The sequence below is a fragment of the Tiliqua scincoides genome, chromosome 4, assembly GCF_035046505.1.
Source record: "Tiliqua scincoides isolate rTilSci1 chromosome 4, rTilSci1.hap2, whole genome shotgun sequence".
In the NCBI taxonomy this organism is placed as follows: Eukaryota; Metazoa; Chordata; class Lepidosauria; order Squamata; family Scincidae; genus Tiliqua; species Tiliqua scincoides.
In genome coordinates this window covers 358,248-636,107 of record NC_089824.1, presented here as the reverse complement: position 1 = coordinate 636,107, position 277,860 = coordinate 358,248, and the positions used below count along the sequence as shown (strand labels likewise).

Here is a 277,860-nt window from a genome sequence, read left to right as displayed (position 1 = left end):
CAGGCTCCTTAGACTTCAATTGCTGGCCTAGGACCGAGGACACTAACCGACGGCCAGGTCACCTATGGGGAGCTACTGACCTCTCCCGGGTCATCCGATATCCCTGCCCACCATGGCATGGAGCACAAGCTCTGACAGTGCGGCTGCATTCCATAAACCGGGGAGGGAAACAGGGACAAGCAAGGCAGGTTTGGGGGCAGGGAGGAGGATGAATCAAGACCAGGAAGGGGGCATTATTGGCAGCAGTGACGCTGCCAATTTCCTATCCCCATACCAACTTCGATCTGCTTTCCAGGGTCCACTTGGACTTGCACCAATTGATGTTGCAGGTCCAAGTAGACCCAGTAGGGCAATAAGGGCTTACTCCAGGGCAAGGGAACAAATGCCCCTTTACTCACTCCAGGACTACACCCCCCCCCCCCACACACACACAAGATGCAGTGCATGCTCCGGTAGTACGGATGCTTCAGCTGGGGCATTTAGTTAAGATTCTGCAGTCAGTGATACAAAGGTTCAGTATACCTTTCTTGTGCCAGATTTAATCAAAGGGACCATCAACTGTTTATTTCTGATGGTTTAGTGAGAGCTCTGAGATCATGAATTAGGCCAGAAGGGGAGATCTGCACCATTATTTTTCACAACTTGCCCAAACATCAATAGCTGCTCTGTGTGCCCCTTGGGGAGGCGAAGGTGTTTGAGTATTTTATCCATTTCACATTTCACAATGTGAGCACTAGAGGAGATTTGCTCTAGAAAATGGTGGTAGATTCTGTCCAAGAAAAATCAGTCCAACAGCAGCCACAGACCCCAATAGACAAACACCGAAACAGGCATAAATGACTACATAGGCAGAGGAAGTTGAAGTTTCTATATGTTTCTAAACAAAGGCACCATATAACATTAATTCGATAGCTCCCATTTCCCAGGTGAAGATGAGTGAGCGTGGATATGTGATAGAGTCGTGAACAAGTGCACGTCAAATGTTCATTGTGCTGGTCAAACTCGTTTGTTGGGCAGGACAAGGATCATTCAGCATGACCCGCCCAACGGCAGTGCTCTCTCTCTCTCTCTCTCTCTCTCTCACACACACACACACACACACACACAGATCTTAAAGAAGAAACACAAGGTAACTGGCCCTGGGGCACCCTACAGGAAAACTCCTCCCAGGCCCATCCTGCACTGTTTTGCAAACCAAACACTCCTTTGAGGGAGGAAGGCCTTGCGCTTTGCCACCACAGGGTGTGCACTGGTGCAGGACTGGCCTTGCTGTAACATTCCCCTTGAACAGTGAAGCAACTGTCTTTTAATATCAGGCATGCAAGAGGAGGAGCACAGAAAAACTTTGCTCTTTGGGAGAAAGCAGTTTGGTTGGAAAGCTACTTGACAGCCGTAAACACGGTTTCAAGGAGAAGTGATCTCAGAAGAGGTTAATGGCAACAGCAGGAATCAAAATGCCTCTTAAACCTGCCCAACTGATGAGAACATAAGAACAGCCCCACTGGATCAGGCCATAGGCCCATCTAGTCCAGCTACCAGTATCTCACAGCGGCCCACCAAATGCCCCAGGGAGCACACCAGACAACAAGAAGACCTGAAAGGCCTCCTGGGAATTGTAGTTTAAGAACATAAGAACAGCCCCACTGGATCAGGCCATAGGCCCATCTAGTCCAGCTTCCTGTATCTCACAGCAGCCCACCAAATGCCCCAGGGAGCACACCAGATAACAAGAGACCTCATCCTGGTGCCCTCCCTTGCATCTGACATCGCCCATTTCTGGAATCAGGAGGTTGCACATACACATCATGGCTCATAACCCATAATGGATTTTTCCTCCAGAAAAATGAATTTTCTGTGACTTCAAGGGCAGGCTATGGGGCACTGCCTGTGACTGGACAATGAAAAGCGCATGGCTGTGATGGGGCAGGCACACCCTGGGGTCAACCTCCTGGGTCAGAAAACTCCCACCCATGCCCTCTGCCTTTGTTCTATGCTTGTCAGAAACTGTCCTTGGGCTGAACTTTGGAGAAGGACCCAGAGTTAGGCAGACCAGGAGGCTTCCTCTGCCCCTTCCTGCTCTTGTTTCCATGTGGGGTGACACATCTTGGGGTTATCCCAGAGGGTCTGGGAGTGAACCTGGCAGTTCTCTGGGCTGGTCCCAAGCAGTGCTATCCAGGAAACCTGGTTCTTCAGGGGCTCTGTTGGGTTTGTCCAACAGGAGACAGGGGCCCAAGCAGCCCCTCCCTTTCCCCCGGACTCCCAGTCACTGCAGACAAAAGTGCTCCTCCAAGGACCCCATCATGGCTCTTGGTCAGACTCTCGCCAGTTTCCACCATATGGAGCTGGGGAAAGACCTTCGCTTTGAGGGAATGCTCTCCCGCATGCCTCTTCCCAGAAACTGGCCTCCTGTGCAAAGCCTGGTGAAGCCCCCTGAAGACTGCAGAGGAAGGAGAAATTCAGCCCAGCTTTTGAGGAGGTGCCAACAGGTTGCCTGTTCTCTGCCTCTTTTCCCTTCCCCTCCTCATGGGTGGTTTGTGCAAAGTGCTGGGGGGGGGGCAGAACCGTTGCCTCCTTGCATCGCCTGGCTAATGGCCCAAGCATCCTTGGAGCTTCATCACTACAGGCCATGTTTGAAATGCCAACCTTCACTTTTTGAGCATGCCTGGAAGATGTTGACAATGTAGGTAATATTGTGTGTGTGTGTGTGTGTGTGTAAGTGAGAGAGAGAGAGAGAGAGAGAGCAGGCTTCACCTTTGCAGTGGATATTTGCTTTATTGGTACCCCTCAAAACTGTCCCCCCAACTTGCTTCTTGGTCCACCCAGCCCAGAATGAACACGTGTGTGAACATGGAAGTCACTCAATAGGGGTGTTTGCTGCCAAACCTGTTCCTTTTGTTCTGCTCTTGTCCTGGGACCTAACCCTAACCCCATGACTTGCTGCCCTGCCCACATCCAAGTTCCTCAGCTCCTCACCGTTGGCTAAAATTCACACCAGCCAAGTCCATCTGCAGTGTAGTGTGAGGGGGAGGGGGAACGGGACTACGGGTTTTCAGTCATGGAACTTTGGGTGGGGGGCTAGTCAATTATCCTCTTGATTCAAGGTCAACGTCAGTCCCCAAATCCACATCCCAGGTGGACATTGTTGGCACCAGTGCCCAGGTCTCCTCCCGAGTTTGGACATTTGGGTCCCTGCACTCCAGAGTAGAGGAAGGTCTTCCCTGTCCCAACCTGGAGATGCCATCAGGTTGACCCTGGGACTCCCCCCACCCAGCAACAGTCGACCCCCTGAGCATGCCTGAGCCACCTGAGCCCGAGGTTATCCCAGAAACCGACTCCCAGGGTCGGGGGGCCAGCCCGGGCCCTTGGCCTCCTGCTCCCCAAGTGTACCTTGACCGTCAAGAGCAGCTGGCAGGGTGTTCTCGTTGTACTGGTTGCGGAGGATGGACTTGAGCTCCTGGTTTTCTCTGAGGAGCTGGAGCAGCTGCTTGAGTTCTTCGTTCTCGGCGACGAGCGCGTCAATCTCCCTCTTCAATTCGTCATAGCGGGCAAAGACCGCCATCCCCGGAAAGCTGCCACGAAGAGGGGAATGCGTGCCACCCGGGGGTGCCCCAGAGGAGTGATGTTCACAGGTCCATGCAGGGCTTCAAGCTGCCATGAGCTCTTCCTCCTTTCCACTGCTGAGGGACAGGCTGGGTGGGCTGCAGTGACCAGAGTAGCCATTGTGATGCGGGCGCTCTGAGAGTGCTGGACTCCCTGGCAGCCTGACATCACTGGGGGGAGGGGCTGCCCAGCACAGTTGAGTGGCCTGCAGAGGGAGGCCTCTGAAGCTGTTGGCTTGTGGGGTCTTTGGCCCCATGGAGCAGAAGGGACCACTGCCCATAGGGCACAGTGGAATAAAGGCAGAGTGTGAGCACTTCTGTGACACTACACAGTTATGTTATGTTTGGCCACGGCTACCACCACCCCTTTGGCCAGCTATTTATTGGTGTTAAAAAATCATGTACACCGCCTTCACTCACCTGCAAGGCAGCCTACACTGGAGGTTAAAAACAACAGTGCATTCAAAGGCAGCAAAGCAGACCAGGACACTTTTTGGGGTGTCAACCTGGATCATGGGAAGCCAAAAGAAAAAGGCAATTTTACAAATGCCGCTGAGAAGGAAACAACCAGTTCTCAGAAGGGGAGAAGATCACAGACTTGGAAGGGGGTTAGAAGGTTACCTCGTCCAGCCCCATGCCTGTAAGCAGGAAATCCTCCTAGGGCATCTCCAACAGGTGCTTGTAAGCCTCTGCTTGAAAATCTCTAGTGAGGGAGAGGCCACCACCTCCCTCGGCAGTCTGTTCCATTGCCGAACTGCCCTGACCATCAGCACTTTTTTCCTGATGTCCAATTGGAATCTCTTCTCTTGGATCTAGGCCTGCTTTCAGAGGGACTTGAGAACAAATAGCCCTTTTCCATATGACAGCCCTTCAGGCATTTGAAGAGTGCTCTCATAACCCCCTCAGCCTTGTCCTCCAGCTCTCTGATCATCCTCTCGCTCTCCTCTGAACCTCCTCCAGTTTGGCTGCATCTTTCCTAAACGGAGGTGCCCAGAACTGGACTCAGTACTCCAGGGGAGGTCTGATCACCACAGAATAAAGTGGGACCACTACTTCTTACAACTTCAAAGCCATGGTTCTACTGATGCAGGCTAAAATGGCATTTGCCTTCTTTGCAGCCGCATCACACTGCTGACTCATGTTCCTCTTGTGATCCACATGTGCTGCCAAGCCAGGTATCTCCTGTTTTATACCTGCGTCTGGTTATTTTTGCCTAAGTGCAGAACCTTCATTTCTCCCTGTTGAACTTCATCCTATTCATTTCAGCTCAGTATTCCAGTTTGTCTAAGTCTTCCTGAAGGCCTGCACTGTCTTCTGTAGCGTTTCCTACTCTTCCCAGCTTGGTGTCATCTGCAGGTTCAGTGAGGCCCCCTTTATCCCTTAATCCAAGTAATTGAGAAAGATGTTAAAGAGAACTGGGCCCAAGACAGTGTCCTGGGGAAGCCCACTCAAAACCTCTTCCAGGCTGATGCAAAGTCATTGACAAACCCTTTGTGTACCTTTGTCCAACCAGTTGCAAATCCACCCTGGATTCTAGTCCATTGGCCCTGACCCCTGAGCGACCTTGGAGGTAAGGTGAGGTGATTCTGAAAGTCCAGATATATAATGTCCACAGGTTCTCCCGCATCCACATGCCCGTTGACCTTTTCAAAGCATTCTAAAAGGTTTGTGAGGCAAGACTTACCCTTACAGAAGCCATGCTGATTCTCCCTCAGCAGCCTGTTCGTCTATGTGCTTTGAGATCCTATCTTTGATGAGGCATTCCACCATCTTACCCAGTATAGATGTGAGGCTGACCGGCCTATAGTTTCCCGGGTCCCCCCTCTTTCCCTTTTTAAAGATTGGTGTGACATTTGCTTATCCTCCAATCCTCTGGCACCGTGGCTGTTTTGAGGGACAAGTTGCATACCTTAGTCAAGAGATCTGCAACTTCATTCTTCAATTCCTTAATAACTCTTGTGTGAAGGCCATCAGGGCCAGGTGACTTATTGATCTTTAATTTATCAATGAGGTCTGAAACATCTATCTGACTTAATTCTTTGGTCAGGAGGGGCCATTCGGGCAGCGGTATCTGCCCGAGGTCTTCTGCCGTGAGGACAGATGCAAAGAACTCATTCAATTTCTCTGCCATCTCTAAGTCTCCTTTTATCTCCCCTTTCCCTCCCTCCCTCACCATCCGCTTCTCTGGCTGGTTTCCTGCTTCTAACATATTTGAAGAAGCTTTTATTATTCCCCTTAATGTTGCTGGCCATGTGTTCCTCATAGTCTCGCTTGGCCTCCCGTATCACCTTCTTACTTTTCTTTTGCCACAGTTTATGTTCCTTTTTATTCATTAGGGCAAGACTAATTTTCCAGGACATGTACTCTTAACTACCCTCCTTTTCCCTGTGAGCAGGCAGTGCAGAGCCATCTTGTCATTTATAAATTATATGTAATAAATTATACGTAATATAGTTTTAAATTTAATAATAAGCGATCTAGTGTTAAAATTAACCCCATGAAATCCATATACAAATATTTTTCGCTTTTTATTTTGTCATGTCCTACATCTTGAAAGTCCTACATTTTGGGGTGCCTGGTCCTCTCTTGCGGTTCTGTGCCGTGGTCCAGAAGTCGCTTGCTGAGTCCTCTGGCTTTGGTAGGAAGACCTGTGGGCATGTGAAGGAGCGTGCTAGCTGCAGGTGGCTGCTTCTAAACACTCTGACATCATAAGAACATAAGAACATAAGAAGAGCCCCGCTGGATCAGGCCAAGGGCCCGTCTAGTCCAGCTTCTCACAGCGGCCCACCAAATGCCCCAGGGAGCACACAAGACAACAGGCACAACCTGCATCCTGGTGCTCTCCCTGCATCTGTCATTAAGAGGCAGTCTGCCTCTAAAAGCAAGAGCTTGCACCTATCTACTTTGACTTGTAACCCGTAATGAACTTCTCCTCCAGAAATCTGTCTAATCCCCCCTTAAACATCACTACATCCTACATCCTGTGGCATAAGTACATCCTGTGGCAAGGAGTTCCACAAACTAATTACACGCTGAGTAAAGAAATATTTTCTTCTGCCTGTCCTAACTCTCCCAACACTCAACTTTCGTGGCTGTCCCCTGGTTCTGGTGTTATGTGAGAGGGAAAAGAGAGTCTCTCTATCCACTCTGTCCATCCCCTGCATGTTTTTGCATGTCTCAATCATGCCCCCCTCAGGCACCTCCTTGCTAGACTGAAGAGGCGCAAAAGAGGCCTTTCCTCATAAGGAAGGTGCCCCAGCCCTGTAATTATTTTTGCTGCTCTCTTTTGCACCTTTTCCATCTCCACTATATCCTTTTTGAGGTGCGGCCTTACCATCGATTTGTACAACGCCATTACAATATTAGCTATCTTATTCTCAATGATCCCAAGCATGGAGTTAGCCCTCTTCACTGCCACTGCACATTGGGTCGACACTTTCATCGAGCTGTCCTCCAGCACCCCAAGATTTCTCTCCTGATCTGTCACAGACAGCTCAGAACCCATCAGCCTATATATGAAGTTTTGATTCTCTGCCCCAATGTGCATGACTTACACTTACTTACATTGAAACGCATCTGCCATTTTGCTGCCCATTCTGCCAGTTTGGAGTGATCCTTCTGGAGCTCCTCACAGTCTCTTCTGGTCTTCACCACTCGAGGAGTCAGTGAGGAGTCAGTGGGGTGACACTGAGGAATCAGTGGGGTGTTTGCGTTCCAATGCAACCAGTTCTTTGCAAACACATAAAGCACAAGTTGGCCAATGGGTCCACAGGAAGGAGGGGTTGTGCGGCCCCTCAGCAAACTCCAAGTGGTTCTCCCCCCTTCATCTTGTGTGGGTCCACATCTTGACAGGTAAGTCTCCAGCACTGTGGGCTGCCTCTCCCTGAAGGCAGGGGGGAATCCTGTGCTAAGTGCCCTCTGCAGCCTTCAGTCCTAGGACCTCTGCTGTGCCAATGCCTTGAGCCTGGAGGTCACATATCCCAAGCTTGCTCCGGGCCAGCTGCTGCCCTATGCGAGCATCCACCCGAGGGGCTCTGTTCCAGAGGAGGAGGGTCTTGTGCTCATTTTCCAGGCACCCAGCAATTGGTTAAGGATGCCAAATAAGTCCTGGGCTGCCCAGCATGGCTGCTGCCCTCCTCCGCCATTCCACAGCTCCTCCTTGCTTGCTTGGTTTTGCTCCTGTGTGTGTCAAGCTCCCCAGCAGCCAATTTCCTTGTGCTCCACATTTCCTCTGGCAAGAACTGGCTGAACGGTCTCTTCCTGTCAAATACCTGTGAAGGCTCTCAATGCCTCTGCATTCCACGAAGGATTCCTCAGGTGGCGAGGAAGCCCCTTGGTGGTGACAGTCCAAGAGCCAGTTTCCTCCATCAGGGGTCAAAGCAAACGTCCTGAGATTCGGCCACGATTCCAGCTGGGCCTGCTCTAGCATCTTTCCCTCCCCTCCCCACCAGCAAGGGGAGGAGACAACGGCCTTTTCAAGCTGCAAGTGGGGAGAGGGTGTACGCTGGTGAAGAAGGGCCCCAACCCTTCCCCTAACCATTCCAAGGGAGACCCCAGCAAACAGCCACTGGAAGTGATGGGGCCCAATGCCCCCCTCACGGCTGGCTGGAAGGGAGCTGCCCTGCCAAAGGGGCCTCTGTCCAAGTCCAGGCTTTGGAGCACCCACCGGGACGCCTCTGCTTGGCCGGGTGTCTCTGCACCTCAGCAGGCTCCCTCTGAACCCATCTCACTACCCCTCAGGTGTTTCTGCCAGGGTGGGGGCTTTCCTTTCCTCTGACAGGACGATGACAAGTTCTTGTGTTCAAGGCTTGAAGCAACAAACACAAGTCACAGGATACAGACAGCCAGCAGTGAGAGCACGTCAGTGTCCTGCCTCCTGCAGAATGCCCAGAAGCACAGAACCTAAGAGTCGGAAGGGACTTTGGAGGTCACGTAGTCCAACCTCCCGCTCATGCAGGCCTGACAGGTGACCCTCCAGCCTCTGCTTGAAAACCTCCCAGGAGCAAGAGCCCAGCACTGCCAGAGGTTGCACCAGCACTGCAACAGTGGAGGGCACTGGACAGCTGGGATGCTCGGGACACGCACCCTCCTGTCTAACCACATCTGTGTCTCTATAGTTCCAACCCACTGGTTCTAGTCCTGGCCTGAGGAACCACAGAGAGCAAGTCCTCCCTTCCTTCTGGGCGAAAGCCCTTCAGAACAGAGCTCCTGCTTTTCTCTACCTGATCTGAAGGCTGGCCTTCAAAAACAAAACCTCTTTGGGCCCTACTCGACACAAGCCTCCGCTTCTTTGCCAGTTTCACCTGTGGCAGTATGAAGCTGCAGCTGGACGGGAGGCAGGGGCGCTCCTGGGGGGCGGGAGTCAGAACCTGCAGGCATCTGACGAGTCCTTTGCAAGCTTCTGTTCCCAAGTCAAAGGGAGCTGTGTTCTGCCCGGATGGGGCACTCCTGGCATCAACCCGAGAGGCAGGTCCAGGGCGGGTGTGGGGTATGCCCAGAAGCAGCAGAAACAGAAGTTCCCTCCTCTTCCTCACTCTCCCGAAGGGGAATCAAAGGGAGGTCGCACCAGGGGAAGGGGCCGGGTGGCCCCCAGCAGCCTTCAGCACATGGACAGGCCCAGGCCCTGGGGCACAGCCAGCTCCCATCAGCCTGCGGAGGAGAAGGGCCACCCATGCCTCAAGGAGACAAACAGTGGAGTGGCATCCCAGGACGGAGCAGAGCTGGCTGAGGAGAGGCGTGGCCCAAGGAACCTGCTGCAGCCATGGAACGACCAGGCGCAAGGCAGGGAGGTGGCGGCTGAGCTGCTGGGACTGCTCCCCAGTCACCAGTTGGCTCCATGAAGCCTGCAGGAGGAAGGAAGAGGTGCTGCAGGTAGGGGAGCGGCCTCTGCCTGGAGCCATTGAAACGGGCCTTCCTGGAGGTTCGAGAGGCCTGCTTCCCCAGGGCACGTTGGTTGGGGGCTGGAGGCAGGGCTGCACCCCACAGCTTCCTGCCTGGGTCCTGCAGCAGCTCCCAAGCCGTGCTCCAGGGTGTGCACATGCGCAATTACACAGCTGTCAGAGCATACGGCTACGCAGGGCCTCCACAGTTCAGCAACAAGCCTGGCCTGGGACCCCAGAGACCTTCGGCCTGCAAGGACAGACAGGGCAGCAGGCACTTGGGGCCCCAGGTCCTCGTTCCCCCCTTCCTCCCCAGCCCCTGGACAGACACAGCAGAAGACTGCAGGCATCCAGTACATTCTCACTTTTATTAGGACTTCCTATTTATACAGCTTAGTGCAGAGGCTGGCCCAGGGGGTTGGGCGCAGAGACGGCTGCTCAGCATGCAGAGGTGCAGGTCCCCCCAAAAGCCAGCCAGGTGTGGGGGGGAGGAGGAGAGGAGGGGAATGCTGCAGGAGGCACAGAGTGTCTGGTTGACATCAGGGGTCAGGCAGCAGCGCCACGTCGCTGGGCGGAAGGACTCGTCTGGGCAATGGGCGGAAGGCCCACTACAAGGAAGACTCGCGCTACGTCCCTCCCATCCCGACCTACCACTGGAGGTTGACCAGCCTTGATCCCAGAGCCAGAGGAGCCTCCCCCAGCATTCTGGACAGTGTTGGTCCAACAGAGGAGGGGTGCCCACACATTAAGCCCTCAAAAGGGCTGGTATGCACAGCCCAAGAACATGGAATGTGGTGCCTGGAGGCGTGGGAGAGAGGCAGGGCTGACTCCCAGCCCAGGTGAAGTGGGGGAGGGGGGAAGCAGCCTGATGGCATGACCAGGGCACAGTGAAATGGGCATTTCCATTTCCAGACCAAAATACAGGGGAGAGAAGATCGGCCTGTTTACACCCCCCCGTCCAGGCAGACCCCTGCCCCACAGCTGCAGGACAGAGAAACCTTTCGTGTTCAAGGGGTTTAGTCTCCCACATGCTGGTGGCAGGCCGGAAAGTAGCAAAGGGAGAGTCGGGGCTGCCCCCAGGCGAACAGCAAAACGGGAAGAGGCTGCCAACTCCAAGAAGGGGCAGGTGATGGCACCTCCTGCAGCCCCATGAGTTTTGGAAAGGCACCCGCTTCTGGGGCACTGCAGTGAACAAGCAGCTACCAAACAGGTACAGCCATCATACAATCCCTCCAAAATCACAACAGAGGACCACAATTGCGACGGAACAGACACGTGACTGGGAAAGTCAGTCCAGATGCTCGACGGCCCCGCAGTCCTTCCCCTGCAGCCGGAGTCTGCCTGGCAACATCTTTCCGAACTAGGTGGTTGCCTTCTTGTGTCTCCACCTGCCTGCCTTCTTCTGACAGGTCGGAAAGCGTGTGTGGGGACGGACGGCAGGGTCTGGCGCATATGCCCGTGTGTAGCACTTCGTCAGGGGACACATTCCCCGGAAAAGTGGAAAGCTTTCCAGAGCAGCAGATCTCCAAGGGATCTGCCTGCCTGCCCCCCTTCTGCATCCAGCCTTGGACTGGCAGCTCGACCTAGGCTTCCTCTGCACCAGGTGCCTACTTCTGCCTGTCCTCTGCTGGCAACATGCAGCGCCATTTCCTGCACGTGCCCCCTGATTTGCAAGGCTTGTTCAGCAGACCTGCAGTCTGAGCTCCCCCCCCCCACTCTTTAGGGACGCAGACAGGGTGGCAGTTCCTCCAAGCAAGTGCACTGCATCGGGTGCAACTCTGGTGCTGCTTTTTGTTTTCCTGGCTTCTTCAGTCTACACTGATTTTGCTCAAACTATTCAGCATCTTGCAGCTCAGCAAGATGGCATGATGGGTGAGTCTCGCTGAAGAGTGGGCTTCCTACTGCGGTGCCTCCGAGGCGGGTGCGCGGCTGAATGGAGCGGTGCCTGGAGAGAGACGGTCACCAGGGTCATCTTTTGGGAGCTGGCTTCAACTTTTTCCTGTCATGGGGGAAATATCTCTTGCCCCCTCCCAGCCTCCCTGAGCAATCAGCCTCAGCTCAGCTCCAAATTTCTGGAGGAAAAATCCATTATGGGTTACAAGCAGTGATGATTACGTGCAGCCTCCTGATTTTAGAAATGGGCTACGTCAGATGCAAGGGAGGGCATCAGGATGCAGGTCTCTTGTTATCTGGTGTGCTCCCTGGGGTGTTTGGTGGGCCACTGTGGACGAGCTGGACTACGAGTAGATGGGCCTACGGCCTGATCCAGCGGGGCTGTTCTTATGCTCTCCCCTGGCTTCGTGAGACTGCCCTCCCCAGCAGAGCACAAGACAGGTGGGAGGAGCACCAGAGTCTCAGAAATGCAAACAGAAGGAAGAATGAACAAGGCCGGCATGTGCCGGGAGCAGGAACTGGAGCAGGAGAACCACAACAAACAAGGAGGCCAACGAGGAAGACACTCTGCCCGAGGGGAGTGGAGCAGCGGCGGCGGGGTGGGGCTTCCTACTCCTTGGCACGCCCAATGATGGCCAGGATGTAGAGGAAGATGTTGATAATGTCTGTGTACAGGTTGAGTGCGGCAAAGACGTACTCCTCCGGGCTGAGGGCCAGCTGCTTGTTCCCCAGGATCATCTGGGTGTCCACGGCCAAGAACTGCAGAGCAGAAGGAGCACCATTTGACTCACAGAGCCAGCCCCTTCTGGCTCAAGGGAAGAGGTCAGTCCGCCCACCACATCCATCGCCCTCCTTACGTGGACGGGGGAGGAGCTTGAGGGGCTGGCCTGGAGCCACTCCCATGTCTCTGCCCACCCCCAAGCCTCCCTTGGACAGAGCAGAGCAACAGCCTTCCATGGCCATGGGACACTCACACAGGTGAAGAGGAGGGCTCCGAGGGAGGCATAGACAATCTCCAAGATGCGATTCCGGATGAAGATGCACAGGATGGAGAAGATAAGCAGGACCATCAGGCAGACGAGCAGCACCCCCCGGCACGAGGTGAAGTCGTACTTGGTCTGCAGGAGAGGAGCAGCAGCGCACACATCAGAACACACTGGCTGATTGGTTGATTGGATTTGTAATCTGCCTTTCTCCCCAAAGGGAACCCAAGGCGACTAACAACAGTTAAAAGTCATAAAAGATATAAAATAAAACGATAAGATAGATAATAAAACAAACAGTAGCAATAAGAATAGCAGTAAAATTGTTAAAAAGCAGCCATCACGCCCTCCATCAGGCAAAGGCCTTCTGAAATGAAAAGGTCTTGAGGCCTTGCCGGAAGGCTAATAAAGAGGGAGCTGTTTGCAACTCAAAGGGGAGGGAATTCCACAATACAGGTGCCACCACCGAGAAGGCCCTATCTCTGGCCACCACCCCCTAACCTCTCTTGATGATGGCACAACCAACAGGCCCCCTCTGATGACCGAAGAGGTCAGGCCGACTATACGGAAGAAGGCGGTCTCTCAAATGCACTGGTCCCAAGCCGTTCAGGGCTTTAAAGGTCAAAACCAGCACCTTGAATTGGGCTCGGAAACGAACCAGCAGCCAGTGCAGCAGAGTCCAACGCCAACTTCCAGTGACTACACAAGCCACTGCATTCTGTGCTAGCTGCAACCTCCGAACCGTCTTCAAGGGCAGCCCCATGTAGAGCGCGTTGCAATAGACTAATCTTGATGTTACCGTGGCATGAGCCACCATGGCCAGCTCCGACTGAGGCAGATACGGCTGCAGCTGGCGCCCCAGCCGAAGCTGGGCAAAGGCGCTCCTGACCACAGCCGACACGTGGGCATCCAGGAGCAGCTGTGAGTCCAGGATAACCCCCAAGCTGCGAGCCTGCTCTTTCAGGGGGAGTGCCACCCCATTCAGAACAGGGTGATCGTCCAGCACCTGCATCGTGGTTTTCTGCACCAGGAGGACCTCCGTCTGGTTCGGATTTAATTTCAGCTTGTTCACCCTCATCCTGGCCCCAACCGCCTCCAGGCAGCGCTCCAGGACAGAGACAGCCACCCTGGAGTCCGGTGGAAAGGAGAGCTAGAGCTGGGTGTCATCAGCATATTGATGGCACCCAACTCCAAATCCCCGGATGACCTCTCCAGCGGTTTCATATAGATGTTAAATAACATGGGGGACAGTATAGAACCCTGCGGCACCCCACGCTCTAAAGGTCAAGGTGCCGAACAGGAGTCCCCCGGGACCACCACCTGGGACCTGTCGACCAAGAAGGAACGAAACCCCAGCAAAACGGTGCCTCCAATCCCACTCAGCCAACCGTCCCAGAAGGACACCATGTTGATGGTGTCAAAAGCCACTGAAAGGTCGAGAAGAACCAGCATGGATGCACTCCCACCATCCAGCCCTCAGCGTAGGTCATCCAACAAGGCAACCGAGGCTGTCTCCGTCCCAAAGCCTGGCCTGAAGCCAGACTGAAAGGGATCCAGAAACACACATGCCTGTCTAGGAAAGGAGACCCCTGCAGCAGGCTCTCACCCATTTCTGCTCAGAGAAGCCCGAGTCTGCGCCTGCCAATCCAGAATCCAGGAGGGCTACGGGAGCCCTCCTCCACACCCTGGTGGGCACTTGACATACACAGCCAGCCCACATCCTCTGGTCAGCTCAAGGGCAGCAGTGTATCCACTGTGGGATAAAATGCATTTAAACACATCTTGCAAACCTTCCTTCCTATTTAAAGGGTGAGACGCTTTGTGCTTGTGAGACTCCCATCTGGGAAACTCACAAGGAATACATTTAAAATCTCCCAAAAATATTAAACCCACACAACTAAAAGTTACTCAGAAGCAACAAGCACAATGACAAGTTTAAGAATTAAAAGTCAGAGCAAAGAACATAAGCAAAGGACTGAAGAGTGGTGTGTGGCTGCCATGCCCAAGACTTGCTGAGGACCAGGGTGTTCCTGCAGTGGCTGGAGAAGCTGCTGACAGGAGGGGAGGACCTCTGAGGGTAGAACAGGCCAGCTGCCCTGGTGGTGGGTCCTGCAGTGCAAAACTAGGGCCACTGTTGGGGAACAAAGGGGAGCTAATCAGCTGAAAGTGGGTAGAGGTTCTCCAGGTGAAGCTTGGACGGGAATCTGCAAAATGCTCCCTGAGCATCGAAATTCCATTGCCCGGATGCTGCTACCGAGAAGGCCCTGCTTCACGTCCTGCCAAGCAGGCGTCAGGAAGCAACGGGCTACTGAGCCAAGACCTCAATGAGAAGTGCAGCCCGTGGGCAACAGCTTCAGCTATAGAATCATAGAGTTGGAAGGGGCCTCATAGGTCATCTGGTCCAACCCCCTGCCTTAGGCAGGAAATCCTCTCAGAGCATCTCCAGCAGGTGCTTGTCCAGCCTCTGCCTGAATATCCCCCCTGAGGGAGAGTCCACCACCTCTCGGCAGTCTGTTCCTCTGCCGAACCGCCCCCAGCGTCAGGGATTTTTCCTGCTGCCTAGTCGAAATCTCCCCTCCTGCAGTTTGTACCCCTCGGGTCTAGTTCTGCTTTCAGAGGCAGCTGACCACAGATGGTTCCCTTCCTCCACGTGACAGCCCTTGAGGTATTTGAAGAGAGCTCTCGTATCCCTTCTCTTCTCCAGGCTGAGCATGCCCAGTTCCCTCAACCTTCCTCGTAGGGCTTGTCCTCCAGCCCCGATCGTCCTCCAGCCCAGTATTTCATTTTGTCCAGGTCTTCCTGGCTTCTACTGTCTTCTATTGCGTTTGCTGCACCTCCCAGTTTGATGTCATCTGCAAATTTGATGAGCTTCCCTTGTATCCCCTCATCCAAGTCATTGATGAAGATATTAAAGAGAACCAGGCCCAAGACAGAGCCCTGCGGTACCCCACTCGAAACTACCCTCTGGGTTGATGCGAAGCCATGGCAAACACCCTCTGTGTACGGCCATCCAACCAGTTGCAAATCCATCTGACGATTGTATCATCAGACCCGTATTTTACCAACTTGCTGATGAGACTGTATGTGGGACCTTGGCAAAGGCTTTACTGAAGTCAAGATGTATTACATCTGCCGCATTCCCACAGTCCAGTAAGCTAGTAACCCAATCAAAGAAGGAGATGAGATTTGCTTCGCAAGATTTATGTTTGTCAAATCCATGTTGGGTTCTTTTGATCACGGAGTTGTTGATCACGGAGTTGTGTGCAAACTGCGTGTTTTATGATCAGTTCTAATATCTTCCCTGATACTGAAGTCAGACTGAAGGTCTGTAATTTGCCGGGTCTTCTTTTTCCCCCCTTTTAAAGATTGGGACCACATTAGCCGGCTTCCAGCCTAGTGGCACCTCCAGGATTTTTCACGGATAATTGACAGAGGCTCTGGAAGGACCTCCATGAGTTCCTTTAGTACTCTAGGATGCAGGTCTTCTGGTTCAAACGACTGGAATACATTTAGGCCAAGCAAGTGGTTTTTAACTAGTTCCCTGCCAATCCTAAGCTGCAGTCCTGTGCCGTCCAGGTTTTCATTACCTCTTCGGGGATGAAAGCGTTTCCCCGAGGACCCAGCACCCACATCTGCACAGCCCTCCTTCTGAGAGGGCGGACGCAAAGCAGGAGTTGAGCAGCTCCGCCTTCTCTTGGTTTCCAGACACTGATGGACCATCCTTGTCCAGGAGCAATCCCCCCCCTCGCTTCCCTTTCTTTGGGTATACCTAAAAACCCTTCTTGTTGCTCTTGACATCCCTGGCCAGCCTGAGCTCGCCCGGAGCTCCAGCATTCCTGACCCTCGCCCTGCAAGACCGGGGTGTCTGACCGGGTGATCAGTCCCGTTCCGTTTCCTATACATGTCTTTTTTCATCTTCAACTCACCGCTGAGCTGCCTGTGGAGCCGCCCTGGTTTTTGGAGGCGTCTTCCCCTTTTCTTTGTCATAGGTCTTGCTTCTGCCGGAGCCTGCAGAAGCTGCTTCCTAAAGAGCTCCCACCCATCTTGAGCCCCTTTCCCATGAGTTCATCAGCCCACGGGATTCCACCTGTCGACTCTCTGAGCTTGTTAACCCCTGCTAATTAACCCCTGCTAATTGGGTAAGAGGCACTTTTTCAAGTGGGTGCTCCTCTTTTTAGCAGGGGGAGAGTAACTGGCCCACCTCACCCCAGCACTGTCTGTTCTAGTGGCTGTCTGCTGGTATTCATTTGCATCTTTTTAGATTGTGAGCCCTTTTGGGACAGGGAGCCATTTAGTTATTTGATTTTTCTCTGTAAACCGCTTTGTGAACTTTTAGTTGAAAAGCGGTATATAAATACTGTTGATTGATTGATTGATTGTTAAAATCAGCCTTCCTGAAATCCAGCGCACGGGTTTCACTGCATGTTCCTTTTGTTCCCCATAAGATTGAGAATGCCAGCAGTTCACGATCACTTTCTCCTTGGGTTCCTACTACTCTGACCTCTTCAACCAATTCCTCCTTACAGGTTAAGATCAGGTGGAGGATGGCCCCTCCCCTCGTTCCTTCCTCCACTTTCTGCAAGATGAAGTTATCCTCCAGGCACAACAGGAATTTAATGGAGCTGACAGGCTTGGCTGAATTAGTCTCCCAACAGATGTCTGGATAGTTAAAGTCCCCCATTACAACTACCTCATGTTTCCTTGTGCGTCTGGCAGTTGTTTCAAGAAAACATTGTCCACTTCCTCCCCTTGGCCTGGTGGTTTACAATAGACACCCATCACAATGTTGTGCTTGCTGCTTTCTCCCCTAACGTTCACCCAGGTGCTCTCCACAGGGGTACCTGGACCGTTTTGTTGGACTTCCGAGCAGGTGTAGACATTTTTGACGTATAATGCCACTCCACCTCCCCTTTTACCACACCTGTTCTTCCTGAACAACTGACAGCCTTCCATTTCTGCACTCCAGTCATTTAGTCATCCCACCAGGTTTCGGTTTCCCTTCACTTGCTGGAAGTTCGAGCTCATCTTGTTGATTTCCCATGCTCCGTGCATTTGTATATATGCAACGTAAACCCTGCAGGTTGCGACCCAAATGTCCCTTCCCTTCTTTAGTTAGGCTGGGCCTCTCCAAATATTCCCTAGTTACAGAGCTGCCCTGAGGGTTCCCATCTGGAGCACTTAATTGTGTAGTAAGCTTCTGGCTGACTCTCCAACCCCTCTTCATTCAGTTTAAAGGCCTCCTGATCAGGTTCGCCATGCTTCGACTGAAAACAAGCTTCCCCCTCCTCATGAGATGCAGTCCGCCTCGAGCCAGTAGCCCCTCATCAGGAAGTTCAGTCCATGGTCCCAGAAGCCAAATCTCTCCCTCCTATCCTGGCCCAGAGTCACACAGGGCTTTAGAAGTTGTGAGCAGCACTGTGAATTGGGTCTGCAAACATTCTGGAAGGGAAACGAGTGTGATAAGCAGTGGTGCCTAGTGGTCAGACACAGGCCCCAGGAGGACTTCGGCTGCCGCATTCTGTACCAGCTGAAGCTTCCAGTCTGTCTTCAAGGACAGACTCACATCCATAGTGCCAGTCCAGTCGCAACGACAATGATTCTGTGGCCAGATCTGTCTTCAGGAAAGGCTGTAGCCAATGCATAGTTGTGACCCTCCTCAGTCAAGTCAACACAAAGCAGCAACTTGAGGGGGCTTGGCGACATCCAGCACAGTCCGCTCCCTCTGATCAATAAGTCCACTCCTCCATCTTGTCTGTGTCACTTCATCTTATGTGTCACTTTGTTAGTTCTCCTCTATTCCTTCTCTGTTTCAGAACACCTGCAGCCTCCTTAGTACCAGATGGAAAGGAAAGAGGACTCAGTGTTGATGCCGTGAGCCAAGAGCTCTCACTAAACTCTAAGCAAAGTAACGCCATTTTATCATCAGTTCTGACTCTGGTCCTAAAATGCTTGTTAGCAAGAAGCTGTAAGCCACCCCTGACCCAGTGCTTGGCTCTCTAGTGCTCTAGTCCTTGAAGACCAGGCAGAGCTGGTCTGCGTTATCTGGCCAAAGCAACAACTAATAGGAGGGCTAAAGGGGGTGTTTGAGTGCAGCAGGGATGGCATTTTACAGGACCCTTTGTCTATGCTTGTCTATGTTTGAACTGAGTATAAAAGTCTGGCTGTGTCTAGCTACACTTGCACATGATCTGAGGCCACTGGCCTCCTTGCTGCCTTGCTTTGGTACCAGCAATAAACAAGCTATTTTCTGCTATACCTCAGAGTGGTATACTCAGAGGTACTGCTCAGAGTGTTAAACTGAGATCTAGCACTCCAGGTAACGAACCTCACGCTGCCTTTGTGGGTAGTGTGTTGCCTCGAGTGTTGCCTCAAGGCAACAGTGTTGATGACACCAGGTCCCACGTCAACAGACAGCTCTGCCAGCATGGCAGCTGGGACATGCTGGACTCATGCAGCACCCCATCAGCCAACAGGCCAGGGCTCTTTCCGGCAGCTGCCCAGCAGGCAAGAGAAGAATTGCTGCAACACAGTGACCCCCAAGCCCATCTGTGCTAGGTGGCCCAGAAAGATACCTTGCCAAGGCCACTGAAAGGTGCTGAGATGTCCAGTGGAACCAACCAGGACACATTCCCCTCAGCCAGCTCCCACTCTAGGTCAGCAACCAGGACAACCAAGCTGCTTGAGTCCCTCAACAAGGCCTCAGCCCAGACTGAAAAGCACCAAGGTCATCAGTATCACCCAGCACAACCTGGAGCAAGGTCAGCCCCCCCCCACTCAGCTGTCTCCTCCGGCTAAGTGGATGGACTGGAAACTACCTGGGGTGGTGGGGTCCCGAGGAGGTCTTCTTCAAATCTGCACCTCATCTGTCCTCACTCAGAGGCGTTTCTGCCGGCCAGCAGGCCAGCATCTTGCTGCCTTGGACATCCAGGACAGGCAAAGGCTGCGCAAGCAGACGGCCTTTATCCACTCTCCTGGCCCCCACCCACATCCTCGGACAGAATACTCTGAAATGCCTCTGTCACATTTGGGCAGCAGGTACCAGTGGAATACCTTGAGCCCAAGTGTAGACCATCTTGGTGCAGGTGCAGCCAAGTGATCAGCCAAGCACTCCACAAACGAGTCCAGAATGTGAAGCCAGATCGGAACGAAACACCTGAATGTAGTGGTTCTTGAAAGAAAGAACCTTCTTTCAATTGTAAAAATCCCTATTTAATAAGGGATTTAAATAAAGCCTGCCTATGTAAACTGCCTTGAATAAAGTCTTGAATAAAGACCAAGAAAGGCGGTATATAAATACCTGTTGTTGTTGTTGTTGTTGTTGTTGTTATTATTATTATTATAGTCACTGAAGCAGGCAACCCCACTCCCTCCCAAGGAACTGAACAGTACAGTTTCCAGCCAACATGCCAAAGCCTGAGCACCAAATATGGGGTGGGTGGCATCAAGAGAGGCCCTGGAATCCCAGAAAGCAAGCTAGATGCAGCACATATCCCTCCCCAATTTCACCTCCCCCCTTCCCCCCAGACACTTCCCCATTCCTCCCACCGCCTGCCCCACCAACAGGTTCCCCAACCCCTGCCGAAGTTTGGGGTCATGGCAACCCTAAGCCCTCTCAGGGAGTGCCCTGATCACGACTAGCAAAGCGTTACACTCCCCCACCCATCCTCGGGTCAGCCTATCCTGCCCCATAGCAAACACCCAACGCTCTGCTGTGCAAGAGGGTTTAGATATCAGCCAAGCAGAGCTACGGTGATCACACAGCTGGCGAGAGAGGCCTTGGCGTGGATAACGAAATGCCCCAGGCAAATGGGGGGGGTAAGCAATGCTCGAGAGCAACTTCAGCCAAGCGGCAGCAGCATGAGCAGAATCCCAGCTCCGAGAGCCTCCTGCCACCAGGTCTACACACACAAAGGCTGAGGACTGCCAGGAGGCTCCTTTCAAAGGGGGTCCTAGCAGATCACCCCGCCAAGACCTCACTTCCTGTTGAACGTGAGTGCTCGTTCCCTGCAGCTCCTGTATTGATGGGGAAGCTGGTCGCCTGGCCCACCATCACCTCTCTCTCCCTGGCACACCATCTACCAGGGAATTCCAAAAGCAGAGCCTCCCCCCCTCGCAGCTCAGCAACAGATCCAAGAGGATTCCCACTTTTGTCCTCAGTGGTGGGGTAAACATATAACAGGACAAAGCGACACGCAAGAGACCCCCTTTCCATGCCAGGAAGTGAATGAGCTCCAGGGGGAGGAGCGGGCAAAGCACAGACTGACCTGCAAGGAGAACAGCACGACCGTGAAGCAGACGGCAGCAGTGATCCCCACGGCCATGATGACGGCTTCCGTCCTGTAATAGCCAGCGATCATCCCCACCATGTAGGAAAGGCTCAGCGTCAGGATGGACTGCGGAGCAGAAGAGCCGCCGTGAGCACCGCAAAATCTACGTCCAAGGGCCGACTCTTCTATGTCTGTATATCCACCTCCCAGGTCTGGAATAGGACCCCCTCCCCCCTTATCTGCCCCACTGTCACTTCTCAACTCAACGCCACCAGGCAGCCATGGTCCGACCTGACCCCCCTTCCCCACGGCAGGACCTGGCCCCTACCAGGGCAATGAGGTTCCAGGGATGCTTGCGCCGGAACTCCCCACAGCAGCTGAGAACGATAAGCGAGACGAAGAAGACGGCATACGAGACGTAGTACATCCAGACGTTGCTCTGAACAAAGTCCTTCACGTCCTTCACAAAGGTGAAGACGGCCACAAAGGCGAGCGTCACAGACAGCTGGAGGGTCAGCACCAGGAACACCTGTGGGCACAAAGGCAGCAGTACAACCTGGGTGACCCAGGACAAGGCACCGAGGCAGTCCAGGAAGGGGCCTGTCAGGAGGACCCTGGTAAGAATCTTGTGTGCCCCCAGCATATGTGTAGGAAGAGCCCTGCCGGACCAGGCCAAAGGGTGCCCATTTGGCCCAGCTTCCTGTATCTCACAGTGACCCAGCAGATGCCTCAGGGTGCACTTAAGACAACAAGATACCCTGGCACCTGGCAGTCAGAGACAGGCTATCACCGAAGAACAGCAGTTTCCCAGTCGTCGTAACTCCGAAGCTGTGCTGGACCTTTCCTCCATCCATCTGCCCAGACCCCTCGGAAGAGGCTTGACTCCCCTCTGCTCAGCCCCTGCAATTCCACCTGCAGGAAAGCAACCCTGAGGGGGGAGGGGAATGCCTTTGCCTTCTGCCTGGGAGCTTCTGAGGCCGCTGCTGGGGTGGGGAGCAGCAGCAGCTGCGAGGCCAGGTGGGTCTCCTTGGGCCTGACTCAGCAGCCAGACCCTTGGGAGGAAGGTGCTGCAGTGGGTCAACCTGGACCAGAAGCTAACTGCAGGCTGATCCTGTTCCACGTTGCCAGCCTGCTGGGTTCTCCACCAACGGCCCTGCCACAGACCAGCCGCAAGCCGGCAGCTAACTGGCCACATGCAGTGTCGTGAGGCATGTAGAGCGACCCATAAGTGCTCTGCTGCACTTGGTGGCAGCAAAGCAGGGATGATGGCTCATTCAGGCGGCAGGACTCACAGGCCCGGCGGCTTTCTCCTTGGAAGCAGTGCCCAGCAGCAGAAGAGCACCTGCGCCTGCACCAGCCCCTCTTGACCTCCTTCTTCAGCCCCCAAGAATGGCAGCAGTGAGGCCATTCTGCTGAGGCCTTGTGCCAGCTCCCTCCCACTCCCGCTCCCGGCACCCTCTCCCTGAGCCACGGGAGCCTGCAGGGGCTGTTAGAGCAAGCAGAGGAGGGCTCTGCCGTTGGGTAGAGGCTGTGGTCTCAGCAGGGGAAGCTGGAAGCTGAGCTCATCACCTCCCCAGTCACAGCCAGCGCCACTCAATCACTGCAACACGCCAGGACCACCCCCAACCCTCCCCCCACGCGTCTCCACAGACCCAGCTGCTTCCCTCCACCGGCCCCCTCACCTTGCGAATGAAGGCCTGGCGCACGTTCTTGTCATCCCAAGTGGTGGTGGGGAAATCCTGGTTGTCGTAGTAGGAGGGGGGCCCGTCCTCATGGTAGTTGCTATGCAGTGGTGCTGGGGACAAGCAGCGAGAGCGTAGGTGAGTTTAGGTGAGCCCCCCAGGCTGTCCCTGTGAACTCCCCAAGGAACAGTGTGGCTCTCCTGCTTCAGCCATTAGGGAAGACACCAGCCACTCCTGGGGTTGCGGAGCAAAGGAGATCAGCCCAGCCCAGCTCACTCCAGAGCCCTCCCTACCGTGGGCTGCCTACTCACAGTCTTGGTCCACAGGACCTGCAGGGTGCGGCTGGCCGTAGGGGCCCTGCGGGTAGGGCCCTTGCGGGTACGGTGCAGGAGGGTAGGGTCCCTGTGGATAGGGGCCCTGGGCATAGGGTGCTGAAGCAACGTATGGGTCCTGCAGATAGGGCCCCTGAGGGAAACCAGGCTGGCCATAGGCCACAGGCGGGAACTGTGGCGGAGGGTAGGGGGCCACTGGATAGGGAGGCTGGGCATAGCCGGGTGGGGCAGGAGGCTGCTGGCCCGGGAAAGGATCGCCTGCCACCAGGAAGCTCTTCTCGTGCGACATGGCTGCTGTGGTGTTCACACCGCTGCCACTGCCTCAGAGCTGTGGGGAGAGAGAGAGAGAGAGAGACCATGACACAGCAGCTGCCCCTGTGTGCCCCAGAAAAGGACCCCCCAGCAGCAGGAGCAGCTCCCCCCATGTGCCTTTGTGATGGAGCTTATTTAGGATCGGGCAGCAGTAAGTATTTGTGGCTAGCCAGGCAGTCACGCTTCTTAGTGGGGGGGCACCTTCTTCGGAGGCAGAGAAGGTGACTGCTTGCAGCCTCTTTTTAACCTGCGATTACTGGCTTTTGAAAAGGAAGGAGGGGGGAGCAACAGGAAGGGTGAGGCTGCAAGAAACAGAGTGATGGGCCAGAGTGGCAAAGAAAGAGAGCAGGACCTGCCACCCTGCCAGCCTGCATGGAGTTCGGCCTCCTCCCTCTGCCCCGCCCCACCAATTCGAGCTCTGCACTCAGGTCCCACATCTTGCAAACCAAACTCTACATTAGTGATATGTCAATTTGCGCTCATAATCCACATGGGTGGAAAGCCTGCAGGGTTCAAAGATGGCGGGGGGTTCGTTGCCAGGACCGGGCTGCAAAAGAAGAAGGAAGGAAGAAGAGCCAGTGGGCTGGAAACCTGAGTGGTGCCTGAGCAGCAAGGAGCTTAGCAACACACGTGACCTGGAAGACCGAGTCCCAACACTGCAGTCCTGCTCAGCACCAGCACTGCAACGTGGGAGTAGCACCAGGAGCGGGTGGTGGCTCCGGGCAGAGCATCTGCTTCCACGCAGACGGCTCTGGGCTCGTTCACTGGGGGAAGCTCCTGGCAGGGCTGTCTGAAGCCTGGGACAGCCCTGGCTGCCAGCAGGTAAGGAGCTGGCAGAAGCCACAGTCTGACTCCAGGGTAGGAAGCTCCAGGAACTCCGTTCTCCGGCTAGGCGGGCAGAGCACACTCCCTGTTCCAGAGGGGGAGACGGCAGGCAGTGGGGCTGGAAAGCAACAACGCTCACATTCTGAGCCCCAACGGCTGTGCACGACCCCAATGGGCTGACTGTTAACTAAGCCAAGCCAGGCGTTGGTGGGAAGGCCCAGCCAGGAGTACTTTGCTCCTCCAAAGAAGCTGCAGGGAGCCCTCCTGGGCAGAACCAAAGACTCACTGAAGGAGAAGCAGCAATAGGAAGACAAGTCCTTTCCGCAGACTGATAACTTGGTCAAGAACAGGAGATGGAGGGGGGAGGAAGAGGGCTGTGCAGCCGCAAAGGAGCCGCTCTGCAGAGGGCACCAAAACAAAGGAGCAGAGAGGGGTGCACGCTGGGGCAAAAATCCCCTTTAAGCACACACGGATGGGGTCTGAGCAGCAGACGGCCAAGCAGGAGCGCACAGGGCCACGGCAAAGCACTCAACGGAACCGCCAACCCAGCGCGCAACAGTGGTGAGGGCAGCGGCTCCAGGCTGGGGTCGACAAGAAAGGAACTGTCCAGTGCCCCCAACCGCAAGTAGGGGCTAAGGAGGGCTGGAGTGCCACCCGCACAGGGCAGGGAGGGCCTGGGACTCTTCCCGGGAGGAAAGTGGCTAAGATGGACAGGGGCCTTGGCACTCCCCTCCTTGAGAACTGCCACCCGCCATTGAGCAAAATCATTTCAAATGGAAGACTGCGGGGGGGGGGGGGGAGAGCACGTGCACCGCCCACCACGACACACTGGCCGGATCCTTGCAGAGGCTGAAAGAGCCCCAGACCTTCTTCCTCCCTCCCTCCCTCCCTGTTTATGCTGCTGTTCTTGCCAACGTTGTTGGCTGCAAAGTGTTTTCAACATGCTTCATGTTTTGTGATGTGCTCAGTTTTGTACGCCGTTTTGGAGGCCCTGCTGGTGTCCTGTGTTCCACTTAAATGACCAGCAGAGAGGGGCTGCAGCTTGGCTGCCGTGCCACTTGACTGCTGCTCACTGGGAACAAAGGAAGAACTCACAAAACTCAGAAAGTGAAGGGAGCAAATAGGTAGCCTTTCCCATTAAGCCGGTGCACTGAGTGCAGTCAGGCTGTGCAACAGGTCCTCAAAAGCGCCAACACTCGAGTCCCCTCCATAGGCTTCCTCCACAGCCACGAGGGGGCCCATCTTCTCTGTGAACTTGCTGAGCCTCCTGCTGCCTTGGCCAGGGGTGGGCACACCGGAGCTCATGCTCATTTCCATAGAACAACATGGCTTTCTAAAAGTCACCTTAGAACTACATGGAATGGGTGAAAAGCACCCTTCCAGGGACTAGTCCAGCGGTTCCAAAATCTTTTGGACTGGTGGCTCCCTTGACCTCCTTGGCCATTGGCCACATCTCCCCATTAGGGCTATAATCCTATACCCTGTATGGGGCAGTGAGTCTCTGTAAGGATTCCATGGCTCTCAAGCTCAGTCCCTTTGCGGTCTCTAAGAAGCTGCCTGTGCTCCAAGTGACAACCAGCTCTGTCTTGTCAGCACTGACAACAGCAGCAAATCAGGGGTTCGGAAGGGCCTGCAGCAGGGCCCCTCTGTGCACACAGCAGGGGATCTGCTGCAGAGGGGCAGTCCTCTCACATCTCTCAGGGCCGGTTTATGTCTTCTTGTTGGAATCCCACCCCTTGGAGCACCACACCTGCTTTTGCCCAAGGAAGCTTCTTGCCTTTGATAGTTGTCACCCCCTTGGATATGGCGGCAGCAGGTGTTCCAGCTAGGCCTCCATCTCCAGGGTTGCACACAACTGCCAAATATTTTGGAGGATCCTGACACTTTCTAGTAACTCCTCTTTTGGACTTAACTGCAACTTTGCAGCACTTGCAGGGCAAGTTCTCATTGGGTGCAATCCGAACCCACTTTCCAGCACTGGCATAGCTGCACCAGTGGGGCATGTGCTGCATCTGCAGTTGGGGGGCAATTACGGAGGCCTCCTCAAGGTATGGCAATGGTTGTTCCCTTACCTCGACGTAGCATCGCCCTTATGTCAGTGTGGGAAAATGGGTTAGGAATGAGCCCACTGACATGGACACTGAATTTAATCAGATGTACTCTCAGTGGCAACTCACATCAGGTCCAGGGCACCACTCAGGATCATGTCCAGGGTGGCCTCCTCTTCTCTCGTTTCCATGACTGATGGTTCCAGGCAGAGGGAACTAACTGGCAATGCTCCATCAAGGCCTGAACATGAATCTGGGAGGTCTCTGGGAGGTGAGCTGAATTATCTCTTCCTATATAGTTAAGGAGTAGCCAAACTTGCTTCACTTAAGAGCCACAAACAATCAACTTCAGGTGCTTGAGATCCGCAATATTTAAGATGCATTTAAATTCTTAAATACATTTACTCATTGTGAACATTAAATGTTTGTTTTAACCCTTTGGACTCTCAGTTTATATCCGGTAAATAATGCCATGCAGACTTCAAGAAAATGTTCCAATGAGACAAGCCTACATTCTCCAACGTGCAGAGCTGGGCCACCCCCAACACGTTCCCCTCCTCCTCTCCACAGTCTTTAACCAGGAAGAGCCCCACCCCACTTGTTCCCCCCATTAAATCCACTGTATCCATGCCCCTCCATCAAGTCGGCTCTCCTGCCCCCTGACCTCGGCTCAGAAGCCTCTGGCAACTGCACTCGCACTCCAAGGCACCACCACACCCTCTTGCACACACTGTCAGCCCTGGCCTTCTCCCTGGCAGGTGTCTGGCTCCCGGATCTCTCCTGCCCTTCAGTGTAAGTAAGTGTAAAGTCAGGCACATTGGGGCAAAGAATCAAAACTTCACATATAGGCTGATGGGTTCTGAGCTGTCTGTGACAGATCAGGAGAGAGATCTTGGGGTGCTGGAGGACAGCTTGATGAAAGTGTCGACCCAGTGTGCGGCGGCAGTGAAGAGGACTAATTCCATGCTTGGGATAATTGAGAATAAGACAGCTAATATTGTAATGCCGTTGTACAAATCGATGGTAAGGCCACACCTGGAGTTTTGCGTCCAGTTCTGGTCACCACATCTCAAAAAGGACATAGTGGAGATGGAAAAGGTGCAAAAGAGAGCAACCAAAATGATTACTGGGCTGGGGCACTTTCCTTATGAGGACAGGCTACGACTTTTGGGCCTCTTCAGCCTAGAAAAGAGGTGACTGAGGGGGGTCATGACCGAGACATACAAAATTATGCAGGGGATGGATAGAGACGCTTTCTTCCCTTTCACAAAACACCAGAACTAAGGGACATCCGCGAAAGTTAGGTGTTGGGAGAATTAGGACAAAAGCAAATATTTCTTTACTCAGCATGCAATTAGTCTGTGGAACTCCTTGCCAAAGGAAGTAGCGACGGCATCATGCCTAGATGCCTTTAAGAGGGGATTGGAGAAATTTCTAGAGGAAAAGTTCATCACGGGTTGCAAGCCATGGTAGAGGTAAGCTGCCTCAGATTGCCAGATGCAGGGGAGGGCACCAGGATGCAGGTTGTGTCTGTTATCTGGTGTGCTCCCTGGGGCATTTGGTGGGCCGCTGTAAGATACAGGAAGCTGGACTAGATGGGCCTATGGCCTGATCCAGTGGGGCTGTTCTTATGTTCTTAACTACAATTCCCAGGAAGCCTTGCAGGTCTCTTGTTATCTGGTGTGCTCCCTGGGGCATTTGGTGGGCCGCTGTGAGATACAGGAAGCTGGACTAGATGGCCTATGGCCTGATCCAGCAGGGCTGTTCTTATGTTCTTAACTACAATTCCCAGGAGGCCTTGCAGGTCTCTTGTTATCTGGTGTGCTCCCTGGGCATTTGGTGGGCCGCTGTGAGATACAGGAAGCTGGACTAGATGGGCCTATGGCCTGATCCAGTGGGGCTGTTCTTATGTTCTTAACTACAATTCCCAGGAAGCCTTGCAGGTCTCTTGTTATCTGGTGTGCTCCCTGGGGCATTTGGTGGGCCGCTGTGAGATACAGGAAGCTGGACTAGATGGCCTATGGCCTGATCCAGCGGGGCTGTTCTTATGTTCTTAACTACAATTCCCAGGAGGCCTTGCAGGTCTCTTGTTATCTGGTGTGCTCCCTGGGGCATTTGGTGGGCCGCTGTGAGATACAGGAAGCTGGACTAGATGGCCTATGGCCTGATCCAGCGGGGCTGTTCTTATGTTCTTAACTACAATTCCCAGGAGGCCTTGCAGGTCTCTTGCTGTCTTGTGTGCTCCCTGGGGCATTTGGTGGGCCACTGTGAGATCCAGGACTAGATGGCCTATGGCCTGATCCAGTGGGGCTGTTCTTATGTTCTTATGCCCTTCCCAGCCTCATCCAGGGATGAGGTGTCACCCTGAAGTCCCAGCCCCTGGGTCCAGCACGGTTCACGGGCAGCTCACCGCTCTTGCCCAGGCTCAGCTGGCCCCCAAACATCTGGCCCTTCACCCCACTGGCCAGCAGCAGTTCTGAAAGTGCTCCCCGGGCACGGTACATTTCCTCTGGAATTCCTCAAGATTCCCCAGCAGGCACAGCAGCTGCACCCTCTGCGCCAGGCATTCACTGCATCTGTTCCAAGCCCACCGCCTGCTGCTATGACGGCCACCTGCCAGGGTCTCTCTGTTGGCTGTTTTCCCCAAGCAGGTGCCCAGTGCCACTCTGCAGATTTGCCCACCGGCTGCTAAGAACATAAGAACAGCCCTGCTGGATCAGGCCAACGGCCCATCTAGTCCGGCTTCCTGCATCTCACAGTGGCCCACCAGAGGCCTCAGGGAGCACACAAGACAGGAAGAGACCTGCATCCTGGTGCCAGTGCTTTGCATCTGGTCTTCTGAGGTAGCCAATTTCTCAAACCAGGGGGTTGCATGTACTCATCACAGCTCGTAGCCCGTGACTGACTCTTCCACCATAAATCTGTCCAATCGTCTTTTAAAGGTATCCAGGACAGAATCCATCACCACATCCTGCGGCAAGGAGTCCAGCAGACTAATTATAAGCTGATAAAGAAATGTTTTGTCTATCCTAACTCTCCCAGCACTCAATTTCTGTGGATGTCCCCTGGTGTTCTGGTTAGAGATGTGAAGGCCCGGAAAAATTCTGGAAAAAAAGGCTTTTTTCCGTTTTTTTCCTGAAGCCTTTTTTGTTTCTTTCCAAAAAATTGGAAAAATTGAAAAAAGAAAAAAAAATAATCATGGAATGTTTTATTTTAACATGATGAATAAAATATTTTAAGACAAGGTGTTCAAATATCCTCTTTCTACTCCATCTGTAACATCAGCAGCATCTTCAAGTAAACAGATGCTGAAGACAGCTGTATCCAAAAATTATTCAATAACTTCATTTGTAGACAAGATGACACCTGAAGATGAGGAAAAAATTGATCAAGCTTTTGCAAGAACAGTATATTCTTCTGGAACACCATTTTCAATAACTGAAAATACATATTGGCAGGAAGCTTTGAAATTACTAAGACCATCATACCATTTGCCCAGCAGACATTCTTTGAGCAAGCCTCTTTTGGAGTCAGAATATGAACGTGTAATGGAATCTGTGCAAGGAAAAATTAATGAAGCACTGTGTCTTGCACTACTTACAGATGGATGGACAAATGTGAGTGGAGAAGGAATTATAAATTTTGCTATAACAACACCTCAACGAGTTTTTTACAAAAGCATTGAAACAGGAGAGAACAGACATACTGCAGAGTATATCAGCTGTAAGTCCTACAGAAAATTGGGAGTGGTAAAGTATTTGCTTTGCTGACTGACAATGCCAGCAATATGAAAACAGCATGGGAGATCGTAATGGAGAAGTGCCACATATTACTGCAATAGGATGTGCATCTCATGGGCTCAACTTGCTTGTTAATGATATTATGAAACTGGACACCCTTCAAAGGATCTCTAGATGAGCAAAAGACAGTTATAAAACATGTAAAAGGTACTCCTATTGTAGCTGCAGTTTTCAAGAAGCAGCAAGTAGAAAAAATGCAAAGAATAAAATAGTGACACTGAAGCTCTGTAGTAAAACTCAGTGGGCTGGAGTGGTGATCTCCTTTGAAAGTTGACTAAAAAACAAAGAAGCTCTTCCAGAAATAGTAATAGTTGAAGATCTTAAAGTATCCAGGAGTGTAAGAAACACTGTTCTTGATCAGGAGGTCTTCTGGGTTCAGCTGCAAAGTTCCCTGAAGATTCTAAAGTCAACTGCTGCAGCAATCACTGCATCTGAATCAGATAGTGCACTTTTGTCAGAAATTCGTTATCTAATGACCAATATAAAAACAACTGTTTTTGAAAATCTCAGTATGTCTCCACCTACAACTACAGAAGAAAGTAAAGTGAAAGATTTTATTTAAAAAAGGGAAGAATGTTGTTGCCATCCAATTCATGCTGCTGCAAATCTGGATCCAAGATTCAAAGGTGGAAATATAAGTGATGACAGCACTGTGACTGCATTTGACTGGATTATAAAACAAGCATCACGTTTAGGACTTGATGTTGGGAAGGTACTTCCAAATGTTGCAGAATATAGAACATCCTCGGGGATTTGGTCCAGGAATGCAGTCTGGGATTCTGCCAAAATATTCCACCTGCAACATGGTGGCAGGGCCTTTGCCCAACACAGCCTCTGACTCCTCCTGCTTCTCGCCTTCTTCAGATTCCTCCATCTTCTGCAGCATGTGAGAGAATCTGGTCTATGTTTGGAAACACTCACACTAAATCAAGAAGTAAACTGACATGCGAAAGGGTAGAGAAGCTTGTTTCAATCCGGGCAAACCTTCAGTATTTAGAAATCCATAACTGTGATAATGACAGACACAACAGAGGAGCTGCAGAAGCAGAGACTGAAACTGATAATTACAGCTCAGAAAATGATTCTGATTAAATTTCATGCCCATTCATTGAAACTTAGCCCCATTCCCTTCTATACACTTCCCCCCTTCAATTCTTTTTATGAGAATGGGGTTTTTTTTTTTAAATTTAATACTGTGGAGAGGAAATATGAATAATTGTTACTTCTGGATTTTTAAAAATTATTTTGTGGAGGTTTTCTTGTCTGTTCAACATAAACTAGTAAACAGTTCAGGAGATTGTTGCTCCATTTGTTACAATTACAAATAAATATAATTATAAAGGAAATTCTGTTTGTAATAATTGTTTGGATGCACTATATTTTTAATATGCTAGTTGTGATAATTTTATGCCAGGTCAAATTGTCCATAGTCCTATTTTATGTTCCTAAAGTAACACAATGACTTTCAATCTGGAAAAGGGAAAAAAAAGTGCTAATGTAGCATTTTTTTTAATTTTTCCAAAAATTTCCGTTTTTTCCCCAAGCTTCAAAATTTCCGGAAATTTTACATCTCTAGTTCTGGTGTTGTGTGAGAGGGAAAAGATAATCTCTTTATCCACTCTATACTTCCTGTGCATAATTTTGTATGTCTCAATCATGTCCCGTCTCAGACACTTCACGATTACACTTCATGGCACCTCTTCCGAGAGCTTCCCCAACTCCTCACGCTGAAGGAGTCCTGTCCACCATCCAAGATGGGTCTGAGGGCAGAGGACACGCCAGACAGCCCCTCCTCTGAGGGAGGCAAGGGATCCTTGCCCTGGCAGAGTGCCCCATGAGGCAGCAGAGGCCAGGCAGGTCTTCTCAGGGGAAGAGTTCCTATAGGCTGCCCCAGCTTCCACATGGGCCTTTCCAGTGGGTGAGGCCACAGAGCCTTCTCCCCACTCTTGCTCCAGACCAGGAAGCTCTCCAGACCAGGAGCCCTCCAGACCTAGACCTCTTCTGTTAGGCAGACCCCCCAGGGGATGGCCAAGCCACTCCCTCTGGGGGGGGCACACTCAGAGGCTGTGCCAACAAATTACATGCACAATGGCTCTACCCAAAGGTCACAGAAAGCCAAGCAGGAAACTTCTGAGTCTTATGGGAAGCAAAGCTTGGCCGCCCTGTCTCCAGATTGCGGAACCATCAAGTTTGGAAGCCAAATGGGGTGGGGGGGAGGGAACAGAGGCGGCCACTTTCACTTTTGCGTCCTCATCCAAGCTGTTCTGAGTGCTGTGAGGAAACTGCCCACCTTTTCCTGGAGCCAATCCACGCTTGCAAGAAAGCCCCTCAAAGCCACTGGCAGCCTTTCCGGGGCTGCCCCTCCCCCCTCCTTTGGTCACCCTCAGGAGGATGCAAATGTTGGCTGCTCTTCACTTGGGTGAACAGGAACAGGGAGGGGCTCCATCGGAAATACTCCCCCCCCCCACAGGGCGCTACACCTCTGCAGTCAGGCACGCCAGGCCCTCATCCCACCGGCTGGCCCAGCTGCCTCAGCCCTGCTGCCACCTTTCTGGTCAGGAACCTCGCACAAATTCAACCAACACACAAGCAGAATGCTGCCAAGGAAACCCAACAGATTTCACGCATTCAACTCCAAAAGACCCAACTGCTCAGAACTGAGGGGACCAGTGAAAAGGGAGCTGACAGGGAAAGTCAAGAGGGCCAGATCTCTCCAGATCATGGCATTTAACAACCTCCACGCAATACTGCAGCTCAGCTAGAATGTAGACCACCAAGGAAAAAAGGCACCACTGAGTCCAGGAGGATGCCAGCATGGCCAACTCACAGAGCCAGGGTTCATGTGGCATCCAACTGAGTTGTTAAATAATTCAAACCTCACACGGTTGATAGTCTAACAAAAAACAAACAAAACTTGTCCCTGAAATGAGCCTTTCTATCTGAGGACTCAAAGAGTGAACACTGTCAGTGAAATTCAAAGAAGGGGTTTCCGAAGCACCCAGGGAATTACAGGTCAGTTAGTGTCTTTCTTGGTAAACTGGTAGGAAACCACAGCTGAAGGCTGTACGATGAAGCATCTGGAAGGCCAAGCCTTGCTGAAGGAGAACCAGCATAGCTTCTCCCAAGGTAAGTCCTGCCTCACTGCCTTCTAGAGTTCTCCCAGAGTATCGACGTGCCTGTGGACAGAGGTGGTCTGGCTGCTCTGACACACTTGGCTTTCCAAAAAGCTTTTAAGAAATTAAGCAGTCATGGAATAAACAGGAGCACATGCCTTATTATGGGCTGGTAATGGGTTGGCGGACAGGAAGCAGAGAGCAGGAATACGTGGGCATTTCTAACATAAGAACGGCCCCGCTGGATCAGGCCATAGGCCCATCTAGTCCAGCTTCCTGTATCTCACCAAATGCCCCAGAGAGCACACCAGATAACAAGAGACCTCATCCTGGTGCCCTCCCTTGCATCTGGCATTCTGACATAACCCATTTCTAAAATCAGGAGGTTGCGCATACACATCATGGCTTGTACCTCGTAATGGATTTTTCCTCCAGAAACTTGTCCAATCCCCTTTTAAAGGCATCCAGGCCAGGTGCCATCACCAAACAGAAAGAAGCGAGTCCCTCCGCGCAATACAGGTCTAGGGCTACAGCTTATCTTTCCATATACTCTGGCGGAGTCTGAGCTCCTGAAGACTGAGAGCTCAGTGAAGACACTGGTTCAGCATGCAATAGCTGGAAAGAGACACATTCCATCCCAGGGTTAGCAGCAGACCCGAAAATAAAACTATCATCATCTATGGGGCAGCCACAGCTCAGGAAGAACACCAGGGAGCTGGAAAAGCAGCAAAGGAGGGCAGTCAAAGTGAACAAAGAAAGGGTTGGAGCACATGATTTTTGGCTTAGAGGAAAGGTGGCTTGGTGAAGAGACATGGGAAGGAGCCAGCGTAGCACAGTGCTTAGTGTCGGACCAGGGTTCAAGTCCCTGCTCAGCCTTCCAATGTGCTGGCTGGTCTCTGATCAGTCACCAGTGGCAGACCTCCCACTCGCTTGATGGGGCAAATGCCCCAGGCGTGGAGCCTCGCGCACCTTTAGGACCCTGCTGAAGCCTCTCCGAGGCTCTGGAAACTGGGCTTCCAGCAAACCAGAAGCACAATTTAAAGCATCAGGGAGCTTTCAGGAGGCTTCCCCAACTAGTCCTGGAGTTGTGTGAGGCACTCTGCCCTGCAGGTAAGTGGGGGGCAGATTTGTGCTTGGGGGGCACCATTGTGGACCTTTGCCTTGAGGGGGCAGGGGGGTCCGCTACTAAGAACATAAGAGGAGCCCAGCTGGATCAAGCTTCCTGTATCTCACAGTGGCCCACCAAATGCCTGAGGGAGCACACAAGACAACAGACACAACCTGCACCTGGCAATCAGAGGCAGCCAAGAGCTTGCACATACCTACTATGTACAGGAACATACCTACTGTCAGTCACTATCCTTCTTCCATCCCAAGGAGTTTAGGGAAACATTCTAGGCTCACTGCCTCCTTTTTATCTTCGCAATTGCTCGGCAAAGTGGACTGGAACAGCCTGGGGTTCCCCAGGAAGGGCTGCATGGCTGAGCCAGGATTTGCAGCCAGGTCCACCTGTGACATCACACTGACCGTTCTGCCTTGCCCACCTCACAGGATCGTTGTGAGGGCAAAAGGAGAGGCGGCAGCCAAAGGCCTCCTCAGAGGAAACAAAGAATCTCAGAATAAAACAGTGTGTGGGGACAAGCACTGCTCACAGCCCACAGACTCCGCCGAAGTCGCTGCTGCTTCTGGACGAGAGAGCTGGTGGGCTGTGGGGGGCATCGCTCATGGCTGTACAGCTCCCGCCTTACAGCCCCCTGCCAGGGCTGGGCCGCTCCGTTCCATGAGACTTCTGCGGGGCAGGTACTAGGAGAGGGGCTGGTGGGAGGGAGCCGTGGCCGAGGCGCCTGAGGGGGGACATGGTTGAGACATACAAAATCATGCAGGGGATGGACAGAGTGGATAAAGGGACGTTCTTTTCCCTCTCATGTAACACCAGAACTGGGGATATCCAGGAAAGTTGTGTTGGGAGAGTCAGGACAGAAGAAAATATTTCTTTACCCAGCATGTGATTAGTCTGTGGAATGCCTTGCCACAGGATGTAGTGATGGCATCTTGCCTGGATGCCTTTAAGAGGGGATTGGACAAGTTTCTGGAGAAAAAATCCATTATGGGTTACAAGCCATGATGCGCATGTGCAACCTCCTGATTTGAGAAATGGGCTATGTCAGATGCAAGGGAGGGCACCTTTCTGGACAATTTCTGGAGGAAAAGTCCGTCACCAGGTGCAAGCCACGGCAGGTATGTGCCAGCGCTTGGTTTTGGAGGCAGGCTGCCCCCGATTGCCAGATGCAGGTTGTGCCTGCTGCCTGGTGTGCTCCCTGAAGCGTTTGGTGGGCTCCCCTCCGCGGCCCGCGCACAGCCTCCCCGCGGCTGCTGCTCGTTCGCCGGCCTGGTGGGGAGAGCGCCCCCGCCCCGCAGCCTAAGCCGCTTTGGCACGCGCGGCCTAATTCCCGGCCGCAGACCTATTTCGGGCGCCAGGCGAGGCTGCCTAATCCGCCCCCGCCCCGCACGCGCGCCCGCCCGCCGCTCTCCTCGCAGGAGCCGACCACCCGGTGCCTGGACGGCAAGGGGGCCGCGGCGAGACCCGGCCCTTCCCCCCCGCGCAGCCCGGGAGCAGCGGCCCCGTGGCGCAGGGACCCCCGCAGCGCCGGCCGCCCCAGAAGAACATGCGGGGGGTTGCCGGCCGCGGCCAGACGGCGCGGCAGCTCCTCATTCGCCGGCAGGGGCTTCGCAAGGCCGCCCGCCCGCCGCCAGGGCCCCCGGACGGCTGCTGCCCCGCTCCTCCGCCCTGCTCAGCAGTGAGTCCCGCTGCAGTCAGTGGGCAGCAGCCGGACCCCGAGCGCCGCGGCCAGCCGCTCTGCGGGAGGACCCGGCCGGCGGCCCCGCCTCTGCCCCGCCAGCGCCGCACCTGCGCACCCGGCCCGGCCCGGCCCGGCCCGGCCCGGCCGCTTTCCCGGGGACGGCGGACCCTCGCCTCGCCTCGCCTCGCCTGGCGCGCTCTCCCTGCCCTGACCGGAGGGGGCGGCGGGGCGCTGCGCAGCGACACCGCAGAGCGCGAGGCCGGCCACGGAGCTGCGGCGGCTGCAGGCCGACCCCCGCGAGGCTGCCGGCGGCGCCGCTCCTGCGTCACGCGCCTGCAGAAGGCCCACCGGCGGCTGCGGGTCGCCCTTCCGGCCGGGCCGGGCCGCGCCCGCGCCGCAGGCAGGTCGCCCGCCAAGCCCCGCGCGCCCCCGGCCGCCCAGCAGACCCTTCCCGGCCAGCAGAGCGGCCGGAGCCTGCGGGGCCCGCCTGCCTCGCCGCGCAGCCCCTCCGCAATGCAGCGCCCGCCTCATTCCCGCGGCCCAGCGAGGGGAGCCCCGTCCGGCTCCGGCGCCCGCGACCTCCCTGCAGCGCTCACCGGCCGTGCTGCGCCCGCTCGCTCCGCCGCCGCCTCCTGTCGCAGAGAGCGGCGTCTCCGGGCAGGTGGCGCCTTCCAGCGGACGAGCGTGGGGGAGGAGGGGAGGCGGGGCCGCGGCAGGCCCTCCCCCGGCTGCCTAGCTGCAGCGAGCGGGGAGAGCGCAGATCCTGCGGGGGCAGCGCGCCCCTGAGCCCCCCGCCGCCTGGGAGCGGGGCTGCGGCTGGAAAGAGCCCTCAACCCCGGAGCCGCCCAGGCAGCCGCAGCAGGAGGCAGGAAGCCAGCGCCTAGTGGGGCCGCAGCACCGCTCCCCGTGCCCAGGGACGCTGAGCCTGTTAGCAGAACAGGGCTCCCTTCGTCCTGATAACAATGTGCCCAGCTCACAATATGGAAATATCCCAAGATGCCCAGTTCACCCATAAGGCTCTTCCCTGACCAAAAAGCTATCCCTCTCAGAGAACCAGTTAACTGTGATATTATGCCTCCAAGGGTGAACAGAAAGGTCCTAGACAAGGGCAATCAACAAATGAGGATAAAAAGGTTAGGGTAAAAGGGATGAGTCAGAGTGCCAGACCCCCTCTAACGGATATCTCTGTAAACAAACTGCCGATGTGTATTGAATTGCCATCCTCAGATCAACATCCTGTACTGATAACATGCCGAATGTTGTTTTAGGTGTCTGCCTGTATGTTATTTTTCCCTATAAAACCTGCATGATTGCAATCCTTCTGGGTCCTCCAAGGATGTGGAGGTCCCGTTTGCAAACAGTAAACGTTAAGAAGTTCTTTGAATTCTCCTGTCGCCTGTTTGATTGCCTCTCCAAAATCCAAAGAACCGCGTGTGTGTGTTCATTCGGGGTCAGTTTATGGTGCCGTGACTGGGATTGGAAGGCAAGGCTCTGCAAGGATCGAGACGAAGTCACTGTAGGGGACAGCGCACCGCCAGAAGATAAAATGAGTCGGCTCCCGCACCCCTTGTGTGTGTCCTGGCGCTGGGTTGTCTCTGAATCTGACTGTCTCCTTCTGCGCAAGAAAGAGCCCAGGAGAACGGAACTTCACCCGCGGGAAGGTACAGCGCGCTTATGTGAGAATTCTCTGTGGGTTCCCAGGGTGGGGATCCTGAAGTTTGAAGGGAGGTTTTAGTGGGAAACCTCAGTGGGGAGGGTGATTGTGTTTGTATTACTGTACATTTTGCTGTGTTGTGTGTGTTTGCCCATCTCCGTGGCTTCAGAGCAAGGCCACGTGGTTCTCTGCCTGACTGAGTGTTGTGTGACTGAGATACGAATGAGAATATGAGTGTGAGTGTGTGTGTGTGTCAAGGCAGCAAACCCCAAGGTTTTGAAGGATTGGCCATGAGTGAGTCACTGTTTTGGGCAGCCGGTCCAGTTGAGACCCCAGGCAGGAGGCTCCCAGGCAGGAGGCCAGCCCCTGTGACAATTAAGATGAGGCACTCAGAGCCTGGGCCTGAAGGAAGAAACCCTTTGAAATGCATATTGGATAACTTTGAGTCTCTGGGAAGGGGAAACCCCACCCTTCTGAATGGGCACATTACTGACCAGCTCAGTACCTTTCAGCAAAAGGTAATTTCCATATGTTGTTAACCAGGTCTCTTTAGTTTCAGGAAGGCATTAGACACTGAATCTTTCCTGAGTTTCAACAAGGCCCCCTCCCTTCTCTCCTCCAAAGTACTCAGTGTTCTGCTTGCCTGCCCCTTCCCCTCAGTGTTCCTGACATCCCTCCCTTTTATCTACTTGGCAATTTCATATGATGTGTTATGTCTTCCCTTGTCTGAGAGACAAGATACAATTCGCTGTCTTGTTCATGGGTGCTCAGGATCAGGCTCATTTGAACTTAGTGTTTTTTAATGCACTTACGTAAGAACAAACTGCACTGCATGTTTGCTTAAGAAACACAGCCTGCAAGACAATATAGGTGCCCATTATATAGATCGGCAAAACTGAGTCAGTGAGACCCTAGGGGTCAGAATACAAGCTAAAAATGCTCAGAATGATTTAGAGAGACCCTAAAGTATAGTTTCCAGCTACAATAATAACCATGATTTGCTTCCTACCTATTTAGGTAACTAAAAAAGACTAATTGCAGCTGCAACCAACCTAGACAGTTGTCAAAAGTGTGTTTCTCTTTAAATACAACCTTTAATCATTCTTAATAACTTTTGGATTTCACAGGTATGAAATGCAGGAAGTCTGTGCTTTCTGTTTCCCCCCCTCCAAGAGAAAGGAAAGCTGGAGAAACCCTCCTAGCCTTTGTGCCTCAAGGCATGCACAGAGTGCAAACTAGTAGCAATCTTTTGTTTTAACCCTTTTTTGTGTGTGTGTTCCAGCAACTAAGAAGCATTGTTCCTAGGGAACAAGGAAAAAGCCTCTAAATGCCTAACTTTGCAATGGCTATCTTTTGTTTTAACCCTTTTTTGTTTCAGCAACAAGTAAAGACAAAGAAAACAGCATTTGCCCTCCAGAGGACAAATTTACATTTAATCTCATTTCCTTTACAGAAACTAAGCCCTGATGCCTATATCTGTATATAGTTCAGTTTGGTTTAATACTAATGGAAGTATTTCTTTTTCTAATGGAAAGATTGTCATGACAAATTCTTTTAATTCTACTTATGTTCTCCGCTTATAGACATATAAATACTAAAATGTTCTATATGTTTGTTGGATGTGTGTGTGTGGTATGAAAGAAGTGCTTTGTCTGTCTTTGTTCTTGTTTTTTTCTACTTATAGTGAAGTCTATCTTAAGTCCACATGACTTCCTTTCTGTAATAGGCCTGATATTCGTTGCAACAATTTTTTATTATTTTTGTATATTGAGCTCATTACCATTTTTGGTACCATGGTTCCTTTTTTTCTGTTTTTAAACATGTAAGAGTACTCTTATCAAATGTGCTTTATTTTCACACAAACCCCCCCCCCCTCATCCAAGAGGGAGGAAACATGAAGAATAACCCTAAGATAATTGGACAAAATGTTTTGTTCCATCGATGATGGATATTTTCAAGGGTTACAGTCCCTCAGCAAATAATCTCTTAATGTTAAGCTTTCACCCCATTGTAAAAAGTATTGTGGTGAAATTAAAATTTTGCATTCTCTTAATTCTACTTATATGTTAAGAAAAAAAAGGGGGGGGAAGAGAGAAAAAATAGAAGAGGAATGAACTGTGCAAGTATTTGCAGGACCAACTTGTGTCCTCCTTGAAGGAAAAACCCAAGTTCTCTCCAGCCCCCAGGGAATCAAAAGAGTTCTGAATAAGAAAAGAATAAGAAAAGAAAGAAAAAAAGGTCAGATTTGGCTGACTGTAGTATGTAAAGTTCATGATGTGTTCCAGTTTTCCTCTGTCTTAATGATAAGAAATTGCACTCAATCAGAGGTAGCCCTGGACAACCTTCTCTGTGTTTACTTTCTCTGTGGAGAATGTGTTAAAACACCTAACTTTCTGTGCTCAACAAGAATGTAAGCAAAGTCAGCACAGTGTCTTTCTGCTACTGTATTTGTATTTCTGTACTGTTATTACCTCTTCTCTAGTTCCTACAGCAAACCAACCAACAAGCAGGCCACGTACAGAGTTCTGTAACAACACCAGCCCTTTAAGGTTGAACAGTCCAAGAAAAAGAGAGAGAGGGAAAATAGAATTAAGGGCCATGTGGTCTGATCAAAGGAACTTTGAGCTAAGAGAAACTGACTCGGAGTACCAGACATAGCCAAGCAACTGACATATCTCTCTCAAAACAATTGATTGTATTTTCTCAAATCTAAAGAGGACTCCTACAGTAATAGGCTATGAGACAAAGCTTGGCCTGTCACCTTCTCCAGAAGAACCATACATGTACAGAGTGCCTTCATGGTGTTTTGGCAGAAGTCACAATATGTATTATTGTTGTTTACTGTCGTAAATCAATGTCTGTGTGCAGGTTTAAAGCTAGCAAATTGCTGCTATTCCAATATTGCACTCCCTGAACTGCTATTCTCACAATGTTTTAAGTTTCCTATGTTTAGTAAATTGTTGCATCTTATCTTTGTTTGAGACCAAAGCAGCTAAAAGAGTCTGAAGTATGTGCAGTATCTGAACGTTTGATATCAACAAGAGTGTCTAGGCAAAGGAGGGTGAGAAAACAAAGAAAGGACCTGAACATCTAAGATCAAGTTCACTAAAAAGTTTTGGTAACAAGGGTCAAAAATAACTTTAACCTTTAATTTATTCCAAGTGCTAATAGTTATGCTAGTTGTGTTTAACTGTTTGAATGTAGGGGCACAAGAGACCTGCACCCTGGTGCCCTCCCTTGCATCTGACATAGCCCATTTCTAGAATCAGGGGGGTGCACATACACATGATCACTTGTGGCCAGTGGTGGATTTTTCCTCCAGAGACTTGTCCAATCCCCTTTTGAAGGCATCCAGGCCAGATGCCGCCATCACATCCTGTGGCAAGGAGTTCCACAGACCTATCACACACGGAGTGAACAAATATTTTCTTTTGTCTGTCCTAACTCATCTCTCCCCACACTCAATTTTGAGTGAATGTCCCCTGGTTTTGGTGTTATGTGAGAGTGCACGGAGAGCATCTCTCTGTCCACTGTGTCCTCCCCATGCATGATTTTGTATGTCTCAATCATGTTCCCCCTCAGGTGTCTCTTTTCTGGGCTAAGGGAGCTCAGGCGCTGTGGCCTTTCCTCATAGGGGAGGTGCCCCAGCCCAGCAATCACCTTAGTTGCTCTCTTTTGTACTTTTTCTATTTCCAATATCTCCTTTTGAGAAGTCTCGAATGTGTTCCAACGCAGAGAAAGTGTACCCTGAAATACACTGCTTAAGAAACCACATTGACCCCTTGAGTATGTGTTTTGCTTTGCTAACTTTTCTTTTCTGCTTTATACTCAGAAATCATGAGGGCTTTACCATTATCATCTGCAGTGAGCTCCCAAAGCAGGGTCAGTGCAGCTAACTCCAACCAACACATCCACTGGACAAGCTCAAGCAAGTCCAGAGCTACATGGACCTAACTTCCAACCAATGCTGGTTCAGACCTAAATACGGCTCCTGCCTGTGCTCCTCTGAACTGAGACAAATGGTGGAGGCAACTTGGCTGCGAAGGCTACCAGACCTCTTTTCCTCAACCTGTGTGCACTCACCGAAGAAAGAGATGGCAAGATAGAGGTTACACCGGTCCCTCGCCACATGCCCCCAGATAAACAGATGGAGATTCAACATGGGAGGTACAAGCTTGTCAGGTCACTGGCTATACACTACGTCACCTAGAAGACAGCTGCTGGAAGATGAAGAACACCTTGCTCACCTGATGCTGAAGAATATGTTGGAGTTGGACCTGCTGAGGGGACTCACGGCCGATGAATAATGAGCTGTTATGAGCATGCAAACCAACCAACAAGCAGGCCACGTACAGAGTTCTGTAACAACACCAGCCCTTTAAGGTTGAACAGTCCAAGAAAAAGAGAGAGAGGGAAAATAGAATGTGCCCAGCTCACAATATGGAAATATCCCAAGATGCCCAGTTCACCCATAAGGCTCTTCCCTGACCAAAAAGCTATCCCTCTCAGAGAACCAGTTAACTGTGATATTACGCCTCCAAGGGTGAACAGAAAGGTCCTAGACAAGGGCAATCAACAAATGAGGATAAAAAGGTTAGGGTAAAAGGGATGAGTCAGAGTGCCAGATCCCCTCTAACGGATATCTCTGTAAACAAACTGCCGATGTGTATTGAATTGCCATCCTCAGATCAACATCCTGTACTGATAACATGCCAAATGTTGTTTTAGGTGTCTGCCTGTATGTTATTTTTCCCTATAAAACCTGCATGATTGCAATCCTTCTGGGTCCTCCAAGGATGTGGAGGTCCCGTTTGCAAACAGTAAACGTTAAGAAGTTCTTTGAATTCTCCTGTCGCCTGTTTGATTGCCTCTCCAAAATCCAAAGAACCGCGTGTGTGTGTTCATTCGGGGTCAGTCCTGCCGCCGCACTGCCCCTCCACACCCGCCTTCATGTTGGCAACCTTCAGTCTCGGAAGACTCTGGTATCGTGCTCTGAATGGTGGTTCTGGAACAGCGTCTAGTTGGCTAAAAAGGCCAATCCGGGAGTGACAATCCCTTCCACACCAGGAGCAAGTGCAGTCTGTCCCTGGTCTGTCTCCCTGGCTATGGGCCTTCCTTCTTTGCCTCTTAGCCTCAGTCTGTTGGCCAAGTGTCTCTTCAAACTGGGAAAGGCCATGCTGCACAGCCTGCCTCCAAGCGGGCCGCTCAGAGGCCAGGGTTTCCCACCTGTTGAGGTCCACTCCTAAGGCCTTCAGATCCCTCTTGCAGATGTCCTTGTATCGCAGCTGTGGTCTACCTGTAGGGCGCTTTCCTTGCACGAGTTCTCCATAGAGGAGATCCTTTGGGATCCGGCCATCATCCATTCTCACGACATGACCGAGCCAAAGCAGGCGTCTCTGTTTCAGCCGTGCATTTGGGTGTTGGCAACCTTCAGTCTCAAAAGAGTATGGTATCGCGCTCTGAAAGGTGGTTCTGGAATAGTGTCTAGTGTGGCTGGAAAGGCCAATTCGGGAGTGATAATCCCTTCCACACTGGGAGCAAGTGCAGTCTGTCTCTGGTTTGTCTCCCTGGCTATGGGCCTTCCTTCTTTGCCTCTTTGCCTCAGACTGTTGGCCAAGTGTCTCTTCAAACTGGGAAAGGCCATGCTGCACAGTCTGCATCCAAGCGGGCCGCTCAGAGGCCAGGGTTTCCCACCTGTTGAGGTCTACTCCTAAGGCCTTCAGATCCCTCTTGCAGATGTCCTTGTATCGCAGCTGTGGTCTACCTGTAGGGCGCATTCCTTGCACAAGTTCTCCATAGAGGAGATCCTTTGGGAGCCGGCCATCATCCATTCTCACCACATGACCGAGCCAACGCAGGCGTCTCTGTTTCAGCAGTGCATACTGTTGGAGGAATCTCTTAAACCTGGTTTCCTCCGTTGGGGGGGGAAGCAGAGTCGCTTCAGCAGCAGAACCCCCCTTTGCTGGGAATCCACCCCAGGGAGCCTCCCACACCCGGCTGACTGCTAGTCAAGAAAAACACAAACAACATTGGCTGGTTGAAGTTGCAAGAACAGATTCATTTACTCACGATTCAATGGTAGTACGGTTACAGCATCTGATTTAGGAATCAGAGGTACACCGACTTACATAACAAGGCCCTATAGCTGCCTCGTCCTGCATGCCATGTGGTCAAGATGGCGGCGCCAGCAGATCCCTGCTGCATGCCATCTTGTCTGCTCAGTTGTGGTGAGGAAGAGGTAAGAGGGAAGGAGGAGAGCGTGCTCAGGAGTTATATAGGGTCTGGGTCACGCCCCTCCCAAATAGGTCATTAGAAGTGGACAGGTAGATTGCAAAGGACACTGGGCTATGGCTTAACCCTTTTTAGGACAGTCTCCTACCACCCCTTGAGAGCATACGGAGTTGCACCAATTCCAACACATACATGCTAGGGATTCCAGCACGTTCCAGGACTGTGTTTGGAACTTTGTCCTGCCAGGTGATGCCGAGAATGCATCGGAGGCAGCGCATGTGGAAAGCGTTCAGTTTCCTCTCCTGTTGTAAGCGAAGAGTCCATGACTCGCTGCAGTACAGAAGTGTACTCAGGACGCAAGCTCTGTAGTGTACGGAATGCGTTCAGTTTCCTCTCCTGTTGTGAGCGAAGAGTCCATGACTCGCTGCAGCTCAGAAGTGTACACAGGACGCAAGCTCTGTAGTGTACAGAAGTGTACTCAGGACGCAAGCTCTGTAGACCTGGATCCGCCTTCATGTAAGGTGGAAAGAACCTCACAAGAACCTCTGGACCAGGCCCATGGCCCACCTGGACCAGCTTCCTGCAGCTCGCAAGGACCCACTGCATGCTTCAGGGACCACACAGGGCAGCAAGAGACCTGCGTCCTCCCTCGCACCTGGCATTCAGAGGCGCCTCTAAAACGAGGAAGTTGAACATACCCATCACAGCTTGTAACCCCTGATGGACTTTTCCTCCAGAAATGTGTCTCTGCAGACGTGTGTGGCCTCTGGGAACCAAGTGCCTCGGGAACTAAGTGCCAGGTAAGGCACAAGAGTTTAGCATCTGGGCGAGGAGAAGGCAAGGAGACCTCTGAGTTTTGGAGAAGGAGAGGAGGAGGAGCAGGAGGAGGTAAGTGTACTCATTCTAACGCTTTGTCTTTCTAACTCCCTGTCTTCTAACCTTACCTTTAAAGCAACCTTAAATCAAAATTGAAAGTTAGCACCTAAGGGAGGTACATAGGGCTACTCGTGAGTAAGAGCAGAGTCCTACTCGTGAGTAAGAGCAGAGTCCTACTAGTGGGTAAGAGCCCAAGGGTCAGGCATTTAAATCAAAGTTGAAAGTTAGCTGCACCTAAGGTAGCACTTAATCGAAGGAAGGGAGGAGGATAAAGTGGAAAGCAGGTTTTTCTACTTGTTTAAATTAAACCTATACTTAACCCAGGTTAAACCTAATCTAAGTTAGAACATAACCTAAACAGGTCAGTAAATTGGGACACAGGATCTAGAGAGCAATAAATAATTAAACAAACCCAAATAAAAACTAGCTTGAGGTTACAAAAACAGTCCAGCCTAAGAGAACAGAACTAGGAGGGAAAGAACCTAGGAAGGGCCAATTCCCAACCCATTAAGAGCCCCATTAGGCTAATCCAAGCAGTGCATTCAGGAGCCTGCAGAGTAGGTCACGCCCATCAGCAGCCATTTGCCTTCCTGAGCTTTTGTAAACTCACCTGGGAAGGCCAGCCCCCTTTCAATCAAGAAGGAAGGAGGGGGAGGAGCCAGCCAGGAGTATAAAGCTAGGCCGGCCATCGCGTGAGGCTCTCTGCAGACGCGTGTGGCCTCTGGGAACCCAGTGCCTCGGGAACTAAGTGCCAGGTAAGGCACGAGAGTTTAGCATCTGGGCGAGTTCAGCAGCAGGGCGAGGAGGCCAGGGCCCCATACACTGCCCTTCCTCTTCCCTTGAGAAGAGGGCTGCTATCCAGTGTATGGTTTTTAAAAGGACCCCTAAATAAAACAACAACAACAACAACAAAAAGCTATGCAGTCAGACAGCCAGCAGCAGGGTGGGGGCTATCCAGTGTTCTGCAGTGCCACATGTATGATTATATGCCTCTGGGGCATAAGTCATGGGTGTGTCCTCGATGCAAGGAGCTCCAGGCTCTCAGGGAACGCGTCCGCTCCCTTGAAGCCTTGGTGGCCGACCTGGAGAAGCGCAGGCAGCCAGAGGAGGACCGTGGGGAGACTTCTGGGGACGATCAGGCTTCGTCCCAACCTCAGGCGTGCAGCTCCTCGGCTGCCCGGGTGGGAAGTCTCGGGACTGGAGGACGTCATCCTGGAGAGGAGGGAAACAATCACCTAGGGGGGATCCCTTCTCCAGGGGATGGGCCCTTATCCGAGCGCACTCGGGATACTCCTCGGCGGGAGGGGGGTCGGGGGCTTCTTGTAGTGGGGGATTCAATTATTAGAAACATAGAGAGGGGGGTTTGCGACGGATGTGAGGACCGCATGGTGACTTGCCTGCCTGGTGCGAAGGTTGCGGACATCACTTCTCGTCTAGACAGGCTAGTAGACAGTGCTGGGGGAGAGGTAGCGGCTGTGGTGCATGTCGGCACCAACGATGTGGGCAAGTGTAGCTGGGAGGTCCTGGAGGCCAAATTTAGGCTTTTAGGCAGGAAGCTGAAAGCCAGGACCTCAAAGGTAGCGTTCTCTGAAGTGCTACCTGTTCCACGCGCAGGGCCAGCTAGGCAGGCGGAGATCAGGGGTCTCAATGCGTGGATGAGACGGTGGTGTAGGGAGGAGGGGTTTAGATTCGTTAGGCATTGGGGAACGTTTTGGGACAAGTGGGGCCTGTACAAGAGGGATGGGCTCCATTTGAACCAGAATGGAACCAGACTGCTGGCGCATAACATTAAAAAGGTGGCAGAGCAGCTTTTAAACTGATCCCTGGGGGAAGGCCGACAGGAGCCGAGGGGCATCCGGTTCGGGACTCCTCATCCCTATGGGATGAGGATGGGGAGGTTAGAGAACAACAAGACAAAGGCAGGGTAGGAGAAGAAATTGGGAAAGGTAGGGAGATGGGATGTGATAGACGGTTTGGCAAAATGAGAGGATGCGGGGACAAAGGAGCGAATAAGCAGCCCATCCTGGGGCATTCCATGTATAAATGCTTTTATGCGAATGCCCGAAGTCTACGAGCAAAGGTGGGAGAACTGGAATGTCTGGTGACAAGGGAAAATATTGACATAGTGGGCATAACGGAAACCTGGTGGAATGCGGAAAATCAGTGGGATACCGCAATCCCGGGCTATAAACTCTACAGGAGGGACAGGCAGGGGCGTGTTGGAGGTGGGGTGGCCATTTATGTTAAGGAAGGGATAGAATCCAGCAAAGTAGAGATTGAAGGTGGGTCCGACTCCACCGTAGAATCTCTGTGGGTTAAATTACCAGGCTTGTGCAGCAATGCAATACTGGGGGCGTGCTATCGTCCTCCAGACCAGAAATCTGATGGGGACCTTGAAATGAGGAAACAGATCAGGGAGGTGACAAGGAAGGACAGGGTTGTAATCATGGGGGACTTCAATTATCCTCATATTGACTGGGTCAATTTGTGTTCTGGTCACGATAAGGAAACCGGATTTCTTGACGTGCTAAATGACTGTGGCTTAGATCAGTTAGTCACGGAGCCCACCAGAGGACAGGTGACTCTGGATTTAATTTTGTGCGGTACGCAGGACCTGGTTAGAGATGTAAACGTTACTGAGCCATTGGGGAACAGTGATCATGCTGCGATCCGTTTTGACGTGCACGTTGGGGGAAGAATACCAGGCAAATCTCTCACAAAAACCCTTGACTTCCGACGGGCGGACTTCCCTCAAATGAGGAGGCTGGTTAGAAGGAGGTTGAAAGGGAGGGTAAAAAGAGTCCAGTCTCTCCAGAGTGCATGGAGGCTCCTTAAAACAACAGTAATAGAGGCCCAGCAGAGGTGTATACTGCAAAGAAAGAAGGGTTCCACTAAATCCAGGAGGGTGCCCGCATGGCTAACCAGCCAAGTTAGAGAGGCTGTGAAGGGCAAGGAAGCTTCCTTCCGTAAATGGAAGTCTTGCCCTAATGAAGAGAATAAAAAGGAACATAAACTGTGGCAAAAGAAATGTAAGAAGGTGATAGGGGAGGCCAAGCGAGACTATGAGGAACGCATGGCCAGCAACATTAAGGGGAATAATAAAAGCTTCTTCAAATATGTTAGAAGCAGGAAACCCGCCAGAGAAGCGGTTGGCCCTCTGGATGGTGAGGGAGGGAAAGGGGAGATAAAAGGAGACTTAGAGATGGCAGAGAAATTAAATGAGTTCTTTGCATCTGTCTTCACGGCAGAAGACCTTGGGCAGATACCGCTGCCCGAACGGCCCCTCCTAACCGAGGAGTTAAGTCAGATAGAGGTTAAAAGAGAAGATGTTTCAGACCTCATTGATAAATTAAAGATCAATAAGTCACCGGGCCCTGATGGCATACACCCAAGGGTTATTAAGGAATTGAAGAATGAAGTTGCAGATCTCTTGACTAAGGTATGCAACTTGTCCCTCAAAACGGCCACAGTGCCAGAAGATTGGAGGATAGCAAATGTCACGCCTATTTTTAAAAAGGGAAAGAGGGGGGACCTGGGAAACTATAGGCCGGTCAGCCTAACATCCATACCGGGTAAGATGGTGGAATGCCTCATCAAAGATAGGATCTCAAAGCACATAGACGAACAGGCCTTGCTGAGGGAGAGTCAGCATGGCTTCTGTAAGGGTAAGTCTTGCCTCACGAACCTTATAGAATTCTTTGAAAAGGTCAACAGGCATGTGGATGCGGGAGAACCCGTGGACATTATATATCTGGACTTTCAGAAGGCGTTTGACACGGTCCCTCACCAAAGGCTACTGAAAAAACTCCACAGTCAGGGAATTAGAGGACAGGTCCTCTCGTGGATTGAGAACTGGTTGGAGGCCAGGGAGCAGAGAGTGGGTGTCAATGGGCAATTTTCACAATGGAGAGAGGTGAAAAGCGGTGTGCCCCAAGGATCTGTCCTGGGACCGGTGCTTTTCAACCTCTTCATAAATGACCTGGAGACAGGGTTGAGCAGTGAAGTGGCTAAGTTTGCAGACGACACCAAACTTTTCCGAGTGGTAAAGACCAGAAGTGATTGTGAGGAGCTCCAGAAGGATCTCTCCAGACTGGCAGAATGGGCAGCAAAATGGCAGATGCGCTTCAATGTCAGTAAGTGTAAAGTCATGCACATTGGGGCAAAAAATCAAAACTTTAGATATAGGCTGATGGGTTCTGAGCTGTCTGTGACAGATCAGGAGAGAGATCTTGGGGTGGTGGTGGACAGGTCGATGAAAGTGTCGACCCAATGTGCGGCGGCAGTGAAGAAGGCCAATTCTATGCTTGGGATCATTAGGAAGGGTATTGAGAACAAAACGGTTAGTATTATAATGCCGTTGTACAAATCGATGGTAAGGCCACACCTGGAGTATTGTGTCCAGTTCTGGTCGCCGCATCTCGAAAAAGACATAGTGGAAATGGAAAAGGTGCAAAAGAGAGCGACTAAGATGATTACGGGGCTGGGGCATCTTCCTTATGAGGAAAGGCTACGGCGTTTGGGCCTCTTCAGCCTAGAAAAGAGACGCTTGAGGGGGGACCTGATTGAGACATACAAAATTATGCAGGGGATGGACAGAGTGGATAGGGAGATGCTCTTTACACTCTCACATAATACCAGAACCAGGGGACATCCACTAAAATTGAGTGTTGGGCGGGTTAGGACAGACAAAAGAAAATATTTCTTTACTCAGCGCGTGGTTGGTCTGTGGAACTCCTTGCCACAGGATGTGGTGCTGGCGTCTAGCCTAGACGCCTTTAAAAGGGGATTGGACAAGTTTCTGGAGGAAAAATCCATTATGGGGTACAAGCCATGATGTGTATGCGCAACCTCCTGATTTTAGGAATGGGTTAAGTCAGAATGCCAGATGTAGGGGAGAGCACCAGGATGAGGTCTCTTGTTATCTGGTGTGCTCCCTGGGGCATTTGGTGGGCCGCTGTGAGATACAGGAAGCTGGACTAGATGGGCCTATGGCCTGATCCAGTGGGGCTGTTCTTATGTTCTTATGTGTCCAATCCCCTTTTGAAGGCATCCAGGCCAGATGCAGTCACCACATCCTGCTGCAAGGAGTTCCACAGACTGACCATATGCTGAGTAAAGAAATCTTCTGTCTGTTCGAACTCTCCCAACACTCAATTTTAGTGGATGTCCCCTGGTACTGGTGTTCTGCAAGGGGGAAAAGAGCATCTCTCTATCCATTCTATCCTTCCCCTGCATAATTTGTATGTCTGAGGCTGCAATCCTAACCACACTTTCCTGAGAGTAAACCCCACTGAACAAAATAGGACTTACCGCACCGGGTGATGCACAGGGGGTGTGTGTGATGTGCACTGGGGGGGGGGTGAAACGCTAAGATCGCAGTGGTTAGGAGTAATACCATCATGTTATATACCATTGGATGCAGAATTTCGAGAGGAATGCAATGCAAAAAACCACATTGAAGTATCTCCTTTCTATCAAAAGTTATGGCGGAAACACTGGAGAACAAAAATGCATGGATCCCTATGGAAAGTGAAAGTGAGCCGTATCATGCGTTTACTCGTGAGTAGGCAAACGTGCCTTAGACCATTGGAAAGGGCAGGCTGAGAGGAATCCAGTGACACCAGAATGGTCCTGATCCAAAGAATGCAGCCCCCAAAAACACCTGAGAAGGAAGTCCCTTCCTCCAAGCAGATGAATGTATTGAGCCCTATGGAAAGTGAAACTAAGCCTCACAGTCAAGTTTAGTCGACTCAAGGTGAAGTAAGCAAAGGCGCCCGAGCCTGCCGCTCGCCTGCGCCAACTATCCCTCCCGCGGGGGGGGGGGGGCTGAGGGCGCGGACGGTCCTCCCCCAGTGCTCCGCACGACAACCCTGCGAGGTGGGCTTGTTGCAGTCCCGCTCTCTGCGCCCGCATCCGACGAAGGGCTTCTCTTCCCACCGGGCGCTCGCAGGGGGGTCTCGGGCCTCGCCACCGACCTCTGCCCGGCGGGAGCTGAGCAGGCGGCCGCACTGGCGCCCCCTCGCCTCGCCTCGCCTCCCCTCGCGGGGGCCAGCAAACAGCTGCGCCCGTCAGGTGGCTCATCCCTGCCCACGGACCCCGCCTCGGAAGGGCCCGGGGGGGGGGGACTCAGCTTGCGGGAAAAGGGGCGCGGCAGAGGCTCTCCCCCGCAGAGCCGGACGGGCTAAGAACGCTCGCGGGTGCGGGCGGCTGGAGCGCAGAACTGCGCACTCCCCTCGACGGCCGGCAGCCCCGCAGGTCTCTGGGCGCAGCTCGCCGGGACGGAGGGCGGCCTTCGAGGAGGAGCAGAGACGCCCCGCCCCGCCCCGCCCCTTCCTGCGGGTTCGCTTTCGCTTTCGCTTCCCGGCCGGGGAGGGCGGCGGCCTCGAGGGCGTCGGCGATGGCCGAGGAGGTGGCGGTGGCAGTGCGGGGCGTCCCCGCGGGGGTGGCGGACGAGCTGCTGGTGCTGTACTTCGAGAACCGGCGGCGCTCGGGCGGGGGGCCGGTGCGCAGTTGCCGTCGGTGGGACAGCCGCGCCGTCCTGCACTTCGAGAGCGCGCAGGGTGAGTGCGGGCTGGGGGCCCTCCCCCCCGGCTAGCGCGGGCGCCCCTCCCTTGCCCCGCGGCTGGCCGGCCCGGGGCCCCGCGAGCCCTGCGGCGGGCCGAGGGGGCGCGGAGGGGCTGGGCGGGCCGGCCGGCGCAGCAGCGCCCTGACTGTCCTCCCCGCAGACGCGCGGCGGGTCCTCTCCAGGCCCGAGCACTGCCTGCAGGACGCCCGGCTGCTGGTGGAGGCCGCCGCTCCCCGCGACGACGCGCTACTGCTCCTGCGGGGCCTGAGCCCGCGCAGCAGCCTGGACCTGGTGGAGCTGTACGTGGAGCGCCTGCTGGACTGCGAGAGGGGCCGCTGCTCCGTCCTGCGCAGCCCCGCTGGAGACCGGGCGCTGGTGCGGCTTCCGGAGCCCCTGGGCCACGCAGGTAGCCTCGCCGGGGCGGGGGCGGGAGGCGGGAACTCGGCAGCAGCCGGAGCGAATGTCCGCGAGCCGCACAGGCGTGGGCGCTGCTGAGCCTGTTCAGGGGACTGCCTGCCTGGGCCCAGCCAGGCGGCGGGGAGGGTTGGAGGCTCCAGCGACCCTCTGGCCCAGCAGGGACTGTCGGAGGCCACACTGGTCACGAACCGCAGGCCGCGTCAGAGCCAGGCCTTTCCTGCTTCTTCCCCTGCTAGTGCATCCGACAGTCCCTGCTGGGCCAGTGGGTCATTGGAGCCTGGGGGTGCCTGGGGGCCAAATTGGGGGTCCCCGAGGGCTGCAGTGGCCCGCCCTGCTTGACAGCTGGGACTCCAGGCTGGGGTGCCCATTCCTCTCGGGGTGTGGGAGCCAAAGGGTGGCAGCATTGGGCCTGATCTCTGAGCAGTCAAGAAGACGCTGGCTGTGGTTACCAGGGACGGTGATCAACCGTCCTTCTCGATATAGATTGAGGCACCCTGGCCCTGCCTGTCCACCTGTAAAGCCAAGCCAGTGATCTCTTTTGGGGTCCGGCCGGTACCGGAGAGGGCTGCCGGTGGTGATGATTTCAGCAGTTTGGCCAAGGGGGCCTAGGCCCAGGGGCACCTGAGCCCCTTTTGCAGTCTGCTGCCCAGTGGCTCTGAAAACTTCCGCCCTCCTGCACAGGCTCCTCTGTGTGCGCACAGCTCCTTCTGGGTGCTCAACCTTTCAAGGCACACACAGTGGTGCTTTACTTGCTAAAAATGATCTTGAGCCACTGGTCTTGGTCACCTTGCTCCCCCCCTTCTGGATTGCACAGCAGAGCCTGGCCCTGCTCCTGTCCTCCAGGGCTTGAGTGCAAGGGGAGGTGGGGGCGCTGCTCAGTTCTTCTGCTGCCTTTCTGTTTGATGCCAGACCAAAGTCCTCCTGTGTGGAATGTGCAGGGCTCAGGAAGTGCAGGGCCTGCCAAAGAACCTCCCTTCAGGGTAGGTCTTGCTTGTGGCAGCTTTCTCTGGGGTGAGGAGGTGTTTCGCTGGAGTGCTTGTGCTCACTCTGGTCTAGTGATCATTGAAAGCATGGGAAGAGCCCCGCTGAGTTGGGCCAAAGGGGGTCCATCCAGCCCAGTTCGCAGCATCTCACAGTAGCTTCAGGGAGCGCTCAAGACCAGCTTGTTGCCGTTCCTTTGCATCCGGCATTCAGAGACGGCCTGCTTCTGGAACCGGAAGGTTTGTATACCCGTCTTGGCTTGCCACCTGTGACGGGTTTGTCCTCCACTGGCACGGGACGGTCGGAAGCGCAAAGTGATAAAATAGCTCCACTGCTAGGCCTTTTGCTGGGCATCCCTGGCCAGCTGCTTTGATGGTCCAACCAACAGGCCTCCTCATCATCAGACAGACAGACAGAGAGTGACCAAGTTCTGTTCGGGCAAGAGGTGGCAATCCGTCAGGGCTGCACCCGCTGCCTTCCCCGGTAAATTTCATTCTGCTCCCAGACGACTGGCACACAACTTCTGGGCTGCCTGGCACCTGCCTGCTCTGGGCCTCTCCAGCAACCCTGCTCGTGGGCTTCGCGTCGGGGTGTTTAGCTGGATGCAGGACCACACACATCCACCTTGGGTCTCATTCAGCACGCCTCCTCTTGTGTGATGGGGCAACAGATCCTCTTCCACAAGTGCAGCAGGAGCTGAGAGGTGTTTGGCCTGTGCTGGAGGGTTGGGGGAGCGCTCTTAACTCACATCCTTTGCTTCTGTCCCAACAGAGTTCTTGGCCCTGGCAGAGCAGGTGCAGAATCGGCCGCTGGACGAGGCCTCCTTGACCCTTGACTGGGTGGAGCAGACAGACAGCCTGCTTGTTCGGAGTGGGGGTGGCCACCAGCTGAACCCGGCCCTGCTGGAGCTGTACTTTGAGAGCAAGCGGAGCGGCGGGGGCCCCGTGCGGGCTGTGCGGCTGCTGCCGGGCGGAGCAGTGGCTGTGGTGTCCTTTCAGGACCGTGCAGGTGAGGGGGAACTGATGGCTGCAAAGCACTGGTGCCTCTGCTGCCCTGCCCCCGTCTCTGTTTCTGGCAGCCTTCGCAGAGGTCTCTGGGCTTGGTCTCGAAGGAAGGGCCTGCAGTCCTGGGGTGCTGGTGTTGGAGGTGACCAGCCCAAGGCCCCTTCTTAGGGCAGGCGGTTGAGGAAGGGAGAGCCGGGGGTGGGGCTCTTGCTGTGAGGAAGTGCTTCCCCTGCTTGGCCAGAACCTGCTTCTTTACTCCGCCGCAGGCAATCCTCAGGAGCTGCATGATGGCTCTATAGGCTTTTCTCCTTTCCCCCTTTTGGTTTCCCAAGCCAGATGTATTAAGCGCTTCTAATGGCTTTTTACAGGACATGCAGACCACCCCCACACCTTAATTTGACAGCAGTGGGAGGGTGTCCTGCTGTTGTCAAGAGCCTGCCAGTGGCACGCAGAGCTTTCCACTGTCAGGACAGTGTGAGCCACTGCCCCAAAGCAGCGGCAGAATCAGAGCTGTTCTGCTACAGCTGTCAAACTGGGCCAGTGCTGGCACGTTTGGGAGGGTGTTTTGGGCAGGAGGAAGAGGGCAGGAGGTGGGGAGTGGGCAGAGGGGGTGGGTCTCAGTGTGAACAAGAGGCCCTCTTGTCTAACCAACCTCACCTCCTTACTCTCCTTGGCCTTGTGCCTGCTGTGGAGCTGGCATAGGTCTGAGGAGAAGACCTGTGGGCCAACAGGGGGCCTGCTTGGGGTTAAGGGGACAAAAGTGTCCTTACCTCAAGGAGGCCTCCTGATTGCCCCTCCCAGCTGGATGCAGCCGCACCTCCATGGCATGAGTGGCTGCAGTGGTGGGGGGCAGGACTTGGGTATTGGCTTCCAGAGCCCCCCACCCTAGTTGCCCCTGCTGTCCTCAACCCACTCCAGCATATCTATGTTCTCCTTGAGGTGTGGTTCCCAAAATAGGATGCAGGTTCCAAGGGAGGTCTGACTAGCAGTGTCGAGGGCAACTGGTGCCTCTTGTGACCATCTAAGGCAGCCCAGTAGCACGTCCACTTTTTTGGCAGCCACTTCAAGCTTCTGGCTCTGGTTCCATCCACACGTGGTCCATCCACTCAGATCCTTTTCATGCAGGCTGCTGCCACGCCAGGTTTCCCCTGTCCGTTCTTCTGCCTTTGGGTCTTTGGTGCCTGCGCGCAGGACTGAGTAGTTATCTCTGCTGAACTTCGTCTTTGTGACTGGTCAGATCACGCGGTATCCTAATTTGCGCCCACCCCCTGCGATTTGGCAGGCATGCGCTGTCCCGCCTCTCCAGGCCACTTACAAAAACGTTGAGCAGCTTAGAGCCCCAGAGCGCTCCCCTCAGTGCCTCCCTCAAGGGTGACGAGGAGCCACGTCATGGCGTGTGCTGGGAACGGTGGTTCAGCCAGTGCTGATTCCATCAAACGGGGTGTGCGGTCAGCAGAAGGCCAAACTGGGAGCAGAGCATCCCCTCCGCAGGCCCCCTTTGGGGGAGGAGCCCATTTCTGAGACGTTGGCGGGGGAGGCCTGGGGCCAGTTACCTGCATTGCTGCCTGGCACTTCTCACAAGTGTTGCCGGAGTGCTCTTGGTGCGAATGGTGAGGGATGTGGGTGAAGAGGCCCTTCAGACAGGCAAGAGGGCAGAAAGTCCTGCTGGGGGGCAGTCCTCTTTCCCCTCTGGCCACGCTCCGTTTTCTCCTGTTGGAAGGGCACCATGTGTGTGAGTATGAGACAGTCAAGCAGACTGGGTTAAGCTGACCAGGAAGCTGTCTCAGCGCCCTGTTCTCTGCACGGCCATTCTAGTGGCACCTTCTCAAGAGTGACGACAATCTCTTAAACAGCTTAGCCACTGTTTCCCCCCCCCCCCCGCCACACTCTTGCGCTGGAGGCCTTCCCTGGAGAGCAGGTGAACCCTTCTGAAAGCGCCTCCCTGCCGGGGCTTCTGGGGAGGCCTCTGACCTGGCTGGTTCCTGTGCTCTGCAGCCAGGCTCTCCTGGGCTCAGTCTTCTTGGGCCCTGTTCCTTCTGATCCACGCTCTTCTGGAGGCCATTCTCAGGGGAGGGTCTGGGAGGGCTGGGGTTCTGGGTCAGCATTGGTGTGGCTGGCAGAGGTGCACGGGACAGGCCCTTTCCTGCTTCACTCCTCATCTTTGTCTTTCCCTGCAGCGGTGGCCAGGGTGCTGCAGAAACCTCACGTACTCCAAGATGACCGCCTGGATGTCTGCCCACACTATGAATTCTTGGAGCCCGTGCAGCAGGAGCAGGAGCAGGGGCCAGCGACAGCCTTGCTGTTGGACAGTGACGTCGCCTCCGTCTGCATCGCCCTGCCAGAGGCAGCCACCCGGCGGCTGCTGGAGGCAGAGTTTGTGCTGCGGCAACTGCGAGCCTCGTTCCCCGAGTGCACAATTCAGCTGGATGGAGGTGGTCTGCATGTCTCGGGGAAGAGCCGGGAACAGCAGCAGCTGCTGCAAGCCCAGGTCCAGGCGGTCTTGCAGGACGTGGTTCAGGAGAGCCTTCCATTTTCCACCTGGGTTCTGAACTTCCTGCGCCGGGAGGATGTCCAGGGGCGTTTGGCAGAGCTGCTGGCCAAGCAGGAGGTGGGGGCCTGCTACGTGCCTGGTGTGGAGGAGGTGCTGGTCTTGGCCCTGAACCCCGCGGCTGCTCGCCACGCCGCTACTCTCCTGGAGGCTTCCCTGTGCCCCATCTCCCTGCCCCTGTCAGAGCAACATATCCTGGCCCTGGCCTCCCCCTGCTGGGCCCAGCTGCAGACAGACCTCAGGTGCTGCCTGGTGCGGCTGGCGGAGAGTGGGGAACACCTGGAGGGCCTCACCTTGCGTGGGATGGAGCAGGAGAACCTGGCGCGGTTGGCAGACTTTCTGCAAGACACTGTTCCTGATGAGGTGGTTGTTCCCATGGAGGCTGCCACCCTTCGCTACCTGCAGCTGTACTGCCATGAGCTGCTGGCGGGCATGGCCAGCTTGACACTGCTGCCGCTGGAGGGTCCCGACATCACAGGCCTGCGGGTAAGTCCTCCTCGTTCACAGTCCTGTTTGCCCCAGAGGCAGGCTGCAAAGTCCAGGTCTGACCCACGTGCTGTTGGTCTCGCGGCTGGTCCTTGACAGAGCAGGCCCTCCTCTCCCCCTCCTCCTTTCCTGGTGCTCCAGTTTCTCTGGTTCCAGTGCCAGGTGGTCTTCTCAGCTCTGGAACACCTCAAGGAAACCCTAAGCATGCGCCCAAACGGCTACCACAGTGCTAGGAACGGGCAGTCAGGCTTGGGTGGTGGTTCTGTGGCTTCTCCAAGGGCCCAATTTTGTTGTAACAAGGAAAGCTGGAGCAGCTGCTTGCGCTGGTGGAGGGCACACACCTGATGATCCTCAAGGTCCCTTCTAGTTCTCGCCTTCTGTGATCCTGTATTCCACCCTGGCTGTTGGAAAGAGGAACAGACAGACGCGGAGAAGCAACTGAGGCAAAACTCTGCCAGGAAAAATGCCAGGGCAGCTGCCTCAAGGCAGAATTGGGCCTCGTGGAGCTGCTGCCATCTTGGTTGGCCTCCGTGTAGCACCTCTTCCCATGATGCTCCAGGGTGGAGCCAGGGTGTCCTTTGCCCCTGGCCCGCTGTGCCTACCAAGTCTTCCCCACGTAGCCAGGGCTTGGAGATGCCCAAAGCCTGCTGCGGAGGAATGGGTGGCGTGTGGTGGGACTGGGTGTGTGCTCAGAGCCCAGCTGTGCCAGGAGAAGGGAGGTCTGGGTTCCAGTCCCGGCTCGCTGGGATAGAAACGAGAGAGGCCGCTGCTGGCGAGCTCAGAGATTCTTTCTGGCCTCACCCTTGTGATCAGCCTTGCTTGAGAGCACTCCTTCTCTTTTCCTTGCAGCTGAGTGGGGAGGCCCAGGCGTGCCGGGCAGCGGCAGAGTTGCTGGAGAGCCTGATTAGTGCCACCCATACCCAGGTGGTGCACCTGCAGCTGCCTGGTGTGAACCGCTTCCTGCTGGACAGGCGTGGCCAGAGCCTTGTGCAGGAGCTGGAGAAGCGCTTCCGCTGCACCATTGGGCTGGAGCGGGTCCACTGGAGTCCAGTGGAAGCACAGGTGTGAGTCCTGGGGGTGGTGGACGAAGACTGCTGGCAGGGTTGGGGTCCCACAACAGGGCTGCGCTGTCAGAGCCAGAGCAGTGCAGGCGAGAGTAGCCCCTCTCAGCCATGGGGCATGCTGGGCATCTGAGGGCCGGGGGGCACAGCTGGCCTGGGCACCACCACTGGGTGTGTGGCCGAAGCTTCTTAAGAAATGGGTCAAGAGAAGCAGAGGTGGGGAATGGGAGACGCTCCGTTGTGCGCACCCTTCTTGTTTCCTGGGTGGGAGGGGGTTGGTGGCTCTGGTGTCCCCCCTGATGCCTCCCTTTGTCCCCCCCCAGCACAAACTGGAAATGTCTCAGGAGCCGCTGGTTCTGAGCTGCCGGCGGGACTCCCCGCGTGGACTAGAACAGCCTGGGTCCCCCCTGGGTGGCGTGGCCGGCGAGCAGAGTGGAGCCAATATTGGTAACGTTGGGGTCAGCTGCCACTGGAGGTGGGGGGCGCTACCCAAACTGGGGTGGCCGGTCCCAGCCTGCTGCTCTCCACCAGGAGAGGTGCTTGGGCCTCCTGCCCTATTGCTGCTGCTCCCCCTTGAATGCCACGTGTTGCCCCAGCACGGTGCTGGGTGTTTCCCTGGAGGACGTGCCGCTGGCTGCTGATCTGGCTGAGCTGGTGGTCTTCTTGTAGGCGGCATTGGGCGGGGTGGGCAGAATAGCGCAAAGCCTGGCAGTCTGCTCCTTTGTCCGCCACGCCTGCGGTGCCTGCCAGGGTGGGGCTCTCGGATCTCACACCTCCCTCCTCCCTTTGCAGAAAAGATCAGAGACTTGCTGGCTGCCCTCCGTCCTGCTGCAGCTCCTCCTCCAGCTGAAGGCGAACCCGAGGAGGAGGAGGAGGACCTGTACTGCGACCCTGAGCAGCAGGAGGCGGCAGCACCCTTGGCCGCTGAGGAGGAAGGCTCCATGGCCCTGGAGCCTATTGAGGGGGGCCCGCTTCCTGACTCTGAGAGCAGCAGCGTGGACGAGGAGGCGGAGCTGCTGCTGGCCATCCAGAAGTCCATAGACAGTGCGCGGGAAGAGGACGCGGAGCTGCAGCGGGCAAAGGAGCTCTCTTTGCGCTCCTACCAGTTGGAGCAGGAGCAGGAGCTGGGCCCGGACCCTCCTCTCCTGTCGGCGCTGGGTGTTTCCCTGGAGGACGTGCCGCTGGCTGCCGACCTGGCTGAGCTGGTGGTCTGCACTGGCGTGGGAGAGGAGGTGGCCCCCCTCACCCGGGAGCTGGAGGCGGTTCTGCGGGCCCAGCTGCAGGAGGAGACTGTGCGCCACAAGGCCCTGCGGTCTTCGTCTGCCTGCTGCCTGGGGTACTTGGCCCACCTGGAACAGAAACACGCCGTGCGCATCTCCCTGGCCGATTCGGTGGCCACTGTGTGTGGCTTTGTTGACTACCCTGTGGCTGCCACCCGTGATCTTGCCCTGCTGCTTACCCGACTGCTGCAGGACGAGGGGCCCAGAGCGTCTGGGGGGGTCTGTTGGATCCGATGGGAGCCCTTCGGCGGCAGTTCCCCCACCCCCTACTCAGCTCAGGCCAGCGCCCTGTTGGAGCAAGCCTGGCGCCGGGGGCACAAGCATGTGGATGTGTTCTTTGATGGGAGACCCTTCACCATTGATTTTGAGCGCATGGAAGAGTATGACATTGGCAATGCCCGGGCCCTGCCCATCGGCCGCACTGAGCCTCCTGTGGCTCCTCCAGGTAGATGCACCTGCCACGCACCCCACTCTTGAGAGTTCAGGGGTGTGGGTGGCTCCCTTGGCCAGAGAACAAAATGTGGTCTCAGTGGGGGGGGGGGGGGCTTGGCAGCAGGTGCCCTCTTCCTCATGGATGGAACCCGTCTTTGCAGCCACCCCTGCTTCTGACACTGCCTTGGCCGAGGACAAGGTGACACTCGTGCCACTGGTGGAGGGTTCAGAGGAGTTCCGGGAGACTGTCCGCCGCTTCTACGACACGCTGGAGGATTTGCACAACAAGATACGCATTGTGAAGGTACAGTGGGGGGCTGGGGCTGGCACTTTGGCAACCTTCAGTCTTGAAAGACTCTGGTATCGCGCTCTGAAAGGTGGTTCTGGAACAGCGTCTAGTGTGGCTGAAAAGGCCAATCCGGGAGTGACAATCCCTTCCACACCGGGAGCAAGTGCAGTCTGTCCCTGGTCTGTCTCCCTGGCTATGGGCCTTCCTTCTTTGCCTCTTAGCCTCAGACTGCTGGCAAAGTGTCTCTTCAAACTGGGAAAGGCCATGCTGCACAGCCTGCCTCCAAGCGGGCCGCTCAGAGGCCAGGGTTTCCCACTTGTTGAGGTCCATCCCTAAGGCCTTCAGATCCCTCTTGCAGATGTCCTTGTATCGCAGCTGTGGTCTACCTGTAGGGCGCTTTCCTTGCACGAGTTCTCCATAGAGGAGATCCTTTGGGATCCGGCCATCATCCATTCTCACGACATGACCAAGCCAACGCAGGCGTCTCTGTTTCAGCAGTGAATACATGCTAGGGATTCCAGCACGTTCCAGGACTGTGTTGTTTGGAACTTTGTCCTGCCAGGTGATGCCGAGGATGCGTCGGAGGCAGCGCATGTGGAAAGCGCTCAGTTTCCTCTCCTGTTGTGAGCGAAGAGTCCATGACTCACTGCAGTACAGAAGTGTACTCAGGACGCAAGCTCTGTAGACCTGGATCTTGGTATGTTCCGTCAGCTTCTTGTTGGACCAGACTCTCTTTGTGAGTCTGGAAAATGTGGTAGCTGCTTTACCGATGCGCTTGTTTAGCCCGGTATCGAGAGAAAGAGTGTCGGAGATCGTTGAGCCAAGGTACACAAAGTCATGGACAACCTCCAGTTCATGCTCAGAGATTGTAATGCAGGGAGGTGAGTCCACATCCTGAACCATGACCTGTGTTTTCTTCAGGCTGATTGTCAGTCCAAAATCTTGGCAGTCCTTGCTAAAACGATCCATGAGCTGCTGGAGATCTTTGGCAGAGTGGGTAGTGACAGCTGCATCGTCGGCAAAGAGGAAGTCACGCAGACATTTCAGCTGGACTTTGGATTTTGCTCTCAGTCTGGAGAGGTTGAAGAGCTTTCCGTCTGATCTGGTCCGGAGATAGATGCCTTCTGTTGCAGTTCCAAAGGCATGCTTCAGCAGGACAGCGAAGAAAATCCCAAACAAGGTTGGTGCAAGAACACAGCCCTGCTTCACTCCGCTTCGGATGTCAAAAGGGTCTGATGTGGAGCCATCGAAGACAACAGTGCCCTTCATGTCCTTGTGGAAAGATCTGATGATGCTGAGGAGCCTGGGTGGACATCCAATCTTGGGGAGAATCTTGAAGAGGCCGTCTCTGCTGACCAGGTCGAAAGCCTTTGTGAGATCTATGAAGGCTATAAAGAGTGGCTGTCGTTGTTCCCTGCATTTCTCCTGCAGTTGTCTAAGGGAGAATACCATATCAGTGGTGGACCTGTTGGCTCGGAATCCACACTGCGATTCTGGATAGACGCTCTCTGCAAGTACCTGGAGCCTCTTTAGTACAACTCGGGCAAACAGCTTTCCTACAACGCTAAGGAGAGAGATGCCGCGGTAGTTGTTGCAGTCATCCCTGTCACCTTTGTTCTTGTACAGCGTGATGATGTTTGCATCCCTCATGTCTTGAGGTACTCCACCTTCTCTCCAGCAGAGACAGAGGATTTCATGCAGCTCAGTGACGATGATCTCTTTGCAGCATTTTAGGACTTCAGCAGGGATGCTGTGTTTTCCAGGTGCCTTGCCAAAGGCAAGGGAGTCCAGGGCCACATGAAGTTATTCTAGAGTTGGTTCACTGTCAAGCTCTTCCAGCACAGGCAGGCACTCAATGTTGTTCAGTGCTTCTTCAGTGACTACATTTTCTCTGGAATATAGCTCAGAGTAGTGCTGCACCCAGCGTTCCATCTGCTGCGCCCGATCCTGGATGACCTCGCCTGTGGCAGACTTCAGAGGGGCAATTTTCCTCTGTGTTGGACCTAGGGCCTGCTTGATACCATCATACATCCCCTTGATGTTGCCCGTGTCAGCTGCTATCTGTATCTCGGAACAGAGCTGGAGCCAGTAGTCGTTAGCACATCTCCTGGCAGTCTGTTGGACTTTGCTGCGAGCAGTTCGGAGGACCTGCAGGTTGCGCTCACTGGGACAGGCCTTGTATGCTGCTTGAGCTCTCCTCTTTTCCTCAATGACTGGTGTCAACTCCTCAGAGTGGGCTTCAAACCAGTCTGCCGCCTTGTTGGTCTTCTTGCCAAATATGGACAAGGCGGTGTTGTAAACGGTATTCTTGAAATGTTCCCATCTGTTGGATGCGTTTGCGTCAGCCGGGCCTGGAAGAGATTCCTCAAGCGCTTGTGCAAATTCCTCCACTTTTCTCTGATCCCGGGTCTTGCTAGTATCAATGCGAGGTCTTCCTTCCTTTTTCGTGTGATACAGTCGCTTTGCTTGCAGTTTCACTCTGCTGCACACCAGGGAGTGGTCAGTGTCGCAGGCAGCACCATGATAACTGCGTGTGATCTTGATGCTGGGAAGGCTGGAGCGTCTGGTGAGGATCAGGTCGAGCTGGTGCCAGTGCTTTGATCTTGGATGTCTCCAAGAGACTCTATGTTGGGGCTTTGTGTTGAAGAACGTGTTGCTGACACAGAGACCGTGATGACAGCAAAACTCTAGCAGGCGTTGGCCATTTTCGTTCATCCTCCCAGTGCCAAACTGACCTAAGCAAGTGGGCCATGAACTGTTATCAGCACCAACTCTAGCATTGAAATCGCCGAGGATGAACAATGGCTGTTTTACAGGGATTTTCTTGACAGTGGTGGCCAGGTCATCATAGAATTTGTCTTTGGCTTCTGCCGGAGACGACAGAGTCGGTGCATAAGCACTGATGAGAGTGACAGGTCCTGCTGATGACTGGAGCTGCAGGGACAAAATTCTTTCACTACCCACAGTAGGTGGGATGATGGATTTCAGCAGGGTATTTCTGACCGCAAAGCCAACGCCATGTTCCCTGGTTTTGTTTGGTGGTTTTCCCTGCCAGCAAAATGAGAAATTTCTCTCCTTGACAGATCCGGAATCTGGCAGCCTCGTCTCTTGAAGGGCGACGATGTCCATCTGCAGTCTGCTCAGCTCCATGTCGATGACAGCTGTTTTGCGTGCATCGTCTATTTCTTGCAGGTCATCAGAGAAGCCAGGTGTCATTGTCCTAACGTTCCAGGTGCCCAGCTTTAGGGCAGTAGTTTTCTGTTTTCTGTTGCATGGTGCAGAGTTGTCGATCCGCTTGTCGGTTTTCACCCTAAACCCCACGCACCCCATGAGGTTAACGGACCGTGGCGAGGCAACACCTTACTGGCTGGGGACTGCCCAGCTTAAGGCGGGCGGTAGCTGCCCAATGAGATGCAATGATCTCTCCCACCGTCGGAAGCAGCCCCTGGCGTCATGCTCTACGCCAATCGAGCAAAGACTTATAACCGGTAAACTGCTGCTTCCCGTGTTGTGCCGACGCCGTATGGCGAAGTTGGAGTGTCCTCTCCAGTGCGCGAAGCCTGGGTAAAGAAGGTATGGAGGATAGGCTGTTACCCATGCAGCAAATCCCCCCTCTCCATGTCGCTGGAATGGTCCAATGGAAAGGCAGAAGCCAATACGGTTGGTTCCAGCGGTGTCGCAGGCGTTGCCAGAACGTGACTGTGTTCAGCCATGAACTGCCTCAGGGACTCCGGCTCCTGATTTTGCCTCGAGGTTGACTCCTGAAGCCTTTTCCACAACTGGATGTAGCCACAAGGCAGTGGAGGTTTGAGGTCAGAGTTTCCTTCTCTTAGATGAGCTGCCTTCCTAGGCTGACGAGTCCCATCTACCCGGTGGGAAAAGGAAAAGGAAAAGATCTACCCGGTGAGAGGGAAAAGATGTTGATGATCTGGGCAGGCATAAGGGAATTATTTTTTTCTTTTCTTTTAGCACTGGGTAGAACCTAGAAGCAATCTTTGCAGAGAACCACCCATCCCCTGCTGATAGCGATTTCCAGAAACTCCCCGATTCCAATGCTCTGTACAGTCCCAAAGATCAGTGGTACAGCACATGTTTTGCACACAGATGGTCCCAGGTTCAATTCTCTCAAGTATCAGAGCCTATGAGGAAAGATCTCAGAGAGCCACTGACAGCCCGATATCCAGATGGACCAACAGTCTGACTCATTATATAGGCAGCTTCATAGGGTCAGAGGAGGCTCATCCCTTGTTGCTGAAGAATGTTCCAGAAACTCCCTTGCTCTAAATCCATCTATACTGGAAAGTGATGCCATCTTCTCTTCCATTCTCTCTCTGCTTAGATTTCTTGGAGTCTAGCCCTACTCTTCAAATGGGAGGGAGACAATTCAATACAGATTATTATAATCTGGCACCAGATCCCCAGTCCCTGGCTTTGGGAACTTTGGGAAGTTCCCAAAGCCAGGGACTGGGGCTGGCATGCTGGTGTTATGGGGGGGGGGGCTCTCTGTCTGGGGGCTGGTCCAGGGCAGTAGAACCTATTGGCTGGTACACTCACTCTCTTCCTGCCACCCCACCCCTGTGTGGACACGCGGCTGAACAAGGAGCAGCCTCGGTCGGCCTTGGAGACCAGGAGCGGCAAAATCTGCCCTTCCAGAAAATACCTACCCTCAGGGGTTCCTATCAAAGTCCGTCTCCCAGTAGTGCCTGCAGAGTGTGACCATCCCCTGCCCGTACCAGGGCGCAGGCAGGCTGAGGCTGGAAATATAAACCGCCTATTAAAAGTCTGGCTGAAAAGGAAAAGCAGAGGGCCAAGGAAGGCGGCTAGAGAAGCAGTTTTTCAGTTGTCATAACTGCTGCCGGCAGGGGGTGCTGAGGTGCTGTGGGATTCTCACCCCTGCATTTCAGGAACAAGGGCTGGTTGTGAGACGTTCTACACCTGGTGGAAAACCCTCAGACAGGAACAGAACCATAAGCCTTCTATTCTAGCTGCCCTCGTTCCCTGCCTTAATTGCCAGACGTCCTCGGCTTTCCCCTGGCCGCCCCGTGAGTGGTTGGTGGTCTCTCTGATGTGAAACTCCCTGCTCAAGCTCTGGACGACTGGACAGAGAGAGGATGAGAGCTTCCATCCCCTTGGAAATGGGGGTTTTCCCCCTTAGCTGGAATGATGGGAGGAGGGCCAGCTTCCCGGTATCTCCATCCCAGCCCTTTGGAACAAGAGAGACGGGTTTGCCACCCAGCTGTCAGACACACTCCAGTCGCCAAGCAGCACAGCTAACCTGGACAGAGACTCTATCAACCAACGCAGGGGACAGGGCTGCTTGCAAATTGCATTCTAGCACAGACGTTGCTGGGTGCGTGGGGGGTATTGAAATGCCTAAACCCTGATGAGGCACATGCAGAACCAGGGGAGCTTGAAAAACCAGGAACAATACAGAGATTCCTCACACCTGGTCCGAGTTGTAGGAAGCTTGTAGGGTGGTGGTGGGGCTGCCTTCCACTGCCTGGCTGTGGGAGCAGATCCTGGGCTAGAGGGCCTCGCGCTCTGCCCTGTACAGAAAGCAAAAAGAGCCCTGCTGGATCAGGCCAAAGGGGGCCCATCTAGTTGAGTTTCCTGCATCTCACAGGGGCCCACCGATGCCTCAACGAGCACACAAGACCGCAGCATCCCTGCATCCTGGTGCCCTCCCCTGCATCTGGCATTCTGGGAGCCTCCTTCTAAAACCAGGAGGTTGCAAACACCCATCATGGCTTATAACCTGCGGTGAACTTTTTTCATCAGTCTGTCATTTCAAAGGCAGCTGGGCAGATGCCTTCGCCACATCTTGTGGCAAGAAATGTTTCCTTTGTTCTAACTCTCCTGACGCTCAATTTCCGTGGACGTCTTCTGGTTCTGGTGTTATGTGAGAGGCAAAAGAACATCCCTGTATCATCCCCTGCATAATTTTGTTTGTCGCAATCGTGTCCTCTCTCAGGTGCCTTTCCTTCTACACCAGGGCTGTCCAGAGTTTTTGGCAGAAGGGCCACATTGTTTCTCTGATGCTGTGTTGGGGGCTGGGGGGGAGAATTAATTTACATTTAAAATTTGAATAAATTTGCATAAGTTTACATAAATGAATATATTAAAGATGAACTTGTATGAATGAATGAAGGTCTTGCAATAGCTCAAGGCCTATAAAAGGCCTTGCACAAAGCAAGGCTGGCCTTTCTTTTGCTGCTGCTACTGCATCACAGACGTGAAACTACAAGCAGTGGAGGGAGCCCTTGTCCCACAGCTAATGTGAGAGGTCAAACAGTCACCCTCACCCTGAGAGCAGTTGCGTCAGGCCAGTGTGGGCTCCAACGAAGCTCCAGAGGGCCAGAGGCTCATTGGAGACTGGGGGCTCCCTGACGGTCACTTTGAGAGGCCTCGAGGGCCGTAGGTGGCCCCAGGGCCAGGTTTTGGGCACCTCTGTTCTAGACTGAAGAGCCCCAAACACTGTAGCCTTTCCTCATAAGGGAGGCGCCCCTGCCCAGTCATCCTTTTGATCACTCTCTTCTCCACCTTTTCTTCTATGTCCTTTTTGAGATCTGGTGACCAGAACTGTACACAATACTCTAGATGTGGCCTTACCAAAAATTGTACAATGGCATAATAATATTGGTCGTTTATTACCAATCCCCTTTTTAATGATCCCCAGCATGGAATTGGCCTTCAGTTTTACTGCACGTTGGGTTGACAGTTTCATTGAGCTGTCCACCGGCATCCCAAGATCTCTCTCCTGAGCTGTCACAGACAGCTCAGAATCCATGTGCAAGTGGGACCCAAACATTTTAGCACTGGGACCCGCTTTTTGAAATAATACTCTATCAGGACCCATCCAGCTTTACGAGCCCTTAAGAAAAAGTGTTTCACTCTTAAGCCTCTGTTTTTATCATTTTACTATAGGGAGGATCCTCTTCTGGAGCATTTGTTGGCGTTCATAGGATTGGGACCATTCTGGTGGCTGCTGCAGCCCTAGAGGCCACTGCCTGATTTATGAATGCCAGAGGGAGTGGCTACAAGGGTGATTGGGCAGCAGAGCTCCCCGAAGTAGCAGCTGCTTAATCTTTAACACACATGGCCTCGTTAAACTAGCCTGAGTAAATTGAAGTAAATTTTATATATAATTTAAATAATAAATAAATAATTTACATAAGTAAATAATAAATTGAGCTGTAATCGTAAACTTATAGGGGAACCTTGTGCACATCTTGGCTGATGATAAAGTCAAGTCTGTGCACATGTGCCGAGTGAGTTTCCTTCTGTTTCAGGGGAGGGGGGGACACACGCAGGCAGGCCTACCTGTGTTCTGCTGCCCTGTGAGGGGCCTGGAGCCATTACCTTCCCCTTCTCTGGTTCTCTCCCCCCCCCCCGCAGGTAGAGAAGCTGCTGCACCCCCTGCTGTACCAGCAGTACCAGCTGAAGAAGGCAGCCATGGAGAAGGCCTGTGGGCACCGGGATGTGGAGCGCCTGCTGTACCACGGCACCACTGAGCAGTCCAGCCGGGAGATCTGCCAGCTTGGCTTCAACCGGAGCTTCTGTGGCAAGAACGGTGAGCTGCCGGCTGATGGGGTGCAGGGAGAGGCTGGGGGAAGCCCACCCAGCTGTTGGCGGTTGCAGTGGCAGCTAGGGCACTGAAAGGAAGGCCTTGGGTCCCCCTGCCCTCCCACTGTGTCCTCCTGGGGCCCGAGTGCAGGGTCTGTGAGGGGTCAGGCCCTGGGGGGGCTTGGTTTGGCTCACCACAGGTCACGGGTCCTGCAGCTGCTCTGATGGCACCTGATGCTCTTCTGGTCTTTGCTAGAAGCTCCGCAGTGGTGATGGGCACATCAGGCCCTGTGGAGCAAGCCAGGGAGGGGCCTGGCAAGGGGCACACACCCTTGCCCCCACACTGCTCCGCAAGGGTTGCCTTGAGCCAACTGCTGCCCCTTCCTGTGTGTGTTCCCAGCCACCCGCTACGGCCATGGGGTGTATTTTGCCTCGAGGGCGGCAATCTCGGTGCAGGACCAGTACTCGCCCTGCAGCAAGGACGGCAACAAGTACATCTTTGTGACGCGAACGTTGACTGGGGACTACGCAGCCGGCCACCAGGACCTGCGTGCGCCCCCCCTGCGGGAAGACGTCCCTACCCCACGGCGCTACGACAGTGTGGTAGACAACCCCCGGTCCCCCAGTATCTTTGTCGTCTTCCATGACACACAGGCCTATCCCCAGTACCTCATCACCTGCCAGTGGTCCAGGCCTCACTGATGGGTGGGGAGAAGCAGCTGAGACTGATCTTCCGGGCATCTGCCTGCTTCCCGCCACCACGTGCCTTAACGTCCTCTCTGCCGAGGGAGGGAAGGTGGTCTGTTCTTGAGGGGCATCTGCGCCAGGCTGCTTTATCTCTGCTGTTGGTGGAAGGGGTCACCTTCCACCACGCCTGGGTACTGGGCGCGTGTTCTTTGGCTGCACAGGGCCAGGGCTGGGAAACACTTTGGAGAAGGGCTTGTGTGCAGAAAAGAAGCACAGAATAAAGTGAGCCAGTCACATCTGCCTACCTTGTCTGTTGCATGTGTGTCAGCCCATGTGGGGGGGCAGGCGTGTCCCCCAACCCCTCCTTTTTTGCTTGGCTCTGGGGGGGGCATAGGATGCCAGGGGGAGCAGAGGAATGGAAGCTTACAGTGACCGGTGGCAGAGAGGAGGCTGGGGCTGGCAAATTGGCTGTGATGTGTTGCCTTCTCTCCCCTGCCTGGTTAGGAACTAGTAAATTAAGAAGGTAGAAATTTGCAGGGCTGCAAATTGACAAGCTGCACCTGCTGGCATTCCATCCTCTACACTCTTGTTAAGGATCCCTAAAGTTGAAAAGTTGGTCATTCTGCCATAGAGTCTTACATGGATGGTTCTCTGCCTGTTCAGTAGCACTGTGTCCTCAGTGTTGTGAGGTTTGGGGTTGAGGGGCTCCTCGCCATGGGCATTTCACCATAAGGAGCCTCGGGCATGGGTATGTGGATCACATGCTGATTGGCCTGCAGAGTGCAAAGGCTGTGACCCTGGTGTATCGTCACAGTAGGCTGCTGGACAGCGCTGCGGAGGAGACTGTGGTCCTGGACCACCAACAGCCTTGTGAAGTGTGGCGGGATCATTCTGGAAGCCAAATTGGAACTGCTGGGCAGGAAGCCAAAGGCCACAACCACCAGGGCAGCGTTCCTGGCAGCACGATACAGCTGCAGGGGAGGCAGCCGGCAAGAACTGAGGAGCCACCATCTGTGGGCGAGGCGGGGTGGCGGGAGGAGGGGCTTGAGCTGTAAAGGACTAGGGCGTGTCTGGGGCCAAGTGTTATGTTTATAAGTGGATGCATTGGACTGGCCCCGCCGTGCAAGCAGACTGTTGACTGCCGTTGGACATCTGCAGGGCGACAGGAGGTGCTAGACCCATCCCTGGGTGGGAGGAGCTGGGCAGCACCTGGGACAAATCGCCCCTGGGAGAGGAGGGTGCAGGTGTTCCCGGTCAGCCAGAAGGGTGCATTGAGGACAGGGCAGCAGCCTGGAGAGGAAAAGGCCTTGATGGAACTCTCAGGAAGGAGGCTGTGCATTAGCACTCACATGGTTGTGCAAGGAGCTGCAGAACCCAGGCAGGAGCTGGAGCTGACTTGGGGGGCTGAGGAGGATTGGGGGGGGAAGAGACAGTTATTGTGGGTCACAGGCTTTATAGAAAGGCCAGAAGGGGTGAGTGGAGGGGTGGCCCTGCATTCAAACGGTGTGGAATTCAACCAAGTAGAAGGGTTCCTGAGGGGCATGCATCGGGGATGGGTGACTCGACTTGTATGATTCAAACTTGAGGCGCCAAACATGCATTTCCCACAGTCGTGGACTTGACGCGCGTTTTGAAACCGGAAGGGACTTGGGAGTTTTTCTTGGGAAGAAGTGGAGCTTCAGAAACTTGAGTCTGTCTACAGGTAGGATGGGGATAGCGGGAGTGTTAAATTAGAACACACATATGCACACCACCAGCAGCTCTGACTTTTCTGTGGAGCTGTGCCTGGCTAGTTTATCGAAAAGACTCTGACTTGAGTCGGGGTCCCCAAAAGGCTCTGGCTGAATCATGAAGGCTTGTGCACAAGTGGAGTCAAAGGGAGCAGGGGCCGAGTCGAGCTGTGGGGGATCAGCACGTCCCTGCAATGCACACGGCTATTTAATTTAGGGGGTGGGAGCGTCATAAACTTAGGGGGGTTTGGGCTGCTCAGAGTTCTTGGTTCTCGAACCCTAAAGCCCTCAAGCCCCCCCCGTCCAGTAGTAGTGCCACCACCCTGTATGTGCCAGTGCCGCAGTCCAGGGACACTGAGATCCTCTAGGCTTAATTCTATCCCTTGCAGGCACTGAGCGCTTTCTCCAATTAAAGCTTCAGTCCTCAAGTTACTAGGCCTCAATGAGCATGTGGTAGCACTGTAAGCACTGTAAGGCTGATACTTCCTGGCAATTGGAGGTTACAGTCTCATCAGACTCGTTAGCTGGCTGTTGTTGCATCTTTAGTTTTCTGGTCTGTACAGCCAGGATATCTGTTCCCTCTGCCTGTTTTCGTACTTGTTCATCTGCGAACGCCAGGTCTGACCCAATCAGCACTGAAGGCGAGCTAGATGCACGAACTAGAAAGAATTGGGGTTCTTTAAAGGCTTTATACTCACATTCTAAAGTTATTAACTTATAGAAGCGGGGAATTGGGGAGTCAAACAAATACGTGTCTGTACAATGCTTGGATTTTTGTGCTGTTTCATTTCCTAAAGAGTCAAACAACTCTTGAGAAATGAACGAAACGTCGCTCCCAAAATCTTCACACCCTAGGGTTTGAAATTTTCCCCCACACAATGGAATAGGTTGCTTTTGCTTGTCATTCACCCATTTTCGCTGCTCCCTGGAAATTAGTGTCCATCTACAGTACTTCGCATCGTAGCAACTGGTAGAGAGTCTCTATTGTTTTCTGAGATGGCTTCACAACTCCCTCCTCCTCCTAGAGCTCTTACAAGTACCTGGGAAATTTTCCCAATAGAGGAGTGGGCTGACCTCCCCCCCCTTCCCTCAGGGAACTGCTGGGGCTAAGAGCAGTCTGTTCAAGGCTGGTCTTTTGCCGGTTTTTGGGCTCCGCGTCTTCATGAGATTCGCTAGGGCCCTCCCCTGGGGCATACCCTGCAACAGGTTTTACCTGGGGCCCCAATGGTTTACTTACAGTCTTAAGGGTTGGAGTTAGCACAGCATTTCCATTGGTATTTTGCCCACAGAATTTTCTTACATGACCTGCCTGACCACATTCGTAGCAGTAGAGATCATTAGTTGTGGGGCTGCAGCATTTCCTGGGAATTTGCGGAAGTCAGCTGGCTTTGGTTGCCTGGCAACGGCTGTTTCTTTGTTGGCTGACCAGGATCTCTGCCGTTCCCCTCCTCCTCCTTTCTTTGCTGGTTGTTGCTGAAAGCTTTTAGGCTGCCCATTTGGCTGGCTTCTGTTGCTGGCTCGTTGATGCTGCCTTCGGGATGCAATTTCATCTGCTATCCTTGCAGCTTGCAGAGCGGTTGCAGGCTGCCTTTCCGCTACCCAGTCTGCCAATGCTGGCGGTAAATAGGAGAAAAAGTGTTCTTTCGCCATCAACTCTCTCCACTGCTGCACAGTTTCTGCTCCTGCGGTCTCGGCCCAGGTGGTCAAAGCTCTCGCTAAACGCAGCTGGAAATTAGTATACGTTTCATCCGGCTTTATTTCTGCAGGGTGGAATTTCTGCCTTGCCATTTGCTCATTTATGGCCAGATTCTCCTTGACTAAGAACTTAAACAGTTTGTAATTGTGCCTTTGTTCTTTAGGTAGTCCTGCAAGTATGTGCGCTAGTTCTGTACCCACACATTGTGAACGGAGTATGCGCAACCATAATTTCTTAGGAACTTGCTCATCCTCACATGCTTGTTCAAACATAGCAAGATAGGACATCCCCATCACGGATGTACCTTTGAAACATATGTCGGTCCCATTGCTCTGTGAGACGCTTCCTTTGTCCTCTCCGATCCTCCATCTGCATTTCTATAAGGCGCTGTTGCATGGCAAAGATCGCAGCCCAGTCTCCTGCTGAGGGCACTGCAGCTCCTGGGGAAGCTCCAGCAGCATTCCCATCCCCCGCCACTTGCGTTGGCGGTGGGGCTGTCGGTGCAGGAGTGGGTGGAGGAGGTGTGGAAACTGGCAACACAGGGCTCACAGCAGCAGGCTCAGAGGACGGTTGTAAAGGAGGCTGTGCTCTTACCGTGGAGTGCGATGCTGGCTTTTGCAAGGCAGGCCACTCATCCTTTTGTCCTTTTACAACAGTTCCTTGCCACGAGCCTCCGCTTGGCAGCATCCAAGGGTCCTTATCACTTTCTGCATCACTTTCATCCGTCCACTCCAACTCTGGATGAAATTTGAGAGCAGACCTGCTGGCAGCCGCACCTGGCATGTTGTGCCTCTGCGGATTGCTCTGGTTCTCTGCGCTCCATGACGCACGTGCTTTGAACCTCTGTCTCTCTTCCTCCCTGCTGAGTTCAGTGCACCCCTGAGTGCCCTGTCGGGGGCCTCTCATCCTCCATGGTCATAGATGGCACAGATCTGTAAGCCTCTTCCACTAGGCTTGGGTTTGGGAATCCCATACGTCGACTGGCATTGATCCCACAGCCCCCTCCACCTCTTCAAAATCAAGCAACTGCTCTCTGAACATCATGTTGCTATCTTCTACCCTATGCTAGTTCTGCTTAACGTTGCTGAGGCAGAACAGCCCTTACTGCCAAAATAACAAACCACTGAAATCTTTGTAGAGGTTTGCCTCTGCCTTAAGTGTAACCACTTTTGGGAACAAAGTTCAGTTGAAATCCCACCGCTAGGCCACCATGTTGTAAACTTAGGAGGGTTTGAGGTGCTCAGAATTCTTGGTTCTCAAACCCTAAGGCCCTCAAGGCCCCCGTTCAGTAGTACTGCCACTACCCTGTATGTGCCAGTGCCTCATAAGAACATAAGAACAGCCCCACTGGATCAGGCCATAGGCCCATCTAGTCCAGCTTCCTGTATCTCACAGCGGCCCACCAAATGCCCCAGGGAGCACACCAGATAACAAGAGACCTCATCCTGGTGCCCTCCCCTACATCTGGCATTCTGACTTAACCCATTCCTAAAATCAGGAGGTTGCGCATACACATCATGGCTTGTACCCCATAATGGATTTTTCCTCCAGAAACTCGTCCAATCCCCTTTTAAAGGCGTCTAGGCTAGACGCCAGCACCACATCCTGTGGCAAGGAGTTCCACAGACCAACCACGCGCTGAGTAAAGAAATATTTTCTTTTGTCTGTCCTAACCCGCCCAACACTCAATTTTAGTGGATGTCCCCTGGTTCTGGTATTATGTGAGAGTGTAAAGAGCATCTCCCTATCCACTCTGTCCATCCCCTGCATAATTTTGTATGTCTCAATCATGTCCCCCCTCAAGCGTCTCTTTTCTAGGCTGAAGAGGCCCAAACGCCGTAGCTTTTCCTCGTAAGGAAGGTGCCCCAGCCCCGTAATCATCTTAGTCACTCTCTTTTGCACCTTTTCCATTTCCACTATGTCTTTTTCGAGATGCGGCGACCAGAACTGGACACAATACTCCAGGTGTGGCCTTACCATCGATTTGTACAACGGCATTATAATACTAGCCGTTTTGTTCTCAATACCCTTCCTAATGATCCCAAGCATAGAATTGGCCTTCTTCACTGCCGCCACACATTGGGTCAACACTTTCATCGACCTGTCCACCACCACCCCAAGATCTCTCTCCTGATCTGTCACAGACAGCTCAGAACCCATCAGCCTATATCTAAAGTTTTGATTTTTTGCCCCAATGTGCATGACTTTACACTTACCGACATTGAAGCGCATCTGCCATTTTGCTGCCCATTCTGCCAGTCTGGAGAGATCCTTCTGGAGCTCCTCACAATCACTTCTGGTCTTTACCACTCGGAAAAGTTTGGTGTTGTCTGCAAACTTAGCCACTTCACTGCTCAACCCTGTCTCCAGGTCATTTATGAAGAGGTTGAAAAGCACCGGTCCCAGGACAGATCCTTGGGGCACACCGCTTTTCACCTCTCTCCATTGTGAAAATTGCCCATTGACACCCACTCTCTGCTTCCTGGCCTCCAACCAGTTCTCAATCCACGAGAGGACCTGTCCTCTAATTCCCTGACTGTGGAGTTTTTTCAGTAGCCTTTGGTGAGGGACCGTGTCAAATGCCTTCTGAAAGTCCAGATATATAATGTCCACGGGTTCTCCCGCATCCACATGCCTGTTGACCTTTTCAAAGAATTCTATAAGGTTCGTGAGGCAAGACTTACCCTTACAGAAGCCATGCTGACTCTCCCTCAGCAAGGCCTGTTCGTCTATGTGTTTTGAGATCCTATCTTTGATGAGGCATTCCACCATCTTACCCGGTATGGATGTTAGGCTGACCGGCCTATAGTTTCCCGGGTCCCCCCTCTTTCCCTTTCTAAAAATAGGCGTGACATTTGCTATCCTCCAATCTTCTGGCACCGTGGCAGTTTTGAGGGACAAGTTGCATACCTTAGTCAAGAGATCTGCAACTTCATTCTTCAATTCCTTAATAACCCTTGGGTGGATGCCAACAGGGCCCGGTGACTTATTGATCTTTAATTTATCAATGAGGTCTGAAACATCTTCTCTTTTAACCTCTATCTGACTTAACTCCTCAGTTAGGAGGGGCCGTTCGGGCAGCGGTATCTGCCCGAGGTCTTCTGCCGTGAAGACAGATGCAAAGAACTCATTTAATTTCTCTGCCATCTCTAAGTCTCCTTTTATCTCCCCTTTCCCTCCTTCACCATCCAGAGGGCCAACCGCTTCTCTGGCGGGTTTCCTGCTTCTAACATATTTGAAGAAGCTTTTATTATTCCCCTTAATGTTGCTGGCCATGCGTTCCTCATAGTCTTGCTTGGCCTCCCATATCACCTTCTTACATTTCTTTTGCCACAGTTTATGTTCCTTTTTAGTCTCCTCATTAGGGCAAGACTTCCATTTACGGAAGGAAGCTTCCTTGCCCTTCACAACCTCTCTAACTTGGCTGGTTAGCCATGCGGGCACCCTCCTGGATTTAGTGGAACCCTTCTTTCTTTGCGGTATACACCTCTGCTGGGCCTCTATTACTGTTGTTTTAAGCAGCCTCCATGCACTCTGGAGAGATTGGACTCTTTTTACCCTCTCTTTCAACCTCCTTCTAGCCAGCCTCCTCATTTGAGGGAAGTCCGCACGTCGGAAGTCAAGGGTTTTTGTTAGAGATTTGCCTGGTATTCTTCCCCCAGCGTGCATGTCAAAACGGATCGCAGCATGATCACTGTTCCCCAATGGCTCAGTAACGTTTACATCTCTAACCAGGTCCTGCGTACCGCACAAAATTAAATCCAGAGTCACCTGTCCTCTGGTGGGCTCCGTGACTAGCTGATCTAAGCCACAGTCATTTAGCACGTCAAGAAATCCGGTTTCCTTATCGTGACCAGAACACAAATTGACCCAGTCAATATGAGGATAATTGAAGTCCCCCATGATTACAACCCTGTCCCTCCTTGTCACCTCCCTGATCTGTTTCCTCATTTCAAGGTCCCCATCCAATTTCTGGTCTGGAGGACGGTAGCACGCCCCCAGTATTACATCGCTGCACAAGCCTGGTAATTTAACCCATAGAGATTCTACGGTGGAGTCGGACCCACCTTCAATCTCTACTTTGCTGGATTCTATCCCTTCCTTAACATAAAGGGCCACCCCACCTCCAACACGCCCCTGCCTGTCCCTCCTGTAGAGTTTATAGCCCGGGATTGCGGTATCCCACTGATTCTCCGCATTCCACCAGGTTTCCGTTATGCCCACTATATCAATATTTTCCCTTGTCACCAGACATTCCAGTTCTCCCACCTTTGCTCGTAGACTTCGGGCATTCGCATAAAAGCATTTATACACGGAATGCCCCAGGATGGGCTGCTTATTCGCTCCTTTGTCCCCGCATCCTGTCATTGTGCCAAACCGTCTATCACATCCCATCACCCTACCTTTCCCAATTTCTTCTCCTACCCTGCCTTTGTCTTGTTGTTCTCTAACCTCCCCATCCTCATCCCATAGGGATGAGGGGTCCCGAACCGGATGCCCCTCGGCTCCTGTCGGCCTTCCCCCAGGGATCAGTTTAAAAGCTGCTCTGCCACCTCAGTCCAGACACCATAGCCTTTCCTCCTAAGGAAGGTTCCCCAGCCCAGTAATCATCTTAGTCACTCTCTTGTGCACCTTTTCTAATTCCACCATGTCCTTTTTGAGATGTAGTGACCAGAACTGGACGCAGTACTCCAGGTGTGGCCTTACCATCAATTGTACAACAGCATTATAATATTAGCCGTTTTATTCTCTTCACCTTTATCTTTATTTAAAACAAAACACACGCACAAAACATCTCAAAAATACCTCCTAACATTACAGCAATGGTGAAGTCACAAATTCTAGTTACTTATACTACATATCTAAATTTCCAGTTTTTTCTGACAACCACTCTCATCTCCCCTAAATCATCCTCATCTGTGTTAAATCTATGTACGATATCTCTATCAATTAACTTATCTTAATAAGCCTCTTCCGCTAGGCTTGGGTTTGGGAATCCCATACGTTGACTGGCATTGATCCCACAGCCCCCTCCACCTCTTCAAAATCAAGCAACTGATCTCTGAACATCATGTTGCTGTCTTCTACTCTATGCTAGTTCTGCTTAACATTGCTGAGGCATAGAAGGCCAATTCTATGCTTGGGATCATTAGGAAGGGTATTGAGAACAAAACGGCTAGTATTATAATGCCATTGTATAAATCTATGGTAGGGCCACACCTGGAGTATTGTGTCCAGTTCTGGTCGCCGCATCTCAAAAAAGACATAGTGGAAATGGAAAAGGTGCAAAAGAGAGTGACTAAGATGATTACGGGGCTGGGGCACCTTCCTTACGAGGAAAGGCTGCGGTGTTTGGGCCTCTTCAGCCTAGAAAAGAGACGCCTGAGGGGGGACATGATTGAGACATACAAAATTATGCAGGGGATGGACAGAGTGGATAGGGAGATGCTCTTTACACTCACACATAATACCAGAACCAGGGGACATCCACTAAAATTGAGTGTTGGGCGGGTTAGGACAGACAAAAGAAAATATTTCTTTACTCAGCATGTGGTCGGTCTGTGGAACTCCTTGCCACAGGATGTGGTGCTGTCGTCTACCCTAGACGCCTTTAAAAGGGGATTGGACAAGTTTCTGGAGGAAAAATCCATTATGGGGTACAAGCCATGATGTGTATGCGCAACCTCCTGATTTTAGAAATGGGTTATGTCAGAATGCCAGATGCAAGGGAGGGCACCAGGATGAGGTCTCTTGTTATCTGGTGTGCTCCCTGGGGCATTTGGTGGGCTGCTGTGAGATACAGGAAGCTGGACTAGATGGGCCTATGGCCTGATCCAGTGGGGCTGTTCTTATGTTCTTATCTTCTTTACTTTCCCCTCTCATCTCATGCAGCAGGTTAATAAACACATTTCATTTACTACCTATGGTTGGCAACCTTCAGTCTCGAAAGACTATGGTATAAGCCTACAGCATCCGGTATTCCCAGGCGGTCTCCCGTCCAAGTGCTAACCAGGCCTGACCCTGCTTAGCTTCCAAGATCAGATGAGATCAGGTATGTGCAGGGCAACAGTTGTTTTTCTCCATTTCATATTAAATTCCCTTTCCATGTTTATCATATGTTAGCATGAAATTTTCAATCTTTACTCTGAATACTTATTTTTCAGAAAATGAAGACTTCTAAGAAAAGAGAAATTTTTTTAAGAGACAACATTCATCCTTAAAAAGTACAAATGATCTGCTAGTTTCTCAGTAAACTGTGAAATAAAAGATTGAATAGTTCTTTAGAAAGAACATCATAAACTTACTGTAATTAAATATCTATCTCATATCTAATATTCACCCTTCTATCTATATTCATTTTATATAGTTCCAGATACATAAAATGTTTATCATTATTCTCTTCTTCTAGCCCAGGGGTGCCCAAACCCCGGCCCTGGGGCCACATGCGGCCCTCGAGGCCTCTCAATGCAGCCCTCAGAAAGCCCCCAGTCTCCAATGAACCTCTGGCCCTCCAGAGATTTGTTGGAGCCCGCATTGGCCCGACGCAACTGCTCACAGCATGAGGGCAACTGTTTGACCTCTCACATGAGCTATGAGATGAAGGCTCCCTCCACTTCTTGCTGTTTCACGTCTGTGATGCAGTAGCAGCAGCAAAGGAAAGCCCAGCCTTGCTTTGTGCAAGGCCCTTTATAGGCCTTGAGCTATTGCAAGACCTTCATTCATTCATATAAGTTCGTCTTTAATATGTTCATTTATGTAAACTTATGTAAATTTATTCAAATTTTAAATGTAAATTAATTTCCCCCCCCTCCCCAGCCCCTGACACAGTGTTAGAGAACTGATGTGGTCCTCCTTCCAAAAACTTTGGACACCCCTGTTCTAGCCTTATAGTTTGCCATCCCAGATGTTTCACCTACTCCATATGCTTTAACCAACTCCTTCCCCTCTAAGATTCAACTGTAACTCTTCTCTTATCAACTTACTCCACTTTTTCTTTACCCTTCATCTCCTGCTCCTGTCCAGTTGGAAGTCTGTTCAGTCCACCTGCACATGCTCTCCACCCCCAAAAACCTGTGTCTCCCCAAAAACCAATTCCTTATTGTTGTCCTTTACCTACAGGCCAAAGCCATCTTGATTCTCTTCCTCTCTTCTCACACAGACATCCAATTGCTAGTTGTCCTGCTTGATTTCAGCTCCTTGTATTCCCCCTTTTTGAGCTTCGTGCTTTCCTTCTGACAATGATTCTGAGTCTCTTTCCAACTCAGCACTGCTGTTTCAAAGATTTTGCAACTTTCCTTTGATTTTTGCATCCATTTTTAAATCAAATTTTTGTACAAAGTTCTCCAAAAGCTGTTTGAAAAGTTCATAGGTGAGTCCTGACTCCATGACTTTTATATTTTAAGTAATTATTCCTGCATTTCGTCTCTTACACCACCAGATGTCACTATCTTTAAGAGTCCACTGTCTTCATACTCTGATATTTTCTCACTGGATCTTTATTTCAACAACATTCCACACATTCCAGAAAGCCACAATCCCTTTAAATGAGTATTTTGATCTCAAATAAAACCACAATTTTTCTTTTTAAAATCTTTTTCTTTCCACCTACTGCAGGCAGTTCAAATCCTTTACGATTCAATTCTCTTCTTAACTTCTCTTAAAAACAAAATAGTCCCATCCTTGTAAACTTCCTCGCTCAGTCGTTAATTTTTCTTATCTGTGGATGTCAGATTAAGTCCTCGCTTCATAAAAATCATAAATCTTCTCTTCACCACTTGCCTTAGAAATGTGAATAAAAGTTGGGGGGAAGACTGGGTCTTCTTTGCCATCGCGAAAGAGTTGAGCCGATGAACACCCCTTAACAACCCCCCTGCATCTTTCTTGAACAGCCTTCGCTGTCAAAGGTTGATACAGAAGTTTTTCCTGTCCAATCAGAGTCTCTTCTCTTGGATCTAGTCCTGCTTTCAGAAAAGAGCAAATAGCCCTTTTCCATATGACAGCCCTTCAGGCATTTGAAGAGTGCTGTCAAATCTCCTCTCAGCCTTCTTTTGTCCAGGCTGAACATACCAAGTTCCCTCAACATTTCTTCGTAGGGCTTCTCCTCCAGCCCTCTGATCATCCTCTCGCTCTCCTCTGAACCTCCTCCAGTTTGGCTGCATCTTTCCTAAACGGAGGTGCCCAGAACTGGACTCAGTACTCCAGGGGAGGTCTGATCACCACAGAATAAAGTGGGACCACTACTTCTTACAACTTCAAAGCCATGGTTTTACTGATGCAGGTAAAGAAGGTAATGAAATGTCTGAAATGTCTGCGTGACTTCCTCTTTGCCGACGATGCAGCTGTCACTACCCACTCTGCCAAAGATCTCCAGAAGCTCATGGATCGTTTTAGCAAGGAATGCCAAGATTTTGGACTGACGATCAGCCTGACGAAAACACAGGTCATGGTTCAGGATGTAGACTCACCTCCCTGCATTACAATCTCTGCACATGAACTGGAGATTGTCCATGACTTTGTGTACCTTGGCTCAATGATCTCCGACACTCTTTCTCTCGATACTGAGCTAAACAAATGCATCGGTAAAGCAGCTAGCACGTTTTCCAGACTCACAAAGAGAGTCTGGTCCAACAAGAAGCTGATGGAACATACCAAGATCCAGGTCTACAGAGCTTGCGTCCTGAGTACACTTCTGTACTGCAGCGAATCATGGACTCTTCGCTCACAACAGGAGAGGAAACTGAACGCTTTCCACATGCGCTGCCTCCGACGCATTCTCGGCATCACCTGGCAGGACAAAGTTCCAAACAACACAGTCCTGGAACGTGCTGGAATCCCTAGCATGTATGCACTGCTGAAACAGAGACGCCTGCGTTGGCTTGGTCATGTCGTGAGAATGGATGATGGCCGGATCCCAAAGGATCTCCTCTAAGGAGAACCCGTGCAAGGAAAGCGCCCTACAAGTAGACCACAGCTGCGATACAAGGACATCTGCAAGAGGGTTCTGAAGGCCTTAGGAGCGGACCTCAACAAGTGGGAAACCCTGGCCTCTGAGCGGCCCGCTTGGATGCAGGCTGTGCAGCATGGCCTTTCCCAGTTTGAAGAGACACTTGGCCAACAGTCTGAGGCAAAGAGGCAAAGAAGGAAGGCCCATAGCCAGGGAGACAGACCAGGGACAGACTGCACTTGCTCCCAGTGTGGAAGGGATTGTCACTCCCGGATTGGCCTTTTCAGCCACACTAGACGCTGTTCCAGAACCACCTTTCAGAGCGCGATACCAGAGTCTTTTGAGACTGAAGGTTGCCAACAGGACTGATGCAGGCTAAAATGGCATTTGCCTTCTTTGCAGCCGCATCACACTGCTGACTCATGATCCACTTGTGATCCACATGTGCTTGTGATCCACATGTGCTGCCAAGCCAGGTGTCTCCCATTTTATACCTGTGTCTGGTTATTTTTGCCTAAGTGCAGAACCTTCATTTGTCCCTGTTGAACTTCATCTTACTCATTTTGGCCCAGTATTCCATTTTGTCTAGGTGCCAAATCTTATCAAATTTTCCAGTGGTGGTGCAGCTGTGCCAATGGGGCGTGCACTGCATGCTGTGGTAGGGAGGCAGTCACAGAGGCTTCCTCAAAGTATGGGAACATTTGTTCCCTTACCCTGGGGTTGCATTGTGGCTGTGCTGGTGCTGGAAAGTTGGATAGGATTGGGCCCCAAGTCTTCCTTGAGGTTTCTACAGTCTTCTGTTGCGTTTGCTACTCCTCCCAGTTTGGTGTCAGCCAAGGCCTGCCAGTGACGGCTGGCCCAAGCATCACTGACCTTTCCTGGCAGCACCACAGGCCTAGTTGGTGGGGATGCCAAGCCCCCCTGGAGATTGCAGGTGGGAGACAGTCGGTCTCGTTCCTGACCCCGTGTTAAGCAGCAGTGAGAGGGGCTGCTGTGCCGCTAGTTCCAGCTGGCAGAGGGAGAGGTTGGGACAGAGCTGCTGGTGGCCAACGTTACAGGACTAGTCTGGGACCAGTGGCATAGCTAGTGACGGGTGGGCTGCCACAGGTGCCACCCATGGGGGGTAAGGGCCCAATCCTATCCAAGTCTTTCCTGGGAGTAAGCCCCATTGACTATAATGGAACTTACTTCTGAGTAGACATGCATAGGATTGGGCTCTGAGCAGTGGCATAGCTAGGTCATTTGAAGAGCCTAGTATTGGGGTTACAGGGAGAGGGCAGAAGGATACTGCACCAGCCCACCTTGCTTCAACCAATCTTCGTATGGGCCAAGTGCCCGCCCTGCACCCTCCGCTCCTGTTGACCCGAGCCTTTCCAGCCTACGGATCCCCCACCCAGGACTGAGATTTAATTTGTCCAGCAGAGCCAGATGAATCCGACTGTTGAACTGTGAACAAAGCCTCCTTGAGGGGCTCGTGGCCCAGTGACGTAACTGGGTCCTAATGAGTGTGAAAAACTGTCAAAACTAAGTCGCCTTTGCCAGTCCCATCAACACTCCCAGTGGTTCTTCTCAAGAGCGGGTAAGTGCGCGGCCAGTCACCCCTTACTGAGGTTGCCCTTGCCACCCCGGGGGAGGGGCAAAGGGCAGCTATGTGACTTAATTATAAACATTTTTATACCACCCTTCCTCTAAGCAGCTCAGGGAGGTGTACATGGTTCCTCCCCTTATTTTGTCCTCACAACAACCCTGTGAGGTAGGTGAGACTGAGAGATAGTAATAGTCATGACATGAAGTGAATAATAATAATGGCCAGAAAATAAATGCAGTGAATATTTCCCCACAAGTAATGGATAAAATTCTGCATCAAATAGTATGTAACATGGTGGTATAATTCCTAAAAGCCATAATTTCCACAAATTTGGTCACTAGGGTGTCACTCCCCCACCCCCAGGATGTCTCATTGGTGCGTTTTGAGTTAAGGCAGCAGTTCCCAAACTTTTAGCACCAGGACCCACTTTTTAGAATGACAATCTGTCTGGGACCCACCAGAAGTGATGTCATGGATGGAAATGACATCATTAAGCAAATTAAAACAATTAAATTAAGGAAAAACAAATAAATAATGGGAAGCCAGCTGTGCTCCACCAAGTGAATTGTCTCTGTAGCCTGCCTGCAATAACACCCCCCCCCCCACAAATAGTGAGATTTTCAGCCCTCCCTGGTGCCCACCTTACCAGCTCAAGCCTCTGTTTTATTCTTTTTGGGGGGCTGCTGCTTTCCGGAGCACTTGTTGAGCTCCACTTTTACAAAATCAGGACCATGCTGCAGCCTTGCATTCCCCTGTGCCCAACTTGACCAGGAGCCAATGCATGCTTGCTTACTCGTGAGTAAACGCGGCCGTGTGGCTTAGTTTCACTTTCCATACTGCTCAATACGTTCGCCAGCTTGGCGGGAGGGAACTCTTTCTTGGGTGTTTCATGGGATCAGAACCATTCTGGTGTCGTTACCTTCCTCTTGGCCTGCCCTTTCCAATGGGCTAAGGCACGTTTGCCTACCCACAACTAAACACATGATATGCTCAGTTTCACTTCCATAAGGCTCCATGCATTTTTTTGTTTCACGGTTTTTTGGCCTTAACCTTTGATGGAAGGAAGATATTTCACTCTGACTTTTTCCATTGCATTCTGCTGGAAGTTCCACATCCAACAGTATATGACATGATGGGGTTATTCCTAACCACCACGATGTTAGCAATTTTGGTCTCTTGCGGTGTCATGCCCCCCACCCCTCACTAGCTACGCCACTGGCTCTGAGTGCCATTAAACCTTGGTAATGCCACTGGTGGGGAGGTTGGGTGTTGCTGGTAACTGGTTTAGATGACTTTTTAACTGGATTCATGGTGGACTGTAATCTATCAGTGGTTATTAACTAGGAAGGCTACACTGAACCCCCAGGTGCAGGAGCAGCCTGTCCCTGAGTACTAAGCGCAGGAGAGGGCCATGAAATATTCATGGCATTTATTTTCTGGCCATTATTATTATTAATTTCATGTCATGACTATTACTAACCCTTGGCCTTGCCTACCTCACAGGGTTGTTGTGAGGGCAAAAGAAGGGGAAGGGCCATGCACACCCCCGCCCCAGACAGGAAGGGCGGTATAAAAATGTGAGAAAGATGGATTACGTCGTGGGGGGGGGGTATCAAACGACGGAGCTACGCCACTACCCGCCTGGCTGGCCCCTTCTTCCACCTTTGCCCATCGCCCTTCTAGAGGGCACTGCCCCCCTTGCCCCGGCGGGCCCGTCACCGAGCGCGCCCGTCCAACTGCCCCAGCAAGGCTCAGCCGCCCGCGAAGCGCTGTGCCGAGCGACAGACTCCTCCGCGCCCGTAGCGGCGGCGCAGCCCCCCACAGAAACCCCCAGGGAGCGTCCCCGGCGGGGCAGGGCAGGGCAGGCAGTGTCAGGGGCCTCGACCGGCCCCTTCTGCTCTGCAGGGCAGCCGGACCGTCGAGTGCGCCCAGGCAGCAGGCTGCGAAGGCGCGCCGCGATGCCTCCGGCGGGCGCCCAGTCACCGCTGCCGAGTTGCGGGCCGGGAGCAGGGACGCTTCGCAGGGGGTCCGGCGAGCGCTCCTCCGAGCCAAAGGCGCGCGGGAGGAGGGGCGCCCGTCGTCGTCCAGCGCCCCTTCCCGAGTGCCGCGTTGGGGGCCGGGCAGCCCGGCACCACCGTGCGGGACTCCTGAGCCTCTGGCCCGAAGGACGTGCTGCGCGCCCCGGAGGGGCCCCGCTGAGCGGAGAGGCCCCGGCAGGCCTTCCTGCCCGGCCAGTCCTCCCCGCGGCGCATCCTTGGCGGCAGCCACGGGCGCTGCCTGGCCGCGCACATCTGGAACCCATCTGGGCCGGCCGGATGGCGAGGGTTAACGGGGCGGCCCGCCCCCGCCCGCCCTGCCTCCGTCCCTCCCTCCCCCGCGCTCTCGGCCGGCGTGGCGTGGCGTGGCGGGGCAGGCGCGGAGCATGGCCTTCCTCGGCCCCTGGACCCCGAGCGACCCCGCCTGGCTGCGGCTCGCCTGGGTGGCCGCGCTGGTGCTGGGCTCCCTGGGCATCTGGGCCGCCTTCCTGCTCTGCCCCCTGTGGGGGCGGCCAGGTAGGTCCCGCACCCGGGCGCAGCCCCGGCCTGGGAGGCGGCAGGAGGGGGCCCCTCGCGCTTCTCCCCGCGGCTCCGCTCGCGGTCCGGCACGAGCCGGGAGGCTGCTCGGCCCCAGAGCCCTTCCCCCGGCCGGCCGGCTGGCTGGCAGAGCGTCGGCCCGGCCCAGTCGGTCAGTCCGGAGCGAGGGGGTCGGGGAGCCCGGCCGGCGGGAGAGGAGCGGCTTCCGAAGGTAGAGCCCCCGGCGCTCCGCAGGCTGTGGGCCCCTCGGCCGGGGGGCGGCGCGATCCTCGACCGGCCGGCGCTCAGAGCGGGAGGTGCGCGGGCTGGTCGCGTCCGGAGGCGGAGGGTGCTCGGCGACACTCCTGCCCGGCTGAGCGGGCGAGGCGCTGGGTTCAAGTCGCCGCCCCGCCGGGAGGTGCCGCTGCGGGCTTCGGGGCAGCCTCTCCTGGAGGGCGCGGACACCCGGAGGGTCCGAGCGGCCCCCGCCCAGCTGCGCACTCCTCTCTTTTCCAGGGCAGCAGCTGGGCGGAGCAGAGCCTCGGCGCCTGTCGGAGGTAAGCCGTGCCGCCGGCTGCGCTGGGAAACCCCCCCCCCCGCCGGTCCCCTGGCGACTGTGCCCCTTCGGGAGCATCCAGCCGAGCCTGCTGCGCGGGGGGAGCAGCGGGCCGCTCCCTCCCAGGCTGCCAGCAGCAGCCCCCACGGCGCGTGGCAACCCGTCCCGCCTGGGGGCGCGAGAGGGCAAGGAGGCCTCCGGCAGGCTTGGTTTGCTGCGCTGGCCGGGCGGGCGGAGGGACAGCGTGGCCGCCCGGCGCTCCAGCCCCACAAGCCTTCCCCCTTCCGCTTTCCCCAGAAGCGGCGCAAGAAGACTGCCAAGGCGAAGCCGCCCTCCGGCCAGAGGGAGCGGGCCCAGCCCTCGCTCAAGGCGTCCGTCACGGCAGCCCGGCGGCAGGTAGGCTGAGCTCCCAGCTCCACTTCCCCACGGGGGGGGGCGACACTCTGCAGCCCAGCCGGGAGAGAGCGGGAGCTGCGCCCCCCAAGCCTGAAGGCTGGTCGTGCAGGGCCTGCCCCCCTCCCCGAAGGACAGCTGGCACAGCCCGTCCCAGCTGTGGCCTTGACGCTGTCCCGACGATGACCCCGTCGGGTGCGCGTCGGCCGGGCTTGTGGCTGGGAAGGCCGAGAGGGAGTCCCGGGAAGTCCGACGCCAGCTCGCCGCAGGCTCTCCTGCGGTGGTCCCAGCAGTGGAGGAAGCCCTGCTGCCCGCCTGGGCATCCCGTGGACCTCACGCGCAGGCGCCGTGGCCTCCCCCGGCTCCTGGCAGGCGAAGCGGGCTGAGACGGAGCCAGTGGGGACTCTCGCGCCCAGCCCTTCGGCCGCTGCCCCCCCCCTCCGCAAGGGGGCCGCTCTGACCTTTCCCGCCGTGCTCCGTCCAGGGAGGCCCCAGCTTCTGCTGGACCCGCTGCTGGGCCAGGCACACCGAGCAGTCTCTCTGCCTGCGAGCCCCAGGGCTCCGGCGGGACTGCTGGCCTTGACGGCCTGGCCTTGTTCTCTCTGCCAGACCCAGAGCCCCCCCTTGGACCCCCCATCTTAGCTCTGTCTGCTCTGGGGGTATCTTGCCACTGGGATCTGCAGGCAGGGTGCAGCCGCTGCTGTCTGCCTGGCTCTGCTGTCAACCCAGGAGGCCTCTAGGTGACTCTGGGGCAGAGGAGGGTGTGCCTGTTCCTGACCTGGCCTGCTGGGGGGGGGGCGTTTAGTTAGGGCTGAGAGCTGCAAGGCTGACCTTAGAGTACCAGGCCCATGAAGCCGCTTTCCACTGGGGCTGGGGAGAGGTTCCGTGGGGCACGTCTGCCTGGCACCGCAGAGGGGGCAGGCCGATTCCTGGGGTGGTTACTCTGTAGGTGCCAGTGGAGGCCTTAGCCCTGGGGCGGACTGCAGGTGGCGCTTCTCGGACCTGCGGGCAGCTGGCCTGAGGAGAATCGCATCACCAGCGAAGGCAGGCGAGAAATCAGGACCCGCCGGTCGGGGAAGCAGGTGCCAAGAGAAGAGCTGGCGCCGGACTGGCAGGACTGATTCCCTGCCGCCTTCTCTTTCCCAGACTGTGGGGCAGGAAGGCCCCTCCTTGGGGCTGGATCTGTCCGGAGCCTTGTGGTCTGGCCCCTGGGCCTCTCCATGCTCTCGGGTGGCTTTTCTGGCTCCTGGCAGATCTGCCCAGCAGGCCCCCCAGGAGCCGAAACGTGGCAAAGGGGGGGCAGCTCGGCCCCTCCACACACGGAGGGAGCTGGGCCTCCCTTGTGCCTCCTGGGGAAGCCTGCTGGGCTCCCTCTCTAGCACGACGGCTGTGTCTGGAGGCGAGGCCCTGCGGGGTCAGGCCTGCGGGCGGGAGCGGAGGGTGCCCGGAGCAGCCCGCAGCGGCAGCGAGCCTGGCACTAGCCCGGGCAGAGGGTGGCCGGGGGAGTGCCCGTGAGGAAGAGGCGGGGCCCGCGCTCCGGTGGCGACAGGCTTGGCCTCGCGGCAGGCAGCAGCGGAGCCGGTCCCTCCCTGCCGGCGGTGCTGGGAGGCTCCCCCTGTTGGGTGGCAGTGAGGCGCCTGCCGGGGCCCAGCCACCCCAGCACCGCACAGGCAGAGGGGCTTCGACGGCCACGGCCGGCCGGCCGCGGGACCAGTGCGCTCCCTGCTCGCCCTGGGCACCCTGGGCTGGCCGGGGGCGGGAGCGGCGGGCGGTCCTGGCGGCTGCGGCGCGCGCGTGCGCGGGGCTGTGCGGTGGCGGCTCCCTCCGCGTCCGCGGCTGCCCGGGCTCCCCGCCCGCCCGCCGGGTGAAGAAGTGCGAGCTGTCGGGCGGGTGGCGAGGCGAGATAGGGCGGGAGGCACCACGCCCGGCGGGCGGGCGGGGAGGAGCGTCGCTGGCCGGGCCGAGGCAGGAGCCGCCCCCTGCGCTGCGTGTCGCCGCCAGCAGCAGCGCCCGCCCTGCCCCCGCTGCTGCCAGCCAGCCAGCCAGCCAGCCGCGGTCCTGCTGCGCCTGAGCCTGCCTGCGCCGCCGCCCTTGCGAGGTAGGCGGCCGGCCGGGCATGCGTCGTCCGGGGAAGAGGAGCGGCGCGGCGCCCCCGGCACGGTGAGTGGGCCCCGCCAGGGCCGCCGCGGGCCTTGCTGCTGCCGGAGGCGGGGCCTGCCTGGGAGGGGAGGCTGGGCCGGGGGGGCTGGCAGGTGCGCCGGGCGGGGCGCCTGTGCCGCTCTCTGGCCGCCCCGCCCGCCCGCCGGCTCCCGCGGGTGGCGCTCGTGCAGCGGCGGCCCTGCGACTACCCACCGCGGCAGGCAGAGGCGGAGTGGCAGCCCTGCGCCCTCCCTGCCTCCGGCTGCCCGGCACAGGCCTCGGGGTGCAGGGAGTTCGCAGCGAGCCCGGCTGGCGGGGGTCGTGCCGCCTCCCGGGGCGCGAATGAGGCTCCCTGGGAAGCTCCCGCGCGGGGCTGCTGGGCAGGGGGTGCTGCAGGGGCGGCTCTCGGGGGGCCAAGGGGCCCCCCTTGCTTCCTCCTCCCGTTGCGGCCCAGACTGGGCATGGGGGCCGAGCAATGGGGGGTCGCCTCCAGCAGCTGATGCCTCGTGGAGGAGGGCAAAGGTGGATGCCCCAGGGGCGGGGCGGGGTCCAGTGGGCTGAAGCTGCAAGAGGGGAGACTTCCACTGGGAATCTGAAGACCCCTCCCAGGGAGCCCTCAGGCCGAGGTCCTCCAGGGAGGGTTTTCCAGCTTCAAGCAGGGTTGGATTAGATGGCCTTCGAGGTCCCTTCCAATTCTGTGGTTCAAGCTGGAACAAAGCCCCTCCCCCATGGCAGCCATGGAACGCCAGCTGAAGAGGAGCAGTGAAGAAGCAGCAAGGCACAGCCCCCACCCCGTTTTGTTGGAACAAAGTTCCCATTGATGGGGGGCAGTGTTCACTGAATCCATGCTTGCCAATTGTACAGTGACTTGAGGAGGGGAGAGCGTTTTTCGGTGGTCTAGGGAGGGCTGTCTTCAGTCCTGTCACCGGCTGGAGGTGGGTGGGCTGAAGGGTCAGAGGGACTTGAGGGAGTTCTCACTTGCTGCCCTTCTCTTCCTGGGGGCTGCTCAGGTGGGTTGCCTTCTGCAGGGTGTGGGTGTCACAGCAGTGTGTTGTGACCAAGCCTGATCATAGCACTGAGACAGCTTGTCCAGCCCAGAGGCGACAGGTTGTGGAGCGCCTGCCTTGTGATCTGTCCTCCTAGGAAAGGCGCTTCGAAAAGCCTCCCTCATTGCAGGTTGATCCTGTTTGCAGCTGTGATTTTACTCCCCAGAAGCATCTTCTGGCATTTCTCTTTCTGGCAGCTGCTCCCTTGCGCCTTAAGGGCCTAATCCTGTCCATTTTCCAGTGCCGGTGCAGCTTTACCAGTGGGGCGTGTGCTGCATCCTGAGGTGAGGAGGCAGCCACAGAGGCCTCCTTGAGGTATGGGAATGCTTGTTCCCTTACTTTGGGGCTGCATGGTGGCTGCAGCGGTGCTGGAAGAGCGTCATACGAGACTTCAGAGGTCCCATGTTAAACCAGCCACTGAACGAGGGGCAGCTCTTGCCAGTCCTGTTTGTCTGGGGAACTGAAGCTGTTCTGGAAACAGATTCTCCAAACAAAAATGGCTGCGGGTGGAGCAAGTCGGCAGGTTCTCTGTGGATTGTTAGGTGATGGGGAAGGAGTGCTGTGGCATTTCTGTGCCTGTTGTAGTGTGATGTGTCCTGGCACGTGTGATGCGGTGTGTGTCTGAGTGTGTGTCTATGGCTGCATGTGCTTGTGTATGCTGCACTTTCTGTTTTTGCACCATACATGACGTTGAGGGCCCCATTCTGTCCAGCTTTCCAGCGCTGATGTGGTTGTGCCAGTGGGGCATGCACTGCTTCCTGTGGTGGGGGCAGTCATGGAGGCCTCCTCAAAGTCAGGTTCCCTTATCTCAGGGCTGCATCGTGGCTGCATTGGTGCAGGAAAGTTGGATAGGGTTGGGCCCTGAGCGGGTTATGTGTCACACATGAGTTTGTGTGTGATGTCTAACATTTTGCTGCAATTTACATGCTGCTGCACTCTTTGCATGTGGTGCGTTGCAGTGTTTTTGTGTGTGGCTTGGTGCTACCTGCTGTGACATGCACGTTTGAACGAGGTGCTGTGATTTGTGTTGTGTCGTGTCGCAAATAGGCGTGGGGTGCACACATGGTTTCTTACAGCATGAGTTTGCATGTTGCAGCGCCCGTTTCTGGGCGTCATCTTGTGATGTGCTGCAGCAGACATTGTTATTGGAATGTGGCAGCAGCCATGTGCATGCACTCTCTTGTGCCGGCCACTTGTGATAGTAAATGGAAATTATTCCTGGGTAAGTGTGGGTAGGATTGCAGCCTAGGATTGTTAAAAAATTTTCTGCTTGAGGATGTCAGGACATCACCTTTGGTGGGTCCCGAAAGATTCACATTCTGAAAAAGCGGGTCCCAGTGCTAAACGTTTGAGAACCACGGATGTGGCTCGTTTGTGGGGTGCCTGTTGCAGCATCCTTGCAGGATGCTGTGGCTTTCTCTTGCACCCGGTGTGCCATGCCTGCATTTTCTCACCACAGCATGTGCTTGCATGTGGTATGTTGCAAAGCCTGTGTGTTTTGCAATGTGTATCTGTGTATGGCGTGCTTTAGCGCATGCCATGTGTGTTGTGCGTCCTAAGGGTTGCCATGAGCCATTTTGTCCAGCTTCCCACTTCTGCCCAGACGTAAACAAGAATGGGTTACAGTGTATGACCAGACACAATGTTTTTGTTTGTGGTGGTTGAACTAACAAGAATAAATGTGGCGTAATGTGGGGGTGATAATAAAAAAGGACTTCATTGCAGGCTTGATGTAAAGTTTCAGGAGAGAATAGATGCGCAGTGCTTTCAGTAACTCTGAGCACAGATACTTCTTATTATAGAGCCACAAGGACCTTAATCTCCCAGCATGAAATGAGCAGCCAAATCCATCGTAAGTCCCCGCGCAGCGTTGCCAATGTGGCATCCGCTGTATCCCATGTGGGAGTTTTTGAATGTTGAGGCCTTCCTGGGGTAAGGAAAGCCCTGCTGCTGCCATGGGTCCACTTGGACCTGTGCCAGTGATATTGCTGGTGCAAGTCTGCATTGATGGTTGCAGGCAGATTGCGCTCAGGAAAGGGACTAGTATTTGACAGGTGCCACTTTTGCAGAACCTGCCCCCTTTTGATCCTCCCTCCTCCTTGCCTCTGTTGCCTCCCTGTTCTGTCCACCCCCCACCCCGTTCCATCCCTTCCCCACCTTCCTCCCAACTCCTGCATTGATGGCAGGCATCCAGTGTCCCTTGTTGCACAGACCCAGCCCCTCGCTGTAGCGGCCAGGCTGCACGTTACACCTGTGGAACTCTTGTTCCAGCAGTGTGAAGGGCTCATAAGACTGAACTGTTAGTTAGTTTTCTTTTCCAAAGCAAGGAAATTCTAGACTCAAAAAGCTTTTGATTTAAGAAGCGTTACAGTGAGCTGAGGTTTCCACCCACCTTAGAGTTCAGGTTATATAAGCAGTATCCTCCTGCGACACTCTCATGTGCTTGCTTAGGCTGTGCCTGCTTTTAAGTGGGAGGTTGGCTGTCAGAATGAAGAATTCAGAATTTAAAAGCGGGTGTCCTGTAAATGCTGATGTTGTGTGACCTCTTCCGAGACTGAAGGATGCCAACACATATATTGTGTGACCTCCAGCGTCTGGTGTTGCCTCCAAGCTCTGGAGGAAGAGGAGTGGGGTGAAAGGCCAAGGGAATGTGTGGGCGCATGGTGGGGGCTCTTTGTAAGCAAGCAGAACATGCCAGGCTGTAGAGTAGGGGTGCCCTCGGGGTCTCCCAATCTGGCCTGCAGGGCGCCCTCAGTCTCCAATGAGCCTCTGGCCCTCAGGGGACTTGCTGGAGCCTGTGCTGGCCCAATGCAACTGCTCTCAGCGTGAGGGCGACTGTTTGACCTCTCCTGTGAGCTGTGGGACGAGGGCTCCCTCCAGGAGCAGGTTTTGTCCCAGCGGGGCGGGCGATGGCTCCTGCTGCCACACCCACCTGCGCATCTCAGCAAAGCGTCCTCTGGTGCATCTTGGAACTCCTCCTCGTTCTCTGCTTTGCCGTTTCCCAGAGTGCTAAGCTTTTGTCTCTCGCGCCCTGACAGGCTGCTCTGGGCCAAGCGCTGCAGGGGCTTGGGGCGGGGGTGTCCAGGGAAAGCTAGCTTTGGTGCTGAGGGATGCCTGAGTCGATGGGCTGTCCCAGGCTGGAGGAAATACCTGTGAGGCCCCTCCTGGGGCCCAACTGGGAAGTCGCCTGGGGGTGCAGGTCCAGGCCAACTCCGGCCTGGTTTGAGAGGCAGTGTTCTCCTCCCTCCCCACCCCGCCCGCAGAGGCATGCCATGGTGCATTGCCCCAGCTTGCCTGACCTCCTTCAAGCTGCTGGTCCACCCTTGGGGGCTAAAGGCCGGTAGAAGCCTGGCTCCTCTCTCCACCTGTGACACCAGACCAGCCCTTCCCCCAGGCAAGCAGGCTTTCAGGTTGTGGAGTGGCTGCCCAGGTGTCTAAAGCCAGTCTTCTCACTCCTGGGGCGGGCGGCGAGTGGTTCTGACGGGAAGCCTGCCACACCCCTCTCTCGTGTGAGAACTCCGTTCTCTGAAACCCCCATCACTGTGGCCGGATCAGGGGACACAGACTGGTCCCAGGACATCAGGTGGCTTTGCTCCTCTTGAAAGTCTAGCAGCCCAATCCTCTGCTTCCCCCTGCCAGTGCAGCCATGCCCATGTGGGGGAGGGGCCGGCCGGCCGTGGGATCGAGTCTGGGAAGGGGGTTTGGATTCAGCAGGGTTTGGATTTGGTGGCTGCCACTGCCGCCTAACCCCCTTCCCAGACCTGATCTGCCCTCCCCCTGCCCCATTGCATTTCCCCTGCCAGCTTACCTGGGTTGGCAGGCCTGCCCCATCTGTTGCCATGCACAAGACTGCTGTGGCCTCTTCACTGGCTCTCCAGCAGCGCATGGCTTTACGCATTGCTGGGCGTCCTTTTTGTGACTGCCCAACATTTGTCCTGCCAGCGGATAGGCCCTTTAGGATTGGGCCATAAATGATTAACATGTGTAGGATTGGGAAGGGATTTTTCCCAGGCCAGATTCTGGTGTCCCTCTCTGTCTTGCCTCCCTCCTCCAGCAAGTGACTTCTCACTTCTGCCAGCTGTCTGTCTGGGTGTTTGCTGCTCCAGCAGCTCTCCGGGGCTGGTTGTTCTTAGATCTGTGTGTTCTGGCTGGCTTGGCCTTGTAGCCAGGGACCCTCAGTTCCCTTCTAATTTTCTGGTCCTTTGGGAGGCAAGTGGTGTGAGCAGCACCGGTCTCGGGGCATTGGCTCCAGGCACGGCCAACACACCAACTCAGCTCTCTGGCACTGACCGTTGGGGAACCTTGCCCTGCAGTACTAAGGTGATCCTGGCTCTAGACCAGCCTGTGCGCATAGACCATTGCCAGGCACCCAGTCGGAGGGCCAGGCGGAGAGGCACAGGTGTCTGGCCACCTCTGGGCGACCCACTTCTCACTGTGTTCCTCTCCGTGCAGGAGGTGATGTCTGCCCAACAAAAGGAGAAGACCAGGATGGCCGAGGAGAGCTCCAGTGGCAGCAGCGGCTCCCCCAGTCCTGGGGACACACTGCCTTGGAACCTCCCCAAGCACCAGCGCACCAAGAGGACCAAGTCTGCCTCTGGCAATGGCACCGTGCTGGACCCCGCAGAGAGGGCTGTCATCCGCATTGCAGGTAGGGAAGGGCGGGGTGTGGTGTGTGAAGTGGGGGGGATGGCTGCTCTTGGGGGTGTCTGGCACAGGGCCCTAAGGTGGGTGGCGATGTGCCACATGCAGGTGCCCAGCTGGGTGGCAGCTGCACCCAACTGTCTGGCTGTTTTTGTCGCATGGACCTGGTAGCTGCTTCTTTGGTCTTGCCATTTGGCTGTTGTGCTACTGGGGAGTGTGCCTGACTGGGCGGGTACCTGTGTGTTTGCCTGGTGAGCTCAGTGTGATGGTCAGAGGCTGGTGGGCTGCCTCCCCAAGAAAGGTGGGTTTCCTGGAGGAGTGGCTCTGTGGCCCAGGGCAGCAGCTGCAGCTAATGTGGCCGGGGTGTCCTGAGCAGGTGCTCCAAACCGTCCCTTTCCTTTGCTGGGCAAACCTTAGATCGGCAAGTTTTAACCAGTGGGCCACGAGAATTTTAGCGCCTTGTTGGTATGCCGTGAGATGAAAAAGGCGGGCAATGGCTGCCTTGGGTCTTTGGGGGGAGCCTGACTGGCTTCTGTGGTGGAGGCTCTTTGCTGACCTGTCACGTGGCCATGGGGTGCGGCTTGGAGCTGTGAATTCCTGTGGGCCTGGGTGGTGGCTTCTTGGTAGCCTGAGGTGGGACCTGAGGCGGGGGAGGTTGTGGGTCATCATCCGGAAGCCACCCTTCTTTGCCTTCGCTCTCCTGCTTTTTCTGTGTGTGGTGTCTGCTGTCCTGGGCAGGGAGCGCCTGCTCCGGGGCCAGGTCGGGGCTCCAGGGCAAGGAGCCACGCTTGGAAGGTTGGTTCTCCTGATGTCTCTCCCTCCTGCTGGTGTTTTTTGTGGCGGCTGCACTGTGGCCTTCTGTGCTTTGTTCTGTGGTCTAAATGCCGCCCAGTGGAAGTTTCCTCCATAGAAGGGAGGCTGGCTGGCTGTAGGGTGCCTTGGTCAGCGTGAGGGTCAGAGCAGCCTTGCAAAAGCAAGGCCTGTCTCCTGAAAGAGGTGTTGCCTGCTCCCTGGTTCCAGTTTGTGGAACTGGGCTCACTTGTTGCAGCGGCCTTTCTCGCTGGAGCTGGAACTGGAGGTGGGAGAGGATTGTTGCAGACCCCAGTATCAGAGCACTGATGCTGGACTGAGGGCAGGGACACGAAGAGAGAGGGTGCCCAAGGAGCATGTGGGGAATGGTCCCGCACTAGAGGCCTGGGGTGGCTCTGGGATGAGTACACTTTGCTTCAGTGTGGGGGGGTTGGCATGGCATGGCAAGTGTCTGGAGTGCCGCCTCCTGACCTCGGCACCCCTTGCCTCCTCCGGAAGGCACAGATGTGTGTTGGTATTGCCACTGTGATGGGCCTGTTCCCTGGGGAACAAGGGGCCAGGAAGGTCTGCTAGCACCTGCCCAGTGGTTAAGCCCATCTACCCCACCCTGGCTTGGGGTGGGCTGGGGTACTGAGCTGGATTTCCCACTCTTGGATTAGCCAGTGTTCGACATTGGATCTTGGGCTTTGTAGGCAGTGGTTGACTGGAGGGGTGGTGGGTTACTTGTTCCAGCTATTGCAGAACTAAGCCCAGCGAGTGAAAGGGTTTTTCTGGGCAGAGCCAGCCTCGGCCTCCTGGAGCTGCTCCTCCAAGTTTTCCGAGTGGTGAAGTCCAGAAGTGATTGTGAGGAGCTCCAGAAGGATCTCTCCAGACTGGCAGAATGGGCAGCAAAATGGCAGATGCGCTTCAGTGTCAGTAAGTGTAAAGTCATGCACATTGGGGCAAAAAATCAAAACTTCACATATAGGCTGATGGGTTCTGAGCTGTCTGTGACAGATCAGGAGAGAGATCTTGGGGTGGTGGTGGACAGGTCAATGAAAGTGTCGACCCAATGTGCTGTGGCAGTGAAGAAGGCCAATTCTATGCTTGGGATCATTAGGAAGGGTATTGAGAACAAAATGGCTAGTATTATAATGCCGTTGTACAAATCGATGGTAAGGCCACACCTGGGGTATTGTGTCCAGTTCTGGTTGCCACATCTCAAAAAGGGCATGGTGGAAATGGAAAAGGTGCAAAAGAGAGCGACTAAGATGATTACTGGACTGGGACACCTTCCTTATGAGGAAAGGTTACGGCGTTTGGGCCTCTTCAGCCTAGAAAAGAGACGCCTGAGGGAGGACATGATTGAGACATACAAAATTAGGCAGGGGATGGACAGAGTGGATAGGGAGATGCTCTTTACACTCTCACACAACTCCTGAACCAGGGGACATCCACTAAAATTGAGTGTTGGGAGAGTTAGGACCGACAAAAGAAAATATCTCTTTACTCAGTGTGTGGTTGGTCTGTGGAACTCCTTGCCGCAGGATGTGGTGACGGCATCTGGCCTGGATGCCTTTAAAAGGGGATTGGACAAGTTTCTGGAGGAAAAATCCATTACGTGTTACAAGCCGTGATGTGTAGGTGCAACCTCCTGATTTTAGAAATGGGTTATGTCAGAATGTCAGATGCAAGGGAGGGCACCAGGATGCAGGTCTCCTGTTATCTGGTGTGCTCCCTGGGGCATTGTGTGGGCTGCTGTGAGATACAGGAAGCTGGACTAGATGGGCCTATGGCCTGATCCAGTGGGGCTGTTCTTGTGTTCTTAAGTTTGTCTCAGGTGGCATTTGCCCAAGTCTGCCTGGGTGGTCCTTCTCCATTTCTGTGTTTCAGAGCCTCCTGCCTGCCTCTAGAGGCACGCACAGACCTTCTTGCCCGCAGGCAGTGGGCAGGCCAGCTTTTTCCATGTGGGGAGACTCTGAGGGTTTGGGGCTCACCTCAGACAGGAGGGAGCCTTCCTCTCCCCCCTCCCCCCGTGGAAGTAACTGCTGACCCCTGGCCTCTACAAGGTGTCTGTGAGGAACCCGAGTGTGCTTGGATGTGCTGGGTGTGTGTCTGCAGGGTGTGCCGAGCCCCCTGCCCTGTCCGGGGGGGGGGGAAGAGTTTCTACCCTCAGACACAGAGAGATTTCATTTAGTAAGCCCTGCACCTTGTTTTGAACCTTCACTTCTGAAGTTAGAACAAGGCAGGTGGCCTGTCTGGTTGATGTCCACCGCATTCGTTTTGCTGCTTGAACCCCTTTGTGAATGTTTTTGTTGGTCACGTCCTTAATAATAAATTACCATATTGAACAGTAGTGGAAAAGAAAATGGTCAGGATTGTAGTTATGGTAACACCTGGGGATGCCTGACTTGAAGACAAGGAGCGTGAGAGGGTGGCCTCGTACAAAGATCTTCAGACTGAGGTGGAGCCGTGGAAGTGCCAGTAGCGGTGGGTGCGAAAGTTGAAGAGGACCCTCACACTGCAGGTGTCCGTGAAGTTGCCCCATATAAGCTGCAAAGAACTGCTCTGCTTGGAAAGGCTCAGCTGCTTCGCTGGTGCCTCTGAGTATCTGAGCCCCTCGGGAAGACCTTGCGATCTAGAAAACATCAGCCACAGTCAGGTTCTGGGCTGAAACCAACGGCAACCACAGCACCTTGATTCTCCTCTGGGGGAGGGGCAGGGTGAGAGCACTGTTCTTCCAGAGTGCAAGTCCTTCCCGACCGACCGGGATGTCTCCTTGCACTTCCTTCCAGGCCAGAAATGAGGGGTGACTGATGGCAGCATCCGAAGAACAGAAGGTCTCTGCCTGGCAGACCTGAAGCTCTGGTCTTCTGGCGCCAGCTGAGCTTTCGGGGGGGAGGGGGCGGTTCACAGATGGGACACAACCCCCAAGAAGCAGCCTGGACTGCACGGGGCAGGTGGGCAAACGTGACTGGCTGGGAGGCTGGCTGCCCTGTGCCTGGCCTGTTCCCGGCACCTGGGGAGGGAGGCCGTCAGTCTTGGGCTCGGAGGGGACTCTGGGCAGGGAGCAGAGGCGCAGTGCAAGGCGAGCTCCCTCCCTGCCTCCCGGCTCCAGGAGCCAAGGGCTGGCGCGGCACAGCCGTCTGCTGCTCCGCGTGGAGGGTGAGAGTCTCCCTGGGCTCTTCCGCCTTCTGCTCCCTGGCAGGTTGCAGAGCTGGTGCATGTGCCTGCTGCCTGCCCAAGGGCGCCACGTGCTGGGCTGTGTGCTGGGTGGAGCTGTGTCTCCAGGTCTGGTAGCCGCTCCTCTGGCTGCACTTCTGCCTGTCTGCCTGCTCGCCTGGAGACTTGCTTATCGATGGAAGGCTGCAGGTATTGGGCTGGACCCCAGGCACAGCCGCTGCTTGGGCGGGGGGGGGATTCATCCTGCTGTCCCTAGTTGGCTTCCCCTGAGATCATGGGGGTGCCTGGAGCTGGCCTATCTGCGCTGCTTCTGACAGCTGGGAGCCCCCTTGGCAGCTTTGCTCCCGCACTCCGTAGCCACAAGGCGCCCCCCCAACCCTAGCACATCCATGCTCCAGCCTTGTGCTGGGCTGGCTTCTGAATGCTTTTCCGCCATGCCAGTCCTCAGCCTTCTAGCCTGCTGCTGCTGGGACATCCTCCCCCCCCCTGTGTGTGTGTGTGTGTGTGTGTGTGTGTGTGTGTGTGTGTGCTGGGCTGATGCCCGGCCCTTGCCTGTGTGCTGGCCTGCAAAGAAAGCGGCCTCCAGCAGGGGTCCCTGGAGTCCAGGGAAGTTCCATTTTGCAGCAGCTGAATTGGCCCCTAAAAGCAGAAGAAAAGCCTGCTGGCAGGCTGGGGGTGGGGTGGGGGTGCTAGGTGGGCTGTGGGGAGGCCGTGCACACCTGGGGGCCTGCCTTGCAGAAGCCAGTTCCGTTACTTTGAGCAGCACCTGGGACCGATCCCTTTTCCTGGCGCCTGGACTGGGTCTCCTTCCCCAGCCAGAGGAAGAAGGGCAATTTCTCGCCTGCCTCAGAGACTTGCCTTTGCATGGCCCCGTGGCAAATTCTGGCAAGCACCGTCTTTGAAAAGGCACTCCCCCCCACTTGCACTCTTTCCCTTTTTGGTGAGGCTGTGGGGGGCTTTGAGCCTCCGAGGACTGCTGGGGTCTGAGGACTCCGCTGTGGAGGTGTTTCATGGAGAGACCAGTCGGCCTGAGAGTGACAGGCCAGGCGGTGCCATGACCGGCAGGCTGAGGCAGGCTCGCTGGCGGCGGCTCCTTCCCCAAGGACTCTTCTTGGCAGAGTCCTGGCCGCCTGTTGGTAGCCTGCATGGTCTTTCGTGGGTCGAGCTGCCTTAGGAGTGGGAGGTTCCCTTTGGCCCCTCCCTCCTGCTGGACTGGACTGCGCTCTCTTGCTGTGTTGGGGAGGATCCCAGGGACCCCTGTCCACGTCAGGGGTCCGACAGGGCTCCTGTTGTTGTCACCTGTTTGTTCAGCCCCTGCGAGGGGGCTTGTTTTCAGTGGGAACTCAGCTCTGAAGTCCTCTGTACCTTCCCTCCCTCCGGGCTCCGTGCACTGGCTAGCTGGGTGCTCCTCTGGAAGGCGGGATGGGGCTTCCTCCTCTTGCCACAACCAGCCCATCTTCTGCTCGACCCCCCTTACCTCTGGGTGTGACCAGAGTCGTTTGCCAGGCTGGGGAGTGCCTCACTTCTACCACCTCTCCAAGTGTCCTCTTGTTTCCCTGCCCAAATGCCTCTTGCAATACCTCCCGAAGCTGCACTGGATGCCATGGCAACGCGGTGAGAACTGCCTGCTGCCACAGGGATGATGCCCACTGAGTGCCTGTCTGCGCTGTAGCAGGGTCTGCAGAGCATTCCCTGGGCTGCAGGTCGACATGAGCTCTCTGCACACAGAAAGCGAGCCTGTCTGCGCAGAGGGTCCAGCGAGGCCTTCTCCTGGCAGGCAAGTTGTGGACATGCAGGGAGACCGGGTGGGGGCTGCTGCAATGAGAAGCAGGAGTTGTGGGGTTGATTCCTGCTGCTGGGTGATCCTGAGGCACCTTATCTGGGGGGGGGGGGAAGAAGCACCCGCTCTGCATGCAGAGCCACTCCATGCTCAGCACCTCCCACTGCAAGGGCCCAGAAGTCTGCCAGCCAAGGCACCTGGGGAGGCTGCATTCCTGGAGTCTGTCCTTTGGCCCAATCCTAATTGGAACGTTCATTTGGGTGGTGCAAGTCCCTTTACGGCTGTGCAAAAGGCAGCAAGCCATTTGGCGTGGCCTGGTTGCTGGCCAGGCCTGTTCTCCAGCAGGCTGGGGTCGCCTGCTGTCGCTGGTGAGTTTGCGCAGGGGGTTGGAGGGAAGCAGGGAGGGAGCAGAATGGGGTGGGAAGGGGGAGGAACAGGGAGGAAATAGAGCAGGAAGGAGGGCAGATCAGCACTGGGAAGGGGGCAGAATCAGCAGCAGTGGTGCACGCGGATAGCCTGTCCCCTTCCCGGCCAGATTCCCCAGCTGGTGCTAGTCTGAGCAGACCCAGCGGACTGACGTGGGCTTATCCTGGGGCAAGGGAACAAAAGGCCCCTGGAGGCCGAAACTCTGCTGCGGATTTTAGCGGGAGCTGCATCTCTGAGCAGGGAGTTGAGCAGGACTGGGCTGCTTGCCTGCATTTTTTCCCTGAACAGCAGCTTCAGTGGGCTGTGGCTCTGGACTGGAGCATGGGGATTGGAGGAGGGGTGTTCAGTGTGTCCCCAGCCTCTTTCTCTGTTGACGTTTCCCTGCACCGCGGGCTGCTGCTGACCTGCTGGGGTGAAGGCAGGGGGGAGACCTGGCTCTCCCGCAGCAGGACCCTTTCCTTACGGAGCCTCCTTCCCCAGGGAGCACTGCTCCTTTGCACTGAAAAGAAGAGTCTTTGGAGGTGGATCGCTCCACCATTGTCTGGACCCCTGGAGGCCACTTGGGCTGGGCAGGGTGTCCTTCGGGCCTTTGGCGAGTGCTGTCCACGGCCCAGCAGTTCCCTGGGCTGCCAGGTTTGGGGCGTCTTCGCGCCTGCTCAGACTCAGAGTGCGCCTGTGGGCTGAACAGCTACAGTTCAGAAACAACTTTTGCCGCAGAGCATAAACGGGCCCAAGCTAGAGTCAGGCCCACTGCCCATGCTGGCGACTAGTGTCACGGGGTGAGAGGGCCGTGCGTACTGTGCCATGTGTGGCACCTTCTCTGCCTCTGGCCCTGGGGAGTGCCAGTTTCCTTCCCAGCAGGAACATGTCTGAGGGCAGCACCTGTCAGGGCACCCTGGGGAGCAGCAGAGCACTCCTCTTTTCTTGCGGGGATGAATCTGGGGCTGGCTGCCTTCTTGCTGGAGCAGTCAGTGGCGCTCTGCTTTCCCAGCACCCTGGGAGCTGCAACACCGTGTGTGCTGTGGATTGCCACCTGCGCCTCAGGGCAGCTCGCCCTCTCCCACTGTGGCTGCTTGGCATCCGTATTGTAATTAATCTCTGGAGTTCTCTGCCACTGGCCTAGATGGCTTTGAAAGGTGGTAGGGCACAGTGGTGGTCCTGGCCACTGTGCCACCCCAGGGTGAGCCTGGAAGCACCACCCTCCCCGCTGGTCACGTGACCTCTGTAGATTTTCTTACACTGCAGGGAGGGCACCAGGATGCAGGTCTCTTGTGATCTGGTGTGCTCCCTGGGGCATTTGGTGAGCGGCTGTGAGATACAGGAAGCTGGACTAGATGGGCCTATGGCCTGATCCAGTGGGGCTGTTCTTATGTTCTTAACTACAATTCCCAGGAGGCCTTGCAGGTCTTCTTGTTGTCTGGTGTACTCCCTGGGGCATTTGGTGGGCCGCTGTGAGATACAGGAAGCTGGACTAGATGGGCCTATGGCCTGCTCCAGTGGGGCTGTTCTTATGTTCTTAACTACAATTCCCAGGAAGCCTTGCAGGTCTTCTTGTTGTCTGGTGTACTCCCTGGGGCATTTGGTGGGCCGCTGTGAGATACAGGAAGCTGGACTAGATGGGCCTATGGCCTGATCCAGTGGGGCTGTTCTTATGTTCTTAACTACAATTCCCAGGAAGCCTTGCAGGTCTCTTGTTATCTGGTGTGCTCCCTGGGGCATTTGGTGGGCCGCTGTGAGATACAGGAAGCTGGACTAGATGGGCCTATGGCCTGCTCCAGTGGGGCTGTTCTTATGTTCTTAACTACAATTCCCAGGAGGCCTTGCAGGTCTTCTTGTTACCTGGTGTGCTCCCTGGGGCATTTGGTGGGCCGCTGTGAGATACAGGAAGCTGGACTAGATGGGCCTATGGCCTGCTCCAGTGGGGCTGTTCTTATGTTCTTAACTACAATTCCCAGGAAGCCTTGCAGGTCTTCTTGTTATCTGGTGTGCTCCCTGGGGCATTTGGTGGGCCGCTGTGAGATCCAGGAAGCTGGACTAGATGGGCCTATGGCCTGATCCGGTGGGGCTGTTCTGATGTTCTAGGGGCTGGAGAGGCTGTGTGCGGCCTCTCTGACCCTCGAAAGGCCATCTAAGGCCTCCGGAAGGCCTTAAAACGTCACCTTTCTTTCTTTCTTTCTTTCTTTCTTTCTTTCTTTCTTTCTTTCTTTCTTTCTTTCTTTCTTTCTTTCTTTCTTTCTTTCTTTCTTTCTAAGAAAACCAGAAGCGACAGAAGTGAAAAACCTAGAAGGCCTTCTGAGGGCTACGGAGGCTGCACACGGAGAAGCAGCCAGCATGAGTTGCCCTCAGGGTGGCACGACTGCTTGGGATGCCACAAGTGGGGCACGTCAAGGAGGGTTGTGAGTGCCTGCCACTGTCCTGGTGGTTATCTGGAACCTCCTTGCTGAGGACAGTCTACTTCCATTCCAGTTGCTGGGAAAGCGCAATACCACTGGAGGGCTGGTTGCCTCCTGCTCTGCTTGTGGAGTCTCTGGGCTGGCTGTTGTGGGCTAGCTGGAGCTGCTCTGCCTGATCCAGTGTGTATGTTTCCTGGGTAGCTGTAGTGAGAGGGGCAGAACCTCTCCTCCCCCACCCCGGGGGGTTTCACCTGGTGGGCACATGGGGCAGGACCACAGGAGCTGTTCCTTTCTCTACATACACCCATGGCCTGTCACCAGTAACAGGCACCTTCTGGCGGGGGGACGGACTTCATGAGTGCTGGTGGCCTGCCTCCTTGTCCAGGGTCCATCACCCTTGGTGAGTGGCGTCTCTGGAAAGCATGGTGGGTAAGAGGGAGAGACCTCCCTCCCAGCTCATATTCACATCCCACTAATATTGCAGAACTTGGCATCTGCAGTGTAAGAAGGCTGCAGGCCTGTGGAAATAGGTGGTGGGGTCAGGGCTGGCCCATCTTTGAGGTCGACTGAAGCAGCCTCAGGCAGTGGGCTGGTGGAGGCTGCCCATCTCTCTGCCTGTGTTGGAGCAGGAGCAGGGGCGATAGAGGAAGAGGAAGTGCAAAGCTGGACTGTTGGAGGAGCAGAGGTCATTGGGAGCACCTCATTGGGGAGGGTGCAGCATTTGGCAGGCAGCCTCAGGCTCAGCATGGGGAGACAGCCATACACGCAGTGCGCCTGGGCTGAAGCGTGGAAGAGGGTTTGGGCTCAGTACCCTCCAGCTGGACACCAGGATTTGAACTGCAGATTGAGTTATGGTTGTCTCTGTGAGAGCCCAGCCTGAGGAGGGGCGATCTGGCCAGTCTGCTGCCTGGAAGAGGCAGAGTTGCCCAGGCGGGTCTCTGGCTGGAGCAGCCACCTTCCAGGGAAGAGAAAGAGGATAGTCTGCCTGCCCCCCCCATGGTTTCCCCAGCAGCATGAAAGGTGTGTCGGGGCGGGCACTCGAAGGAGCATTTTCAAAAGGAATGCAAAAACCTGTCAGAAAGAGGTGGGACATCTCCCCCCCCCCCCCCCCAGGACAAGAAGCCACCAGCTGGAGGCGGTTGGGAGAGATGGAGGCAGCAGTGACTTCAGTCTCACTTCTGGCCTGGCCTGGCCTGGCCTGGCCTGGTGCCACAGTGTCCAGCAGCGTCAGAGCTCTGGAATGTGGGTGGGGATCTGTCACCCTTTGCTCCTGGGTCTGGGCAGTCGCTGGCGTTCCCCCTGCAGGCAGAGTCCAGTGTGAGGTGGAAGCTGAGCCCCTCCCTGAGTGGCTGGCTGGCTGTCTGGCCGGCTGGCCGGGCCGGAGACCAGGGAAGGTGGTCTGCAGCTTGCCCCATGCCTGAAGGGCTGGTTGACACTGACTCCAGAAGCTTTATGGCCACTCCTGTCTCTGCAGGCACTCTCTCCTGTCCCTCCCTTTTCCAGCTCCCTGCTGGGGACATGAGCCAGCTGAAGGCCCCATCTGCCCACAGCTCAGCTCTTGGAAGCCCCATTCCTTGGGGAGAGGCTTTGGCCTACTGGGGGAAATTCTACCAGATGCTGCTTCTCCCCCCTCCACCGGAAGAGGAGGAGGAGGCACTCTTGGCATGCTGCTGTTCTCCAAATCTCTTAAAGCCCCAGAGCCCTTTTAGGGGTTGGACCTGGCCACCTTCTCCCTTTAGACCACGGAGGGCAGGCTGTGCTGAGCTGGCACTGCTCATTCCCCTCATGCGCTCCCTCACAGAAGCCCCTGATGCTTCGAGGCACAGAGGGTCTTGCCTGCAGCCACTGCCCCTGCCTGGAGACACTACTTGTCTCCTGTATGGCTTCTGTGCTTCCCCCTTTCAGTTGGGTGGAGAGGCTGCCCTTGAGTTGCGCAGCTCAGAGTTAGGAGATATAACGTGGTTTGGAAAAGTAAAAACAGGGCAGTGGCACTAAGTGGTTTGGCAACCATGTGCAGGGTCTCCCTTGCCAGTGGACGTGCGGATCTGTTTCTTTGGGGCACCTGTCCTGCCGCCGCCAAGTGAGACCGTCCCTCCAGGAGCCAGGCTGTTCCTCCACCAAAGCCGACTTGTGCTCCCGGGCCCCTTGGCCCTCCAGGAGATCGCTGGCTTGCCTGCCTCCCCAGTCATCGTGTGTTCGCTTGGGGTCCCCTTCCTAGAGGCATTCAGAGGAGGCTACCTGCCTCCCAGCGATTGCTCGGGCAGGTGTTGGGGGGACACGCCGGGCTGGGTTTGAGGGTCTGTGCTTCCACCCAGCTCTTCTCCTTTCAGCCGCTGTGGGAGGAGGGAGTTGAGCTGAGGCCATCAGGGGCTATGCTGGCGAATGACAAAGGGTCCCTGGGTGTAGCAGAGCCCAGCGCAGGCTCTGCCAGCTGGGAAAAGACGCTGAGCCCACCCCAACCCTGCCTCACCTCTGTGTCCTGCTGCTGGCTGGCTGGCTGACTGGCTCGGACCTCGGCAGTGCCTGCCTGCCTGCCTGTCGTGACTGAGGCAGCGTCCTCTCAGCTCCTTCCAGAAGAATGTGCGGACATGTGCCCTGACTGGGCGGTGCTGAGCCATGTCCTATTTGTGTTACTGCCCCTCCCCTCCCCTCCCCTCCCCCGATCCCCCTGGGCAAGGGGTGCAGCACTCAGCTTCCATAAAAGGCCAGGGATTCACCCCGTGTGTCCACAGCCTGAGACCACTCTCCCTCCCCCTTGGCTCCACCTGCCTCAGGAGCCAGTGTGGTAGGAGGGGTTGCTCCTGCTCTCCATGGGGCATGTGGGACCCCTAATGTGTGACCTTGCGGCCTGGGCAGTGTTCTTTGCCTGGTGGTCTGAAGCCTTGGCTGGCCTCTCTTCCTTGGGCACAAATGCTGGGGGGCTTCACTGCATTGTCCGTCCACTTGAGCAGGGGGCCGAGACTGCCCTGGGTGACATCCGTCCCTGCCACTCTGCCCAACTCCTGTCACCTTTTTAGCAAGGGTGCAGTGCTGCACTAGTCTGATGACCTCCTGAGGTGTGCCAACCAGGCAGCTCAGACCTGGGCTGCGCAGGGCGCTTCCTTTTCTGCAGACTGTGACAGAAAGGGTCCTGCTGGGGAGCTCAGCCTCGCACCCCATGCCCCCCCCCCCCCGGTGGGCTGTCACTCTGGGTGCAGTGAGTGGAGCTATTTTGCTCCTGCCTGCCTCACTGCTGGGGCAGCCAGGCCAAGGGAGAGAGGAGGGAGGCTGGAGGGTAGTGGGAAGGGGCGGGTTCTGCTGGGGACGTCCCTAGGAGCTGTGCAGGGGAGGGGGAGAGCTTTATAAATACCTGCTAGTCTCATTGCTTGGGGGGGGTTTGAGAGAGGCTGCCTTGTTGGCGCAGTAAAATCCCACATGTCCCCCATCTCTCTCTCAGGACTGCTGGGCAACAGCGGCTCCTGTCAGTCTTGTGGGAGGGGGGATTCCGCCTGCCCACCGCTCTGGTTACACTCACACTTGTAAAAGCAGATGACTGGGGAGGCCCAGGCCGAGTGGGGGGGGAGGGCCATGTGCAGCATGGGGGGGGTCTGCAGCCTGGGAAGCTCCCAAGGGGCAGTCTCCTCTGTCCTGAGCTAGGGTGAGGAAAGAGGCTTTTGCCATGCTAGACACGAGCCCTCCTTGGCTGGAAGAGATGCCCTGACCATTGTGCCCTGTGGAGACTCCCAGGAGCAGTCCTGCTCCAAGTTGGGAGGGGGGAAGGGTCAGTGCTGGCCCCCTGGAAGCATCCCAGGAGCCCAAGGGCTGTGTGTGTGTGTTGTATGCGCCAACCTGTCTGGCAGCAATGACCTCACTTCTATTCAGAGGTGCCCCTTGGCAGGACATGCTACTCTGAACATGCCAAAGAATGCTTTGAGGGGGGGAATGCTGCCTTTGGGGGGGGTGCTGTGGAGCCCAGAACTGGCTCTGCCAGCCACCCGTGCCCCAGGCCTGTCAGGGCCAGGCTCTGGAGCCTGTTCTCGGTGCCAAGGCACAGCTCAACATTATGCAGAGTGGGGGTTATCCAGAAGAGATAACTTCTGTGCATGTGCAGAGTGAGTCTCCCTCTGCAGTCTGCTTCACGACACGGGAACAGAGATGGCGCTTGCCCCAGAGCCGTGGCAGCTTTGCTGTGCCACATTTTTCTGTGTGGTTTCTGAAGCTGGGGCAGGAGTGAGAGAACTGCCTGCGGAGTTCAGACCAGTGGACTGTGCCCTGACTGGCTGGGGCAACCCTTGGGAGTCCCAGGTGCCCAGCTCTTCTAGTGAGGAAACAACCTGTGGCCTCCCCTGTACTGCAGGCTGCTGGAGCCAGTGAGAGGTGCGGTTCTTCCGGGGAACCTCCCCTGCCCTGATCCTTTGACCCTCAAGAGCTATTCTCCCCCCTCCCCATCTGTGCTCCTGGTTTGAACATCTGATGTGCTCTGAAGAGGGCGTGTATGGCAGGCAGGCAGCAGGCAGTCTGTCTCCCCCAGAGAGAGGCCTCCTCCCTCCTGGGCCAGGGAACCATGGGTGGTGGCTGTGCCTTTAAGGGGCCGGGCCAGGCGGCTGGAAGGAATGGCATTCCAGGGCTTGGCTGGATCAGGCCAGCCGGCTGTCTCAGACCCCCAGCTCCCTGAGAGGTAGGCAGGCAGTCGGTGGCCGGCCCCCACAGCCCACTCTGCCTGGCCATGGCCACCTTCAACCTCGCCCTGCTGCCCCCCAACCCTGAAGAGAAGGACTTTATCCAGGCCTACGAAGATGTGCGGGAGAAATACAAAGGTAGGCTCTTGGCGCACGTGGCCCTGCTGGGGCGGGTGCCTGTCTGGCTGCCCCGCCTGGGACTGGTCTACTTTCCTTTGATGGGGCCCAACCTCTGGCTGAGCCCCCTGGAGAGCAGGGACCCTTCCTCCCCCTGGACAGCTGGCCCTTGGGACTTGCGCCCTCCTGGCGGCTGGGCTGGCAGCTGCTGCCACCAAGGAAGCCCCTGAAGGGCAGCGGGCAGACAGAGGGACTCTGTGTGGCTGGTCCGAGGACTTGGAGGAGTCCCTGTTAAGGCTAATAGATCAGTCAGCTGAGACTGTAGTTGATTAACCTGTGAGGGGCATTCCGGGCCCTGGCCTGCTTGCGTGTCTGCCTGAGGCATGTGTGTCTGTCCCGCACAGGCACTGGAAGGCTCCTTATGTGGTGGTTTTCTTTCCTTGTCAAAGTAACCGAGCGTGAGCTTGTTATTTTGTAAGAAGGAGAGACAGGGCAGGCTGCTGTATCATTGGGGCAGAACTGCGACTGCGAGTGAAAGAGAGGGAAGGAGGGCTGCAGCTGTTGGGGTGGGGGGTTCTGGTCAGAGTTTTAGTGCTATGCAAATGTATGCAAATGAGACACTGGGAGTTTTGATTGGGGCAACCCACCCACCTGCTCAGGGTAGGCCTGGCCATGGGGGGACACACCCATGGAGTGTGAGCCAATAGGTTGGAGGCCTTGGGCAGGGCCTGGGGAAAGGGTCCCTGAGCAGCTGAGGGTTGCACTCAGCACAGGAGAGGTTGGGGGCAAGGGAGTGCTGTGCCAGGCTGGGTGGGTCGGGGGTGGAGGTCTAGTCAGGGGGCTTCTGTAAGCTGGCGGGGGGGGGTGCCTGTACACATGTCTCCTTTTGGACTTCTCTGGGTTGGCAGTGTCTCCCCCCCCCCAAATGCAGTGGTGTGGGGCAGGCTGTCTGTTGGAATGTGCTTGGGGGAGGAGGGAGAGCCAAGAGCAGCCATAGAAGGCCACGGCAGCTGGTTTAGCATTTTGCCTTCTGGCACGGGGCCTTCCCCCTCACCCAGAGTGGGGGTTCTGGTGGCGCTGGGGATGGTGCTCTGTGCATGTTTGAAGGAACCGTCAGGCTTTGCCTCTGAGACCAGCGTCTCTCAGCGGAGTCCTGAGATTGCACACCCCTCCAGTCCTGTTCTGTCCAGCTTGCTGTGTGTGTTGGTGGCCACCGCAGGGGGGAAAATGATGCCTGGAGCTATTTAAAAGCTCTGTATTCCAGTGGCACCCTCACCCCTGACCTTGGGGCAGAGAGGCCTGCCTGAAAGAGGGACTGCCTTTCCCAGACCACCCCCTCGAGCTGCTGCCTCTTCCTCCCCCACAGCTGCTGCCCACCTGCTCTGTGGAGCAATGGGGGCGGGATCTCTTCATGGCTGGGAGGCAGATTCTGGAGCTGTCTCGGGCACATTTTGGGATCACACATGCTGCAGAGCAACTGCCTGTTGTGGAAAGGTGTGTGCAGAAGGGGCAAAGTGGCCTCCTGGAGGTGGCCAAGGACTCCTGCATGTGAGAAGAGCCATCTGGACCCTCAGCACTGGCGACAACAGGTGCCATGGACAGCTCAGCACAGTCCTTGTCTCAGAGCCCCAGCAGTCTGGCGCCTGCACTGTTGTGAGGGGATATTCTTCCCTGTTGGGAATTGGCCCCATGTCTGAGCTGTTGTCTGAGGCCCCATTGCCTGGGGGTGAGGACCTGGGTTCTGATATCAAAACACATAGACAAACAAGCCTTGCTGAGAGAGAACCAGCATGGCTTCTGTAAGGGTAAGTCTTGCCTCACAAACCTTTTAGAATTCTTTGGAAAGGTCAACAGGCATGTGGATGCGGGAGAACCCATGGACAATATATACAGTTGCATGCCTGCCGTAGACCTCCTTGGGACAAATGCTCCAGGCGCCGGCCACTAGGATCCCTCCTGATGGGGCCAAAACTATGCTTCAGGTTTGCCGGGAGCACAGTTTATAGCTCCCGTGAACTTTACAGAGGTTTCTCTGCTGCGGGAGGAGGTTGCGTGAGGCTCCATGAGCCTCTGGTGAGTGGGGGGATGGCGATAGCCCACAGGGGGGACACCATCGTGGAGCTTTGCCCCAGACACGGGGCTGCAGAGGTCCGCGGCTGATTATATATCTGGACTTTCAGAAGGTGTTTGACACAGTCCCTCACCAAAGGCTGTTGAGGAAATTCCATAGTCAGGGAATTAGAGGGCAGGTCCTCTCATGGATTGGGAACTGGTTGAAGATCAGGAAGCAGAGAGTGGGTGTCAGTGGGCAATTTTCACACTGGAGAGAGGTGAAAAGCAGTGCCCCCCAAGGATCTGTCCTGGGACTGGTGCTTTTCAACCTCTTCATAAATGACCTGGAGACGGTTGAGCAGTGAGGTGGCTAAATTTGCAGACGGCACGAAACTTTTCCAAGTGGTGAAAACCAGAAGTGATTGTGAGGAGTTCCAGAAGGATCTCTCCAGACTGGCAGAATGGGCAGCAAAATGGCAGATGCGCTTCAATGTCAGTAAGTGTAAAGTCATGCACATTGGGGCAAAAATCAAAACTTTAGATATAGGCTGATGGGTTCTGAGCTGTCTGAGACAGATCAGGAGAGAGATCTTGGGGTGGTGGTGGACAGGTCGATGAAAGTGTTGATCCAATGCGCGGCGGCAGTAAAGAAGGCTAATTCCGTATTTGGGATCATTAGAAAAGGTATTGAGAACAAAATGGCTAATATTATAATGCCGTTGTACAAATCTATGGTAAGGTCACACCTGGAGTATTTTGTCCAGTTCTGGTCGCCGCATCTCAAAAAGGACGTAGTGGAAATGGAAAAGGTGCAAGAGAGAGTGACTAAAATGATTACTAGGTTGGGGCACCTTCCTTATGAGGAAAGGCTACGGCGTTTGGGGCTCTTCAGCCTAAGAAAGGGGCACTTGAGGGTGGGACATGATTGAGGCATACAAACCTATGCATGGGAAGGATAGAGTGGCTAGAGAGATGCTCTTTTCGATCTCACACAACACCAGAACCAGGGGACATCCACTAAAATTGAGTGTTGGGAGGACAGACATATGAAAGTATTTCTTTACTCAGCATGTAGTTGGTCTGTGGACCTCCTTGCCACAGGATGTGGTGATGGTGACTGGCCTGGATGCCTTTAAAAGGGGATTGGACAAATTTCTGGAGGAAAAATCCGTTATGGGTTACAAGCCATGATGTGTATGTGTAACCTCCTGATTTGAGAAATGGGCGATGTCAGAATGCCAGTTTCAGGGGAGGGCACCAGGATGCAGGTCTCTTGTTGTCTGGTGTGCTCCCTGCGGCATTCGGTGGGGCCGCTGTGAGATCCAGGAAGCTGGACTAGATGGCCTATGGCCTGATCCAGTGGGGCTCTTCTTATGTTCTTAACTACAATTCCCAGGAAGCCTTGCAGGTCTCTTGTTATCTGGTGTGCTCCGTGGGGCATTTGGTGGGCCGCTGTGAGATCCAGGAAGCTGGACTAGATGGGCCTATGGCCTGATCCAGTGGGGCTGTTCTTATGTTCTTAACTACAATTCCCAGGAAGCCTTGCAGGTCTCTTGTTATCTGGTGTGCTCCTTGGGGCATTTGGTGGGCCGCTGTGAGATCCAGGAAGCTGGACTAGATAGCCTATGGCCTGATCCAGTGGGGCTGTTCTTATGTTCTTAACTACAATTCCCAGGAGGCCTTGCAGGTCTCTTGTTATCTGGTGTGCTCCTTGGGGCATTTGGTGGGCCGCTGTGAGATCCAGGAAGCTGGACTAGATGGGCCTATGGCCTGATCCAGTGGGGCTGTTCTTATGTTCTTAACTACAATTCCCAGGAAGCTTTGCAGGTCTCTTGTTATCTGGTGTGCTCCGTGGGGCATTTGGTGGGCCGCTGTGAGATCCAGGAAGCTGGACTAGATGGGCCTATCACCTGATCCAGTGGGGCTGTTCTTATGTTCTTAACTACAATTCCCAGGAGGCCTTGTAGGTCTCTTGTTATCGGGTGTGCTCCTTGGGGCATTTGGTGGGCCGCTGTGAGATCCAGGAAGCTGGACTAGATGGGCCTATGGCCTGATCCAGTGGGGCTGTTCTTATGTTCTTAACTACAATTCCCAGGAAGCCTTGCAGGTCTCTTGTTATCTGGTGTGCTCCTTGGGGCATTTGGTGGGCCGCTGTGAGATCCAGGAAGCTGGCATAGATGGGCCTATGGCCTGATCCAGTGGGGCTGTTCTTATGTTCTTAACTACAATTCCCAGGAAACCTTGCAGGTCTCTTGTTATCTGGTGTGCTCCTTGGGGCATTTGGTGGGCCGCTGTGAGATCCAGGAAGCTGGACTAGATAGCCTATGGCCTGATCCAGTGGGGCTGTTCTTATGTTCTTAACTACAATTCCCAGGAGGCCTTGCAGGTCTGTTGTTATCTGGTGTGCTCCTTGGGGCATTTGGTGGGCCGCTGTGAGATCCAGGAAGCTGGACTAGATGGGCCTATGGCCTGATCCAGTGGGGCTGTTCTTATGTTCTTAACTACAATTCCCAGGAAGCCTTGCAGGTCTCTTGTTATCTGGTATGCTCCTTGGGGCATTTGGTGGGCCGCTGTGAGATCCAGGAAGCTGGACTAGATGGGCCTATGGCCTGATCCAGTGGGGCTGTTCTTATGTTCTTAACTACAATTCCCAGGAAGCCTTGCAGGTCTCTTGTTATCTGGTATGCTCCTTGGGGCATTTGGTGGGCCGCTGTGAGATCCAGGAAGCTGGCATAGATGGGCCTATGGCCTGATCCAGTGGGGCTGTTCTTATGTTCTTAACTACAATTCCCAGGAAGCCTTGCAGGTCTCTTGTTATCTGGCGTGCTCCTTGGGGCATTTGGTGGCCGCTGTGAGATCCAGGAAGCTGGACTAGATAGCCTATGGCCTGATCCAGTGGGGCTGTTCTTATGTTCTTAACTACAATTCCCAGGAGGCCTTGCAGGTCTGTTGTTATCTGGTGTGCTCCTTGGGGCATTTGGTGGGCCGCTGTGAGATCCAGGAAGCTGGACTAGATGGGCCTATGGCCTGATCCAGTGGGGCTGTTCTTATGTTCTTAACTACAATTCCCAGGAAGCCTTGCAGGTCTCTTGTTATCTGGTATGCTCCTTGGGGCATTTGGTGGGCCGCTGTGAGATCCAGGAAGCTGGACTAGATGGGCCTATGGCCTGATCCAGTGGGGCTGTTCTTATGTTCTTAACTACAATTCCCAGGAAGCCTTGCAGGTCTCTTGTTATCTGGTATGCTCCTTGGGGCATTTGGTGGGCCGCTGTGAGATCCAGGAAGCTGGCATAGATGGGCCTATGGCCTGATCCAGTGGGGCTGTTCTTATGTTCTTAACTACAATTCCCAGGAAGCCTTGCAGGTCTCTTGTTATCTGGCGTGCTCCTTGGGGCATTTGGTGGCCGCTGTGAGATCCAGGAAGCTGGACTAGATAGCCTATGGCCTGATCCAGTGGGGCTGTTCTTATGTTCTTAACTACAATTCCCAGGAGGCCTTGCAGGTCTCTTGTTATCTGGTGTGCTCCTTGGGGCATTTGGTGGGCCGCTGTGAGATCCAGGAAGCTGGACTAGATGGCCTATGGCCTGATCCAGTGGGGCTCTTCTTATGTTCTTGCGATGTAAGAATATGCATGGATGTGCCCTGAGTGGTGAGGCACGTGCCTCTCTTCCACTGGCCTCCCTCCTCATGGCCTGGACAGTGCTGCCCCGACATGCCCTTCCATTGCAGGCACAGTCTCTGCTGGTGGCGTCCTTCCCACTCTGGAAACGGTTGGTGTGCTGCTTCTTGCTATGCCACACACCACCTGCCAGCGTGTGGCGCCTCCCCCTCCCTTCCCCAAGCACACTGATCTTCCTCACGCTTCCTGGATTTGGACAGTGAGCCCACAGCCCTCCTCTCCTCCACACTTCCTCTTCTGTTCTGTTTCCAGGAGGGACAGCGGCAGCCACTGGCATATTCCTGGAAAGGGGATGTCAGGTGGTGACCTGACGGAGGTGCCCCCCATCAGCACCCCCATCGCTGCTGCCCAAAGCAACTGTCTCAGTCTTGTGGAGAGGCCAGTGCTGTGGTGGGGAGCCATGTTCCCTCTCCTAGAGGTCTGCTCTTGCTCCAGACTTGCCCATGGGTGCTGCTGCCACTGTCAAGGCCCCATTCCAAGGAGAAGAGTTGGGGAGAAGCTCTCCCTCCAAATCCCAGGGGCACATGTGTGCTGGGTTTGAGTCCTGCAGGGAAGCAGATTCTGGGGGCGCACCTGCCAGTGGCGTCGCTACAGGGGTGCAGAGGGTGTGGACGGCACCAGGCGATGCGCTTGAAGGAGGTGGCACCACTAACCAAAATAATCTTGTTGTTTTTGAGTAATACCGCCACGTTATATATCATACAGTGTGGAATTTCATGCAGAATTTTGAATATTGCAGAATATTGAAATATCTGCATCCTATTCTGTGGACAAATAACCAGAAAAGGAAAACACAACTGCTCATATCACGAAAAGTGGATATTCTTAACTCAAAACTGAACAATGAGATTGATGGTTCCAAGAGCCAGTGAAGTGTTATAATGACACAGCAGGGAACCAATAAGGTGTCAGTCTGGGTCAGTTCTCAATTCCAGTGAATATTAAAACTCTGAGTTGCTGGAGTGTCATAAGTTGGGCAGCTGGGTCTTTTGTTGGTGACTGATTTGTTAGGTGACCCGTACTGCTCGTATATTAAAATAAAGTGAATGGGGGTTACACCAACCTTAGTGATGCCACTGCATTTCAGTTGTGTGTATGATAGTGGAGTTTCTTCTGCATGGTCTGGTACGGGAAGAGATCCATCACTGGAGTGACCCAGTGGACTCTTGCCCCCTGGGTAATGTGAACTCTAGTAATGCCTCTGCTACCAGCTCACTCAGCTCTGCTCACAGCCCTCCTGCTTCATTCACAGGGAGTGTGTGTGTGTGTGTGTGTGACCTGTCCTCTGTGAAACAAGGACATGAGACAAGCTTGGGAGATAACACTAAATCTGGGGCTGGGACAGGGCCAAGGAAGGGCTGATTGCACAGCACCACCTGTTGTTTTGGGAGGGGGGCTGTGGGCAAAGGCAGAGGTCAGGCCGCCGGCACCTGCAACTCTCCCGCCCCAGGTGCTCCGGGTTGACCCATGTTGGAGAAGGGCAGGAGGCCAGCAGCCATGGTGCCCCTGCTTAGAATGCCAGAGGGTCTCAAGGGCCAGTCTGGGCAGGTGGAAGGCTGTGTTGGGGAGCCAAGTGCCCTTAGTCCCAGCGCCTTTGCCAGTGGCTGCTGCAGAGATGTGGCATTACTCAGGGGAGGGGGGATGACCATGCCCATTCCCATGTTGGGTGGCTGGCTGGCTGGCTGGCTTCTGCCCTTAAGAAATCACCCCCCCCCCCAAACTGGGTTCACAAGCAGTTTGCTGAATTTGCTTGTGAGTTGCGTGCTGCTTTCTGTTAAGACGGGAGAGTTCTTTGTAGGCAGGCCTCACCCCTGGCCACAGTTCTCTCCACCCCCATTGGCGGCAGAGGACCCTGTGCCAGAGAAGCTGGCGGTGTGCATGGCTGGTGTGCATGCTCTGTGGCAAAGTGGTATGGACCCAAAGGACCCGCTTCTGTCACTGTCCTCCTGCCTGGGCCATGCCAGCTGGCGCAGTTGGGCTCCCCTGCCCCATGTGGCTGCCTCCCCAGAGCTCCTGTGGTGGTGGGGGGAGCACCTTGAGGCTGTCAAGACCGGTGAGGCTCCCCTGGGCCTACCTGCAGGAGGGTGGCCGCCCACGCCCTGAGGAGTGTGTGCTGTTCACTAGGGCCTTGGTGGGGCGGTGGGCCCAGGAGCACAGAGCTGTGTGCTCTGTGCCCAGCAGGTGTTCAGCTGGCTTGCTGGCTTGCTTGGCGCTCTGATTTATGGCCCCGCAGAGCTGCATTGCTGCTGGAGCTGAGTCCAGGAGCCAGCCTGGCAGTGCAGCGGCAGAGTGTTTCGGAGCTCTGTGATGCACAAAGCAGAGAACTCATCCCTCAAACTCCTCCCCACCTGCATGTGCAAAGGGATCCAGTCTGCAGACACTTACCTCAGAACATATCTAATGGTGCTTTATTATTTTCTCAGATTTCAGTCAAGTGCCCAGAGGCCGTGTTGCTTCCTTTCTCCTCCCTCTGCATCTTTCTGCAGGCTGTTCTGCGTGATTCTGCTCCTGCCAGCGATGGGGAGGGCCAAGGAGCCGTGTCCAACCTGTACTGTGCCTGGTGGAGTTCTGGGGCTCTGCCCCCTGGCAGCTCTTCTCCCCTCCCCTTCTTTCCCTGCAAGGGACCCTGGGCAGCCACTGCCAGTCAGAGTAGGCCTTGCGGAGCTAGAGAGAGCAGTGGTCTGAGCCAGCCGGAGGTGCTTCGGATGTTTCATAGCAAGTCTGCCCCTTCCTCCCACCTGCCCTCCATCAGTATCCCTGATGCCCCTCCCCCATTTGTCTTTGAAGTGGTCCTGTAGCCACAAAGGCCAGAAGCTCTGGGCACACCTGGCTGCCTGCCTGCCTCTTGGGGTCCTGAGCTGTGAGGTATGCTTGAGGTCGCTGTGTGTCCTGCTGTCCTACCCCTGGCAGAGGACAGGCCTTCTCAGGCTCCTTGGGAAGAGCAGGGATTCCAAGCCCCTCGAAAGGCTGTACCAACTCCCATCTCTGGCACGTGGGTAGCTGGTTGCTTTCTGCAGCGATACGGCAAGAAAGGTCACTGGGGTTGCACTGTCCTCATTTCGGAAGAATCACCGCCCCAGAACAAATGAGGGCAGCTCCATGTCAAGGGGTGTGGCCTTCTGTCAGTTGGGATGGACCCTGGACTGGCCTGAGGTCCCAGAGCCTGTGGCTCTGCCCACCCTGGATGCTGTTGGCTTGGGCAGGCTGGAGCCCCTCGCCCGTCTTTGCAGAGGGCTGCAGCCTCCCTCCTGCTCAGCTCCCCCCGCTTATTGCTCAGCCTCAGTTTCTCTTCTGCAGCTTATTACTCCCTCCCTGCCCCCCTTCTCCCAGCCAAGTTGCAGTCCTGGACCCTTCCCAGGTTTGCAGCTGGCCTTGGGTGCGCAGCGGGCCTTGGCGCATCGGTCTGTGGCTACAGGATCGGGCATCGGGCTTGCAGGCCTCATCCCTGACCCTTCACAGCCAGCCTGGCCTTTTCCCCAGCACAGCACACAGCTGTGCCAAAAGCAGCTGCAGTCTGTGCTGGGGGGCGATTGGGAGGAGCATATTCCCCTTACCCTGGTAAGCCCCTGGTTGCCAGTGGGTCTCCTTGGACCTGCGCCAGCCCTTTAGCTGGTGGGGGACCTCAACGTGCCTGCCTCAGGTGCGGCTCCTACACACCCTGGCCGTTCCCCTCCAGGCAAGCAGCAGAGCCCAGCTGCCCGGGGTGCCACTTCCAGCGATGCCCTGCCTTTGGATCGGGCCGCGGGCTTCCCTCTGCCCGGCATCCACTTCCCACGTGAACGCGTGTCCCGCAACTGGACGGCGCCGGGGCTCAGGCCTGCAGCAGAGCTGGGGGGCCGGGCGGAGCACCTCCCTGCTGTGTGCTTGCCCTGCGGGGCGGGGAGTCCTGATTTCCCAGCTCCGTGGGCGGAGTCCAGCGCCTGCCTTCGAGGGGCCGATGCCCGGGCTGCCCGCTGCGCTCCTGGACGGGGCGCCCTCTGGCCCGAGGCCGCTCCCTCGCTGTGCCCAGGCCGCAGTGCGCTCGCTGCGAGGCTGCCCTGCCTGGCGAGCCTTCGCGCCCGGACTTCTCGAGCAGAGGCCGGGCGGGCGGCGCCCGTGGCAGTGCCGCAGTGGCCGGGCGCGGGGCCGGCTGCGGGCGCGCGGATTGGCTGCGGCGCGGCGGGCGGGGCGGGGCGCGCGGCGCGGGACGAGGCAGCCACCGCGGGAGCCGCTGCGAGCGGAGTGCGGCGCTCTGCGGGCCATGGAGTCGGCGCGCTCCATCCAGCACGAGATCAGCTCGCTCAAAGGTAGGCGCAGAGGGGCGGCCGCCCCACGGAAGCGGAGTCCCTGCCCCGAGGCGGAGGCGCGTCGGGAGGCCTCGCTTCCTGGCAGCGCGGCTGCGGTGCAACGCCCGGGGCTGCCGCAGCGCGCTCCGGAAGCGGCGAAGTCTGCCCCGGGAGCTCCCCGTCGGACTTGATGCGGGCAGGGACGGCCGTGGAAGGCTTGGGCTGTGGGGGCGGCTGCCCCTCGCTCGGGCTCGGGCTGCCTTTCGGAGGAGGGCTCAGGCTCCGAGGGGAACCCCGTCTCTCTGGCTCTGATCCCCCAGACCCATTGGGCACCCGTGTCGCCCTGGGGAAGGGCCTTGGCGTGGTCTCTCCTGGGTGGGCGCTGGGGCCTCGGTGTGGGTGCCGTCAAGCTGCAGGTGCTCCTTTTGGGCTTCTGCTCAGCACCAGGAAGCTCCCTGCAGGGCTGCGGTTGGGGAGGCAGGTGCAACTCTCCAGTGCTGGGCACTGCTAGGCCTGGTTGCACACTAGTCCACAGTGAGGCTCCCTGGACGTTGTCCTGTACAGGTTCAAAGCGGGAGTGGGTGGGTCCCACACGTGCCCCAGGCCCCTGACTTGGCCCTCCCTGGCAGTACCTGCCTATGCCCTGGTGTTGTCCAGCTAGCCTGCATGGCTGTGGCGAGGCACCAGTGGCTGATCCCGGGCTGGGGCTGGGGCTGGGGCTGGCTGGGCTCCCATGTGGTCCGTGCCTGGGGGGCATGCAAGAGCCCTGTCCTGGGCAAGTGGGAGGGGGACACTTGGCCAGGCTTCCAGGCCAACTTGTGTGTGGTGAACTGGTAGGTGCCAGGAGATGCTTTTGTTCCAGCCTGACGGATTTACTGTGAGAAGAACTCCTCAGCCTGCTTAGTAATCTCCACAACCTCCAGGCCTCCCAGCTTCCCTCTCCAACAGCCACCCCTTTGTTCCCTGCTCAGTGTGGAAATCCCTTTGCATGTTCCTGGGCAAGGTGGTGTGCAGGGTTCAGGCACCTAGCCCAGCTTGTTTACAGATCATGCTGAGGAAAGAGGAGGGGCAGAGGTGGGGTTGGTCTCTGTTCTTGGCTGGGGGGGGTCCAGGAGCTCTCATGTCCCCGTCCCCCCCATCTTCCCACCCTCCAGCTGCACTCTGCATCTCTCTGGGCAACTGACCTGCACATGACTTGGAAATGTGCCTGTTCAGAGCCCCAGCACGGATTATACAGGGTGCTGGGAGGGGTGCTGAGTGGGGAAAGGGGTGAGTGAGGAAGAGGCATAGAGCCCCTTCTGCACTCTAGGTCACCTGCCCCCCCCCACTTCTTTCCCTCACCCGCAGGGGTTCAACTGTGCGTAATTTCAGAGGGAGCTTCAGGGGCTCTGTTGAGGCTGAACTCTTGAATCTGTGTTCTCAGACTGTGCTGTGGGAAGAGGTGAACCAGCCCAAGCTGGCTCCCCTGGCCACAGGCAATGAGAGCAGGGACTCTTCCCCCCTCCCGAGCACCAGCCAGCGCTGGGAGAGGCATGTCTTGTAAGTGGCAGAGAAGGAGTTCCTGGCCCACTAAAGGGGCATGGGGGGGGCAAAGGAGCCTGCAGCCCCCAAGGGTGCCCTTCATCCTTTGTCTTGCTGGTCTGTCTCTCGGGAGGACCGGTCAGGCTGTTCGGGGCTCTGCAGTCTGTGCCAGGGCTGCTGACTGGCAGGGCTGGTGCAGAGGCCAGGATCAGGGAGCTGACTGTGGCTCCAGCCACCCAAACTTGCTGACTCTGTTTTTCAGTGACTGCTGGAAGGATGCATTGGGGGGGGGGGGGCTGCTGGCCAGGCAGGCTTTCTGTGAGTGAGTGGGGGGGGCCTGTACAGACTCCACAGTGAAACCCTGGAGCTACCCCCAGAGGCAGCTCATGGTGGGAGCGGCAGACCCCACTGCCTGCAGGCCAGCCCCTGTGCTTCAGGGTGGTTTGGTGGCTGGGTGGCCTTCCTCGCAGAGAGAGAGACGGGCAATCTCTTGCCTCAGCCCTTTTGGCGCTCCCTAGTGGGGACTGGAGGACCCCCTGTCATGGGCACATATGCTCAGGCACGGGCTGGGTCCCAGCTCTGGCATACAGAGGCTGGTGGGGGGCGTGTGAGCAGGTACTCTGGACAAGAGCCAGCCAGGCAAGACCACGCAGAGCCCTCCTCACTGGGGGCACGCAGACCGTTACTGGGGCACCGTCCATCTCAAGGTGGGAGCCTGAAGAGGCAGCAGAGGCTGACACGTGGCCTGGAAGTGTTTCCTTCTCCAAGAGCAGAAGTGGCTTGTTGTTTCTCACTGTTGGAGGCAAAGTAGAGGAAATGGGGGTGTGGGGGAGTTGCCAGTGGGGGGGAGGATCCCTTTCTCCTCACCCCTCAAGACACACACCCCTGTTGACTGACAGCCTCCTTGTCTGCATCCTGGGAAAGGAGAGGCGGGTCTCTGGGAGCAGAGCCTACCTCTGCGCCTAGCCTTGGAAGACATGGGTGAGGCACCTGCCACTGCCCCTGGCAAGAGAACCCAGAGCTGACGCAGGCCCCTGCCGTGCCCAGTGTCCCCCCCCCCCAGTCCTCCACTGTGCAGCCTGGTTAGGGTTAGGGTTACCCTAACCCTCACCATGTAAGACCCTGTGCCCACTCTGTGCCCTGGCTCCCGGCCCATGCTGAGTGGGGGGAGCTCCTCCCTCTGTGCTGGGCCATCATCATGTGGTGGCCTGGAGGGAGTGACAGGTGATCCTGTGGGGGGGGGCAGGCAGAGGCGGGCGTGAGAGCTGTGAACTTGTTTGTGAAGCAGGCACTGCAGCAGCGAGTGCAGTGTGCGGGGGGGGGGAGGCATGGCACGCACGGGAGGGGGAGGTTCCTCCTTACCCCTCCCCAGTTGGGGTAACCTGCAAACTCCTTTAGGGACAGGGAGACCAGATGTCATACCAACCAGATGTCGGTGGGCGCTGTGAGATACAGGAAGCTGGGCTAGATGGGCCTTTGGCCTGATCCAGCAGGGCTCTTCTGATGTTCCATAAAACCATGAAAGAGGACAAGGCACCTCACAACGTAAGACATCTAAGAAACATTTTTTGTATTGGCAACCTTCACTCTCGAGAGACTCTGGTATCGCGCTCTGAAAGGTGGTTCTGGCACAGCGTCTAGTGTGGCTGAAAAGGCCGATTCGGGAGTGACAATCCCTTCCACACCGGGAGCAAGTGCAGTCTGTCCCTGGTCTGTCTCCCTGGCTATGGGCCTTCCTTCTTTGCCTCTTTGCCTCAGACTGTTGGCCAAGTGTCTCTTCAAACTGGGAAAGGCCATGCTGCACAGCCTGCCTCCAAGCGGACCGCTCAGAGGCCAGGGTTTCCCACCTGTTGAGGTCCACTCCTAAAGCCTTCAGACCCCTCTTGCAGATGTCCTTGTATCGCAGCTGTGGTCTACCTGTAGGGCGCTTTCCTTGCACGAGTTCTCCATAGAGGAGATCCTTTGGGATCCGGCCATCATCCATTCTCACGACATGACCGAGCCAACGCAGGCGCAAGAAACATATAGGGCATGACAAAATAAACACTAAAGACAGTGGTATATGGATTTCCTATGGTTAATTTAAACACTCTATTATTTAATTTGAAACTATATTACGTATAGTTTATTAATTGCAAAAAGGCGATATGCTCTCTGCAGGTGCCCACTCACAGGGAATAGGAGGACATTTAAGTTATTTTCCAGGACACGAGGCTAAAAAAGAGGACATGTCCTGGAAAAAGGACGTCTGGTCACCCTTTCTAGGGAGATGGCTGTTCCCATAGCCGGATCAGTGTGCCTGAGAGGAGATGGGTTTTGTCTTGCATCCGTGGCAAGAAGCAAGGACAGGAGAAGAGCTGGGCTGTGGGTCTGGTTGGCTGACTCTGTTGAACCCACATTGGTTTTCCATGAGGGGATGCCCTCGGGAAGGGAAGGCAGCAGCCAGCACCTGGAGGGAGACACCTGGGCTAATCAGGGCTCTCCAGAAGTGTACCTGGCCCCCTCCGGAAGCCACCCTGGCTGGGCTCATGTCACTGCACAAGGTGGAGAAAGGCCTCTCTGGCCCAGTCTCCAGCCAGCTGGTTTTGTGGACAGCTCCTGGGTGCCAGAGGGAGAAGACACACTCTCTGCCCACTCTCTTTTCAGCCCCACTCATTTTATGGACTTGCCTTTTCCTGAACAGAAAAGGGCCCAATGCTCTCACCTTCACCACAAGAGGGTGTGCTCAGTCCCCTCCTCATTTGGTTGACTGGGTGGCCCTGAGTGCCTTGGCCCAGACACAGCTGCATGGCTGACGGCAGGCGGTGGCAGGGGGCCAGCTGCAGTCCCGAAACCTGCCTTCCCAGGTGCCGTGTCCACAGAGCGTTCCTGTGATGGAGCTTCCTCCAGTGTCGTGCCCTCCGCCCTGGGGCCATATCTGTGTCCCAGAGAAAGTGAGCCAGCTGGTTCTGTTGGCCTCCTGCCATGGCATTCTGCGCCCGCTCCCTGTAGTGTGTTGCACCTTCTGAGCTACTACAGGGCAGCTTCAAGCAGCAGGCTGGCAGAGTGGAGGGGCACCCAAAATCTGTCCAGCCTGCTACCCTCTCACCCCTTTTTATACCTCAATGCCAGGTGCAAGAGAGGGCACCAGGATGCAGGTCTCTTGTGGGCTCCCTGAGGCATCTGGTGGGCCACAGTGAGATGCAGGAAGGTGGACTAAATGGGCCTTTGGCCTGATGCAGCAGAGCTCGTCTCATGTTCTTGTTTGTACAGTGAGGAGGATGCTGGGATCAGAGTGCTGGCAAAGGTGGGGGAGAAGAGGACGACAATGTGGTGTGCACTGGTGTGTGGTACTGGCACATGCGCTGGCAGGGGAGTTGGGGGCACTGTGCACCTGCCCTGCTTGGTCCCTCGGAAGCTGAAGAGGGTCCAGGGTGTTGGGTTTGCTGCTTTGGTGCTCATCCCATGGCTGCTGCAAGCTAATCATTAACAAGTGTGAACAATGGTGTTTCCTGCAAGCTGCTGGGCAGAGGTCCAGGCAGTGGGTGGGGCAGGTCTGGGCGGGCAGGACCTACCTGGACGTCTCTGATCAGCCAGGCTGCTGGGGCCCCTTCCTGGAGAGTCCAGGCACTCCTGAGCCCAGCATGTCTCACTTGAAGGGCTGGCTGCCTGCCTGCAGCACTGGTATATGTGGCTTTGCCAGGGGGCAGAGCAGTTGTGCCGTCAAGGGCCCACAAGGCTTGGGGATGGCAAAGAAGTGCTCTGGGGAAACAGGTGGCCTTCTCAGGCCTGGGGGGGGGCTATTTCACCAGGAGCGGACCCAACAAGCCGCTTTCCAGAACCAGAGGCTAGCCCTTCGGCACCTGAAGTGGTAACCTGGAATGCCGGCACCTTGGCATGGAAAGCTGCCTGTCAATGGAGCCAGTCCCTAAGAACACAAGAAGAGTCCCACTGGATCAGGCCAAGGGCCCATCTAGCCCAGCTTCCTGTATCTCACAGTGGCCCGCCAAATGCCCCAGGGAGCACGCCAGACAACAGACACAACCTGCATCCTGGTGCCCTCCCCTGCAACTGGCAATCTGAGGTGGCCTACTTTTACCTTGCGCATACTTACCATGACTTGTAACCCGTAATGAACTTTTCCTCCAGAAACTTGTCCAATCCCCTTTTAAAGGCATCCAGGCCAGATGCCATCACCATATCCTGTGGCAAGGAGTTCCACAGACCAACCACACGCTGAGTAAAGAAATAATTTCTCTTGTCCTAACTCTCCCAACACTCAATTTTAGTGGATGTCCCCTGGTTCTGGTGTTATGTGAGAGTGTAAAGAGCATCTCTTTATCCACTCTGTCCATCCCACGCATAATTTTGTACGTCTCAATCATGTCCCCCCTCAGGCGTCACTTTTCTAGGCTGAAGAGGCCCAAACGCCGTAGCCTTTCCTCATAAGGAAGGTGCCCCAGCCCAGCAATCATCTTAGTCGCTCTCTTTTGCACCTTTTCCATTTCCACTATGTCCTTTTTGAGATGTGGCAATCAGAACTGGACACAATACTCCAGGTGTGGTCTCACCATTGATTTGTACAACGGCATTATAATATTAGCCGTTTTGTTCTCAATACCCTTCCTAATGATCCCAAGCATAGAATTGGCCTTCTTCACTGCCGCCGCACATTGGGTCGACACTTTCATTGACCTGTCCACCACCACCCCAAGGTCTCTCTCCTGATCTGTCACAGACAGCTCAGAACCCATCAGGCTATATCTAAAGTTTTGATTTTTTTTGCCCCAATGTGCATGACTTTACACTTACTGACATTGAAGCGCATCTGCCATTTTGCTGCCCATTCTGCCAGTCTGGAGAGATCCTTCTGGAGCTCCTCACAATCACTTCTGGTCTTCACCACTTGGAAAACTTGGAGGAGCAGCTCCAGCAGGCCAAGGCTGGCTCTGCCCAGAAAAACCCTTCACCACTCGGAAAAGTTTGGTGTCGTCTGCAAACTTAGCCACTTCACTGCTCAACCCTGTCTCCAGGTCATTTATGAAGAGGTTGAAAAGCACCGGTCCCAGGACAGATCCTTGGGGCACACCACTTTTCACTTCTCTCCATTGTGAAAATTGCCCATTGACACCCACTCTCTGCTTGCTCTGGGCCAGCATCACTGAAGCTGGCTGGTAGCAGCTCTCTGGGGTTCTGGGCTAGGACGTTTCTCTGCTGCTTCTAGCCTGCTGGGACTTTGTCTATGCCAAAGCAGGGGTGGTGCTACCACTGACCCCCCCCCCCCGACAAGCATGCGCAGAATGCTTCTTCCCCCTCTTCCCCCCACTGGTGTGTCCTTTCACGAGCCTCCAGGTTCAGGGATGCAGGTGAGCCCCGGTGAAGGACAGATGAGCTCCAGGGGGCAGACATGGCCTGTGTTTGTGTGTGTGTGCAGAGAGGGGTGGGGCAGCTGCCCCAGGCAGATCCTGGAGTGATATTGACTTCAGCCGGAGACTCCATCTGGGACTCCCCCCTGCCTGACTGACCTCTTGCGTCTCCCTGCTGTCAGCTCCTCCACCCTGGGTCCCAAGTCTGAAGGGAGGGGGGAATAAGCACTGGTGTTTGGGGGGAGAGGGTGGGGGATTCAGTGTGCAGGAGGGGCAACCGGTATGGGACCTGTGAAGAGGCATAGACCAGCCCGGAGTGTGTCAGGGGCGGGACGTCAGATGATAGCCGATCTGCTGGCTGGGACAGTGTTCAGGCCCCACTTCTGCCAAGGTTTCCTTTCGTTGCGTTGACGTCTTGCATGTGCGTTTGTGTAGTCCTTGTTTGCACGCGTGCCTTCTCAGCACCTCAGTTTCCCGTACATGAAATTGGACGAAAGGGGACATGCCGTTGTCGGGAAGCGCAGAGCAGACTGTCGTGTCCTTTTCTGATGCCAGTGTGCAGTGAATGGCAACAGTGAGGCTTGAAGCCATTTCTAGCTGTGTGCAAATAGTTTTCGAGCATGCCGGGCGTGAGCAGCTGCCATTGGCGCCTCCGTGCGCATTTGGAACAGGTGTGCCATTGGGCTGGATGGGGGGGGGTGAGCACCGCCCTCTTCCCCGCACCTGGCTTTGTCACTCTGGGCGCTTGGGAGGGAGGGCTCCTCTGCCTGCCAGATTGGACAGTTCAGGCCCCAGGTGCGGGGGGGGGGGGAGGTGGGTGCAGAGGGCATCTGGCCTCCCCCTAGCTGTGTGTATGTGTGCAATGCTGGGGTGTGTATGTGTGTGTCTGCTGGGCCTGGTGCCATAATTGGAGACATGCTGGGGAGGGAGGCTCCACTGGCCACAGAAATAGCCTGCTTGGCCCTGCTAGAAATAACCCTGGACTCTGGGGCCCTGGAGAGCTAGCTGGGAGTGTGAGATGGGGAATGCCATCCTGCCTGGTGAGGGAGGGGGCAGTGCCCCACTTGCAGTGCCAGCATGTTGCTTTCCTCCAAGACAGCCTTAGCTTGGCTTGGCTTCTGCACCTGGTAAGGGGGAGAGGTAGGAGGCCTCCCCCCCCCAGAGCTGCACCCATTCAGCTGCCTCCCTCCTGGGCACTGCAGAGGTTAACTATAGCTCATTGCCTCCCATGCTGGACCAGGTTGGGGGGCGCGCTGTGCCAGACATGGCAACAACCAGGATGTGTTCACTCTAGGGAGGACCAGAGAGCCTGCTGCACGTCTCTCTGGTTGGGGCGAGGGGGGGCAGCATTTTGCCCTCTCCTGTCTTGACAAATGTACAGACACAGAGGCCCCCGTCCCGGTCCCAGCTGGAACAGTGGTGGCTGCCTGGCTTTATGAGTGGGGACTCTTTGCTGCCAAGTGGAAGGAAACTTTGATGAGAACTCCCGCCCACCTTTCTGCACACAGAGAGAGGCTGGTGTGGTGTGGTTGGGGCGGGTGAGGATCCGGGAGTCTGCTGGTAGCGCCCCTCCCCACCTCTGCTTAGTCAGCTTGGCAGTGCCCTGCCCTGCCCCTTGGATGGACGGGGGAGCTACAGGCCTGTGTGTGAGCCAGTGAGGGAGGAGGGGATGTGCTCCCCACCCCCGCTGAACCCAACCCAGCCTTCCTGCTGCCGGGGGAGGGGTTGGAGTAGGAGCAGGAGCCACAGCTGCAATCTGTGAGCCAGCCAGGCTGAGGCTTCTTGGGGGAGGGAGGGAGGGAGGGAGGCTGGATCCACTCCTTCCTGCTTGAGCCGGCTGACCGGCAGCTGCTTCTCGGCTCCTTGCAAGCCCGGCCAGTGCTGCTCCTGCACTGCCGCCATGGTTGCCGGCATGCTGATGCCCTTGGAGCAGCTGCACGCTATCTACGAGTTGCTGTTCCGTGACGGCGTCATGGTGGCCCAGAAGGACCGGCGTCCCCACAGCTACCACCCACAGCTTCCTGGGGTCACCCACCTGCAAGTCCAGCGGGCCATGGGCTCCCTGCGCTCCCGCGGGCTGGTTCGCGAGACCTTCGCCTGGCGCCACAGCTACTGGTACCTGACGGATGAGGGGATTGCCCACTTGCGCCAGTGCTTGCGCCTGCCACCAGAGATTGTGCCCACTACTCTGCAGCGTGTCTGCCGTCCTGTTGCCATAGCGAGGCCTGCCTCACGCCCACCTCGTGTGCAGACCGTGCCAGGCCCACTGTCCTGCCCCCGCAAACCGCAGGAGCCCTCTCGGCAGGTGTACCGCTGGAAGGAGGAGTCTGCCAGCAGTGCCGGGCACGTGGGAGCAGTTGCCATGAGGACAGCGCCACAGGTGGCATTGGGTGCCGGTCCTGCCGAAGGTCAGATGCTCTCCCCGCAGGGGCCTGGGACAGGGTGGTGGGGGGGGGAGGTGCAGGGATTGCCTGGGGTATCACCTGACCTGGAGTGCACCGGGCTGGGCTGGGCTGGGCGCTCCGGCAGGTTCTGTTGGTGCTTGCAACAGATTAGCTGCCTCTTAGCGCCCCATAGTGTGCATCCTCCCAACTTGCTGTGCTTTGGTTGTGGGGCAACAGACTGGGTCTTCTCTCCACTTCAGAATGTCTTTGTGTTCTTGTGATTCTGATGCAGAACGAGCGGCTAGTCAGTGTGGGGCCGGTTGTCCTGTCCTGACCCAGGGCAGTGTGGCTCATTTTCATTCAAGCACAGTGGTGCAGCCCCTGACCCACACTGCCACACTCTGTTGTGGGCTGGAGGAGACGTTGGGGAGGGGAGGGGCCTTCCTCCCTCTCCTCCACACCCCACTTTCTGGTGAGCCTTTCTGTCTTCAGCCTCCCCTGTGGCCACGTGGGTGTCTGTCGTTGAAGGTGGCTGCCTTCCCTGGTGGCGGCTGGAATGGGCTGGCTGCTGCCGGTCCCTGGTGTGGGGCGGTCTCTGAGTCCTGTCGCATGAATGGGGGGGGCTCCTGTACTGACGGGTGGGCCGCAGCTGCTGCCCTCCTCTCCTTGGCCAGCCCCTCCCAGCGCCGGGTCTTCCTCTCTGCCAAGGTCAGTGGCAGCCAGCTGGGCAGCCACATGGAGCCGGCAGGAGTGGACCTTCCCGGAGGAGAGCTCCGGAAGAGGCGGCGCAGGGGACGCCGTAGGAAGGGGGGCCAGTCAGGCGAAGGTACCTCAGCTGCTGGAAGGGGGCATGGAGGGGGGCAGTCTTTGCACATCTCAGTGGCTGCTGTTCTTGTTGGAGTGGCCTGGCTGGAGTGGAACACTCTCCTGGGGAGGGGGTTGCGTGCGGTGCTGTTCCCTCCTCCCAGTAACCTGCAGCAGTGCCTGTGCTTCTCTCTGGGACACTTGCGCTGTGAGTGGGAGAGGGGAGCTCCACACCCTTGGAAGGGAGGCTGGTGCTTGCTTGGGCACAACTCACAAGTCTGGGGGTGCCTCTCTGGTTGCTGGCTTGTGGACCTCTCCCTCACCTGCCCCTTCTGGTGCTACCTGTGCTCTGTCAGGTGTGTGCAGGGGAGTATGTGCCCCCTGCGGGGGCAAAGGGTCTGCTGCCTTGGCTCCTTGCAGTGCCCAACACCTCCGCGCCAACTGGGCTCCTGACTGCCCGGAGCAGGAACGTGAAGAGCTCTGGTGGCAGCCACCCCAGCCAGTGGGGGGAGGGGGCCAAGTTTCCGACAGGAAAGGAAATGCGGAATAGCGCCAGCCTGGCCCGGCTCCGGTTGCACAGGGTGAGTCAGCGCAGCAGCAGTTCCCTGGGCTGGGCTGGGCTGGGCTGCGAGGGGAGCAGGAGCCCTGCCAGCAGCTGTGTCCAGTGTTGGGGGAGGGGTCCGTAGCTTGCCAGGCATCTGCCGCTTCTGCAAATGGTCCGAGTGTTCCGCAGCTGTGGCCCTTTTTCTGGGCAGGGGGTTGTGGAGCTCCATGGCGGGGGGGGGGGAGCCCAGGCCCTCTGCCTTTCTTCTGCATGTGCCTGGTGTAAAGGCCAGACTTGGGGGCAGTGATGGGGGTGGCTGAACCAGAGCCTGAGTAGCTCCTCCAGGCCTGTTTCTAGAGGGGAGAGAGAAGTGCCTTTGCCTGGAGAGCAGGCAAGGAAGGAACTGCTTTCGGGTGCGTGAAGTGGGGGGGCAGGGGACTCCCCCCCAGGAGAGGTGCAGGCTGCCCCCCTTCACCCTCCCTGCAAGGATTCTTCCCGTCAAGCTCCAGGCAGAGCTGGACAAAAGACGCCTTTGCAGTCCATCCCGCAGGAATCCCGGCTTCTCCCGGACTGCAGCTGGAGCGCATTTGGGGCTGCTGGAGCAGGAAAGAGGGAGTGGGGCCTCCCGGGTGTGGCAGCCGGGCTGGGTGGGAGCAGCAGCAGGGCTCCTGCATGGGCTTGTCCTGGCTGGCGCTTGTCTGGCAGATCTGGCGGGAAGGGAAGGTGTGCGCCTCACTCACTCACAGTAGCGGGAACCCACAATGGCAGCAGCTCCAGCTCTGGACTGGGAGGATGGCCGGTACTTTATGGAGGACCTGATTCAGCAGGGGCAAGGTATGCTGGGTGGCAGGCACACGAGGGAAGGGATGGATAGACAGCAGCCTTCCACTCTGCCTGGCTGGCACTGGAGCTGCCCCAGGGAGCAGGAAGAGGCCAGAAAAGGGGAAGGGGGACTCCAGATTCTCTGGGCAGCCCAGGGCCCTGCCCTGCCCTGTGCTAGGAGGTGACGTGTCCGAGGGTGGCCTCCAGCTCAGGGCAGGGTGCCAGGCTTGGGTGTGTGCACAGGGTCTCTCTCTCCACTCCAGAGTGTGCCTCCTGTTCACGTGGGGGGGATGCGTAAGGGGCGATTTCTTCTGAGAGTGATGTGTAGTGGAGTCCTTGGAGGAGGGCTCTTGCAAACCCTCCTGTGAGGGGGTACATGGAAACTTTGGGTGGTGGAAGCAGGGCTTTGGTCCAGGCCAAAGCGCACCTAGGGCCCAGCAGCCCACTGCCATCGCCTGCTTCCTAGGAGGGCTGCCCCTGTGCCCTCCAAGGGGTTGCCGTTTGTGCTCTTGGCTGTATGTGGCCGCCGTGCTTTCTTTGGAGCAGGGAAGCAGTGTGCATCGTTGGGATTGTGGTAGTGGGACGCTGGGGTCCCCCAGGGGAAGTGGACCTGGGGAGGAGTTGGAACCCCCGTTCTCTGGTGTCCTGGGCTCTCCTTGAGAGGGTACAAGGCAGCTGCTCGCCAGCAAGGATGGCTTCAGGCTCAGGCCTCTGGCCTTGTGCAGGTGGAGTGGGAGCAGAGATCTCTCCCCACCCCGTGCAGGTTGCTCAGCACCTACCGGACCATGTCCCTGGGCCCGCCTGCCTCGCCAAGCAGCTTCTTTCTGCAGCTGCTTCCAGGCTGATCCCAGGAGTGGCCCTGAGGTGCTGCAAGGGGCCACAGATGCCACTCGCCCTCCCTGGGCGTGGTTTCAGGCACTCCAGCTGGCTGGAGAGCAGCGCACCTCCCAGCCCCCACAGTTGTGGAGGCAAGAATGTGAAGGAGGGCTGTGTAGTGGAGTTTGGGCTGTGAGCCACAATGCCGTCACCCTTCTCCCTGCCCCCGCACGTCACTCCTGCCCTGCAGCCGGGCTTTGGCGGTAGCAGCCCTCCAGTGGGAAGGGGCCTGGCATGTCCACGAAGGTTGTAGGAGGAGCTGATCAGTGAAAGCCTGTTTGGGGTGGGGTTCACAGGGATGCTTCTTTGGCTGCTCCACCTTGCCCTAGCTGCTGGTGTGCCACCACAAACCCCAAGCACTGGCCACCACACACAGAAAGGTCTGGGTTGGGTCTTTATTATGCTGTAGTGCAGCGGTTCTCAAACTCGCAAGGAGTTTGAGGACAGCAGTAAGTCATTGTGGGGGAGCAAGGAAGGCAGCGGGGGGGTGAAGGCAGCGATGCTAGCCCCAGGATCGCGTCGCTAAAGGGGGTGCAGAGGCTGGCATGCACTTACCAGTCACTGCTGCAGCCTCCTGGGGGTGAGGGGAGCCCTGCGCGACCCTCTGCAGAGCTCCCCAACCTTCAGAAAGTGAAAGTGGAGCAATCGTGCTCCGCCTCCGGTTTGAAAAGTGGAGCATGATTGCTACACTTTCACTTTCTAAGACATGGGGAGCCCTGTGGAGGGTTGCGCAGGGCTCTCTGCACCCCTCAGGAGGTTGCAGCAGGGACTGGTAAGTGCACAATCCTGGGGAACGTGTTGTTGCTTTCCCCGCCCCGCCCCTTAAGGGGGCAGAGTCCAGGGCCCACAAGCTGGGGCGTTGTGACGCCCCAGTTTGAGAAACTCTGGTGTAGTGAGAATTTCTGTACTGTGGCCTGTGAAACTCACTGCAACTGGATTGGCACTAAGATCCTCCCTAAATCAGTGACCCAGCAACCACACAGGCATACGTGCACATGCACCCTACCCCTGCTGGGAGCGGCCTTATAGCCCTCTCGCTCATTCCTGCTTACGCTGTGTTAGCAGCAGCCCCTGTCCAGGGCATTGGTCTTTCCCAACACCATGTGAAGAGAACCCCTTGGAATCCAAACTGGTGACTTTCAGTTGTGCTCACAACCACTTTGTGACATTAAGCCCCATTGCCTCTGCAGTACAAATGGGAAACTAAGGCTTGCTCAGAGCTGCCTCCCCTCTCCAAGGTCACTGCTGTGTGCTGGACCTCCAGAGCTTCCCCCAGGGTGGTGAAAATGTTCAGACTGCAGCAGCCCAAGGGCAGAATCTCGTAGCCCTTGCCAGAATGGTATCACCTGGTATCCTCCTTCCTCCAAATAGCCCCACCAACACCCACGCCGGAATGCGTCCTCTGTCACAAAACCCAGATCTGGTCCTGGGGGCTTCTGCCTCTTTCTCCTCGTGTGACCAAGAGGCTTAGAAAATGCTGAGGTGCCTCTTGGGACAAACTGCAAGAGTCAGAAGAAGGGAATTCCTTTTTTAGGACCAATGAAAACGACACAATTGGCAAGTCTCTCCTCCCCCCACCTTTGGGAATAGAGAACCCAGCTGTTCCTCAACTGTCTCTGAAGCGGCACTGAAGCTGGCATTGATGGTGTGGGTTCCCCCAGAGTGTCAGGTGGGGGTGGGGCACCCTCAATCTTGCCTGTGTGTCCCCTTGTCTGGAGCTGACAAGGCAGCAGGGACTTTATGGGATCTGTGAAAACAACAGTCCGCTTTCTGTGCTGCTCAGTCAGAGACTGAATGCAACTTGCAGTGGGTAGCAAAACGGGGCGGGGGGATGGTAACATCAGTTGAATTTAAGACAGCCCAGCAGTCAGAACAAAACTAAGCAGAACTGTTGAGTTGGTGCGCCTGTGAAAGTGCAGGCCGAGCCGTGTGGGATAATCTGACCCTGACCCACCAAATTCTTCCTCGCAAGACTCCCAAGTGCTGGCAGAGACTGGGCAGTGATGCGCCACCAGCAGACTCCTGCCTGCTGCCCACCCCAAGCTAAGCCTCAGTGGAGCTGCCACTCTCTTCCGGTAAAACTAGGGGCAGCCCAGTGGGGTGCAACCTGCACCTATTTTAAGGCTTAGAAGATGCACCACCAACTTAGAAACGCCAACGAGGGTGTGTGTAACAAACAAATACCACTGGAAGGCAACCAGAATAGCCACCCAGGAGCTGCCCTGCGTCTCTCTGGGCATTTCTGGTTTCTGCCCTCCATTGGTTCCTTTGCATCGTGGCTGCAGGTCAACCAGCGGAGACTTACCAGCCTCTTGGCCAGGAAGGTCCTCTCTTTGGTCTGCTGGAAGGCCGTGCAGCCCCCACCATGCCACTGTTCCCCTGTGCAGCCTGCCAGCCTCTGAAGCCAAAGGCAGTACGTGGTCACCAGGTCACCACCTCTGGTTCTCTGTGGCTGTGTCCACTAATCTCCTCTGAAAGCCCCTCGAGCCAGTGGCCGTCACCACAGCTTGTGGCAGTGGATGCTGCAGACTGATGAGGTGCTGTGGAAGTTCACCTTTTGGTCCACCCTGAATTTCCCACCACTCACAGTCACTGGGTGACCCCTGGTTCTGGAATGGGAGGGAGGAGGAGGAGAGCTGCTCTCTCTCCATGCTCCTTGCACCACACGCATGTGGGAGGTCTCAGTCATGCCCCCCCCATGGTCTTCCCCAAGCTGGAAAGCCCCAAACAGCATAGCCTGACCTCGAGGTGTTCCAGCCCCGTTCTCTTTGGCTGCTTGCCTTTGCACCGTGTCCAGTGACAATAGAATAGTGTTATGTTTGTATGCTGCTTTCCAACAAAAAAGTTCAGAAAGGGAGCTAGAGCAGTGGTTCCCAGACTGGGGGGTTGTGACCACTTCGGGGAAGCACTTATTCCTGCCCTGTAACGGGCAGGGAGGGGAGAAGACAGCAAGACAACCCCCAGAATTGCACTCCTGCCAGGGACAGGAGGGGGTTTTTCACTTACCTCCAGCCAGCACTGCAGTTCTGGGAGGTTTGGGGGTCTGGGGAACCTGCTGCTGGGCTCCCCCGAGCTTATGTAATTGTGGAAAAAGGAAAAAACAGGCATTTCCTATTTCAGGAGGAAACCCAAGTGCCTGTTTTTTGGTTTTCTTTTTCACACTTCCAGAGGCTTGAGGAGCCCTGTGGAAGGCTCCTCCCGGACTGCCCAGGACTCCAGTGCTGGCTGGAGGTTAGTGAAAACCCCCCTCCCGTCCCTGGCAGCAGCATGATCCTGGGGACTGTGCTGCTGCCTCCCCCGCCCCAGCAACTACTTTACGTGGTTCCCTCTTCCCAAGGAGGACTTCAGGAAACGCTGGTCTAGAGCGGAAGCCAGACAGCTAAAGGGCTCCCAGTCTAACGCGATGCCAGCCAAGAGCTGCTAGCAGCATCCCTGTGGTGAGGGGCGCAGGACCGGATGGAACGCCCCCCTCTGGCTGCCCAGTCAGCAGGAGCAGTCTTGGTTGCTGCCCTTCTCCTCATGACCCCTCGCTGCTTGTTGCCTTCTTTGCACGTGTAGACACTCCCCTGGAGCTTGCCTGCACCTGGCCTCAGGGCCCCTTGCCCTGCAGGCAGCGATGGCTCAGGCCCCTCAGCGTGCACTTGATGCTGGAATGGGGTGTCCCAAAGGGCATCACTTCACACTCGCTGCCCCTCTAGCCAGTTTGGAGAGGTCCTTGCGGAGCCCTTCGCAGTCTCTGCTGTCTGCAAACGTGGTTATGCAGCCAGCAAGGAAGTAAGGAATGAGTCTGCAGGAACCCGGTCCCCTCGGGAGCTGACTCTGCTGGAGAGCGCCTGGTCTCTTCCCTGCAGCAGGAAGGGCGGCCAGGATTCTTTCGCCTACAGAAAGACAAGCGCATTTTCTTGTGGCTGGGAGTTCTGCAGGATGCTGTCGGCGGTTCTTTGGAGAGCCTTGGCGATGACCCGTCCGCGGCAGCCTGGCTTTTCCGTGCCCGAGGACGGGGGCAGGAGTGCACGGAACAGCCCCCTGCCCCCTGCGGGGCCCTCCGCGGCGAGGGGCTGCACAGGTGCGCCTCTGCGCCAGGCCCCTCCCTGCTCCCGGCGGCGTAATGTGCTAACTCTGGAGCGGTGACAGGGCCGCCCGGGCCCCGTGGGCTATTTATAGGCCGGCCAGCTCCCCTCCCTCCCGCAAGGCCGCGGGGCTGGTGGGCTTGGCAGGCAGAGGCTCCGACCCGCATTCGGGGCGGCTGCTGCGGAGGTGCTGGTGCTCTCGGCTGGGGCTGAGAAGCTGCTGCCCATGAAGGTCGTGCCAGGTGGGTGCCGGGCCGGGGGGGGGGGTTGCTTGGCGCCGGCCTGGCTGGTTCGGGTGGTTATTAAAAGCCCTGCGGCGGCGAGTGCTGGGCGGGGGGGGCGCGTTCCTCCCCGAGCGGCCCCGCGCCCGCAGCCAGGAGAGGGCAAGGCGGCCCAGTGGTTGCAGCGGGGCCGGGCGGCGGCGCCGCCTCGGCAGGCGGAGGGAGTGGCCGGGCCGGCCGGCGGGCGGGGCGAGCGAGCGAGCGAGGGGTAACCTTGAGCTCCGTGCCGCGCTGGCGGTGCGCTGCCTGCGCTCTGGGCCGGCGGGGAGGCTCCGCAGTGCGGGCGGCGGGCCGAGGGGGCGGGCTCGGAGGAGGCGCTCGGCTGCCGGCCTGCCTGCTTGCCGGGGCGCCATGGAGCCCGGGGGCGGCGGCGGGGTCTTCCCCTCGCTGGTGGTCGCGGGCCACGCGCTGACGCTGGCGCTGGTCTGGTTCTGGCGCGGCGCGCGCAGCCCCGGCGGCGAGGACGGTGAGTGTGGCGCGGCGGCGCTGGGACCCGGCGGAGGGCGGGAGGGCGGGCGGCGCCTCCCCGGCAGCCAAACAGGGCAGCACGTGGGCGCGGGCGGGGCCGCCCGCCTGCCCGCCCTCCTCCTGCAGAGCGCCCGCTGCCGAGGGAGGCGAGGAGCCTGCTGCGGACACGCGGCTCCGCATGCGCGACCCGGTTGGACGGGCTCGGGGCCGGCGCGGGGCGAGGGGGCCTCTCTCCCGGGCTGCTGCCGCTGGACCCGGCCGCTCGCGGGAGCGCCCCTTGGCCGGGACCTCCTGTGGGTGGTGCGGCGGCCGAAGCTGCCTGACTCCTGGGGAAGGCGCTGCTCGCACCCCTGTGCCAAGCGGCCAGTCTCCCTCCCCCGCGCAGGTCTTGCCCCTCTCCACGCCCCCCCCCGTGGCAGCTGGTATTGCCCGGACACTGGATGCGAGGGCTGTCGGAAAAGGGCAGAGGGGCTCCTCGGAGAAGGCAGGTGGTTAGTGTGCCCACCCCCTTCCTGCTCCCAAGTGGCCTTTGGGGACAAACAGCTGAACTGGTCCTTGCTGTCCACTGCCGCCATCTCAGGCCACAGAGAGCAGGCAAGGAAGTCCAGGCAGAGGAGGGGCACTCCGGGTGAAAAAGATCCTGCCGCGAGAGCACTGAACCTCAGGGTTCTTACTACAGTCAAACCCATAATAGTGACTGCAGAGCAGGGGCGGGACAATCTGCTGAGCCTGAACCGGGCAAAGTCGGGGACCAAAGCAAGTGGTTTCTCCACAGCCCAAAAGAAGGGACTTAAGCAAAACGCTGGCAGAAAAGGCGGCTGGTGAAAGTGCGGGCAGGCTGATGGAAAACACCCCAGCTGGGCTGGAGAGCACCAGCAAAAGGTGCCATCAAGTGGATGGAGTCGCCAGTCGCACCCAGCGTGTAATTGGTCTCTGGACCTCCTTGTCGCAGGGTGTGGTGATGGTGTCTGGCCTTCCTGTCTTTAAAAGGCAGCTGGGACAGATTGATGGAGAAAAAATCCATCTCAGGTTGCAAGCCGTGATATTAAATGCAACCTCCTGGTTTTAAGTAGGCTGACTCAGAATGCCAGGTGCAAGGGAGTGACGCCAGGATGCTGCTCTCTTGGTGTATTGTGTGCTCCCTGAGGTAGCTGGTGGGCCACTGTGAGATACAGGAAACTGGACTAGAAGGGTCTTTCGCCTGATCTAGCAGGGCTCTTCTGTCCTAAAGTGGGGCTGGGGTGCTGCTGAAAACACTCAGCTGATGCAGCTCCCCCCCCCCCCAGGTGTTTAAACCCAGGGAAGTCTATGCTGGCTGGAGTCAGCGACTGGAAGCGAACCATGGAGGCTTCCTGGGGCTGGAGATTCTTTGTGCTTTGGTGATGTTATTGAGTTACCTGACTTGGGAAGTGGAACCCACCTGGCCAGTCCACCCCACCCCTTGACCCAGGGTGACAGGCTTGCTACCCAATTGGGTGACTGTTGCTTAGCAGAATAGCTGCTCCAGGCAGGAAGAGGGTCTCTGAATCCACATCTAGCTCATGGGCTTTGGACAGTGGCATCTTTCAAACAACCAAGCAAAGGTGGCTGCAGCCTGCACAGGAGCGTCTGGGCAGCTGTGTATGAAAATTCATTTTTTGCAAGAGTGCAAAAGGGGCAGTGGGTGCCTTCCCCCCACCCCGGGAGAAAGAAGCACCTTCTCCTTTAGGCCAGCTTGAGAAACAGCTCCCTTGCTCCTCATAAGAAGTCCAAAAGCTTCTTTAGTCCAGCTTGATGAGCTCACAGTGGCTCATCAGGGAGCACTCAAGACGACCAGATCCAGTGGCCGTTCCCTTGCGTCTGGCACTCAGAGAGGAGCTACTCCTAAAACTTGGAGGTTGCATACAGGCAGCAGGACTTGCTATTCGTTACTTCCTCCCTAAGGCAGCAGCGGACCTGCCATTAGATGGACAGGACAAATGCCCAGGCGCGGAACACGCACGACTCCAGGACTGCACGGGAAGCCTTAATGAGGCTCCCAATGAGGCTGGAAACTGCTTTTGGTTTTCTGACAGGTGTGGTGAAGGTGGTTTCTTCCATTTGTCTTGTAGTCATGTAAGGGTCCTTGTTGGTCCAAGTGAGTGGGGGGGGGGGTGGCGGCTTCATGGAGCTTTGCCCCAGGGCCCCTTGAGGGGAGGTCCACCACTGCCCTAAGGTGCCAACCTTGTCCAGTTTTCCAGCACCAATGCAGCTGCAATGCAGCCCCAAGGTAAGGGAACAAAGATTCCCTTACCTTGAGGAGGCCTCCTTGACTCCCGCCCCCCTGGATGCAGTGCACACTTTGTTGGCACAGATGCATCAGTGCTGGAAAGTTGGAAAGGGTTTGGTCCTAAGTCTGTCCAGTTCCCTTTTCAAGGCATCTAGACCAGGTGCCCTTACAACATCCTGGGAGTTCCACTGAACAGTTATGCACTGAGGGAAGAAATATGTCCTTTTCTTCTGTTCTGACTCACCTCCCAGTCAATTTTAGTGGTTATCCCCTGGTTCTGGTGTTGTGTGAGAAGAAAGGGAACTTCCCTCTATCCACTCTGCCCATCCAATGCATAATTCTATACGTCCGAGACTACAGTCCTTTCCAACTTACCAGGGAGCAAGCCCTATTGACTACAGTGGGGCTTCAGGACTCTCTTTGGGACCCTGTGTTCTTGTGCTGTGGAAACTCCACCCAGGGGGCTTGGCTCTCCCACTCCTGAGGAGGTGCAGCCTGCCTCCCTCTGCCTGGGTCTAGGCATGGAGATTTCGGCTCAGAAGGTCTGGCTTCCAGGCAGGCTTGAGCTACAAGCCTTTTTTCCTGCTGCTGGCTCCCTGGGCCCTGCAGCTGGCTTAATATGCATTTGGGGAATGCTTTGTGCCACCCCATTGCCCCTTCTGCCTTCCCCCCGCACCCCACTGCTGTTTCCAGGCAGTGGGTCTGTAGTTTTCTCAGAATCACCGCCCATTCCTGGCACGGGTGTGCCAACTCATCCGGAGAAATGATCTGCCCCAGATCGCCATGGCAGCTGCTGTTTTGTGTCTTCCCCCCCTCCCTGGCAAGTAGTGATCAGGAAACCACAACCAACTCTTAGCTGCTGCTTTGAGGTGGGGGAGAGTCGGGGCCAGACTTCTCTGCTTCACCAGCTTGTGACGCCTGTCTCTGCAGTATAAGAGACCTAGATGAGAAGCAAACTTGTCAGACATTTCTGTCAAGGGGCGGGGCTGGCAAATAAGTGCTTTTGGAGGGAGTGGGGGCTGAGGCCAGTGAAGAGAACACAGCCAAAGCAAGAGTATTGGGGTGGGTGGGGGAGTGCTGTGGTTCTGCCCGCCACTGTTCTGGCACCCACTCGGTGCTTGTGGATGCAGCCTCCCCCTATGATGGGGCAAAGGGGCAGTGCTTCCTGGCACCACTCCCATCCTTCCCAGCGGGGGGACGGACGGACGGACTGCCCCTCCACGAATCTCTACTGGGCCACAGCCTATTCCCAGGCAGAGCCACGCTGCTTGCTAGCTCCCTGTCCCTGGCGTGCTCCCAGGGTGGGCTGCTGCAGCCCCAAGGTCACACCTGCCAGGGCCCATCATTGCCCAGGGTGTGTCCAGCTTCTTGGCTGGCAGAGGGGTCACCTCTGTGCATTCTGGCTCACTTTTACGAGCTGCTGTGTACCAGGCGCCTGTGCCTCCCATGTGGCAGGCCCTGCCCTTTCCTGCCTCCTCCTTTGATCCCCAGCTGGCAGCCAGAAGTTCTTTGGTCATATTTTAACACACAAAATGCTGTTCTCTCCTTACGTACTCATTAGTTCTCGTGCTTGTTCCTTTCCTGTGTTCACGGATGTGTGTGCAGCGAGCTGCATGTTTTCTTTTGTAGGATGATCTTTTGTTGTGCTTTTGGAAAAGGAAAATCTCATGTTCAACACAGAACAGAGCGGGGGGGGGGATCATTTGATGCCCAGCCCCACCTTGGTGGCTGCTGTTGCTTCCTGGCTGGCCAGCCTGCCTGGATGCTGGAGAGGGGCAGCCCCACCCAGTTCTGCCTTGGATCTATTATTAGCCCAGCTTTTGTTTCCAGGTGGTGGGGAGGCTGTTTATCCTGGAGACCAAACAAGCCTGGTTGCTGTGGCTGCCAGCTTCACCACCATCACAGCCATCTTGCCCACCCGGTGGGACTGAGTCCTGGGGAATGGGTTGGGCCCTGCCAGTCCAGCAATAGAAGCTAATGCCACATTCTCACCTGCCCCGCATAAGAACAGCCCCACTGGATCAGGCCATAGGCCCATCTAGTCCAGCTTCCTGTATCTCACAGCGGCCCACCAAATGCCCCAGGGAGCACAACAGATAACAAGAGACCTCATCCTGGTGCCCTCCCTTGCATCTGGCATTCTGACATAGCCCATTTCTAAAATCAGGAGGTTGCGCATACACATCATGGCTTGTAACCCGTAATGGATTTTTCCTCCAGAAACTTGTCCAATCCCTTTTTAAAGGCGTCCAGGCCAGACGTCGTCACCACATCCTGTGGCAAGGAGTTCCACAGACCGACCACATGCTGAGTAAAGAAATATTTTCTTTTGTCTGTCCTAACCCGCCCAACACTCAATTTTAGTGGATGTCCCCTGGTTCTGGTGTTATGTGAGAGTGTAAAGAGCATCTCTCTATCCACTCTGTCCATCCCCTGCATAATTTTGTATGTCTCAATCATGTCCCCCCTCAGGCGTCTCTTTTCTAGGCTGAAGAGGCCCAAACGCTGTAGCCTTTCCTCATAAGGAAGGTGTCCCAGCCCCGTAATCATCTTAGTCGCTCTCTTTTGCACTTTTTCCATTTCCACTGTCTTTTTTGAGATGCGGCGACCAGAACTGGACACAATACTCCAGGTGTGGCCTTACCATAGATTTGTACAACGGCATTATAATACTAACCGTTTTGTTCTCAATACCCTTCCTAATGATCCCAAGCATAGAATTGGCCTTCTTCACTGCCGCCGCACATTGGATCGACACTTTCATCGACCTATCCACCACCACCCCAGGATCCCTCTCCTGATCTCTCACAGACAGCTCAGAACCCATCAGCCTCAGAACCCCCCCCCCCAGCTTCCACCCTGGGAGCATTTGGGGGGCTTCTTCTTTTGTCTGTTGTCCATCCTAAGGCCACTGCATAGGCCCAGGAACCCCACAGGAGGAATCCCCTCTCCCCATGTGGATGGCATAAGATCCACTACTAGGCTCCACTTCTGCCTAGACCAGGGGTGCCCAAACCCCGGCCCTGGGGCCACTTGCGGCCCTCGAGGCCTCTCAGTGCGGCCCTCAGGGAACCCCCAGTCTCCAATGAGCCTCTGGCCCTCCAGAGATTTGTTGGAGCCCGCACTGGCCCGACACAACTGCTCTCAGTGTGCGGGCAACTGTTTGAACTCTCGCATGAGCTGTGGGATGAGGGTTCCCTCCACTGCTTGCTGTTTCACAGCAAAGGACAGGCCAGCCTTGCTTTGTGCAAGGCCTTTTATCGGCCTTGAGCTATTGCAAGACCTTCATTCATTCATATAAGTTCATCTTTAATATATTCATTTATGTAAACTTATGCAAATTTATTCAAATTTTAAATGTAAATTAATTCTTTTTTCCCCTGGTCCCCGACACAGTGTCAGAGAGCTGATGTGGCCCTCCTGCCAAAAACTTTGGACACCCCTGGCCTAGACCCTTGAGAGGCTTTACTGGCAGGAGTGCAGAGCCCACCAGCCCCTATGCTTGTGGGTCTGTTGCCCAGAGAGCCTGCTCTCTGTAGCCCCTGCTTGCTGTGGGAGGCAACTCCCGGCCTCCCCCCCTTCAGGCAGGTGGGAAGGGAAGCCTCCTGTGCCTTTCTCCGGGCTGGTTTCACTCCAGCTGTCACCTCCTCCAGTTCCAAAGGTGCAGCCTTCCGTCCCGTCAAGTTCAGTGGGGCAGGAGGGGGCCGTATAGTGAAACAGCTCCTTGAGCATGTGTAGAGTGCACGCTGAACAATCACGCAGGCATCACCCGCAGCCGGGGAGGGGCAGTCCCCGGTGACCGCAGCTTGCCTCACGGGGGGGTGGGGGGTGGGCAGAGCTGTGGGTGAGACCACCGCGGGCTGAGTGCGGGACGGCCTTCCCAGGAGCCGCCCTGACGGGGTTTTTCCATCCTGCGCTCCGAGCAGCGCTGCCAGGCCTTTTTTGTGCTGCTGGGTGACTCACTCATCCCTCCGGGGAACGGGCCGGACTCGGCTGCAGTCCTACGCGCACTTTCCTGGGAGTAAGCCCCCCTGGAGGCAGTGGGGCTTAGTTCCAAGTAGACGTGCGGGGGGGGGGGAGCCGCAGCCGCGGGCCTTATCGCTGCTGTGCAGGCGGCACCTGAGAGGCCGGCGTCGCCCCGCTCTCCTTCCTCCGCTTCTGCTCCCCCGGCCGGGCGCCGCCTTGGGGCGCTCGGGCGAAGGGCGCGCTTGCTGCGCCGCCAGCAGAAGGCGGCTGCGGGAGGGAGCCTCCTGCCCCGCAGGTCTCTGCCTGCGCCCCCCCAGGTGGCTGCTCTCGGGCCCCCTGCTGAGCCGCGCAAGGAAGCGCCTCTTGCCCGAGGCCGGCCACCCCGCGGCTGCCGCTGCCTTGACGCCACCCGGACGGGCCCTCCGCCGGGAAGCTGCGCTCGGGCTGGTCTCTGCTGCGCCCCGAGCCCTGCGCTGGCCGGCCGAGGGGCTCGGGGCTGGGCTGCTCTGCGCTCCCGGCGGGCGAGGGCGGGGCGGGCGGCGGGCGGGGCCTTCCGCGGGCGGCGGGCGGGCGAGCGCAGAGCGCAGCCATGGCGGCGGCGGAGCCGTCGGGGGGCGCCTACTTCGCCTACAAGCGGCGGGTGCTGCTGAGCGGCTCGGAGTGGCTGAGCGCGCCCGAGCGCCTCCGCCAGCGCCTCCTCTACGGGCAGCTGTGCTGCGTGGGTGAGTGGCGCGCGCCGGGAGAAGGAGCGCGGCCCCGAGGCGCCCGGACGCCTTCGCTCCAGCCAGAGCTCCGAGGCGGCGGCGGGCTCGGGGCTGCGAGAGAGGAGGGCCCGCTCCGCTCCCTGGAGCCTGGCCGGGCGCCCCTCCCCTCCGCAGCGGGAGCAGGCGGAGCCTCGCCGGGTGTCCTCGGGACACACCAGATAACTCAGGGAAGTCCCCGCTCCGCTGGGCGCAGGGCCTTCGAGGCCGGGCGCTCTGGTCCCTGCCCTGGGCAGCGGTGGAAATGTGGCGGGCGAGGGGGAATCGCACCATTTCCCATCCCGCCAGGCTGGCTTCCCGCGGGCTGCTGGCCACTGCTGTGGGCATGGGGTGGGAGCTACTGCCGCCAGGCCCACACCCAGGCTGGACCCTGGCAGGAGAGGGCCTGCTCCAGGAGGACACTGCCACGCAAGCAGGCGGTCCTGTTTGGTGTCTGGCTGCCAGTGCCCTGCATTGGGAAGACCGGCAGTCCTGGCGCCAAAGACTGTGCCGGCTGCAGCCACTTTCCGCCTGCCTGTCTTGCCCTTATTCTGCCACCCCTGCTGGCTCACTCCCTCTCTTTTTGGGAAGGGGCCCAAAAGAAACTTTGTACCCCTTGATAAAGTTCAGAGGCCCTGCTCAGTGCACTGAAGCCCCACCCCGCTCCAGACAGTGATTCTCTGCAGCAGCTTCCCCAGCCTCTGTGGATGTAGCCCCCGCCTTGTCTGCAACCAGGAGGGCCTGCGGCCCTGGCTTCTGTACAGCTGCCTCCACCCCTCCCTGCTGGTCAACATGAGCTGGCAGAATTCCAGATAGGCCTGTGGCTGCAACGGGATGCAGAGAGCCATGGGGCTGGACGGGCCCCAGATGCAACCATCACCAGACCCTGACCAAAGGCAGTTTTGTTGGGCTGAACTCTACGAGCCCCTCTAAACACCTGCCCCCCCACCACTGTCTGTGTCTTCTGCTGCCCCCAGCTGAGTGTACAAGTGTGCACCCCCAGAAAAATGTCTTCCCGCCAGTTGACAGCCATTTTCAACCACTTTGCCGTCTGCAGGTGTGCCATGGGAGTTTGGGGGAGGGTCTATTAGTAGGGCTATTGGAGAATGTGAGCTCCCTTCCAACATCATGGTGCGTCCTCTGAATTGTCAAAAACCGATGGTGTGCCTTGACAATTTTAGTACCTTGACGGTGTGCTGTGAGATGAAAAAGGTTGAAAATCAGTGAGTAAAGAACATGAGAACCTCAGAAGAGCCCCACTGGATAAGGCCGAAGGGGTCCCATTCAGGTGCCTCAGAGAGCACACAACAAGAGACCTGATCCTGCTGCCACCCCTTATCCCTGGCATTTGGAGACAGCCTTCTTCTAAAATCAGGAGGTTGCACATGTTGGAGGAATCTTAAAAAATGGTTTCCTCTTTAGGGGGGAAGCAGAATAGCTTCAGCAGCAGGCCCCCCCCTTTTGCTGGGAATCAACCCCAGGGAGCCTCCCATACCCGGCTGACTGCTAATTAATAAAAGACAAACGACAGTGGCTGGTTGAAGTTGCAAAAGAGAGTCATTTATTCACGGTTCCATAGACGCATATGTTACGGCATCTGATTATGATCAGAGGTTACACTAACTTGAGATAACAAGGCTCTGGAGCTGCCTCGTCCTGCGTGCCATGTGGTCAAGATGGCGTCACCAGCAGAGCCCTGCTGGGTGCCACCTTGTCAGGTCAGTGAGGAAGAGAGGAAGGTTATAGGGCAGTGATGGCTAACCCATGGCACGCGTGCCACAGAGGGCACACAGCACGTTTTTGCTGGGCACGCCAAGCCACGATGAGCAAGCTGCAGCTGCCACGTGCAAGCCTCTGCTCACTGCCCCTGGAAGTCGCCAGCAGCCTGGGCAAAATGGACAGCAGGGGGAAGAGCCAGGCCCCCAGGGAGGAGTCACCCCCAGCAGCCCAATGGGAGCGCTTCCCTTCCTCCCTTCCCTGTTTGGGGTAAGGCGGGAGACTCGCATGCAGCATGAAGGTGCAGGCTCAGCAAAGCTGCTGCTGCTGCTGCTGCTGCTGCTGCAGGCTTTAAGGCGCCAGCCCTGCATGAAGTAGGTTGAATTAAAGTCATTGGGGCTTGCTCCAAGGAAAGCGTGGCTAGGATTGCAGCCTCAGAGCCCAATCCTACTGTAGGATTGCATGTCTACTCAGAAGTAAGTTCACTGTAGTCAGTGGGGCTTACTCCCAGGAAAGTGAGGGAAGGATTGCAGCCTGAGCAGCCACTTCTATGCATGTCTACTCAGGACATTCCCTTGGCAGGGTTGGAGAGGAGCTAGGTTGGAGGGGAGCATAGCTCACAGCGTGGCATAGCTGGAGGGGAGCAGAGCGCTCGGGCCACAGCACAGGCTTTGAGGCGCCAGCCTGGCACATGCTGCTGGCCCTGCCTTGTTGCCCACTGGAGGCTTATCTGTAAGAACCTCACACAAAACTAATTTTTATATGATCTTAAAGGTAAACCACAGAATTGCTTCTCCAATCCTATTGGAAGAGAAGTGCCTGCAGAATTTCACATAGCTGAGAGTGTTCGTGAAAAACAGCATGATGAAGCCATCCAACTAGGATACTGCTGGCTTAATTAAAAAATAAATACAATCTTGCACAGGATTACTATTACTGACAGCATTTATATGCTTCCTGTCCCTAAGGGGCTCACAATGTAAAAAGAAACAAAAGAACATCAGCAGACCCAGAAAAGACACTGCTGGGTGTGGAGGACCAGTTACTCTCCCCCTGCTCAATAAAAGAGGAACACCCACTTACCCAGCATGTAATTGCCCAGCGTGTACACAGTGAGCATAATTACCCAGCATGTAATTAACCTGTGGAACTCCTTGCCACAGGATGTAGTAATGACATCTAGCCTAGATGCCTTTAAAAGGGGATTGGACAAATTTCTGGAGGAAAAGTCCATCATGGGTTACTAGCCCTGTTGGGTATGTGCTACCTACTTATTATAGATGTGGGCCACTGTGAGATACAGGAGCTGGACTAGATGGGCCATTGACCTGATCCAGCGGGCTCTTCTTATGTTCTTATGTTTCTGCGTTCCAGCCGCTCATACAGCCAACCCGCTACCCAACCAGCACTCTACACTGCACAGCACAGGCTGAGGGAAGCAGCACAAAGATGTTAATGTATGAGTTATTTTTTCTAAAGGAAAACCTCAGTATTCAGGTTAAATTGCCTATCCTTAAGTAAGTGGGTTTTGGGTTGCAGTTTGGGCACTCTGGTCTCTAAAAGGTTATAGGGTCTGGGCCACACCCCCACATAGGTCATCCAAAGGGGACAGGTAAAGTGTAGGGTCACTGGGCCACGGCTTAACCCTTTCAGGACAGTATCCTGCCACCTCTGGACAGCAGACGGAGTTGCACCAAACTCCAACAGCACAAACCCATCATGGCTTGTAACCTGCAATGGACTTTTCTTCTAGAAAACTGTCCAATCCCTTTTTGAAGATGCCCAGGCCAGACTGCATCACCACATCCTGTGGCAAAGAGTTCCACAGCTTTATTACACACTGGTTAAAGAAATTTTTTTTTCTCTGTTCTAACTCTCCCAATCCTCAGTTTGAGTGGCTGCCCCCCGGTTCTGGTGTTGTGTGAGACGGAAAAGAACATCCCTCTATGCACTGTATCCTCTGTATAATTTTGTACATCTTGGCCATGGCTCCTGCTCAGGCACCCTTTTTCTAGACAGAAAAGCAGCAAACGCTGTAGCCTCTCCTTATAACGGAGGTGTCCCAGCCCAGTAATCATTTTGGTGGTGGTTTTCTGTACTTTCTTTTCCACTGTCCATTCTGAGATGCGGCAACCAGTTCCGAGGAGGTAGAAGTGCGAATCGTGGGACACAAACAGTGGGACTTGTACCTCTTCACTGGGGGGGGGGGGCACGCTGCAAGTACCTTGGCTTGATTATGCTCTGGCTGGCTGGGATCCCAGGAAGTGAGGAGCCTGGTGGGCCACGGAGCTGCTTGGTGCCAATACCAAGGGATGCCCTGCTGAGTTCCCCATCCTCTGACTGGGAGCGCCCACATAAAAGAGCCCCGCTGGATCAGGCCATAGGCCCATCAAGTCCAGCTTCCTGTATCTCACAGCTGCCCACCAAATGCCCCAGGGAGCACACCAGATAACAAGAGACCTCATCCTGGTGCCCTCCCTTGCACTGGCATTCTGACATAACCCATTTCTAAAATCAGGAGGTTGCGCATACACCTCATGGCTTGTACCCCGTAATGGATTTTTCCTCCAGAAACTTGTCCAATCCCCTTTTAAAGGCATCCAGGACAGACGCCATCACCACATCCTGTAGCAAGGAGTTCCACAGACCGACCACACGCTGAATAAAGAAATATTTTCTTTTGTCTGTCCTAACCCTCCCAACACTCAATTTGAGTGGATGTCCCCTGATCTGACCTGTCACAGACAGCTTAGAACCCATTAGCCTATGTGTGAAGTTGAGAACCGCATGGCGACTTGAGGACCACATCGCGACTTGTCTGCCTTGTGCAAAGGTTGCAGACATCACTTCTCGTCTAGACAGTCTGGTAGACAGTGCTGGGGAGGAGGTAGCGGTTATGGTGCATGTCGTCACCAATGATGTGGGCAAGTGTGGCCGGGAGGTCCTGGAGGCCAAATTTAGGCTATTAGGTAGAAAGCTGAAAGCCAGAACCTCAAAGATAGCGTTCTCTGAAGTGCTACCTGTTCCACGCGCAGGGCCAGCTAGGCAGGCGGAGATCAGGGGTCTCAATGCGTGGATGAGACGGTGGTGTAGGGAGGAGGGGTTTAGATTTGTTAGGCACTGGGGAACGTTTTGGGACAAGTGGGGCCTGTACAAGAGGGATAGGCTTCACTTGAACCAGAATGGAACCAGACTGCTGGTGCGTAACATTAAAAAGGTGGCAGAGCAGCTTTTAAACAACTTTTTAAACCGCTCCCACTCTTCCCCAGAGTACTGGGGAAACAAGCTCAATTCCACCCCTTCACTCAAGCACAACTCACCCCCAGCAACCAGCACACGGAAGCCCCGGGGAGCCCCCCAACTAAAGGCCTGTGCTTCATGGAGCCCAAAGCCTGCCCACAGGTCTTTCCAGGCACTGCCAAGGGCGGGGCCTGTTTCCCTGCTCAGGCACACTGCAGTGAGGCCAGCTGGTGGGGCCTGTGCAAGAGGGACGGGACTCACTGGAACCAGAATGGAACCAGACGGCTGGTGCATAACATTAAAAAGGTGGCAGAGCAGCTTTTAAACTGACCCCTGAGGGAAAGCTGACAGGAGCCAAGGGGCATCCAGTTCGGGACTCCTGAGTGACAAGAGTCACTCAGTATGGGTTTCGGCTGGGTTAAAAATACTGCAGACTGCACCTGGAAAATGCTCACCACATCTGGAAGAATTCATGTGAGTTCTTGACATGTTAAATGACTGTGCCTTAGAGCAGCTAGTCCTGGAGCCCACTAGAGGACAGGTGACTCTGGATTTAATATTTTGTGGTACTCAGGACCTGGTTAGAGATGTCAATGTTACTGAGTCATTGGGGAACAGTGATCATGCTACGATCCATTTCGACATGCACGTCGGGGGAAGAATACCAGGCAAATCTCTCACAAAAACCCTTGACTTCCGAAGGGCGGACTTCCCTCAAATGAGGAGGCTGGTTAGAAGGAGGTTGAAAGGGAAGGTAAAAAGAGTCCAATCTCTCCAGAGTGCATGGAGGCTGCTTAAAACAACAGTAATAGAGACAAAAAAATTCTTTACTCAGCGTGTGGTTGGTCTGTGAAACTCCTTGCCACAGGATGTGGTGACGGCATCTAGCCTGGATGCCTTTAAAAGGGGATTGGACAAGTTTCTGGAGGAAAAATCCATTACGGGTTACAAGCCATGATGTGTATGTGCTACCTCCTGATTTTAGAAATGGGTTATGTCAGAATGCCAGATGCAAGGGAGGGCACCAGGTTGCAGGTCTCTTGTTATCTGATGTGCTCCCTGGGGCATTTGGTGGGCTGCTGTGAGATACAGGAAGCTGGACTAGATGGGCCTATGGCCTGATCCAGTGGGGCTGTTCTTAGGTTCTTATGAAGTTTTTATTTTTTGCCCTAATGTGCATGACTTGACGCTTATATTGGAATGCATCTGCCATTTTGCTGCCCATTCTGCCAGTTTGGAGAGATCCTTCTGGAGCTCCTCACAATCACTTCTGGTCTTCACCACTCGGAAAAGTTTGATGTCTTCTGCAGACTTGGGGCACACCGCTTTCCACCTCTCTCCATTGTGAAAATTGTCCATTGACGCCCACTCTCTGTTTCCTGGTCTTCAACCAGTTCTCAATCCATGAGAGGACCTGTCCTCTAATTCCCTGACTGTGGAGTTTCCTCTGCATCCTTGATGAGGGACCGTGTTGAATGCCTTCTGAAAGTCCAGATATGTAATGTCCACGGGTTCTCCCGCATCCACATGCCTGTTGACCGTTTCAAAGAATTCTAAAAGCTTTGTGAGGCAAGACTTACCCTTACAGCAGCCATGCTGATTCTCAGCTGATTCTCAGCATGGCTTATTCGTCTGTGTGTTTTGAGATTCTATCTTTGATGAGGCATTCCACCATCGTACCTGGAACAGACTTAAGGCTGACCGACCTGTAGTTTCCCGGATCCCCCTTCCTTCCCTTTTTAATGATTGGTGTGACATTTGCTATCCTCCAATCTTCTGGCACCATGGCCGTTTTGAGGGACAAGTTGCATATTTTAGTCAAGAGATCAGCAACTTCATTCTTTAATTCCTTAATAACTCTAGGGTGGATGCCATCAGGGCCAGGTGACTTATTGATCTTTAAGGGCAGGAGGTCTGGTCTAGAGGGTAGAGCCTCCGTCTGCCTGAAGATAACATCCACAAGGTCGCCAGTTCGAGGCCACCGGCACTGTGCGACCTTGGAGCAGCTGACAAGCTGAAGCCGAGCAATTCCATCTGTTCTGAGCATGGGAGGATGGAGGCCAGAATGTGAAGCCAGATCAGAATGAAACACCTTGAATGTAGTCGTTCTTGAAAGAAAGAACCTTCTTTGAAATTGTAAAAATCCCTATTTAATAAGGGATTTAATAAAGCCTGCCTATGTAAACCATCTTGAATAAAGACCAAGAAAGGCAGTATATAAATACCTGTTATTATGTTATTATTATTAATTTATCAATGAGGTCTGAAACATCTTCTCTTTTAACCTCTATCTGACTTAATTTCTTGGTCAGGAGGGGCCGTTCGGGCAGCGGTATCTGCCCGAGGTCTTCTGCCGTGAAGACAGATGCAAAGAACTCATTTAATTTCTCTGCCATCTCTAAGTCTCCTTTTATCTCCCCTTCCCCTCCCTCACCATCCAGAGGGCCAACGGCTTCTCTGGCAGATTTCCTGCTTCTAACGTATTTGAAGAAGCTTTTATTATTTCCCTTAATGTTGCTGGCCTCTTAGTCTCCCTTGGGCTCCGGTATCATCTTCTTACATTTCTTTTGCCACAGTTTATGTTCCTTTTTATTCTCCTCATTAGGGCAAGACTTCCATTTATGGAAGGAAGCTTCCTTGCCCTTTACGGCCTCTCTAACTTGGCTCGTTAGCTGTGCGGGCACCTCCTGGACTTAGTCGAGCCCTTCTTCTTTTGCTGTATACACGTCTGCTGGGTTTCTAATAATGTTGTTTTAAACAGCTAGTATGTATGTGCAGTAGGTAAATAACAGTAGGTATGTGCAAGCTCTTGGAGGCAGGCTACCACTCATTGCCAGATGCAAGGGAGGGCACCGGGACACAGGTTGTGTCTGTTGTGTGCTTCCTGGGGCATTTGGTGGGCCGCTGTGAGATACAGGAAGCTGGACTAGATGGGCCTGTGGCCTGATCCAGCGGGGCTGTTCTTATGCCTCCATGCACTCTGGTGAGATTGGACTCTTTTTACCTTCCCTTTCAACCTCCTTCTAACCAGCCTCCTCGTTTGAGGGAAGTTCGCCCTTTGGAAGTCAAGGGTTTTTGTGAGAGGTTTGCCTGGTATTCTTCCCCCAACGTGCATGTCGAAATGGATCGCAGCCAGGTCACTGTTCCCCAATGGCTCAGTAAGAATTGTGTGCGGGCTTTGGGCTCCATGAAGCACAGGCCTCTAGTTGGGGGGCTCCCCGGGGCTTGTTGTGCTTGAGTGAAGGGGTGGAGCTGAGCTTGCTTCCCCAGTGCTCTGGGGAAGAGTGGGAGCGGTCCTGGGGCCTGTGTTTGGGGGGGGGGACGCTACTGCTGCGCCTTGCTCAGCCTCAGGCAGTCGTGTCCTGTCCATCCCAGCAGGTCCCAAGGCCCTGCTTGCTCCGTCCTTCCTTCCTTCCTTCCTTGGGAGCCTGCAGTTTGCCCAATGAGGGCCGGCCATCAGGGTGGAGCAGAGTGTGCTTTGGCTTCCCATGCTGAGAAACCCTGAAGGGGGCGATGAGCCATTTCCTCTCACATTCCAGCCCTCTTCTCTCCCTTGCCCCTTTTCTCTGGGGAGCCCCCAGTGTGCGGGATGTGACTCAGAGCAGGATGTGAGTGTGGTGCCCCACCCCTCTGACGGGCTCCAGCAGCTGCCGCGCATTGGCCCAGATGTGTGGGGGGTGGCTGGAGCCTCTCTGTGGTTTTGAAACGGTTGTGCTGCACATTCCTCTGGTGTGCTGGGGCGCAGCCCAGTTCTGCTTCTGGGGAGCCAGGCGGTGCCTGGGCACGGCCCGTCTGGAATGTGCTGTAGGGGGAGTGGGGGGGAGGAGCGGCCATGTCAGTCTTTGCCTTGTGTTTTTCTGCCAGGTAGGAGGGGAGGGGAGGGGAGGGGAGGGCGCTGCCTGGGTGCGGCTCTGGGAGCCATGACACTCCTGGCCTCAGCATCCTGGTCTCTGTCTGGCACCTTCTGAGTGCACAGATCTGCCTGCTGAGGGTTTGCTTGGAAAGGGGTCCAGTGCAGTGTGCAGAAGCCTGTGCGGGAGGGAAGGGTTCGCCTTTCAGCCTCAGTGCTTCTTGCTCCTGATCTGGAAGTAGTGGTTCCTGCGTCTTCTCTGGGTGCAGCCCTGGAAGGCTGGGCTTTGTCTTCCCCATTCCAAGCTGAGCTCTCTTGGCCCCACCGCTGCATCAGCTCCTGCATGGCGACTCCCCAGACATTCCTGATCTTTGGCAGTAGTTCTGTCACCCTCCGCCGGCACCCACACCTTGCAGGCTGGCGCATGAGCTCTCCTGGCTCTTGCAAGGGTTGGGCACTTCTGCCCTGCGCAAGGGATGAGTCACCGCCCAGCCTCGTGCCACCACAGTGTGCAAGGTCCAGGCTGCACCCCGGCTGGCAGTGTGCCTGCTCCAGAGGGCACCGCCTATCCTCTGCTCAGAATACAGAGCCCGAGTGGCACCCAGTTCAGCCCGTGGGGTGGGTGGGGCTCATCCTAGCAGGGGGCAGGCAGCAGCCAGTGGCGTTCTGAGAGGAACTGCTGGAAGCCTCTGGGTACACCGCATTTTCTCCCTCACCTGTGAGGTCGCTAAGCAGAGAGATGGTGGCTTCTCCCAGTCTGTCCGGCAAGAGAGTGAACCCCCCCTCCTTGGGCCAAGTGGAACCCTCAGCCCATTACCTCTCACTGCATACCTCCCCCCCTTGGAGCTAGGGGACTCCAGGCAGAGCCTGCCAGCTCCTTTCAGACCAGGCAATGTTGATCCGATTTATTCAGGACGCAATCCTAAGCTCCCCTTCGGCCTGCACAACTCCCTTGCGCAGGCCAAAGAGTGTCGCGAAAGTGCCGTGAAGCACTTTTGCAGCACTTTTCAGGGAAATAGGCCGGCACAAGTCCATGTACCGACCTCCTTGCTCCAACGCAAGCCCCGGGGATGGGTGGGTTTTGGTCAGCCAAGCTTGGCTGGTGCAGGGGGGTGGGGGAAGGGAGGAGGAAGGCGTTTCAGGACAGGGGGATGGTGGGTGGTGGGTGTTTCCAGGGGTGGGCAGGCAAGGAGCGGGAGGCAGGGCCAGGATCCCGCACTTATGCCGGATCCTATCCCTGTTCCCAGGTGGCCTGGGGCAGTCCCGGGCTGCTTGGATTTGTGCTACCGATTTCAGTGGTGCAGACTGAGTAGCCCCATTGGGGCTGCTGCGGCTCTCTCCAGGGTAGAGGGAATGTTTCCCCTTGTCTCGGGCCAAGCCTCAGACAGCGCAAAACTTGCACTGGATACAGCGTAGGCCCACCGGCTTGCCTTTTCCAGAAGAAGTTAGAACTGCGCTGTTAGTCACATGTTTCCACTGTCCTTCTTCCAGTAAGCTCAGGGTGGTGTGCGTAGTTCCTTCCCTCCTTCTGTCCTCACAACAACCCTGTGAGGTAGGTGAAGCTGAGAGAGAAAGAGAAGCTGGCCCTGGGTCACTTCACAGCTGAGCGGGGAGCTGCACCTGGATCGTCCAATTCTGAATCTCTGCGCCAGCAATTTGCAGCCTTTTCATCGCATGGCACACTTGACAGTACTAGAGTGGTCAAGGCAACCATCCGTTTTTTGACAATTGACAAGGCACAGCACGTTGCCAGCGGGGGGGGGGGGGGCACATCCCCCAGTGGCCCTACTAGTAAATGACCCTCCCCAAACTCCTGTGGGACACCTTCAGACTGTTTACAGCACACCAGTGTGCCATGGCACAGTGGCTGAAGATTGCTGCACCACACTGGCCTGGCTCTCAGTGATGGGCTGCAGGAGCAGAGTGGACTGAGTGATGGACAGAAGAGGTTGTGCTCTGAAGTGGTGGTGGTGGCAGGAAGATGCAGTATGAACACGGGGGGGGGGGAGTGAGATGGGGTTGCCAACACTCTCTCCACAGAGGGAGATCTGGTGTACCTACTGTCCTCCTCCTGCCCGGGTCCCAGTGAGTTGTGGGGCTGGTCTCTGATGGGGGGAAAGGCACTAGGATCCAGCAGATTGTGGAGCACAACCGGAGTTCCCCCGCAGCCAGAGCTTTTTGAGGGTGTCCAGCGTCGCCCGCCCACCCCCCCCTCTCCTGGCTTGCCACAGCAAAGAAGCAGTTAAGCTGCCAGGAAGCCCTGGGGGGCAGAGCTGAGGTTTCCTGCCTTGGCTGGTGAGGGGGGGAGCCTAGGTTCCTCCTCCCCACTGCCTGGCCAGCCCACACCTCCTCCAGGAGGAGGGCTCAGGGGAGGCGAGGCCTGGCCTGGCCTGGCCTGGGCAGCTCCCCAGGCAGCTTCCAGCAGCAGCAGGCGGGCGCGCAGGGAGTGGTGCCTTGTTTAGCTCCGTCTGGAGAAAGCCTGCCCTGCACAGACCCCAGTGCTGCCCGGAGCCTGCCTGCAGCCCCATGTCGCGGCCAAGGCTGCGCAGCCGGGAGGCGGCTGATGGCCCTGCCTGGACCAGGGAGAGGAGCAGCTCAGAAGAGAACGTGTACCTGGCGGTGCTCCGGGCTTCCGAGGGCAAGAAAGGTGCTGCGGACAAGGGGGTGGGGGGCTGCCTTCCTCTGAGCGTGGGAGGGGAGCAGGGGCGGGGGGGCTGCCCTGCAGCTGGCTGGGGACCTGCACTGCTTTGACTGGAGGGGGCAGCCAGCGAGAACTCCCGGGCCCTGCCATGTGCACGCTCTGCTCCATCAGTTGGGGAGGCTGTGGCTGGCCTGGGGCTGGGGCTGGTCAAGTGTGTGTCTGTGGGAAGGGGAGAGCTTTGTGTCTCCTCGCATGCAGTTGTCTGGCCAGCGCCCGCCAGGCTGACTGGGGACATCCCCCCAGGCGTGGGTGTGTTTGCTCAGCCTCTAGGCAGAGTCTCTGGAGGAGGAAGCAGCTGCACTCCTCCTGGGCTCCGCAAGGGAAGGCTCTCCAGGCAAGCGGCAGCTGCACTCCAAGGTTCCACCTGGAGGGGCTTCCAGGGATGTTCAGTGACCAGGCGGGTGCCAGGGGGACACAGCCCAGCCAGAGGCCTGGTCCAGCCGCCTTGCTCACTGACTGGCAGGAGTGCCCCTCTCTCTCCCGGGCAGTGAGGGGCCTTCCTGGCCTGTGGGCCTCTGTCTGAATGAGCTGCCAGCACTCCCCCCCCCAACAGTGGCGGCTGTTCTCCTTGCTTTGGCCATTGGGGCTGCGGCCTCTCATTCTGGCAGGGCCCTTGTGCTCTGAGGAGCTGTGTGACTGGCAGAAGTTCCACGGATCGTACACTCCTCGTGTATCTGTACCACGAAGAGCTGTGCTTGTTGAATTTCTCTCCGTGACTGGCACAGAAACTGCAAGGAAGAAGGTGGTGTAGTGTGCTTGGCTGGCCAGCCTGCCTTGCTGTGTCTGCCTCCTCCCCTTGGCCTCCCAAAAACTGGTGTGGGGAAGGCGGTGTATCGAGAAGGGGCTCAGCATAGGGCCGTGGGCCAAAGGACCTAGATGGGTTGCCAGGCAAGAGAGGGGCTAGCAGATGGGTGGGCTCTCCCTGAACATTCCTGGGTGGGGTGGGGTGGGGTGGGGCAGGTGTTTCCCTTGCTCAGGTGGGGAAGGGGGGGCTACAGCTGCTGCCAAACAGGTCCCAGCTTGCAGCTGGAGCAGGAGATCCACCGAGGGGGTCGCAGCGACTGGCCGCTTTGAGCTCTACTCCTCAGGAGGTGCTGCGTCCCTTCCGAGCCCGAAGCCCACCTGCTGATGGGTGCAGCTGTTGCAGCCATTTCCAGGGTGCTGCAGGCCTGGCCGTGGGAGCCCAGAATGCTCTCTGCTGCCCTTCCTGACAGAGTGGCTGGACCTTTGGACGCGGGCGGGGGGTGTTGCCTGTGGTGTGCTGCCCTGCGTTCAGTGCTCTGCCTTTGGTTGCCCAGAAGCCACTTTGGGTTCCTCAGAAGGGGGCGTGGGGGGGGGGGTACTTGCACCCTGCCTTTCTGAAGCTGCCGGCCTGAGCAGTGGGGAGCCCAGCCCCCCGGGCTTTACGCAGAGGGTGGGCAGCCGCAGCTTTGGTTGCTCCCGTTGAGGCCCCCGTGCCCCCAGGGGCGGGGCTTCTCTGCCCGTTTCTAGAGGAGCCTCCCCAGTGGGGCTGAACCAAGGCTGAGATGGGCTTGCGCCACTGGGGTGAGGTGCCCCACTGGACGGGGCCAGCTGGTGCTGCAGCTGGGCTCCGTAACCCCAGTCCTGCCCAGGGCAGCTCCTCCTCTCGGCCCACAGGCAGGGCTCCTCGGCTCCCGGGGCTCCCTCCAGGGCCAGTCTGAGGCTCTGGCTGCCTTCAGCTGCAGGGGGCTAGGCCTCCCGGTGGGTGGGTGGGTGGGCTCTGTGCTCATGCGGGTTTCTGGCGCGGGGCTTTGAGTCACGCCTGGGCTTCCTTCCTGCCCCCTTTGATGAGTCACCCTGGGCTTCCCTGGGGCCCTGCCGTTGCCGCCCCAGCTGCCACTCCTCTCTCCCTCCTCTGAGGGGGAGGTGACAATGGTCCGCCTTCCAAAGCGCTGTCTGCTGCTGCCGCTTCTCCTCACACGGCCTCTCCTCTCTTGCAGACGAACGGGACCGGGTCCAAAAGAAGACCTTCACCAAGTGGGTCAACAAGCACCTTGTCAAAGTAAGCACCGTGCCGTCCCCCGAGGTGGCTGCAGCTGCTCGGCCCAGGGATTCCCCACCACTGCTGCCCTTGCCCTGTGGTTCAGGTCCAGTGCGCCACAGAGACATCTCCCACTGCAGGCCGCAGGAAGCGAATCCCTCTCCTCCTCAATGGCCCATTGTGCTTGGCCACTGGGCCCGGATCTTGCCCCAGGGCAGTGGTGGGTGGGGTCCCCCACCCCCCTCCATCCTGTGTCCTGCTGCCTGGGGAAGGGGGCTGGTACAGTCCCTGAAGAATTACTTTCCTTGTGTCTGGGGCTCCCCCCTCCCCTTGTGGGCCCATAGCATTCGCTGTCCAACCCCCTCCCTTGGCACCCCCTTTCTCTATGTCAACCTCGCAGGCTGGCATAGGTGCCATTCTCCTGGGCGTCGCTGCTGCAGCGTCTCTCTGCCAGGGCTCCATTGACCCCCTCCCCCCCATGTCACTTGGCCTTCAGCATGGCAAGTCCAGTGGCAGTTCCTGCAGGGAGGTGGGAGGTCCAGGGATAGAGCTTCCTCTCATGCAGCCAGGTTGACGGCTCAGCTCCTTGGCTGGGAAGGTTCCATCCCCGTTTGTTGCGGTGCTGGTCGGAAGGCCTGAGCCTCTGATCGCCAACGGGTGGGCTCGGGAGTGCAGGGAGGCCCAAGTGCTGCAGGAGGTTGACAGGTGGAACTTGGATCACGGAGCGGCAGGAGCATCCAGCTTCTCAGGGGGTGGGAGGTGGGCAGAGCATGGAGTTGCAGCTAGAGAGGGAAGGTGGGTGGGCGGGCAGGAGCCAGGAGGTCAGCTGGCAGGCCGGGACTTGCCTTGTTTTGTTGGTGGTGTGAAGAAATCCCTCCAGCCCCCTGCCCCCCCCGAAGGTGCTCCCAGGACTCCTTTGGAGGGTGGGCCTGAGAGCCCCCAAGCACGGTGGACTGTCCCTGTGGAGGAGGCTGGATCCGTGTGAGGGGGTCCCTGGCACGGCGACCCTGCTTGTTCAGAGAGGCGTCCCAGGGACCTGAGACTGTGCGGAGGGGAGGGGTTGGGCAACTGGTCACTGGAAGAGAAAAGGAGGTGGGAGATGCTGGTCAGTGCCAGTAGCCCCCAGTAGCCCCTCTGCCCCCAGCACACCCCAGGAACGCTCTCTCTCTCTTCTTCTCTCTAATCTGCCTGTCTTTCCTTTCCTGCGCTTTCTTCTCCTCTCTGGCAACAGCACTGGCGAGCCGAGGTAGGTGGTGCAGGACCAGGGTCCAGCTGGGCCAGCAGCCCCCTCCCCTCTCACCTTTCTCTCCTTGTTCCTCCTGTCTCTCCTGCAACTGCCTTCCACAAAGCCAGATCCTGGCCTTCCCCCAACGGGCAGTGGCTTCTCTGTGCCCCGGACAGAGGAGCGTCTCTCTGGGAGGGAGCCAAGGCCTTGTGATCCCGCCGAGGACTCTGGCCTTCCCTTGGTGCAGGGCGCCCTAGCAGAGGTCCTGAGTGTGTGTCGCAGGAGGAAGGGGCTGGCTTCATCCTGCCCCTGGGCCCAGTGTCCCTTTCAAGACGGTTGTGGGGGTTTGCAAGAGGTTCCAGGCTTGCTGTGACCTGAGAGGCTTGAGGGGATGGTGTGTGGGAGGGCTCTTTCCCCATCCTGGCCACTTAAGATTGTTCTGTCCTACTCTACAGGCACAGCGCCACGTGAACGACCTCTATGAGGACCTACGAGATGGACACAACCTCATCTCCCTTCTGGAAGTGCTTTCGGGAGACACCCTGGTATGTAGGCATCTCTGCGGGTTGGAGGTTGCCTCTCTCTCCTCCGCCCCGCTCAGTGGGGAGCCTGGTCAGCTACAGGCCCCTGATGCTTGAACAGGAGATGCTGCACGGCCTGGCCCAGGCCCCACCCTTCTCGCTCGCACTGCTGGAGCCCTTCCCTGCCTCTTCCCCTGCTTGCCCCTTGGCCTCTGCGCTGTCCTCCCTCACAGGCCTTGAGCTGCTCCTGCTGTCCCCAGAGGGCTGAGACCTTTCTCCTCTAGCCTGACCAGGGTTGGGGAGGGGGCATAGAACCTGCTGCTCATCCCTCCTTGACCTGCCACTGGGCATACCTCTGTCAGCCGCTTCCAAGGCTGGCCACTGGGGGCTGTGCCTGGGAAATTCAAGCCAAGGGACGGGAGGGCTCAGGGGGCTCCTGCACCTCACACCTCTGGCCCAGGTCCAGCAGAACTCCGGCCTGCTGTGCTTAGATTGGGCACCTCTTGGCAGGTGCCAGGGGATGGGGCAGGCGGGGGACAGCACTGCCCGGGACCTGCTTGGAGCAGTTGCAGGAGCTGGTGGGCAAGGAGCCCCTCTGTTGAGGAGCCTGTGCAGCACATCGCCGCCACAGGTCATGCTGCGTGGAGCCAAGGGCCAGAAGGATGCACCAGGGCAGTGGTCAGCTGCCCGTTCACCCCGCAGGCTCTACCGCTTCCCACGCCCCACTCCTGTGCTCCTCCAGCAGCCCCGCCCTCACTTCCCACATGGGCACTGGGGGTTGGGACTGCCTGCCTGCCTGCCTGCCTGCCTGCCTGCTCTAACACAGTAACCCTCCTGTGCTGCTCCGTACTCTCTCTCTCACTCTCTCTCTCTCTCTCTCTCTCTGCTGCTGCTCGCTCTGTGTGTGTCTCCTGTTTGCTGGACTCTGCCTTCTGACCTCTGCCCTTTCACCTCCTCCGCTTCCCTCTTTGCTGGGCTCCTGCCCACCCGGCAGCCCAGAGAGCGTGACGTGATCCGGAACTTACGGCTGGTGAGTGGTCCCGCCTGTCGGCTTCCTGCATGGTGTCGCGGCTGCAGCACTCGCTTCCGCTGCTGGCCACAGCCACTCCGCCTGCCTCCTGCCGTGGCACTGCCTGCTTGCACCTGCCTCCGTCTGAGTGCGGCTTCTCCTGCGGCTGGCTGGCTGGCGGATGCCTCAGGGCTCGGATGGGGGTGAAGGGCTTGGCCTGGCCCACAGCCACCCCCTCCTGCTCTACGGGGGAGGCCCTTCAGGCCCCGGCGCCCAGGAGCAAGCGGTGCTGTTCTGGGTCAGGGCGAATGTGCTGCAGGGGGCTCTGCCTGTGGGGGGTGGGCTTGGCGGGGGCAGCGTCTCTGCCCCCAGCTGCCTGCCGGCGTCCAGGTGGGAGGAAAGGGCCTGCTCTGGCAGGGGGAGGGACCACTTTCCTGGACATTGTTCTAGGCGGAAGGCATGTCTTGTTGGGCCGCTGTTCTGCTCCTCTGGTCGCATCTGGGGAAGGGGTCTGGTTTTAAGGGGGGACCTGTGGACTTGCCTCCTGACGGAGCCTGACCGTCTCTCCTCTCCCAGCCCCGTGAAAAGGGCCGGATGCGCTTCCACAAGCTTCAGAATGTGCAGATCGCCTTGGATTACCTGAAGCACCGGCAGGTGAGTTGCCTCTGGAAGGAGGTGGGAGGCGGGGCGGGGGTCTGCCTGACCTTGAGATCCTGGAGGTTGGCTGCAGGCCCCCCCCCCCCCCCACTGATGCCAGCGATGTGCATTGCCAGGTGAAGCTGGTCAATATCCGGAACGATGACATCGCTGACGGCAACCCCAAGCTGACGCTGGGCCTCATCTGGACCATCATCCTCCACTTCCAGGTGAGGAGGGAGTACAGCCTTAAGGGAAGCCGCTGCATGTGCCTGGGGGGTTCCTTTCCAGAGGTGCTTCCAGCACGTCCTCCAGGCTTCTTGGGTGTCTGGGTGACTCCTGGCCCCACGTGGGCAACTGCAGTCCTCTGGACCTCCAGCCTCTTGGGATCTCCAGCCTCCCTCTCCCCCAGAATCAGCTGCCTGGATTGCCTGCACAGGCTTCTGTTTACATGCATGCACAGAGACAGAGGAGAGGATGCGGGGGGGGGGTGCCTTGGAAACGAACCCCCCCCCCGTCTTGCCCTTTGCTTTCCTAGGCTAGCAAGCTGCCAATTCCCTCTTCCCCCCATTTTGAGTGTGGGTGAAGGGAGAGCACAAAGATGGCTGTGGAGGGGAGAGCGGCTGCCCGTCTGAGGAAGTGAGCTGTTCCTTTCTCCCCCGGAGAGTACAGAGGTGGAGGGGGTGGAGGGCGTCTTTGTGCCTTGCTCTTAGTGACGGATTCAGGGTGTGGCTCGTGCAGCTGAGAGGAGGGGGGAGGAAGAGATGTGGGGCTGTGGCTGCACCATGTGGCAGTGTGGCAGAAGCACATGGCCCTGTGGCTTGCCGGAGCTGACTCACCCATCGTTCTGAGACACCGAGACTTTCCATCACCAGATGTTGCTGCTGGCACATGTCCTCTACTCGAGCCCTGGAGAGAGGATGGGGGGAGGGTGTGCCCTGTTGGGTGCCAGCGCTCTGGCAGCAGCGTGGGCAAGGGCAAGGTCTCACCCTGCCCACAGGGGAGGAGCGGGGGGGGGGGCTGGCTGTCTTTGGCCCATTTTTGGGTGGGGGAGACTGCAGCTTTCTCCTTTGGGTTCCAGCAAGACACGTGTCGCTCATGTGCATCAGCATTCAAGGGCCAAATGCCTTGAGGAAGGTCCAGAGGAGGTGTGGGGCCCTCTCCCAGGGGACTTGCTCAGGTGCTGCTGACTCTCCCTCTCACTCTCCCCCCTCCACTTGTCCCGAAGATTTCAGACATCCAGGGTGAGCGGCCAGTCGGAGGACATGACCGCCAAGGAGAAGCTGCTGCTGTGGTCACAGCGCATGGTGGAGGGTTACCAAGGCCTGCGCTGTGACAACTTCACCACCAGCTGGCGCAACGGACGGCTCTTCAACGCCATCATCCACCGGCATAAGTAAGGGCGGGGGACCATCCCAGAGCATGGCCTGGCTTGGCCTTCAGAGTGGGCTTGGGTGGGGGTTTTTGGCCACATTGGTGCTTTTCTCTTTACTCTCTGGGCTCCCTGCAGGGAACAAGCAATTGAGAGTGTGTGGGGCCACCCCCCTGACTTCTTCTACAGCACAGAGCCCTTCCAAGGTCTATCAAAAGACAGGAAATCCTTGGTGGGTGGCAGAGTTGCAGGGATTGGGGGCAGCAAGCAAGAGGCTGCCTCTTGGTGTCCTTTGCCACGGGGGGGGGGGGATCTTGGCTGAGCTCATAGGAAGCACTTTGGGAGCCCAGAGTGACCAGTCTGTGGAACTCCTTAGTCTGTGGAACTCCTTGCCACAGGACGTGGTGACGGCATCTGGCCTGGATGCCTTTAAAAGGGGATTGGACAAATTTCTGGAAAAAAGTCGATCAGGGGTTACAAGCCATGATGTGTATGTGCAGCCTCCTGATTTCAGAAATGGGCCGTGTCAGAATACCAGATGCAGGGGAGGGCACCGGGATGCAGGTCTCTGGTTGCCTTGTGCACTCCCTGGGGCATTTGGTGGGCCGCTGTGAGATACAGGAAGCTGGACCTGATGGGCCTCTGGCCTGATCCAGTGGGGCTGTTCTTATGTTCTTAACTACAATTCCCAGGAAGCCTTGCAGGTCTCTTGTTATCTGGTGTGCTCCCTGGGGCATTTGGTGGGCCGCTGTGAGATACAGGAAGCTGGACCTGATGGGCCTCTGGCCTGATCCAGTGGGGCTGTTCTTATGTTCTTAACTACAATTCCCAGGAAGCCTTGCAGGTCTCTTGTTATCTGGTGTGCTCCCTGGGGCATTTGGTGGGCCGCTGTGAGATACAGGAAGCTGGACCTGATGGGCTTTTGGCCTGATCCAGTGGGGCTGTTCTTATGTAGGCAGCCTGCTTGATGGTGCAGGCCTACAGGACATTCAGGCCCCACAACCAACCCAGCTGGGAAGGCAGGCCTGCCCTCTGTCTGTAGCTGCTCTCTGTCCCTGTCCTCCCCCTCCCCGAGTTGCTCATGCCTTTCCAATGGGCGCCATTCTCCCCCACCTGAAACTGCAACCAGAACAAGGCTTGCCAATTCCGTTGCCCGATTGATTCACTCACATGAATTCTTCCAGATGTGGTGAGGGTTTTCCAGGCATTTTCCAGGTCTGCAGTGTTTTTAACCCAGCCGCGACCTGTACTGAGCGGCTCTTGGAACGCCAACAGCAGGAGAGGTGGAAGGAGACCTGTCCCTACAGGCTCCATAGGAGGCCATGAGTACGGGACAGCCCAAGGGCCAGTGGCTCCCGTGGCCAGGGGCTACCTGCTAACAGGGACGTCAGGCCACCTGCCAGACCAGGCCCAGGTGGCCCAGCTTGCCCGCCGCCCCCTTTCCCACAGTGGCCCCCCAGCTGCTGCACGTGGAATGGCTGCCATCGCAGTTTCTGCACGTTGGCTCAGGGTTCTCAGCGGTGGCCCCGGGTGCCTCTCCTGATTCACCCCGACCACTCCGGCACGCAGGTGGCTGGGTTTCTTGAGCCCTCGGTGCATTGGCCGGCACTGCTTGACGCTCATTTGGCTGTCCACTCCCTCCTCAACCTGGAGAGGTCTTCTGAAGCCCGTCTCGGTCTGCTGTGGCTTTTACCCCTCTGGATAGTTTGGTGTTCTCCGCGAACTTGGCCACCTCTCTGCCCACCCCTCTCCAGGACACTTACGGACAGATCAACAGCACCAGTTCCCTTACGGGTCTGGGGGGGCTCCACTTCTTCCCTCTCCAGCTGTGGAACGGCCCCGCTGAGTCCTCCTCGCTGCTTCCTCTGCTTTGAGCAGTGCCTGAGCTGCAGCAGGCCTCGTCGGACCGCTCAGTTCTGGTGCGGGGTTTTGACAGGAGCCGTGTGCCCAGCTGGCTGGATTCTCTTGATCCATACCGTGCCTGTGGATGCCCTTGTGCACCACCAGGGCCGAGCTTCACAGGGCAGGGGCCTTGTTGGTGGGAGAGACCCCTGCCGCTCCGCTCCGGTGTTCCTGCCCCTCAGAGGTGCCACCTGCCACCAAGTGCCGCCCCGCCTTGTGTACCCAACTGCTGCACCCGCCCCTCCTTTGCCTGTGGGCTACACATGGTGGTTCCTCCCCAGCCACAGTGAGGTTAGCCTGCAGCGAGCCTCCAGCCCAGCACACTGCCCACTCGCCGCTCTTGCCCCTCGCTCTGCCCTCTGGCGCTGCACATGGCCGGACCCCTCTTCCCTGCTGCCCCTGGGTGTGAGGTCCAGCACTGCGCTTGCATTCCCAGTCCCTCCCCTCCCCTCCCGCTGTTCGGTGGGACTGGACAGGCAGTCCTCGACTACCAGGCTCTAGACTCTGGGGGGTCTGCGTCGCTGTGGGGGAGACGGGTGTGGCCGCTGTTTTCTCGCCTCTTCTCTCTGGGACAGCAAAGCTGCAGCAAGTGCGGGCAGGAGCTTCCCTGCCCTGCCTCACTCCACACGTGACTGGGGCAGGGAAGGAGCTGAGACTGGCTGTGGGCACGCACCAGGTTGGGGTGCAGGGAGCGCGCTGGGCTAGAGGCTGCCTCTGTTGTGGTTTGCTGGCTCTGTCCAGCATGGCCATGGGTGACTGTCTACAGGTCAGACCCAAGGCCAGGCGGAAGGGCCGGGGGGGGGGGCTGGTGCCCTGAAGGCAGCTGAGGACCGGGTGGTGATGCTGTGTGAGGAGATTCCTGGGCCTGACTTGGGCAGTGCCCCCAGCACAAATGGCAGGCGGCCGGAAAGTCAGATGGCCAGGTCGCTCTAGTAGTCCCGCTGTTCTGCTCTGCGCTGCATCTCAGAGAAGTGTAGGGTAGTCTGCCTGCCCCCCCCCCCACGGCTGTCCTCTTGTTTCTTAGCTCTCCTGTCTTTTGCAAATGCGCCCACGTGGCGCGGGCCTCTTACGGGTAGTGGGGGTTGCTGGTGGTCAATTACGTGGTTCTTTGATGGAGAGAACACGTTTCTCTGAGAGGGTGACATTCCTGTTCATTCTGCCCGTTATGGGGCCTCCTCCCCACTTTCCTCTTGGCTGCAGTTTGGGCTGTGCAGCTTGTGTGGGTGTGTGGAATTACTCCCAGTAGTAATGTTGTCTTTTGTTGGGACTTGGTGGCTGGCAAGGCTTCTTCAGGAAGGCCCCCCCCAGAACAGGTGGGCGGTGCAGGTGGTGTTTTTTTGCCTGGGGCTTGGCTCGCTCACTCGGGTCACCAGAAGCTGGACAGGGCACCCTGAAGCCCTTGAGGGCGTGCCTCCCCGCACGTGCCTGTGCCCTGCAGCCGGTATCAGCCTGCAGGGCTTAGCTCTTGGAGCGCTGCAGGGTGGGCTGCACGGCTTCCTGGCCCCGGCAGCCCTTGGCTTCTTGCCTCTTCTGCCGGGGCAGGTGTCCTTCTCTGCGCTGCCAGTCTGCCCTGGATGGAGGCCCACGAGGTAAGGGGGTGGTGAGCGTCTCGGGCGGAGTTGGAGTCTCTCTGCCTGGGGTCCCAGCTGTGCAGAGCAGAGGCCTTTGCTAGGGCCCTCTTCTCCCTCTGGGAGCTCAGAAGGTGCCCAGGGGGCTGGGCCTTTCTGAGATGCTGCTTCCCACTGCAGCGCAGGTGTAGCTGCCCTCACAGGTGGTTGCCTGTCTCAGGAGTTCTATTTTCCACACTGACAAGTTGAAGCAGGATGTGCTGCCCACTCACCCACCAGGCTGTGCCACAGTTGCCCACTACCCGCCTCCTCCCCGCCCTCTTGCTTGCTGCCCTGCCTGAGTGGGGCCCCTCTCGCCCTCCTTCCCTGCCCAGCCCCCAGGCCTGGTTCCTGGCTCCTTCTCCGCTTTCTGTTCAGGGCCAGGTCTGAAATTTCTCCCCCCCCCCCCCCCCGCACCTGGGTAGAGGTGGGGGGTTGTATATACGTGTGTGCCCCCATTGCACCTGCAGGGATCAGCATGCCCCCTTGCCCTCTGACTCAGGGATATCTTGCCAGTTGCAGGGGGCAGTGGGGGAGGGAGATGCCTGGGAACTCCCCCACTGGGGCAGCTGATGGGCTTCTGTGGGGTGCTGAATGAGGGGGTTGTGCCTCAGGCCTGATCCAGCAGTAGTTCTTCCTCTGTTTGCACAGAAAGGCAGCAAGGGGTAGTGGTGGGAGGGGCCTGTTTGAATCCCTGCAGCTTTCACTGCTGCATGGGCCAGTCGCTTCCCCTCTTTCAGCCCATTCCTCCCAGGGTGGCCACACGGGGGAAGACCCAGGTCTCTGAAGCCCCACTTCCTCCCCGGTGAATCCAGCTGCTGCCCTTGCTCCCGGTCAGTGCCTGGCCTGTCCTCCTCTCTTCAGAGGTTTCCTGGCCCTGGCCCCCAGTCTTTGAAACTCCCTTCCCGCAGAGGTCCACTTGGCCCATTCCTTGTGACCCTGCCTTGCCTGGTGAAGCCCAGCCTGTGGCCTGGTGCCCCCCTGCCCTTAGGAATGGCGCTGGGCTCAGTTGGCAGCTGCTCTAATGCCTCTGCTGTTGTAGCCATCTTATTTTTACCTTATCGGGAGCTGCCTTAGTGACCTTTGGGGAGGGGGAAGATGCGATAAAATGCCTGGATAAAGCAACAGAGTAAAGCAAGCATCCCGTCCCCCCATGGAGATGGTCAAGTGGCAGCTCCCTCCTGTGCTGGCAGACCGTGTGACCTCAGCACCTCTCAGTTGACAGAATGGCTGGTACGGTGCCGTATCCACGCCCCCCCCAGCTTCCAGAGAGCACAGGAGCCAGAGGCCCCCCTTCTGCCGGACAGTGTTGGGGGCGCAGGACAGACTGAAGCCAGGCGCCTTCTTGCACCAGGGCTGTGGTGTGCTTTGTGTGTCCGTTCCCCCCCCCCCAGCCGCCTCAGTGAGTGCTCCAGCTCCCCCCACTCTGTTCCTGGCCTCTCCAGCCTTGCCTGGAACTCCTTCCTGGGTCTCAGCCCACACCTGGTACCACCGTGTCCAGCTTTCCTAGAGCTTCCAACCCTTGCCTGTGGCTACTGGGCAAGTGGGGACCCCCCAGGTTTTGGGAACCCATGCATGGCTCAGGGAGGGAAACTTCTGACTTTCCCCCCACCATGGTGGGGGTGGAGACCTACTCAAATTCCTCAGGTACCACTGGGTGGGGAGAGGTGGGGGTTATGGCTGATTGGGAGGCCTTTTCCCTCTTCATCTCACCCCCCCCCCCCCCGCTGCTTCAAGTGCGACTTTACAGCCACAAAGGCTGGAGCCCCTGCTGTGCGTTGTGGAGCGAGAGCCAAGAGCTCTCTGGCGCTGTGAGCGTGGCCAGGCCGGGAAGGGGGATGGGTGCCGCATCCTTTTTCTCTAGGGGCAGAGGTGCCTCTCCTGGTGCGGGGGAGGGGAGCAAGTGCCAGGAATCCTCATTCTTTCAGGCGTGGGGGGCACAGCTGTGCTCCTGAACTGAAAGGTGGGGGGAGGGTCCTAAGTGGCAACAGTGAAGTGAGCATCTGGCTGCCATCAGCCTGAGGTCACGGGGGGGCACTTTCCCCCTCAGGGCAACTCTGTGACAAGGAGAGGCTTCTTGACCTGCCCTCTCTCTGTTCCGCATCTAGGCCAATGCTGATCGACATGAACAAAGTCTATCGCCAGACCAACGTGGAGAACTTGGAGCAGGCGTTCTCGGTGGCTGAGCGCGACTTGGGGGTGACGCGGCTGCTGGACCCTGAAGGTGCCTGGGCCCAGAGGGCCTATGGGGTAGATGGGCAGGGCTGCCTGGGGCCGCCTGGACGCAGTAACAGTCTTCCCTGTTCACAGACGTTGATGTGCCCCAGCCGGACGAGAAGTCCATCATCACCTATGTGTCTTCGCTCTATGATGCCATGCCGCGTGTGCCCGACGTCCAGGACGGGGTCAAGGCAAACGTGAGTATCACAAACGAGATGGGGACTGAGTTGGGACTCCAAAGGAATCCTGATGGCTTGAGACTAGATGTGGGTTGGGGGACCCACAGTTGCTGCCACTCTCTCTCTCTTTCTCTCTGCCACCGTTGCACCAGGAGTTCCAGCTACGCTGGCAGGAGTACTTGGAGGTAGTCAGACTCCTTCTGCAGTGGATCCAGCACCATGCAGTGATCTTTGAGGAGCGCAAGGTCCCTGCCAGCTATGAGGAGATTGAGGTGAGCGCCCCGCCTGCACCCTGTCCCGTCACCCTTTTCCTTGCCTCTCTTCTCGCCACACACACCCCCTCCCCACCGCTTGCGGCGTACGCATCTCCTCTAGGGTGGTACTGTTCCCTCTTGAAGGGGGGCCAGCCTTGATGACTGCGGTCCAGAGCTGAGAAGAGCCTGCTGAGAGGGGCCAAAGCTCCTGGCTCTTTGGGGTTGTCTCTATCCCTGCTGCACCTTGCCCAAGTCAGACCAGCCCAGACCACTCAGGTTGCTCCGTCGCCAGTTGTCTCACCTGCCTCTCCCTGAAGTCTCCCTGCAGCCCACCCAGAGGCAGCCCCTCCTCTTCTTCTCTTGGTCTCCCTTGGAGCCAGGCGGGCTGGCTGGGCCTGTGCGAGCCTTCCCCCCCGCTGGCTCAGGATGAAAGACCCATGCAGTGGAAGAACCTTACTATGGTGTCTTCTGCCAGGGCTGGCAGGCATTTAGGGCACCGTGCCCAGGGCAGGCTCTCTGGTGGACCTGGGTGGGAATGGTCTTGGTTGCTTTTCCAGAGAGGCACGTGGAACACCTCCTTGTGGCCCTGTGGACATAGTGCTTGCTTGCCCAGTGGTGCGGAAACATCTTTTCACTCTGCAACTGTGTCTAGTCTTCCTTGCTGTGGGGAGGGGGAGGGTGGTGGTGGCAACATGTGCCCAGGATGTCCCCTGCCTCCACCTGCCTTTGCTTCCCTCCCCTCCAAGGACCTGACTCTGCCCTGCTGCCCCCTAGATCCTGTGGCACCAGTTCCTGAAGTTCAAGGAGACCGAACTGCCTGCCAAGGAGGCAGACAAGAACCGTTCCAAGGCTATCTACCAGTCCCTGGAGGTGGGAGCAAGTCTTTGTCTTAGCCACACTGGGGGCCAGCCAGGAAGGGGCCAGCGTGACCACCTGGCAGGCAGCCGCCTGCTGAAGCCAGAGGCTGGCCAGAACCTGGCTGTCAGCTGAGAGGCAGAACACAAGTGGAGGGGCTGTGCTGGCTTCCAGGGAGAAGGACTGCCACGCAGTGGGGGAGCTCAGTTCGTGCCACCACCTCCATTGCAGAGGGTCTGGGGGGCAGGGGCCGCATGGGACATTTCTCTGCTAGATGGCCTGAGGCGGCAGAAGGCAATGTCCTCCTCTGTGCATGGACGGACCACCATGGAGGACCCCCCCCCCCACGTGCACGACTTCAGACAGGAGAGATTGTCCAGAGCTGGGACTTTCTCAGGCGGGGTGCTGGTGCTCCTCACTTGGGGCTCCCAGGGGGGAACTGGGCCGGGGGGGCCCCGGAGAGGGGCCTTGATGAGTGGGGAGGCACGTGTGCCTCGTGTGCATGGCACCTGAGTCTGACGCGGCCTCTTCTTCCCCCTACTGCTTGTGGCTGGTGCAGGGCGCAGTGCAGTCTGGACAGCTGAAAGTGCCCCCCGGCTACCACCCCCTGGACGTGGAGAAGGAGTGGGGCAGGCTGCATGTCGCCATCCTGGAGCGGGAGAAGTTGCTGCGCTCTGAGTTTGAAAGGCGAGTGGCTTGGAGGGGGCAGCAGGCCCGGTGCGCTGGGGCTGCCTAGTGTGTGCTGGTCTCAGGCTGCGGCCTGGAAAGGGCTCGAGGGCTTAATTGCAGCAGCCCTTCCTTTTGGTTTGGGGGGGAAGCGCAGGAGTCCAGCTGGGCTTGTCCCGCCCAGCCCAGCCCAGCCCAGCCCAGCCCAGCAGTAATGGGAAACACATGGCTGGTGAGTCATCACCCCCTGGCCCGCGCCCATCAGGAAAGCCGCACAGCCGATGCTCGCAGAGCGAGGCCGAGCCGGCTTTGAAGAAGCTGTTGCGCCCGGGGCTCCGGTGCTGGCAGGGGTCTGGGAAGAGGGGGGAGTGGACGAGGGGCTGGCCTTGGCGTTGGAGGCCTAGGCAGATGTGAGCCGTCTGGATTAACTTGGGCCCCCTTTCCTGCTCCCCCACAGGTTGGAGCGACTGCAGCGCATTGTGAGCAAACTGCAGATGGAGTCGGGCCTCTGCGAGGAGCAGCTCAACCAGGCCGACACCCTCCTGCAGTCGGTGAGAGACCCCTCCCCCCTCGCCCCGCCTGCCCTGCCCTGCCTGGAGTGAGGAAGGCGGGCGCTTGGCAGGCTGCAGTGGTGGTTCTGGGTGGAGCCCTGACTGTTCTTGGCTTGCCTCCCGCTGCCAGGACATCCGGCTGCTGAACGCAGGCAAGGCCCCTCAGAAGCTGTCCGAAGTGGAGCGGGACCTGGACAAGGCGGACGCCATGATCCGCTCGCTCTTCAACGACGTGCAGACCCTGAAGGATGGGCGCCACCCACAGGGCGAGCAGATGTACCGCAGGTCAGCAGCAGTGCTTGCGGAGGCTTCCGGCTGGGCTGCCCTCTCGGCTGCTGGCCTGCTTGTGCTGTGCTTGCCGACAAGCCAAGGGCGCCTGGTGGCAGCAGCGGTCTGTGCTCATGTCCTCGGCCGTGCAAGTGCAGGACCTTCTCCACAGCCTTCCTGGAAGGAGTGCCCTGTGCTGGCCACCTGGGGGCCCGTCAGGAAGGGCAAGGGCTTGCCTGCGATGCGCGCTCCCTACTGGCCGACCCCCGTGGTTTCAGGCCTGGCCACGTGGGGCGTGTGTGCCTGGCACTGCCGCGCCAGAGGCCACTGCCTGCCGTGCCTGGGAGTGATGCATGCCCACTTCCCTCCCTCCCTCCCCTCAGGGTGTACCGCTTGCATGAGCGCCTTGTGGCCATCCGCACTGAGTACAACCTGCGCCTGAAGTCGGGGTCAGCCTCTATCGCCCAGGTGACCCAGCCTCTCGGTCGGGCCCCGTGGCAGGAGCTGGATGACGTCACGCTGCGCTATCTGCAGGACCTGCTGGCCTGGGTGGAGGAGAACCAGCGGCGGGTCAGTGCCGCAGAGCTGGGTTCCGACTTGCCCACCGTGGAGTCGCAGCTGGGCAGCCACCGAGGCCTGCACCAGTCCATTGAGGAGTTCCGTGCGAAGATTGAGAGAGCCCGGGCTGACGAGGTAGGCGGGGCCTCCATGGCCCACCTGGATCTGGGGCAGCGTAGCACTCCCCTGCCCGCGGGCTGGGCCTCCTGTTGGTTCAGCACCCGCTTCGGAGCAGAGGGTGGCTCTCCTCCCCCTCCCCCCTCCTGGGGGCATGCTTGCACTGCCCCAGGACTCCTGGTCTCTTTCCTCATCACAGGCCCAACTGTCACCTGGCCCACGAAGTGCCTACCGAGACTGCCTGGGCAAGCTGGACGTGCAGTATGGCAAGCTGTTGGTAAGGAGGCCGAGGGACGGGGCGAGGAGGACTGGTGTCCTGCTTGCCACTGCAAAGCGCGGAGTGTTTGAGACAGCCTTGGAGCCAAGCAGGGCCGGTGGGAGAATTAGGGGACAGGCACAAGACTGGGAACTGCCAGGGGCGCTCAGTGAGGGCCCCCCCGAGCCTGCCCACTCTGGCGGGGTTCCTTTTGGGCCCTGCTCTTTCCCTTGACAGGGGAACACCTGGACTGCTGCTTGTTGTGAGATGAGAATGGGAATCTCTGTCCGGGGGGGGGGGGGGATTGCACTGTTTTCAGTCACCCTCCCTTCTGGAATGTCCAAGGGCTCTAGAGGGCTGCCAGGTGGGGCTTATCCAGTCCAGCTGCCTGTGGCCCACTGGGAAGCCCACAGGCAGGAGGCCACAGCAAGTCCCCCTCCTGCCATTGTGGCTCTGGGTGGCCCCCAGTCCATCGGGGCAGAGCTGCCCCTCGCACCTGAGGGTAGGCAGCAGGAGGCATCTCAGGCTGGGGCTCTGGTGTTGCAGAACTCCTCCCAGGCCCGGCTGCAGCACCTGGAGAGCCTGCACGCGTTTGTGGCCGCAGCCACCAAGGAGCTGATGTGGCTGAACGAGAAGGAGGAGGAGGAGGTGGGCTATGACTGGAGCGAGCTCAACAGCAACATGGCCTCCAAGAAAGAGAGCTACTCGGTAAGGCCCCTGCTGCTGCTGCTGCTGCTGCTGCTGCCGCCACCGTGGCGCTGGGAGGGGGAGCGCCACGGAGCTTGCCTGGGCGCACCTTACCTCCCCCCCGTCTCACTTTTCTTCCCCAGGGACTGATGCGGGAGCTGGAACAGCGAGAACGGAGGATCAAGGAGATCCAGAACACGGGCGACAGGCTGCTGCGCGAGGAACACCCCGGCAGACCGACTGTGGAGGTGGGGAAAGCGCCCCTTCACCAGGCAGAACTGGGGCTGGGCCAGGGCAGGGCTTGCCCGTTGGTCAGTTGCAGCTCATGACTCCCGTCACACACGTCTCACAAGTCCTTATCGGGTGCCACATCCTGGCATTATCTCTGCAGAGGAAAGCAACCCTCGCCCCCCCGTCTCTCCCAGCTGGTTTCCTGTGCAAGGGGGGGGGGTCAGCTTTCCTAGACACTCTCCTACTCCCTCCCTTCCGTCCTCCACAGGCATTCCAGGCTGCCCTGCAGACCCAGTGGAGTTGGGTGCTGCAGCTGTGCTGCTGTATTGAGGCCCACCTGAAGGAGAACACAGCCTACTTCCAGGTATTGTGGGCGGTTGGCAGGGCTCAGGGTGACCAGACAATGTCCTCCTTTTCCAGGACATGTCCTCCTTTTCCAGGACATTTCCTCTTTTTAGCCTTGTGTCCTGGAATGAACTTAAGTGTCTTCCTTTTCCCTGTGAGTGGCCCCTGCAGGCAGCACAGAGCTTTCTTGTGGGCACTTCATAAATTGTGGGCACAATCCTAAGCAGGTCTACTCAGAAGTAAGTCCTGTTGTGTTCAGTGGGACTTACTTCCAGGAAAGTGAGGTTAGGATTGCAGCCTGAATGTAATAAGTCTTATGTAATATAGTTTTAAATTCAATAAGTATTGTTAATTATTATTAATAATAATCACTTCCGTGTTTAAATTAATAATAACAATATTTATATACCGCTTTTCAACAAAAAGTTCCCAAAGCAATTTACACAAAATCAAACAAACAACTGCTGTCTCCCCGTCCTGTCCCAAAAGGGCTCACCGTCTGAAAGATGCAGAAGAACCCCAGGAGACGGCCTCTAGAAGAGACCTGGTGGGGGAGGGCCAGTTACTCTCCCCCTGCGAAATAAAAGCGGAGCACAAGCACCCGCTTGCAGAAGTGCCTCTCATCTGGATAGCAGGGCTTAAGCACATGGGATTAAGCGCATGAAATCGATGTACAAGAGTTGTTAACTTTTATTTTGCTGTAGCCTACATTTTTCTTGGATGTCCTACGTTTTGGGGTACTTTGTTCTCTTGTGGTTATCACTTGGCCAACAGGCTGAGGCTAAGAGGCAAAGAAGGAAGGCCCACAGCCGGGGAGACAGGCCAGGGACAGACTGCACTTGCTCCCGGTGTGGAAGGGATTGTCACTCCCGGATTGGCCTTTTCAGCCGCACTAGACGCTGTTCCAGAACCACCTTTCAGAGCGCGATACCATAGTCTTTCGAGACTGAAGGTTGCCAACAACAACAATCTGGCAGTACTAGGCCTAGAGACTAGTATCCTGAGCAGCCCCCTCCCCGTGGGCCGCTCCACTCTTCCCCTGCCGTGTGTGGGGTTCAGCCAGGTACGGGAGGCCCTGTGGCAGCCTGCCTGCCCCAAAGCCGGCTGCACAGGTCTGTGCGCTGAGACCCCAGGGGAGCTGCATCCGCAGGCATTGCCTTACCGTGGCCTGCTGCTGTGGGTGTCCATTGCTCCCACCCAGGCCCCTCCCACAAGCATGCAGCTGGGTGGGTGGCCGGCCGGCCGGCCAGCCCAGGGGGCTTGGTCTCCTGATGCTGGCCTTTGCAAGCGCACTGCCAGGCCCACTGAGGCAGTGGTCTCTCTGCTCCCCCAAGCTACTCTTCCTCGCCTTGCTTAAAACCCTCTTCACTGCCCCCCCCTGCTCCTGGCTGTTTGTGTCCGGCTGTCGCCCTTCTGACTGCTAGCTCTCGGAGTGGCCTTGACCCCCCACTCCGTTCAGTGATCTTTGATGGGGCCTCCCTTGACCGGTAGGCAATGGCGTGTCCTTCGCTCATCCCAGACAGTGCCGTGGCGCCAGTAACAACGTGTAGGCTTTGCGTGGAGAGACCAGGGGGACTGAGTCTGGTGGAAAGCTGTGTTTCAGGTCCCACTTGCAGCTGGAGAACTGCAGGCGGTTCTCAGGCCTGCCAGCCAGCCATCCCTACCGCGGCATGTCCCCTGCCCCTGCCTGTGTGGGCCCCTGAAGCGCTGCTCAGAATCCCCAGTCCTGCTGTGACTGGTGCCAACTCTGTGCCAAGGGGATCCTCACCTGCACCCTCCTCCCCACAGTTCTTCTCTGATGTGAGGGAGGCCGCCGAGGCCCTACGCAAGAGCCAGGAGGCCATGAGGAGAAAGTTTGTCTGTGACCGCTCTGTCACAGTGACACGCCTCGAGGACCTGCTGCAGGATGCCCTGGTAAGCGTGGGGCTTACCCCACACTCTCCGGCTGCCTCTGCCACTGTAGGTGCCTTCCTGACAACCCCCTTTCTGTGCCACCCCTTCAGGAGGAGAAGGAGCGCCTGACTGAGTACCAGGGCCACCTGGCCGGACTGGGCAAGCGGGCCAAGGCCATCGTCCAGCTGAAACCCCGCAGCCCGGCCACACCGCTCAAGGGCCGGCTGCCTCTCCAGGCCGTTTGTGACTACAAGCAGATGGAGGTGAGGGGAGGGAGGGGCTTGGCCTTGCCTGCAGGGTGGCAGTGCTTGCTTAGTTGCGAAATCAGAAGAACGTACAGCTGCCTTTCTTGCCCCCCCAGATCACGGTGCACAAGGGAGATTCCTGCACCCTCCTCAGCAACGCCCAGCCCTCCAAGTGGAAAGTGCTGAACGCGGTGGGGAGCGAGTCCATCATGCCCTCCGTCTGCTTCTTGGTGCCCCCGCCCAACAAGGAGGCTTTGGATGCTGTCAGCAGGTCTGCAAAGCACCCTCTGCTTGCTCTCCCCTCGGGGGGGGCAAAAGAGTCCAGACTGTGGCCCAGACGGCACCCAGAAGTGCTCCTGCGGGGTCTGCTGTGGCCCCTGCTCAGAGGGTGGGGGAGGGGCTGCTGCACGCTGCCTCTGTGTGCCATGTCAGGAGCTGGTTCCCCCCTCCCCAAGGCTCACCCTGACCTCACTGTCCTCTCTCGTCCCAGACTGGATGCCACCCACCAGAGCCTGCTGGCCCTCTGGCACCAACTGCACGTCGACATGAAGAGCCTCCTGGCCTGGCAGTACCTCCAGCGGGACATTCAGCAGATCCAGTCGTGGTCTCTCCTCATAGTGAGGCTCAGCCCCCCCCCGTCCACAGCCAAAGGGCTTGATCCCCAGTGCTCGGGAAAGCCACTGCTAGCCAAGCCCTGCCGGGGGCCTGTGGGGCTTGCTGCGATGGCAGAGGTTTGGAGGCCAGCCGTGGCTCAGGATTGGTTCCCTTCCTGGAGAGGGTGGAGCAGGGAAGTTGTGGGGGCTCTTTTTGCAGCTGCTCTTCTTCCTCCCCCCCCCAGCTCCAAGAAGAGATTCTGCAGGGTGGGCCCAGACATGGGGTCTCGTAAGGGGCTTGAGGAACCCTCTAGAACAGGCTCCCGGAGAGGAGGGGCACCCTTGCGCCTGGGCTCCTCCCATGTTGTGTGTGGGCGGGTGCCCAGGAAGCTTTTTTCCTCTCATTTTTTTAGATAATGCACACATAAACAGAAATAATATTGGTGGTCGGATCCATAAAGATTCCGCGTATACATCCAAAAAGGGTTTCCAGATTTTCTCACATTTATCTGGAGATAGTTGACTTTTGAAAGAAATAAGTTCAGATATCGAAAGAGCACTTAAATCTTTGATCCAGTATAAATGCACAGGTGGGAATTTGTTTTTCCCAGCCTTCAGAATATGGCCTTTTGCAACCATTAAGACACAAAGGATCCACCTACTTTGACCTTCCGACAGTCTCCATACAGATGGCAAATAATTCAGGAATATATGTCCCCAGGAAGCTGCTGGGGCCTGAACCTTGGGAGGGCTCCCCAGACCCCTGGCCTGCAGCAGTGCTGCTCACAGCCTTTGCACAGCAGTTGAGAGCTCAGGTGTCTGCCTGGGCAGTGGATTTCTGGGGGCTCCTGCTGCGGCTGCAAGGAGCCCTCCCCCCCTCGTGCCTCATTTCTGCCTCCAGGCTTCTGGCCCCGGGGAGGGGAGGATGGGGTGGCAGTGGTTCTTTTTGCTTGGTGCTGTGCAGGATGCCCAAGAGGTCAGGCAGGATGCGGAGTGGGTCAGGAGAGAGAGGGACAGGGCCCCCTCCCCTCTCTTCCCCTCCCCGCCGCTGAATTTTATCCCCTTGCTTTCCTCTTTCTCCATTCTGCATGAATGGATGGACTGTCTTTCCCTGCAGTCTTTACAGTGATGTACTTCAGAGGTTTTGAAGAGCCTCTCTGAATCTGAATCACAAGACCACATCCTTGTGCCTATTCATGTGGAGGCAGAGGGAGGGGATAAATGAGCAGTTTTCGCAGTGGGGGAAGTAAGGAGTTCCCTGAGGATCTGCAGTGAGGCTGGTGCTTTGTAACTTGTTCACAAGGATCTGGAGTCGGGGGTAAAGGGCAAAGTGGCAAAGTTTGCAGGTGGCGCCCAGTTATTCTGGGTGCCCGAACTGAAACAGACTGAGAAGAGCTCCAAAAGGACTGCTCTGAGCTGGGCAGACAGGCAGCGAATGCTGTTTGGCATCAATAATTGCGAAGTGGTGCGCACTGGGGCCAGAACTACAGCATCACATGCTCACTGCCGGTGTCTGAGCTGCTGGGGACGGACCAGCAAAAATACCTTGGCGCCTGGTGGGTATTAGTTGAGCGAAAATACTGACCCAGCCTGTGACAGCAACAGAAAAGGCCAGTTCTCTGCAAGGGGACAGAGAAGAGGGTTGGAGCTGTGGAGGGCCAGCGGCAGCCGTGACTTCTGGTCCTGATGGCCACATGTGGCTGGCCTCAAGGATCGGGACATTCTGTCTCCCTCAACAGCAGTTTCTGAGGAGCACGTGGGCCCAGTCCAGCAGGACTCTTCGTGCCCTCTTGCCGCCCCCCCCCCACGCTTAAGTGTCTTTTCTTCAGTGACGCAGAGTGTAGGTGTGCACAGGTGGCTTTTTGCCTGCACCTGACACTGGGGCTGGAGTGGTTGGCGGCATGCCCTCTGACCAGACGTGTCTTCCTCAGTTCCGGACAATGGCTCCCGAGGAATACCGGCAGACGCTGCGCAACCTCGAGACCCACTACCAGGAGTTTCTGCGCAACAGCCAGGACTCCCAGAACTTCCTGCCAGATGACCGGCTGCAGGTGGAGCGCGACTACACTGCCTGCAGCCAGAAGTACGAGCTGCTGCTGCACAGCCTAGAGAAAGGTGGGGCTGGGCCTGGGGGGCGGGGCGGGGCGGAAGGCTGGGCCTCCTGCAGAGGGCCCGGTGCCCAGGCCCCGGCTGCTGCCTCCTAACTAGCCTCACCTTGCTGCCCCTCCAGGCCTGCAAGGCAGGGAGGGGCCCTCTTGCCCAGGACCTCTGCCTGCTGGTGCTGCCGCCAGGGCACCAACACTGGGTAGCAAGACCAGGAATGGCCCCCTGAGCTCTTGGTTTCCATTCAGTGCTGGAGGTGGCCTGCACCTTCTGCCGTTCCCGCACTCAGAGCCAATGCCTGGCTTTCCCCCCAGCAGCTGGCCTGTTGACGACCCCCCCACACATCCCCTCTGGCTGCCCTCAGTGACGGGGGGGGGGGATCACTTCCCTTGTTGGCTGCCCTGAGGCCTCCCCCCAACCCTCCCACAGTTGTGGCTGCTGTGGGCCTTTCCCCAAACTTTGTGCTTGCTGGGCAGGAGAGGAAGAGGAGTCCTTGTGCAAGAACTTCATCTCCCAGCTGAAGGACATCCGCCTGCAGCTGGAGGGCTGCGAATCCCGCACTATCCACAAAATCCGCTCTCCGCTGGACAAGGACCCAGTCAAGGAGTGCGCCCAGCGGATCAATGACCAACAGGTACCCCCCCACCCCGCCCGAGGAGCAGCTGTGGTGTGAGCTGCTGCAGTCTGGCAGCCAAGGGCCCTGCCCCAGCTGCCTGGGCAGCCGAACAGCCCCCCCCACCACCTGTCCACCCTCTGTGTCTTCTCTGCTCCTCAGCAAATCCACCTGGAGCTGGAGGGCATCAGGAAGAGCCTGGGCCGAGTGAGTGAGAAGACGGAGCAGGTCTTAGCCCAACCAGAGCAGGCTGGTTCAGTCCCTATGCTGCGCTCCGAGCTGGACATCACCCTGCAGAAAATGGACCAGGTTCACAGTCTCTCCAGCATCTACCTGGAGAAGTGAGTTCCTTCCCCCAGGCCCTTTACCAGGCCACCCCCTGCTGTGTGCACCACACACACACACACACACACACACACACACACACACACCGCTTTTACCTATCCTCTTCTCCTGATTTTTCCTGGGGCTCAGAAACTCACAGGCTAACTCCCCTCTTGACTTCCCTACTGTGGCCATCACTAGCCTTGTGTTGTAGGCCTTGAGGCCCCCAAAGGAGGTGACCTGGGGGCTGGAGCCGCCCCATTGTCACTGTGCTTGGCCTTTGCGGGATCTCCTGACAGCCCTCTATATTCACTTTACAGCAGTGGTTCCCAACCTTCAGGAGCTCAGGGACCACTGAGGCAACATTTGGAGATGCTGAGGACCACATGCAACCCATCACTCTCGCACACACAAAAATACAATTACATTTGTAATACACGGAGAAGATTATGTAGAATTAATGTGATGGTTGTGCTTGCATTCGCTTCACTAGCTGTGAAATTCTTGGGTTTATACTTCTGCTCAAAGCTACACACACGTCGTCACTAGTGCCCAACTGGCTGGGCTGTGAGCCTGGTCTTCCCTCACCACCTGGGAGCTCCTTTCCCACACCCTTGAATTCTTTTCTACCCTCTGCACCTTCACCCCACCCCCCAACAGGCTTTGCACTCAACAAAGAGGCTGGAGACCCACACAAGTGGGTGGCAGAGTCAAAGGAGTGGGTGGAGCAAGAAGTGGCTTCCCCACTCATCCCACCCACCCACATTCTCCACTCTAAGAGTTGCCCTTTTTAACCCTCAGAGTGCCTGCCAGCTTCAAGGAAGGACTCCTTGCAAAGGATCCAAGTGTGGATCCTGCAACCCCAGGCAGGATGGGAGGCGCATCTCCTCTAGCCAAGCAGCCTGTCCTCCTCCTCCTCCCTGATGCAGCACCTGATGCCTGCAGCAGACCCTGTTCTGACCCTTCTCCAGTGGCCGATCTTTTCTTCCCCCTCCTGGGTTGCAAGTGACTGATTTGGACTGCACCAGCTCCCTCCAGCTCACTCCTCCAAGCCCCCAAGCTGTGAAGAATGGGGTGGAGAGTGGCCAGAAGCTGTGTTCACCTCAGGGGCCTATCCAAGGGGGGGGGGGAACCCAGCAAAAAGTGCTTTTTCCCCATTGAAGAGGCAGCGCTGGTGAACACAGTCCCTGGCTGCTCTCCGTCCCTTGCTCCACCACCTCCCCAGCACCCGTCCCCCCCCCCGTCTACAAGTACGTAAGCCTCCAAGTACCTCACAGCCTGCGCCACAGCCTCAGCTGCACCTGATGTAAGTGAGAAGTCAGCACGTGCCCGAACCAGGAGCTGGACATGAAGACGAGCCAGACAGACAGATGCTGAGGAGAGGGGGGGGGGCCACAAGAAGGCCAGGACTGCAAGCGCTGATAGGTGGCGGGGGCTGCAAAGATTTTTTTTCCCCTCCTGGGAAACCCCCCCCCCTTTCTTCAGGAGACCTTGCAGACCACCCGGCAGGGTCCTGCGGACCACCTGTGGTCCCTAGACCAAGGGTTGGGAACCCCTGCTTGACAGGCTCTTTGCAGGGCCATCTCTCTCTTGCCTCTCAGTCTTGTTTCGCGAGGCTTGTAAAATATTCTGGGCAGAGGGAGGCGGGGGGGGGGCACTGGCCACCCGAAGTCCCCTTGTTGGGCCCTTGCTGTTTCCGGGTGGGTGAGGGAGGCCTCAGCGCCTTGTGCTCCGGCCACTGTTTCTGTTGGTCTCTTCGCCCTGCAGGCTGAAGACCGTCAACCTGGTGATCCGCAGCACGCAGGGGGCCGAGGAGCTGGTCCGCAAGTACGAGGAGCAGCTGAAGGACGTGCAGGCTGTGCCTGCTGACCTCAAAGCCCTGGAGGCCACCAAGGCGGAGCTGAAGGTGACTGGGCAGGGCGGGCGGGAGGCTGACTGGGCAGAGTGTTCCCAGTGAGGAGAAGTGCCCAGGGGCGGAGCTGGGCAGTGCTGGCACTTCCCTGTCCCAACGTAGCCCTGCGCCCTGTGTGCCACAGAGACTGCGTGGGCAGGTGGAAGGGCACCAGCCCCTCTTCAGCACCCTGGAGGTGGACCTGGGCAAGGCAAGCGAGGTGAACGAGCGGATGGTGAGGGGGCACAGCGAGCGGGACATCGACCTGGACCGCTACCGTGAGCGTGTGCAGCAGCTGCTGGAGCGCTGGCAAGCTGTCCTGACTCAGATTGACCTGCGCCAGCGGGAGCTGGACCAGCTGGGGCGCCAGCTGCGCTACTACCGCGAGTGCTACGACAGCCTCATCCAGTGGATTCGGGAGGCCAAGAAGCGCCAGGAGGCCCTTCAGGCTGTGCCCGTCACCAGCAGCCAGAGTGTGCGAGAGCAGCTGCTGCAGGAGAAGGTAATGCCCGGACCTGGGCAGAGGCGTGTGGCGCGTGGCATGTGGCAAGGCCTGCCTGCTGCGCTCAGCCTCCATCTCCTGAGGTTATAGCTCCTGGGCAGGGGCTTGGAGGGAGACTGGCTTGTTGGGATGGGCCTTTCCAATGGCACAGCTTCCCCTGGGCAAGAGTTCCCCGACCGTCTCTTTGCCTTTCCTTAGTGCAGCTGTTGGGGTGCACCCCGTGCCCCTTGTGGCAGAAATCGGGGGATGCAAAATAGGAATCACTTGCTTAGTCCTTCTTCCCCGGCGGTGATCTGTTGTGTACAGATGTCCACCAGAGAAGGAGTGGTCCTGGATGCCCTTCTGCAGTCTTGTGCTGCCCCTTCTGGGCGCTGCCAGTTCATGACGTTGTCCGGAGGGGGAGGTGCCCTTACCTCTCCTGCCCTCAGGTTGCAATTCCAGTGGTTTGTTTCCCCAGAAACTGCTGGAAGAGTGTGAACGGCACCGGGAGACGGTGGAGGAGTGTCAGCGCTTTGCCAAGCAGTACATAGATGCGATCAAGGTGAGGCCACGCTTGGGCCTGCTGGTGCTGGAGGGTGGCAGGGGCAGGTGGGCTGACAGCCGGGGGGCTTCGGGATGCAGACCTGACCCCGCCCCACTCTCTGTTTTGCCAAGGACTATGAGCTCCAGTTGGTGACCTTCAAGGCCCAGGTGGAGCCTGTGGTTTCTCCAGCCAAGAAGCCGAAAGTCCAGTCTGCTTCGGACAGCATCATCCAGGAGGTGAGGGGGGGAGGTTGTACCTGGAGACAACCTCCACGCTTGGAGACAGGCCCAGGGAGCTCCAGGCTCCTGTCAGCAGCACTAGAGACAAGAACGTTGGCTGGAGGGGGAGGGTCTGCTGCCTTCTTGGGATGGTGAGGTGGAAAATAGGCCCCAACCATGCCCTTGGCAAATATGGGGTGACACGGAGGGCTGTCTGCACTGGTGCCCTCTGCCCACCTTGGCAGGTGGGATGAAAGCACCAACACTGACAGCACCGCCTTGACCTTGCAGTACGTTGACCTGCGGACTCAGTACAGCGAACTGACCACCCTCAGCAGCCAGTACATCAAGTTCATAACTGAGACTCTGAGGCGGCTGGAGGAGGAGGAGGTAAGACAGTGGCCTAGTGTGGGGGGGGCAGGGCGCTGGCCCCTTCTCCCTGATGGTCCAGAGCGCTGCCCACAGGGCCTGCCTGTCTTGCATCACTAATGTTGGCCTGTGGGGTTCCCCTAACCCAGCAGACCTCTCCACCTGGGGGCCCGCTCTCTGGGGCCCTGCCAGCATTGCTGTGCCCCAGGCCCCGAATGCAGAGCGGGCCTGGCTCAGCCTGGCCACAGGAGGCGCTTCCCAGACACACGCTCGTCAGGCTGCGACTGCTTCTGCTGGGGTGGCGGGCCGTGGTCTGTCCTCTTCCGCTGCAGCGTGCAGTTCTGTCTGGTGACTTTCTTAACTCTTGGTTTCTGCTCTCTGGAAGTCGAGCTGCTTTGCCGGCGCTTTGTCTTGGGGAGTGTTTGTATTGGTGGGGACCTAATGGAGGGTTAAGGAGGTGGACTCGGGCATTTCTGCAGCAGGTACTGCATTCTGTGCATGCTCTTTACCCTTGTGGCGGTACCCCCTCCCCTCTGTGCTCTCCCTGGATGAAGGGCCCTCTCTGGCAGGGGCCCCTGGCTGCTCCGCGCAGTGCCCAGCAACTTGTGAGAGGCAGAGGCGAGGACAGAGGCAGCGGTGGGCAATGGAGCAGTCTGGGGAGAGAGGGGCTCCCCAGACCCATTGCTAGAGGAAGGGCTCCCCACTGCCCATCGCCAGCAACCCTTGCAGGCTATGTCCTTTGGCCTGGGGTCTCTGTCTCCCCTCCCCCGGCTCTCTCGCCCTGCAGTGCTCACAGCGCTCCGAAGGTGACGGCTGCTTTTTGGGTTACTGGGGAAACCTCTGGCTGCCTGGCTCAGCCTGGAGGTAGAGAGTGGAAGCCCACCTGCTCCCGGTGCAGCAGCAGGGGTAGGCAGGACCTGGAGTTGCTGCTTCCCCCTCGCCTCCCCCCCACACACCTCACATCTTCCATTGGCCTGGAGCCCCCTCTTGGTCGTGTCCTGCAGCCACTCTTCAGGCCCCTGGTGGGGGTCCTGCTACCTGTTGCTGTGGGCCTGGTGAGGGAGTCTGCCTGCTGCTGGTGTCCTGTGGCCTGGTGTCTGGCGTGACGCTGCTCGCCCGGTGTTCCTCTGTGTGTCTTTCCTCCTCTGTTGGTCTTCCCGCTGCCTTGTCTGTCTTTGTCCTGCGTGAGCACGAGGGGCCCCTTCTCGGCCCGTGGCCTGTCTTCCTGGTGCCTCCTGGCCAGAGCCAGGCTGTGCCCCAACCCCTTGCCGTGCCTCCCACTCCAGTCTCTCTCTCTCTCTCTCTCTCTCTCTCCTCTCTTCTCTTTCTGTGCCCCTTCCTCGCAGAGAGCGGCAGAGAAGTGGAAGGAGGAAGAGCGGAAGCGGCTGGCGGAGGTGGAGGCCCAGCTGGAGAAGCAGAAGCAGCTGGCGGAGGCCCACGCCCGGGCCAAGGCCCAGGCGGAGCAGGAGGCCCTGGAGCTGCAGCGGCGCATGCAGGAGGAGGTGAGCAGGCGGCAGCTGGTGGCCGTGGACGCGGAGCAGCAGAAGCAGAACATCCAGCAGGAGCTGGCGCAGACGAAGCAGAACTCGGACCTGCAGATCCAGTCCAAGCTGAAGCTGATCGAGGAGGCCGAGCTGAGCCGGCGGAGGGTGGAGGAGGAGATCCACGTGATCCGCCTGCAGCTGGACACCACCCAGCAGCAGAAGGCCGCGGCCGAGGGCGAGCTGCGGGCGCTGCGGGCCCGGGCGGACGAGGCGGAGCGCCAGAAGAGGCTGGCCCAGGAGGAGGCGGAGCGGCTGCGCCGGCAGGTCAAGGACGAGGCGCAGAAGAAGCGGGAGGCCGAGGAGGAGCTGCAGCGCAAGGTGCAGGCCGAGCAGCAGGCGGCCCGGGAGAAGCAGCGGGCGCTGGAGGACCTGCAGAAGCTGCGCCTGCAGGCGGAAGAGGCCGAGCGGCGGATGAAGCAGGCCGAGCTGGAGAAGGAGCGGCAGATCCAGGTGGCCCAGGAGGTGGCCCAGAAGAGCGCGCAGGCCGACCTGCAGAGCCGGCGCCTGTCCTTTGCCGAGAAGACGGCCCAGCTGGAGCTCACCCTGCAGCAGGAGCACATCACCGTCACCCACCTGCAGGAGGAGAGCGAGCGCCTGAAGAAACAGCAGCTGGAGGCCGAGCGCTGCCGGGACGAGGCCGAGAAGGAGCTGGAGAAGTGGCGCCAGAAGGCCAACGAGGCCCTGCGCCTGCGCCTGCAGGCCGAGGAGGTGGCCCACAAGAAGGCCCTGGCCCAGGAGGAGGCCGAGAAGCAGAAGGAGGACGCGGAGCGGGAGGCCAGGAAGCGGGCCAAGGCCGAGGAGGCCGCCCTGCGCCAGAAGCAGCTGGCCGAGGAGGAACTGGAGAGGCAGCGGGGGCTGGCGGAGGGCACGGCCCAGCAGAAGTTCCTGGCGGAGCAGGAGCTGATCCGCCTGAAGGCAGAGGTGGAGAACGGGGAGCAGCAGCGCCTGCTCCTGGAGGAGGAGCTCTTCCGCCTGAAGAGCGAGGTGGGCCAGGCCATCCAGAAGCGCAAGGAGCTGGAGGAGGAGCTGGCCAAGCTGCGGGCGGAGATGGAGCTGGTGCTGAAGAGCAAAGCCAAGGCGGAGGAGGACTCGCGCTCCACCAGCGAGAAGTCCAAGCAGATCCTGGAGCTGGAGGCCAGCAAGCTGCGGGAGCTGGCCGAGGAGGCGGCCCGCCTGCGCACGCTCTCCGAAGAAGCCAAGCGGCAGCGGCAGCTGGCGGAGGAAGAGGCGGCCCGGCAGCGGGCGGAGGCCGAGCGGATCCTCAAGGAGAAGTTGGCAGCCATCAACGAGGCCTCGCGCCTGAAGGCCGAGGCCGAGATCGCCCTGAAGGAGAAGGAGGCCGAGAACGAGCGGCTGCGGCGCCTGGCCGAGGACGAGGCCTACCAGCGGAGGCTCCTGGAGGAGCAGGCTGCCCAGCACAAGCAGGACATTGAGGAGAAGATTGCTCAGCTGAGGAAGTCCTCCAGCGACGAGCTGGAGAGGCAGAAGACCCTCGTGGACGACACCCTGAGGCAGCGGCGGATTATCGAGGAGGAGATCTCCGTTCTGAAGATCAACTTTGAGAAAGCGTCTGTTGGGAAGACCGACCTGGAGCTGGAGCTCTCCCGGATCAGGCAGAGCGCGGAGGAGACCCAGCGCAGCAAGGAGCGGGCCGAGCAGGAGGCCGAGAAGCTGCGGCAGCTGGCCCTGGCCGAAGAGAACCGCCGCCGGGAGGCCGAGGAGAAGGTCAAGAAGATCTTGGCTGCGGAGGAGGAGGCTGCCCGGCAGCGCAAAGCAGCCCTGGAGGAGGTGGAGCGCCTGAGGGCGAAGGTGGAGGAGGCCCGGAGGCAGAAGGAGCTGGCCGAGGAGGAGTCGGAGAGGCAGGTCCGGCTGGCCCAGGAGGCCGCGCAGAAGAGGATTGCTGCGGAGGAGAAGGCCCACCTGGCTGCCGTGCGGCAGAAGGAGCAGGAACTGCTGCAGAGCAGGCAGCAGGAGCAGGGCGCCCTAGAGCGGCTGCGGCAGGAGGCCGAGAGGGCCAAGGCCACGGCAGAGGAGGCCGAGTCGGCGCGCCTCAAGGCGGAGCAGGAGGCCGCCTTGTCCCGGCAGCTGGTGGAGGACGCGGAGCGCATGAAGCAGAGGGCGGAGGAGGAGGCCCAGGCCCAGGCCCGGGCTCAAGCAGAGGCCGAGAAGCTCAGGAAGGAGGCTGAGCTGGAGGCCGCCAAGCGGGCCCAGGCAGAGCAGGCTGCACTCAGGCAGAAGCAGCTGGCTGACGCCGAGATGGCCAAGCACAAGAAGTTTGCCGAGCAGACTCTCCGGCAGAAAGCTCAGGTGGAGCAGGAGCTCGCCAAGGTCCAGCTGCGGCTGGAGGAGACGGACCACCAGAAGAGCATCCTGGAGGAGGAGCTGCAGCGCCTGAAGGACGAGGTGACTGAGGCTGTGCGGCAGAAGGCCCAGGCGGAGGAGGAGCTGCTGAAAGTGCGGGTCCAGATGGAGGAGCTGGTCCGGCTGAAGGCCCGCATCGAGGAGGAGAACAAGGCGCTTGCCCTGCAGGACAAGGACAAGATGCAGAAGTTCCTGGCAGAGGAGGCCGAGAAGATGAGGCAGGTGGCAGAGGAGGCGGCCCGGCTGAGTGTGGAGGCGCAAGAGGCTGCCCGCCTACGCAAGCTTGCGGAGGAAGACCTGGCTCGGCAGCGGGCCCTGGCCGAGAGGATCCTGAAGGAGAAGATGCAGGCGGTGCAGGAGGCCACGCAGCTGAAGGCGGAAGCAGACGTGCTCCAGAAGCAGAAGGACCTGGCGCAGGAGCAGGCCCGGCGGCTGCAGGAGGACAAGGAGCAGATGCAGCAGCGGCTCCTGGAGGAGGCGGAGGGGTTCCAGAAGACCCTGGAGGCGGAGCGCCGGAGGCAGCTGGAGATCGCGGCCGAGGCGGAGCGCCTGAAGCTGCAGGTGACCGAGATGGGCCTGGCCCAGGCGAAGGCCGAGGAGGAGGCCAAGCGCTTCAAGAAGCAGGCCGAGGAGATCAGCAGCAGGCTGCACCAGACGGAGCTGGCCACGCAGGAGAAGGTGACGCTGGTGCAGGCGCTGGAGATCCAGAGGCAGCAGAGCGACCAGGATGCCGAGCGTCTGCGGAGGGCCATCGCGGAGCTGGAGCAGGAGAAGGAGCGGCTGAAGCGAGAGGCGGAGCGGCTGCAGCAGAGGGCGGAAGAGGTACCTCGGTGGTGGTGGCCCCACTCGCACTGGGCTTCCTCAGCCCGGATGAGCACCCGCCAGGGGCCACTGGCCCGTGGCTCCTTCCCCAGGCCGACAAGGGTGGGGTGCAGGAGGGAGAAGTGGGGTGTGCTGCTCACCCTCTACCCCGGGCAGAGGGCAGCAAAAGCCTCCTCACTGTGCAGAAGCTCTGCTTGCGTGGCACTTACACTTGGGGAGGGCACGTGGGCAGTGGGCACTTGCATCCCCCCCAGGCAGGGCTGCCTAAGTTCTGAGTCCCAGTTCTGGGGAGGGGGCACATGGGGTGGATCTGCACCTGAAGCAAGTGGTCAGCATGGCAAGTACACGCTCTGGGGAAGCGGCGCAACAGCAGCGCAGCCTGGGCCACTTTGCGCCTGCAGCAGGTGGGCACCTCTGGCAGTGGTGCGGAGACTGCCTGCCCACCTGTTGGCAGAGCTGTGCCAAGACACTGCAGGCTCTGTGACAGGGAAGCCCATTCCTGCCTGCAGGGACTCGCAGCCCGGTGGATCGTGGGGAGGGAGGGGAGCGCTTGCGGTGCTCTTTGCTGCAGGAGGCAGACACTCCTGGAGCGAAGGGTTGGCACTGGAATGCCACAGAACGCGGCCTGGGGGGAGGGGAGGGGAGGGGCCTGGACAGTCCCAGGCAAGCAGCACCACCTTCCAGGGGCACCAGCCTTAGCCCCTGCAGCTGGGAGTGTGAACAGGGAGCGGGCAGAGCAAGGAGAAGAACCCCACGTGAGGGAGGGAGGGAGCTGGGGGGAGGAGAGGAGGGGCCTTTCTGGAGGCAAAGCTCCTTCAGGAAGGAGACGTGGGGCAAGGAGCTTGTGAGTGGAGCAGTCGACTTGGAGCTCCGAGAGCTCCTGCGCCAAGGAAGATGCCGAGTCCCTCACGGTCCACGTGACTCTTCCGAGTGCAGGCAAGAGCCAGCAGGACGTGCGCTGCTCTGGAGTCTCCCTGGGAGACTCCCTCCCTCCTGTGCCACCACCTTTGCCCAGCACAGATCCCCCTTGTCCAGCCGGAAGCCTCTGGGCTCCCTGGGCCCGCAGGCTCCAGCGCCAGTGCTGACTTTCTGCCGAGACAGGCAGCAGGGCCTCTGGGCCCTCCTTTGCAGTGACTCCCTCCTGCCTCCTCCATGCTTTGTGAGCTGACCCTGAGCCCACCGCACCCCTGGAATGCTGGCCTGTACCATGACCTGCTGTGCTGACTTCCTGGGCTGAGCCGCTGGCCCCTTCCCGCCCCCGCCAGCAGAAATGAGCCGGCTCAGAAGTGATGCTCCTTCTGTTTTCTTCCCCCAGATGCAGACGGCTCAGAAGGAGCAGCTGCGCCAGGAGACCCGGGTGCTGCAGCAGACGTTCCTGTCGGAGAAGGACGCCCTCCTGCAAAAGGAGCGGCTGGTCGAGGAGGAGAAGGCCAAGCTGGAGAAGCTCTTCCGGGACGAGGTCAGCAAGGCGCAGGGCCTGAAGGCCGAGCAGGAGCACCAGCAGAGGCAGATGGAGCAGGAGAGACAGCGGCTGCAGGCCTCCCTGGAGGAGGCCAAGAGGAGGCAGGCGGAGGCCGAGGAGAACGTCCGCCGGAAGCAGGAGGAGCTGCGGCAGCTGGAGAGCCAGCGGCAGCAGCAGGAGACGCTCCTCGCTGCAGAGAACCAGAAGCTCCGGGAGAAGCTGGAGCACCTGCAGGAGGAGCACAGGGCTGCTCTTGCGCAGACCCGAGAAATCATGATCCAGACGGATGAGCTGCCCCAGGAGGCCAGAGCGCTCCCCACCACGGCCGTGCCCAACGGCCGGGAGGCGGTCGACGGCCTCACGCAGAACGGGGAGCCGAACCTGGAGTTCGACGGCATCCGGCAGAAGGTGCCTGCCAGGAGGCTGGCCGAAGCCGGCGTCCTGAGCCGGGAACAGCTGGAGAAGCTGAGCAAAGGCTCGCTGACGGTCAAGGAGCTGTCGCAGAGAGGGGAGGTCCAGAGGTTCCTGCAAGGCTCAAGCAGCATTGCCGGCCTCCTGGTCCAGCCGGCCAACGAGAAGCTGAGCCTCTACCAGGCCATGAAGCAACGGCTGCTGAGCCCCGGCACGGCCCTCGTTCTGCTGGAGGCCCAGGCCGCCTCAGGATTCATCATAGACCCCGTGAGGAACCAGAGGCTTTCTGTCAGCGAGGCCGTGCGGGAAGGCGTGGTCGGGCCAGAGCTGCACAGTAAGCTGCTGTCTGCGGAGAGGGCCGTGACGGGCTACAAGGACCCGTACACAGGGGAGAAGATCTCTCTCTTCCAAGCAATGGCCAAGGACCTCATTGTCCGGGAGCACGCTATCCGCCTGCTGGAGGCCCAGGTGGCCACCGGGGGCATCATCGACCCCGTCCACAGCCACCGCCTGCCCGTGGAAACTGCCTGTCAACGGGGCTACCTGGATGAGGAGGTGCAGCAGATTCTCACTGACCCCAGCGATGACACCAAGGGTTTCTTTGACCCCAACACCCAGGAGAACCTGACCTACCTGCAGCTGCTGGAGAGATGCGTGACGGATCCTGAGACCGGCCTCTGCTTCTTACCCCTGACAGACAAAGCGGTGCGAGGCAGGGAGCTGGTCTACACGGATCAGGAGGCCAAGGACGTCTTCCAGAAAGCCACTGTGTCTGCTCCCTTCGGCAAATTCAAGGGGAAGACAGTGACCATCTGGGAAATCATCAACTCTGAGTACTTCACCGAGGAGCAAAGGCGGGACCTTCTGCGCCAGTACAAGACAGGCAAGATCACGGTGGAGAAGATCATCAAAGTGATCATCACAGTGGTGGAGGAGAGTGAGAAGAAGAACCAGTTCTGCTTCGATGGGCTCCGGGCTCCTGTTCCAGCTGCGGAACTGCTGGAGAGCCGCATCATTGGCCAGGATTTGTATGACCAGCTGCGCCAGGGGAGGAAGTCCGTGGGAGACGTGGCCAGCGTGGAGTCTATCCAGAGGTACCTGAAGGGCACCAGTGCCATTGCCGGCATCTTGCTTGAGTCAACGGGCCAGAAGGTACTGCTCAACGACGCCCTGAAGAAGAACCTCCTGAAGCCAGAGGCAGCCTTGATGCTCCTCGAGGCCCAGGCTGGAACAGGGTACATCATTGACCCAGTGAGGAACAAAGAGCTCCCTGTGGACGAAGCCGTCAAGGCCGGCATTGTGGGGCCGGAGCTGCACGAGAAGCTGCTGTCTGCAGAGAAGGCCGTGACGGGCTACAGGGACCCCTACACGGGGCAGGTGATCTCCCTCTTCCAGGCCCTGCAAAAAGGCCTCATCCCACGGAACGCTGCGCTCCGCCTGCTGGAGGCTCAGCTGGCCACTGGCGGCATCATTGATCCGGTGCACAGCCACCGCCTGCCACTCGACGTGGCCTGCCAAAGGGGCTGTTTCAGTGAGGAGATGCACAAGACCTTGTCCGCCCCGGCTGAGGATGCCAAGCTGTACTACGACCCCAACCTCCAGGAGCATCTCACCTACGCCCAGCTGCAGAGGAGGTGCCCGCGGGACAAGGAGACCGGCCGTCAGCTGCTCTGCCTCTCAGACGAGGCCATCCGGCTCCAGCAGGAGGAGGTCTACTCTGACGGCCAGGCCAAGGAGACCTTGGACAAGACCATGGTCGAGGTCCCGGCTGGCAGCCTGCAGGGCAAGACCGTGGCCGTCTGGGAGCTGATTCACTCCGAGTATTTCACAGAGGAGCAGCGAAGGGAGCTGATCCGGCAGTTCAAGTCCGGCAAGGTCACCATTGAGAGGGTCATCAAAATAGTCATCACCATCATCGAAGAGGCAGAAGCCAAGAAGCAAGACAAGCTGGCCTTCAGTGGCCTGCGGGCACCTGTGCCTGCGAGGGAGCTGCTGGAGTCCAGGGTCATCAGCCAGAGCCAGTACCAGCAGCTGCAGGAGGGCGTGCAGTCGGTGAAGGACCTCTCCGAGGTGGAGGCCGTGAAGAGGTACCTGCGCGGTGGGGACTGCATTGCCGGCGTCTATGTGGAGGACGCAAAGGAGAAGCTGAGCATCTACGAGGCCATGCGGAGGGGCCTGCTCCTGCCCAGCACCGCCACCATCCTCCTGGAGGCCCAGGCAGCCACGGGCTTTGTGGTGGACCCAGTACGGAACCAGAGGCTGCCCGTCCACGAGGCGGTGAAGGCTGGTGTTGTGGGGCCTGAGCTCCACGAGAAGCTGCTGTCTGCAGAGAAAGCAGTCACTGGCTACAAGGACCCCTACTCCGGGGCCACCATCTCCCTCTTCGAGGCCTTGAAGAAGGGGCTCGTCTTGCGGGAGCACGCCACCCGCCTGCTGGAAGCCCAGATGGCCACGGGGGGCGTCATAGATCCTGTGCACAGCCACCGCGTTCCACTGGAGGTGGCTTACAAGCGGGGCTATTTGGACAGAGAGATGCACCAGACCCTCTCGGACCCCACAGATGACACCAAGGGCTTCTTTGATCCAAATACCAAGGAGAACCTGACCTACCTGCAGCTGAAGGAGAGATGCGTCGAGGACCCCGAGACGGGGCTCTGCCTCCTGCCCCTGCGGCAGCCTGAGAGGCCTGCCGTCGTGGAGACCACCCAGGTCTACACCGAGGCAGAGACCAAGAAGGTCTTTGAGGAGACCCAGGTGGACATTCCGGTAGGCGACTTGGCTGGCTCCTCCATGTCTCTGTGGGACATCATGCACTCCGACCTCATTCCTGAGGAGCAGCGCAAGCGGCTGATGGAAGAGTTCCGCTCAGGCAGCGTGACAAAGGAGCGCATGATCATCATCATCATCGAGATCATTGAGAGAACCGAGATCATCCGGCAGCAAGACTTCACTTCCTATGACTACGTCCGACGCCGCATCACTGCCGAAGACCTCTACGAGGCCCGGATCATCTCCCTCGAGATCTACAACATGCTGAAGCAGGGCTCCAAGACCGTCCGGGAAGTCCTGGACCTCGAGGCCGTCTGGAACTGCCTCTATGGGTCTGGCTGCGTGGCTGGCATCTACCTCCCATCCAGCAAGCAGAAGCTCAGCATCTACCAGAGCCTCAAGAAAGGGCTGATCAGCGCAGAGGCGGCCCGATCCTTCCTGGAGGCCCAGGCCGCCACAGGCTTCATCATCGACCCCGTCAAGAACGAGAGACTGACTGTCGACGAGGCTGTCCGGAAAGGGGTGGTGGGCCCGGAAATGCACGACCGCCTCTTGTCTGCCGAGAGAGCGGTGACTGGCTACCGTGATCCCTACGGCGAGCAGAAGATCTCTCTGTTCCAGGCCATGAGGAAGGAGCTCATTCCTGAGGAAGAAGCCCTCCGGCTGCTGGATGCGCAGCTGGCCACCGGAGGAGTTGTGGACCCACATCTGGGCTTCCACCTGCCCTTGGAAGTTGCCTGCCAGCGTGGCTTCTTCAACAGGGAGACCTATGACCGGTTGTCCGAGCCCAGTGAGGTCCGCAGCTACGTGGACCCCTCCACAGACGAGAAGCTCAGCTACGCACAGGTGCTCAAGCGATGCAAGAAGGACGAGAACAGCGGCTGCCTCCTGCTGCCCCTCTGTGACTCGCGGAAGCTGACCTTCCGGGGCCTGAGGAAGCAGATTACCGTGGAAGAGCTGGTGCGCTCCAAGGTCATGGACGAGGCCACTGCCCAGCGCCTCCAGGAGGGCCTGACCTCGGTCGAAGAGGTCTCTAAAAACCTGCAGAGGTTCCTGGAGGGCACCAGCTGCATCGCCGGCGTGTACGTGGACTCCAGCAAGGAGAGGCTGTCCGTGTACCAGGCCATGAAGAAGGGCATCATCCGCCCCGGCACTGCCTTTGAGCTGCTGGAGGCCCAGGCAGCCACTGGCTACGTGATCGACCCCATCAAGGGCCTCAAGCTGACCGTGGAGGAGGCGGTGCGCATGGGCATCGTGGGCCCCGAGTTCAAGGACAAGCTGCTCTCTGCAGAGAGGGCCGTGACAGGCTACAAGGACCCTTACTCGGGCAAGCTGATCTCCCTCTTCCAAGCCATGAAGAAAGGCCTGATCCTCAAGGACCACGGGATCCGGCTGCTGGAGGCACAGATTGCCACAGGAGGCATCATCGATCCGGAGGAGAGCCACCGCCTGCCCGTGGAGGTCGCCTACAAGAGAGGCCTCTTTGACGAGGAAATGAATGAGATTCTCCTGGACCCCAGCGATGACACCAAGGGGTTCTTTGACCCAAACACTGAGGAGAACCTGACCTACCTGCAGCTGATGGAGAGGTGCATCACTGACCCGGAGACTGGGCTCTGCCTCCTGCCCTTGAAGGAGAAGAAGCGGGAGAGGAAGACCTCCTCCAAGTCCTCCGTCCGCAAACGTCGGGTGGTGATTGTGGACCCTGAGACCGGGAAGGAGATGTCTGTGTACGAGGCCTACCGCAAAGGCCTCATTGACCACCAGACCTACTTGGAGCTCTCTGAGCAGGAGTGCGAGTGGGAGGAGATCACCATTTCCTCCTCAGACGGAGTTGTCAAGTCCATGATCATCGACCGGAGGTCAGGCCGGCAGTACGACATTGACGACGCCATTGCCAAAGGGCTGATCGACCAGTCCGCCCTGGAGCAGTACCGCTCAGGCACCTTGTCCATCACCGAGTTTGCAGACATGCTGTCGGGCAGCGTGAGTGGGTTCCGATCCAGATCTTCCTCGGTTGGCTCCTCCTCTTCCTACCCTGTCAGCCCAGCACATGCCAGAGCGCAGCTGGCATCTTGGAGTGACCCTACAGAAGAGACAGGGCCGGTGGCTGGCATCGTGGACACGGGCACCCTGGAAAAAGTCTCCATCACAGAAGCCATGCGGCGCAACCTGGTAGACAACATCACTGGCCAGCGGCTGCTGGAGGCCCAGGCCTGCACCGGGGGGATCATTGATCCGAGCACCGGGGAGAAGTTCTCTGTGGCCGATGCGGTGAACAAGGGCCTGGTGGACAAGATCATGGTGGACAGGATCAACCTCGCTCAGAAGGCTTTCTACGGCTTTGAGGACCCCAGAACCAAGAGCAAGATGTCTGCAGCGCAGGCCTTGAAGAAAGGCTGGCTGTACTACGAGGCTGGCCAGCGCTTCCTCGAGGTGCAGTACCTGACGGGAGGCCTGATTGAACCTGAAGTGGCCGGCCGGGTCTCCCTGGACGAGGCACTGCAGAAGGGCACCGTCGATGCCCGGACGGCTCAGAAGCTGCGGGATGTTGGCACCTACTCCAAGTACCTGACCTGCCCCAAGACCAAGCTGAAGATCTCCTACAAGGATGCCATGGACAGGAGCATGATGGAGGAGGGCACGGGCCTGCGCTTGCTGGAAGCCTCTGCTCAGTCCAGCAAGGGCTACTACAGTCCCTACAGCGTCAGCGGCTCCGGCTCCACCTCTGGCTCCAGATCCGGCTCGCGGACGGGCTCCCAGTCGGGCTCCAGGCGGGGGAGCTTTGACGCAACCGGCTCGGGCTTCTCCATGTCCTTCTCCTCCTCCTCCTACAGTTCTTCCAGCTACGGGCGCCGATACGCCCCCAGCCCAGCCAGCAGCGCCGACTCGAGCGGAGGCAAGAGGTGGGAAGCCGGCAAGGCAGGGCTGGAGCTGCCCGTGGTGTGAAGGACCTGCCGATGCCCCGTCCGCCCGAGACCACCGCAACAGCAGCGTCCTTTGCCTTCTTCTCTGCTCTGCATGTGGTATGAAGCTACTGGCTAATCCTGGTCCTGATTCCTGTTGGCGTTTACTCTTTTTTAATGTTTAAACTCCTTTTCCTTCCAAAGCAGTGCCTCAAATTTAACCAAAAAGACTAATATATTAATATATACAGTTGTTCAGCGGGTATTTGTATGTTGGAATTGCATTGGCAGCCTTGCCCTTGCGCAGCCTGCCCAGCGGCAGGGCCAGGCTGACGCCCCGACTCCACCGGGGTCCCTCCCCTCCCTCGAGGAAGAGCTTTGAGAGCCCCCACCTGTGCACGACGCGCCTCCAGAAGACCCCGGCCTGACCGGACACTCCCCTCAGCCCCTGGGCCGCAGCAAGCTCCCGACACAGTCACCAGCACCTCTTCCTGGCAGGACAATCCAGGACCGCTGCTCTGCTGCACCGCTGCTCCCTGGCCGGCCTCCTCTCCATGCCGTGGACCCGGCACTCGGCCTGTAAGTGCACAGAGGGCTGCCTCCGTGCTGACCTGGAGCCGCCTGCCTGCCTGCCTGCCTGCCGCCTGCTGCGCCGCACCTGCGCTCTCCGCCTGGGCTTCCTTTTCCACTGGGCTTTGCTGCCGCCTCTGCTCCTGCCCTTGGCTTTCCGTGCTCTCCTCACTGGGGAACCTGGGCCTGCTCGGAGCTGCCTCTGCACGTCCACCTGTGTCTGTCCCTCGCTGTGTACCTGGGAAGTGCCCTGGCCTGGCAAAGGGAGCTCCCCTCACGGGCCCCGGCAAGAGCCCCGGAGGCGTGCTGGTGCCTGTGGATCCCTGCCTGGCCTGGGAGCCGTTTGGGTGGCTTCCCCCTGCGGTGGCATCCTCCTGTTGGTGCCCAGCCCCCCCCCCCCGCAGACACAGGAGCAGGGGCTGCCTCTTCCCTGCCCAGCTCTTTCTTTCTTTCTTTCTTTCTTTGCAAGGCCTGTGCTTTCCTGCGGGCTCCACTGCCCTGATGGTGACACCTTCTCTTTCTCTCAGGCATTTCTTTCTAGCTCCGCCAGAGAAGCCCCCCCGGCTCTGGGAGAACTCCTGGCCTGGTTGTCTGAAGCCAGCAGGTCTCGGCTCGGCCTGGGAGGAGGTCTGGATGCGGTGGCAGCTGCAGGTCCTTGCCGGTCCTCCCCCACCAAGGTAACTCCAGGGTGCTCTGCTGGGCTGAGGGAGTGCCGGTTCTGGCGAAGTGTGTGGGTGGATGGGGCAGAGTCCTCTCTGGTCCGAGGCTGAAGCCTCCCAAGGCCGCGTGTTCCCCTCCCAAACCTTGACTGTTCTTGGTGACTGCAGAGCGAGCTGCCCCCTTGCTGACCTTTGGCCCCAGCTCTCCCGTCTTCCCTGCTAGGCCATGCTAAGAGGGCAGTGGGGGAGGGTGGCCAGCGGTGGCTTCAAGGCTGGTGCCATTTCACGTGTGGATCCTTCCTCTGTCTCATCTCATCCCTCTTTCTGCATTTTATTGTAGTGTGCTGGATGGTCCATTTCAACTCTCTTCCCTGTTGTCGTGGATCTCATACCCCACTGTGGGGGGAAGCAGGACGGGAGTCCACCCCTCCTCCCTTTGCCTACTCAGTGGAGCAGTTAGGAGCAGCCTGGCCAATGGTTGGGGGCAGGGGGAGGCAGTGGCTGCAGCGCCCCAAATCCCCCCTTGGCCCAGCCAAGACCAGCTGATCTTCAGGCCCTGGAAGCAGGACTCCCACGCCAGCTCGCTGAGAGCTCCTCGTCCACAAGAGGGCTGCCTGCAGAAGCGCAACGGGATGAACCTTCAGAGGCGTCACTGTTTGGATGTGGGGGGTGGGGGAGCATGTGCTGAAGAGGGTGCTGGACGTGTCAGAGGCCTGGCCAGCAGGGCCATCACCAAGCCTGCCATGGCAAAGAAGCTGCTGCCCCGGCCCACCTGTTCCCGACGTGGGTGTGCTTTGCCCTTCCCTCCCCTTTGGGAAACTCTTCCCCTGGCGTTCTGAAAGGTGCCTTGCCGTCTCCTTCGGAAGCAATAAGAGGTGCGAAGGCAGCTCTAGGCCACGGCAAGAGGCCTGTTTTGGGCTCAAGGGGATCCTCTCTGGGCTTCTTGCCCTGCGCACTAGTGCATCTTCCAGCTCACTCTGCCCCCTCCAAGAGGGTCTTTGCCTCCCACCTGGAACTCCTCCCAGACCGCCTTGGGTGGCTCTCCTTCATCCCTCCCCTCCATCCTCCTCTGCGCCATGCTAGTCACACCATCCCATTTATCATTTGTATTCTTTGCTCATTAACCCATTTTTGATTTTGCATGATGTGCCACTAACGTGGGCCACCCGGTGTCCACATTCCGTGCCAGCCAGCACAGCCTGGCAGGGGCTTTCCTTGCTCTTGGGCACTGCGCAGGCCAGCCTCTCTTCTGTCTGGGGCTGCTCAGAGCAGAGGCTGGCTGAGTCACCTTCCAACTAAACTGTCTAGTCCCAGCTTGGTTTGGGGAGGCAAAACACTAAACCATGACTTGTAAATATCATGAAGTGTTTGTAAAAACCTGCAGTATGGAACCAGCATCTCCGCCAGTAAAGGAGATTCTATGAACTGGCCTCGTGTGGTTTGTGCACAGCTCACCCGTGTGGCAGCCCGGAAGGAGCTGGCCCTGGGCCCCAGCAGTCCTCCTCCTTCGGGCCACCCGAGGCCTGGGTTCACACCAGGCACTGCAGAGAAGGGGTGCTTGCAGGGCTGGTGGGAATTTCCTGCTGTTTGGGAGCCCGGCCAAGTCCTGTTGCTGAACCAGCAAGGTGAACCAGTCTGACACAGGAGCCCCTCCCTTGCTAAGCGGGCACTGCAGCTGGCTGAAGACTCTGCTGCTGTCTTGAATCACGGTTGTGCTGAGACTCTGCCATTGGCTCTGCAGAAGAGATGGTGACCATCACTGATTTGTGCCCCCCTCCCCCCCCCCGAAGCACAGAAGGGTTTCAGAATGCAAACTGCCTGCTCCCTGGGGCCTGTGGTTAAGGCATTTCTGCCCATCAGCGTTGCATACACACAACAGGGACCAAGTGGTACACCTGTGGGCTGGGCAGAAATGGGTTAACCAAGTCCTGAAGGGTTGGAGTCCACACCTCGGGGCAGGTTTCAGGGTATGACCTACAAGTCCAGTTAGGAGGGGAGGGGGTGGCTTTGAGAGCTTTGGGTTGGAGGCCATTTCCAGCAGGTGGCAGCCTGGGCAAGAAGCAGGTGGAGGCAAGCCATAGAATCGGGCAGGTTCTCCTGCAGGCTTTGGCCGCCACCACTGTGGATGCAGAACCCCCTCCCCTCCCCCCAGCAAGATCTTGACTCGCCACCGTCTAGAGCATGCCAGGACCTGGAATTGGGCAGCTGCTGTCAGTCAGAGGACAGCCTTGCTTGAAATGGGTGCTCTTCAGCAGCACCCTGAGAATCCTTGCGCTCTTCTGCCTCAGGAACACTGAGGAGGCGAGACAGGCGGGTCCCGGTTGGCGATAACCATCCCCTGGCAGTGGCAGCCAGACCTGAAGGTGTTTGCTCCCAGGCCAAAGACCTTTCACGCGCTGTCTTATTCGGCTCCGCTGCTTCCCCAAATGCAAGTGGTTTTTTAGCTATCATTTGAAAGGTGCTTCTTCGGCCTTCTCTGTGAACACTTTTTTTTTGGGGGGGGGGTGTTTTGTGGCTGCTTGCCACTTAAGAAACGGAGCAGTTGCAGAACTTCCTTTTGCCCCCCCCCCATAACTCACAGGAAGGGGTCTACTGGGACTCCCAGCGAGAGCTGCTGACTGGTTGAGGGAGTGGCAAATACCCTCCCAAAGTCCCCTGCAGTGACAGGGATGGGGAGGATGACTCACCTAGAAGGCAATACACACCCCTTATTTGCTGACCTCTGCTCTGACCCAGCTAGGGTGGTCTGCACTGACTGGCTGGGGTTCTCCAGGGCTTTCTTGGGCTGGGGTCTTTTCTGCCAGGGATTGAACTTGGGACTTGCTGCACACAAGGTGTGTCTTCTGTCACAAAGCTCAGGAGCTGCCACCAAAATGCCCTGTGCTGCATCAGCAGGAGCCACCAACCCCCTCTCACTCCCCTGGTTCCTGGGCCTAGAGCCCTGGGTGAGCGGGGGGGAGGGGAGGGGGCACCACCATCAGAGGTTGGAGCCGGGCCCAGGAGCCAGTGCAGTCTGACTGCACCTGGAAGGGCTTGGGCCTAAGCCTCCATGTCAAATCGCTGCAGCAGTCCTGCCCAGATGCACCCGCAGCCCGCGTAGCTGTGGCCAGACCCACCGCCTCCAGGAAAGGCACGAAAGGGCACTCGGCAGCCACGGCTGTGCAACAGGGCAATGCAGGTCCAGATCAGTGCCTCTGCTGGGTCCGGGTGCGTCCCCTCCCCCTACACACAGCCTGCAATTAAGCAGCCATTTCCAGGAACTGCCAGAAGAGGCTGTAACAGGCTCCTCTTGTGGGCCAGACCCACATCCTGCCTTTGGCTTGTCCTCGCCCAGCAGAGGAACTGCTGGCTTCGCTCTGTCCTGAGGCGACGTGATTGTGAGGGGGCCGCTTGTGCTTGTGGCAACCTGAGGAAGGGGGATGTACTGAGGAAGGGGGCCTGGGCTGCTTCCTCAAGGAGGCGTGGCACCTGAGAGTCTCCTCCACCCCACATTGACTGCCCCGATATTCGTGCAGGGCCGGTCAGCCGCAACGTGGCAGGATCCAGCCTCCTGGGTCACTTGCTCCTCTTGTACAACGAACCTTCTGGTGCCAAGAAAACTTCTGGGGAACCTTTTAGACGTGGTGAGAGTCGCTGGCCCTTTGGCGAGGGGACCACCACATCTTCGAGGGCTCCTCGCTTGGGTTGTGCGTTCTTCAGGCCTGTTTTCCCCACAGAAGTGAAAAGTGCAGGCCTAAGTGGAGAGAAAAGGCAGCTCCCGTTCGGGTCTTTGAGGCCCTGCCTGGAAGTCAAGCAAAGCTGTCTCCCCCTCCCTCTGCCACTTGGGGCTCAGGCCTGCCCTTGGACCAGGACCAGGACCGGGGGGAGGCAGGCAGGAGGAGGGCTAAACCTGCTTCCCTCTCTTTGGCAGCCACAATTCCACCATCCTTGGACGCCTCCCCACGCCTCCAGAACACAACCAGAAGCCACGTTCAGTTCATGTCCATGACTTCCGGTCACAGCCAGGAGGCGTGGGGAGGCCTTCTGCCCACTCCATTGGCCTTACCTGGTCTCAGAACATCTCTTGGACCCGACTGGAAGTCACAGATGCAAACCAGAAGTGGCTTCCAGTCGAGCCCAGGAGCCATTCAGAGGAGGTGTGAAGGCCCGTGGAGTGCCCCTCAGGCCGGTATGACTTCTGGAGGGCCTGGCGTGGCATCAAAGTGATGAGGCTGTTGCCCCATCCAGGACTGCCCCCATCCAAGCAGCAGGATTGTTTGGTAACCCTGGGGAGGAAGTCCTGGAACAAATCCCCATCCCCTGTGGATACTGAGGGCCCACTGCAGGCATTTTCTGAGGCCTACTTGATGCCAGTGTCCTGTTTACATTCCCCCCCCCCCCATTCCATGCAACTTGGAAACATCTTCTACACCTACTGCCTAATCCTGTCCCCACCATTTGTGTTGATGTGCTGACAGAGCTATGCACTTTATTCAGTGGTGATGATGGCGATTGGATGCTGCATGCATTCAGGCGGCCTACCTCTGTGCAAGTCTCCTAGTGGCCTATGGGTCTCCTCAGACCCACACCTGCTATGTAACTGGCATAAGTCTGGGGGTTGAAAGAAAAATAGGGGTCAGGGCCTGGCATATGTATTTGCTCAAAAGAGCCTTCCCCTCTAGCCTGCTCCTCATCCCCCCTCCCCACCCGGGAGCACGCTGAACCTCCCCCCTCTCTGCCACCCACTTACCAGGGCCTATGGAGTCTCCTGGAGCCACTGCCAGCTGTCTCACTGATTGCGGCAGCAGCCCAGCTCTTAGGCCACTGTAAAGTGACTAGGAACTCTAGGAAGTTGACAGGACCACCGGATTGGGACCTTCATGGGTCAATTCAAACTAGTCAAGAAGTTTGTTTTTGGACCCTGGTTTGCGTTTCTCTAGAGGCATGTTGTGCAGGTCCAGGACTGTCCCCTCCCCTTCCTGACAGCATTCCCTCGTGCTCAGGCTGACGCTCCCTGCCTTTGCATTCAGACAAGCTGCTGCTCACGTTTGGCCAGGTGCATCGGCTCCAGCAGGACAAATGCCCTTCCAGGCATTGCACAGCAGCTGTGCTCCACAACAAGCGCTATGTGGCCACCCCGTTTCTCTGCACCTTGACCGTGAACCCCTGGGTGCCTCAGAAGCCACCCTTGGAAGGTGGGTTGGCCCCCCAGAATGTGTTTGGGCCCCCCCCCCTTGGCTGGCTGAAGCGACTGGAAAAATCCCACCCAAGGTGCAAGAGGAAGAAACCCTGGACTCACCAAAACCAGGTCTTTCCCCACAGTGGACCGAGGACATCCCATCCACCCACCCCCTAGAGGGAGTCAGGTTGGGCATTGGCCCAGCTGCGCGACCATCAAGTGTGGAGCCACAAGTGGCATCCTGGCACAGCCAGCCCATAGGAGTGGTTCAAGAAAAATGACGTTCTGCTGCTCCTGGAGAGGGAAAGTTCCCCCTTTCTTCCCCCCAGTGGCCCATCAGCTGCCTTTGGGAAGCAGGTGACCAAGAGGCAGCACCCGTCCTGCCACAGCCATCCCGCAGCAGACCTGCAGAGCTTTGCTACTGGGGTACACAGCCATCAGGACTAGTGCCATGGATAGATCTGCCCCTCCCCCCTCAGAGCCATGCCGGTGAGTGGCCAGGAACATGTCAGCCTGATTCTGCACTGCATGAAGAAGGACTTGCTTTTGCCCTCCACAAGCTTCCTGCCTGTCAGTTTCATTGGCCACTCCCTGGACTTCTGTGGTGAGACATGGGCAAAAATAACTCTTCCTCCTTGCCAGGTGTAATGTCATGAGTCTCAATCACATCTCCCCTTGGTTGCCACTGGCTAAAAAGCCCCAGACACTGTAGCATCTTTTCCCTGCCAAGAAGGTGCTCCAGTTCCTGCCCAGTCCTTCTGGTCATGAGAACATAAGCCCTGCTGGATCAGGTCAAAGGCCCATCGAGTCCAGTTTCCTGTGTCTCATAATGGACCACCAGATGCCTCAGGGAGCACACAAGACGACAAGAGACCTGCATCCTGAGGATGTTGCACATACCCATCCTGGCTTGTAACTGATGAACTTTTCCTCCAGAAATCTGTCCAATCCCCTTTTAAAGGCATCCAGGCCAGATGCCATCACCACATCCTGTGGCAGGGAGTTATACAGACTAATTACACGCTAGGCAAAGAAATATTTTCTTTTGTCTGTCCTAACTCTCCCTCCAGTCAATGTTGGTGCATGTCCCTGGTTCTGGTGTTGTGTGAGAGGGAAAAGAGCATCTTGCTATCCATCCCCTGCATAGTTTTGTATGTCTCGATCATGTCCTCCCTCAGGCGCCTTGTTCTAGACTGAGGTGCCCCAAATGCTTGGATCCTTACACCTGTTCTAGCTCTTTTCGCTTCCCTCCCTTCTGAAAGCTGTGCAGTTAATACTGCCTGGTGCTTGTAACCCACTCCCCAGCCAGCCAGCCAAGGTCTTGCCCTCCTCTCCTGGGCCTGCTCCTCTGGGGAGGGACGTGGTCCAAGCCTGTGTACAGTGTCTGCGGGACCTCCTCGAGACACGGCAGAATCCTTCACCAGGCAGACGATCAGCACAAGGAGAGCAGGAAAGAGGGAAGGGGGCTTGTGGGAGGCAGAGGCCCAGCCAGCTCATTTGACACCTGGGGCCAAAATTGTTTGATACTCTCCCCCCCCCGCCCCGGAAAATGACAACATTATTTTCAGTGATAGTCATGACATTAAATGAATAATAATGGCCAAAAAATAAACATAGCGAACTTTTCCACAAGCAGGGGATGAAAGTCAGTGCCCTCCCTGCTGCTGCTCCCCTGCTGGAAGCACTCACTGACCTCCTGCCCCTACATCTGGAGGCTCAATGTAGCCATCATAACCGCTGATAGACTTACAGCCCCCATGAATGTTTGGAATACGCTTTCAAAGCCATCAGGCAGCCCAGTCCTAAAGCTGGTGCTGCTGCCAGGGGCAGCGGCGCCAAAGTGCTACCACTGCGTCCTGCGGCACCAGGGCAGCTGCTGGAGGTCTCCTTGGGGAGGGGACTTTCGTCCCCTTTTCCTGGGGAAAGCCCCAAGTCCAGACTGCCTGACAGAGAGTTTAGGATTTGGCAGAGCTTTGCTCCGCCGGTCCCGCCCCCACCCGTCCCGGTTCCTCCCTTGCCCTCCCCTCCCCCTGCCTCCCTTGCCCCAGAACGCCTCCCCCCACCCCTGAAGCCCTCACAACCACCTGGAGCTTTTACCTAACTCCAGGCAGCATCCAGCCACTGACTGGAGCTGGGCCGGCACCAGCACTGACTCGGCGCAGGGTGTCACGGGTGTGCCTTATGGCATGTTTGCACCAGTGCTGGCCCAGCTCAGGATTGGGCCCTAAGCCAGTGACCACCACCACCCAAACTTCCCATCCCCACATTAACTTCCACATGTTGGCAACCTTCAGTCTCAAAAGACTCTGGTATCGCGCTCTGAGAGGTGGTTCTGGCACAGCGTCTAGTGTGGCTGAAAAGGCCGATTCGGGAGTGACCATCCCTTCCACACTGGGAGCAAGTGCAGTCTGTCCCTGGTCTGTCTCCCTGGCTATGGGCCTTCCTTCTTTGCCTCTTTGCCTCAGCCTGTTGGCCAAGTGTCTCTTCAAACTGGGAAAGGCCATGCTGCACAGCCTGCCTCCAAGCGGGCTGCTCAGAGGCCAGGGTTTCCCACTTGTTGAGGTCCACTCCTAAGGCCTTCAGATCCCTCTTGCAGATGTCCTTGTATCGCAGCTGTGGTCTACCTGTAGGGCGCTTTCCTTGCACGAGTTCTCCATAGAGGAGATCCTTTGGGATCCGGCCATCATCCATTCTCACAACATGACCGAGCCAACGCAGGCATCTCTGTTTCAGCAGTGCGTACATGCTAGGGATTCCAGCACGTTCCAGGACTGTGTTGTTTGGAACTTTGTCCTGCCAGGTGATGCATGCCAGCATGCATCAGAGGCAGCGCATGTGGAAAGCGTTCAGTTTCCTCTCCTGTTGTGAGCAAAGAGTCCATGACTCGCTGTAGTACAGAAGTGTACTCAGCACGCAAGCTCTGTAGACCTGGATCTTGGTATGTTCCGTCAGCTTCTTGTTGGACCAGACTTTCTTCCAACTTCCAACCCCTCCTCTTATTAACTCCTCTCTTATTAACTTCCAACCCCTCCTCTTATTCAAGAAGCTGCAATAACTCTGTATGACCCAAAAGACTTTGCATCCAGGCAAAACCCATGAGAACCTTTTTCTGCTATCATTATGAACTTTCCATAGTTATTATTCTATTCCCAGTTCTCAGTCTCACCAGAATTCACAACAATGCCCTCAATAGTAATCCTTCCACCCATTGCCCCCCCCACTCATCTCCTTCCTTCCAACATAAACTTTCAACCACCACCCCAATATTAGCCCCTCACATGTCCCCTTCTCCCTGATCCCACCCTCCCGCCAGGTTCTGGGGTCCACTTTAAAAGTTATCTAAATCAGGGTGCAATCCTAACCTACTTTCCAGCACCGGCATAAGGGCAGTGTAGCGCCAAGGTAAGGGAACAAGCATTCCCTTACTTCAAGGAGGCCTCCGTGAGTGCCCCCCAACTGCATGATGCAGCACACGCCCCATTCTCACAGCTATGCCAGCACTCAAAAGTGGGTTAGAATTTGGGCCTTAGTGACCAACAACACCCAAACTTCCCCCCAGTGGCATCACTGGAGTTGGTGTCACCCAGTGCGGTAAATAACAGTAGAGGTCATCCAACAAATCAGTAACTAACCAAAAATCAGTGGCCCACTTGATGTCACTCACATAGAATCAAAGTTCTAGTACTAGCTCCGATGCATGGAAATGAGAGCTGACTCAAGACAGAGAACAAGGAAAATATCAAGAAAGGCAAAAAAATTTTTTAAGTGAAAATGGCTGAACAACAAGTGAAATTTTTTCCTGTAAATATTAATGGACTGAATTCTCCTCAGAAGCGCAAAGAATATTCCATCAATTATACCAAACCAAAGCATATTTTTTGCCTCAGACCCACACCAAAAGAAAAGGGGGGTAGCTACATATGTTAACCCCAAATTGGAACCTGAATTGAAGTGGCAATAGGAAGATGGGAGAATTCTGATTGTAAAGATTCAAGTTGGAAATGGCAGAAGAATTACAGTTGATTGACACGTGGAGAACACAATACCCAGAGAAAAAACAGTTCACATATTATTCAAATTCACATAATTCTTGGTCCAGAATTGATATGTGCTGGGCCTCCATATCCAGTTTAGATGGAATGTTTCAGACTGAAATTTTACCCAATACGTTTGCAGATAATAATCCAATTTTATTAATAATAAATAAAAAATTAAGGAGAAATAGTTGGAAGTTAAATACAACTCATTTGAATGATCAGAAATTTTTGAATCAAGCAAAAACAGAAATTGAATTTTTTTTTAAGACCAATTTTCATCCAAAAATTAAAACACAAATTGTATGGGATACGAGTAAAGCATTTTTCCAAGGATTAGCAATAAGAAATGCAGCAAAACAAAGAATTGGACAAGAGAAGAAAATTAAAGATCTTATACAAAGATTAGAGAAAGGTGAAATGGAAATACAGAAAGAACCTACAAATCAAAGAATTCAAAAAAGATTAAGAAGATACAACATGAAATTAAAATAATGCAAACGCAGGAGATGGAGAAGAAATTGAAAATGGCAAAACAAAATTTTTTTGAAAATGCAAACAAACCAGGAAGATGGTTAGCTTATAAGCTGAAAAAAGAAAGAGAAAAAAACTATATTAAGACATTGAAAGATTTGACTGGAAAAGAGAACACAGAATTAGAAGTAAAGAAAACAATTATTGAACAATTTTATCAGGTATTATATGGGAGAAAAAATATAGAACACCAGAAACAAACAGAATATCTGAAGAAAAATAATAGCATTAAAATTTCAGCTGATAATAGAATCTATTGGAAAATACAATTACTATAAATGAAATAACAGAGGCGATCAAAAGGCAAAAACTCCAGAAAATGCCAGGCCCTGATGGATTACCAGCTGAATATTATAAGAAATTTGAAGAAGTACTGTTGTTGCCATTCAAAAAAGTGATTGATGATATATGGGAGACTGGAGAAATACCAATCTCATGGAAGGAAGGAACAATTACTTTGATACATAAATCAGGCACGGATGAAGAAGAAATTAAAAACTATAGACCTATTTCACTTTTAAATACAGATTATAAAATTTTTGCTTCAATTTTAGCTACAAGATTAAAAAATATATTAAATCAAATAATTAAAGAAGATCAAACTGGTTTTTTTTTTTTTTTTTTTTTTTTTTTTACCAAAAAGGCAATTGAAAAACAATGTGAGAACTATAATAAACATATTGGAATTTTTTGAAGCACATCCAGATAAGAAATTAGTCCTAGTGTTTTTAGACGCCCAGAAAGCCTTTGACAATTTACATTGGGACTTTATGATTAACTGTCTTCAAGAATTATGTTTTGGTCCAAAATTTATTAAGATGATACAAGGAATATATTCAGATCAAAAAGCAAAGATAAGAGTAAATGGAGAATTGATGAGAGAGATCAACATTCAACAAGGAGTAAGACAAGGTTGTCCACTTTCACCATTGTTGTTTATTTTGACACTAGAAATGTTGAATAATGTAACAAGAGTAGATAACAGGATGAAACTGCTTAAAATGAAAAGTGAAGAATACAAATTACAAGCGTTTGCAGATGATTTGGTATTTATCTTGGAAGATCCACTTAACTCCATAGAATTTTTGACAGAAGACTTAAAAGAATATGGGGAAGTGGCAGGTTTAAAAATAAATTACCAGAAGACCAAAATGATACTTAAAAATATAAAAGACAATGATATAGAACGATTAAAAGAATCTGGACTACAAATAACAAACAAAGTAAAATATCTAGGAATTATAATTACCAAAAAGACAAGTACATTAACGGAAGGCAACTATATCAAATTAATGAAAGAAATAAAAAAAGATTTGGAGAAATATAATAAACTGCAATGATCCCTAATGGGAAGAATAGCTCTATTGAAAAGGAAAATATTACCAAAATTAATGTTTTTATTCCAGACTATTCTGATTATTTTGAAGAGAACTTTTTTTGAAGAAATGAATAAAATTACTACAAAATTAATCTGGCAAGGTAAAAAACCGAGAATAAGATGGAAATTACTCCAAGAGGATAAAAAAAAGAGCAGGATTTAGATTACCAGATTTACCACATTTTGGAATTATATTATCAAGCGGCAGCCCTAAACTGGATAAAAGATTGAGGACTCATACCAAATTCCAAAATTTTAATTTTGGAAGCACATGATTTACAAATAGGCTGGCACGCATTCCTGTTTTATGATAAAGTCAAACAGCATGGATATTTTAGACAACACATTTTAAGAAGATTTTTAATTTGGATATGGGAACAGATAAAATACAAGATGTACTCTAAATTACCCAGATGGATAAAACAGCTTGAAATAGCAACTAATCCAAAAAAAGACCAAAATAAATCATATAACGATCTGCTGAATATTAAAGGAGAGATTTTGAGTTAGAAGAGAAAGGAATAAAATTGGACTGGTGGAATGAAATGCAAATAAGAACAAGATTACAAGACCAAAAAAATAGGTTTTTATGAAGAAGATATAAGTTTTGATAAAATATTTTTGATTGATGAGGGGAAATATATAAAAAAAATGTACAATTTTCTCCTGGAGATAAGAATGGAGGACGAAATAGTTAAAGATGCAATGGTGCACTGGGCAAAAAAAATTGGATATTAATATATTGATGGACGACTGGAAACAAATTTGGAATATAAATATTAAGATAACTAAAGCAGTGTCTTTTAAAGAGAATTTATATAAAATTTTTTATAGATGGTATTTAATTCCAGAGAAATTAGCAAAAATGTATTCTGGGTCATCAAATAAGTGTTGGTGAAGAGGTTGAAGGAACCTTTTATCATATGTGGTGGACATGTGAAAAAGCAAAGAAATACTGGAAAATGATACATAAATTCTTGCAAGAGATATTGAATTGTGTATTACCATTCATACCAGAAATATTCCTCCTAAATGTGACATCAGAAATTAAAGACCAATATAGAAAATACCTTATTGTACATATTGTTACAGCGGCAAGAATACTGTTTGTGCAAAATTGGAAATCTACAGACGTGCCAACTAGATAAAATTTAATAGACAAAATTTATGAAATAGCAGAAATGGAAGTTTTAACAGAAAGAATGAGATTTAGGTAGAGTAAGAAAATATTGGAAGCCTTTTTATGATTGGATAGATAATTTTATTTAAACAATATCGAGTGTTTAGATAAATTTAAATTTTTATAATGGCAAATATGATAGCTTTTGTATTGAAGATTATTGTGTTTTTTTCAGTCATTTGATTACTTTTCTTTCTTTCTTTCCTTTTTTTGAATAATGCATGTTGTAATCTAGGGCCATATCCTTATGTGTAACCTGTGTAGTACTTGCCCAAAGTCTAACCCATTTTCCTCACCTGTATCTGTAATAAATAAATAAAACACGTAATTAAAAAAAAAAGGAAATGAGAGTTGATTCATACAACTATCTTGTATCCTTTGGGCCTCTTCAGCCTAGGAAAGAGACGCCTGAGGGGGGACATGATTGAGACATACAAAATTATGCATGGGAAGGACAGAGTGGATAGGGAGATGCTCTTTACACTCTCACATAACACCAGAACCAGGGCACATCCAGTTTTGAGTTAAGGAAATTCACTTTTTGTTACATAAGGCAGTTTCTGATTATCTGGCCATAAACTTGGAGAGGATACACATGATTTAGCAGGGTTTGTTTCATTACATTCTGCATGAAATTACCTATTAAATGATATATAACATTATGGTATTCATAAATACAAATTTTCTAGAAAGGTTTCCAATATTTTGCCACTAGTGCTGTCACACAACCCCCCCCCCATCATCCAATGCAGTCTGTCCCTGCCCCCACTAGCTACATCACTGGTGCGAGGTGCCCTAGCAGTCTGCAAAATCTGAAGCTGGAGTTGAGAGGTTTTTCTGCAGACCTGAGATGGCCTCTGCAAGGTGTGAGACCATTTCAGTGCACACACAGGGCTGCTTAGAGTAATGTTTCTCAAACTGTGCATCAGGACCCACTAGGTGGGTCGTGAGCCAATTTCAGGTGTGTCCCCATTCATTTCAATATTTAAATTTTAATATGTTAGACTTGATGCTACTATGGTATGTGACTGCATTTGGGGCAATGTTACAGACCTGTACTTTTAACAAGTTACTGTGTACGTTCTTTTAACAATGATAGTAAATGAGAAGCGTGGGTAGGATCGCAGCCTAGGATTGTTACAAAATTTCCTGCTTGATGATGTCACTTCTGGTGGGTCCTGACACATTCTCATTCTAAAAAGTGGGTCCCGGTACTAAATGTGTGAGTACCACTGGCTTAGAGTATTCAGGAAGGAGAAGTGGCAGGGTGTTCCACAGTCTAGAAATGTAGAGCCTGGAAAGAGGCTCGGTCCAGTCTCTAGGGCTGATTTGAGATCCACAGACTTCCCAAGGCAAAGGTCAGGAGAAAGCAGAGCACCCAGGCGGGCTACATGTTCTTTCCCCATGCTATGCAGTGGGTTTCTTCAGACCTACTGAGGCTGAAGCCTCTTGGGTAGCCCCCCCCACCCCGCACCAGGCATTAGACTGGCTCCACCTCTGCTTTGAAACCTCCTGGCTCCAGGGCAGGGCCCATGAAAGGGGCTACAGGGTAATTTATACCTGGACCCAGAGCCACAGGAGGAGGCCCAGACATTTCCTGGGACCTGACACTCTTTAAACATCTCATTGGACTTGCTGCCTGCATGAGATGCTGGGAGTGGTGCCGCACAAGCCACATGTGCTGGCTGAGGGATGCACACGCAACCTTCCTCACACAGTGTCAAATCAGGGAGGAGAGTGCCTGCCACAGTCTCTCTGTGGCTTGTGGATCTGCTAATCACGGCCTGGATGGGAGCTCTGGGACACAGCTGCGGGGCCACAACTGCTGCGGAAGGGAGCTCTGCTGCTCACTGGACACTTTCCATTCTCCTGAGAGCCTAAACACGAAGGTGCTCATTTGCTGTAATGAAAGATTCCTAAAGATTTTCTTTAGGAAAATGTTCCTAAAAAAACATTCCTAAAAATTTTATGGAAATGTTCCCTAAAGATTTTAGACTTGGAGAGAAACTTAGGAGTGTGTTTGGGTTTCCACTTTACTGTATCTAGCTGCTGACTCCACAGCAAGGCCTGGGGGGGGGGGTAAAGGGGGTAATTTGTACCTGGGCCCAGGGTCAGAAAGGGGGGCCCAGGAGCCAAAGGAGGGGACCCAGAAATTTCCTGGGACCTGACATTTTCCTATCTTACCTGAACTAACTGCCAGTGCATAATGCTGGGGCACAACCATGTGCATGCTGTGCTAACTGCTGCTGCAAGCCATACACACCAGGCCCAGGAAAGCGTCCATGACCCTCCTTAACACAGTGTCAAATCTGGCAGGAAACTGGCCTGCTACAGTAGCTCTTCGGCTTGTGGATCCCATAACCATGGAGGAGTGTATAGAAGCTCCGGGACCCAGCTGTGGGGCTACAGCTGCTGCAGAAGTTCATTTTGATCCATTCTAGTGGGAGCCTAAATACGATGATGCTAATATTCCGCAATCCATTTTCTATATTTCAAAAATTTTAGAGAGACTTAGGAGTGTGTTTGACTTTCCATATTACTTTATCCAGCCACTAATGCCGCGAGGTCGGGTAGACCTGGACTCTGCATCAAGAAGCCTAGTAAACCTGAGCTCCAAAGACTTGGGTTGTCAACACCCTCCCCTGCCCTATTTTGCCCCCCCCCACGTTCTGCCTGCCCCCATTGCCCCCCCTTCCTCTTTGGGAAGGGGCCCAGAAGAAACTTTGTACCCCCTGCTAAAATTCCTCTCATAGGCCCTGCTCCATACAGGCAGGCAGACCTGAGCTCCACATTGGGAAGCCTGGTAGACCTGGGCCCCAAAGACTTTCCTGGCTCTTGCCACTCTCCACAACTATTTCACTCCTTCTCAGAAGGGGCCCAAAAGAAACTTTGTACCCCTTGATAAAATTCCTGCTCCAGGATGACCCAGCTGGTGGCACACTTGTCCAGTCCCCCGTGGTGTGTTCTTTTCTCCCACAGATGTCTTCCACCCCGGAGCCTGCTGACCTCTCAGGGAAGAACGCAGACGCCTCAACTCCCACCACAGAGCAGGGACTGCAGAGGTAAGAAGGGGCCTTACAGGCAAGCAGATGCCACCCTGCCCGAGAGAGGACCTTTCCAGGGCTTGAACAGGAGCCAGGGCGAATCCCCCCCCAACCGGGACAGGGACAGGAGGGGAGGTGCTGTTGACACAGAAGCACCATCCTCCCTGCCACTCCTCTCTCCAGGTGAGGTATGAACCCACCACCCCTTTCTGCTGCAATCCCCCCCCCCCCGTGTGTGAATGTGATGCAGTGGATTCTTGTGTGGGAACATGACCCCACCCATGTGGCTTCTGGCAGTCCTCTTGGGGGTCCCATTGAGTGCTGCCAATGCTGGGGAGCCTGCTGAGGGCCGACCCTTGCATGGAAAGGGGCCTGTAGCCAGACATGCAGGTGCAGAGATGCAAGTCCAGCCATTGTTTGCTGCCTGCATACTTTTAATAAGTACCGCTGATCAGCCTCAGTACGAGGCAATGAGCAGTTTAAATGCACGTGTACTCACATTAGCATATGCAAATGAGTATCCCCCACCCCACCCCTAGTATGGACATTCTGTGCTTGTCTCAGAGAGTGGATGGAGGGCTTCCCACTGGGAACCCAGGAGAAGAGCAGTGGCTGACAGAGAGGGCATTGCTTGGCATCACTGGCTGGCACCACCTGCTCCAGGCACAGTGCCAGGGACAGAGAGCATCTCAGATAGTGCCAGGGGGCCATCTTGGGTGCTAATCTGAACAGGCCCAGATATGACCGGAAGTGATGTCATCAAGCAGGAAAATTTTTGACAATCCTAGGGTGCAATCCTACCCACCCCTACCCAGGAGTAAGTCCCATTGACTATCATTGATAAAAGAATATACATAGTAGCCTGTTAGAAGTACAGGTCTGTAACATTTCCCCAAATACAGTCACATACCATGGTAGCATCAAGTCTAATATACTAAGAATAAAACATTGAAATAAATGGGGACCCACTTGAAATTGGCTCGTGACCCACCTAGTTTGAGAAACCCACAGTTTGAGAAACACTGCTCTGGATGACAGCAGGGCAAAGGAAGGAAGGAAGGAAGGAAGGAAGGAAGGAAGGAAGGAAGGAAGGAAGGATGTTCCCTAGCGGGCGGGCAGCCTTCTGAAGCAGACTCAGGTACCTCCTTGTGGCAAGGGGCTGGGTCCCTGAGGGGGAGTTGTCCAGCTGGAAGGAGCCCTTTTACCAGGAGAGGGACTAGAACGAGTCACCAGGGGAGCCTCAGTGGCACTTGGGCCAAGCAGGGTGCCACATAGTCCACTGCGCAGAGACCCAGGTCAGGAGCCAGAACTCTGTCACAGACCAGCTAGAAGTAGCTCTGCTGGGCTGGCCTGTGACAGAGGGTTCCCCTCCAGCAGTCCACCCATTTAAACACACCCACACTGGGCCCTGTGCATCAGTGCTGGCACCTGTCACACAGTTGCCTCAACAGAGCTGCCATAATGCTGCCCTCACAGTTCACCCCTGCACTGGTGGTTTGTTCTATATGCCATGGCAGCAGGAAATGGTGACTCATGAGCAACAAGGAGCTTCCTCCCCCCCCCCCCAGCCTGAGGAATTCAATCCTAGGGACACTGCAAGCCCTGAGCCTTGGTAGAGAGGGGCCCCCCCCTGCAGAGTCCCACCCACAGACCAGCTGAATTAAGAGACAATCAGGGAGGCTGAAAAGGGATCCCTGTCTGTTACCAGAGAGATCACAAGCGTCATCAAGTCGGAGTTTGTATTGCACAGTCTTGAGGATGGAGCAACATCTGAAGAGAACCACACAAGTGGGGTGCCAACCATCTCATCCCAGGAGGGCTCCTGTGTCTTTCCAAGCTATGTGACAGCCAAGCAGCAAGGGTCTGGCTAACCATGTGGTATCAATTTTCTGGTTTGGGTACCCATGTGGACAATTTTCACAATGGATAGAGGTGAAAAACAGGGTGCCCCAAAGATCTGTCTTGGGACCTGTACTTTTCAACCTGTTCATAAGTGACCTGGAGACAGGGTTGAGCAGTGAGGTGGCAAAGTTTGCAGAGGACACCAAACTTTTCTGAGTGGTGAAGACCAGAAGTGATTGTGAGGAGCTCCAGAAGGATCTCTCCAGACTGGCAGAATGGGCAACAAAATGGCAGATGCGCTTCAATGTCAGTAAGTGTAAAGTCATGCACTTGGGGCAAAAAATCAAAACTTCACATATAGGCTGAATGCAGTGTTTCTCAAACTGTGGGTCGGGATCCACTAGGTGGGTCGTGAGCCAGTTTCAGGTGGGTCACCATTCATTTCATTAGACTTAATGCTACCATAGTATGTGACTGCATTGTGACCCAGTGTGCAGTGAAGAAGGCCAATTCTAAGCTTGGGATCATTAGGAAAGGGTATTGAGAACAAAATGGCTAATATTATAATGCCGTTGTACAAATCGATGGTAAGGCCACACCTGGAGTATTGTGTCCAGTTCTGGTCGCCGCATCTCAAAAAGGACATAGTGGAGATGGAAAAGGTGCAAAAGAGAGCGACTAAGATGATTACAGGGCTGGGGCACCTTCCTTATGAGGAAAGGCTACGGCGTTTGGGCCTCTTCAGCCTAGAAAAGAGACGCTTGAGGGGGGACATGATTGAGACATACAAAATTATGCACGGGAAGGATAGAGTGGATAGAGAGTTGCTCTTTTCCCTCTCACACCACACCAGAACCAGGAGACATCCACTAAAATTGAGTGTTGGGAGAGTTAGGACAGACAGAAGAAAATATCTCTTTACTCAGTGTGTAGTCAATCTGTGGAACTCTTTGCCACAGGACATGGTGATGGCATCTGGCCAAGATGCCTTTAAAAGGGAATTGGATAAATCCCCTTTTAAATCCTGGGTTATGATTCATGATGTGTAAAGTGCAACCTCCTGATTTTAGAAGAGAGTTACCTCAGAATGCCAGATGCAAGAGAGGGCACCAGGATGTAGGTCTCTTGTGGCTCCCTGAGGCATTTGGTGGGCCACTTTGAGATACAGGAAGCTGGACTAGATGGGCCTTTGGCCTGATCCAGCAGGGCTCTTATGTCCTTATGCCCTTATCACTTTCTGTCATGGAGTTTGGGAAGCAACAAGGGCCTGCCTGGACCAAGTGAGCCAGCAACCCCACAGGTTTTGCAGCTGGGTTCATGGTGGGCGCTAGTTCTAGGCATCCTGGGGGCTTTCCCTGTGGCCTGCGCCTCCAGCCGTGCGGAAGGTCCTGCATCCTCTTCCCCTGCTGGATGGCTGCCTGTGGAGAGCAAACACCGAGCGCTGAGCAAGACACAGGCGGCAGCAGCAGCAGCAGCAGCAACAGAGCGAGCATCCCTGGTGCTTGTGGAGAGAGCGGTGCACTGGAGTGCTATGGCTGAGAGCACGATGGCTTGGAGTGCTACCCTTCCCCTTCCTGTGGGGCAGTGGCTGCACTGCAGCTCTGTGAGAAATGCTTGTTCTGCCCAATGGGGCCCCGCTGTAGTCTCAAAATGAAAGGGCTCCACGTGCCCGCTGACCAGCAGCAGCAATGGCTGGAGTCTCCGGCATTCACCAAAGGAGAGCAGACACCCACTGTGCATATGGAAGGAGTAAGAGGCAGCGCCATTTATTCACCAAGGACACATTTGGGTCTGCAGGTGGCAGGCCGTGGCATCCTCTCTCTTCTGTGCCTTGCTGATGTGGGTCCCTGCTCCTCCTGGTTGAGGCTCTGCCTTGGTGCTTGTGTTTGGAATCTTCCTGGGGCAGAGTCCCTGCAAGAGGAACTCTGAGAAGAAGTGTGCAGTGTCTTGCCACACACGTCGCGAGGGCAGCAGACTGTGTGTGCAAAGTGCCTTTCTCCCTAGAACCCCTCACTGCAGTTCCCATGTGCATGTGTGCCAACTGTGCACAACGTGAGGCCAGAGAGGCATGCCTCTGTGCTATGCATCCTGTCTTGGCCGTTCTGGTCTCCCTGGCAAGGGCATTAGTGCTGGCAACTGGCTGCCAAGTGTAGCTCGTGTCCTACGCTCTGCTGTGGAAAAGTAGCAGGAGCGGGTGGTTCTGGGGCTTCTCCTCCCTTCTTTCCGGTGGGTTTTGTGCCTCCACCAGCACTAATGCCAGCGTAGCATTTTCCTGTGTCTCCGCTCTCTGAGGGGGCGCATGTCAACTCCTCACTCCTCCCATGTCTTCGCTGCATTTGGGGGTTCACCTGGCACCAGCTGTGCTGGCATCTGCGGTGTGGCCACTTGCAGCCCTTGGGATGCACTGATGGGACTGTTGCTGTGACAACCACTGAGGCCGCAAGCTGCGTCCTATGCTGCTCATGTGACTTTTCAGAAGTGCAAGGCTGTGCCATGGGGGGGCTGCAGCAGGATCTGACTGTGCTTTCACTCCCAGGGACTGGCCAAGGGGTGACTGGAAGGAAGATGGCCCGGACCTGCCTGAGCAGCTGCTGTTCCTGCGCTGCTGGCTGGATGCCCTGGAGAAAAGGCTGCCCCCCTGCCTGCAGGACCGGGACCCGGTGGCGGAGGTAAGGGGGGCTGTTCCTGGTCCCCTCCCCATGGCTCCCTTTTCTCTGTCGAGGCTTTCCAAGACCTGAGCTTGCCAGCTCAGCTGCGCGAAGCAGCCTCTGCGATCTGCCTGTCTCTGTCCAGAGCTAAGGAAAAGTGGAAGATGTGAGCACCAGGCAGTGGAGTGGCAGAGTCCGTGGTTGCTGGCGTGGGCTGCTGGAGGAGGAGGCGTCTCGCCACGTTGTGCTTCCTGGCAGCTCCTGGACCGCCTCGCTATGCAACTTCAGGCCCAGCGAGAGCCTGCCTCTGAACCCTGGCGGCAGCGGAGCCACAGTGGAGGGCAGCCTGCTGTGCTCTCCTCCTTACGGTCTTTGTGGGAAAGAGGGGGCTGGCCTAAGCGGATTCTCTGGGGCCCAAGAGGCCTCCTTCCACCAGCACCCCCATGGTCAGTGAAGACTGGCTGCTCCCCAAACAGGCCTGTCCAGGCTTTGTTGTTCTGAGGGACACAGCGGTGTCTGGCTTGACCCAGGCCCAAGCTGGCCCCGCTAGCCAGATCCCTCCTCCCACTGCACAGTCCTGCAGGGACAGCCAGCAGCATGGCCAGGTTTGCATGCTGGCAACCCCTCCCTCTTGGAGAGCTGAGGACTGGCCTGGCCCAGGGACCCTTCTCCTGCCCTGCCGCCACCACTTGGCAAAGGAGTCCTGCCTTGCTGGAGGGGACGTGCCGCTCCCTCTGCAGAGGTCGCTGTGGCCTCCTGCCTCCTTCTCCTCCGGTGGGCAGGCAGCAGGTCCTCGACCCTCCAGGTAGCAGCAGTCAAGGAGTTACACCCTGCTCCCCATGCCCTTCTGCCCAGCTGTCACACACACACACACACACTCGCCCCCACTGCCAGCTTGCTGAAAGGATTCCCTCCCCGGCTGCCTTTTGTTGCAGGCCTGCTCTGCACATGGGCTCCCTCCACACCCCTGAAGGCACACACAGAAAGGCCCATTCATGCTGCACAAAGCCTCCGCTCAGAAAGTACCATCCCCCCCAGCTCTCAGGATCCCTGCCAATGGGGGTTGAAAGGGGACTCATCTCTGCCAGCCAGGAGCTGCCCTCCCTGCCTTGCCCGGTCTCATGAGGAGGATGCACTCTGCACACTCTGTTTGGCGAGAAGGGCCTCTCCGAACCCCAATAGCCAGCTGCATAAAGAGTTTGCTTGCGCAGCGATGGGGTGGGAGAGAGTCTGCTGGGTGGCCCTTGGCGAGTGTGAGCAACTGCTCCTGCCCCTCCCAGCAGGGCTGGGATGGAAATGGGAGAGACACGCAGGGGGCATTGCTCCAGGAGGCCCGGCTGCTTTAAAGCTGACCGTTGGATGCTGGTGGCAGGAGTGCTACTGTAGTGGGGTAAAGATCAGAGCAGGTGCAAAGAACTCCAGAAGGACCTCTCCAAACAGGGCTGGTCACTGATCGCTCTGCGATGGCAAGCTGATTGCCCACTGCCACAGCCAGGATCTCTCTCTTAGGGAGACAGTGAGCAGAGTGTCTGCTCTTGTGGACCTGCCTGCACGCCTGCCCCGTGCCTGTCTGGCCTGAAATGGACCCCACGGAAGCAACTGGCGGTGATGTCATCCTGTCACCACCAGCTACTTGCAGGAGGAGCCACACTTTGTGGCAGGTGCTATCAGCCGTGGGTGTCTGCCATGTGTTGGGATGAGTAGGGGGGTCATGGGGGAGGGGCCAGGGAAGCCTGTGCCACAACGTTCCCTGCAGCTTCCAAGGCGGTCCCTGTCTCCAAACTGGGCGAATGGGCAACCAAATGGGGTTGACAACTGTTCAGTGCTGCACAGGGGGGCCACAGTCCCAGTGTCACAGCTACGCTGATGGGGTCTGAGCTGTCAATGCTGGAGCAGGAAAGAGATCTTGGGGAACAGCTCCACGAACTGCCAGCTTCCTGCGCAGCAGCAGGGAAGACAGCAAATTCCATGCAAAGGGTCACGAGGGACAGAACCCAGACTCGGACTGCTAATATCATGTCATCTCCAAGCAAATTTGGCTGCGGCCACATTTGGAATCCTGCGTCCATTTCTGGTCACCACACCTCGAGGAGGATCCTGGGGAGCCGGGAGGGCAACCAAGGCGGTTAGCGGGTTGGAGCACCTTCCTTTCTAGGAATGGCAATGAAGGGGGACACACTGAGACCCACAAAATGACCCACGGAGTGGAGAGCTTTTCTCCCTCCCCCTCAAAACTGACTGGCAGGCATTCAGGCTGTCAAATGGAGATCCTTTTTCACCCAGCACCTCACTAGTCTGTGAGATTCCTGGCCACTGGATGTTGCTGGGATGGCTTCCAAAGGGGATCTCTGCACACTTCCCAGAGGAAAGGCTACGGCGTTTGGGCCTCTTCAGCCTAGAAAAGAGGCGCCTGAGGGGGGACATGATTGAGACATACAAAATTATTCAGGGGATGGACAGAGTGGATAGAGAGATGCTCTTTTCCCTCTCACAACACCATAACCAGGGACTTCCGCTAAAATTGAGTGTTGGGAGAGTTCTGACAGAAGAAAATATTTCTTTACTCAGTATGTAGTCAGTCTGTGGAACTCTTTGTCACAGGATGTGGTGATGGCATCGGGCCCAGATGCATTTAAAAGGGGATTGGACAAATTTCTAAAGGAAAAATCCATCACGGGTTACAAGCCATGATGCGTATGTGCAGCCTCCTGATTTTAGAAATGGGCTGTGTCAGATGCAAGGGAGGGCACCAGAATGAGGTCTCTTGTTATCTGGTGTGCTCCCTGGGGCATTTGGTGGGCCGCTGTGAGACACAGGAAGCTGGACTAGATGGGCCTATGGCCTGATCCAGTGGGGCTGCTCTTATGTTCTTAACTACAATTCCCAGGAAGCCTTGCAGGTCTCTTGTTATCTGGTGTGCTCCCTGTGGCATTTGGTGGGCCACTGTGAGATACAGGAAGCTGGACTAGATGGGCCTATGGCCTGCTCTAGTGGGGCTGTTCTTATGTTCTTAACTACAATTCCCAGGAAGCCTTGCAGGTCTCTTGTTATCTGGTGTGCTCCCTGGGGCATCTGGTGGGCCGCTGTGAGATACAGGAAGCTGGATTAGATGGGCCTATTGCCTGATCCAGTGGGGCTGCTCTTATGTTCTTAACTACAATTCCCAGGAAGCCTTGCAGGTCTCTTGTTATCTGGTGTGCTCCCTGGGGCATCTGGTGGGCCGCTGTGAGATACAGGAAGCTGGACTAGATGGGCCTTTGGCCTGTTCCAGCGGGGCTGTTCTTATGTTCTTAACTACAATTCCCAGGAAGCCTTGCAGGTCTCTTGTTATCTGGTGTGCTCCCTGGGGCATCTGGTGGGCCACTGTGAGATACAGGAAGCTGGACTAGATGGGCCTTTGGCCTGTTCCAGCGGGGCTGTTCTTATGTTCTAGAGACTTCTGATAGCGACAGCTGAGCATGACCTCGAGGATCAGGGGAGTCTCCCTCTCCCAACAGCAGCTGCTGCTGTGGAGCAAAGGTGGAGAAGGGTCAGTTGCCCCTCTCCCCTGCTTGGGGATGTCTGCATTTGGGCAGCTGATGTGTGGGACTGGGTGGGCCCCTTGGGTGTGATCCAGCAGCCTCTGGATGAGCATGCAGCCCATTTGAGTCAGGGAGCTGCAGCTGCTGCAGAGTCCCACAGTAGGAGCTCCTGCATTGCTGCCTGGAGTGCCTGAGCTGCGGGTTCATCCCTCAGCCCAGTGGGAAGGGGTGCTCATTGGCCTGAAATCGGGACCATGGCCTTTACAGGGCTGCTTCTGTTGTGGGCACCCTGCTGCAGCTGCGCCCACCACCAGAGCTGTGGCTGGTGAACCTGAAGTTGTCTTCCCCGAGGCCGCCCATCTGGCCCCACAATGCAGACATCTCCACAACGAAGACTGGGGAGTGCTGGGTTCAAATCAGCCACAGGTGCTCACTAGAGCCACTCACCAGTCACTCCGTTTGCCCAACCTACCTTGCAGGGCCGTTTCGAGGATACATGGGGGGGGGGCGCCTGCTGCCCTGAGAGCTCCCTGGGGAAGGGCAGGGCAATGTCTGAGGCCACTTCCCTGGAGAGGCTGCATCCAGACAAGCCAAGCCAGCAAGCGGTGCTGGGTCTGGGGGAGGTCGCCCTCCCCGGGCAGGAGCGACGACGGCACTGCGGGAGGCCGGTGGGGCCCTTCCGCGCCCCCTCTGCGGCGCCTCCCGCCCGAGCTGGAACAGCCGAGGCGCCGGGACGGAGCTGGTGGCCGAGGGGCCTCTGCCTCCCCTCCCCTCCCCTCGCCCCCTCTCTCGCGCATGGCTGGGAGCCCCGTCGGGTTTCCCCAGTAACGGCGATTGTCTGGCGGGGCAGCGCAGCTGGTGCGCCTGAGTGCGAGCGCGGCTGCCGGGGTCAGCGGCCGGCGCCCCCGCTCGCCAGAACCACCTGCTGCCCGGGCAGAGGAGGGCGGCCAGCGGCGCGGCCGTGCAGGTAACGTCGAGGGCCTGCCGGGGCCCGGGACTCCGCTCCCTGGGCGGGCGGCGGGGGTGGGGCGCGCCGGGCCGGGCGGGGGCCCCTGGCTGGGTAGCTGCCGCCGCCGGCTCCGAGCCGAGCCCGGGGGCCGCCCTCCCGTCGGCGGCCCGTGCTGCTCCGCCTTAGGAGCCTAACCCTAACCCTAAGGCGAGTGCGCTGCCGGGCGGCCCCACCCGCGCTCGGCCGCTTTGCCTCGCCAGAAGCGCCCGCGCTGGAGCCGGCTGGAAGGCGGGCTGCCCACGAGGCCCGGTGGCGTCGGGCGGGCCGTGCTGGGCGAGCCGGCTTGCAAGGCAGCCTCGCCGTCCGCAGCCGGCGCGGCAGGTGGCTGGCGAGGGGGCGGCGGCGCGGAAGCCCGCCGGGCTGCCGGTGACCTGGCGGCGCGGCTGCTGCTCTCTGTTTCAGGCCTGCTCGCCCGCCCGCCCGCACGCCTCCCTGCCGGCCATGGGTAGCTCGGGGAGCCGGCCCAGCTGCCTGGGGGAGAAGAGCCCGAAGGCGCAGGACTTCCTGCAGGACTCCTACCTCAAGGACCTGGGCCTGGAGCCCGGGCCCTCGGCAGGCAGGGGCGGCGCGGGGGCCGCCGCCACCGAGCCTCCCCGCAGCCCCCTGGTGGTGGAGAACGGCTGGAGCGTGGCCCCCGGGCCGGGCAAGAGCAACGCGGAGGCCCCGGGGCAGCAGAAGGGGCGCCCCCTCGAGACCCTCCAGAGGAGCTCGGGAAGCGGCTGGATCTGGAAGCCGGTCACCACCACCGAGGTCACGGAGGTGACCGAGACCGTCGTGACGGAGATTGTGGAAGTGACCGAGTACCCCCGGGGCGACAGGAGCCGGGAGCCGGTCCTGGCCGCCACCGTGATGAAGGTGCTCGCCGGATGTGCCGTCGCCCTGCCCCAGGTGAATGAGCTGCCCTGCTCAGAGGAGGGGAGCAGAGCTCCTGGGACCCCCTTTCCGCTCTGCCTTCCTGTAGCCCCTGGAGAGCTGGCGGAACCGGGGCCTTGGAGAGCCCCAGCCTGCAAGCAGGCGATAAGAGGAGGGGGCCAAGGTCATGTTGGCGAAGCTCCTGTGGGGCCCTCGCGGAGGGGGGCGGGGAACGCTCTGACAGGCGGCTCACCTGCAGCACTGGGAGGAAACTCCACATTTTTCATATGGCTTCTTCTCATGAGCACCTGGCTGGAGGGTCATGCTGTGTTCTTATCCTGCGGTGAGACCAGGGAGAGACCAGAGGCTGGCCTGCTGCACAATTCAGCTCCACAGGCAGGGCAGGAAGAAACCCCGACCCCGCTGACCTTCTCAAACTGAGCTTGGCTCTGAGGTCTGCACTTTTGCCCCCTTCCTGAAGACCACCCCATTTTCCAGAATATCAGGTGGCTCTTGTGCAGCTCTGCAGGAGACTCTTGTTGTGGCTGTCACAGGGCCAGGACCTCCCCTCCCGGAGTCTTTGCCATTTTCCCTCCACTGATGGACCAGTCAGAGCAAACACATAAACAAGTTTGGTTTTTTTGCGGGGGGGGGGGGCACGAATTGGGAAGGTGCATCTCCTGGTTCGTGTGTGTGGCTGGGCTTCTAGCTCCAGCACATCTCATGAAACTCCACAGGTGCCAAACGCTTCCCTTCCTGGGCAGTTTGGGCACCAGCAACAGTGCCCCCTAATCTCTTGCTTCTCCTGCCTGTAGAGTGGCCTATGCATGCATGTGTGGGTAGGAGCAAGCTACTACCATGCTCTGGGCCTGGTTTTCTGTGCCAGCTCCAGAACAGCAGGGACCATCTGTCGGAGTGGAACAGCTTCAGCCAGAAGGTGATCTCCAGGTTGGGATGCCCTGAGCTGCCTCTGCGCCAGCTTCTGAGGCTTGATGTTCAGTGGGTAACTGCCTGGGAGGGGGATTGTCCAGTAATCCTTTCTGCTATAGAAGCTGTGCCAGGGCTGCCTCATGCCAGGGACTTCCAGCCAGCTGGATGCTGGTTTTCCACCCCTTTGTAACTGGGATGCTGGCAAGAACTGCTGCTGGCTGACCTCTGGTCCCCTTTTCTCCCCAGGCAGCTGCCCTCATGGGAGACCTGTGGAGCACTGAGCCAGCTCAGGAGACCCTGGCCACGATGCTGAGTTGGATCAGGGATGTGGAGGACCTCATGGCTGACCAGAAAGCCCCCTCCTCGGAAGCGAAGGTGCTGAAAGCCCAGCTGCAAGAGCAGAAGGTGAGCAGGGAGCCCCTGTGGGCTGGGCATGGGCCTCCAAGCTTCATGCTGGGGGTGGGGGCAGAGGGAATACAGAGTCCTTCGCCAAGGCAGCACTCTCCCTGTCAACCAATCAGACCAGTGTTGAAGGAGCCATGGGCAGAAGTAGGAATGGGTGCATGTGCCAGTCACACTCTCCTAGTACTGGTGGTGTTGAGAACTCCTTTGAAGCATGGTCCTGAGAGTCCAGCACTGTGGTGGCAGGCTGTGCCATCGGGGATGTGCCTCACCCCCTCCCCAAGGGACTTGAGCATAGCCCAGCAGAGGGTGGGGCCTGCCTGCCCTGGCCCCTTGGAAAGGCTTCCTTGTGCCTGGCCCAGTTGCATGCTGTGCAGGGCTCCTGCTTCTCTTGCCTGTTGGGCTGCATCAGCTCCTTCAGGCAGCAGGAGGCACCATGGGACACGTGGAAGTGTTTCCGTGACCAAGAGAGCCGCAGCATCACAGCTGCCCCCCCAAAGGCCTCTGAGACTCTGTTGGGGGGGGAGGGACTCTTCAGCCAGCCAGATCTGGGCTCTGTGGGAGCTGGTGTGACATGCTGCCTCTGTCCTGGGCACCCATAAGAACCTAAGAACAGCCCCGCTGGATCAGGCCAAGGGCCCATCTAGTCCAACTTCCTGTATTTCACAGTGTCCCACCAAATGCCCCAGGGAGCACACAAGACAACCAGAGACCTGCATTCTGGTGCCTCCCTCGCATCTGGCATTCTGATGTAGCCCATTTCTGAAATCAGAAGTTTGCACATACGCATCATGGCTTGTAACCTGTAATTGATTTTTCTTCCAGAAACTTGTCCAATCCCCTTTTAAAGGCATCCAGACCAGATGCCATCACCACATCCTGTGGCAAGGAGTTCCACATATTAACTGCACACTGAGTAAAGAAATATTTTTTTTTGTCTGTCCTAACTCCCAACAATTTTAGAGGAAGTCCCCTGGTTCTGGTTTCCTGTGAGAGGGTAAAGAGCATCCCTCTATCCACTCTGTCCATCCCCTGCATAATTTTGTATGTCTCAATCATGTCCCCCCTCAGGCTCCTCTTTTCTAGGCTGAAGAGACCCCCTCCTGTGCTTTTCAGTTCACACCCCCACCTTATGCATAGTCCCAAGGCTGCTTACTGCAGTGTTGGTGTTGGTTCAGGCAAAAACTGTTATAGTCTTCTACCCAGGCTGCTGGCAAACCAAGGCACAAAAACTCAGAGCCAAAAGTTAAGACAAAAGGCAGTTTACTTACAATCTGATGCAGAATTATACAGACACTTTCTCACATCAAGGTTCTTAAAACTGGAAGACCAGGAGCCCTAAAAAGCTGCCTCTGGATGCATGCAAGTAAAATAAAACAATAGTTAAAAGAGACTAAAATACACTCTCCTGTTCTGCAAAGGTCAGCAAACAAACAGCTATATATACATAAGGAGGAATCAGCAAGGGGACACACCCTTTAGAAAGACCATTAAAGGGACCACATACAATTTCAATTTTAAAGAACCAGATACTCAACTGATAACCACTACTCAGTGTTGTTATTCCCCAACAGTTGGAGGGAAAAGGGGCAGGGCCTTGAGGGACGGTGACCTCCCGGTAACCTGTGGCTTTGGCTCCAAGCAGCTCCTGAAGCGCCTGCTGGACGACCGAAGGTCCCAACTGGAGCATCTCCTGCAGGAGAAAAGGGCCAGCATCAACCCTGGGCATGAGAGGGATGCAGAGCTCGCCGACCTGCAGGGGAAGTGGACAGCGCTGGTCCAGGAGGCCGAAGCCAGGTGAGTCCTGGAAGTCTTGTTAGTGTTTTTGCCTTCTTCAGTTTAAGAACATAACATAATTAGAGCCCTGCTGGATCAGACCAAAGGCCCATCTAGTCCAGCTTCCTGTATCTCACAGTGGCCCACCAAATGCTTCGGAGAGCACACTAGACAACAGACACAGCCTGCGTTCTGATATCCTCCCCTGCATCTGGCAGTCGGAGGCAGCCTACCTCCAAAACCAAGAGCTTGCACATACCTGCCATGACTTGTAATCTATGATGAATCTTTCCTCCAGAAATTTGTCCAATCCCCTCTTAAAGGCATCTAGGAAAGATGCCATCACTGCTCCCTGTGGCAAGGAGTTCCATAGATTAATTGCATGCTGGGTAAAGAAATGTTTTCTTTTGTCTGTCCTCCCAGTGCTCAAATTTAGTGGATGTCCCCTGGTTCTGGTATTATGTGAGAGGGAAAAGAGCATCATTCTATCCACTCTATCCATCCTCTGCATAATTTTGCATGTCTCAGTCATGTTCCCCCTCAGGCGTCTCTTTTCTAGGCTGAAGAGCCCAAATGCTGTAGCCTTTCCTTGTATGGAAGGTGACCCAGCCCAGTAATCATTTTGGTTGCTCTCTTTTGCACCTTTTCTATTTCCACTACATCCTTTTTGAGATGCGGTGAACAGAACTTGATGCAATACTCCAGGTGTGACCATCGATTTGTACAACGGCATTATAATATGAGCTGTTTTATTCTCAATACCTTTTCTAATGATCCCAAACATAGAATTGGCCTTCTTCACTGCACACTGGGTTGACACTTTCATCGACCTGTCCACCACCACCCCAAGATCTCTCTCCTGATCTGTCACAGACATCTCAGAACTCATTAGCCTAAATGTTAAGTTTTGATTTTTTGCCCCAATGTGCATGACTTTACATTTACTTACATTGAAGGGCACTTGCCATTTTGCTGCACATTCTCCCACTTTGGAGAGATCCTTCTGGAGCTCCTCACAATCACTTCTGGTCTTCACCACTCAGAAAAATTTGGTGTCGTCTGTCAGCTCACTGCTCACCCCTGTCTCCAGGTCATTTATGAAGAGGTTGAAAAGCACCGGTCCCAGGACAGATCCTTGGGGCACACCGCTTTTCACCTCTCTCCATTGTGAAAATTGCCCATTGACACCCACTCTCTGCTTCCTGGTCCTCAACCAGTTCCTACTCCATGAGAGGATCTGCTCTCTAATTTCCTGACACAGAATTAGATTAGTTTGACACGGTCCCTCAAAAGGATGCTGAGGAAACTGTGGAGTTTCTTCAGCAGTCTTTTGTGAGGGACCGTGTCGAACGCCTTCTGAAAGTCCAGATATATAATGTCCACGGGTTCTCCCGCATCCACATGCCTGTTGACCTTTTCAAAGAATTCTGAAAGGTTCGTGAGGCAAGACTTACCCTTACAGAAGCCAGGCTGACTCTCCCTCAGCAAGGCCTGTTCGTCTATGTGTTTGGAGATTCTATCTTTGATGAGGCATTCCACCATCTTACCTAGAACAGAGGCTGACTGGCCTATAGTTTCCCAGGTCCCAAAGTCAGTCTGGGCACTGACTTTGAAAAGCAGGTCGGAGCTAGCTTGGAACAGCCTCATGCCCAGAGTGGACTTAAGTCTGTCCTTGGCAGCGGTTGCATGCCTTTGACTGTGTGCTTGGCACCTTCACTGGCACAGTGGCTGCCCTTAGAGGTGTCCCTGCAGCCTCCCCGGTCCCCTGCACGGCTTCCAGTCCCCCCCCCCCTCTGGCTGGAGCACCTCGCTGGTGCCTTGCCTGCTGCCTCTCCCTCGGCCAGCCAACTACCTCCTGGTCTGCAGTGTGCGCAGCAGGTTGGCCTCTTGCTGCATCCCCTCTCCAGGGGGCTGTGAGCCAGGAAGAGGTGCCCGCCTCAGCAGCGGGGAGTGCTGCACGGCATCGCATGACCAGGCCCAGCATTGTCCCAGAAAGGTTGCTCCCTTGCCCTCAGGATGCTTGAGTGCGATGCTCTTGCTCTGCTCTGGTTTCTGGGGTGGACTTTCTGGAGAGAGACTTCCTTCTCCTTCACTTGCCTCAGGGTCCATGCCCTGGAGATCCATATCCCCTTCGCCGACCCCCCGCCCCATGAATGCTCTGTTCCAACAGGCACAGGTGCCTGGAACAGGTTCTTTCTGCAGCACAGGCCTTCCAGGGGTCGGTGGATTCCTTCTTGAACTGGCTGGGCTCCACGGAGAGGAAACTGGCACAGCTGTGGCCAACCAGTGGTGGCACGAGCCCCATCCAGGAGGAGGCGCACCAACAGATCCAGGTAGGGTGTGGCCTGGGAACGCTGGCCTACTGGGGTCCATAGGAGGCTCTGGCTGGGGAGGGCCTGGCTGAGCTGGAGGCAGCCCCAGACCCCTCTCCAGGAAGGCCCCAGTTCCCAGGCCTTGGATCCTTCTAGCAGGGTGTGTGCTGGGCCAGGACAGGCTTGTGAGAGGGAGTGGGCGAGGGGAGGTGTGTGGCGCTCCTCCCGAGATCTCCCAGCCAGCCAGCCAGCCGCTGCTGCTCCGCCTTCCTGGTCCCTCTTTGTGATGGGAGGGTGTATGTGCTCCAGGTAGCAGCAGCAGCTGGGCCTGTGGCACGGCGGCCAGGCCGGGTGCAGGCCCCTTTCGGTTCCTCTGGAGTCTTTCCCTGAACGAGGGTTGCCTTGGAGCAGGGATGAGGTGGGGGGCAGGGACTGAACTGATTTGGCGGAGGAGGGTTCAGGGCCGCCTCACCCATTTGCATCCTTCAGGAGCTGTGTGAGGAAATCCGTGCCAAGCCAGAGGAGCTGGATCGCGTCCTGTTGCACGGGCAGCGACTGCAGGAGGTGGTGTCAGGCAAGTGAGCAGCGGCTGGGGCCCCCGTCCGTGGTGCCCTGTGAGACCTGCAGGGAAGGCCAAGCTGGCATGGCCCCCAGCACAGTAGGAGTATGGCTGGCGTGCCTGGCACTTCTTGCATGGCTGCAGAAGGGGCAGGAGCCAGTGGTTCTTGGGCTGCCTCCAGGGAAGGGGAGCTCCTGGTGCACTGTCCTTGGCCAAGCCTTGTTAAGGGGGGAACCCTCCACAGGTTTGCTTTCTGCCCTGCCCCACATGTGCAGAGGTGGGGAATCTCCACAGGGCCCCTCAAGCGCAGTTGGGACCTGTGTCAGGGAGGTGAGAGGCCGAAGTGGGGTTGGTCCACCCATGAGGCTGATTGGTTGCCTCAGGCAGCAGCTTGGAGGGGACACCCACCTCCACCCATCTGCTTGCCCCCACTAATCCTCTTCTTCCTTCTCCAACCCCCTGGACTGGAGGAGGAAGAGGGCTTGGAGAAGAGGAGAGCCCTGGGTTGGAGAGGCCGAAAGGCAGGCAGGTGCTACTCCAGGAACTATCTGTGTTCTGTTCCATGAAACCAGGTTCGACAGGGAGCAGGATCAGGCCAGAGTTGACGATCACTCGGCCTGTCCTTGATGCATTCCGCATAACCTCAGCTGCAGGCAGTGGCCTCTGACTGAGCTGCTCAGGAGGGAGACTTGCAGCATCTGTTATTGTGGTTGCTTCTCATCCTGCAGCAGGGAGAGCGCGCAAGTGGCCGAGGCTTGGCCTGACTTGGGGAACAGTCGGGGCGGGGGAGGAGAAGATTCTTTGCCTCCCTCCTAGCCTTCTGTGCTGCACCTCGCTGGCTGGCTGGCTGGCTGGCTGGCTGGCTGAATGAATGACTAGCAGAACTATCTTCCTGTCCTGCTGGCTGCTTGGCTGAGCGTTTAATGGGCTTTGGCTCACTCAGTGGGGTGAGCCGGGCTTGCAGTCTGTGGAGACCGGCTGCTGGTCAGCTCCAGCATCCTCACCCTCCTTGGCCTCTGTCGTTTCTCCTGCCTTTCTCCCACCCCTCCCCAGTTTGCAAGGAAGGGGCCTTGGGGTGCAGAGAGCCTGCCTCCGCTGTCTGCTCTTCTGCTCTTCCTCATAGAAGAAAGTGGGAGAAGTGGGAAAGGGGGCCGGGACTCAGTGGGGAGCGGTTTTAATAGGAAAAAAGGGGGCTCACAGTTTGGAGCTCAGTTTCAGGCCCCACTTGATCGTGTCTCTTGACCCCTCACTTGCATCGTAGGGGTCCGTTGAAAGGGGAAGGGGTGCTTTCCGCTGGACCCCATTCTGTGGAAGGGAGAGGAGGCCTGCTGTCTGGTAACACAGGACTCTTCCTCCAGCAGCCGGAGCCCAAGCACTCACTCTGCCCTGCCACTAGAGGCAGGGTGGGTCAATTGACGCTCCCAGAGCTCTCTTTCTCCTCAAACTCCTCCCTTTCTCCCTTGGTGCACCACCCTGAGTCTCCTTCCATAGGATGTGTCCTGCCAAGCCCCCCACCCCCAGCAGGCCTCTCTCCTTGCCCTCCCAGCCCATTAGGTTGCTCCCTCCTGCAACCGTGCCCAGTTCCTGCCAGCCTCCTTCCCCTGTGCTGTGGCAGGCCCAACTTGGGATGCCATCGGCAGCATCTCTTACCTGCAGACCGTCCAGAGGCTGCCAGCGCAGACTGCCCCCAAGTGAGGCTGGGCCAGGTGGGGGTGCTGCCAGTCTGTGCTTTGGGCCTCTTTCCTGACCTGAGCCCTGAGTGGGGGCAGGGCACACCTTTGAGGAAGGGGGCGGGGGGCTGGTGTGGGTGTGCCTTGCAGAGGTTGGCTCTCTGCAGCTCCCAGCCTTCCTGGAAGGCCAGATGCTGGTCAGTGCTGGCCCGTCCCTTGGCCACCAGTACCTGGTCCCACTCCACCTGGTTTCCTGTCTAGGTTCTGCATGTGGGTCTGGGGGCTGTGAGGGGGAGCCGGCTGGGCTGCCCTGTGGCCCCAAGTCCAGCCCCAGATCCCCCTGGCACAGCACAGGCAGCAGCTCTTCTCATCCAGACTGGAAGGGCCTTTTCTTGCCTGCCTAAATGTGCTGCTGTCAGAAGCTGTGGGCCCCACTCCAGTGGTCAGCCAAGGTGGCAGTGAGCTGTGCCCCCTGGCCAGGGCAATGGAAGTGGCTGCTCCCTCTCTCTGGGGCTGCAACAAGACTGCAATCTGAGGCACTCCCCCCCCCCCAACGTCCTGCATGGCAGGGAACTGACTTTGCTTCCTGGGAGACAACATGCCCTCCTTGGGCGTGGATGGCACTGCAGTAGGTGGTTGGTTGGCTGAAACCAGACTGCCCTTCATCCCACTTTTCTCTGTGGAACCTGCTGCTCCAGCTGTTGGCGCAAGCCAAGCAGCTGGATTGCCAAATGGGTCTTGGTGGGGGCTGTGCGGCTGGCAGGGGAGAGGTCTCACCCTGCAGCCAGACCTGATTGCTGCTCACCACCCTCCCACAGGGGAAGAGTCACAGCTTGCCCAGGAGAAGGTGGACTCCCTGCGGATGCGGCTCCTACTTGTGGGCAAGAGCAGCGCCGACATCCGGCACCGGCTGGAGCAGGTCCAGGAGGCTTCTTCCCAGCTGGACCCCGCCCAGGAGGGCCTGGCTCTTTGGCTGGGTCGTATGGAGAAGGAGCTCACCCCGCAGGGTGGCCAGGCTGGAAGTGGGCCTGGACCAGTCAGCGCTGCAGACAGAGAGAAGGTAACGGGAGGTGAGGCAAGGCAAGGCAAGGCAGGCCAGGAGGTGCCTCTGGCCTGCTTCCCAGGAGCCTGACTGCTGGACCTACAGGGCCAAAAAGTTGCCTCTCTGCCAGGGGCCAGCTTGCTGGGTTCTCGGGGAACAACCCTGGCCCCCTGACGGCATGTGGGCTGCCCCCTCTGCTCAGGATCCTTGGAGGAGCAATACCTGCTTCTAAGAAGGCAGTCCGGGCCTGCGCCCCTGGGGAGCGCAGGGGGGCAGGTCCTAGTTCATGAGACTTCTGACTGAGAAGCAGGATAGGGGTCACCAGCTTCGCCCTGTGTTCCTGGCCAGCAGAACCCCCACCTGGGCAGGCAAAGGGGGTCCTGGCAGGAGAAAGCCTTTGCCCTGCGTTAGGATATCCTGGGCAGCTCTGAGTGCGACTGAACTGCCTTGGCGTAAGCCCAGATTCCCCCCCCCCCCGGAGCTGCAACCCCTCTGGGCTGGCTGCCCCCTCCCTTGCCCCAAGAACTGATGCCTTGCCCAGCCCTCGCATGCCTGGAAGACTGGGGAGGAAGGAGCCCCTTGCCCCCCCCACTTCTGACTTGGGTTGTCCTTCTGTCTCAGTTTCAGTGGGCTCTTGACTCTGAACTGGCCCAGGTGTCTCACCTCGGCGTGCGCCTGGAGGGGCAGGGCCATGTGCCCCTGGATGCCGATGCCATCTGCCTGCAGGTGGCCAGTCATAAGGTTGGTGGGCAGGGGGAGTGACCCGAAGAGTGGGGGACAAAGGGGTGGGTGGGATGGACTGAGCAGTCAGGCCCCTTGCCGCAGGGCTCTCCAGGTGGGACCCCAGGTGCATAGAGAAACAGGAAGGTCTCAGCCCAAAGACCAACCCTGCAAGGCAGGGCCACTCGGCCACCCTGCGCAGTGGTGGTCCTAGCAGAAAGGCCAGGACCCTGCAGCAATGACCCGGCAACCCAGGAGCCCCCTGCAGAAGGAACCCATGGCAGCTGAGGACAAGAAGTCCTGCTGACCCCAAAGGCAGGGAGAGCAAGACTGCCCCTAATTCCCAGGGTCCTGCCCCTGGCTTGACCACAACGTTTTCTGTCCATAGCAACTTGAAGCAGAGATTCTGCACCACCGTGGCCTTGTGGAGAGGCTTGTGGCCGTTACTGATCCTCTGCTCAGCTTCTGCCCGCCAGACATGCAACTGCAGCTTCAGGTGAGGCAAGCAGGATACATGGGTGTTGAGGGGCAGGTAGCAAGCACACCCCCCCCCCCCCAGGTAGCAAGCACCTCTGCCTCCATGACCCCCCTTGTGTAGTGGCTGGAGAACGCTTCTGCAATGCCCTGCCCGGCCACTGGGTGTCACTCCTGCATGTCCATGGCCAGCAAGGATTTCTGCACTGCACAGCCCCCCTTCCTCCCCTGCTGCCCCGCCTAGCTAATTGCTGCAACTTTTTTGCCACTGTTTGGGTTTTTCGCTTGAGAACAGATGGACAGTAACTGTGTTCCATCAGGTGGAGAGAGGGATGGGCTGGGGGAAAGCCAGGCCCTCTCCCTGCCTGAGCAAGGACAGGGCCCAGGTGTCTTCCTGGCGCTCACCTCCTCCTCCCTCTCCACCTCTGGGCCAAACTCGGGGTTCTTGTTCCCTGAGTTTGATTCCCAAAGGCAAACCAGACAGGAGAAGGGTGGGAGGCCCCTGTGATGCAGTGGCTCTGGAGCCTGCTTCGCCACACACTTCCTGAAAGGGAGCTGGCAGGCCACACTGGTCTGGGAGGAGCCTGGCAAGACCAGGAATGGAGCAACCAGGGGGCTGGGCTGGAGTCAGGCTGGGTCCACCCGGACCCCCAACTGCCCAGACACCAGCTGACCACTCTTGTCCACTCTCCTCTTGTCCAGGGCCATCGGTCTTGGGCTCCAGATCACTTAAGGACAATAGGTGGAAGACTGCATACCCCCAGGGGTCCTCAATGAGCTCAGTCTAGGAACAACGCAGCAGACCACCTTGCTAGTTACGGCCCTGTCCGCTGGGTGGGAAAACAGGCCATAGGCGAGAACCTCCTGGTTGCGTGCCCCCCCCAGACCTGTCGGATTCTGAGGGGCAAAACCTGAAAAAGGCCTGGCTTCAGAGCCTGGTATTCCGCATCCATTTGCTGAACCTGCGGCAGGCTGCCTTGCTGTCTGTGGGTGGAGCCACGCCCCATCAGTGCAGTCTCAAGCCTCCCCCCTTTCAGCCTCCACCCAAGCCCCACCGTGCCAGTTGGCACCCAGGATTGATAGCACCCATGGCCCCCTTCCCTTCCCCCGTCTGAGCCAGTGAGGGTTGGTCAGCTGAACTTGTGGGCCACCCCCCCTCTCCCCAAGGACCTGGCCCTCCCCCTGAGAAGTCCTCTGGGGTGGCCCTCCCTGGCCCTGCTCCGTTCCAGGGCACTGCCTCCTTGCATGGCCAGGGCTGGCTTTGTGCCTGCAGTGCTACGCTCTTGAGCCTCGCAGGTTGAGTTGGGACAACGTTTGGCTGGGGTGCAGCCACCTGAATCCCGAGGGACCACGCCTGGCCCTTCGCCCTGGGAGTGCTGTGCAATGGGCGTGGGCCTCCTGGCCCAACACTCACCTGGCTGGCCCAGCAAGTCCTGAGCAGAGGCTATTGGGACCTCCTGTGGAGGCTCAGACCACCGGTCAGGAGGCCTCTCTGGTGGGGAGATGAGCTCCTTTTCCTGAGCAGTTCCCTTGGCCTCCCCCTCTTGAGCGTGTTTCCCAAGTCTCCCCCTATGTGAATGTTCGCTCTTGTGAGTTAGCGGTGATCAGAGCCCCCCACCTAGAGCGGTGTGAGTGGGCTAGCCCGCTTTAGGTCTAGTTTAATCCCCTCCCCTTTTCTCAGCACTTGCTTGTGTGCCCCCAGCCACTGGTCCAGCCCCTGCAGGAGCTTATGGAGCACCTCATGCAGCAAAGCGCAGCCCGCAGCCTGCGGTTGGAGCGTGCCCAGGTGCTGCTGGGCCAATACATGGAGGCCCACGAGGAGCTCAGCCCCTGGCTGGAGGAGATACAGCAGGCCGTGGCACAGTTTCCGCCCCACCACACCATCAGCTGCGAGGCCTTCAGGGAGCAGCAGGCCCTGTTGCAGGTGAGCCGCAGTGCCAGGGCTGCTCCTGGGGAGCTGAAGGTGCAGCAGGCCCCTGGTCATCCACTCCTCTGTCTCCGACACTGCAGTGTCTTCGGGAGGCTGTTGCTGAGCACAAGCCCCTGCTGGCAAAGCTCCAGCGGGTGTCTGGGCAGCTGGCAGAACTCAATCCGGAGGAGGCCGCCCCCTTCCGGCAGGGCTGGGAGCTGGCTGAGGAGCAGTATGGCAGTGTCCGCGAGCGTGTCCGCCAGGCTGCCTCTGTGCTGGAGGAGGCTATTCCCAGATACAGCCAGGTGAGTGGGTGACGGCCTGGGGGCTTTTGGCCAGGCACCGGCCAGTCCACCTGCTTTATCCCTGTCCTGTCCCCCCGTCTGTCACCTGCACGTCCAGGACTAGCCGTGTGGTCAGGAACTGCTTACAGAGGAATGTGTAATAAAAAAATTACTCTCTCTGTTGGAGGCACAAACAGTTCCTGCCAGCAGTCGGTGGACAGAGTGCTGGCCTTGACCAGGGGAGCTTGGATTCAAGGCCTCCTTCTGCCTGGGAAGGGGGCCACAGCCAAGCAGCACATGAGGTGGCCTGGTGCTTGGCTTCTTCTCCAGATCTGTGACCTGCGGCAGGACTTGGAAAGACCCTTTCCTTCCTGGAGAGCTGCAGCCTGGATGCTGCAGTGCTGAGCTTGGCGGACCCAGTGCTGTGACGTCCCCTAGTGCTGGGGTTAGCAGCAGTCCTGGGAGGACCTCCTCGTGGGCAGTTTGGCAGGGAGAGGAGGAACTGGGAGGGGGGGGGGAGCTTCCAGCTTGTTTATTACATGGGGATGCCCAGGACTTGTGGGGCCCACGCAGCCAGAGTCCCCTGTGGCCAGGCAAGGAGCCTCCCTCTCCCCGGTCCAGCCGGGCTCTGGGCCTGGGCAAGCCCCCTCTCCACCACCTGACTGTGTGCCTTGCTTGCAGCTGTCTGAGCGGATGGAGCTGATGGTCGAGTGCCTGGAGAGGCTGCAGAACCGCATGCAGCACCTTCCGGCTGTGCGGGGAGACCCGGCCTGGTTCCAGGAGCAGCTGAGGGTCAATGGCCACCAGCTGGCAGAACTGGAGAAGCTGGGGGTGGCCCTGGAGACCCTCCGTGGCCAGGGGGCTGAGTTGCTGGCCACCGTGCAGACGGGCTCCAGCCAAGGTAGGTGGTCCCACCCCCTCACTTGCCCTTGGGTCTGGTTGTGGGCCCAGAGGCCGGTATGGCTGAGTCCATCCCCCTTCTGCCCCTGCCGGCGCATGTGTCAACCTGCCACTGTTCGCAGGCTTCTGACCACTGAGGCGCCCGGCTGCTGGCCAGATTTGGGAGCTGAGGGGCTCCTTTGCTGGCTGGTCCCAAAGGAACTGGGTGGCCAGATTCCTGACAGGGCTCCTCTCTGACTGACAGAAATCCAGGACTGTGTGGAGCGGCTGTTGCGGCAATGGGAGGAGCTGTGGCAGCAGGGCGAGGAGAGGGAGCGCTGGCTGCGGGGTCTGCTGGCTTTGGCCAGCCGCTTCTGGGATGGGCTCTCAGACCTTGCGGCCGTGCTCAGTGACACGCAGCAGACAGTGCTGGACCTGGAGGAGGCCCCCTGGGATGTTCAGGTCATCCAGGCCAGGCTCGGGGCCATGCAGGTATCGGGATGCTGAGCCCAGTGGGGGTGGGGGTAGTGCTCCGCTGCTGCTGTTATGCTGCTATTATTGTGGTGTGTTATATGTTGTACTGAGGAATCTTGGGAGTTCTGGGAGGAGGCGGGAGCTGTGGCACACCGTCTATACCAGCCCACACCTCATTTTCTGTGTCGAGTGATCGCAAAAGGTGCCCAGCCTTTGGTTCTGGACTCCTAAGCACTCTCCTGAATTGCCGCCTTGGAGAACATGCATTGGAAGTTCCAGAAAGAGATGCACCCCTCAGTGGCATAAGGAAGGCATCTGGCACCTGGGGTTAAAGAAGATTTTGGAACTCCCCCCGCCCCCCACTGCAGGCACCTGCAGCAAAAACTGGAAGTCCCTGTTTAAAGGTTCCAGGAGTTCTTCTGAGAATTAGGAACTAGTTCATAAAACTGGGAATCAACTGCAGAGAAAGGCAATCAGTTTGCTAAGCAGGGAGCACAATTCCTTAAGCGAGAAAGAAAATAAAAAAATTAAGTTAAAATCATTCACTGACCAGGGAGATCAAACACCTTGAATAAAGTTCATCTCCCAAACCAGGGAATCAAATTCACTAGCAAGAGCAAATTACTGGTTGGAGATTCCCCAGAGAACTTTGTGTCCAGAGTAGGATTCAAACCTGAGAACCGAAACCTTCAAGAGTCAAGTCTAACCACTCGCTACACCACGCCGGCTGCTGAAGTGCTGAGGCAAAGGAACGAATTCATAAAACAGGATTGTTTTGGTAAACACAGAGAACAATCTGTTATGTGGAGAAATCAAGCTTGGTTATTTATTTATTTATTTCAGCCAAATGTCCTGCCTCTCTATGAATAGCTTCTGTTGAAATCTCTGCCTTTTGCTAGCTGTATTCCCCCGTCTTTGCTCAGGGCGTTCATCATGGTCTTCCGTAGTCCAGCGGGTTAGTGCAGGGGCCACAGGTTCGAGTCCTGTCTGGTATCAGCAGATTTTTTATTTATAAAATAAATAACCAAGAAGCAGCAGGGACCATGATGCAAACAGAAATCACCCGGCCTTGCTGGGGAAGAGGGGAGAGCGCCTCAGAGAATCCAGGAAATCCCATAAATAAAATACGTTGTGAAATCCTGGGAGGGGATATGTGGTTCAGCCCATGTGGTGCCAGGGAGTCCTGAACATGTGTGAAAAATGCAGATGTCCCTGTTAGGCTCCAGAGAGTGAGCCTGGAGCCCCCCAGCAGCGTGGAGCCCAGGGCAGTTTCCCCCCAGCCTCCCCTTAGCAACACTACTGGCAGCCCTGATTCCTTGGCTTGGAAGAGGAGTTGGAGGGGCTGAGGATGGGGGCTGACTCCTCCTGGGAAGAGGAGCTTGGGCGACCTGGTCTGCGGGACCCTTGGCTCACTCAGCTTAGTCAGAAGACCCCACTTTATCCCCGGGTGGAGGTTGCCATGACCAACGCCTTCTCCTTGCTCGGATGCAGACTGGGGTCTACAGTGTTTCAGCCTCTGCTGCCTCCATGTTGGTGCTCCCCATTTGTCAGTCAAAAGCGTCACTTCCATGTCACCCTCCAGGTGCTGCGAGAGGAGATTGATTCCCTGCAGGGAGATCTGGACTCCCTGGGCCTCGTGGGGATGGAGCTGATATCCTCATGCAGAGACCTGGACAAGCCAGATGTGACCAAGAGCCTGGACGATGTGAGCAAGATGCTGCCCTAGTCTAGGGCAGTGGCGGGAGGGACACAGCTCTCCAGGAACCCTGGGCAGCAAGGAGGCATTGCTGGGAGTTCATCTGGGCACCAACGGGTTGGGGGAGGATCTGGCTGTGAAGCTTGGGAATTGTCACCAACCCCACAGAGCGGTCATGGGAAGGAGCCCCTCTGTGTCTGGAACCGGAGGCAAGCCCCGGCAAGTTGCCCCACTCCCTGGGCGGAGGGGCGCCTTTCCCAGCCCTCTTCTGCATAGCTGGCCCTCTTCCAGGGACTGAGGCCGCTGTCTCCTTGAATCACTGCAACCTTTTGTTGGTGTAGTTTGCTAGGGAAACCGCATGGTGAACTGCTGTGCTGTGAAACGAGAAAAAGAACGGGGGATCCTTGGGGAGTGGGACCTCTGGAGGGCAGGAAAGTAGGAGCTGTCCAATTCCCAGGGGAGCGGCAGGCAGGCAGCCCCACGATTCCAACAGCAGCAGCAGCATTGGTCCTGGGTCTTAGCTTTCTTCCTTGGTGAAGGCTGCCCTTTCAACCCATGTGAGGCAGGTGGGCTGTGCCACTTGCAGGACCCACCAGCCCCCCAAGCCAAGCATTCCTGCCCTGTCACCCCCTGCCAGGGGCCTGGCTCTACAGGGGACTGGGACGGCAAGAAGAAAAAGATCCCTTGGAATGGTGGGAACTGCTGGGTGGGCCTCTCGTCCCCCCCCACAGCCTCTCGTCACCTGGCTTCCCTCCCGCTGCAGCTCTACTCGTCCTGGAACAACCTGAGCAAGGCGTGGGCAGAGCGGCAGACCCGCCTGCAGGAGCAGCTGCAGGCTGCTGTCGGGCATCAGGAGATGGTGAAGGTGAGGAGGTCCCCCCGCCTCGGGCTGTCTGGCAGCCACAGAGAGCCCACCCTGGGACTCTGAGTTTGAAGTCCTGCAGCTCTGCTGGGACTTGCTGCATTCCAAGGACTGGGTGGAAGGGGCCCTGCTTGCTGTTCCCCCTGCCCCCCTCCACCACATGCACACGAGAGAGCAGTGGGCTGCTGTTGCCCTGCTCCCCCAGGGGTGGGGACATGGCATAGGTGCTCCTGTCCCCACCTGCACTCCACTGGTTGTGCTGACTGTGCAGTGACAGCCTGTGTGTCGAGCCGCCCGGCGTCGCAAGCAGGCAGTGTGTCTCCTGCCTCCACCAGCAGAGGACCTGCATTGCCTGTGCAGAGAGGCCTGCTCCTGCCTGCTCCCCCCCACTGTCCCTGCACCTCCTGTCTGGCTCCCTCCCTGCCTGGCGTTCCTGCCGCCTGTGGGGGGCCGGGGCTATAGTCCTTTCTCTGTCCTGGCTGGACTCTGACCAAAGTCGGCTTTGCCACGCGTGGCCCTCAGCTCTGCAAACGGTTCTGCAGTCACTTGCAACTACCAGCACCGCCCCCCACTGCCCCCTCTCCTGGTCTCGGCAGGAGGCTCTGGACCCCTCCCCAGGCCATGTCCGCCCTGTGTGCGCTGAGCTGCAACAGGGCCTCGGCCACGCAGCCCCCTTGCTCCTCCAAGCAGGTGGCTCTTTGCTCCTCAGGGCCTGCCTGCCACCTGCAAAAGGCCTCACGGAGGTCAGGGTGGGACCCAGGCAGGGCCTGGAGATCTGCTGCTGGCCACAGCCCACCTTCTCACATCCCTCCCCTGCCTGCCCCCCCCAGAGGCTCTCGGGCTGGCTGACTGCGGCTGAGCTGAGGATTGCAGAGGAGTTTCGGGTTGGGGGGGACCTGGACGTGGTGAAGCAGCAGCTCTTGGAGCTGAAGGTAAGCAAAGTGGGGGGGGGGGGTTTGGTCCAGCTGCCTTCTGTCTGTGGCCCTGTCTTGCCCGACTCTGTTCCCAGCTCTGCCTGGAGGCCCGTGACGTATGTGCAGCAGACCTGGCTGGGCAGAGCCTGGGAGCTGCCTGGAGCCTTGGAAGGCAGCTGCTGTGGTGGGCAGCGAGGGGCCTTTCTGGCGCTCATTCCTCTGCTCCTCCATCCAATTCTGGCAGGACTTCAAGCGAGAGCTGTACCAGTGCAAAGTGGATGCAGAGAGCCTGCGGCCCCAGGAGAGCCCCAGGGGGGCAGGCAGCCAGAGCCCCCCAGGGGCTCTCTGCTCCTTCGGCCACCGCTGGAGCAGCTTGGAGAATGAGGTGGTGAGCCGACAGGTGAGGCAGGGCAAGGGGGCTGGCTGAGTGCTGGGGTGGAGGAACGGCCTCTGGGTGCGAATTCCACTTTGGCTCAAGGCTGACCGAGGGCCGTGCCTGGAAGGAATGTGCTTCCAGAGCAAACTGGACAGCCAGCGGCCTGAGAGCTGCTTGCTTTCCGCCCATGGCCTGGCCTGCTTGCTCAAGTCCCCTCTTGGGACCTGTCTGCCTGGGCTTTTTCCATTGGACAGCAGCTGCGGAAGCTGGATCCTCTGGCCTCCCAGCACGCAGAGCTCTCTGGGCAGCCTTCTGGGGACCGGGTGGTGCCCAGCCCCAGGCTGCCAGGGCGGCACTCGCCTGCTCTGCCAAAGGCTCTGGAACCTCTCCTCCTTTGCAGCACCAGCTGGAGGTCGCCCTCTTGGGCCTGGGTCAGTTCCAGAGCCAGCTGCAGGAGCTTCTGCAGTGGCTGCAGCACACCTCGGAGCAGCTGCAGGGTGCCTCGGCCCTCAGCCTGGACTTGCAGGGCTGTGAGATTGAGCTGGCCAAGCACAAGGTAGGCACGGGAGGGGGGAGGCGAGGGCCTCATCCGGACCCCCCAGGCCAGGCACTCCTCCAGACCTGGCCCCGACCTGCCACTCCTGCCCCCCTGCAGGTGCTGCGGAACGACATCCTCTCTCGCGCCCGCACAATCCAGTCTGTGAACGAGGCTGGCCAGGGCCTGCTGCTCGTGGGCACGGGGGACCCGGGGGACGGGCTGCTGCAGGGCCGGCTCCGGCAGCTGAACCAGGGCTGGGACTTCCTCCTGGGAGAAGTGGAGAGCCACCAGCTGCAGCTGGAGAACAACCTGAGCCAGGTGACGGGCGGCAGAGGCCGGGTCCTCGCGGGGCAGGTGCCTGCCTGGTCGCTGCCACCTGATCCCACCACCTCACATCTCCCCAGGAAGAGGGTGTTGGCAAAAGCCCCACATGACTGGAGAGCGTGGGTGTCCTCCCCCAGTCTGTGGGGCAGGCACCCCCTCACTCGTCTCCCGTCTCCAGCTTGCTGGAGGACCTGCATCAGGGGCACCCACCCCTGCCGTGCCACTTGGGTCTCAGTCTTGCCAGCAGACAAGACCACTGGAACAACCCACCCAGATCAGACCAGAGGGGGGCCTTTAGTCCAGCGTCCTGCTCCCACCGTGGTCCACCAGCTGTCCGAGCAGGGAAGCCCTCTTGCTAGGAGGCGGGTACTCCCTGTCCAGCAGGGGTTCAGAGGCCAACTCCTCTGAGTCTGGGGGCAGCGTGTGGCCAGTGGGGTCCGTAGCTGTCAGGGGACCCCTGGTTGTCCAAGCCCTTGTCCAGTCTCCTTTTGAATGGGGGGTTTTTGACAGTGAGGAATTTGGGTACCTGAAGCAGGAGATGAAGCCCCCCCCACCGCTGCCCACTTTGCTCACGGGTTGTCTTTGCCCCTGCAGGTGCAGGATGTGACCCTGGAGATGACGGAGCTGCTGCAGTGGCTGGAGCAGGTGGAGGTGCGGCTTTCCTTCTGCAAGCTCACCTGTAGCCAACCCGAGGCTGCCAAGGACACGCTGGGGGCACACCTGGTGAGCCTTTTGCCACAAGAGTCAGGGCCACTGAACGGGGCCAGTTCTGGGGGCTTGGAACAGAGCATAGCCCCCTGACCTGGGCTCTGGGTCACCACAGAGAGAGCAAGAAACCCTCCCAATGAGCAATTTTTAAAGAAATAACACACCATCAGAAAAATAAGCTGCCTGCACCTTTTCCAGACCTGAACTTGGGTCTCCGGACTCTGTAGCCTCCAGAGATGCTTTCAAGCCACCCACCTGTCTTGCTGCAGGCCCTGTGGTCTTTTTGGGTCCCCCTCCCATCCCCCACACACTTCCTTGCTTGGCCAGGACCCTTTCAGGTGCCCAGGGGTGGCTCACAGGCAGTCATGTGTCCCCTCCCACCTGGCAGGAGTTGTGCAGAGAGATGGACTCCAAGCAGCCAGCATACAACCGTCTCCGAGAACAAGTGCGGGGCCTGCTGGCTGCCAGCCCCCTACCCCGGGCCTCCGGCACTGAGCACAACCTGAGCATCCTGGAGCAGAAGTGGGGAAGCGTGGCCAGCCAGGTCCAGCAGAGAAAGGTACAGTGGTGGACCGGGAGGGACCCTGGAGCTGGACCACTCAGGGTTTCAGTGCCCCATTCTGTCCCCAGGAACAGCTCAGCGAGGACCTGGCAGTGACCATGGAATTCCACGCCACCATCCAGGAGCTGCTGAAGTGGGTGGGGTGCGTGGAGGAGAGCCTGGGGGCCCTCCCCTCCCCCAGCTACGTCCTGGAAACGGTTACTGTTCAGATCCAGGGTCAGAAGGTAGGCCTGCAGTCCCTCCCAGGAGCCCTTCCTTCCCCCCTGCCAGAGCTCACTAAGGCTTCCTTGGGCTTGTTCGGGCTTCTTCTCTGCTCTGGATGAAAACCTCTCCCAGGCCAGCTGCTTTGGAGGGGGGAGGCATCTGCTCTCAGTGCGAAGTCTGCCTCTTTTGGGGTCGCACAGAAGCCCACTCCCCTTTCACACCGATCTTTGCTTGAAGCAACACCCAGCTTGTGTCCTGCAGGCACAAAGCTGTACTTTGCAAGGGGCTATCAAGAGCCCTTCCCTGGGACACTTCCTGTGACTTCTGTTTCAGAGGCTCTTTAGGGGCACACTCACACCCCCCCCCACTGGACCTATGATGGCATCGGGGGCAAAGGAGCCCCTGCGGTGCTCCCTGGGGGTGGGGGTGGGCTGCTTGGGTCTGACCTTTTGGCTCCACTGGTAGGGGTGGCTTGGATGGGCAGTGCTTGCTGGTGGCTGGGTCTGAGGGCCAGGGTCGGGGCACAAGCAGGTGTTGTGTTTCAGTGCCCGCCCACCCCACCTGTCACTGATAGGCCCTGGCCCAGGAGATCCAGGCACAGAGCGAGAGGCTGGCCAGCCTGGAGGTCATGGCCACCCGCATGAAAGACTTCAACCAGAAGCAGGATGGCAGTGCCACCCACAGCCTGGTCCTGAGCACCAGGGAGCGGTTGGCCAAGGTACTCCAGCACGTGAGCGAGCGGGAAGGTGCTCTGGAGGAGGCCCACAGGCGTGCCAAGCAGGTAGGGGGTATGGAGAGAGGCCCTGGAGTGGGGGGTGGGAGGCTTTTGCAGAAGTTGGAAGCTGGCACTGGCAGGAAATGGGTGGCGCGTGGTGGCAGCCTGGCGATTGCCATTGCGCCCTTCCATTCTTCCAGTTCAGTGAGTCTCGGCAGCTGCTCCTCAACTGGCTGGATGAGGTGGAGCCAGCCCTGCCCGCTGATGCCACCAGCACTGCAGTGAGCCAAGAGGGGATCAAAGGCCTTCTGGGGAAGCACAAGGTGAGCAGTTCCGCCCAGTGCCAGGACCCGGCTGGGGGGAGGGAGCGTTTGTCGCCTCCTGGGCCCTGGGAGGCGCTCTGACCCTGCTCGCCCCTCAGTCCCTGAGCAAGGGAGCCCCTTCCGCCCACTGGCAAAGAGCTTGTCTGTGCCCTGCCCTGTGCAGAGCCTTCCCCCCTTGGCGTGACTGGCACTGTGCACACCATGCATCTCATGTGCCCGTGGGATGACCAGCCAGGGAAGGGGGCAGCTCCTCCTCACTCTCCTTCCCGAAATGGAGTCACTGCCTGTATAAGGCTTCCCTTTCTCCCGTCCTGCCACCCGTCCTGCAGGGCGCTTCAGTCCCCTCCTTCGACTCTCTGCCTGCGGGCCCTGGGTTCTGGACGCAGCCATCAGCAGAGGGAGAGGCTGGGGATGGGAGGGAAGGCCTGTGTCCCCCGGCACGTGCACTGCGGAGGAGCAGCTGCACCACGCACCCTGCTTGCCCCCAGCTGAACCTGGGGCTTAGGTCCTCCCTCTGCAGGATGCAGTGGGGAGGGGGCTCTGGTCTGTCTCAGCTGTGCAGCCCCCTGCTCTCTCCTGACCAAGTCTTCTGTTCCCTCTTCTGCTGCTCAGGAGTTCCAGAAGAGGCTGCGTGCCAAGCGCCCCGTCTTTGAGGCCACCCTGCGAGGCGGGCGCCTGCTTCGTGAGAAGGCCCTGCTGCCTGAGGATGTCCAGCTGCTGGACCAAATGCTGGGGGAGCTGAAGGGGCGTTGGGATGCCGTCTGCAGCCGAACCACTGAGAGGTGTGGGGGGCAAACCCGGGGAGCTTGCTGGGCCCCCTGGAATGCTGCTACTGCCCCCCCTCCACCTGTCGCCTTTCCACAGTCTGGCGAGACCTGGCCCCCTGTCCCGGGGCTCCTCTAATTTTACATTCAGAAGCCCAGCAAAAGTCACCCGACAGAAGAGACCAAGGCCAGAGGCCTGTCTTCAAGAACTGGGCAAGCCAGTGGCTCTGTAAGAGAACAGTGGTGCCCAAACACCCACCTGTTAAGAGGCAGGACAGTGAAGAGGGAGGGGCTCAGGGCAGGGAGTTCCTCACAGTGGGTGCCACCCCAGGGCCCCCCGCACTGAACCTCGGAACAGTTGTGGGGCTGCAGCCTGCTGGAATGAAAGGGTGTCATACGAGTCTTGGCTGCTTTGGCCTTTCCAGACAAGGAGCAGCAGTGTGACTTGGAAGCCCTTGGAAGCAGGCGACGGCCATTGTGTTGGGCACAGCAGTGCCGTGGTCCAGTGTGAAGGCCTGGCACCAGGCCAAGCACATGCAGCTGCACTCCAGGTGGTCCTCGAGGGCAGCCCCACATAATGTGGCTTGCAGGGATGCAACCTTGAGGTATCCTTAGATCACTGCAGTCAGGGCTGCCTGGTCCAAGGACCGGATGCAGCTGTTGCTCCGGCCAAAGCTGGACCGAAAGCCCCAGGGTTACAGCTGACACCTCGGCAGGCAGGAGCACAACCGGCTCCAGGAACACGTCCTCTAAGCAGACCCTCGTGGAAGTACAGCCTCACCAGGCAGAGACTGCTCATCCACGACCAGAGTCTGGTCTGCTGGCGGCAGGACCTCTGCCTTGTCTGGAGTCAGTCCCCGCGTCTGCTTCCTCTCGCGCTCCTCCCTGGCCTCAGACAGTGGCTGGGACTGCAACGGCTCTGCCTGGTTCCTGATGGCAGGAAGCTGCCTGGCCAGTGGGGTCTGCAGGTTGGCAGCGCCCAGCCACGTATTCCCAGTGACCTCCAGCCAGGGGTTTTGTGCGGCTGATGCAGCTGGGGGACAAGGGAGAACCCTGCAGAGCGCCATTGGAGCCAGTGCCCAAGGAGTCCCCCAGGCCCCTCTCCAGGAGCCTGCCCGAGAGGAAGGCCCCCACTCACTGAGCCTTCCGAAAGGACACCGTGGTTGGGGGGTTCAAAGGGTTTACTCCCCGGTATCGTTTCCAGTACAAGCCATCAAGGAGGATGCCCACAGCCCTTTCGGGCATGCACCTTGGCCAGCGGCCAGGTTGAAAAGGGTCTCGCCCAGAAATCCCTGGGCTGAGTTGCCCCAGAGGCTGGAACACTGCAGGGCCCCTGACATGTTGCCCATCCTTTTGCAGGCAGCAGAAACTGGAGGAGGGCTTGCTCTTCTCTGGCCACGTCACGGATGCCCTGCAGGCACTGATGGACTGGCTCTGCTGGGCTGAGCTGCAGTTGGCAGAGGAGATGCCAGTGGCTGGCGACAGAGACCTGGTCAGTGTGTTGGTGGAGCAGCACAAGGTTCGTGTCAGTCGGGAGGTGGCAGCTCTTGCCGGTGGGTGGGAGCACAGGGGGAGCCTCGGGACGGTCTGGTGGCAGCGTTGTCCAAGAATGGACGCTGCGGAAGGGGTGCCGGCCTGGGCTTCACTTCCGAGTGACCTGCAGTGCCTCCCCCCCCCCCCCGGTTCCTTGGGTGTCCCTTGAGCAGCACTTCTCTGCCCTGCCAGGGGTTCCAGAAGGAGCTGGGCCAGCGGGCCGGCTGTGTGAAAGCGCTGAGGCGCTCCACGCGGGACCTGGCGCAGGGTTGCAGCCTGGGCCACTCACAGTGGCTGCAGAGCCAGGTGGAGGAGCTCAGCCACCGCTGGGAGCTTGTCTGCCAGCTCTCTGTCTCCAAGCAGGCACGGCTAGAGGCTGCCCTGCTGCAGGTGAGTGGGCAGGGGTGGGGGGCATGAGGTGTGGCAAGGGTGCATGCAGGCCAGAGAGGTGCAGCGCTGGCCTCCTTGTAGCCTGAGGCAGCCCAGGGAGCATCTCGCCCCCCCCCCGGCAGGACCGGGTTGGCCACGCCTTGATCGGTCTCGGCTCCAGCTCCCTGCTCCAACACCCCGAGGGAGACGTAGCCCCCAAGCCCAGCTTCCCCGGCGTCGCCACAGCACTGTCCCTTGGCCCCAAAGAGGCTGTCCCAAGGCTTCCAGCCTGCCCCATGCAAGCCGCTCAGAGCAGTGTGGCCAGGGAGATGTGGGTCATTCTCCATGCCCCTCATCTTCGAGCCACTCTGCGTGGCACGCATCCTGGCCTCTTTTCCACCGTCATTTCCTCACTGCCCTTTGTTCCATTCTCATGAGGTGAGGCACAGTCTCAGTTGCAGGAGAAGACAGAGACCAAGGAGGGGTCACGCAGTGCCACCTCTTCTCCATTGCCATGCATAGTTCCCCTTCTCCACCACACAGCAGACCCCCCCTCCGCTTCCTTGTTTTTCCTTCTGCACAGAACTGAGCTGTAAGCCCCCTGTTGGTTTCTCTTCCCCTCCCTCACTCTTCCAAACTCTTCACCCTGCACTCAACTTCGATATGTGCCAGTCCTCACCTTGGTCGATGTGCCCCTTCTCCCACTGCATTCCCATGGTCTTCCATCCAGGGCTTCACCCTCATCTCCCCAAGTTCACCTCACCTGGTCCGGCCCTGCTCAGCTTTGCTTTGCCTCCACATAAGAACATAAGAACAGCCCCACTGGATCAGGCCACAGGCCCATCTAGTCCAGCTTCCTGGATCTCACAGCGGCCCACCAAATGCCCCAGGAGCACACAAGACAGCAAGAGACCTGCCACACTGGGCATCCCAGTAGGATGGGACTGTACATCCATTGCCCCTGAGGCTCCCTCTTCCCTCCCCTCCTTGACTCGGGTGAGGATGAGGTTGGAGACGGCCAGTCCCTTGGCTGCCCTCCTGCTTCTGGAACATGGCACTGTCGAGGGCATCCTGGACCGCTCTGTCTTGGCAGGGGTGGTTCCCGATGCATACTCAGGCAGTTGCAGGCTTCCGTGGCTGCCATCTGCACATGTGGCCCCCTCCTCCAGGAAGGCATCAACCAGGGACTCCTCCTGGCTGGGGGGCTGGTGACAGACTCCCTCAGTTGTCTCACCACATTTTTGCCCAACTCCACTCAGCCCATCTTTGCACCCCACATCCATGGATTTCTTTGCAGGCATAGTTTCCTTAACCAGTTGTGCGCCTTGTTCCTCTGGAATAAGTTGTACCCCTTGATTGCTATGTGTCTCAGCTCAGCCTCCAGGATGGGGTTCACCTTCCTGTGGTGACAGTTCTCGCTCATCTGTTCCTCATGTTTTGTGCCTGATGCCAAGAGTGGAGCCTCCAGTGCTCTTCTCCATTCTGTCCCTCAGATGGGGGTTTCCGGTTCTTGCTGTCCTGGTGGCCTCTGCACCCCCCCTGTTCCCTTTGCCAGCCTCCATCATGGCATCAACTGTGGAGCCGTCTCCCTCCCCTGGCAGCCTCCTTCCCAGCCCTCCCACTCAGGCTCGCGCGCTTCTTCCGTGGGGTGCAGCCATCATCTTGGGAGGAGAGGCCATTGTAGAGGAAGCTGCGCCCTTCTCCTCGCCACCATTTTTGCAACCACTCAGTTGCTTCCGGTATTCTTTGTTCCCTTTGCGCGCCTTGACCCTCCACCAGACATATCGACAAAAACGTTACCTGTGTGCCAAATCCCTTTCCCTTCTGGCCAGAGTCCTCCTGGTCCTTGAAAGGCCGTGCCTGGTGGTGTTACGTGCGCACAGCTTCCAGTGCCAGCTGTGCTGGGGCGAGGGGTGGGCACAACTGCTTGGTGGGGTGGGGGCCAACCTGCTGCTGCTCTTCCTTAGGCCGAGGAGTTTCACACACTGGTCCACTCGTTCCTGGACCGCCTGGTGACTCTGGAGAGTTGCGCCGCGTGCAGGGCCTGTCCAGAGGAGGAGGCAGCCGTGCGGGAGTGCCAGCGCCAGCTCCAGGTAAGGGTCAGGAGAACCCTGGCTCCCCGGGGGGGGGCTGCCCTGCTCCCCGAAGAGACTTTGGGCTGCCTCCCTCCTCAGCTGAAGGGGGCAGAGGCCCTGACTGGGTGTCCCCTGCCTTTGGTTGCAGGAGATGAGGCAGAGCCTGCAGCTGGAGCTGGAGTGTGTCAGCTCCCTGGGGGAGGAGATCCTGAGCGCCTGCCACCCGGACTCCGTCATCTCCATCCGGTCCTGGGTCACCCTCGCCAAGATGCGCTGTCAGGAGGTCGGCAGCACGGGGCTGGGGGCAGGGCAGGCCCCTGCTGGTGGGGTGGGGCAGCCCACAGACAGGCAGCAGGACTGGTGGGCTCACTGGCAGGCTGCTCCCTCCGCTGTCCTGCCTAAATGGGGGGCCCCAGAGGGCAGGGAGGGGTGAGGGCGAGGACCGAGCTCTTGGCAGCCCTGGACAGTGCCGGGAGCAGAGCCCCGAGCTGACCCCAGCAATGCCTTTTGCAATCTCCCCCCCCCCCAACAGGTGCTGAACTGGGCTCAGCAGCACGACGATCGGCTCCAGGCCCAGGTGGCCTCCTTGGCGGCAAAGCAGGAGGAGGTAGTGCGGCTTGTGGACTGGATCGTGGCTGCTGAGGAGGCCCTGGGCCTCCAGGACCAGGAACCCTTTCCGGAGGACGCAGGGCAGTTGGAGGAGCTGGGCTGCCAGCATGCGGTAACGCTTGGCTCACTGTGGGCCTGCAGCCCCCCCGTTGGTGTGCTGCCAAGAACTCCTGCTGGGGGGGAGGGGCACGTTGACTGCTACTGTGCAGAAGCTGCTCCTTCCTCGGTTCAGGGCAGGAGGCTCCCTGGAGAAAGGGAAGGCTGTGGCACGAGGCTTCCCTTCTCACCATCGCGTCCTCTGCCAGGTCTTCATGGAGGAGCTGAGGCGCAAGCAGGCTGAGGTGGAGAAGGTCACCAAGGAATTCAAGCATCAGCAGTCCCCAGCTCTGGCAGTGGCGCCCACCCCCCACAGGCGGCCTTCCCGTGAGTTGCCTCCTTACTGCGTCTTTGTCAGAAGGTGGTTTGGACCTCAGACCCCCCCCCCTTAGAAACCTTGGCTGGCTGCAGCAGAACCTGCTCTGAACCGCCCCCCCCCATCCTGCTAGGAGGGGACCAGGAGGCCTACCAAGGAACAGCACCCGGTCTTCCCAAAGTGACCTTTCTAGAATGCTGTTCCCAGAACTGGAATTGGCGGGGGGGGGGTGCTATCCACTGGCTTCCCCTTAAGAGCAAGCAGCACCCCCCCCCACTTCTCCTGCAGCAGGGCTGTGCCTCCTGTCTTCCTCTTGCAGGGCGCCAAGGGGCCAGCAGATGCTCCCAGAGGGCTCCAGCTGTGGACCTGGAGCCCCCAAGCCCTGCTCTGGCCCAGCTTGAGCACCGTTGGCAGCAGCTTTGGCTTCTGGCCCTGGACAGGCAGTACCGACTGGAGAACGCCCAGCAACGTCTCCGCGAGGTACAGTCAGGAGGGGCTGGGCATGCGTGCTGGGCCCTTCTTTGTGGGGAGGTCTTTCCCCGGAGTGGGTGGGTGAGCGGTGCCTGTGGTGGCCTGCCTTGTGGCAGGAGGACTTCCCCTTGGTTTCTGCCTCTGCTTCGAGAAAGGCAGGGTGATGGCAGGCGGGCGTAGGGTGCTGCTGCTGCTGCAGCTCTCATGTGACCAAAGGGCAGTAGGGTCTGGCCTCAGATCAGGCTGTCTGGGGGGAGGTGCACACCCTGCTGCAGCCTTGGCTTACGTGGTCCCCTCCGAAGGCAGCAGCTCTTCGCGCTGTGCTGGGTGCCAGGGATTCCGCCAGGCTCAAGGCTTGCCTTGCTGGTCGGCCCACCCCGTTCGCAAGGGTCCTGCCCTGCCCGTGGGGACGTGGCTTCCCTCCCAATGCCCCGCTCTCTCATCTGCAGCAGGAGGACTTTGCCCACTTTGACTTCACCGTTTGGCGGAAGCGCTACATGCAGTGGATCAGCCAGAGGAAGTCGCGGACCCTGGATGTGTTTCGGGGCATTGACCGGGACCAGGATGGGCGCATCACCCAGCTGGAGTTCGTTGAGAGTGTCCTCTCCTCCAGTGAGTGCTGAGTGGGTACCAGCTCCCATGGGCTCCCCAGCCTTCAGAGTGGCTGCTGCCAGTTCCCATGGGCGCCCCAGCCTTTGGAGTGGCTGCTGCTAACCAAGGGTCTTCTCCAGCAGTGGAGGGGGGACACCACTGCATGGCTTGTCCCTCCTCCTTGCTCCTGAAGACCGTCTCATGCTACCCAGACCAGTGGTCTTCAATCTTTTTCATGCCGTGTCCTCAGTATACAAATAATGAGACTGGGGACCTCACTGTTGATGCTGGTCCCCTTCCAGGACCCTATCTCTCCACCCCCCTCCCCGTCACTGCCCACTCCCCAATCCCATAATGCCCTCCCAGCACTGTTCACTATAGCCAGGTATTCTTATTAGCGAGCAGAAAAAGTCACCACGAAGCGTGGCAACAGCAAAAGCTCTTTTAGCACAATTGCCAAGAATTGGAGCAGGACTGGGGCACAATCTCCTGGCAGCTGAAGGAGCAGGCCAGGTGCCTCTTCCCTTGACCTGGTGGTGCTGTAGTCAAGCAGTCCTCAATCTCATTCCCATACAGTGCTGCGACTCCACAACGGAGGCTTTGTGACCCCATGGATGCCCCAGTACTAGGGCTGAAGAACACTGATCTAAAGTGTTCTGCCACCCCTGGTGGGGCAGTCGCTCTCAGCTGCAGTCCTGTTTTGCAGCAGCTGGCAGGGCCCCACCCACAGGGCTGCTCTGTCTTCCTCTCTCCTAGAAGCCGTCCCTCCCTTCCTCTCCTCAGGCTCTTCACTTCCCTGGAGCCACAAATGCCCCAGCAGCTCCATCCTGGGAGGCACCTGCTGCGGGCTGAAGCCTGGCAGCTCCCCTCACACTTCCGAATGTGCCTGGGGACACATCCTTCCCTGGCCCCCCCCCCAGAGTACACAGCCTCCCCAGGGCTGTCTCCTGCACGTTGCCCTTGAACCCACAAAGGCAACGTGAGGTTCATTACCCGAGTGCTACATCCCAATTTAATACTCTGAGGGAAGATATACACGCAGGTGAACTCCCCACCATTCCTCCCCCCCCCCCAAAAAAAAATTATGTGGAGAAGGAAGATGCAGAAGGGAATCAAAAAAACCCCCAAACCCCCAAAAACTCCACAAAGAGAATTTGTGGAACAGAGAGATGAAGAGGAACACCAAGAGGGAAGTGTTTGGTTTGAACCATGAAAAATGTTGTTAGCGGAAAAAACTAGAGCATCAGAAGGAGGGAGTCCATGGAGGACAGATGAACTGAAAAATCAACTTAAAAGAATTTGAAGGCAGAGACAAGAAATTAGAGAAGTTGTTTGAATCAAGACATGAAGAGACCAGACTCGGAAAATGCTGATGCACCCCTGAGTGCCCAAGACCAGGACAGCAGATTATGAAAGAAAACGCACCTGAAACAGGAACCACCAGAAGTACTAAGAGGACAAAAAGGTAACGTGCAAACAGACCTTTGAAAGATTCAACACCAGACTAGAGCAGGGTCTCCGAACCGCAGCCCAGAGCCAGATGAAGCCTCAGGCCTGTGGCAGGACTCTTGTCCCCTGCAAACCTCTAGCCCTGGCCGTCCTCCGATTGCGTCTGGAGGGTGTTCTGAGGGTGAGGGAGTCCATGCACCTCCCCTCAGAATGCCTTCTAAAGCCCCAAAAACATCACTTCCTGGTTTTCCTGAAAAACCAGAAGTGACTTTTTGGGCTGTCTGAAGGCCTTAGGCTTTCTTAGACTTTCTAATGTATTTAAACTTTATATTTAAAATTTATTTTTCCGGCCCTTGACAGCATGCCAGATATTTGATGTGATATGGTATTCTCCCTTAGACAGCTGCAGGAGAAATGCAGGGAACAATGACAGCCACTCTTTCTAGCCTTCATAGATCTCACGAAGGCTTTCGACCTGGTCAGCAGAGACGGCCTCTTCAAGATTCTCCCCAAGATCGGATGTCCACCCAGGCTCCTCAGCATCATCAGATCCTTCCACAAGGACATGAAGGGCACTGTTGTCTTCGATGGCTCCACATCAGACCCCTTTGACATCCGAAGCGGAGTGAAGCAGGGCTGTGTTCTTGCGCCGACCTTGTTTGGGATTTTCTTCGCTGCCCTTGAAGCATGCCTTTGGAACCGCAACAGAAGGCATCTATCTCTGGACCAGATCAGACGGAAAGCTCTTCAGCCTCTCCAGACTGAGAGCAAAGTCCAAATTCCAGCTGAAATGTCTGCGTGACTTCCTCTTTGCCGACGATGCAGCTGTCACTACCCACTCTGCCAAAGATCTCCAGCAGCTCATGGATCGTTTTAGCAAGGCCTGCCAAGATTTTGGACTGACGATCAGCCTGCATCAAACACAGGTCATGGTTCAGGATGTGGACTCACCTCCTTGCATTACAGTCTCTGCGCATGAACTGGAGGTTGTCCATGACTTTGTGTACCTTGGCTCAACAATCTCCGACACTCTTTCTCTCGATACCGAGCTAAACAAACGCTTCGGTAAAGCAGCTACCACGTTTTCCAGACTCACAAAGAGAGTCTGGTCCAACAAGAAGCTGACGGAACATACCAAGATCCAGAGCTTGCGTCCTGAGTACACTTCTGTACTGCAGTGATTCATGGATTCTTCGCTCACAGCAGGATAGGAAACTGAACGCTTTCCACATGCGCTGCCTCTGACACATTCTCGGCATCACCTGGCAGGACAAAGTTCCAAACAACATAGTCCTGGAACGTGCTGGAATCCCTAGCATGTATGGAGAAATCGTGAAAGGAAAGCGCCCTACAGGTAGACCACAGCTGCGATACAAGGACGTCTGCAAGAGGGATCTGAAGGCCTTAGGAGTGGACCTCAACAGGTGGGAAACCCTGGCCTCTGAGCGGCCCGCTGGGAGGCAGGCTGTGCAGCATGGCCTTTCCCAGTTTGAAGAGACACTTGGCCAACAGTCTGAGGCAAAGAGGCAAAGAAGGAAGGCCCATAGCCAGGGAGACAGACCAGGGACAGACTGCACATGCTCCCAGTGTGGAAGGGATTGTCACTCCCGGATTGGCCTTTTCAGCCACACTAGACGCTGTTCCAGAACCACCATTCAGAGCACGATACCAGAGTCTTTCGAGACTGAAGGTTGCCAACTGAACGTCTGGCCTAAAGGTTTAGAGACCCCTGGACTAGAGGACATGCAACTCGAACCCAGAAACATGACTTGGGCCACAATCTTATGCACAGTTTCCTGAGAGTAAGCTCCATTGAACATAGTGGAACTTGCTGCTGAGTAGACAGGCATAGGATTGTACTGTAAGAAATTAGGAGCATTTCTGGGTGAATTGCGAAGAGTGACTTACAGCCCAGACCTGTGGACCTTTTGGGAGCATGGAATGAGCATTCCGCTGCTGCCAAGGGCTCAGTGGTGACGCAAGACCACGCTGTTGCCAAGTCAGTTTGAGCACTGCCTCAAAGTGGCTGCAGCCTCAGACGCAGGCTCTTTGCTCGCAGTCAGTTGGTGGAGGGCAGGGCATTGCAGGGGGAGTTTTGAGGTGGATCGGGAGGAAGGGGTGGACCTCAGCAGCACTGGCATGCACCAGGATTTTCTCTCCTTGGAATTCTAACAGCCAGGCAGCTGGTGCAGGTCCAAGGAGTCCCAGAGGCCCTCAGGAGAGATGCCAGAAAGAGACCTGTTCTGGGCATCTGCATTGTGCCTCCATCATCGCTTGCAGCACACATCTCCTTGAGGTAGTGTTGGGTTGCTAGCAGGAAAAGGGGTGCTCATCTTTGCTACATACCTGTATATTGCATTGGAAAGGCTAGAAGCAGCAGGAGTCAAAGCAGCGTGAAGGTAAGGACATTCGTAGCCAAAATATCAGCTAAACTTTGGGATGTGTCAAGCACCTGTATAAGCCTAGAGGTTGGGGCTCTACTTCTAAGGACATTGGGGGGGAATGATTTGCGAGACCCAGGAGGTCATGATTCTTTCCAGCACACAGATGCTAGCATGACACCAGTCCTGCCTTAACACCACCCTGCCAACACTGCACTCACTGACCCTGCTCCTGGTTCCCTGACAGAACTTCCTGCCTTTGGCTCCAGTTGTGTGGTAGGCAGGCAAGTGAGAATGTCCTCTGAGCCCCCTCCTTTCTTTCCATCCCAGAATTCCCCACCACCACACTGGAGATGAGTGCCGTGGCCAGCATCTTCGACATGAATGGGGACGGCTTCATTGATTACTACGAGTTTGTGAGCACGCTGCACCCCAGCAGGGACATGCTGCGAAGGACTGCCGATGCGGCCCAGATCCAGGACGAGGTACGAGGGAGAGTTCCAGGCTCGTGTATTTCTGTGGACCCCGCTTCGACTACAGGGACACAAGCGTGTGGTTATTCCCTTCAAGGGGCATGATTTTGGCTGCTACGCAGAGCTGGGGTAGCACTAGCTGAAAGGCTGCCTGCCCAGGCCTGTGCCTTCCCCACCACAGCACACAGCTGTGCCAGAATGGACTGCACTGCATGCTGTGGTGGGAGGCCTGAGCGGGAGGCTCGGGAGAGGGAAGCCCCTCAGCTGCCAGTGGGTCTCCTTGGACCTGCGCCAGCTCTTTAACGGGCAGAGCCAAGGAGACAAAGGGCGCGTGTTGGCTGGCTCCACAAGGAACAGCACCCGGTGCAAATCACTTGCGCCAGGTGACACCCCTTCCCACCTCCAACACGCCCCATCCCTCCCCCCGTTCCACCCCAGTCCTTCTGCCCCATTCCACCCAACCCTCTGATTTAGCAATGTGAGTGGGACCACTGCCACCATGTGTGGCAGTGCCATCTGCAGTGGCAGCCTGGAAGCATGCAGCTACACACACTTCTGGAACGGTGTTCATGCTGCCACAAAGTGCATTCCACCACCGGAACACCAGTTTTGGCAGTGGTCGTGCTGCGTTGGACCATAAGCCGGCTCAGGACTTTCCTGACTTGACTCATCTCTGCCATGAATTCTCACCCAGTGCCTAGGCAGGCTGCTCCCGCTGAGCCTCAGCTCCCCAGCTGCACAGTAGGGAGAATGATACTTTGCAGAATAGTTGCAAGGACACCCTTCTGGTTACACAAGCGAAGGTCTTTGGACACACGGAAGAGTGTTGGGCAAATGAGAGGAGGACCAGTGGGCCGTCAGCAGCTCCTAGTCATGGTGGCTGTAGGTGACTTCCGGGGCCAGAGGCAACTGCTGGGAGCCATTGGGGGGATAGAAACAGGAAGTTGGCCTGGGAGGTCTCCTTGGGCCTGGTCTATTGGCTGAGTAGCAGCTTTCAAGTTGCTCGAGTATTATAAGAAGTCGTCTTCCAATCACTTTCAAGAGGAAAAAGAGCTGAAGATTTCACCCCACAAAGAAACGCACTCTTCAGCAGCCAGGCCAGTGAGAGACCAAGCCTCACTGGAGACTCTGCTGGTGCTCCTGCTCCCTTGTGGCTGAGCAGGGAGTGTTCCCCTCCTGCAAAGCCTTGTCCTAGATTCCACCATGGCCTTGCAAGTCTCCCCTCTGGGCCTTGAGGGCCCAATCCCATCCAATTTTCCAGTGCTGGTGCAGCTGTTCCAGTGGGGCATGCACTTCATCTTGTGGTGGGGCAGTGGTCACAGAGGCCCCCTTAAGGTATGTGAACATTTGTTCTCTTGGGGCTGTATTGCTGTGCACTGGTGCTGGAAAATTGGATAGGATTGGGCCCTCAGTCAGCAGCAGCCTCTGCGCAGGTGCCCATGTCAGGTCCAGAACCCAGAGAAGCCTGCAGCTCAGCAACGCCTGAATGGTGGAAACACCGTTGCTGTGCTTTGTTCAGGGTGACAGTTGGTCTTTAGGCTCAGGCCCAGGGCAGCCCCTTCTCCCAGTTGAGCAGCACTGACTGGTCCACCATGAATTTGACCCTCTCCGGCCTTCTGTGCTAAAATACCAGATTGGTTTTAAAAATACCCCTTATAAGCAAAGAGGCCACTAAATTGAACTTTGAGGTGGATACACACCCCATTGGAGTGCAAAGCAATAATGGTGAAAGAGCAGACCCCGCCTTCCTGAGGTGAAGGGGGGTCGGAACGGAAGCCACATCTGTGAAGAGGCATCAGTCAGCAGTGAGAATTGGCACTCTCAAGAATATTTATATGCTGCTTTTCAACAAAAAGTAGCTAGCAAAGCATTTTACGTAGCGAAACAAACAAGAAGTTTGTAAGAACAGCCAGGCTGCTGGATCGCACCCAAGGGACCCACCCAGCCCCACACGTTAGCCCATCAGCTGCGCAAATGCAGGCATCTCCATGCAGGAGTGGGTGGCAATTGACCCTCCCCTGGCTTTGCTCCGCAGCAGCAGCAGCTGTTGGGAGAGGAGGACTCCCCCGATCCTTGAGGCTGCGCATGGCTATCATGACCAAAAGTCTCTAGGAGCATGTGCAGTGATCCGCTTTAGAAGCCATCCAGTGACATTCGGTGGCCAGGAATCCAGACCAGCGATGTGCTGGGTGAAGCTGGATCTCCATTTGTCCATCTGAATCATGTCAATCAGTTTCGAGGGGGAGGGAGAAAAGCTCTCCGCTCCCTGGGTCATTTTGTGGGTCTAGTTGCGCCTTCCTTCACTGCCTTCTCTCGGAAGAAAGGTGCTCCAGCCCTCTGATCGCCTTGACTGCCCTCCCTCCTCTGCACTTTCCAAACTCCCCAGGCTCCTCCTTGAGGTGTAGCAGACAGAACCGGATGCAGGATTCCAATTGTGGCTGCCCCACAGATTTGCACAGGGGTAACATGATATTAGCACCCTGAGCCTGGGTCTCTTTCCTAACGACCCCTGCAGTGTGAAGGTGGGGTGGTGGTGGTGGTGGGGTGTGCCCATAGCATGGGCAGACATCTTGCTTTTATAAGAACATAAGAACAGCCCCACTGGATCAGGCCATAGGCCCATCTAGTCCAGCTTCCTGTATCTCACAGCGGCCCACCAAATGCCCCAGGAAGCACACCTGGTAACAAGAGACCTGCATCCTGGTGCCCTCCCTTGCACTGGCATTCTGACATAGCCCATTTCTAAAATCAGGAGGTTGCGCATACACATCATGGCTTGTACCCCGTAATGGATTTTTTCCTCCAGAAACTTGTCCAGTCCCCTTTTAAAGGCGTCCAGGCCAGATGCCGTCACCACATCCGGTGGCAAGGAGTTCCACATATTAACTGCATACTGAGTAAAGAAATATTTTTTTTTGTCTGTCCTAACTCCCAACAATTTTAGAGGAAGTCCCCTGGTTCTGGTGTTATGTGAGAGTGTAAAGAGCATCTCTCTATCCACTTTATCCTTCCCATGCCCACACATGGGTTTCGATCACAACTGCACCTCACAGGTGTTTCACCTTGTCCAGATCTCTGTCCCATCACTTCCTCCATTTGTCGCACTTTCCATGTTGCCTTTGCCCTGCTTAGCTTACCTGCTATCACCGGGCCAGATCCCAACAAGAAGGAAACACTGTCGGAACAGGCTCAACATGCCACACACTGGAGTGTCAGTGCTTCCAGAACCCCCCCATCCCAAATCCAAGCCCTCTCGAGACCCTGCTCTTGGGAGGCCCTCATCTGGGCCTGGGGGGCTCTGCCTAGCTCCTTGCCACAGCTCTGTCACCTCCCTAGGCCTTATAAAGGGGTGTGTCTTCTCGGTGGGGTAGGGTTCTCTGGAGCACTGTCCTGAGCCCACTCTGGGGCAGGAAGGCAACCAAAGAGTTTGGGGGTGATGCAAGCAGGGTGCCCCCAGAGGCATTTATCCTGCTTTCAGTGAGGACCTGTGCTTGACTGCTGCGTCCCTCAGACTGCAATGCCCTTTCCCGGAGCGCAGAGGCCCAGCTTCCTGCCCCGAGATCCTTGCTGCCTCCAAAGGGCCGAGGCTGCTGCAGAAGCCTTCCCTGCCTGCCAGCCCTCCCTCCCTCCTCTGTCACCTTCAGGCCATCTGCCTTTTTGTTGCAGGTGAACAGGCAGGTGGCCCAGTGTAGCTGCGCAAAACGCTTCCAGGTGGAACAGATCAGCGCCAACCGGTACAGAGTGAGTGTCAGCCCACATGCCCCCCTCCTTTGCCCAGCAGTCCAAGCCCAGGGAAGAAGCTTGTCCAAAGAGTCAAGGCTTGGCACTGAAGAGCGGGGCAAGGTCTGCAGTGCCACCACCACACTGGGCCCTGGAAGCTGGGGACACGCCAGCATGGGTGCTGCTGCGCCCAAAACTGCCAGCCCACTCCAGACCTGGCAGCCTGAGGCCTCCAAAAGCACCCGAGGCCTGGAGCACAGATGTGGCAGCCCCTCGCTGAAGCCCGGTGGGGCCAGTGCCTGGGGGGAGAAACCTGGCGAGCCCCGGGGTGCCATGCAGCAGCCAGGGCGGAAACAAGGTGGGCCATGCACAGAGCCACTCCGTGCCTTTTCTCTCTCTCGTCCCCTTGCAGTTTGGGGAGTCACAACAACTGCGCATGGTCCGCATCCTGCGCAGCACCCTGATGGTGCGGGTTGGTGGTGGCTGGATTGCGCTCGACGAGTTCTTGGTGAAGAATGATCCCTGCAGAGGTCAGTCAGTGGCCGCTGGGCTGGGCTGGGGCACCATCTGGACAGGCCCTTCCCTGGGCAGGGCTCTGCAGCAGCCCCCTCCCCTCAAAGCACGGCCTGTTCCTGACGCTGCTGTGCAACTGGTGCAGAGCAGAGTTGCTCCCAGAAGGCTGGAATCACGGGGTGTTAAGAGTGGGACAGGGAGGCCATCCAGTCCAGCGCCCTGGTCAGGGCAGGCAACTGCTGCAGCCCCCAACAGGTGGCCGTCCAGCCCCTCCTTGGGGGCCTGCACAAGGTAGCCTGTTCCAGTGCTGGACAGACCGACCCTGTGGTGAGGAAAGTCCAGCCTCAGTCTTCTTCCCTGCAGTCTTGACCCACTGCTTCTAGGCCTGCCCCCAGGAACTGCAGAGAGTGGGTCTTCCCCTTTGGCAGCCCTTCAGACACTTGAAGCTGGTTGCTGGACTGCCCCTTCACCCTCTTGTCCAGGCTGAATGCACCAAGCGCCTCAAAGGCCCCAGGTCCTAGACTGCTTGCTGCTCTCCTCTGAATCCCAGGCTGTGCCCTGCCCTGCCATTCCGGCAGCACAAAGTGCCGGGCCTGCCGCTTGGCACGCGTCTGCCCCAGACCCACATCCAGCTGGAGCCTCCTTGCCAACTGAACATCCCGCGCCACCTTCAAGTGCCCTTAAAGCGGCTGCTAGCAGACCAGGCTGTGTTTTATCCTGTGCAGTGAAGGGAAGGACAAACCTGAAGATCAATGAAAAATACTTGTCCCCTGAGCCCCTGGGGAGCAAAGGCGCCGGAAGCCAGTCTGTCCCTGCCCCTGCCTCCAAACCGCGGTCGCCCAGCCGCTCTGCTTCCAGCCTCTGCAGCAGTGCTTCGGCTCCTAGCAGCCCCCTCACCAAGAAGGCAAGTGAGCAGCACTCCAGGCCAGCCTCAGGAGGGAGAATGGATGAGGGAGTGGCTTGGTGGGCAGGGCGGCAAACCAGGCTTGCCTGGCATTTCCTCACAGCAGCTGGAGAGAACCAGAGAATGGCCCCCTCTGCTTCACCACCACCCCACAGGCAGCTGGTACTTCCCGAGGCCACCGGGCCTTCTTGGCAGTGAGTGGCCCCACAGTTGTGGACTCTGCTGAGCCTCCTGCATGTCTTGCCTTGAAGAGAGTGCTGAGGCCCTGCCAGTTTCATGAGGCTTTGGATCACCAAGGAGGGATCCTAAAGCTGCTTCCTCTTTGCGGTTTCTTGCAGTTGGCTTTGGCAGTTGAGGCTCTCTGCACTTCTCCAGTTGTGTTTGTGGGGTGTTTTTGCTCACTGCCTTGTGAAATAAGCGAGGCTCCCCAAGGGCAGAGGACTTTCTCTTCACGTCTCTGCTTCACTTCTAGTCTGTCCTGCGGAGGACACACTCTGGGGACCGGTGCCTCCCTTCCCGCAGTTCTGTGGTGACGGATGGGACCGAGCTGGCATTCACTGGCGCAGCAGAGGATGGAACCAAGGCGGAGGTTGTGCGTCCAGGTGAGAGGGCTGCTTGGGGTGGGTGGTCACCACTGAGGCAGACCCCCCACTGAAGCTGAGAGGCCACCCCTGCCCAACCGGGCCAGAGCAGGGCAGAAGATTTGTGTGGGACATGTACTCCTGCCCCTGACCGGCTTCCTGCCTCTTGTGGGCCTAGTGACCAGGGAGCTGCCTGCCTTCCTGGGTGGTGCTGAGTGGAGCCCTTCCTGCCTTCAGAGTCTTGGTGGGTGGGACTTTCTCTCTGCTTTTTTGCAGAACCCTCAGGAGGGCCCCCACCCTGAAAGGTGCAGCCTCTGAACTGGAAGGCCATCTACCCGGAGCCAGCTGAAGCCATGCAAGCAGCAGTCAGCAGCACCTCTCCCACGAGAAGGGCTCAGAGATCTCAGCCCAGCACGCAGCACTCTGAAAGCAGAAACAAGTGCCCATGGAGGCTGGAGGCTGAGAAGGCGGCAGCTCCCCCCCCATGTCAGTCCTGCCCCCCCCAATCAAGAGAGATTCAAAGGCCTCTGTAGCAGCTGTGCCCTTCCCACCCCCCAGCTCGCCCATCCCTCTCCTGGCACTCTAGTGGCTCTGAGCTGCTTGCCCAGTGCTCTCAGCTTCCTGGCAGTTTGCAGCCAGCCAAAGAACGCACTCTGAACGCCACAAAGAACCCTTGTGGCGGGTGCAGCTCTTGCTTCCTTCTCTGTCCCTAGGTAGTGGGTGCCCATCAAGGACTGGGCTGGCATTTCCCTGGGCACAGCAAGGGCCCTCCCCTCCACAGGCTCATCCTTCTGGTGCTAGCCCCCTTTCCTGCCAGTTCCCTACCTGCAGCACCACACGCCACAGGAATGCCTGCCCAGACCCCCCCAGCATGCTGGACACCCTCTTCCCATGAGCCAGGCAGAAGAGCTGAGTGGCTGTCTGGCCAGGGCTGCCCTTAGCAGGGACCAATAAAGTCTGGAGTCTACCAATAGTCCACTGCCTGCCTCCCTGGTCTGAAACAGGAGGGGGCTTCCTCCAGGGTCTGCAAGGCCTCTGGCGTGGCTGCAGGGCGTGGGGGGCAGCAGGGGCCAGGCGCGGTGGTGCCTGCAGCGACCGTCCAGGGCCCCGCCCTCGACGACGGCCCCGCACAGCCAAGGAGGCTGCGCATCGTCCTCGGGAGACCCCCGGCGGGGCGCCCCTGGCTGCAGCCTGAGTCGCTCGCAGCAGCGCTGGTGCAGCCCTCCTGCTGCGGGGGCCGGGAGCACCAGCGCCCGAGGAGCGGCCTGCAGCTCCCTCCCGCCCGGCCGGGCCCCCCTCGGCGCGCCGGCGCCCCGTCTCCGCGGGGCCCACCCGCTTCCTTGCCCACCGTGGGCGCGCCGGGCAGCAGGCGGTGGGGGCGAGGGCAGGGGCCGCCCGCGGGCTCCTTTCTCCTCCAGGGCCCGGGCGGGGTGGCAGCCAGCGGGCCGCCCCGGACGCGTCTTTCCGGCTGCCGCTGCGAGCAGCGCCCCTCCGCGCCCGGCCGTGGCCTCCGGCTCGAGGCCCGCTCTCGGCCCCCGTGGGAGAGGACGCGCCCTGCGCAGCACGTGCCGGGGCGGAGGCGCGAGGCGGCGGCTCCCCTCCTCGCCTGGCCTTCCGGGCGGGCGCGGAGGCTGCAGCGGGGCCCGTCGCTGGGCGGGGAGGGAGGCCGGGCCGGGCCGGGCCGGGCGACACCTCTCCGGGAAGCGGCCCTGCAGGGGGGCGGGAGCCCCGAAGTGCCGGACCGCGCGTGCGGCGGGAGCAGGGGGAGCGCCTGGGCCGCCGGAGCCTCGGCGTCGTGCGCGGCTCGTGGCCGGAATGCGCGCCTGGCCGGCTGGAGCTCCCGGAGAAGCGGGGACGGGCCGCCCAGGGCCTTCTCTGCTGCTGCCCGCGAGGGGTCCGCCCTCTTGCGGCTCGGACGCCTGGGCAGGGGCAGGGCCCGGTCCCGAGGGTGCCCCCGCGCACGACAGGCCCCAAGGCGGTCCTGCGGCCTGGCACGGGCGGGCTCGCGAGCCCTTGCCGGGCGCAGGATCACAGAGCAGCGCGAGCCGACCTCCCGCGGGCAGAACCCCGCGTGTTCCGCGTCTGGACTTTCTGACGCGCCACTGAGGGCGGGTCCTCCTGGGTGGGGAGCCGGTGGGCGAACGGGCTGGTCTGAAGGGGGCCACAGGCTGAAAACGGAAACTAATGAATGACTTTAATCTTTATCTGTGTTGCATCCTTGTGTGACGGGGGGGCGGGGGGCGGAACCCCATAAGAGCTCCTAAGGGAAGCCGGGGAAAGGCTGGGGTGGCTGCCTGGGCTGCATCTGCGGCCCTGCTCCTCTCCAGAGCCTGCCTGGGAAAGAAGTGCAGGGAGGTGCCTGGGCTGGGTGTTGCGTGACTGCCGAGGGAAGGGTGGAGCAGATGCTTCTGATGCCATTCTCCTTGGTGACACTGCCAAGACAAACAGAGGCTTTGGTGCCTGGTGGGAGGGCGCGGAGGCTGCTGTTGTTGCTGGGAGACCTTGGCACAGGAAACGGCCCCCTGCTGCCCGCTGCCCCTCCCAAGGAATAGGATCAGGGCCCAGAGACCGCGCCCTCGCCCCATCACAGCCTGCCTCCTCTGCATTTCCCTGCCCCAATGCGAGAGATCCTTTCAGTAGCAAGCCCGTGACAGCAAACAACCCGGCAACTCATCATTTCTTGGCTCCAGGACTGCTGGGGCAGCAGGCCAAGGTAGTTCCACAGAATTTCTCCACGCCCAGCCTGCAAAGCAGACCTTCCTGGGCATTGTAGCTGGGTACCATTGGGGGCGGCCCCTTGGTGCTGGGCCCTGCTGGGCATGCAGAAGGGCCAAGGCTTCTCCCACCCCCAGCAGCAGCACTCCCCAAAAGAGAGAAAGCAAGGCCCTTGAGAAGGTGGAGGGGGCAAGACCACTGCCAGCAGGGAGAGAGCTGGGGCAAAGGAGGAGTGGGGGAGAGTCAGGAGGGGGCTGCTGTGACTGGAGGGAAGCCTCTCGGCCTTTGGGGGCTTCCACCCAGAGAGTGAGACTAACCCGGAGAGCCTCCACAGCAGGCCCCGCCCAGCCCTTTGGCTTTCCTGACTCCCTGGTTCATGCCCTTCAAAGGGATGGGGGGGTCGCTCCCTCCTCCCTTCTGGACTGGCCCATCCCTGCCACCCACACTTGCTGTTGGCGTGGCTGGGCCTGAGCAAGATGCCCCAGTGGCCTGGCTCAGCACGAGGCCATGTTGGGTTCACATGACAGGCATATTTGCTTCTGCCTAGAGCAGGGAGTGCCAAGGAGGCTGGCGAGAAGCGTGTGGCAGGCAAGACAAGGAACCCAGCAGCTGGCACAGCTCCACCATGGGGTGGGGCGGAGAGGGGTGGGCTGGCAGGCCAGGCAAGATGACGATGGGATGAATCTCTTTGTTCTCCAGGCAGAGTCTGCCAGGCCAAGCTGACCAGGAGGCATTTTCCCCTGAGCTCATCCGAATGGAATCTGAGGGGGTGGCAGGGAAGGCCCTGGCTCCGGGAAACCGCTTCCCACTCTGCCAGTCTGGAAGCTGCTCCTCTGGCTTCAGGTTCAGAGCATCAGGCTCTGAGCACTTGCAGTAGCTGGGCCTCCTCAGTGCCTGCCTCTTCACCACTGTTCCTGCACACACACATACAGCCCGTGCTGTGCAAGCCCTTTGTCCCGGACCGAAGGAAAGACCACCAAGTCTGCCACCTGAGCTTGCCCCTTGCTCTGGTGGGAGGAAGGAATGGGGCAGCAGGCACCGACAGTGTCCCAAGCTCCTCTTCTGGCTCCCCCTTCTGCCCCAATCCAGGGAATGTCAGGGACTCCTGCCTGGTTACTTGTTTATATCCTGCCTTTCTGTTTCAACAACCAAAGAATCACTGTGGCTAACGAGTTTCAAGGCAACACAACCACAAAAGCAGACAGCTGGATAATTTTTAGAGGGCAACAGCAAGCCGGAAGAAAAATGTCCCATCCATCTCCCCCATACCTGAGAGCCAATCGGGAGGGTTCCGTTTTCCAGTCGGTGGAGATGGTGCCCCAGAGCTGAGAAACTGGTGGCACCTGCAGGAGGGCCCCCCCAGGTGGCCGCAGGGGCAGGCCATCCCATATGGGAGAAGGCAGTCCCTAGGCTACCATGGCCCTAAGCCGTGCAGGGCTTTTGCAGAAAGCCAGCCCTTTGGCTCATGCTCAGAAGCAACTTGGCAGCCAGTGCAGGTGGACTGTTGATCTGCATGGCCACCACCAGGGCTCTGGCATCCTGCATTGGCGGTTTCCAGGTAGGTTTGAGAGGCAGCCCCGTACAGTGCCGTATTGATGTCACCACAGGGCACGAACCACAGTGATCAGGGCTAACCCAGGTCAGGTCGCAGCCGGGCAAAGGCAGCCTGTCCTCTGCCACCACCTGGGGATCCAGGAGAACCCCTAGGCTGCAGACTGGTTGCTGCAGAGGGAGTGTCACCCCCCCCCTCCCTGAACAGGCTGCTCATCCAAGACCTGCATCACAGGTCTCCAATCCAAGAGGACCTCTGTTTTGTCTGAATTTAATTTCAGCCTGTTTGTGTTCCACCAGGCCCCTGCTGATCCCAGACATCAGTGATGGGTTTCCACTGGTTGCATTCCATGTACTGCTGATAACCAACCCCAAATACTGCAGTGATCCTTCCCAGAAGTTTTGTGTAGATCTTAAATAACTGGGACAAGACGGAATCCACAAGTCCCCAGCCAGGTCGTCCACTGGGGTAACCAAAACTGTTTCTGCCCAAAACTCGAAGCCAGACCACAAGGGGCTCAGATAACCCATTTCATCCAGGAGCCCCTGCGCCACCATCACTCACCACCACTCACCCCATCACCTGACCCAGAAACAGAAGGAGAGAGACTGTCTGATAGTTGTTCAATATTATCAGGTCTGATGAATGAAGATCACGTGGCTAGAGGTGCCATGTTTTCCCCAGTGCCGGCTTCATTGAATTCATTCATTCATTCCCCTTGCCTGGTATCCCAGTTGCCACCAGGCTCTTGCGCCCACCTGTGTAGCACTGGGATGTGCTTGTAGATACACCAAGTGCCAGAGTGGGAAGGGACTTTGGAGGCCACCTAGTTCAGTCTGGGGCTCAACTCAGGTGACTGTAGCATCCCTAACACGACCCTCCAGTCTCTGCTAGAAAACCTCCAAAGAGGAGCACCCCCCCCCGCCAGGGCCTAGGAGAGGGGGTAGAGGGGTTATGTGTACCTGGGCCCAGGGTAAAAAGAGGGGCCCAGAAATGTCCTGGGATCTGACATTTTCCTATCCACTCAGATGGGGCGCTGGGGATACTGCCCTGAGCAGGCGGCTGCAGCTGCTGGCCAGCCAACTATGCTGGGCCGAGGTCCATTTATGCATACATGACACCCCTTAACACAGTGTCCAGTCCAGGAGGAAGCTGGTCTGCCACAGGCGCTCGTTGGCTTGTGGATCTGCTTGCCACGAAGGAGTGGAGCGGAGCTCAGGGACACGGCTGAGGGACTGCAGCTGCTGCAGAAGGACGTTTTGGTGCAAATGGGACGCTTCATATGGAGCCTCAACAGGAGCTTTACTTTAACAGAAGCCTCAATAGGATGATGCTCATTTTCTGCAATGATGTTATCTATTTATAGATTTTAGAAAGATTTGGGAGTGTTTTTGCTTTTCTGTATGACTGTATCTCGCTGCCGATGCCACCTGCGTGGGCAGGCCTGGGCTCCAAAGACTTTTCCAGCTGGCTCCCCCCTCCCCCACCCTGTTTTGCCCCTCCCTGCCCCATTCTGCTTGCCTGTCACCACCCTCTCCCACTCTGTTTCATCCCTCCCCCTCTGCAAAGGGGCCCCAAAGAAACTTTGTACCTCCTGATAAAATCCCCCCCCCCCACTGAACCAGGCAGCAGGCAGCTCCACTTCCAGACAGCTTGGACAGTTAGGAAATTCAGCCTTGTGCCTAGCCCAAATTTACTTCCCTGTAGTGATACCAGGAGTCCTCCAAGACACCTGCGACATGCACAGGCAGGAGCAGCTGCTCCATGTGCAGGAACTGTGTGTAGCAGCTCCTGGCAAACTCAGTGGACTGGGCAGGAATGAGGAGGGAGGCCAGAATGTGGGTGCAACATGATATGGTGTCACTATGGGCATAAACATCCCCAAAACAGGGTGGGGCAAGTGGAAACTATCACACACACCCAGGCCACACGCCCAGGCCCAAAACGTTGACAGTCTCAATGAGGAAGAGGAAATCCTTGCCGGGAGAAAGGGGAGGCACACAGGCAGCAGCTCGAGGGGAAGGAAGGGAGGCAGGTGGACTCCAGACCATCTCTCCCTGTCCACTTGGTACTCTTGGAAGCAGTTGGGAGGGGGGAGGGAGCAGTGATCTCCAGCCTCTTGGGTGGGAGAAGGTGTTGCCTGCGGCTGCCAGGCTCCCCAACTCACACTCACAGGGAGCAGGAAGAGGGACAGAGCACCAACTGGAATGGCTCTGCTGTATAGTGGGTCCATGCGAATAAGGAAGACGTGGATATAACGGCTCAATACGTTTATTCCATCTTCAGAACAGGACCTGGCAATGGAGCTGACACAACCTGGCAAACACCCCTGGCTTTCATACCCTTTCGCTCTGCCCAGACTCCCCGTGACTGGTGCAGTTGAAGCATTAACTAGAGGGCCAATCGGATGGTAGGATTTCGATCCATCACCCCATTGGCCAGCCAGAAGTCTGGGCCAATCAGTTATGCAGGATATCGATCCTGCATCACTTGCATACATAGCAGGCTGCATTGCCGGCAGGCTGGAGAGGGCAGCGGGCAGATCTGGGAAGCCGGACTTGTTCACTGCCGCTTCAAATTTGCCGCCTGCTGCAATGCTTTTATGAACCTGCCTTTTTATGAACAGGATTTTTTGACAGTCACCTGTCCTCTGGTGGCTCCAGGACCAGCTGCTCTAAGGCACAGTCATTTAGCATGTCAAGGAATCCGGTTTCTCTTTCATGACCAGAACACAATTCGACCCAGTCGATATGAGGATAATTGAAGTCCCCTTCGATTACAACCCTGTCCCTCCTTGTCACCTCCCTGATCTGTTTCCTCATTTCAAGGTCCCCATCAGATTTCTGGTCTGGAGGACGATAGCACGCCCCCAGTATTACATCGCTCCACAGGCCTGGTAATTGAACCCACAGAGATTCTACGGTGGAGTCGGACCTGCCTTCAGTCTCTATTTTGCTGGATTCTATCCCTTCCTTAACATAAACGGCCACCCCACCTCCAACACGCCCCTCCCTGTCCCTCCTGTAGAGTTTATAGCCCGGGATTGCAGTATCCCATTGATTCTCCACATTCCACCAGGTTCCGTTATGCCCACTACACCAAAGTTTTCTTTAGTCACCAAACATTCCAGTTCTCCCACCTCCGCTCAGAGACTTTGGGCATTTGCATAAAAGTAAATGTACCTGGAATCCCCCAGGATGAGCTGCTTATTAGCTCCTTTGTCCACACATCCTCTCATTGTGCCAAGCAGTCTATCACATCCCATCATGCTTCCATTCCCAGTTTCTTCTCCTACTCTGTCTTTACCTTGTTGTTCTCTAACCTCCCCATTCTTGTCCCATAGGAATGAGGAGTCCCAGACCGGATGCCCCTCGGCTCCTGTCGGCCTTCCCCCAGGGATCAGTTTAAAAGCTGCTCTGCCACCTTTTTAATGTTATGCGCCAGCAGTCTGGTTCCATTCTGGTTCAAATGAAACCCATCCCTCTTGCACAGGTCCCGCTTGTCCCAAAACATTCCCCAGTGCCTAATGAATCTAAACCCCTCCCCCTACACCACTGTCTCATTCATGCATTGAGACCTCTGATCTTCGCCTGCCTAGCTGGCCCTGCGTGTGGAACAGGTAGCACTTCTGAGAATGCTACCTTTGGGACCCTGGCTTTCAGCTTCCTACCCAATAGCCTAAATTTAGCCTGCAGGACCTCCTGGCTACACATTCGCATATCATTGGTGCCAACATGTGCCACAACCACTACCTCCTCCCCAGCACTCTCTACCAGCCTGTCTAGACAAAAAGTGATGTCCTCCACCTTCGCACCAGGCAGGCAAGTTGCCATGCGGTCCTCACATCCGTTGCAACCCCCCTCTCTATGTTCCTGATAATTGAATCACCCACTACAAGAAGCCCTCCCCACTATAGCCTATATGTGAAGTTTTGACTTTTTGCCCGAATGTGCATGACTTTACACTTACTTACATTGAAACGCATCTGCCATTTTGCTGCCCATTCTGCCAGTCTGGAGAGATCCTTCTGCAGCTCCTCACAAACACTTCTGATCTTCACCACTAGGAAAAGTTTGGTTTCGTCTGCAAACTTAGCCACCTCACTGCTCACCCCTGTCTCCAGGTCATTTATGAAGAGGTTGAAGAGCACCGGTCCCAGGACAGATCCTTGGGGCAAACCGCTTTTCACCTCTCTCCATTGTGAAAATTGCCCATTGACACCCACTCTCTGTTTCCTGGTCTTCAACCAGTTCTCAATCCATGAGAGGACCTGTCCTCTTTCCCTGACTGTGGAGTTTTCTCAGCAGCCTTTGGTGAGCGACCATGTCGAACGCCTTCTGAAAGTCCTGGTATATAATGTCCACGGGTTCTCCCACATCCACATGCCTGTTGACCTTTTCAAAGAATTCTAAAAGGTTTGTGAGGCAAGACTTACCCTTACAGAAGCTGGGCTGATTCTCCCTCAGCGAGGCCTGTTTGTCCATGTGTTTTGAGACTCTTATCTTTGATGAGGCATTCCACCATCTTACCCAGTATAGATGTTAGGCAGACCGGCCTATAGTTTCCCGGGTCCCCCCTCTTTCCCTTTTTAAAGATCAGCGTGACATTTGCTATCCTCCAATCTTCTGGCACCGTGGCTGTTTTGAGGGACAAGTTGCATATTTTAGTCAAGAGATCAGCAACTTCATTCCTCAGTTCCTTAATAACTCTTGGACGGATGCCATCAGGGCCCGGTGACTTATTGATCTTTAATTTATCAATGAAGTCTGAAACATCTTCTCTTTCAAGCTCCATCTGACTTAATTCCTTGGTCAGGAGGGGCCGTTCAGGCAGCGGTATCTGCCCGAGGTCTTCTGCTGTGAAGACAGTTGCAAAGAACTAATTCAATTTCTGTGCCATCTCTAAGTCTCCTTTTATCTCCCCTTTCCCTCCCTCACCATCCAGAGGGCCAACCGCTTCTCTGGTGGGTTTCCTGCTTCTAACATATTTGAAGAATATTTTATTATTCCCAAATAATAAATAATTATTATTTTATTATTTTGTCCCCGTGATCCTTCTCTGTCTGCCTCAGCTTCTCCAGGTTGGCTCCCAAGGCTTTAAGGGAGCAGAAGCACCCCCCTGAGTCCCTGTTGCTCCTTGCACCGAGGACACACCCATGGCTTATGCCCCAGAGGTACATAGTTGTACATGTGACACTTGAGGTTATATATGGAGGGGGCACCTGGATTTGAACCAGGTGCCTCTTCCTCTCACAGGCACACACACAAGGAACGGGGGGGGCATTTGAGTGAGGGGCTTGGAGCCCATGGAACAACAGGGGGCGAAGCTGTACGCCTCCTCCGTGGGAGGTATCCCAAGGGAGACATTTCCTCCTGCAGTCCTCAAGCAGAGAGAGTCCCAATGCCCCCCCCCCCCCCGCTGCTGCAGGCATGATGTGGGCATTGCTTCTGCAGATGAGTTCAAAGTCATCCCCCCCCCCCCACAGCCTCGTTTGCCTGCATTTGCCAGAATTTCCTTGTGCCTGTTGTGCTGGGTGGCTTGTTGAACAGCAGCCATTGTTTCAAAAAGCCAGGTAGGGAAATCAGCCCCCTCCTTCCAGGTGAGCTGCAGTCTCAGGCATGGTGGGGGGGGGGGAGGCTCTGCCTATGACCTTCAAGGCTGAGGAAGAGAATGTTTCTGTCAGGCCTGTGTCTTGTTGTGCCCTGTGGACAGTCCTGTTTCTTCTTACAGTTTCCGGATCCCCCCCCCAACTTGCCTGTGGCACTTTTGGCCTATAGTGCTCAGTCCGCTTGTTTCTTTGAGGCCAGCTTGTAAAGGAGGAAGCCCCCCCCCCAGGGCCTGACTTGCCCAGGGAGCCCACCCACCACCAAGCTCTTCCTTGAGCATGTCCTCTGAGGGATCCAGGCTCCCCACCCCCTGAGCATGCAACAGCAGTGGTGGCATCCTGGCCTAGGAGGCACCCTTCACACATGTGGAAGGGAGTGCCACGGCTTCCTGCTTAGGGTCCAGGCAGGCCGTCAGCAGAATCTCAAGCAAGGAGAGGGGGGAGGGAGTTACCCCAGGGGAGCTGAGCCATCGAGGCAGGGGAGAGATGGGCAGAGACAAGTGGCTGCCAGAAAGGGGGGCTTCAGTGAAGCCTGGAGCCGGGGGGGGGGACCTCAGAAGACCAGCACTGAGTGAAGAGAGGGCACTGCCTGGCACAGTCTGGCCAGGAGAGCTTTCCATGGCTCAGCCTGTCTGCACTGACTGGTTGCAACAAGGAATCGTCTCTGCCCGGCCCGGAGGGTGGCCCCTTCAGCGTGCCAAGCAGGGGTGCTGTGGCCTTCCTTCCACAGCATCGCTGGAACACACCTTCAGCAGGGGCTGCCCACAGCCTGGCAGGAGAGGCGCTGGCCCAGGAGGTCGGAGATGGATTGCCTGAGCCTGCAGCGGAAAGGACTGCGGTTGCTCCACCTCTGGGGAGGCACTCACAGAAAAAAGCCAGGGGAGGTGGATTAGGCCCTGGGTCATGGTGTGTGTGTGTGTGTGATGCCATCTAGTCCAGCTTGGCAGCCGCGATCTCCTGCTGATCGAGAAGTGAGCCCCAGGTAAACCTAACCAAAGGAAACCCTTTTCTGGCACAGGCATGAGAAAAGCCAGGGACGCAATTCAGTGATGTTCCTGGGGAGAGGCCAGGGGGGCAAATGCCCCGGGGTGTCATGCCTGTGAGGCCTGTGGGGTAGCACCTCCGCCCACCTGCCCCCTGCAGCCATGCCACTGCGGCCTGCCCTCTGGGGTCCTTCGAAAGCCACGGAGGCCTCACACGGCATCCTTTGGCCCTCCCCAAGCCTTCTGAGGCCTCTGGAGGGTCCTTAAACATTTTGCCAGAAAAACAGAAGTAATGCTTAAAGGCCCTCCAGAGGCTTCAGAAGGCTTCTGGAGAGCCAGACCAGCAAGGAGGGGAAAGGCAGTCTCCTGCTGGGGGGGGGGGGGCATTCTGCGGTCCTGGCTCCAGACAACACATGGGCCAGGATGACACGCAATTTGTGTGCCTGGCTGCATCTCCAGCCGGGGGCTCTCAGCAACACAGGCCATCCTGGCAGGAGAGTCCTGCCTGTCACTGCATTTCCCTGGAGAGGCCTCTGGCCCAGGCCAAATGTGCAAAACCCCATGTGGAAGTGGGCACTTGCCGCGGAACAAGGGCCAAAAGTGCATGTTTGACTGGAAACTCAAGCAGGCGTTCCTGAGCAGTGTTTTTCACCTCATACATGGTGTCTACATATGTTCCCACTTGGATTCTGTGAGTTGTGAACGACAGCCCTGCGGGTGCAGAGAACTACCTGTCAAGCCCCCCTCCGGCAGCACATGCACTAAAATTGGTTAGCATGGCCCCTGCACCAGCATGACACACAAATTCACGAAGCACTCTGTAGCTGCACGTCTGGTGGGGGCCTCAGACGCCTCTGCCCCAGGCCCTCCCCAGCCCCTCCTCACATGGCTTAAACTCTTCACGTTTCAGGGGGGCTTCCTTCCCTCCTGCGCTTCCTGTCAATCCCAGTGGCTCCGCTGGCCCTCCAGTTCCCACAACTGCTTGTCTGCGCCTGCTGCTGCTGCTGCTGCAGAGGCCTGTCTCGGCCCTGCTCTGCCTTCCAGGGCGCTTGTCTCTGCAGGCTCTCACCTTCAAGGTGTCGCAATCCTTTTTGTCTGCCAGTTCACCAGGCAAGGCGTCAAGATAGTTACGCCCCAATGACCAGAAAGCTGAACACAACAGCAAAAGAACACACACTTCTGGGGGGGGGGGGCCTGTGAATGCTGGCAAGAGAAACCTGCTCTCCGCCCGCAGCAGAAGCCTGCTCTCTTCTTGCCTCTTCGGTAGCTGTCGCCAGTTGCGCTGTTGCAATTTTGCTGCCTTGATTCCAAGGAGTTCTTCACTTCCGTGTCCTTTACCTGCAGCCGTTCCCAGTCCTTGCAAACTTGGAGCAGGGCTCCAGTCAGGACCGACTCCAGCAGGCAATGCACACACACACACAGGTACTCACTTGCAGATTCCCCCCATGCACTGTCCTCAGTGCCCCCCAGATGTTCTGTGAAGACCTTCCAAGATTAGACCAAAAGGGGCCCCTTGGGCCATCAGCCAGCCAGGCGCCTGCAGGAAGCCCGCAAGTGGCAGAGCGTGAAGGCAGTGGCCCTGCCCCACTGAAAGCAGTACTCAGGGGAATGTCACCTCTCTTTAGACAGCTGCTCAGACAGGCGTGTGGTGCGATACAAGGAAGTGACGGGTTCCTGGGCGTGGAGGCGCCAACATGCCAACCTGTCAATGAGCAGCACTTAGTGGTGCCGTCCCACCTCCCCCCCCCCGCCTCTCCAGAAAGAGGGACAGGCAGCCAGCGAGAAGACCTGCTGGGCCACTGTGTGGACACGCCTTGGGTGCCAGGCTGCCTCAAGGAACGCTGCAGGGCTGGCCATCAGCGCTGCAGGACCTTGGAGAGATCCACGTGGGCCACGTGACCTGGTAGGGAACCCCTGGCTTGCCCGCCTTGCGTGGGGCCACCTCCAGCTGCCGACCCACACAGGGGCCACGCCCTCGAAGGCCTCTTCACCGCCTCTTGCCCCCCCGTCTCAGGGAGTGGACCGGATGTCCCCAGCAGGCCAGCACCCAAACCCTTGGTGAGCCTCTGGGGCGGGGATGCTGGCCCTTGCTGCGCCCCCCACTCCTTCCTACAACTGACATTGGTGAGGAGGCTCTGACCGGCTCCTCCGTCTCTGCGTCGGGGTCTTGGGTGACTTTCCCCATCAGCAGCAGCTTCTACACTCTCCATCTGCCCAGCGCACATCGAAAAGCACGGACCCTTTTGCCCTGCTGGACAGTTTCTTCTCTTGAAAGAAGCATTCTTAGCCAGTGGCTTCCCCAGAGATTTCTCCCCACCCCCCTATTTCGGATCAGAACTTTTTGTTCCTAATTTTTAGCCTTTTACTCTTCCTGCCGAAAATGAAACTGATAAGAACATTTCCCCAGCCCCTGGGAGCCACTTCACAACCCACTCGAGTGGGCCCTCCTTGTCCGTGGGCGTGGCCTCCACGGGTCTGAGCAGCCATGGAAGCTGAGCCCGACCCTCAGAGGGGCTCCCAGATGTGACCAGAAGCCACTCCCGCCTTCTGGCTGCGTCCGGGAGGCGTTCTGAGGCACGGGGAGGCTGTGCGACTTCTGGAAGGCCCGGGGCAGCCTCCAGATTTTGTGACACCGGCACCCTGGACCCCCAGATTTTGTTAGCTGAGATTTCAGTATTGGGGGTCATAGAATTAGGGGTGACCTGCAAGGTCATCAAGTCCAAGCTCCTGCCTGTAGCAGGAACTCCTCCTAGAGCATCTGTTGGGGACAGAAAACAAAGACTTGGCTGGAGTGAGGAGCTGGCTGCTTATTAGGACAGCTTGGGACAGCATCCCCTGGTGGCTCGGGGAAGCTGGCCACTTCGTGAGCAGCTTCCAAGTCATAGCCAGGGTTTTGGGGGCAGATCATCCAGTTTCTTATGGGATACAGTAGGGGCTTGTTTTGCCAAATCCCAATCCACTGAGCCTTGGAAACCAGTCCACTCAATCAGAGTTGCCAATAAGCCAAGTTACAGTCCAAAGTCAGGTTCCAGGTAGGTCAGTCCAGTCCGTCAGGGTATCCAAATCAAAGTCCAAAGCCAAAGTCCAGTCACAATCCACAGTCTGATTCCCAGTTCAATAAGCCAAGTTAGTCTCCTCTCCAACCTGCACTCCTTCTATCACCCACCAAAAACCTTTCTGCCTCAGGTGCTCCCTATATACCTGAGGGATCTCCTTATGCTCTAGTGGCTGCAGCTGTGCAGCACACCTCCAGCTACCACCTGGGCTTCAATCCTGCATTTACTCAGAGCAAGGGGCACCACACCCTATCTCCTCGGTAATATCTTCCGCAATTCCAATACAGGGCTTTCTTCATTAACAACTAGATCAACTATAGCAGAATTACCAGTACGATCCGATTCTAAGACATCACACGCACAGACCCTTGCCCAGGTACTGGCCATGTCCTGTCCGCCTGACCCGGGCAGGGTCCTTGGAGTTCAGTAACTGATGCCATAAGTTCATTAGCTGGCCCAGCAGCTTTCAAAACACATGACACAGACAATACGGATTCCAAGTTGCCAATACGGATTCTGAGTTTTCTGGGAAATAAACCTGATTTCTCCCATCCATCTCCAGTAGGTGCCGGTCCAGCCTCTCCTGAGTCATGGAACTGATTGTCCCCGACCCCTGGGTCCTCTGTATATACCGCACAAATGCAAAGCGGAAGAGGCAGGGGCGTTCCTTCCCAGGCACTGTGGCCTTTAGCCGACAGGGCCCCTTCTCCAGGCTTTTCAACTGCTGTGTAAGCAGTGGGAGAGCTCTGGGGCAGGTTGTCATCAGTATGCAGATGAAAGCCGGTAACATCTGACGGTTTCTGCTGAAACCACCAACCATCTCCTCCCAGTCAGACTGACAGGGCTCCCCACTGCCTCTTGCCCTCTCTGCTGGGTGCATCCAGGCAGATCCTCTCACTGACCGGATGCTCATTGTGCCTCTCCTGTCTGAAAGCCTGTCCTCGGACGTTCTTTTCCAGCCTGTCTGCTCATACCTATGAGGTTTCCACAAGGGGAGTCTCTCTCTCTCTCTCTCTCTCTCTCTCTCTCTCTCTCTCTCTCTGTGGGGGTCCCTGAGATCTGTCATTCTCACCCTACAGGTCCTCCCTGAGTGACCTCAACAAGCCCCATGGCTTGCAGTACCACCTGCAGGCTGATCACACTCAAAAGAAAAGGAGCGTTCAGGGGCCTCGTAGAAGCATCACTTCTCAGAGTGCTCCTCCACAGTCCAGTCTCCTTCAGAAAGGCTGCGGCAATCTCCAGAACCAGCTTCTGAAAATCTGATGACCACACTTGCCTCTTTACTTTGGCTGCACCTATGGGGTAGGTTCTCCACTGCCACTAGGACAGCAAGATCCAGGTTGTGTTTCCACCCATTCACTTGTCTGGGGTCTCTCTACTAACCAGCAGCCCTCACACTGAGCTCCCTGAGGAGGGAGGGAGGAGCACATAGGGAGATGTTCATTTCCCAGGTTTCAAGGCCACATAAGAACAGCCCCACTGCATGAGGCCATAGGCCCATCTAGTCCAGCTTCCTGTATCTCACAGCGGCCCACCAAATGCCCCAGGGAGCACACAAGACAGCAAGGGACCTGCATCCTGGTGCCCTCCCTTGCATCTGGCATTCTGACATAGCCCATTTCTAAAATCAGGAGGCTGCACATGCACATCATGGCTTGTAACCTGTAATGGATTTTTCCTCCAGAAACTTGTCCAATCCCCTTTTAAAGGCATCTAGGCCAGACGCCGTCACCACATCCTATGGCAAGGAGTTCCACAGGCCAACCACACGATGAGTAAAGAAATATTTTCTTTTGTCTGTCCTAACCCTCCCCACACTTTAGTGGATGTCCCCTGGTTCTGGTGTTATGTGAGAGTGTAAAGAGCATCTCCCTATCCACTCTATCCATCCCCTGCATAATTTTTTATGTCTCAATCATGTCCCCCCTCAGGCGCTTCTTTTCTAGGCTGAAGAGGCCCAAACGCCTTAGCCTTTCCTCATAAGGAAGATGCCCCAGCCCCGTAATCATCTTAGTCACTCTCTTTTGCACCTCTTCCCACTATGTCCTTTTTGAGATGTAGCAACCAGAACTGGACTCAATACTCCAGGTGTGGCTTTACCATCGATTTGTACAATGGCATTATAATAGTAGCTGTTTTGTTCTCAATACCTTTCCTAATGATCCCCAGCAGAGAATTCTTCCTTTGTGGTATACACCTCTGCTGGGCCTCTATTACTGTTGATTTGAGCAACCTCCATGCTCTCTGTAGAGACTGGACTCTTTTTACCTTCCCTTTCAACCTCCTTCTAACCAGCCTCCTCATTTGAGGGAAGTTCGCCCGTCGGAAGTCAAGGGTTTTTGTGAGAGATTTGCCCGGTATTCTTCCCCCGACGTGCATGTCGAAACGGATCACAACATGATCACTGTTCCCCAATGGCTCAGTAACATTGACATCTCTAACCAGTTCCTGAGTACCGCACAATATTAACTCCAGAGTCACCTGTCCTCTGGTGGGCTCCATGACTAGCCGCTCTAAGGCACAGTCATTTAGCATGTCAAGGAATCTTGTCTCCTTTTCCTGACCAGATCACAAATTGACCCAGTCAATGTGAGGATAATTGAAGGCCCCCGTGATTACAACCCTGTCCCTCCTTGTCACCTTGAAATCCTCATTTCAAGGTTTCCTCATTTCAAGGTCCCCTTCTGGTTTCTGGTCTGGAGGGCGAAACAGCAGCTCTCCAGCAGCTGAGGATCGGTGCACACGGCCTCTGACCATGGCAGTCTCATCCAGTCACCAGGACCAGCAGTCAGCAATGGAAGGACTGAGCAGGCGCGCCTTCTTGCCTGAGCAACGTGCGTGAGGGCTGCACTCAGCCTGGGGCCTCAGAGCCTTGGAGAAGCCACTCTTCCCGCATGCTCCTTTTGGCTTCTGCAGCTGCTGCCCTCTTGCCACAGCCCTGAAGTGCCGGGGCCCTCTCTGAGCCTTCAAGCAGCACCGCACTGCCAGGTGTGGGCGGTGTGAGGAGCTGTGGAGGCAGGCACAGGTGTGCCGATCCTGCACCGTCAGGGATGGGCCAATGTGTCAGCAGCCCAGGGCGGGGACAGGCTGCAAAAACTCAGGCTCACCCCAGTTCGGTGCAGCAGGCGCCAGCAGCAGGAGGAAGTGGAAGAGCAGCCGAGCAGCAACCAGGTAAGGCTGGGGAATGCGGGGCCAGCAACAGCCAGCACTGGGGCGCAGGTGCCCTTGGCAGAGGTGTGGCTGGGATGCGCTCTGAGGGCTGCACGCGAGCCCAACCCCAGCAGACCCCCCTGTCTCATGCCTCTCGCTGTCCCCCACCGCCACCCACTCAGCGTTGCTCCTTGCACAGTGCCGGCCCCCTCTGCAGAAGCAGGTGAGTACTGGGAGAGGAGCAGCTGCTCCCGCAAAGCCTCCTGCCTCTCCTGCTCCCTGAGGCCAAGCGAAGGGAGGGAGCTCTCTCCCTTTGGAGGCTGCGACTGTCCGGGCAGTGAAGGACTGAAAGGCAGAGAGAGATTCTCGCAGGCAGGGGAGCACTTCTGGGGCTTGGCATCAGGTTCTCAGTTGGGGGCTGCTGTGCAATCGGTGCCCAGGTGGCGGCTGCGGCACTGAGCACCATTCAGCAGCTGCAGGAATCAGTCCCTCTTCCCCCCTAGATGAGAAGAGTCTGGCTACAATTATTCCTGCCTTGGTAACGTCCAAATTGGGCTACTCCAGTGCTTTCCAAACTGTTGGTCGGGACACACTGGTGGGTCGCAACCTGATTTTTGGTGGGCCTCCAGAGGCTGATTGAAAGATCGGATAACTAATTGCCTCAAATCCTGAGACTGTTCAAAACTCAGATACTGCAGCTGCTGACTGCACTACAAAGAGCTCAGCTCCTGCAGTTTACAAGCAGGTGTAAATATAAATGTTTGAGGGTCTTTTTCTGATTATTATTACTTATAAAATATTATTTCTTTATAGATCTCCTTTTTTTAAAGTCTGGTAAATGTAGGGTGCAATCCTGCCCTCCACTTGGGCCAGTGCAAGTCCCTTGCGCCAGCCCAGGAGGGTTGCAAACATGCCGTAAAGCACATTTGCACCCCCTCAGGAGTAAGCTGGACAAGCTTCCTTGGCGAGCATTGTGTCAACCCGACTGGGCCAACGCAAGGCTGTGGGGTGGGCAAGGAGGAGCGGGAGGGAGGCGGGAGGGAGGGAGGCATTCTAGGGCAGGGGAAGGGTGGCCCCAGGAGCAGGTGGGTGGGGAGCAGGAGGCAGGACTGGGATCCAGCACTTATGCTGGATCCCCATTCCCAGGAAGTTCAGAGCGGCTTCAAGCCACTCCCCACTGCTCAGACTTGTGCCACCTCTGGAGGTGGCGCAAGTCCAAGGAGACCCATAGGGGCAAAGGTGCCTTACCCGGAGGTAAGGGGGAAAGTTTCCCCTTGCCTCTGGCTGAGCCACTTTGGGCCCTTAGCCTGCGCTGGATACAGTGCAAGCCTCTTGGCTTGACTGTTCCAGCGCAGGGTAGGATTGCGCCCCTTGGTTGGTGCCAACAGAGCAGCCATTTTCAACCACTATGCAGTGGCACATGGGTGTGCTGTGAATGGTCTGCGGGTGTGCCGTGGGACTTTGGGGGAAGGTCATTTATTAGTAGGGCCACTGGAGGATGTGAGCGCCCTGCTGGCAGTACAGTGTGCCTTGTCAATAGTTGAAAGACTGATGGTGTGCCTTGACCATTTTAGAACCTTGTCAGTGTGCCGCGAGACCAAAAGATTGAAAATCACTGCGATAGAGTGTCATTGTTAAAAGTGGGTCCCAGTGCTAAAAAGGGGAACTGCTGGACTACTGCAGTGCATTGTACATGGGACTGCCCCAAAAGACTGCTCCAAAGTCTGGTCTAGACTGCAGCTGCAGCTGTCCTGGGGACCGGGGCATCCCAGTTGGAGTGCACCCAATCAGTGCTACGAGAGCTCCAGGCACTGTTCATGGTGTCTGAGCTGATTTGCCTCTCACGCCCAGTCTGGCCCGGGCTCAGGGTGTCTGTAGGGTCCTGGGCTCCCATGTGAAGGGGCCTGTTCAACAAAAGCACCCTGTCGGTCACCCTCCTGCCTGGGGAGCAACTCCCAGGAGCCATTTGCACTGCTCCTTCTGTGCTGCCTGTCAGACACGGCTGGCCCTACCTGCTGGTGTCGCTCGCATTGGGCAGCAGATGGGGGAGCGGGAAGCACGTGTCTGCTGCCTCCCTCCTGCCAGAGCCAGACCCCTGGACCTTCCTCCGCCAAGCAGGTAATGCAGAGCACGTGGCAGAGGTCCTGCCCACATGCAGGGAGTGAGGGAAGGGGTGCCCAGTGCTCTAGGAATGGCGGCGGCAGCAGAAGTGCAGAAGGCATCACTCTTGGCCTGTCGCAGGCAGCCTGTGGCTCCAGCTGGCCAGGAAACCCACCCTCTGTACCAGCAATTTTCGACCTTTTTCATCTCATGGCACACTGACAAGGCACTCAAATGGTCAAGGCACACCATCAATTCCTGTGGCACACCTGTGGACAACTCATGGCACACCAGTGTGCCATGGCACAGTGGTTGAAAATGGCTGCTCTGTACCCTGCTGCCGCCGCCACCCTCGCTCTTCCTTAGCCAGTTGCCTTGTTATGCTCGCTGTTCTCTGACTGTCAGTTTCTCTTGTTTGCTGACGTGAGCCTTTGAAAGCCAGCCACTTGGCTCCTTAAGCAGTGATTCCCCAGCTGGACTCTGCAGGGCTGGGCAGGACCCAGGTGCTCGCTCTGGAACAGATGCCCACCAGTGTCCCAAGGCAGCTTGGCAGGGCAGAGGAACGCTCCTGTGCACACCCGCTGGTTTCCTATAATAATAATAATAATAATAATAATAATAATAATAATAATAATAATAATAATAATAATAATAATAATACTTTATTTCTATCCCGCCCTTCTCCCTAAAGGGACCCAGGGCGGCTTACAACATATTAAAAACAGATTAAAACATAATTTAACAAACAGATAAAAACATATTAAAAACACATTAACAGAAACCATAAAAACAGTAGTCAGATAAAAGTCAGAATAAAAAAGAGCATAAAACAGCAGTTCGTAGAGGAATCAGGCCTGTAAAAAAACAACTAAAAGATGTATAAAAGATGTTAAAGAGGCCATGAGGTCAGAAGGCTTGTTTAAACAGCAGGGTCTTCAGGCCTCGACGAAAAGTCTCAAGAGAGGGAGCCGTTCTCAAGTCAAGGGGAAGGGAGTTCCATAATGTTGGTGCCACTACTGAGAAGGCCCTGTTTCTTGCCGCCGCCCCACGTACCTCCTTAGGCGGTGGCACTTGTAAAAAGGCCCTCTCTGATGACCTGAGAGGATGAGCCAGATTGTACGGAAGTAGGCGATCTCTAAGATATCCTGGCCCGGAGCAGTATAGGCCTTTAAAGGTCAAAACCAGCACCTTGAATTGGGCCCGGAAATGAATGGGCAGCCAATGTAGCCCCCGGAGAAGCGGGCTGACAAGAGTCAAACCGCCTGCCTCCAGTAACCACACGGCCGCCGCATTCTGCACTAATTGCAGTTTCCGAACCGTCTTCAGGGGCAGCCCCACATAAAGCGTGTTACAATAATCTAACCTCAATGTCACCGTAGCATGGATCACCGTGGCCAGGTCTGCACGATCCAAGTACAGCCGCAGCTGGTGCACCAGCCGAAGCTGAGCAAAGGCCCCCCTAGCCACAGCCGCCACCTGGGAATCCAGGAGCAGCTGCGAGTCCAGGTGGACCCCCAAGCTGCAGACCTGCTCCTTCAGAGGGAGTGCAACCCCGTTCAGAGCAAGCCGATAATCCAGCACCTGCATCGAGGATTTCCGAGGTTTCCTAGCAGCATTCGGGCAGAGCCTCGGGTGGTGGCAGCGGCAAAGGCAGCGTTGCACAATTCCCAGCTGCAGCCAGAACCAGGGCCACTCCGAGGCACGGCTGGAGGGGGCAGGAGGGGTCTGTGGCCTGCTGCCGGCACTCAGCCACTGGGCTTTGGGGCCTTGCTGAGATGAGGCCGTGGCAGAACCCGGAAGTGACTGTCAGGGGCTGACCCCTTTGGCCCCCCTACTCAGCTGGCCTTGGGATGAGCCTGTCTCCCTTCAACAGCCAGATTCCTCCAGGCTGACCAGTTATTCAGCCACTGCTTTGGTTGTTTGGAGACCCTGCATTTCAGATCTTGTGCAATTGTGTGTGCACAAGTGTTTGCCAACAAGGGTGTACAGTGCAGAGAGCTAGTATACGCTTACCACTTGGTGTGCATGACACACACTTGCTTGTCTGACAAGATGCGGATGAAATTCCTGCCCCCAAGGGGGTGAGAAGAAGAGTCCTACTGTCTAGGGTGACGCATTTGCAGCCACCCGTGTGGCAGGCTAGAAGCCCCAGCCTGTTCTGCAGGTTGGGGGGCTCCCCTAGGCTGGCAGCCCTGGGCCAGGGCGCATAGCGTGCAGCGCTCAGGACTTCAGGGAGGTACTTCTGGGCCTCGAGTCCAAGGCCTAAGGAGGCACCTTTGGCTGCCGCCGCCGAGCACTTCCCTCTCTTTGGGTTTCAATGGAATCCTTCCTTCCCACGTGTTTCTGGGGGGAGGGGGTTTCACAACTTTCTGGGTGGCCACAGAGCCAGCTCCTGCCCTGGCAGCCATCATCACCACCCACCTCCTGTCCTGAAGCTGTCTCTGCCCTTCGCTTGCTCCACGCCTCGCTTCCTAAACAGCCATTTTCTCTACAGGTGTCCTTGTATTGGGCTCCCACCCCATCATTACAGAATGCTCACCTGTTGACAGGTGGCTCTTTGGGACCTGTCGCCCTGCAGTGCCATGTCCATGACAGCCAGCTCTGCACAGCAGACCAGCCATGTCTTCTGTGTTCTGGGGAAGAGCCCGCCTGCGCACTTGTAGGAGAGCGGGATGTGCCCAGACGTGGTCATAGCCTGCTGGCTCCTAGAAGCAAAGCAGGCAGCAGTAAAGTGCAGGGGGGAGGGGGAGCCGGAGCAGCTGCTGGGAGTGTGGTTGCTCCGTGAAGCATTTTTCAAGGCGTCATTCTGTACTGGAGCATATGTGTGATTGCAAACATTCTCTGGAGAAATACGTGGAAAGCACTGGGAAGGCCATGGAGACGAGCCTCTCGGTCTGCTGGATAGGAGGTCATTCAGGGACCCACTGAAGAGGCTCTTTGGATTGACTTGGTGAGGCGGGGGGGGGGGAGCCGAAAGGCCACAGGCAGTTGTGTCTGTTGACGCGGGTCCTGAATCCACATGTGTGGCAATTGGCTTCAGTCCACGCAGAATAAGGCAGAGTACAAGGCTCAGAAGGGTGTGCTGCCAGTGCTCATCAGTGTGCAGACTGGAGATGCATCTCCACGTCACCTGTGACTTCAAAGTCAGACCCAGAGCTGGTGGGGTGGTCATTTGCCCAGCCAGCCAGCCAACCTCCCTGGCCACGGGCTGAAGCTCTCTGGGGCTTCCATTTAGACTCGGGAGGGGGGACTGGCCTCAAAGTGCAAAGGCCCTGTGAGTGTGATGCTCTGGGACTTCTGCCTCAGCACAAGTGGGTCTGCGTCTCTGTGCATGTTCAGTGCTTCAGCCGTGGCCTGATGGCAGCCACAGGTACTGGAAGAGACCAAGCGTTCGTCCAACCCAGTCCTGCCCCTGACAGTGACCAAGACTGGACACTGGCGAGATACCAGTCCCACTCGCCTTCAGTCAGTGCCTGGCCTTGCATGTGTGCCGCTCAACACCCTGAGCACCATGGCCAAGGTTCCATCTCCCATAAAGTGGTCCTGAGGCACGTGTGTGCAGGTGCTCCCCCCACGTGCCGCCTCCTGGGCAGCTTCCTGGGCACACAGCTAGGGGTGCCCACACCTGTGTGTGAGTGCTGTACGGCTGCCTGGACTGATGGGGAGCTCAAGTGGCCTGTGCCTGGGGCACTTGGGGGGCAGGGGAGATGGGGAGCAAAGAAGCTGATTGGAGGGAATAAAATCCCTTTGAGAGGGCTCTCTTTGCACGCCCTCATTTGTGGAAGGATCCGGAGGTGGGGCTGGGAGAGACCTGGAGGGCAGCTGACCAAACTGGGCAAGGAGGCCCTATGGCCTGATGCTGGGGGGGGGGGGCTGTTCCAGAGCAGCTCTTCTTCTGCCCAGGGCTTCTCAGCCAGGTGCCACCTGTCCTCTCCTTCCTCAGGGCTCCTTC

General features: G+C 56.8%; 5 protein-coding genes across 5 annotated transcripts; 3 read left to right on the top strand and 2 right to left on the bottom strand.

Moving 5' to 3' along the window:
* Window positions 1–11,452: 11,452 nt before the first annotated feature.
* GRINA (glutamate ionotropic receptor NMDA type subunit associated protein 1) lies at window positions 11,453–36,213 on the bottom strand. Its single transcript, XM_066625837.1, has 7 exons — window positions 36,131–36,213; window positions 22,615–22,963; window positions 22,304–22,416; window positions 20,950–21,150; window positions 20,619–20,747; window positions 12,346–12,489; window positions 11,453–12,130 (listed from the first exon to the last, which is right to left on the bottom strand). The coding sequence occupies exons 2-7, from the start codon at window positions 22,922–22,924 to the stop codon at window positions 11,981–11,983; spliced, it is 1,047 nt and encodes a 348-aa protein (XP_066481934.1). The 5' UTR covers window positions 22,925–22,963; window positions 36,131–36,213; the 3' UTR covers window positions 11,453–11,980.
* Window positions 36,214–50,646: 14,433 nt separating this feature from the next.
* PARP10 (poly(ADP-ribose) polymerase family member 10) lies at window positions 50,647–67,902 on the top strand. Its single transcript, XM_066625612.1, has 10 exons — window positions 50,647–50,855; window positions 51,021–51,266; window positions 53,030–53,266; window positions 55,440–56,296; window positions 57,146–57,358; window positions 57,681–57,804; window positions 58,150–59,082; window positions 59,231–59,373; window positions 66,754–66,928; window positions 67,322–67,902. Exons 1-10 carry the CDS (start codon window positions 50,693–50,695, stop codon window positions 67,621–67,623), a joined length of 3,393 nt encoding a protein of 1,130 aa, XP_066481709.1. The 5' UTR covers window positions 50,647–50,692; the 3' UTR covers window positions 67,624–67,902.
* A 15,989-nt stretch (window positions 67,903–83,891) lies between these two features.
* LOC136647481 (collagen alpha-2(I) chain-like) lies at window positions 83,892–92,150 on the bottom strand. The gene is made up of 5 exons (XM_066623043.1): window positions 92,061–92,150; window positions 91,185–91,308; window positions 86,135–87,769; window positions 85,529–85,744; window positions 83,892–85,342 (listed from the first exon to the last, which is right to left on the bottom strand). Exons 1-5 carry the CDS (start codon window positions 92,148–92,150, stop codon window positions 83,892–83,894), a joined length of 3,516 nt encoding a protein of 1,171 aa, XP_066479140.1.
* On the top strand, window positions 87,157–192,009 carry PLEC (plectin). Its single transcript, XM_066626466.1, is given in 35 exon segments — window positions 87,157–87,227; window positions 92,705–92,900; window positions 153,773–153,834; window positions 155,494–155,583; window positions 157,145–157,222; window positions 157,342–157,434; window positions 158,433–158,447; window positions 158,449–158,600; window positions 164,194–164,309; window positions 164,396–164,502; window positions 164,637–164,756; window positions 165,513–165,608; window positions 166,153–166,280; window positions 166,717–166,810; window positions 166,941–167,095; window positions 167,461–167,770; window positions 167,952–168,029; window positions 168,555–168,716; window positions 168,839–168,943; window positions 169,195–169,290; window positions 171,060–171,185; window positions 171,275–171,427; window positions 171,526–171,680; window positions 171,900–172,026; window positions 173,934–174,117; window positions 174,582–174,739; window positions 174,881–175,059; window positions 176,810–176,948; window positions 177,079–177,435; window positions 177,893–177,976; window positions 178,090–178,194; window positions 178,468–178,566; window positions 179,892–183,272; window positions 184,588–191,399; window positions 191,918–192,009. Coding segments are annotated over 33 exon segments (13,770 nt in total). The 5' UTR covers window positions 87,157–87,227; window positions 92,705–92,710; the 3' UTR covers window positions 190,864–191,399; window positions 191,918–192,009.
* Window positions 192,010–232,028: 40,019 nt separating this feature from the next.
* On the top strand, window positions 232,029–255,642 carry LOC136647478 (microtubule-actin cross-linking factor 1, isoforms 6/7-like). Its single transcript, XM_066623041.1, has 28 exons — window positions 232,029–232,385; window positions 233,014–233,241; window positions 233,835–233,981; window positions 234,069–234,170; window positions 234,397–234,552; window positions 234,929–235,084; window positions 235,184–235,420; window positions 235,985–236,113; window positions 236,487–236,657; window positions 236,729–236,884; window positions 237,439–237,645; window positions 237,780–237,902; window positions 238,515–238,684; window positions 240,026–240,185; window positions 240,392–240,589; window positions 242,536–242,661; window positions 242,792–242,971; window positions 243,176–243,364; window positions 243,558–243,675; window positions 243,984–244,144; window positions 244,585–244,747; window positions 248,887–249,041; window positions 252,696–252,776; window positions 253,096–253,107; window positions 253,162–253,279; window positions 253,988–254,166; window positions 254,639–254,768; window positions 255,461–255,642. Exons 1-28 carry the CDS (start codon window positions 232,029–232,031, stop codon window positions 255,640–255,642), a joined length of 4,491 nt encoding a protein of 1,496 aa, XP_066479138.1.
* The last annotated feature ends 22,218 nt before the right edge of the window (window positions 255,643–277,860 follow it).

Excerpts from the sequence above, each read along its gene's own strand:
- LOC136647481 (XM_066623043.1), bottom strand. The coding sequence starts at position 92,150 with ATGCGTAAAGCCATGCGCTGCTGGAGAGCCAGTGAAGAGGCCACAGCA. Across the intron at positions 91,309-92,060 it reads GGGCAGGCCTGCCAACCCAG|CGCTTGGCCCAGAGCAGCCT; the intron begins GTAAGCTGGCAG and ends AAGCCCCTGCAG. Across the intron at positions 85,745-86,134 it reads GGCACCTGCTTCCCCGACCG|ATCCCAGTGGCAAGATACCC; the intron begins GCGGGTCCTGAT and ends CCCTGCCTGCAG.
- GRINA (XM_066625837.1), bottom strand. The coding sequence starts at position 22,924 with ATGTCGCACGAGAAGAGCTTCCTGGTGGCAGGCGATCCTTTCCCGGGC. Across the intron at positions 21,151-22,303 it reads GCCAGGCCTTCATTCGCAAG|GTGTTCCTGGTGCTGACCCT; the intron begins GTGAGGGGGCCG and ends TTGTGCCCACAG. Across the intron at positions 20,748-20,949 it reads CCTGGAACCTCATTGCCCTG|TCCATCCTGACGCTGAGCCT; the intron begins GTAGGGGCCAGG and ends TCTGCTCCGCAG.
- LOC136647478 (XM_066623041.1), top strand. The coding sequence starts at position 232,029 with ATGGGGGCTGACTCCTCCTGGGAAGAGGAGCTTGGGCGACCTGGTCTG. Across the intron at positions 240,186-240,391 it reads TGTTGGTGGAGCAGCACAAG|GGGTTCCAGAAGGAGCTGGG; the intron begins GTTCGTGTCAGT and ends CTGCCCTGCCAG. Across the intron at positions 249,042-252,695 it reads CGGCCCAGATCCAGGACGAG|GTGAACAGGCAGGTGGCCCA; the intron begins GTACGAGGGAGA and ends TTTTTGTTGCAG.
- PARP10 (XM_066625612.1), top strand. The coding sequence starts at position 50,693 with ATGGCCGAGGAGGTGGCGGTGGCAGTGCGGGGCGTCCCCGCGGGGGTG. Across the intron at positions 50,856-51,020 it reads GCACTTCGAGAGCGCGCAGG|ACGCGCGGCGGGTCCTCTCC; the intron begins GTGAGTGCGGGC and ends TCCTCCCCGCAG. Across the intron at positions 57,805-58,149 it reads GCAGAGTGGAGCCAATATTG|AAAAGATCAGAGACTTGCTG; the intron begins GTAACGTTGGGG and ends CTCCCTTTGCAG.